At 38.0% G+C, this 288,358-nt stretch overlaps 3 protein-coding genes, 1 non-coding gene and 1 pseudogene across 7 annotated transcripts; 1 reads left to right on the top strand and 4 right to left on the bottom strand.

The window, feature by feature from the left end:
• Nucleotides 1–86,856: 86,856 nt before the first annotated feature.
• On the bottom strand, nt 86,857–214,488 carry Stk31 (serine/threonine kinase 31). The gene is made up of 24 exons (XM_074065157.1): nt 214,402–214,488; nt 175,553–175,599; nt 175,413–175,465; nt 170,338–170,436; nt 164,159–164,233; nt 162,334–162,492; nt 158,676–159,034; nt 156,077–156,251; nt 154,935–155,050; nt 131,421–131,580; nt 129,359–129,481; nt 121,304–121,483; nt 120,737–120,853; nt 118,881–119,000; nt 117,746–117,877; nt 116,624–116,725; nt 115,348–115,428; nt 112,947–113,072; nt 112,033–112,158; nt 111,767–111,853; nt 110,961–111,110; nt 107,286–107,408; nt 91,366–91,434; nt 86,857–87,188 (listed from the first exon to the last, which is right to left on the bottom strand). Exons 2-24 carry the CDS (start codon nt 175,578–175,580, stop codon nt 86,958–86,960), a joined length of 2,991 nt encoding a protein of 996 aa, XP_073921258.1. The 5' UTR covers nt 175,581–175,599; nt 214,402–214,488; the 3' UTR covers nt 86,857–86,957.
• On the bottom strand, nt 163,871–163,974 carry LOC141420984 (U6 spliceosomal RNA). The gene has a single exon (XR_012445692.1). It is a non-coding gene; the product is annotated as a U6 spliceosomal RNA (small nuclear RNA).
• LOC109690520 (serine incorporator 1 pseudogene) lies at nt 209,735–212,007 on the top strand (annotated as a pseudogene).
• On the bottom strand, nt 211,690–230,343 carry Fam221a (family with sequence similarity 221 member A). Its single transcript, XM_074065156.1, is given in 6 exon segments — nt 211,690–212,459; nt 214,393–214,494; nt 219,903–220,109; nt 223,284–223,474; nt 226,905–227,078; nt 230,187–230,343. Coding segments are annotated over 6 exon segments (834 nt in total). The 5' UTR covers nt 230,252–230,343; the 3' UTR covers nt 211,690–212,364.
• An 18,828-nt stretch (nt 230,344–249,171) lies between these two features.
• On the bottom strand, nt 249,172–282,177 carry Ccdc126 (coiled-coil domain containing 126). Of its 4 annotated transcripts, XR_012445234.1 has the most exons (4): nt 282,024–282,156; nt 270,722–271,076; nt 261,442–261,870; nt 249,172–249,278 (listed from the first exon to the last, which is right to left on the bottom strand). XR_012445234.1 is itself a non-coding variant. In XM_020185353.2 (3 exons), exons 2-3 carry the CDS (start codon nt 270,957–270,959, stop codon nt 261,686–261,688), a joined length of 423 nt encoding a protein of 140 aa, XP_020040942.2. In that variant the 5' UTR covers nt 270,960–271,076; nt 282,024–282,177; the 3' UTR covers nt 259,966–261,685. The 4 variants fall into 4 exon arrangements, 3 of the variants coding, with proteins under 3 accessions (XP_020040942.2, XP_073921256.1, XP_020040940.2); XM_020185353.2 differs by lacking the exon at nt 249,172–249,278 and having other exon boundaries at nt 259,966–261,870; nt 282,024–282,177; XM_074065155.1 differs by lacking the exon at nt 249,172–249,278 and having other exon boundaries at nt 259,966–261,870; nt 282,029–282,164.
• Nucleotides 282,178–288,358: the final 6,181 nt, after the last annotated feature.

Below are 288,358 nucleotides of genomic sequence, written 5' to 3'. Positions count from 1 at the left end.
CAATCATTACATAAACTATGAACAAACATTACAAGGTAACTGTATAATAGCAAGATTATAAAGATTAACCTGAAAACAAATGTACCCATCAAATACTAATTTTTCTGTTAATGAAGGCATGCTTAAAGAAGACATCAGAAAATGCATGCTGGAGCAAACCAAGTACAAAAATTATTAAAATGATAAAAATCTTTCTGCAGAACACCATTTACTCTATCTCAGTAAATGCATTGCAAAAACTATGCCAAAATGTTACCATCTTAACAAAATTTTACCTATTCTCTAATAAATAATGATTATACATCAAATAAAAAATATATAAGAAAGAGAAGAGGTGTGAACTAAAGACATAGAAAACATTCATTCAAAAAAAATAGCATAAAACTTCACAAAACTTGAGAAAGAGATGATCATCCAAGTACAGATTCCAAACAGACAAGACCAGAAAAGAACCTCCCCACATCATATTGTAGTTAAAACATTAGGCAAACAGAACAAGGAAAGAAATTAAAAGCTACATGAGAGAAGTGCTAACTCACCAATAAAGACAACCCATCAGAATAACAGCAAATTTCTCGACAGAAACTTTAAAAGCAAAGAGTATATGAAATCATGTATTTCAATCCTCAAAAGAAAAGGACTATCAACCTAGATTACTGTACCCAGAAAAAGGTACACTTTATAATTGAAGGAGAAATAAAATCTTTCATAATAAACAAAAACTAAAGCGATTCATGATCACTAAGCCAGCACTGCATAAAATAATTAAAGAAAAATCCTACACACAAAAGAGGGAGATAAACAAAACCACAAGAACAAAGGAAAGAATAAATCTCACTAGATGTGTAGATAAGCAAATGAGGAGTAAGAAAGAATCAAACACTACCAGAACAACAAAATGGCAGGAATTACTACATACCCTTCACTCATAACTCTGAATATTAGTGGTCTCAATTCTCTAATCAAAAGACACAGACTGGTGGATTGAATTAAAAAAAAAAAAGACTCACCATTTATTGCCTAGAAGAAACACAACTCACTGACAAAGACAAAGACAGGCTTAAAGTGGAGGATAGAAAAATATTTCCAAGCAAATGGAGTCTGAAATAAGCAGGAGTAGTTATACACATATCTGACAAGGCAGGCTTCAAAACAAAATTAGTCAGAAGAGACAAAAAAGATAATTCCATATTGATAAAAGGAACAATTCTTATGAAAGATAAAATAATTGTAAAAACATATGCACCAAACATTGGCACACCCAATTCCATAAAGCAAACACTATTGAATGTAAAAATACAGATAGACCCCAACACTGTAATAATAGATAACTTTAATACCTCACTCTCACCAATAGATCATCCAGACAAAAATCAACAAAGAAACTTCAGAATTAAATGACACTACAGTTTGAATGGCTTGACAGACTTCTATAGAATATTGTACCCAACTGCTGGACACATTCTTATCAGCAGCCCATGGAACTTTTTTCCAAAATAGATGATATCTCAGGACATAAAGCAAATCTTACTGAATATAAGAAAATTGATATAACTTCCTTCATTTTATCTCAATAACAAGAGAAACTACAAAAAAAATCCAAACACATTCACTTTTCAATGATCAGTGGGTCATCAAAGAAGTAAGTGGGAAAAATTTAAAAATTCCTAGAATAGAATGAAAATAAAAACACAACTTACCAGAACCTTTAAGGTAATGCTAAGAGAAAAGTTTATAGCTATAAGTGCCTTTATTGAAAAATATGAGAAATTCCAAATAAATAACTTAACCATGCTCTTAGAAAAACAAGAACAAGCCAAACCTAAAAGCAGTAGATGGAAGTAGATTAGAGACGAGAAAGGGGATATCACAGCAAATCAGAGGATCATTTGGAAATACTTCAAAAACTTACATTTTAATAAGCTGGAAAAATCTAGAGGAAACAGATAAATTTCTAGATGTATGTGAGCTACCAAAATTGAACAAAGACTATATAAGCCATCTAAATAGAGCTATAATAAGCAATGAAACTGAAGCAGTATTAAGGAGTCCTTCAACAAAGAAAAACTCAGGACCAGATGGATTCGCTGCCCAATTCTACCAGAGCTTTAAAGAAGAACTAACACCAATGCTCTTCAAACTATTCCGTAAAACATATGATCCAGTTCATCCTGCTGATATGAGTGATAAAGGGACCCAAAAGGACTCTAAGGCTCCTTTTCAGTATCATAACACCTCACATAGGTTTGAGCCAAAACTGTTTCCTTTCTATTCTATTTCCTGGTGGTACCAAGGGCATGGGCTGAAATGGAAAGAAAAGGTATCCTAATCACATGCTCCCATGACACAGTTCCCTGCACTGGACTACCTAAGACTTACAGTTTGCCCAATTTTTCTTTGTGATATCCTAAGAGAAATAAAGGAAATTATAAAAAGAAGTAGGTCAACAGATTAATATAAAAAATTACAGATCCCATATAAAAACATCTTTCAAAGATGATAGTATCAATATTGATGCAATCCATGGCCCCACAATGGGAATGTAAAGCAAGGAGAAGGATTTCCCAAGAATCATACAGGCCTCTTAGCTTCGCTCCTGTAGTAGCACATCCCAGAGCAATGTAATGGTAGGGGTTAGAGGCAGAGGCCAGGAAGGGAACCAAGTCAAGTTATAAACATGGCATACCTTCCTAAGGATCATTTGACTCAGAAAGTTAAAGGGCAAATTATATGAAAGAATGGAAAGTAGGTCAAAACATAATTTGGTATAAAAAACTAAGTTGAGTAGCTCAGAGTGTATGCACACATGAGGCACTAGGTTTGATCCCCAGAAACACCATCAAAAAAAAAAATCCAAGTTAAATACTTTATGACATTTAATGCAAATTTTAAGTTGTATGAAAAACTTTTAAAATGTGTGCTTGTCATGGGTACTTTCAGGTTTTGACTCTAGCCCCCAACCCCATTCTCTTTTACCCTGGGGTACTTTACAGTGGAAAAGTTTAAGAACTGTTGAATCCCTATAAATTTTCAGAAATGTTAAACAAGGCTTGAAACCAAATAGGATGTTTTTGTGTACTTTAAATATATAGGAAATCCAATCAACAAAAGATAGCATCTCTCCATTATAGAGTCTCCCCCTCTCTTGTCCCCACAAACACAAGCATACCCTACAAAAAGAAACCCACACAGCCTGCAAGTATTGTGAGTCAGTCAGGCAAAGATCCATGTGCACTGATGGTAATGTGCCTTACCCATGGACACATCCATCTGTTCTGCCATCACTGGGCTGGGGCACCTCTGAGGATAAAGATGAGTGTGATATTATCCCTGCCCTGGAGAAATCCACAGGCATGTGAGAGCTCCATCTATCGATTTTAAATGACTTTATAATGTGATAAATGCATTAATAAAGCCACAAAGTTTAGAGAGAGAAAGGATTCCCTGTTCCTCAAAGGAATGATGGCCAGGGAAGATCTCTCAGATAAAGTAGCATGTGGAACTCCTGGTTTTTGTAGCAGCAAAACGACACTTCTGAGTGAAATCCAAGTGTGCAACAGATTCCTCTGCCCAGCTGGCTCCTTTCTCACAGCTCTCCCTCACCCCATCCCCAAGTACCCCTGCTGCCTGCACTCCCATTCACAGCCCAAAGGCATTTTCTTAATTTTTAAGCTATGTGTCATTGCACCAACCATTTGTTGAACATCTGCCCTATGAAAGGTTGCCCTTGCATAGTTCTTACCAAGAAACATATTTTATCACTTCTATTTTATTCACCGAGGTTCGAAGAGGACAAGTCACTGGCCCTAATCTCAGCCAGGACATGGTTATGCTGGGTTTCAAACCCAGATCAGCCTACACCTTCGTTTATAAAGCTGCCCTGCCTGCAAGTGCTTGACGTGACTGCTTTTTGCAAGTGAAATATCAACATCTATCTATCTCCCTGCTAAAGAGATTCAAGAAGGAGAGGGTCGACACAATTCAGGAGAATTCCAAGATGGCGGCTAGAGGTAGGAAGCAGAAAGCGACCCTCTTATAGTGAAATCTTGGAGAGACACTGGAGACACACTTTGCAGGCAAAATCACCGAGAAAAGGCATAACTTTGACTCCTCCACATCTCCAGCCGGTGCAGAGAATCTCCACTTCACGTTAAACGGAGAAACGAGGAGGGCCCCCAGGGCTGCCAGTGGCTGGCGCCCATACGGCTTGGGAAGACGCGGACCAGGTGAGCTTCGCGGTACCACGGTAGCCCCACAGACAAGCCTGGGCCAGAGCAGCATAGCCCCCTGGACAGACTGACCTCCACCCGGGGAAAAAAGAGAAACTGAGTACTAAGCAATAAGAACAGTTAAGACACGCTGGAAAGAGGGTGGGGCACCCTGAGCGCTGAAGATTGGGGGAAGGGAACCCTTCCCGGGACTGTAAATAAACAAGCCAGGCGGGCCGGAGAGCCTCTGGCGGGAGCAGGGCATGCGCCCAGCAACCAGGAGTGGGGAAGCTTGTGAGAGGAGGGAAGACCCACTTCCCACGTGAACTGTAAACAAAAATGGCGGCCAGCAGGAGCAGCAGCACCACCCAGTAAGCAGGAGCAGGAAAGCTTCTGAAAGTGGCAGTGGGAGAAAAACTTCAGAGGAGAGGGGGAAGACCCACCTCCCACATGAACTGTAAATAAACACACAGGCCTGACAACGCGGGGGCAGTGTCACCTTTCCCAGTGCTTGGAAAGGGGAAAGCCTGTAGCAGAGGCTCCCACACAGGAGAACTCTGAGCAAACAAAGCCTGTGGGACCAGGTGAGTGCTAGCTCACCCCAGAGATCTGCATAAATAATGCCGCCAGCTACAGGTTGAGAGCAGCAGGCAGGCAAGCCACAGTTGCAGATACCACTCTCAGAACTGTCCCCAGATGCTTTTTTTTTCTTTTTCTCCCTACCTTTGATGAGCGAACAACCGAATTACACCTGCAGGCCGAAAACCTTACTGAAACTGTATTGCATTTGAACTGGGGACACTTGGTGGGGCTTTTCTTTTTTTCTTTTTGTGTGTGTGTGTGTGTGTGTGTGTGTGTGTGTAGTTTTTATGCATCCCCTTTGATGAGACAACTACAGAACATCTGAGGCACCAACTCCAGGACTGGAGATTGAGACGGACACTGAAATTAAGACTGAAACTGCATTGCATATAAACTTGGAAGTTTTTTGGTATTTTTTTTTTTTAATTTTCTATTTTCCATTTTATTTTAATTCATTTTTATATATAGATATTACTTTCACTTACTTATTTTTTATTTTTTTATCTTTGATTTTCAATCCTCTCTCTGTCTCTCTAATGTCTGTTCAGCTTACTGTCGATTAGTACACTAACACTTCCTGTTTATACCTTTAAACTCTCTTGTCTGATACCTTGTTCTGCTTTCTCCCTCTTGTCTGTATATTTGTTTTCCCCTTTTCTTTAACTTCTTGCTTTCCATCTCAGCTCACTCTTCCATTCTAAATATTACCATTGTTATTATTACAAGCTAGAAAATACTTAATTACACACAGTACAGGGACAGTAACAACACCAAGGACAATGATGGGAAGACAGAAAAAACAGGGAAACCAGTTTCCCCACAGCAAAAAATTAGTACAGGAACCAGAGGGGAATGAAGAGAACAGAAACTCAGATCCAGACTCCCACAAAATGAAGATAAACTATGCCAAAGGACCCAATGAAGCCCACAAGAATAATTTAAAAGAAGACATACTACAAGTACTCAATGAGAATTTTATAGAGATGATACTGGATAGGGTCAACCAAAATGTACAGGAGACACTCAAGAAATTCCAAGACAATAAAAATAGAGAATTTGAAAAAGCAAAAGAAGAAATAAAGGAAACCATAGAAGCACTGTGTAAACACCAAAGTGAAAGAGAGAACACAATGAATAAGTGGATAAATGAACTCAGGACAAAAATAGACAACAATAAAGAAGAAAACTGCCAGGATATAGAAAACCTCAGAAAAAAGAACGAAACAGAACTGCAAAACAAAACGGAAGGCCAATCCAGCAGAACAGAACAAACAGAAGACAGAATCTCAGAACTTGAAGATGAAATGGTAATTAAAGGAAAAACTGAAGAACTATTAATTAAACAACTCAAGACCTGTGAAAAGAAAATGCAAGAACTCACTGACTCCATCAAAAGACCAAACTTGAGAATCATGGGCATCGAAGAAGGAGAAGAGGTGCAAGCGAAGGGAATGCGTAATATATTCAACAAAATAAGAACAGAAAATTTCCCAAAACTAGAGAAAGATATTCCCATACAAATGCAAGAGGCCTCCAGGACACCAAACAAACCAGACCAAAATAGAACTACTCCACAACATATCATCATTAAAACAACAAGTTCAGAAACTAAGGAAAGAATATTGAAGGCTGTAAGAGAGAAAAAACAAGTAACATACAAAGGTAAACCCATCAAAATCACAGCAGACTTCTCAACAGAAACATTAAAAGCAAGAAGAGCTTGGGGTGAGATCTTCCGGGCGCTGAATGAAAATAACTTCAACCCCAGGATACTCTACCCAGCAAAGCTATCATTCAAAATAGATGGAGCAATAAAAGTCTTCCATGATAAGCAGAAACTAAAACAATATGTGACCACAAAGCCACCACTACAAAAGATTCTGCAAGGGATCCTGCACACAGAAAGTGACACCCAACTTAACCATGAAAAGGCAGGCAGCACCAAACCACAGGATAAGAAAAAGCAAGACAGTAGAGAGTAACCTCAACTTAGGTACACACAATCAAACCTTCAAACAACTAAGACAACTAAATGGCAGGCATCACCACATACGTATCAGTACTAACGCTTAATGTTAATGGACTTAATTCACCCATCAAAAGACACCATTTGACAAAATGGATTAAAAAAGAAGATCCAACAATTTGTTGCTTACAGGAGACTCATCTCAACGACAGAAATAAGCATATGCTTAGGATGAAAGGCTGGAAGAAGATTTACCAAGCCAATGGCCCCCGAAAACAAGCAGGAGTAGCAATACTTATCTCTGACAAAGTAGACTTCAAACCTACATTGATCAAATGAGATAAAGAAGGACATTCCATACTAATAAAAGGGGAAATAGACCAAAAGGAAATAATAATTATCAGCCTGTATGCACCCAATGTTAACACACCCAATTTCATCAAACATACCCTGAAAGACCTAAAAGCATATATAAACACCAATACAGTGGTTGTGGGAGACTTTAACACTCCATTATCATCAATAGATAGGTCATCCAAACAAAAACTCAATAAAGAAATCCAAGATCTAAAATATGCAATAGATCAAGTGGACCTAGTAGATGTCTACAGAACATTTCATCCAACCTCTACACAATATACATTCTTCTCAGCAGCCCATGGAACGTTCTCCAAAATAGATCATATCCTAGGGCACAAAGCAAGCCTCAGCAAATATAAGAAAATAGAAATAATACCGTGCATACTATCTGACCACAATGCAGTAAAAGTAGAACTCAACAACAAAAGTAAAGACAAAAAACATGCAAACAGCTGGAAACTAAATAACTCATTACTTAATGAAGAATGGATCATCGATGCAATAAAAGAGGAAATTAAAAAGTTCCTGGAAGTCAATGAAAATGAAAACACAACCTACCGGAACCTATGGGACACAGCTAAGGCAGTCTTGAGAGGAAAGTTTATAGCCATGAGTGAGTGCTTATATTAAAAAGATTGAAAGATCCCAAATCAATGACCTAATGATACATCTCAAACCCCTAGAAAAACAAGAACAAGCAAATCCCAAAACAAATAGAAGGAGAGAAATAATAAAAATAAGAGCTGAAATCAACAAAATAGAAACCAAAAAAACCATACAAAGAATTAATGAAACAAAAAGTTGGTTCTTTGAAAAAATAAACAAGATTGATAGACCCCTGGCAAACCTGACTAAAATGAGGAGAGAAAAAACCCAAATTAGTAGAATTAGGAATGCAAAAGTAGAGATAACAACAAACACCATGGAAGTCCAGGAAATCATAAGAGACTACTTTGAGAACGTATATTCAAATAAATTTGAAAATCTAAAAGAAATGGACAGATTTCTAGATACATATGATCATCCAAAACTGAACCAAGAAGAAATTAACCACTTGAATAGACCTATAACACAAAATGAAATTGAAGCAGCAATCAAGAGTCTCCCCAAAAAGAAAAGTCCAGGACCTGACGGATTCTCTGCTGAATTCTATCAGACCTTTAAAGAAGAACTGATACCAACCCTCCTTAAACTGTTCCACGAAATAGAAAGGGAAGGAAAACTGCCAAACACATTTTATGAAGCCAGTATTACACTTATCCCAAAACCAGGCAAAGACACCTCCAAAAAGGAGAACTATAGGCCAATCTCCTTAATGAACATTGATGCAAAAATCCTCAACAAAATAATGGCAAACCGAATTCAGCAACACATCAAAAAGATTATTCACCACTACCAAGTAGGCTTCATCCCAGGGATGCAGGGGTGGTTCAACATATGAAAATCAATAAACGTAATAAACCACATTAACAGAAGCAAAGACAAAAACCACTTGATCATCTCAATAGATGCAGAAAAAGCCTTTGATAAGATCCAACATCATTTCATGATAAAAGCTCTAAGAAAACTAGGAATAGAAGGAAAGTTCCTCAACATTATAAAAGCTATATATGACAAACCTACAGCCAGCATTATACTTAATGGAGAAAAATTAAAACCATTCCCTCTAAAATCAGGAACCAGACAAGGATGCCCACTATCTCCACTCCTATTCAACATAGTACTGGAATTCCTAGCCAGAGCAATTAGGCAAAAAGAAGGAATAAAAGGAATACAAATAGGTAAAGAAACTGTCAAAATATCCCTATTTGCAGATGACATGATCCTATACCTTAAAGACCCAAAAAACTCTACTCAGAAGCTTCTAGACATCATCAATAGCTATAGCAAGGTAGCAGGATATAAAATCAACACAGAAAAATCATTAGCATTTCTATACACTAACAATGAGCAAACGGAAAAAGAATGTATGAAAACAATTCCATTTACAATAGCCTCAAACAAAATCAAATACCTAGATGTAAACCTAACAAAAGATGTGAAAGACCTCTACAAGGAAAACTATACACTTCTGAAGAAAGAGATTGAGGAAGACTATAGAAAGTGGAGAGATCTCCCATGCTCATGGATTGGTAGAATCAACATAGTAAAAGTGTCGATACTCCCCAAAGTAATCTACATGTTTAATGCAATTCCCATCAAAATTCCAATGACATTCATTAAAGAGATTGAAAAATATACTGTTAAATTTATATGGAAACACAAGAGACCATGAATAGCCAAGGCAATACTCAGTCAAAAGACCAATGCAGGAGGTATCACAATACCTGACTTCAAACTATATTACAAAGCAATAACAATAAAAACAGCATGGTACTGGCACAAAAACAGACATGAAGACCAGTGGAACAGAATAGAGGATCCAGATATGAAGCCACACAACTATAAGCAACTTATCTTTGACAAAGGAGCTAAAAATATACGATGGAGAAATAGCAGCCTCTTCAACAAAAACTGCTGGGAAAACTAGTTAGCAGTCTGCAAAAAACTGAAACTAGATCCATGTATATCACCCTATACCAAGATTAACTCAAAATGGATCAAGGATCTTAATATCAGACCCCAATCTCTTAAGGTGATACAAGAAAGAGTAGGAAATACTCTGGAGTTAGTAGGTATAGGTAAGAACTTTCTCAATGAAACCCCAGCAGCACAGCAACTAAGAGATAGCATAGATAAATGGGACCTCATAAAACTAAAAAGCTTCTGTTCATCAAAAGAAATGGTCTCTAAACTGAAGAGAACACCCACAGAGTGGGAGAAAATATTTGCCAATTATACATCAGACAAAGGACTGATAACCAGAATATACAGGGAACTTAAAAAACTAAATTCTCCAAAAACTAATGAACCAATAAAGAAATGGACATGTGAACTAAACAGAACTTTCTCAAAAGAAGAAATTCAAATGGCCAGAAAACACATGAAAAAATGCTCACCATCTCTAGCAATAAAGGAAATGCAAATTAAAACCACGCTAAGATTCCACCTCACCCCTGTTAGAATAGCCATCATCAGCAACACCACCAACAACAGGTGTTGGCGAGGATGCGGGGAAAAAGGAACCCTCTTACACTGTTGGTGGGAATGTAGACTAGTACAACCACTCTGGAAAAAAATTTGGAGGCTACTTAAAAAGCTGGACATCGATCTACCATTTGATCCAGCAATACCACTCTTGGGGATATACCCAAAAGACTGTTACTCCAGAGGCACCTGCACATCCATGTTTATTGCGGCACTATTCACAATAGCCAAGTTATGGAAACAGCCAAGATGCCCCAGCACTGACGAATGGATTAAGAAAATGTGGTATCTATACACAATGGAATTTTATGCAGCCATGAAGAAGAACGAAATGTTATCATTCGCTGGTAAATGGATGGAATTGGAGAACATCATTCTGAGTGAGGTTAGCCTGGCTCACAAAACCAAAAATCGTATGTTCTCCCTCATATGTGGACATTAGATCAAGGGCAAACACAACAAGGGGATTGGACTATGAGCACATGATAAAAGCGAGAGCACACAAGGGAGGGGTGAGGATAGGTAAGACACCTAAAAAACTAGCTAGCATTTGTTGCCCTTAATGCAGAGAAACTAAAGCAGATACCTTAAAGCAACTGAGGCCAATAGGAAAAGGGGAACAGGTACTAGAGAAAAGGTTAGATCAAAAAGAATTAACCTAGAAGGTAACACCCACGCACAGGAAATCAATGTGAGTCAATGCCCTATATAGCTATCCTTATCTCAACCAGCAAAACCCCTTGTTCCTTCCTATTATTGCTTATACTCTCTCTACAACAAAATTAGAGATAAGGGCAAAATAGTTTCTGCTGGGTATTGAGGGGGTTGAGAGGGAGGGGGTGGAGTGGGTGGTAAGGGAGGGGGTGGGGGCAGGGGGGAGAAATGAACCAAGCCTTGTATGCACATATGAATAATAAAAGAAAAATGAAAAAAAAAAAGGAGAGGGTCATTTCTTGGTACTGTATTATGAATTTTTACACATTTTTTACACTCTTACATGTTTCAAAAGTTGTCTTAGTCTGAGCATGTATTATTTATAAAATGGAAATATGCATTGCTCATTTATTTCTAGTGGAAGAAGCAGTACCATGCATAAGAAGATGGAAGAAAAGCCCAAATCAGGAGATGGTTGGAAAAGGGAAGGTCCTGAACAAAAGAAGAGGGATGTGCAGTGCAGAGCTGGGAGGAGAAGGTCACGCAGCCCAACCTCAGCCTTTTCGGAAATTTAAAAGACCCAAAACAGTGTCCAGAAAATACTAATCTTAAACTAGGAGGCATCTGACTGTACACAGAGCCCAGGAAATATCAGAGAAGTAAGTACTCAAGTCCAAGGTGCAGAACAGGCTCTCTGTGAGCAAAGCTCCGGGTCCCCAGAGCACACTGTGCTGTGAGGAAGCCAGCATCACTATCTCTGTGGTGTGGTCAACCCCACTCCCACCCCATCTTGGATGCAGAGCTGAAGCTAGTAATCCACCACCAGGCACTGCCACAGGCCCAGGGTGAGATTAGCCCTGTCTCCTAGAGCAGGGATGTGCACTCAGGCCAAAGTGGGGTGCCAGAATCTATGAGCTAGGGAGCAAACATGAGAACACTCCCCTTTATGGCGGGTCCCAAGGCACCACTCCCTGCCTCTCTGTCAAGGGGCTCCTCCCTCAGAGCAGGGTTGTCAAAGCTTTTCTTCCTCTCACCTAGGAGGCTGCAAGAAGTCATCTGAAGCTACAAGCCTGTGTACAGGAAACTGAATTTGGCATTTTCAACTCCTCTTTGAGTTCCACTGTATTTCTGTGAGATCCTTTTCAAAATCCATGTGGGTTCATTAAATGCTCCTAGACTTATTCAAAGTTGAAGAACAAAACACAAATCAGTAACCAGAGCAGGCCACACCATTCCTTTCTTCTGTAGCCACCACATCAAAGGCCTGGGGATGTGGTCTTCAGGCCATTTCCCAGGAGCTGGTTATCACAGAGGAAAAGGGTTTTATTCAAGGCAAAAAAAATAAAAGTCAATAAATAGACCAATTTATATTTCTAGGAAGCAGCAAATGCCAGGGGCTGGATGCAGATAAGATTGTTTGAAAGTAAAAGTGCGGGAGGGCGGCTTTTCTCCTGGTCCATTTCTAACAGTCTTTCTGCTGATAAAGACTTGCCAGTTAAGCAGGACCTTGTGCTTGTGCAAAAGGGAAAGAGTTAGAAGTCACACTAAAGCTCAGATGAGTGGTATCTGCGACATTCCAGGAAGCAGGGTGAGGAAAAAAAGATTTTATGTACATAGACGTGTCATCTAGGAGTAGTGCTGCTAGGAGAACCAGATGCAGAGCTCTGAGGCAAGATTAAACTCTGCAACACACACTGCTCCCCCACCCCACCCCACAGAGCCTGTCAAAGAGAGTTAGGCCGGGTTTCCTGAGCCAGTTCCCCTGCGTTGATTCAGATAGGAAAGGAGACAAGCCGCAATGCAGGACACTCATGACATCGGGAGGAGGTCCTCTATACATGGCTGCTTCTGTCCTCCCTGCTGGTGGCAGTTACAGAGGCAAATTTTCATATTTCTATGAATGCTTTTTATAGCAAGGATGAAATATATCTTTCTCTGCAGGCATGGTCCTGAGAAAATGAGTCTAAGCTGTCAGGTCTGCCCATGAACCAGAGCTCATGGGAACCATCTGTGTACTGTCATTCCACCCGAGGTCCTGCACAAAGCCTACATCTTACCCTCCCAGTGACTCTCCCTGAGAGAGTAATGACTGCTCCTCAGGGACTGCCACTTGAATTCCCATTTTCTGAGTGCTTCTGTCTAGCTCACTTTCCACCTGTCACAGTGGATACACTGTAGGAAGAAGACAATGTGAACACACCTCACTGCACTGCCAAATTTCCCTAAAGAAGCAGGACAGAGGGAAGGCCACCTTGCCCAAAATAGAGTAGGGTTTGATCCTATGTGGTATGATTTTAAACTTGTACCTCTACTGGCCTAGGCCCACCTGAGAGTCTGAAATCTGCCATTCATGCTGCTATCTCAAATGCAAAGTAGTCAAATGTACCCTTATAAAATAAGATTCCACAATAGAGAACATTTGTAGTAGTTATTAGAGAGAAGCAATTTATCCTCTCAGCTATTCTGAATGACTATGTGGAAATCTTGCAGAAGGAAACACTTGCATAATTTCTACTGCAACCTAAGAAACCTGTGGGCTAGGCCAGCTCTCCACAGCTGGTCTACCCTGGTGATCAGAGGTCCATGAGATAAAGCTGCAAGAATCCTTACATGCAACACCAACTTTGTGTAAGTCTTTAGTTAAATGCAATACTAAACTCTCTTCAGCCTGCCTTGCATGCAGTAGTTTCTTTTGATTTTGAGAGGACAGAGTGCTCACTTTCCAGGATTTCAAGGATTCAGGGTTTTTTCCAGGCACCTGTAATCCAAGCACTCAGGAGGCAGAGGCAAGGCCAGCCTGGACTATATAGAGAGATCTGACGCTGTCTCAAGAAAGAAGAGCTTGGTAGCTATCTCAGTAGTAGATCACTTGCTGGGCATGCATAAGGACCTGGATTCAATCCCCATCACTAGAAAATAAAAATAAAAAGTGTGGCTTACTGTATGGCCACTGGATTCTCAGGCTATTATAGAATGAAATCATGTCAAGTAAAGGACATGGAATATGTAAAAATTCCCACTTAGCTCAGTACCACACCTCTCTAAATAGTTCTAGAAAAGTCTATTTGAATGATTAAATCCAGCTGAAAATCACCTCTTCTCTGAATCTATGTATGATCCATCCTGCCCACTGACTCATTCATTCAAAAATAGCACTCAAATGTCCCATTACCCAATCTGGATGAAATGATGAGGAAAGCAGATATGAGCCCCACCTTCTAGAAATAATGATATATTTATAGATATTCCTCTTCCACTAGTCATCAGAATTAGGGCCAAACATTATTAATGCCAAGTTTGGCATAGAGGTGTTAAAACAAAAAACTTGAATAAATCAAGACTGGTGAATTCAACACTTTATTTGTGCTTTTCTGAAAAAGAGAAGTCACATCTAGTTCAATTACATTTTTTATTTTTAAAAACTAGCATGTTTATTCCTAATGTATCTCTAGTTGATTGGCTTCTGTCTTAGTCTGCTCAGGTTGTCTTAACAAAAATAAAATAGACTGTATAACGTAAACAACAGATACTGACTTCTCACAGTGCCAGAGGCTGAGAAGTCCAAAATCAAAGTGCCTGTCAATTTGGTTTCCCCATGAGGATTCTCTTCCTGATTTGCAGATAGCTACTTTCTCATGGTGGAGAAAGCATGGGCTCTGGTCTCTCCTTTCTAAGGACACTAATCCCAACATTAGTGTCCACGTGTCCACCTTTGTGGCCTAATCTAAATTTAATTGCCTTCCAAAGATTCAACATCCAAATGTCATCTCTTTGTGGCTTAGGACTTCAATATATGGATTTGGGGGCACACAAACATTCATTGCATAACATCCATTGCTCAGTGGAAAGCAAACTAGACACTTCCAGGGGATATTTTTTTTTAATAATTAGGTTGATTAGAAAAGAAAGGTTCCCAGGAGTAAAAATCATGTTTCATGAAAAAAATCTGAGTCAGGAATGGTGGGTCCACACCAGCTGAGCAACACACTATCTTGGACTTTGGTCAAGTTACTTCACCATCTTGTTCCTAAAAGGAAAGAAGCTGAACTCCAGTTCCTCTCCAATTCTGCCCTGCCAGCAGTCTCATGGTAATAGCTATGGGAAATACTATTTTCTAATTTGAGGATCTCTATTGTCATCTTTCCTAACCAATTTGTGATACAGATTGAACAGAATCCCACAAGCAAAAACAATAGCCACTTTCACTCCAGGCTGCCCAACCCATCAGGGAAGCAGTTGTCCTCCATCTCTCCCACCTCTGTCTCCTCCAATTTGTACTGCCAGAGTCAAAACCAAAGCCCCTGGAATCCTACTGCAGGCAATCGGCATTCTCCTTATTCAGTGAAAAGATAAAATCAGAAACCAAATTGAAACCCTTCCAGAGGATACTTTGAGCTTGAAACAATTCCAAATTCCACTTACATGGAAGCTGTTTCTTAATGGTTTGTACACTTATATTCAAGCCCAGTGTATAGAGTGGGAGGAAGCCTGAATAAAAATGATACAACTTCTCAATTTTTAAATAGACTGCGGCTGAAGCAGTGCTGCTGTTGGTATGCTCTGTGTTTTCTATTTTGAATTCTGCAACTGTGTGATTGCAGTCAAGAAAGATGCCCCACAGAATCCTCAAAGAAAAGAAAGCTCTAGTTGAAGAATGATTATGTGGAAAGTGATGTTGCTAGTTCAGGTTTCCTCTGTGTTTCTCACAGATAGCCTTAAAATCAATTGGGGTTTTAATAAAGGTAGGCTGGTAATAAAAATACAAAGAACTCCTCTCTTCTCTCCTGCTGTTTTCTATTAGTGGTGTATAATGTTGCATTATTTTCCAATGTTTACTTAAAAGAGCTCATAAATATTAGCTGGGGATCTAAGCTAGCAAGAATGGTGACCACAAAATAATGAGCAGCTGAAGATTAAACATTTGAAAAAGTTTGCCTAGGTCATTTCCTGTGCATGAAGGCAGCCCAGCCCTCCCCCCCGCACCGCCACTCAATGCAGTGTATACTGTAAAATCATATAGGAAAGAAAACATATTTATTCTCCTTTGCTCTAAACCCTATAGTTACTTCCTTTTAGCTGGTAAATGGTGACCTGCAGTCTCAAGTGGAAACTGAAATCTGGCAAAATTACAAACAACTTGCAAAGAGCATACCAAGAAAACTGCCTACTCTGGAGCATCTACCACCTGAGACCCAGTGCCAGAAGCCTCCATCTACACTGTCTCATAGAACTCTCACTGCACTGTGAAAAGACAGTCTTACCTCCAATTTACATGTAAGAGAACTAAGAAAGGTTAAGCAATTTCCTCAGAGTCACCCAGTTGATCAAGAACAGACACAGTTCTAGTGAACTCTCAAACTCATGATTGTTCCTCAACACTAAACAGGAAGCACACATGCTGGCATCAACATGGTGAGGTAACAAGACACCCTATGCTATGGACTAACTTATGTTCCTCCCAAAATTCGTATGTTGAAGCCCCAACCTCCAATGTGATTATATTTGGATATCAGGCTTTTGAAAAATATTTTTTATTAGCATATAACAGTTGTACAGCGGATCTCATTATGACATTTCCAATTGGAAATCAGGTTTCATGGAAGTTATTAAGATTACATGAGGTTATGGGATAGGGCCCTGATCAAATAGGACTAGTGTCTCACAAGAAAAGACACTAGAGAGTTTGCACTCTTTCTCTCTCCACAGGAACACAAGGAAGTCACATTGGCACACAGAAAGATGGTGGTCATTGGCAAGCCAGGAAGACAGTCCTCACCAAGAATAGAATCTGCCAGAACCTCAATCATGGACTATGGATTTCTAGCCTTCAGAACTGTGAGATAATTTCTGTTTAAGCTGCCCAGTCTACAGTATTTTATTATGGAAGTCCAAGCATAGTAAGCCACCTTACTAATCCTGTGAACCCACTTGCCTTCTCTGACATCCTTTCTTCCCTCCCCTGCTGCACAGTCCTCTGTGCACTCTATCCTGTGCCAACTTTCTAAAAGACAATCCTGACCTTCACTCTCTAATGATTTCTTAGCTGTCAATAATAAATCTACTGTCACTGGATTTTCAGTGTAATTGGGGAAACTCAAACCAAACAGGCATAAAATAGCATAAATTCAAACTCTGGAGTTCATTAGCTCATCACAAAGTCTGCCTGCTTCTCCAGTGTATCTCTGACCTCTCTCTCTCCCTGCATACCCAATATAACATATCCAAATATAATGTATCCTAAAATATGTTCTTCTGTCAAATTATTTCCCACCAGAAACGTAATTTCTCTTTACTTCACTCATCCTGATAGCTACTACTCATCCCTCAAGATTCACCTTACTTCCTTCCTCTCTTTCCAGGATCTCAGGACACAATAATGCTTTCTAGATGCTAAGCATCCATGTGTGAGGTCCTCTGCCCAGACCTAGCATTTACCCAAGACCTTGACACATAGATGGTCCTAATAAATGTCCATGTTTTCTAAGAGGACTAAATAGACCAGAGTAGTGCTTCCCAAACTTTGCTGCATATTACTGCAGTGGTCCCCAAACTTTATCAAGACCTTACAAAATTGTCATTACTCAACAAACACCCCCCAGATCAGTGAAAGAATGCTTGGAGGTGGAAGCCAGGCATCAGCACTTTTTAAAGATTTCCAAGTAATTCTAGTGTGCGCTAAGCTTCGGAAGCAGCAAGACTAGACCTTACCTGTCTTACATGATAAATGATTTATAGTCACAATCTTGTAACCTAAACTTCAACTATATAACATTCTACAACTGTCATTCTGTCCAATTTTACCAAAAACATTGGAAGCGCCATGATTACAGGTCTCTCACACCAAACTGGATTCTTCTGTCACTACTGACCACTCAGTATAGTGCCTATGATGAGGGCAAAAAAATTCACCCTCCCTGCTGGGTGAAGAAGTTGGGAAGGCTCTGTCTCCTCAGCAGAAGGGCTGCAGGATAGAAAATCTTTTCACAACTTGGACCCCCACAGCAGAGAAAGAACAATGCCCTGGGAAAGATCATATGAGATGCATTCTCAGATCCTAGTTGGTATTCAAACCATATTCACATTTTCCCATAGAATTAATAGGAAATCATACAACAGCAAGTTACTACTTATCCTCAAAGTTGCTTATTTGCATTCAAGATTACTGAGAACTATACTATCCAATATGACAGCCACTAGCTATATTTGGCTATTACACACTTAAATTATAGTTAATAATAACTGAGATGTGCTACAAGTGTAAAATATATACCAGATTTCAGCCTTAGTTAAAAAAAAACATAGAAAGAAATATTTCACTAACAACTTTTGTATTGTTTACATGTAAACAATGATATTTTGTATATTTGGTTAAATAAAATATATTAAAATAGTTTCTTTATTCTCATTTCTTTATACCTTTTTACTGCAGCCACAAGATAATTTAGAATTACAGATGTGTCTCTCATTATATTTGGATTGGACAGCAGAAATCTAGAATATCTAATTAACAAGAAGAAAACTAGTATTCAGAATGACCTAAGTACAGAGGCTCCTCTATTTATAAACCAATCGAACACTGGTCCAGAGACTTCTAGATGAGAGGACCACTTCTCATATATTTTTTAATTTTTTTGTTACACAAATGGTGATATAGATATACTATAAATGCTCTTCTGCATCTTGACTTTGTTCTACTTAACAAATTAACATAATGGGGGGGTTGGAGGGAAGGGATAAGGGAGAGTAATGAAGGGGTTGAACTGACTAAAGTACACTCACAACAGGGGTACACTGAGAAACCCCTTTGAACATTGACTTAGGAATTACTAACGAAAGAGGACTATAAAATAGGTACAGTGGGGAACTACGTGAGGGATGGAAGAGGGTGAATGGAGGAGATAAAGGTGAGGGAATGTGGTTGATGGGCTTCATATACATATACAAAATAGAACAATGACACCTCTTGTAGTTGCTTTAAATGGGGCACTGTGGGGACTGCTGGAAAGAGATGTACAATGTACAATGTAAAGCTATTGGGAATTGGCACAATTAATCCCCCTGTACAATGAGTGTATGTTAATAAAAATGAAAAATAAATAAAAATAAAAAACAAATTAACATAAAGATTGCTCAATGTCAATACATAAAGAGTAGTCTCATTTTATTCAGACACCTATAGTTTCCATTGCAAGAATTTATCATAATTATGTATCCAGACCTGCTTTGTCAAATAGTCAGGTTGTCTGAAGGATTTTCTGTTACAAAGCTCCAGTGACTAGACTTGCCCATGAATCATTTCACACTTGTAGCACTCACTGATTTTTGTCCATTGCATGGGCGTGACATTGTGCACTATAGAATTTACCCTTGGGCCTCAAAATTCAATCCTACTGGCAAACATTTCATCCCAGGCATCAGTTTTCTTATCATTCCATTATTTTTCTTCTTTTCTTTCATCTCCATCAGAATTGTATGTCTATTTCAACTAGTATTGTCAACATTCTGTTTCATATTTAGGAAACATGAGAAGGCTCACAATTTTCATGTATAACTTCAAAACCAGGTGAACATACAGCAGACATGCTCAAGGCTGATCCGTGTCGTGACCACATAGACCAGTGCCGCCATCTTCAATGTTTTAAGGGAGGTCAGAGACAACATACCTTGGCCCCAGGGAGTGATTTTGTTCCCAATCTGTGATATTCAGTTTAAAATGTGGGTTAAGAAGTTCTGAAGCAATAACAAAGCCCTACCTTCTTCATGGAGAGGTTTATAGGTAACCCCAATGAGTAATGCTCTCTTCCCCAGAAGATTATGGGTAGCACAAAATAAAGCTAGAACAAGAAGATAATGGCCAGAAGTGATGCTTCACAGTGAAGGTGAAGCATTTAAACTATAAAACACAAAATGACTCTAAGACCATTTGTTGTATAAGGAATGGCCCTATATAAGTAAAATCTTCCCAAGGGCACCACTCACCATATTACAGCACAGGTAGCTGATCAACCAGTCACAGAAGTACTAAATTATGCTTACTCTGTTTTTAAAGAAGACAGAAAACAAAAACAGTAACAAAAGTGTTTTTTGTTTTGCTTTGTTTGAGACAAGGTCTCACTACATAGCCTAGGTGGCCTCCAACTCAAGATCCTCTTGACTCAGCTCCCAAATGCTAAAATTACAGGTGTGTGTCACTACATCTAGCCAGAAGTATTTTTTCTACACTTAAAACGATGGGGATTACCTTGAAAAGGACTTTTGTACTATATTATCTCATTGAACTCCTAGTCACATTGGGCCAGATATTATCATCCTCATGTCAGAGGTGAGACTCAGAGAACTTCACTGTTTTACCCAGCACAACCCAACTACTGAGAGTCAGCCTAAATGATTCCAGTCTACAGTTTTACACAAGAGCACACATTGTCTCTTTTGCCTTATTCATTGCTATACTGCAGATTAAACTATTGAGAGCCAACCCAAGAAACTAATTCCTCTTCATAATATCATTTATGTGGCAAGAATGAGTGATCTGTGTCAAATAACTTACACAGGAATTTTTTAAAACCCAATTTATTAATTCCTTGGGTTTTTCCCGTGGAAAATATGCTACCTCTTTGTGGCATACCTATCACCATGGTTCCATACATATTGTTAGGTTTTTAGCCTATATCCCATGGTTTTGGGGGGTTTTGGGGGGTTAGGGGGTGTTTGGGTTTTTTTGTTTTTGTTTTTGGTGGTACTGTGGTTTTGAACTCATGACCTCATGCTTGTTAAGCAGTCACTCTACCACATGAGCCATACCTCCAGCCCTTTTTTTGCTTTAGTTACTTTTTAGATAGGATCCTGCACTTCTTGCCATGGACCAGCCTTGGACTGCATTCCTCATACCTATGCCTCGCACATAGCTGGGGTTATAGGCATGTTCCACCATATCCAGCCCCATGTTCTCATGTCTTATTACCATTCACTTAGACTCCTACCTATTTCAGTAGAGCCTTGTAATTTTCTACTGTTTGTAGGGATTGATCTATTTTATAGAAGCTAGACATCTTTGTTAATTACGTATCATATACAGTGGATGAAACCATTAATTCCCCTTAGCTCTATTGGCAGAAGTTTCTCCTCTCCGACAGTGTCAGACACACAGTAAGTTCTTTAAAAAATTGTCAATGAATGGATGCATAAGTTAATGAATGTAGAATGTGGCTTACAAAAGGTAACTCATCGTTGGCAAACTCATTTGCCTGGGGGACCAGAATCTGGAAGCAGACCAATATTTTGAAAATCAATTTGCCCGTGCTATGGCAGAACTGAAACAAACTGGTGAATCGATCATCTGACAAATTAATCACTCAGTAAACTTATGTTCGCATACTAGTCATTAGGTAAATTGGTCACTTGAAAAGTCAGGTCAATTATTGCTTTTAAACCACTTTTATTTGGCAGTATTGAGAGGTTTGAACTCAGGGCTTTGCCTTTGCTAGGCAGGCGCTCTACCACTTGAGATATTCCATCAACCCTTAAAACAATTCTTGCGCCTTGCATTTTAAAAGCAGGGATGCAGCCTAGTCTGTCTCTGTGGCAATGTCTCTGTGATCAAGTATATGTCAAAGTCCATCTATTATGTTCCTCTTGCTCCCATCTAGGTGACCCTTCTCCTCTCTTTTTGGTGTCCCTCCACTCCTCTAGTTACTGCCCCCGTCATGATAAATATCACTTTCTCTATCACTGGTATATGTCTCCATGGTTCCTGTCAGGCCTACAGCTCTGTGCACAAAATATTGAATATTTATGTCCTTTCTGCTGTCACTCCTTCTCACCCTAGTTCTATCTTCACTCACCTATGTGGACTATTTGAAACAAACAACTGTGAGGAGAAGAAAAGTAAATGTTTCAATATAAAACTATGCATCGTCCAGCAGACACCTCCAAGTCGTCTGATTCTAACCCTTCGTTGTTGACTACTATCTACAGCTAGCACTCTGCCAGATTCTCTGTTTCTAACTCTGTCCATTATCTTCAAGTTACTTTACAACTATGTGTAAATATGTATATTCTTTGAATTCTCTTTGAGCCAGCTATAACATCTGCCAACTTTCCTCATTGAATGAGTTAAATAAAATCTGTAACACATGTTCATTTCCATATCTGTATGAGAATCATGATTTTACTCTTAAGACTATCTATCAATGCATGTTTTTCCCTATAGCCTATTTGCATTTGCCCAGCATTTAAGATATTACCAGTGAAGTGAGCTGCTGCCTATGGTCTTGATCACCCATTACAAGCCAGGGTCCCTTGGTTCACTGCTGATCTTTGACCAATTATTTCTATTGCTCATGGCTTTTTTTTTCTTTTCTTTTACTTTTTAGCACAATGAAAGTTAAACCATGAGTCATTTTTAATAATGTTACTGATATATAACTTATATGTAAATTCACAGTTTGTCTATTAACGTGTACAATTCAACGGTTTTTAGGATATTCACATTTGTACAGTCATCACCACAATCAATTTTAGAACATTCTTATCACCCCCAAAAAGAAAATCCCTTCAAAATTAGTAGTCATTACTCATTTAACCTCTAACCCCCAAGCCACTGGGAAGTATTAATCTATTTTCTGTCTCTATGAATTTTCCTATTATTCGTTTTTATAACCAAGTTATATTCCCTTATATCTCCTCATATGATTGCCAAATTAGTTTATTTATTCACCAGTTGACGAAATTTTGGGTTTGTCCATTTTTTAACTACTATGAATAATGCTGATATACGAATATTCACATACAAGATTTTGGATGTTTTTATTTCTCTTGGGTATTTGTCTTCAGCTAGGTTCTGTGGTAATGTTTAACATTTTTTTAGGAGCTGCCAGACTGTTTTCCAAGATTTCTATTTATTTTACACTTCCACCAGAAAAATACAACGTCCTTTGGAATGTGTCATTTTCATTTCATGATGCCATCATAATTTGAATCCTAATCACCTCGAGTCTGAACTGGTACCTCCTGACCCCTTCCCTACTTTTGAATTCAATTGGAACCTTTTCTAACGAGGTACAATGGTGCCTCACCATAGTTTTAACTTGAATTTCCCTGATGACGAGTGTTGAGCATTTTTCATATGCTTGTTTCCCATTTGTCCACCTGCTTTTGTAAAGTGTCAGTTTAGGCTGGGCAGAGGAGTCATGCTGTATACCCCAGCGTTCAGGAGCGAAGGCAAGAAGATTATGAGCATGAGGCCAGCCTCAGCTGTGTAGTGAGACCCTGTTCTTAAAAAAAAAAAGCAGCAAAAAAAAAGTATCATTTCAAATATTTTGGCCATTTTAGTGAGTCCTCACTATTTAATAATAAATATTTTTCATGTTCTGAATATAAGTCATTTGCCACCTAGATGCATCATGAACATCTGCTAATCTGTGAATCGTTAGCTTTTTTGTTTTCTTAATGATATCTTTTAAAAAACAGAAGTTTTTAATGTGGTAAAATTAATTTTATCATTGTTAATGACTCATACTTTTGTGTCTTATATGAAAAATCTTTGACTAGGCCAAGAACACAAAACAAAGATTTTCTATGTTGTCCTCCAGATGAAATCAGGTAAGTCCCTAACTTAGTCTTCTCTTTGAAAATTATTTTGGCTATTCTTGGCCCTTTCTTTTTCCACATAAATTTTAGACTCAGTTTGTCAATTTCTGCAAAAATACTTCTTGCAATTTTGAATAGAATCCAAATCAGTTTGAAAATAATGAACATCTTAACAATATTGAGTCTGGATCCAAACCATGGCAGAGATCCATTATTTAGGTCTTTAAAAATTCTCTAATCATTGTTGGGTATTTTCCAATGTATGGGTCCCACACATACTTTTTTTTAATTGATTTTAAGCACTGCAAATTTCGGGGTGCTGTTATCAATAGCATTGTTTGTTTAATTCAATTTCTTATTGTTGATATGTATGAAAAGATCATTGACTTTTGCATGTTGATCTTGGATCCTGAAACAAACTAAATTATTAGTTCTAGTAGCTTTTTTACAGATGCCATCAGATTTTCTACACAATCATGTTCCCTCTAATTGGAAACTATTTTGCTTCTCTTTTTTTCAATGTTTATGCCTCTATATAATTTTCTTGACTGATTGCACTGGATAGAGTGTTCACTGGAATGTAAAACAGAGGTGGTCAAAGTTGACATCCTTGACTTGTTCTCTATTTTAGGAATATTCAATCTTTCTCCATTAAGAATGTTATCTTTCACAAATGCCCTTAATCTGGTTAAGAAGTTTCTCCCTGTTCCTAGTATGCTGAGGGTTGTTATCATGAATAAATGTTAAATTTGTCCTATGAGGTTTTGGTCATATGGTTTTCCCTTTTTAGTTAACATGGGAAATTTTACTGATAGATTTGCAAGTGCTAAACCAACCTAGAATTCTTACAATAATCCCACTTGGTCACAATACATTATTCTTTTTATGTGTTTCCAGATTTGATTTTGTTAGTCTGCATTTTTATTTTCTTATAATATCCTTTTCTAGTTTGAGCACTCTGGTAATTCTGGGTTCATTACATGAGTTAGAAAAAGTTGCATTTTCCTCTATGTTCTGAAATATCTTTGGGATTGATATTTTTCTACATTAAATATTTGATAGAATTCCTCTGTGAGGGAGGGGTGAGGATAGGTAAGACACCTAAAAAACTAGCTAGCATTTGTTGCCCTTAACGCAGAGAAACTAAAGCAGATACCTTAAAGCAACTGAGGCCAATAGGAAAAGGGGACCAGGAACTAGAGAAAAGGTTAGATCAAAAAGAATTAACCTAGAAGGTAACACCCACGCACAGGAAATCAATGTGAGTCAATGCCCTGTATAGCTATCCTTATCTCAACCAGCAAAACCCCTTGTTCCTTCCTATTATTGCTTATACTCTCTCTACAACAAAATTAGAGATAAGGGCAAAATAGTTTCTGCGGGGTATTGAGGGGGGGAGCGGGAGGGGGTGGAGTGGGTGGTAAGGGAGGGGGTAGGGGCAAGGGGGAGAAATGAACCAAGCCTTGTATGCACATATGAATAATAAAAGAAAAATGAAAAAACAAAACAAAAAATAAATAAATAAAAAAGAATTCCTCTGTGAAACCATCTGGGATAGTTTTCTTTGTGGAAATTTTTTGGATTCTGAGCTCAATTTGTTTAATTGATATTAAGCTATTCCATATTCTGCTTCTTCTTAAAAGAATTTTGGTAATTTGTGTCTATCAAGGAATTTATCCATTTTAGCATTTCATCACCTATGTGGTTAGATTTAGATTTACTGGCTTAACGCTGCTCATTATATAATCTTTAAAGTCTTTTAATCTGGATAGGATTTGTAGTGATGCTCCCACTGTAATGTCTAACATTGGTAAATTGTGACTTCTCTTTTTCTCTTCATCATCCTGGATAATGATTTATGAATTACACTGAACTTGTCAAGAAACTAGTCTTAAGCTTCTCTAACATTTTAATATTGTGTTTTCTAGTTCATTGGTTTGTGCTCTTTATTATATCATTTCCTTTACTTCTTTGGAGTTAATTTGCTTCTCTTTTCCAAGGTTTTTTATTTGCCTTTGGGTTGTTTTGTTTTGGAGACTTGGGGTTTTGAACTCAGGGCCTTGCACTTACTAGGCAAGTGCTCTACCACTTGAGCTACAACCCCAGCACTTTTTGCTATAGTTATTGTTTTTCAATTAGGGTTTCTCATTTATGCCCAGGCCAACCTGGACAATAATCCTCCTATTTACACTTCCTTCTTAGCTACAATAATAGACACATGCCACCATTCCCAGATATTTGTTGATTAAGATGGGGGTCTCCCTAACTTTTGTGCCCAGGCTGGCCTTGAACCATGATCCTCCTGGTCTTTGCCTCCTGTGTAGCAAAGATTACACGCATGAGCCACCATGCTTGGCTGTTTTCCCAGATTTTTAAAGTGGAAATTTAGACCACTAATTTTAGACTTATCTTCTTTTCTAATATAGTGCATTGAAAACTGCTAATTTCCCTATAAACATTGGTTTAAATGCATTCTGACATTTTTGATGTTATATTTTCATTTTCATTCAATTGAAAATATTTTCTAATTTCCCTTGTGGTTTTCTTCTTTGACTTGTACATTATTTGAAAGTGTCAATATTGGGGCAATACTGAACTGGATCATTGTTCCCGGAGTTCATTTCCTGGCACAGTCGATGAATGAAGGCACCTGATAAGCAGTTAGGAATTAAAGTAAGTTCATGCCACAGACTAGGAGAGTAGAGCAAGCACAAAGTTTATTGAAAGGATAGGAAAGCACCCTGAGGGGTGGGACTTAATGAAAAAGCTAAGCCAAAGGATGGCTGGAGTTCATGAGATTAAATAGGGGCTGACTTTAGGCACCTTGCCCACTGTTCTTTGTAGCTATAGTTATAATTGGCTGTTTGATTAACTTCTTGCAGAACCTGACCATCTGGCTGCCCCCTCATCTCTATCAGGACAGGAGATTCTAAGAAGGTCCTTTTATTTCATCCTGTCCTTGAAACTTCTCATCTACATCTTATGAATACCTGGTGACACCCCTTTCTTTGTTTATCTTGGGAAAGTTTGTTGTGTTGCTCTTCTTTTAGGGGTCTATATCTCATCCCTTTAGATGTCTGCCCTTAGGAATGTTTTATCTTGTTTTCCTTGTCTAGGAAGAGAAACTACTGTGGCTCAGCACCTATGTGTGAAGATGGTTTCTTAGTTTCCCTAAATGTTTTACTTTTAAGTATGACTTCCTATCTCCTTTATCTAAGACAATGTCACTTCTGCAATAGCTCCTTTACGTCCCCAGATTGTTTCTAGGGACATTTTTGCCATTTTATTTCCCCTAACACTTGTCCCCTTAGAGGGGGAAAGCTTTCTATCCTTTAATTTTTTGACAATTAATTCATTTTCATTGTGGTCAGGAAACATAGTTTATATGATTATAATTTTAATTCTTTTAAATTTATTGAGATTTGTTTTATGGTCTATCCTAAAACAAACAGGATGTTGTTCCAGGAAAAATCACTGTCATTGTTGGGTGAAGCCATTTAAAAATGACAATTGGGTTAAGTTTGTTGATAGCATTGCTCAATATTCTTTGTCTTTATATTTTTAATTTTCTGTTGTTGAGGGAAGACTGTTGAATCTCCAGCTAAATGGTGAATTTACCTATTCATTTAACTTCTGCTTTTGGTCTTATTTATTTTGTTTTATGGTTTTTCACTCTATTATTGGAATTATTATTTTCTTCTTAGTGAATAAACTCCTTAATCATGGTATAATGTTACTTTTTATTCATGATAATATTACTCATGCTGAAATCTACTTTGTCTCATATTCATATAGATAAGCTACTTTGTTTTAGTTAGGGTTTACACAGTATATTTTTCCATGATTTTAATTTTAGTCTCACTATGTCTTCATATTTAAAGTGTCATCTCTATAAACAACATATACTTGGATCTCATAGGTCTGATAATTTCTCTCTTTAATGGAGTGTTCAGACCATTTACATCTAATGCAAAAAGACACACAACCCACTGAAATGTCAGTATGCTATATTTAATCTAACTAGTTTGTTATTTTAATTCTACAATCTTGTTTTTTATTTGTACCACCTGTTCTTTGTCCCTTTTTTCTGTCCATTTTTTGGAGTGTTTTTTTATTTCATTTGCTCTCCACTTTTGGTTCATTATCTAGCCCATACCTACTTCTATAAATAAGGCTTTTGGGAAACAGTCACACCCATCACTTCTGTATTATGTTTGACTGCTTTCATATTCTCTTCCTTCCCGTTTTCTTGGTCCCTCCTTAGCAATCTTAGCTTTTTATTCTTTTTTATTTTTAAGACAACAAACTTTATCAAGGAAATTTATTTCCTGTTTCTCTTGCAGCATTCCCTGTATCTTTTTTTCTCCTTGAGTACGTTCATCAAAAGTGTTTTCAATGTAGTTCTTTATGTGTTAAACCTTCCAAGGATATTCTTGAGAATATTTTTATTAAGTTTTCACATGTTGTATTAGTTACTTTTCTCATCACTGTGACAAAATACCTGACAGAAAAACCTTGAGGAGATATTTATTCTGGCTCATGGTTTCAGAGGGCTCAGTGCATAGTCACTTGTCCCTATACTCTTGGGCCATGGCAAGAGCCATTACAGAAAAGGTTGTTTACATCATGGCAGACAGGAAGCAGAGAGAGGACAGAAAGGGGCCCATGACAAGATACTACTCCCAAGGAGATACACCCCCAGTGACACACCTCTTCCATCTAGGCCCCAGTTCTCAAAACAGTGCCATGGGCCAGGGACCAAGCATTTAACATGTGAGCTTGCAAAGAACATTTCATATTCAAACCATAACATAACATCCCTGGCCTCTAAAGACTCATGCCATTTCATAATGCAAAACACATTCTGTTCATCTCCAAGCATCCCCAAAGCCATTGCTCAAAAATCTAAGTAGTCTGTTACCGACATTAGTCTCTACTAAGATTAAAGGCAATCTCTTAGCTGCTAGCCTCTGTAAAATCAAAGCTAGATACTTCCAACATACAATGGCATAGAGTAAACATTCCTCCCTTTTGGAATGGAAGCACAGAAAGGAAGAGTGGGACCAAAGCAAAACTGAAACCCAGTAAGGCAAGCACTAAATCCTGTAGCTCCTTGTCTGGCACCTGATGCATGTGGTGTTATGTTGTAAGGTCCAACAGGCTTGGGAAGCCCTGTGCCTTGTTGTTTGTAGTCCAGATATCCTCTCTTGTGGGCTGGCTCCACTCACTGCTTATGGTTTTCCTTAGCAGACATTTTGGGCTCCTGACTTCTTCGACATCCTGGGGTCTCCACTGCAACTTAGACATCACTCTCACAGATTCACGAATTACTTTCTCCAGGGTTGCATGCAGGGATGCTGACCCTGCCTCACATTGTCTGGGCTCCCGACCCTACCACACATTGGACTCCCAAGCCTTCCATTGAAATCTGGGTAGAAGCCTCCATGGCCTGTACCTCTTGGATTTTGCATGCCTGAAAAACCAGCATCATGTGGACGATACCAAAGTCTGACACCAGCTCAAACAGTAATCTGACCCACACAGACCATGGCCAAAATAGCCTCTGAGAGCCTATGTTGCCAAGCCCAGGGAAACATCTTCCCTAGGTTGCCTTGTCGAGGGAGGGCTCCTTAGAGCTTTCTTCTCAAGGCAAAGTGTCTCAAATGAGTTAAAACCTCTGCACACTTAATTCTGCAATAGATGGGGTCCAGCCAATTCCTGATATTTGGGCATCTTTCTTATAGTTCTGGTGCAAAGTACTTGATTTCTTTTTAATGGTCCTAATCTCTTTAACACTGTCCTTTTCTGCAACTTTTAGTGTGCTTCTTTTCTGGTTAAACTGCATGTTTTCAAAACTTTCCACTACCAATTCTCACTATAAATCTGGTTAGAGCAGCCGGCAATAACCATGCCACAGTGTGAATACTCCCAAAATAGTGCCAGCAGTTGGGGACAAAGCATTCAGCAAATGAGCTTATGGGGGACATTTTATATTCAAATCATAAGACATAAAAATGAACTTACATTCTAGCTTCAAAATTATCTTACATTCTAGGTTCATACATTCTAGGTTCAAATTTATCTTACTTCATTCAATTCTAGGTTCAAACTTACATTCTAGGTTCAAAATTATCTTACTTCAATATTTTAAAAAATATTACTCCAAGCCAGATTCAGTAACTTATACCTGTAATTCACTCAGGAGGCAGAGATCAGAACGACTGAAATCCAAGACTAGGTATGAAAACTTAGCAAGACACCATCTCAACCAATAAGCTAGGGGTGGTGGTGTGCACCTATTATTCCCAGCTATGTGGGAGGAGTAATAGGAGAATCATGTTCCAGACTGGCCTGGGCAAAAAATGCAAAACCCCAGTTTGAAAAATAACTAAAGCAAAAGGGCCGAGGACATGATTCAAGTGGTAAAGCACCTGCCTAACAAGTGTGAGACCCTGAGTTCAAACCCCAGTACCACTACACACACACACACACACACACACACACACACACACACACACACACACACAAATTACTCCATTTTCTCCTTGCTTTCAGAATTTCTGTTAAGACATCTAAGGTCAATTTGATTTTTGTTAATTTGTAGATGATCTGTTTCCCTTCTCTAAAGTTTTTAAATTTTTCTTTAATCTTGAAGTTATTAAATTTTCTATAACACAGTTAAAATGTTAGCTTTTCCTTCTGACTAGTGCTGTCTGAGCCTTTTTGATATCAGATGAGATTTTTTTAATTCTAAGAAATATATTTCTATCAAATAATTTCTCAACTATTTTCTCTTCCTCTCCACATTTATTTCTCTTTCTGAAATGATCTTTCATCTTCATCTCAAGTTTTCCTACCCAGAAGCTTGTCAATCTAACCCCACAAATTACTAATTTATTTTCCAGCTGTATCCTTTTCATTAGACATCCATCTTTTATGCTGTCAACTATTCTACATTTTATGCCATTTATCCACTCTTCTACATACTTTTTAGGATGATGATTATTTAAGAAGGGGCACCTTCTTTGATTACACTGTTTTTTTGTTTTTTTTTTTAATTTTTTTGTTGTTTATTTATTCACATGATTATACTGTTTCTTTAACTTTCACATTATATTTTTAAATACTTTTCAAAACTTAGAAAAGCTTGCTTTTGCTTTATATCATTTTTAAATTTCCATAATGGCTTATAATTGTGTATTAATTACCACAAACTTTCAGAGGCATTATCATAATCCTTTCAGGAGTCCTGAAAGGTAGACACTGTTTTATCTCAATTTTCTAGGTAAGGAGGTGGAAACCCCATCAGAAAAAAAATTGCTTGCAGAGTAACAGAGTAGTTTGGCCTCAAACCTAACTCCTATGATCTCAAGCCCAGTGCTCATTTAGGTAACATACATCTAAAACACTACCTACCATGAAACTGTTAGTTTAGAATTCATTATAATAATTGAAATATTGAAATTATTTGAATACTTTTTAAATTATTTTAATACAGAAAATTTACAGGAAACTTAAATAAAAGTTACTATTAAAACCATCATCCTAATATGATCTTACAATTTTGTCTATAATGCAGAGTCAGAGCAAGTACACTTAGTGACTACGAGCCAGACAGTTGTAGGAAGTTATCTTTTCCCCAGTTCGAACTCCTACATTCCGGTTATTGATGCTACCTGGCTCCCTCTGCTCCTGAGTTCCAAGTTTGTACATCTTTTCTTTAAAAATTAAATCCTTTGAATCCTTACAACTTCTAATTTCATGCCCTGGTCTAAGATGACAAAATAACAGTGCTCATGGGGGAAAAAAAATGCCATAGTATACTAAGGCTGTGCCATGGGGCAGGAGAATAGCATTATAGTTTTTGTTTATCTTGTCCTGAACCTTTATCTTTAAGTTACTTTTAAATTCTGTTAACTTGGGGAACTTTTTTTTTTCATTTTTCTTTTATTATTCATATGTGCATACAAGGCTTGGTTCATTTCTCCCCCCTGCCCCCACCCCCTCCCTTACCACCCACTCCACCCCCTCCCTCTCCCCCCCTCAATACCCAGCAGAAACTATTTTGCCCTTATCTCTCATTTTGTTGTAGAGAGAGTATAAGCAATAATAGGAAGGAACAAGGGGTTTTGCTGGTTGAGATAAGGATAGCTATACAGGGCATTGACTCACATTGATTTCTGTGCGTGGGTGTTACCTTCTAGGTTAATTCTTTTTGATCTAACCTTTTCTCTAGTTCCTGGTCCCCTTTTCCTATTGGCCTCAGTTGCTTTAAGGTATCTGCTTTAGTTTCTCTGCATTAAGGGCAACAAATGCTAGCTAGTTTTTTAGGTGTCTTACCTATCCTCACCCCTCCCTTGTGTGCTCTCGCTTTTATCATGTGCTCATAGTCCAATCCTAACTTGGGGAACTTTAATCATTAATTTAACAGTTTGGAATCCATACTTCTACTCTCTCCCTAAGTCCAGGGCTCCCAATTACTAACTTTGCTATCTCCTCCTACTTTCCAGAGTGATTAAACAAACAGTATTCATGACACTAAGTAATCAGTGGTGCATTTGCTTAAAAGAATATTTACAAAGCCATTTTCAAAAGTTTATACTGAATTTATCACTATATGAAAAAATAGCTAGAAAAAACTATATGTGCAATATTGTATTAACAATTCTAAAAGTCTGTACATAGACGGATGAAATGGAAGAGAAAATATTAAAATATAAAAAATGATTTTTTAGGTATTCATTTCCTCTCATTTCTATTCTTCAGGGTTTTCTTGTGTACCGGGGTGTTGTTGTTACTAATAAAAATCATGAAATATATAACTTTAAGAAACCAATAGAGAGGGATCCAAGATGACAACTTGGACACAACCACAGACCATGTGAGCTCCATAAACCAGGGACTTTGCCAAGATGCTGGAGACACCTTGGCTGAGGTAAAGCACAAGGGAGAGTCAAAACTTTGGCACTCTGAACCCCTGCCTCGTGGAATGCTTCTCCACACCACGATTTACTAAAAGAACAGCCGGGGATGCACGGCAAGCCCCGCCCCATAGACCCCCGGAGCCACTGCTCCGCAGCCCATGAGATATCCGAGAGAAATAATTAAAATAAGGGCTGAAATCAATGAAATAAAAACCCAAAAAACTCTACCCAAAAGCTCTTAGACACCATAAACAAGTATAGCAAGGTGGCAGGATACAAAATCAACAAAGAATTAATGAAAAAAAAAGCTGGTTCTTTGAAAAAATAAGTAAGATTGACAGATCCCTGGCAAACCTGACTAAAATGAGGAAAGAAAAAAATCAAATCAGTAAAATCAGAAATGCAAAAGGGGTGATAATAACAAACACCAAAGAAATCATCAGAGACTAGGTTGAAAACCTATAGTCTAATAAATTTGAAAATTTTGAAGAAATGGACAGATTTCTATACACTTATGACAATCCAAAACTGAACCAAGAGGACATTAACCACTGAATAGACTATAACACAAAACGAAATTGAAGCAGCAATCAAGAGTCTCCCAAAAAAGAAAAGTCCAGGACCTGATGGATTCTCTGCTGAATTCTATCAGACTTTTAAAGAAGAACTAATACCAACCCTCCTTAAACTGTTCCATGCAATAGAAATGGAAAGAACACTGCCTAACTCGTTTTATGAAGACAACATTACTCTCATCCCAAAACCAGACAAAGACACCTCCAAAAACGATAACTATAGGCCAATTTCCTTAATGAATACCAATGCAAAAATCCTCAAAAATAATGGCAAACTGAATCCAACAACACATCAGAAAGATCATTCACCACAACCAAGTCACTTCACCCCAGGGATGCAGGGGTGATTCAACATACGTAAATCTATAAATGTAACATGGCACATTAATAGAAGCAAGGACAGAAACTACTTGATCATCTCAATAGATGCAGAAAAAGCCTTTGACAAGATCCAACACCACTTCATGATAAAAGAAAACTAGGAATAGAAGGAATATAACACAACATTGTAAAGGCTATATATGACAAACCTACAGCCAACATCATAATTAATGGTGAAACAGTGAAACCATTTCCCCTAAAATCAGGAACAAGACAAAGGTGCCCACTATCCCCACTCCTTTTCTACATAGTACTGGAATTCCTAACCAGAGCAGTTAGGCAAGAAGAAGAAATAAAAGGAATACAAATAGGTAAAGAAATTGTCAAAATATCCCTATTTGCAGATGATATGATCCTATACCTCAAAGACCCAAAAGCACTTAGACACCATAAACAGGTATAGCAAGGTGGCAGGATACAAAGTCAACTTACAAAAATCATTAGCTTTTCTATACACCAACAATGAACAAACCAAGAAGGAATACATGGAAACAATTCCATTTACAATAGCCTCAAAAAAATCAAATACTTAACAAGGAATAGCCTCAAAAAAAATCAAATACTTATCAAGTAAACTTAACAAAAGATATGAATGACCTCTACAAGGAGAATTACAAACCTGTGAAGAAAGAGATCAAAGAAGACTACAGAAGATGGAAAGATCTCCTGTGCTCATGGAATGGTAGAATCAACATAGTAAAAATGGCTATACTACCAAAAGCAATCAACATGTTTAATGCAATTCCCATCAAAATCCCAATGACTTTCATCACAGAGATTGAAAAATCTACTCTGAAGTTCATTTCAAAACACAAGGGTCTGCAAATAGCCAAGGAAATACTCAGCAAAAAAGAGCAATGCTGGAGGTATCACAATACCCAATTTCAAACTATATTACAAATCAATAGCAATAAAAACAGCATAGTAATGACACAAAAACAGACATGAAGACCAGTAACACAGAATAGAGGACACAGATATGAATCCACACAACTATACCCACCTTATTTTTGACAAAGGGGCCAAAAATATATGATGGAGAAAAGACATCCTCTTCAACAAATGCTGCTGGGAAAAGTGGTTATCCATCTGCAAGAAAGTAAAACTAGATCCATGTCTATCACCCTGTACTAGTATCAGCTCAAAATGGATCAAGGAACTTAATATCAGACCCGAAACTCTGAAGTTAGTACAGGAAGGAGCAGGAAACACTCTGGAAGTAATAGGTATAGGCAAGGACTTCTTCAATAGAACCCCAGCAGCTCAGCAACTAAGAGAGAGAATGGACAAATGGGACTTCATAAAATTAAAAAGCTTCTGCACAACAAAAGAAAGGATCTCTAAACTAAAGAGACCACCCACAGAGTGAGGGAAAATATTTGCTAGTTACACATCAGGCAAAGGATTGATAACCAGAATACACAGGAAACTTAAAAAACTAAACTCTCCCAAAATCAATAAACCAATTAAGAAATGGGCAACTGAACTAAATAGAACTTTCTCAAAAGAAGAAATTCAAATGGCTTACCATCTCTAGCCACAAAGGAAATGCAAATCAAAAGCCACACTAAGATTCCACCTCACTCCTGTTAGAATAGTCATCATCAAAAATACCAGCAACAACATGTGTTGGTGAGGATGTGGGGAAAAAGGAACCCTTGTACACTGCTAGCACTCTGGAAAAAAATTTGGAGGCTTCTTAAATACCTAAACATAGATCTGCCCTATGACCCAGCAATCTCACTCCTGGGGATATACCCAAAGGAATGCAGGTTACTCCAGAGGCACCTGCACACCCATGTTTATTGCAGTGCTATTCACAATAGCCAAGTTATGGAAACAACCAAGATGCCCCACTATTGATGAATGGATCAAGAAAATGTGGTATTTGTACATAATGGAATTTTTACTCAGCCACGAGGAAAAGTGAAATCTTATCATTTGCAAGTAAATGGATGGAACTGGAGAACATCATTCTGAGCGAGGTTAGCCAGACTCAGAAGACCAAAAATTATATGTTCTCCCTCTAATGCAGACTTTAGATCTAGGACAAATCCAGCAATGTTGTAGGACTTGGGTCACATGACAAGGGGAGAACATATACGGGAGGTACAGGGCTAGATAGAAAACCCAAAACATGAAAGCATTTGATGTCCCCACTCCAGAGGAGTTAAAACAGAAACCTTAAAGAGAAAGATTTAACACGAGAAGGGGATCAGGAACCAGTGTAAAGATCAGTTAGAGATGAATCAACTGGGGTTGTAACACATTTGTACATGAAAGCAATGCTAGGAATCTCTCTGTATAGCTGTCCTTATCTCAACTAGCAAAAATGCTATGTCTTTCTTATTATTGCTTATTTCTACTCTTCAAAAGACCTGGAGAAAAGTGCAGAACAGGTTCTGCCTGGAAGGGAAGGTGGGGAGAGGGGGGAGGCGGGGGGGCAGGGGGAGAAATGACCCAAACAATGTATGCACATGTGAATAAGTGAATAATATATATATATAAGAAATCAATAAAGTCTAACATAATTTAATACCTCTCCTTTATAACTTTTTTAAAAGCAATACATGAATAATCAAAATTTCCTTTGTTAATTTGGTTAAAATCTAACACTGTCAAAAGTACTGCCCAGAAGATTATTCTGAAGTTCCAGGCTGCCATGGTCTTCAAAAATTTAATTACTATAGAAGTCAGTTGTCTCTTTCTTTAGCTCCAATTGGTTTCCTCACTTATTATTGTGTTAGATTATCTTAATATAGGACACAGCTCATTAATGTACCAAAAACCCTCCACAGGTGAGCCACCATGCATACGTTATTTATTTTTATTATAAGTAAGGATTTAAGGATGCATAATGTTACAGTCATATATGTTAGATTTAAAGGTTATATGAGAGATTAGTTCAGAGAAGATACAACTTGCTATAAATCAGAAATAAGAGATATGATGAAGTATCTAGCCAATGACAAAAATAGTTTGTCATTTGCTAACTCATGTGATAACTGAGTCCTTTTTAGTATATAGACACAAATATGTACAATGCAGAAAAAAATCAACAGCCTCAAACAGTAAAAGTGAAGAATACAGTAACTGTGATATATAGATTCTATTTCTAAAACTTCTTTTAGAAAAAAATCACATCTTCTAAACAACTCAAATGGTATGCCAAAAATTCTACTCTTCAAAAGTATATAACAGATACAAAAAGGTGGGGAACACTGAGGTGAGGATCACTTCAGTTTCACTACATGTAATAATGCCTCTGTCAATTACAACACCCTCCTTTCACTCAAAATTTTATAAAACTGCCTGAAAGGAGAAAAGCTAACTAGCAAAACTACTGTATCCGTTTTCCTTTAAATTGGTGTAGAAGGTAATCAGCTTCTTAGATCTCTTACTCAAATCAGAACTGGCAATTCTAGATTCCATATTAAAGTTGTTCATTAGCTCTATAGAGGTGACCATAGCAATGACTTTGTCCTGAATAATTAGTTTCAATTACAAACTACTTCTATTAAAGAGACCATATCTCCTATAATTTTTAAAATTTTCTTAAAGTTTTTTACTTAAAATTTTTTTAATTAACATTTACTGCCTCACATATGTAGTTCATCTTTCTGCCAGTGATTCAAGAAAATAATCTTTACTTTTGAAAATAATAAGATTCTAAATTTACCAAAGTAGTTAAATAATATATGGCTTTTTATCCAAAATAAGAACATTTTGTTTCTGGTGCAGAAACTATCCTTCCATGTCATTTCAAGGAAATAGAGGAAATAGCCCACATTTAATCCTCAAAAGAACGTAAGGGCAGTGAACAGATTCCTACAAAAACAGTGGCGTGTGCTCCATTTTAGTGTCTGTCTGTCTGTCTGTCCATCTCTCTCTCTCTCTCTCTCCCTGACATACTTTTCAGTTATGACAAATATGATCTTTCCCAAGACCCTGGTCTTTTGTGCCTCACTTTCTTCTTCCTATGTAAAAGATGAGTAACAGTTGCATGTTTCAGGGTTGTTGTGAAGATTAAATGAGATAATGTAGGTGAAATGTCTGCTATCCATCCCACTTTGTGCTTTGTAGCCATTGAATCTACATAGCCTTTAATTCCAAAATAAAAAAACTTTCACAGACCTTATAAAGGTCTAACACAAAAGGAAATGAGACTTCAAAGTAATAGAGTTGAACCAAGATGGCTCAACATTCCTTGCTTTTACTGTACCACAAAGAATAACCAGACCAATAAAGGAAAAACTATATTCTTAGAGTGATTGAGGAGAATTTTGGAAATCAGCAAGGAAGTAACAGGAACACCCAAATAGCACAGGGAACCAGAAAGACAACTTAGAGAAGGAACAAAACAAATTGCAACTTCAACCTCAGCATCCTGGCATAGGGTTTAGGGAGGGGCCACCACACTGCCAAGAAAAGGTAAGCAAGACAGTACCACTATCATAGCCACAGACAATGCAAGAGAATTCCACAGTCCTTGCAGGCTTTAAATCATTTTAGGGAGATGTCTAGTCTAAGAGTGACTGCTCTGCTCCAAAGAAGAAACTCACATTGGGCTTCCTCCAATCCCCAGAACCCAAGCTGATACAAAGTCACTGCTATATTCTATCTTGCCTTAGGGACTGGCAAGTGAACCCCTGACACCACTGGAAGCCCTGGACCAGTGAATGTTTCAATGTGCAGAAGACAGACCTCTCAGCATCCTTCAGCTTCAGGATCAGTGGTTACCATAGCCACAAGCATGAGTCCCACTTGCTCTTGCCCTTTGGAAACTAGGTAAGGTCTTCTTCCCCAGCCCACAATCTTGGGACTGTAGCTACTGGTGCAAAGTCCCAGCTTCAGCCACTCATGTCCATTTGGGAGCTGGGTAAGGTACCATCTGCATCCTACAGTTCCACAAACAAGGCTACTAGTAGCACCAATCCCCACTACCACATGTGCTCACCCAGCAGAACTAAGGAAGGTCTTCCCAGCCCACAGCCTTGAGATAGTAACCACAGGTGCTAAGTCCCAGCTTCACCCACATCTGTCCATCAGGACTGGAGAAAGTCCCAACTGTATCCCAAAGCTCTAGGAATGTGGTCACCTATACCACAAGCTTTGGCCCCTCCAATGCTTGCTCTCCTTGACCTAGACACATTCCCATACATATTCTGTAACATTCTTGTGACTACAGTCACAAACTCCAGTACTACCCACACTCAACCCATGGGATCTAAGGAAGGGCTTCTCATTACACTTCTAGGAGCATAGATCCCATCACACCGAGCCCAAACATATCAGAATGTGTCCTGGGGCACCTAGGAAAGAGCTCCTCCATAGCTGCTGGTGCCAAAAGCCCTGGTACTTATGCTTGTCCCTTGGAACCTGAATAAGGTATCATCTGTCCTGCAAGTCCAGAAAGTAGCTACCATTGCTAAAAGCCCCAGTGCCTCCTGCAATCACTCCACAGGACCTACGGAAATTCCCCCTCTGCCTTCCAAAATTTCAAGCCTGTGGCACCACAGACCCCAATATCATCTGTGTTCACTCAACAGGAGGTGAGGAAGTCCTAAAGTATCCTGTGGCTTCTGTTGCCACAGGACCAAGTATCTCCAGCTTCCACCTTCAGTGTCCTGGGGAAGCTGTCCCTCTTATCCTGTGGCTCAGGGACCTAGCTGCAAGATGCTACCCTAGGTGTCAATTGTACTTGCCCCAAGTGACCTGGTGAGAGTCCTCTCCACATCCTGTACCATGAATATTGTGGCAGGTACCACCACAGGCTCAGTAACATTGGGGTAGAAGTCTATGGAGCCTGAGAGCACAAACCTGTGGAAGTCTACATCTACTACAAACCTGTGCAACTACCTTCATGAATCACTGCAATCTAGACACTCAAAGCATTAATAGACACTGTTGACATCAATAAAAACTGAAAAAAGCACACAGAGACTATACTTTTGGGACACCGTAAAACCAAAAACAAAGCACCTCCTTAACAGATATCCTACATCCTATCTAATAGCAACAAAAATCTCTTCCTACAAAAGCTACTCCACAAAATTGAAAAGGGCAAGTGTTATATAAGATGTGTAGATATCAACATATGGACACAAGAAACATGAAAGGAAACACGATACCACCAAAGAAAAATAATAATTCTCTAGAAATGCATTCCAAACTGAAAGGAATCTATGAAAAAGATTTCAAAATAAAGATCCTGAAGAAACTCAGTGTGATGCAGGAGAATACAGATAGGCAATACAAAGAAATAAGAAAAATAATCTAGAATATGAGCCACAAATTCATTGAAGACACAGAAATCATTTTTAGAAGAACCAATCAGAAATCTTGAGGCTAACGGCTTCAAGGAAGTAAAAAATACAATGCAGAGCTTCCACCACAGACTAGAATAAGAAGAAAGAGTTTCTGAAGTCTTTTGAATTAATCCAGTCAGTCACAAAATATAGAAGAAAAGAGTGAATAAAACCTATGAGACTTATGGGACATCATTAAGCAAACAAATACTTACATTATTGGAATCCAAGAAAGTGAAGAAAAGGGGAAAGTCATGGAAAATCTATTTCATGAAATAACATCCTGAAATTTCCCAAATCGTCACAGAGATATGGACATCCAGATACAGGAAATTCAAAATAACCAACATACTCAAAAAGTCAAAAGTACAATAAAAAGATAGAATCCTAAAAATAGAAAGAGAATAGCATGAACTCATTTAAGGGAATGCCTATTAGACTTATACCAGATGTTTCAGCAGAAAAAGGCTGGAAGAGAACAGAATGATATGTTGAAATTCCTAAAAGGAGAAGAGAAAGAAAAAGAAAGAAAGGAAGGAAGGGAAGGAGGGAGGGAGGGAAGAAAGAAAAAATTATACCCTGCAAAATTATCCAGAAAAAAAAAAAGAGTCTTTCCCAGATAAGCAGAAACTGAGGGAATTCATCACCACCAGACCAGACCTACAAAAAAATACTTAAGGAATTCCTAGAGTAGAAACAAATGAATGATAACCACTATCATTAAAATGTATAAATATACAAAATTCCCTAGAAAAACAGACTCACAAAACAGAAAGGGAAGAGAATCAAACCTTAGTATATCAGAAAACTATGAAGTCACAAAGACAAAAAAGAGATGAGAAAGATGGCGGCTAGAGGGAGGAAGCAGAAAGCGTGCTTCCTAAAGTAAAATTTTGGAGAGATGCTGGAGATACACCTTACAGGAAAAACTACTGAGAAGAGGCAAAACTTTGACTCCTCCACACCCATAGCCCACACATAGCATCTCCACTTCATGTTAAGTGGAGAAACCAAGAGGGCTCCTGCACTGCCAGATGCCAGCACCCAGACCGCTTGGGAAGATGCAGACCACAAGGTGAGCTAAGCGGCACGTGGTACTCCCACAGACAACCCTGGGCCAGATCAGCATAGCCCCCTGGACAGACCAACCCCCACCCAGGGAAAAAAGAAAAAAAAACCTGAATAATAAGCAATAACAACAAAAAAGACACGTAGCAAAGAGGGTGGGGTGCCCTGAGCACCGAAGTGGGGGAGGGGCAAACCCTCACAGAACTGTAAATAAACAAGCCGGCCGGAGAAAGCAGAAGCGGCAGCACCCACCCAGCAACCAGGAGTGGGAAAGCTTGCAAAAGTGGCAGTGGGAGGAAAACTCCACAGGAGAGGGGGGAAGGCCTACTTCCCACGTGAACTGTAAATAAACATGCCAGCCTGAGAAACCAGGTACAGTGTCACCTCCCCCAGTGTGCTTGAAAAGGGGAAAGCTTTCTCTAAGTAAACAAAGCCTGAGGGGCTAGGTGAGTGTTAAGCTCACTCCTGAGAGCTGCATAAATAAAACCTCCAGCAACAGCATGCTGACAGCAGTGGGCAGGTGAGCCACAGCCTCAGATAGCCATTCACAGAACTGTCTCCAGACTCTATTATTTTCTCTCTTCCCTTGATGAGACAACAACTGAACTACACCTGCATGCTGAAAAACTTATTGAAACTGTATTGCATTTGAACTTGGGAGACTTTGTGGTGGTTTTTGTTGTTGTTGTTGTTGTTTTGTTTGGTTTGCTTTGGTTTGCTTTGGTTTTTTTCCCCTTTGATGAGACAATGACACAACTGCTTCTGAGACACCATCTCCAGGATTGGAGGCTGAGGGACTAACACCAAAATTATTAAGACCGAAACTATATTGCATTCGAACTTGGAGATTTGTTTTTTCAATTCTCTCTCTGTCTCTCTAATACATGTTTAGCTTACTGTTGATTAGTACACTAATCAACACTAATCAACACTAATCTCTCCCTGTTTATATCTTTGAAACTTTTTGTTTGTTTCTTTGTTTTGGTTTTTTTACTTATTTGTTTTTCAATTTTTCTTTAACTTCTTTGCTTTCCCTCTACTCTCACCCTTCCATTGTAAATATCACCGTTGTTAATATTACAAGCTAGAAAATACTTAATTGCACACAGTACAGGGACAATAACAACACCCAGGGTAATGATGGGAAGAAAGAAAAAACAGGGAAACCAGTTTCCCCACAGCAAAAAATTAGTACAGGAACCAGAGGGAAATGAAGAAAACAGACATTCAGATCCAGACTCCAACAAAATGAAGATAAACTATGCCAAAGAACCCAATGAAACCCACAAGAATAATCTAAAAAAAGAAATCCTACAGAAAATCAATGAGAATTTTATAGAAATGATACTGGATATGGTCAACCAAAATGTACAGGAGACACTCAAGAAATTCCAAGACAACAAAAATAGAGAATATGAAAAAGCACAAGAAGAAATAAAAGAAACCATAGAAGCACTGTATAAACACCAAACTGAAACAAAGAACACGATTAATAAAGAGATAAATGAACTCAGGATGAAAATAGACAACATTAAAGAGAAAATGACTCAGGATATGGAAAACCTCAGAAAAATAAACAAAATAGAAATGCAAAACAAAATGGAAGGCCAATCCAGCAGAATAGAACAAACAGAAGACAGAATCTCAGAACTCGAAGATGAAATGGTAATTAAAGGAAAAACCAAAGAACTATTAGCTAAGCAACTCAAGACCTGTGAAAAGAAAATGCAAGAACTCACTGAATCCATCAAAAGACCAAACCTGAGAATCATGGGCATCAAAGAAGGAGAAGAGGTGCAAGCAAAGGGAATGCGTAATATATTCAACAAAATAATAACAGAAAATTTCCCAAATCTAGAGAAAGATATTCCCATACAGACTCAAGAAGCCTCTAGAACACCAAATAGACAAGACCAAAATAGAACTACCGCACAGCATATTATCATTAAAACAACAAGTACAGAGACCCGAGAAAGAATATTGAAGGCTGTAAGAGAGAAAAAACAAATAACATACAAAGGTAAACCCATCAAAATCACAGCAGACTTCTCAACAGAAACATTAAAAGGAAAAAGAGCTTGGGGTGAGATCTTTTGGGCACTGAATGACAATAACTTCAACCCTAGGATATTTTACCCAGCACAACTATCATTCAAAATAGATGGAGCAATAAAAGTCTTCCATGATAAGCAGAAACTAAAATAATATGTGACCACAAAGCCACCACTACAAAAGATTCTGCAAGGGATTTTGCACACAGAAAGTGAAACCCAACATAACCATGAAAGGACAGGCAGCACCAAAATACACGAAAAGAAAAAGCAAGAAAGTAGAGAGTAACCTCAACTTAGGTAAACACAATCAAACCTTCAAACAACTAAGACAACTAAATGACAGGAATCACCACATACCTATCAGTACTAACACGTAATGTTAATGGACTTAATTCCCCCATCAAAAGGCACCGTTTGATGAAATAGATTAAAAAGCAAGATCCAACAATTTGTTGCTTACAGGAGACCCATCTCACCTACAGAAATAATCACAGGCTTAGGATGAAAGGCTGGAAGAAGATTTACCAAGCCAATGGCCCCCAAAAATGGCAGGAGTGGCAATATTTATCTCTGACAAAGTAGACTTCAAACCTACATTGATCAAACAAGATAAAGAAGGACATTCCATACTAATAAAAGGGGAAATAGACCAAAAGGAAATAACAATTATCAACCTATATGCATCCAATATCAACGTACCCAATTTCATCAAACATACCCAGAAAGACCTAAAAGCATATATTAACTCCAACACAGTGGTCGTGGGAGACTTTAACACCACATTATCATCAATAGATATGTCATCTGAACAAAAAATCAATAAAGAAATCCAAGATCTAAAATATACAATAGATAAATGGACCTACTTAATGTCTACAGAACATTTCATCCAACTTCTACACAATATACATTCTTCTCAGAAGCCCATGGAACCGTCTCCAAAATAGATCATATCCTAGGGCACAAAGCAAACCTCAGCAAATATAAAGAAATAGAAATTATACCATGCATTCTATCGATCACAATGCAATAAAACTAGAACTCAACAACAAAAGACAAAAAACATACAAACAGTTGGAAACTGAATAACTCATTGCTTAATGAACAATGGGTCACTGATGAAATAAAAGAGGAAATTAAAGCATTCCTGGAAGTCAATGAAAATTAAAACACAACCTACCAGAACTATGGGACACAGCAAAGGCAGTCCTGAAAGGAAAGTTTATAGCCATGAGTGCATATAATAAAAAGACTGAAAGATCCCAAATCAATGGCCTAATGATATATCTCAAACTCCTAGAAAAACAAGAACAAGCAAATCCCAAAACAAATAGGAGAGAAATAATAAAAATAAGAGCTGAAACCAATGAAATAGAAACCAAAAAAACCATACAAAGAATTCATGAAACAAAAAGTTGGTTCTTTGAAAAAATAAACAAGATCAACAGACCCCTGGCAAACCTAACTAAAATGAGGAGAGAAAAAAAACCAAACTGGTAGAATCAGGAATGCAAAAGGGAAGATAACAACAAACACCATGGAACTTCAGGAAATCATCAGAGACTACTTTGAGAACCTATATGCAAATAAATTTGAAAATCTTAAAGAAATGGACAGATTTCTAAATACATACGATCATCCAAAATTGAACCAAGAGGATATTAACCACCTGAATAGATCTATAACACAAAATGAAATTGAAGCAGCAATCAAAGGTCTCCCCAAAAAGAAAAGCCCAGGACCTGATAGATTCTCTGCTGAATTCTATCAGACCTTTATGAGGAACTAATACCAACCCTCCTTAAACTGTTCCATGAAATAGAAAGGGAATGAAAACTGCCTAGCATATTTTATGAAGACAGTATTACACTTATCCCAAACCAGGCAAAGACACCTCCAAAAAAGAGAACTATAGGCCAATCTCCTTAATGAACATTGATGCAAAAAATATCAATAAAATAATGGCAAACCGAATTCAACAACACATCAAAAAGATCATTCACCATGACCAAGTAGGCTTCATCCCAGGAATGCAGGGGTGGTTCAACATACAAAAATCAATAAATGTAATAAACCACATTAAAAGAAGCAAAGACAAAAACCACTTGATAATCTCAATAGATGCAGAAAAAGCCTTTAATAAGATCCAACATCATTTCATGATAAAAGCTCTAAGAAAACTAGGAATAGAAGGAAAGTACCTCAACATTATAAAAGCTATATATGACAAACCTACAGCCAGCATTATACTTAATGGAGAAAAACTGAAACCATTCCCTCTAAAATCAGGAACTAGACAAGGATGCCCACTATCTCCACTCCTATTCAACATAGTACTGGAATTCCTAGCCAGACCAATTAGGCAAGAAGGAGGAATAAAAGGAATACAAATAGGTAAAGAAACGGTCAAAATATCCCTATTTGCATACGATATGATCCTATACCTTAAAGACCCAAAAAACTCTACTCAGAAGCTCCTAGACACCATCAATAGCTACAGCAAGGTAGCAGGATATAAAATCAACATAGAAAAATCATTAGCATTTCTATACACTAATAATGAACAAACTGAAAAAGAATATATGAAAACAATTCCATTTACGATAGCCTCAAAAAAAATCAAATACCTAGATGTAAACCTAACAAAGGATGTGAACGACCTCTACAAGGAAAACTATAAACTTCTGAAGAAAGAGACTGAGGAAGACTATAGAAAGTGGAGAGATCTCCCATGCTCATGGATTGGAAGAATCAACATAGTAAAAATGTCTATCATCCCAAAAGTAATCTACATGTTTAATGCAATTCCCATCAACATTCCAATGACATTCATTAAAGAGATTGAAAAAATCTACTGTTAAATTTACATGGAAACACATGAGGCCACGAATAGTCAAGGCAATACTCAGTCAAAAGAACAATGCTGGAGGTATTACAATACCTGACTTCAAACTCTATTACAAAGAAATAACAATAAAAACAGCATGGTACTGGCACAAAAACAGACATGAAGACCAGTGGAACAGAATAGAGCACCCAGATATGAAGCCACACAACTATAACCAACTTGTCTTTGACAAAGGCGCTAAAAATATATGATGAAGAAAAAGCAGCCTCTTCAACAAAAACTGCTGGGAAAACTGGTTAGCAGTCTGCAAAAAACTGAAACTAGATCCATGTATATCACCCTATACCAAGATTAACTCAAAATGGATCAAGGATCTTAATATCAGACCCCAAACTCTAAAGTGGGTACAGGAAAGAGTAGGAAATACTTTGGAACTAATAGGTATAGGCAAGAACTTTCTCAATGGAACCCCAGCAGCTCAGCAACTAAGAGATAGCATAGATAAATGGGACTTCATAAAACTAAAAAGCTTCTGCTCAACAAAAGAAATGGTCTCTAAACTGAAGAGACCACCCTCAGAGTGGGAGAAAATATTTGCCAGCTATACATCAGACAAAGGATTGATAACCAGAATATATAGGGAACTTACAAAACTAAATTCTCCCAAATTAATGAGCCAATAAAGAAATGGACAAGTGTATTAAACAGAACTTTCTCAAAAGAAGAAATTCAAATGGCCAGAAAACACATGAAAAAATGCTCACCATCTCTAGCAATAAAGGAAATGCAAATTAACCACACTAAAATTCCACCTCACCCCTGTTAGAATAGCCATCATTAGCAACACCACCAACAACAGGTGTTGGCGAGGATGCGGGAAAAAAGGAACCCTCTTACACTGTTGGTGGGAATGTAAACTAGTACAACTGCTCTGGAAAAAAAATTGGAGGCTACTTAAAAAGTTAAACATTGATCTACCATATGATCCAGCAATATCACTCTTGGGGATATACCCAAAATAATGTGACACAGGTTACTCCAGAGGCACCTGCACACCCATGTTTATTGCAGCACTATTCACAATAGCCAAGTTATGGAAACAGCCAAGATGCCCCAGCACTGACGAATGGATTAAGAAAATGTGGTATCTATACACAATGGAATTTTATGCAGCCATGAAGAAGAATGAAATGTTATCATTTGCAGGTAAATGGATGGAAGTGAAGAACATCATTCTGAGTGAGGCCTAGCCTGGCCCAAAAGACCAAAAATCCTATGTTCTCCCTCATATGTGGACATTAGATCAAGGGCAAACACAACAAGGGGATTGGACTTTGATCACATGATAAAAGAAAGAGCACACAAGGGAGGTATGAGGATAGGTAAAACACCTAAAAAACTAGTTAGCATTTCTTGCCCTCAACGCAGAGAAACTAAAGCAGATAGTTTAAAGCAACTGAGGCCAATAGGAGAAGGGGACCAGGAACTATAGAAAAGGTTAGATCAAGACAAATTAACTTAGAAGGTAACACACACACACAGGAAATCAATGTGAGTCAACTCCCTGTATAGCTATCCTTATCTCAACTAGGAAAAACCCTTGTTCCTTCCTATTATTGCTTATAATCTCTTCAACAAAATTAGAGATTAGGGCAAAATAGTTTCAGCCAGGTAGTGAGGGGTAAGGGGGAGGTAAGGGAGGGTGTGGGGGGGGAAGGGAGGGGCCTGGGGAAAGGGGGGAGAAATGACCCAAACAGTGTATGCACATATGAATAAAATAAAAATTTTTTAAAAAGAGATGAAAAGGAAGAAAAATATACAAATCAAGCAGAAAAACAACTAATATGTGACAGGAGGAAGTTCATAGATATCAGTAATAATCTTCAATAACCTTAAATTAACCAATAAAAAGACATAGACTGGTTAAACAGATTTTTAAAAAAAGATCCAGCCATGCACCAGTGGCTCCTACCTATAATCCTAGCTACTTGGGAGGCTGAGATTGGGTGGATTGAAGTTAAGGCTAGCCTGGGCAGGAAGTTCGTGTCAACCAATAGTGGGCATGCTAGTACATGCTTGTCATCCCAAGCTACTCAGGAGGCTGAGATGGGGAGGATCACAGTTCCAGGCCAGCCCAGGCAAAAGAAAAAAGTTTGTGAGAGCCCATCTCAATGGTGCATGTCTGTCATCCCAGATATGCCTCAAAATGTACAATAGGATTGTGGTCCAGAGCAGCCTGAGTAAAAAGCAAAATTCTGTCTCCAAAACAGCCAGAGGAAAGGGGGCTAAGAGGTATGGCTCAAGGAATAGAGCCCTTGCCTCACAAGCATGAAGCCCTGAGTTCAAACCCCAGTGTAGCCAAAAAAAAAAAAAGACTCAAATACATTCTGTGTACAAGAATCTCACTGATAAAGACAGGCATATTAAAAATGAAGAACTGGAAAATGATATATAATAGAAATGGAAGCAAAAGTGAGCAGAACTAGCTATACTCATCAAATAAAGCAAACGTAAAATCAAATCCTAAGACAGACAACAGTTATTATATATTAATAAAACAATCATTCAGTAAAAAGATATAACAATTGTGTATATATATACATACCCAACATGGGATCACCCAAATAGATAAAGTTAACATTATTAGGTCTAAAGGGAGATATAGACTCTGTGGTGGTCAATCTTGATTTTAAACTTGATTGGATTGAAAGATGGCTAAGAGATTAGTAAATCACACCTCTGGGTGTGTCTGAAGGGCATTGCCAGAGACAATTAGATCATGAGCGCTCTGACCTCATCAATGACTTAATCCACTGATGGATTCAAAATTTGAATAGACAATTGGGAGGCAGTAGAACTGTGGAGGGTGGGGCTACAAGGAAGTGGGTCACTGGGGGGTGCGCCTTTGAAGGGTATATCTTGGCTGTGGTCCCTTCCTGTTACTTGCTACGTCTTCATAAGCAGCCTCTGACACATGCTCCCACCACCATCATATTCTGCCTCACTTGAGACCAAAGCAATGAATTCAGCCAGCCTTGTACTGAAACCTCTGAAATCATGAGCCAAAATAAACTCTTCCTTCCTTAAGTTGTTTTTTCTCAGGTATCTGTCACAACAATGAAAAACTGGCTAACACAGACTTCAATACTATAATAGTATGGACATCAACACCTCGCTTTCTTAAATAAACAGATCATCCAGACAGAATATCAACAAAGAAGTATCTGAGCTGATGAACCTAACAGACACTCACACAGTAATTCTCCCAACAGCATAAGGATAGATATTCTTTTCATTTACACATGGAACATTGTCCAGGATACTTCATATGTTAGGCCACAAACCAAAGCTCAATAAATTTTTAAAAACTGAAATTATGTCATATATCTTCTCAAGCCACAAAGGAATAAAACTACAAAAACAAGATAAAGAATGGAAAGTTCACAAACACATAGAAATTGAACAACATATTCCCAAATAACCATTGATAATTGAAGAAGTTCAAAAAGGTTTAAAAAATTAAAATGACAACACATCAAAATCTGTGGGATATGAAAAAATCAGTACTAAGTGGGACATTTGGAGCAATAAATTCATATGCCACAAAAATAGAAAGAAGTCAAATAAATAACCAAAAAGTACACTTAGAAAACCAAGAAAAAACCAAATCTAAAATTAGCAGAAGGAAAGAAACATTTAAATATCAGAGCAGAAATAAATGAAATCAAAACTAAAAACCAACACAAAAGATTTTTTTTTGTACTGGGGGATGGGGGTTGAACTCAGAGCCTCATTTACTAGGCAGGCTCTCTACCACTTATGCCATACCTCCAGCCCCTTTTCCTTTGATTGTTTTTTGAGAAAGGGTCTCACTTTATGCCCAAGCTAGCCTGATTCACAGTCCTCCTATTTATGCAATAGCTGGGATGACAATCATGTACCATTTTACCCAGCTATTGTTTAAGTTGGTGTCTCCTAAACTTTTTGCCTGGGCTAGTCTTGAACTGTGATCCTATGGATCTCTGCCTCCAAAGTAGCTAGGATTACAGGCCTGAGCCACTGGTTCTGGCCAAAAGATTACTTAAATGGATAAACAAAATTGACAAGCATTTAGCTAGAGTAACCAAAATAAAGAGAAAGAGAGAGAAGACACAAATAAAATCAGAGCTGGGCTCGGCAGCTCATATCTGTAATCCCAGATAGTGGGGGAGGGGTGGAGGTCCAGAGAATCACAGTTTGAGACCAGCCAAGCAAAAAAGTTATCTAGACCCCATCCCAACAAATAAGCAAGGCCAGCTAGACAGGAGGCATAGGTAGAAAGACTGTGGTCTGAGGCTGGTCTGAGGCAAAAACATGAGACCCTATCTGAAAAATAACTAAAAGCCAAAAAAGGACGGGGGAGTGACTCAAGTGGTAGAGCATCCAGCTAACAAGCCTGAGACCCTGAGTTCAAACCTCAGTACCATGAAATGTTGATTGGTTAATTAATTAATTAGATCAGATGAAAAAGGAAATATTAGAACTGATACCACCAAAATACAAAGGATCATAAGAAACTGCTCTGTTTAAAAAACTGAGAAAACTGGAAAAAATGGATAAATTCCTGAACAGATACAGTCCACCAAAATTGAATCAAGAAGAAACAGAAAATCTAAGTAAACCAGAATGGAGTAGTAGTCCCTGGAGACTAGAAAGGGCAGCAGGGAGACAGGCCAGAGAGAAACTCGGTAAGAGGCACCAAAGCACAGGATTTTCATAGTACAGGAGGGTAACTGTTGACTGAAATAATCTATGATACATTCAAAATGACTGGGGAAGTAGAAGGTCCAACACAGAAGAATGATTAAAGAGGTGGAAATTCTTCTTACTCTGAGATTTGATTATTATACACGTATCAAATTATCATAATGTACTCCATAGGATATATGAATATTATGTCTCAATTTTTAAATTTGTTTTTTTAAAAAGCAATTGATTAAACTGTCAGCCAAAGGACATTTTGCTTTGTTTTGTGGTACTGGGAATTTGTAGACCTGGGGTCTCATACATCCTAGGCAAGTGGTCTACCACTTGGATGCCCCCAAGTCTCCAAAGTGCATTTTCAAATCAGCTGTTGTAACAGAGTCTGGGGGTTTAGTTAATTAGATGTAAGTCGTCTCTGGCTACCTAGGCTCAGATTTTTCTTTCCAAATGTGCTAATTTCAGTGCTATAACAAACCACATCTCTTCCCAACTTGCAAAAATTCAATGAAAGAATTTTGTCAAGCTCATTACTTAGTAATCAATTTTATAACCTCTAAGCATTATTTTAAACACACTATGAGACAGGGCAAAAAGTGACTAGTGGGGATAAAGAATATTGTTTACTTTAAAGAAAAAAAAGACTCTGAGAATTTTTATAACAGTTCACAAGAAATTACTCAGGTTTTTCTACAGAAACAAAGTGCCGTCACATATTTATCTACTCTTGCTGATGAGGGGGATTAGAAGGATGAAGTGGAAATAAAATTTTGTGAATCATAAATCGGATTGGAGATGATGCAAGCCATGACTCAGGCAAGTACAGTAATCATGATCAAAATTATGCTGCATTTTTCATATGCTGTTTGTCACAGCAACTGTAATTTGTAGTCAACAGATGATTGCCATAAATGGACCTGATATCAGATAAAAATGAATCATGACGTCCAAGGAAAAGCAAATATATGTCAAAACGTTAATCTGCATAACATTTTGGGAAGTTAAGAAAACATGGTGATAATAATTTAAGTCTATAGTATGAACTTTTTCAAGAAATATTTTATGTTCCCAGAATATCTGTTGTAAATATAGCAATTTAATTGTTTCAGCAGTAACTATCTTTCCTCTAAAGTAAATAGTAATGGCAAAAGGAGGAGAGACAAAAAGGAGAAAGGGAAAAGGCAGAGAGAAAGCAGGAGGGAGGTACGCAAGACAGACACACTCTATACACATTTCTTACCTTTGAAAGAAATGAAAGAGTACAGAAAAGACCTCAGACACAGACCTTCAAGCTAGACACAATGATTCTTCCTGGTCAATAAGCATTAGCTGAAATAATATATGTAAAAGCAGAATATAGTAACACAGCAGAAATAGTAGGTTAATGACTTAATTCTTGGGCCAAGTAAATTTGTGGTCTTATTTCTCTGGAATTTCCTCTTCCTATAAAATAGGAGTCGTTTTACAAACAGTGGCTTTAATGTGTTGTGCTTGTCTTCTCCTGTAAAGAATCTCTACCATTCTATCAGATATTTAAAAGCATGACATGAAGATCTTTGAGAAAACGTCTTCTTAACTTACAGTAAAATTCTCACTCTTGTGAGAATTTCGCTCTGAATAGCTTCATTCAGTGAAAAGACTATTTTGATATATTGAATATTTTCTCCTTTAAAAATACTTTAGATTGGAAAATCTATCCTCACAGTTATTCCAGTAGACAGTTTAGCTTACTTGATCATCGGATTTTTGTCTCCATGATTTTATTTTCCAACAAGTAGAAATAAGTTGACAGTTGGTGACATTGTAAACATAGAAACTTACTCTTTAAGGAAAAAAGAAAAGAACGTATTTTGGGTTAAAACAAATCAATAGAGGTAGGTTCTACTTTCTTTTTTAAAATAGGGCTGGCAGAGTAGCTCAAGAGGTAAGAGCACCTGCCTAGTAACTGTGAGGCCCTGTGTTCAAACCCGTGCCACCAAAAAGAAACATATTTACTGAATACCTGTGGTGGGTATTGTCTCAAACCTTATGGATTACAAAGATATAGACAGTAATCAAATAATCACATTAAAAAATTCTAAATATTTGCATGTCCTTCAGTCTTCCTAAAAACTCCTAAAATCATTTCAAACAGCTACTAACACAAATATATTTGCTACATAACTCAAAACTTTGTACCTGGAGGCTATGTAGCAAGGAAGTCATGTTCCAGGTAAGAGAAACTGTGGTGAAGACTTTCCTTGCAATCTTTTCAGATTTTGTATCAGGATAATTTAATTACCCTAGATCTTAATGAAGGATAAATTTATTGTACTCTCCCTCAAATAACCAAAACAAGTCTGATTTCATTGAGAAGTCACCTTTTTAAACTTTCCATGCAGATGCTCATCACAGGATGCTGTGAGTCCAGAGCTACACCTGGTGGCCACATACACACTTGCAAGAAGTCCTTCCAAACTTCATAATGGAAGTTTACAATTTATCTGTGTTAACCACAAATCTCTCCAGAAGAAAGCACCTTATTACTTGATAGCTGGGGAAATTTTTTAACTTCCACTGGAAAACACATATAAAAATATTAAGGTAGATAGTTTTAAGAGATATAACACCTTGTTAAAGTAGAATTAACTTTTTGGGTCCATGGATATTCACTCGCAATTTCTTTTAACTTTGCTGTGTATTAGGAAATGTTTGTTATTAAATGGTGAATAATTAAGGATTTTTTTTAAACTTAGGATTTTTTGTTGTTGTTGTTATTGGGAGGTGGTAGAGATTTTTTTTTTTCATTATTCTTTTATTATTCATATGTGCATACAAGGCTTGTTTCATTTCTCCCCCCTGCCCCCGCCCCCTCCCTTACCACCCACTCCGCCCCCTCCCGTTCCCCCCCCCTCAATACCCAGCAGAAACTATTTTGCCCTTATCTCTAATTTTGTTGTAGAGAGAGTATAAGCAATAATAGGAAGGAACAAGGGGTTTTGCTGGTTGAGATAAGGATAGCTATACAGGGCATTGACTCACATTGATTTCCTGTGCGTGGGTGTTAACTTCTAGGTTAATTCTTTTTGATCTAATCTTTTCTCTAGTACCTGTTCCCCTTTTCCTATTGGCCTCAGTTGCTTTAAGGTATCTGCTTTAGTTTCTCTGCGTTAAGGGCAACAAATGCTAGCTAGTTTTTTAGGTGTCTTACCTATCCTCACCCCTCCCTTGTGTGCTCTCGCTTTTATCATGTGCTCATAGCCCAATCCCCTTGTTGTGTTTGCCCTTGATCTAATGTCCACATATGAGGGAGAACATACGATTTTTGGTTTTTTGAGCCAGGCTAACCTCACTCAGAATGATGTTCTCCAATTCCATCCATTTACCAGCGAATGATAACATTTCGTTCTTCTTCGTGGCTGCATAAAATTCCATTGTGTATAGGTACCACATTTTCTTAATCCATTCGTCAGTGCTGGGGCATCTTGGCTGTTTCCATAACTTGGCTATTGTGAATAGTGCCGCAATAAACATGGATGTGCAGGTGCCTCTGGAGTAACAGTCTTTTGGGTATATCCCCAAGAGTGGTATTGCTGGATCAAATGGTAGATTGATGTCCAGCTTTTTAAGTAGCCTCCAAATTTTTTTCCAGAGTGGTTGTACTAGTCTACATTCCCACCAACAGTGTAAGAGGGTTCCTTTTTCCCCGCATCCTCGCCAACACCTGTTGTTGGTGGTGTTGCTGATGATGGCTATTCTAACAGGGGTGAGGTGGAATCTTAGTGTGGTTTTAATTTGCATTTCCTTTATTGCTAGAGATGGTGAGCATTTTTTCATGTGTTTTCTGGCCATTTGAATTTCTTCTTTTGAGAAAGTTCTGTTTAGTTCACATGCCCATTTCTTTATTGGTTCATTAGTTTTGGGAGAATTTAGTTTTTTAAGTTCCCTGTATATTCTGGTTATCAGTCCTTTGTCTGATGTATAGTTGGCAAATATTTTCTCCCACTCTGTGGGTGTTCTCTTCAGTTTAGAGACCATTTCTTTTGATGAACAGAAGCTTTTTAGTTTTATGAGGTCCCATTTATCTATGCTATCTCTTAGTTGCTGTGCTGCTGGGGTTTCGTTGAGAAAGTTCTTACCTATATCTACTAACTCCAGAGTATTTCCTACTCTTTCTTGTATCAACTTAAGAGTTTGGGGTCTGATATTAAGATCCTTGATCCATTTTGAGTTAATCTTGGTATAGGGTGATATACATGGATCTAGTTTCAGTTTTTTGCAGACTGCTAACCAGTTTTCCCAGCAGTTTTTGTTGAAGAGGCTGCTATTTCTCCATCGTATATTTTTAGTTCCTTTGTCAAAGATAAGTTGCTCATAGTTGTGTGGCTTCATATCTGGATCCTCTATTCTGTTCCACTGGTCTTCATGTCTGTTTTTGTGCCAGTACTATGCTGTTTTTATTGTTATTGCTTTGTAATATAGTTTGAAGTCAGGTATTGTGATACCTCCTGCATTGTTCTTTTGACTGAGTATTGCCTTGGCTATTCGTAGCCTCTTGTTAAACTTAGGATTTTAACATTAAGATTTTTCACCCATATTTGTTAACCACAAACAATTTTGGGGGTATTGTTTTCTTTATGGATGAGGATAATATATGTCTCTGTAATTCTGACTTTTATAATGGTCTATTTTATCAATGTCATAAAATGATTCATTTGTTCCACAGTTATCCAATTTCCAATTAAACATTTATATTCTGTTAAACCATCTTCCTAAGATACATTTTTTTTACTTTATTTTACTATTTTTACATTTACTTACATGTGTATACATTATTTGGGCCACACACCCCACCCCCCACCCCCTACCTCTCACCCCCCCCTACACTTCCAGATAGAACTTCTTATTCCCCAATTTTGTTAAAGAGAAAGTGTAAAAGATAATAAGAGAAACATAGTGTTTTTGATAGTTTGAGGTAAAGATAGCTATACAGGGAGACTCCTTGTGCTGTTTCCATGCATATGTGTATTACAATCCAAATTGGTTCATCTCTACCAGACCGCTTCACTACTTCCTAGTCCCATTCCCATAGTGGCCCCCTGCCAGTTTAAGATTACTATATTGAGTTCCTATACAGTAAGCACATCAACCACATTCTAGTTTTTGGTCTTCTTCCCTTTCCCTATCCTCGCTGTGCACATTCTCCCCTTAGTGTGTGACCCATGTCCAATAATATTACTGCATTTGTTTTAGGTCTATCATCCACATATCAGGGAGAACATGAGATTTTTGGCCTTCTGAGCCTGACTAACTTTGCTTAAGATGATGTTCTCCAGTTCATCCATTTCTTTTTTTTTTTTTTTTTTTTTTTTTTTCATTTTTCTTTTATTATTCATATGTGCATACAAGGCTTGGTTTATTTCTCCCCCCTGACCCCACCCCCTCCCTTACCACCCACTCCACCCCCTCCCGCTCCCCCCCTCAATACCCAGCAGAAACTATTTTGCCCTTATCTCTAATTTTGTTGTAGAGAGAGTATAAGCAATAATAGGAAGGAACAAGGGGTTTTGCTGGTTGAGATAAGGATAGCTATACAGGGCATTGACTCACATTGATTTCCTGTGCGTGGGTGTTACCTTCTAGGTTAATTGTTTTTAATCTAACCTTTTCTCTAGTTCCTGGTCTCCTTTTCCTATTGGCCTCAGTTGCTTTAAGGTATCTGCTTTAGTTTCTCTGCATTAAGGGCAACAAATGCTAGCTAGTTTTTTAGGTGTCTTACCTATCCTCACCCCTCCCTTGTGTGCTCTCGCTTTTATCATGTGCTCATAGTCCAATCCCCTTGTTGTGTTTGCCCTTGATCTAATGTCCACATATGAGGGAGAACATACGATTTTTGGTCTTTTGGGCCAGGCTAACCTCACTCAGAATGATGTTCTCCAATTCCATCCATTTACCAGCGAATGATAACATTTCGTTCTTCTTCATGGCTGCATAAAATTCCATTGTGTATAGGTACCACATTTTCTTAATCCATTCGTCAGTGCTGGGGCATCTTGGCTGTTTCCATAACTTGGCTATTGTGAATAGTGCCGCAATAAACATGGATGTGCAGGTGCCTCTGGAGTAACAGTCTTTTGGGTATATCCCCAAGAGTGGTATTGCTGGATCAAATGGTAGATCGATGTCCAGCTTTTTAAGTAGCCTCCAAATTTTTTTCCAGAGTGGTTGTACTAGTCTACATTCCCACCAACAGTGTAAGAGGGTTCCTTTTTCCCCGCATCCTCGCCAACACCTGTTGTTGGTGGTGTTGCTGATGATGGCTATTCTAACAGGGGTGAGGTGGAATCTTAGTGTAGTTTTAATTTGCATTTCCTTTATTGCTAGAGATGGTGAGCATTTTTTCATGTGTTTTCTGGCCATTTGAATTTCTTCTTTTGAGAAAGTTCTGTTTAGTTCACCTGCCCATTTCTTTATTGGTTCATTAGTTTTGGGAGAATTTAGTTTTTTAAGTTCCCTGTATATTCTGGTTATCAGTCCTTTGTCTGATGTATAGTTGGCAAATATTTTCTCCCACTCTGTGGGTGTTCTCTTCAGTTTAGAGACCATTTCTTTTGATGAACAGAAGCTTTTTAGTTTTATGAGGTCCCATTTATCTATGCTATCTCTTAGTTGCTGTGCTGCTGGGGTTTCATTGAGAAAGTTCTTACCTATACCTACTAACTCCAGAGTATTTCCTACTCTTTCTTGTATCAACTTAAGAGTTTGGGGTCTGATATTCAGATCCTTGATCCATTTTGAGTTAATCTTGGTATAGGGTGATATACATGGATCTAGTTTCAGTTTTTTGCAGACTGCTAACCAGTTTTCCCAGCAGTTTTTGTTGAAGAGGCTGCTATTTCTCCATCGTATATTTTTAGCTCCTTTGTCAAAGATAAGTTGCTTATAGTTGTGTGGCTTCATATCTGGATCCTCTATTCTGTTCCACTGGTCTTCATGTCTGTTTTTGTGCCAGTACCATGCTGTTTTTATTATTATTGCTTTGTAATATAGTTTGAAGTCAGGTATTGTGATACCTCCTGCATTGGTCTTTTGACTGAGTATTGCCTTGGCTATTCGTGGCCTCTTGTGTTTCCATATAAATTTAACAGTAGATTTTTCAATCTCTTTGATGAATGTCATTGGAATTTTGATGGGAATTGCATTAAACATGTAGATTACTTTTGGGAGTATAGACATTTTTACTATGTTGATTCTACCAATCCATGAGCATGGGAGATCTCTCCACTTTCTATAGTCTTCCTCAATCTCTTTCTTCAGAAGTGTATAGTTTTCCTTGTAGAGGTCTTTCACATCTTTTGTTAGGTTTACACCTAGGTATTTGATTTTTTTTGAGGCTATTGTAAATGGAATTGTTTTCATACATTCTTTTTCCGTTTCCTCATTGTTAGTGTATAGAAACGCTAACGATTTTTCTATGTTGATTTTATATCCTGCTACCTTGCTATAGCTATTGATGATGTCTAGAAGCTTCTGAGTAGAGTTTTTTGGGTCTTTAAGGTATAGGATCATGTCGTCTGCAAATAGGGATATTTTGACAGTTTCTTTACCTATTTGTATTCCTTTTATTCCTTCTTCTTGCCTAATTGCTCTGGCTAGGAATTCCAGTACTATGTTGAATAGGAGTGGAGATAGTGGGCATCCTTGTCTGGTTCCTGATTTTAGAGGGAATGGTTTTAATTTTTCTCCATTAAGTATAATGCTGGCTGTAGGTTTGTCATATATAGCTTTTATAATGTTGAGGAACTTTCCTTCTATTCCTAGTTTTCTTAGAGCTTTTATCATGAAATGATGTTGGATCTTATCAAAGGCTTTTTCTGCATCTATTGAGATGATCAAGTGGTTTTTGTCTTTGCTTCTGTTAATGTGGTTTATTACGTTTATTGATTTTCGTATGTTGAACCACCCCTGCATCCCTGGGATGAAGCCTACTTGGTCGTGGTGAATAATCTTTTTGATGTGTTGCTGAATTCGATTTGCCATTATTTTGTTGAGGATTTTTGCATCAATGTTCATTAAGGAGATTGGCCTATAGTTCTCCTTTTTGGAGGTGTCTTTGCCTGGTTTTGGGATAAGTGTAATACTGGCTTCATAAAATGTGTTTGGCAGTTTTCCTTCCCTTTCTATTTCATGGAACAGTTTAAGGAGGGTTGGTATCAGTTCTTCTTTAAAGGTCTGATAGAATTCAGCAGAGAATCCATCAGGTCCTGGACTTTTCTTTTTGGGGAGACTCTTGATTGCTGCTTCAATTTCATTTTGTGTTATAGGTCTATTCAGGTGATTAATTTCCTCTTGGTTCAGTTTTGGATGATCATATGTATCTAGAAATCTGTCCATTTCTTTTAGATTTTCAAATTTATTTGAATATAGGTTCTCAAAGTAGTCTCTGATGATTTCCTGGACTTCCATGGTGTTTGTTGTTATCTCCCCTTTTGCATTCCTGATTCTACTAATTTGGGTTTTTTCTCTCCTCATTTTAGTCAGGTTTGCCAGGGGTCTATCGATCTTGTTTATTTTTTCAAAGAACCAACTTTTTGTTTCATTAATTCTTTGTATGGTTTTTTTGGTTTCTATTTCGTTGATTTCAGCTCTTATTTTTATTATTTCTCTCCTTCTATTTGTTTTGGGATTTGCTTGTTCTTCTTTTTCTAGGAGTTTGAGATGTATCATTAGGTCATTGATTTGGGATCTTTCAATCTTTTTAATATATGCACTCATGGCTATAAACTTTCCTCTCAAGACTGCCTTAGCTGTGTCCCATAGGTTCTGGTAGGTTGTGTTTTCATTTTCATTGACTTCTAGGAACTTTTTAATTTCCTCTTTTATTGCATCGATGATCCATTCTTCATTAAGTAATGAGTTATTTAGTTTCCAGCTGTTTGCATGTTTTTTGTCTTTACTTTTGTTGTTGAGTTCTACTTTTACTGCATTGTGGTCAGATAGTATGCATGGTATTATTTCTATTTTCTTATATTTGCTGAGGCTTGCTTTGTGCCCTAGGATATGATCTATTTTGGAGAAGGTTCCATGGGCTGCTGAGAAGAATGTATATTGTGTAGAGGTTGGATGAAATGTTCTGTAGACATCTACTAGGTCCACTTGATCTATTGCATATTTTAGATCTTGGATTTCTTTATTGAGTTTTTGTTTGGATGACCTATCTATTGATGATAATGGAGTGTTAAAGTCTCCCACAACCACTGTGTTGGCGTTTATATATGCTTTTAGGTCTTTCAGGGTATGTTTGATGAAATTGGGTGCGTTGACATTGGGTGCGTACAGATTGATGATTATTATTTCCTTTTGGTCTATTTCCCCTTTTATTAGTATGGAATGTCCTTCTTTATCTTGTTTGATCAATGTAGGTTTGAAGTCTACTTTGTCAGAGATAAGTATTGCTACTCCTGCTTGTTTTCGGGGGCCATTGGCTTGGTAAATCTTCTTCCAGCCTTTCATCCTAAGCATATGCTTATTTCTGTCGGTGAGATGAGTCTCCTGTAAGCAACAAATTGTTGGGTCTTCTTTTTTAATCCATTTTGTCAAACGGTGTCTTTTGATGGGTGAATTAAGTCCATTAACATTAAGTGTTAGTACTGAAAGGTATGTGGTGATTCCTGCCATTTAGTTATCTTAGTTGTTTGAAGGTTTGATTGTGTGTACCTAACTTGATGTTACTCTCTACTGTCTTGCTTTTTCTTATCCTGTGGTTTGGTGCTGCCTGCCTTTTCATGGTTAAGTTGGGTGTCACTTTCTGTGTGCAGGATCCCTTGCAGAATCTTTTGTAATGGTGGCTTTGTGGTCACATATTGTTTTAGTTTCTGCTTATCATGGAAGACTTTTATTGCTCCATCTATTTTGAATGATAGCTTTGCTGGGTAGAGTATCCTGGGGTTGAAGTTATTTTCATTCAGTGCCCGGAAGATCTCACCCCACGCTCTTCTTGCTTTTAATGTTTCTGTTGAGAAGTCTGCTGTGATTTTGATGGGTTTACCTTTGTATGTTACTTGTTTTTTCTCTCTTGCAGCCTTCAATATTCTTTCCTTAGTTTCTGAACTTGTTGTTTAAATGATGATATGTCGTGGAGTAGTTCTATTTTGATCTGGTCTGTTTGGTGTCCTAGAGGCCTCTTGCATTTGTATGGGAATATCTTTCTCTAGATTTGGGAAATTTTCCGTTATTATTTTGTTGAATATATTACGCATTCCCTTCGCTTGCACCTCTTCTCCTTCTTCGATGCCCATGATTCTCAAGTTTGGTCTTTTGATGGAGTCGGTGAGTTCTTGCATTTTCTTTTCACAGGTCTTGAGTTGTTTAATTAGTAGTTCTTCAGTTTTTCCTTTAATTACCATTTCATCTTCAAGTTCTGAGATTCTGTCTTCTGTTTGTTCTATTCTGCTGGATTGGCCTTCCGTTTTGTTTTGCAGTTCTGTTTCGTTCTTTTTTCTGAGGTTTTCCATATCCTGGCTGTTTTCTTCTTTATTGTTGTCTATTTTTGTCCTGAGTTCATTTATCCATTTATTCATTGTGTTCTCTCTTTCATTTTGGTGTTTATACAGTGCTTCTATGGTTTCCTTTATTTCTTCTTTTGCTTTTTCAAATTCTCTATTTTTATTGTCTTGGAATTTCTTGAGTGTCTCCTGTACATTTTGGTTGACCCTATCCAGTATCATCTCTATAAAATTCTCATTGAGTACTTGTAGTATGTCTTCTTTTAAATTATTCTTGTAGGCTTCATTGGGTCCTTTGGCATAGTTTATCTTCATTTTGTTGGAGTCTGGCTCTGTTTTTCTGTTCTCTTCATTCCCCTCTGGTTCCTGTACTAATTTTTTGCTGTGGGAAACTGGTTTCCTTGTTTTTTCTGTCTTCCAGTCATTGTCCTTGGTGTTGTTACTGTCCCTGTACTGTGTGTAATTAAGTATTTTCTAGCTTGTAATAATAACAATGGTAATATTGAGAATGGAAGAGTGAGCTGAGATGGAAAGCAAGAAGTTAAAGAAAAGGGCAAAACAAATATACAGACAAGAGGGAGAAAGCAGAACAAGGTATCAGACAAGAGAGTTTCAAAGGTATAAACAGGGAGTGTTAGTGTACTAATCGACAGTAAGCTGAACAGACAATAGAGTGACAGAGAGAGGATTGAAAATCAAAGATAAAAAAAATAAAAAATAAGTATATGAAAGTAATATCTATTTATAAAAATGAATTAAAATAAAATGGAAAATAGAAAATTAAAAAAAACAAAAAAAACCAAAAAACCAAAAAACTTCTAAGTTTATATGCAATGCAATTTCAGTCTTAATAATTTGGATGTCCGTCTCAATCTCCAGTCTTGGAGTTGGTGCCTCAGATGTTGTTCTGTAGTTGTCTCATCAAAGGGGATGCATAAAGTAGAACAAAACTACACTCACACACACACAGAAGAAAAAAAAAAAGCCCCACCAAGTGTCCCCAGTTCAAATGCAATAGTTTCAGTAAGTTTTTTGGCTTGCAGGTATAATTCGGTTGTTCTCTCATCAAAGGTAGGGAGAAAAAGAAAAAAAAAAGCGTCTGGAGGCCGTTCTGAGAGTGGTATCTGCAACTGTGGCTTGCCTGCCTGCTGCTCTCAGCCTGTAGCTGGCGGCGTTATTTATGCAGATCTCTGGGGTGAGCTTAGCACTCACCTGGTCCCACAGGCTTTGTTTGCTCAGAGTTCTCCTGTGCGGGGGAGGGGGGCCTCTGCTACAGGCTTTTCCCTTTCCAAGCACTGGGAAAGGCGACACTGCCCCGCGTTGTCAGGCCTGCGTGTTTATTTACCGTTCACGTGGGAAGTGGGTCTTCCCTCCTCTCACAAGCGTCCCCGCTCCTGGTTGCTGGCGCGCCCCGCTCCCGCCAGAGCCTCTCCGGCCCGCCCGGCTCGTTTCTTTACAGTCCCGGGAAGGCTTCCCTTCCCCCAATCTTCAGCGCTCAGGGCGCCCCACCCTCTTTCCAGCGTCTTAACTGTTCTTATTGCTTAGTACTCAGTTTCTCTTTTTTTCCCGGGTGGAGGTCAGTCTGTCCAGGGGGCTATGCTGCTCTGGCCCAGGCTTGTCTGTGGGGGAACCGCGGTACCGCGAAGCTCACCTGGTCCGCGTCTTCCCAAGCCGTATGGGCGCCGGCCACTGGCGGCCCCGGGGGCCTCCTCGGTTCTCCGTTTAACGTGAAGTGGAGATTCTCTGCGCCGGCTGGAGATGTGGAGGAGTCAAAGTTATGCCTTTTCTCGGTGATTATGCCTGCAAAGTGTGTCTCCAACGTCTCTCCAAGATTTCACTATAGGAGGGTCGCTTTCTGCTTCCTACCTCTAGCCGCCATCTTGGAATCCAGTTCATCCATTTCCTTGCGATGAAAAAATTTCATTTTATTTGTGGCTGAATAAATGCCACAAATGTATATAAATGTGTAAATGTGTATAAATACCACATTTTCTTAATCCATTCATTGGTGGTGGGGCATCTTGGCTGTTTTCATAATTTGGCTATTGTAAATAGTGCTGCAATAAACATGGGTATGGCAGGTGCCTCTGGAATAACCTGAGTCACATTCCTTTGGGTATATCCCTAGGAGTGGGATTGCTGGATCATATGGTAGATCTATGTTTAGTTTCTTAAGGTGCCTCCATATTGTTTTCTAAAGTGGTTGCACTAGTTTATATTCCCACCAGCAGTGTATAAAGGTTCCTTTTCCCCCGCATCCTCGCCAACATTTGTTGTTGGTGGTGGTGGCTATTCTAACAGGAGTGAGGTGGAAACTTGGTGTGGTTTTGATTTGCATTTTCTTTATGGCCAGGGATGGCAAGGATTTTTTCATGTGTTTTTTAGCCATTTGGACTTCTTCCTTTGAAAATGTCCTGTTTACTTCACCTGCCCATTTCTTTATTGATTCATTGATTTGGGGGGAGTTTAGTTTTTTGAGCTTTCTGTATATTCTAGTTATCAGTCCCTTGTCTGATATATCGCTAGCAAAGGTTTTCTCTCACTCTGTGGGTGGTCTCTTCAATTTAGAGACCGTTCCTTTTGTTGTGCAGAAGCTTTTTAATTTCATATAGTCCCATTTGTCCATCCTTTCTCTGAGTTGCTAAACTGATGGAGTTCTACTGAGGAAGTCATTGCCTAACCCTATTGTTTCCAGGGTATTCCCTACCTGGATTGCAGAGGTCCTTGACCCGAAAGGGCTCAGGGAAGGAATGAACAGACAAGACACATATCAAGAGGGCCAGAAGGCTGATGATCAACTGGCAACATTTTATTTTTCTCAGCCAGCTTTATACAAAAGGAAGAGACTTCAACATCAAAACACTCTGACCTAGTTACAACCTTTCTATTTTTGCCACTCTATATTCTTACTGCCAGTGTCCTTGACTAAGTATAAACCTCTTTTCAGTCAAGGGAGACCATTTAGTGTTGCTTTCCACTGTGATAGAGACATGGTGCACCTGAAGATTCCAACCTTGTCGGAATGCTGCTAAGCCGGTTCCCAACAATTCCCTGCTCTTTCCTGTACTAACCTCAAGGTTTCAGGTCTGATATTAAGGTCCGTAATCCACTTTGAGTTGATACTAGTACAGGGTGACAGGCATGGATCTACTTTCAGTTTTTTACAGGCAGATAGCCACTTTTCCCAGCACCATTTGCTGAAGAGGCTGTCTTCTCTCCATCGTATTTTTTTTGGCAACTTTGTCAAAAATTACGTGGGCATAGCTGTGTGGATTCATATCCAGTTCCTCTACTCTGTTCCACTGGCCTTTTAGCTGTTTTTGTGCCAGTACCATGCTGTGTTTATTGCTATGGCTTGGTAGTGTAGTTTGAGTCAAGTATTGTGATACTTCCCACACTGATCTTTTTGCTTAGTATTACCTTGTCTGTTCATGTTCTTTTGTGTTTCCAATAAACTTCAGGGTAATTTTTCAATCTCTGTGATGAATGCCTAAGAAACATTTTTAAGACTGATATCATGAAAAAATTAAAAAATAAAAGTTAAGTAGGGCCAGGCACCTGAGGCTCATGCCTGTAATCCTAGCTATTCAGGTGGCAGAGATCAGGAGGATCATGGTTCAAAGACAGCCCAGGCAAATGGTTCCTCAAGACCCTATCTCAAGAATACTCAGGACAGGGGATGGATGGTGAAATGGCTCAAGCAGTAGAGTGCCTGCCTAGCAGATATTGGAGCCCTGAGTTCAAACCCCAGTACCAACAAAAAAAGAACTAAAAGTTATGCTGGAGATGATGTAGCTCAGTAGTAGAGCTACGGGACCTTGACTTCAATCCCCAGTACCCCGCACACCAAAACAAAAATTTTCTTTATTTTTTCAGTACTTGGGTGTGAACTCAGGGCCACTCCACCAGCCCTTTTTTTGTGGTGTTTTTTTTTTTTTTGAGATAGGGCAACACAGAACTATTTTCCTGGGCTGGCCTTGACCCACAATCCTCCTGATTGTACTGTTATCTCCTCACCCTTTTAGTTAAGAGCTATAAAATAGTTGTATCATGAAACTTCATCCCTAATATCCTAAGACTGGAGTTACAACACAATAATATTATTATATGTAATAAAATAAAAATTATGTATTAGCTACAAAAAAGACTGATATCATTAAGATCAAACTAGATAATCATTTTTATAGTTAATGAGACTTATGAACAAGGTACTTTCTACCATGATCACAGTACTATCAAAAATGAAAATCTACACCAATTAAATCAACATTCCAGGACCTAGACACTTAAATTTTTCTGCTATATTAAGCATAAAATACTATCCAAAGCTTAATTCAGCTTCTTTGAATTGCTTTAAAAAAATACATTTTTATTTTCACATTTATCTACTGGGAAACTTAATTTTTATAAATTTGTTAATTTCTTATAAATTTGAATAATCACCTTATGTGTTTTAACTATTAACTCTTTGTCTTGTAAACACAGGCAAATTTTTCTGGTCAGCTGCCAGTCGTCATTATTTTTATTGTATTGATTTTTATATCTTTTGTCAGTGTTACCCTCATGATCTCTTCAATTTATTCCAAACTAGAAAATACACTATCTCTCCAAAAACATAACAAACATTCTAAATTTACTGATGTTTTCATCTATATATATTCTATTGGAAAGCAAATCTCCCACTGAGAGCAAATATTCCCAGAACACTGTTTATTTTTGGTTTTTTGTTTGTTTTGTTGGTGGTGTTTTTAAGTTGAGGCTTCTATAATACTCACCCCTCTCTCTGTCCCTCCCTCTTTTCCCCCTCTCTTCCCATCTGCTGGTTTCTCCCTCCCTAAACAGTCTGACTTTACAATCATGCCAGAGCACTACTTCTAAATGTCATCTTCCAGATTAGCTATATCACCGATCCTTAAGGGTACCTGTTATAAATGTAGATTCCCATCACACCTCTCATGTATTGGGGCAGAATCTCTGGGTAAAAACACTGGTAAACTGGATTTTTAATCAGGATATAAGGGAGCAAAATAGATGCCTGAAAATCAGGAGTCACTCAAATATTTACTGAGATGACACATACATATAATTTTTTCTTTTTAAAAAATGTTTTATTAAGATGTATAAATTACATATATTAATAGGGTTCAGTGTTATAGTTCAGTACATGCAAACACCATGCATTAATCAAATTCATTCCGTCCCCAGCCCTTCACAACCTCTAGTGATCACTACTTTGCATTCAGGTTGAAGTTTTTTAGATTCTGCAAAAGAGAGAAAACATGAAGTACTTGTCTTTTGTGTTTCTGCTTATTTCACTTAGCATAATGATCTCCAGTTCCATCCATGTTTTTGCATATGATGATATTTCATTCTTCTTTGTGGCTGAATAATATTCCATTGTGTATGTAAGTCTTATTTTCTTTATTCATCCATTGGTGGTCACCTCACTTGATTCCATGCCTTAGCTACTGTGAATACTGTCATAATAAACATAGGTATGTGGCCATCTCTTTAGTGTGCTGGCTTCATATCTATTGGACATATAGTCAGAAGTGGGCCAACTGGAGCACATGGAAGATCTAGTTTTAGTTGTCTTCTGCGCTGTTCTCCAAAATGACTGTATCAATTTACATTCTCCATAATGTATGAGAGATCCCTTTTCTCCATATCCTTGACAAAATTTGTTACTTGTTTTATGATAGTCATTCCAACAGGAGTTAGAAGGTATCTCATTGTAGGGTTGGTTATTTGCTTGTGGTTCAAGGGATCAAACCCAGGGCCTTGTACATACTAGGCAAGTGCTCTACCACCGAGCTCTACAACCAGCCCTACATTGTGGTTTTGGTTTGCATTTCCTTGGTGGATCATGACTTTGAGCATTTTTTCATATTCTTGTTGGCTATTTGTATTTCTTTTGAATGTGTCTATTCAGATCATTCACACATTTTAAAATCAGATTATTTGGATTTTTGCAAAAAAAATGTCCTTTATCAGATAAATAACTGGCAAGCGTTTTCTCCCATTCAGTTTTTTTATTGTCATTTTTTTTCTCCTTTTATCATTTTTACATTTAGTTATATGTGTACCACCTCCTGCCCACCCCACAACCCCCAACCCCCTCTGCTTCCAGGCAGAACGCATTCCACCCTCTTCTCCAATTTTGTTGTAGAGAAAACATAAGAGATAATAAGAAAAACATACCGTTTTTGCTAGTTTGGGATAAAGATAGCTACACATGGAGATTCCTAGCATTGCTTCCATGCACATGTGTGTTGCAACCCACATTGTTTCATCTCTACCAGACCTCTTCACTACATCCTGGTCCCCTTCCCAAAGTGGACTCTGCCAGTTTAAGATTACTATATTCACTCCTCTACAGTGAGCACATAAACCGCATTCAAGTTCTAGGTTTCCTTCCCTTTCCCTATTTCTCCCATGCATGTTCTTCCTTTAGTGTGTGACCCATGTCCTATAATATTACTGCATTTGTTTTGGGTCTATAATTCACATATGAGGGAGAACATGCAATTTTTGGCTTTCTGAGCCTGACTAACTTCACTTAAGATGATGTTCTCCAGTTCTATGCATTTACTTGTGAATGACAAAATTTCATTCTTCTTTGTAGCTGAGTAAAATTTCATTGTGTATAAATACCACATTCTCTTTTTGTTAGTATAAAGTGTCCTTCTTTATCTCATTGACCAATGTAAGTTTGAAGTCTACTTTGATATAAGTATTGTTACTCCTGCCTGTTTTGGGGGGCCATTGGCATGGTAAATCTTATTCCAGCCTTTCACTCTAAGTCAGTGTTTATTTCTGCAATAAGATGGGTCTCTTGTAAACAACAGATTGTCAGATCTTCTTTTTTAATACAGTTTGCCAAAAGGTATCTTTTGATGGGGGAGTTGAGTCTATTAACAGTCAGTGTTAATATTTATAGGTATGTGGTTAGTTGTTTTTGTTGTTTAAGGGTTTGTGTGCAGTCAAATCAGTGCTGCTCTCTGATTGCTTGTCTTGTCTCCTATTGTTTGATGCTGCCCATCCTCTCATGGTTTTGTGTACTTTCATCTTCTGTGTGCAGAATTCCTCACAGAATCTTCTGTAGTGGTGGCTTGCTGGTCATATACTGTTTTAGTTTCTGTTTATTGTGAAAGATTTTTATTGTTCTGTCAATTTTGAATGACAGTTTTGCTGGGTAGAGTGTCCTACAGTTGAAATTATTTTCATTCATTGCCTGAAATACCTCACTCCATGCCCTTCTTGCTTTTAAGGTTTCTGTTGAGAAATCTGCTGTTATTTTGATGGGTTTCCGTTTATATGTTGATTTTTCTCTCTTACAGCCTTCAGTATTCTTTCTCTGTTCTCTATGCTTGTTGTTTTGATGATGGGGAGGTTCCATTTTGTTCAAGTCTGTTTGGTGACCTGGAGGCTTCCTGTACCTGAATGGACAAAACTTTCTTGAGATTTGGATAATTTTCTGTTATTATTGAATTGAATGTTACGTATCCCTTTGGTTTGCACCTCTTCTCCGTCTTCAATGCCCATGATTCTCAGGTTTGGTCTTTTGATGGAGTTGCTGAGTTCTTGCATATTCCTTTCACAGCTCTTGAGTTGTTTGACTAAGATTTCTTCTGTTTTTTTCTTTAATTTCTGTTTTATCTTCGAGCTCTGAGATTCTGTCTTCCACTTACTCTAGTCTGCTGGAGTGGCCTTCCACTGTGTTTTTTGTTTGACTGTAGGGACTTTTAATTTCAAGGATTTCTGTTTTATTCTTTCTTCTGAGGTTTTGCAAATCTGTGTTCAACTCTTCTTTTATAACTTGTGTGGTCCTCTTTATTTCATATATCTTTTTATAGTGTCCTTTGTTTCACTTTGGTGTTTGTCGAGGTCCTCTCTAAATTCCTTTATTTCTTTCTGTGTCATCTCATCTTCTTTGTTTTTGGTGTCTTGAAATTTCTTGAGTGCATCTTGTACATTCTGGTTGACCATGTCTAATATCTTCCCCATGAATTTCTCAGAGATTTCTTCTTTGAGGGTTTTTTTGTGGGCATTACTGAGTTCCTTAGTTACATTTATCATTGTTTTGTTGAGGTCAGGGACTGAGTATCCATTTCTTCTTTCCCACTGAATTCTGTATGGAGTTACTTTTTTGAGGAGAGTGGTTTCCATCCCTTCTTCTTCTTCCCATCACTCCACTTGGTGCTGTGCCACTATATTTTTGGTAGGCTAGTTGGTGGATTTGGTTGCCTGATTTCTTTGCCTGATTTAATTTTTGTGTTGTGGCTGACTTGATTGTTAGCTAGGTTGATGTGCTCTATCTATCTGGATAGATAATTTAGCACTAACAAGTTCACAGTTTCAATGCCAGACCAGTTGTTAATGTATTCTATGGAAAACCCTTGATGATAATATGTGTAAACAGTCAGGGGGAGGTAATGGTTATTAGGTTAGTTATAGATTATGGGGAATTGGTAAAGGTGGCACTAAGAAAAGTGGGGGTGGGAAAAGGAGTGGGTGGGTGGGTTGAGAGTTATGGGGGTTGCTGGGTTTTGTGGCCTTGTGTGGGTGGTTGTATTTCTGTTGTTGTAGTGAGGGTGTTTGTGTGTCAGGGATTACAGTGGGCTGGGGTTGTGTGCAGTTTGGTAGAGTAGGCTAGTCAGAAGGTGGTGAGTGTGTAGGAGGGAGGGGTAGTGTGGAAAATGGGAGGGAGAGGTGAAGACAGGGGAAAGAGTGGATGAGAATGGGCAGAAAGAGTAGTTGGGAGGAAGAACAATGGATTGCAGTACAGGAGGAGGAAGGAGAGTAAAGAGGATGAGAATAGGGATAAGAGGTTAGTGATGATGGAGCTGATAATACAGGAATAAAAAAAGAAACACAATTTTAAAAACACCAGGTTCAGGAACCTGGTTTAGTTCAGTCTATTAATAAAAGTTCTGGTGTATTCCTTAGGTGTCCAATCCTGGTATTGGTGTTCAGGCGGAGTCTCTGATGTGGTCTCACCAAGTGACTGGCTTGTGAGTGGTACTTGGACCTTCTGTCCACAAGATTAATTGGAGTTGTGAGGTGAGGTAAGATTGACAGCACATTCAGGATGGTCAGAGCTGTTTTCAGCAGGTGGTGTTTTTCAGCTGCAGCTCTGTTTGGTCAGCTCCTCCCCCAGCAAGGTGGGGCAATTCAGTTTTGAATGCTGCCTTCTGTCCTGGTTATAGGCTATGGGATCCACTTCCTGTCCTGCTTTGGGAGGTTAGTTTCCCACTCTTAGTCTTTATGGCTCTCCAGATCTCTGTTGGGTGTTGGCAGCTCCTCTAGGTGGTTGGCTTGTCAGCCCACCTCTTCTCTCAACCTTGTTGATTTATGGTGCATCACTCAGAGATCAGTTCCTTGCCACACTCCTGGCAGCAGCATTGAGAGATCAGCTCTTTGCCTCTCTCCTGTTCTCCAGGGTGGGTATAGCATTCCACCTCCACCCCCCCCACCCCAATGTCAGTGTTAGATTACAGTTTTCTATTTAGGACTTTCAGTTTTGCTGGCGGAGGGAGGTCAGTCCACCCAGGGGCTGTGCTTTCCCGGGTTGGGGGGTGCATAGGGGAGTCACGTGTGGTGCGTGATGCTCACCTGTATCTTCTGCAGTTTCGTGCAGGTTGCTTTGGAGCCAGCTGTAGGGGAGAAATGGCATCATTTGGGTGGCATAGGGAGACTTTCCATGAGCTAGGGGTCCAGGATGTCACAGGGTTTGATTCTGATTGATGCTGTCTTCCTGCTTGTTGGGAGAAGAATGAAAAGACTCCCATTCTGTATGTTGTCTTTTCATTCTCATTGTTTCCTTAGCTGTGCAGGAGCTTTTTTGTTTGATATAATACATTTGTCTATTTTTGCTTTTGTTTCCCATGCTTTAAGGAAGGGTCATACTCCAAAACCAATCATTGATTACACTAATGTCTTGAAGTGTTTTTCCTATTTTTTTCTTCTAATAATTTCATAGTTTCAGGTCTTATATTCAGGACTTTACTCATTTTTACTCTATGTTCCCAGAATATCTGTTGTAACTATAGCAATTTGTTTCAGCCATAACTATCTTTCCTCTAAACTAACTAGTAATGGCAAAAGAGGGGAGGCACTAATTTAAATTCCCACCAACACTATATAAGGGTTACTTCTTCCCCTATCACCTTGTCAGCATTTGTTTTTGTTGTCTTGATGATAGCCATTCTTACTGGAATAAGATGGATATCCATGTAGTTTTGATTTTCATTCTAATGACTGAGTTATAGCTATAACTGTCTATTTTTAGCTAATAACTTCAACACATAAAAAACTCTGTAACTTTTCCTGCCCCCACACTTTGTTATTGATGTCACATTTACATTTTCATATGCTATGTATCTATTAGCAAATTACTGTAGATAATTTTAGTACTCTGGTCTTTTAACTTTTATACTAGAATTTAACAAGTATCTCCTCACTTCCATTATAGTATTATTCTGAGTTTGATATTTTTATCTTTGTGGTGAGTTTCATACTTCCATGTTTTCAAGTTGGTAGCATCCTTTCACTTCAACTTACAGAACTCTGTTTTGTATTTCTTGTAAGAAAGATGGGTGATAGAATCTTTTATTTCTTGTGTGTCTGGGGAAGTCCTAGCTCTCCTTCACTTCCAGACAGATGCTCCAACCCTGGAGCTATGCTTCAGCCCTCTCCTTCACTTCTGAAGGACAGCCTTGCTGGGTATCATATTCTTGGTTGGCAAGTTTGTCATTTGTTTACATGCTTTTAATACTTTGTATATACCATCCACTCTCTCCTGGCTTGCAAGTTTTCTGCTGAGAAACTTGTGATTACTTTTCTCTTGCTGCTTTCAAAATTCTCTTTTGTCTTGACTTTTGAGAATTTGATTATACTGTATCTCCATTATATTTAATCTCTTTAAGGCACTGAATTTAATACAGCAGGCCAGGAACCTGGGTCCTCAGGGATAATCCTATAGACTGGGTCTGTGGTAGCTGGCCTAACAACAGGATGCAATAGAAATGTGACACTAGGATATGGGACAATGGGAACTGACATACCTCTGGGAATGGTCTAGAACCTGAGTCCATAGCAGTCAGCCTGGATCCTGGGGTCACTAAGGCCACCATGGTGATGTGGTTGGCCTAGAACCTGGGTGTGAAGTGCTGTCCTGGAGTCTAGGGCCACAGAAGCCAACCTGAGCCTGGGGTTGGTCTGCATTGGCTGGCCTAGGCCCACTGGCATTAGCCTGACTGGGAAAGGCCTGGAGTTTAGGGAAACAGGTGCCAGCCTAGAGCTTAGATGAGTTTGAAGCCTATGACCACAGAGATCAGCATGGTACTGGTATCTGTAGCAAAGCCTGTGCTCATGTCAGTTCCAGAAAACCCCAGTCCTAGTGTCAGGGAACTGATCACAAAGTGCTGTGAGAATGAAGAAAGAGGAAGACAGATCAAGGATTTCAGAATGTTAGTGGGGGCCTAATAACAAAAGCATGGTCGTGGGCAGTAGAAAGACTGGTGGATCCCTGTGATGAGAGTAAGAGGAAGAAGACTTCTATAATGGTCAAGACAAAATGACTTCATCTAAGACAAAAATGTACCTGGTTATTAACCATCTTACTATCAAAGATTTCAGGTACATTTCGGGCACTGGCAGCACCAAGCTCCAGTCAAAACTTCTCATACCATTCTAATTTATGCTGGGAAAATATTTGAAGAAATCAGACCAGGGTTACTCAGAAGCAATCATAGTGCTTATGACTCAAGATGACTGTAGTCAATTCAAGCTGAAACTACACTCTCTTTCCTCTAGTCAGGATATCTCTTTTTATGCTGTGCTGCCAGCAATGTGAAATTATCCTTCCTACCTTCTTCAAGATGTCTTATTTCTTTGCTATAATCTCTCATCTGGATTTCTTAGCTCTTGAAAAGGTACTTTCACAAGTGGATAGTTGCTCAAAACGATGTTTTGGTGAGGAGATAAACACAGAAGTTCTTATTCCATCATCTTGCTAACGTCATCCTCCTAGACTCCATGGTTTCTAAGAAAAAATCAGCTATTAATCTTATTGTGGATGACTTGCATGCAATGAATCATCTCTCTCTCTTGCAACTTTCATGATTTTAACTTTTAGTAATTTGACTATGGTATTTCTAGTAATGAATCTTTTTGAATTTATCCTACTTGGTGTTCACAGAGCTCCTTAGATATGCAGGTTCATGTTTAGCAAATCTGGGAAATTTTCATCCAGTATTTCTTCAACCATTCTTTCTGTTCCTTTCTGTCCTTTGTTTCTACAGCTCCCATTTTGCTTCATGGTGTCCCACAAGCCTTTTAGGCCTGTCAAGTTTTCTTAATTTTTTTTGGTTTGTTCCTCAGACTAGATAATCCCAATTGACCTATCTTTATGATCACCTTTTTTTTTGTCATTTCAAATATGCTATTAAGTCCCTATAATGAACTTTTTATTCCAGCTATTGTGCCTTTCAGCTCCCTTTCTTTCTTATAATTCTTATCTCTTTGCTGATATTCTCCATTTGGTGAGATATTGTTCTCATACTTTTAACTCCTTAAATATGGTTTTCTCTCATTCTTTAAAAATATTTGTAATAGCTGATATGGTCATTTATTACTAACTGTAAAAGCTACCTTTATTTTTCTTTCATATGGACCATAGTTCCCTATTTATTTGTATGTCTCATGAATTTTTGCTCAAAACTGGAAACTGTAAACAGTATTATGTGCAAACTTTTAGGAATCAGATTCCCCTCAACTCAGGATTTGTGGTTGGTCATGTTTATTATTGTTATTGATAACGATGTTTGTTTAATGGCTTTCTGGACTAATTCTGTAAAGGCTGTATTCTGTGTCAGGGGCCCATTCAGGTTAGCAGTCACTGAACAAATTGGACATACATTTCCTTGGAACCAGTAACACCTGGACCCTCCCAACATTTACTGAGAGATTCAATGTTGAACACTGTGGAAGTTTACAAGTTTGCATTAGCTTTCACATAGTACTTTTTAGAACTTCAAAATCAGCTAAAGATGAAAGATTAGGATCTTGGAAGATTTTTCTGAAACTGTATACAGTCCTAAAAATGCACACAGCATTCTAGATCCTCAGAAGTTTGTTGCAGCTTTTCAAGGCACCCTAGAGATATTTCCCAGGTTTCCTATTAGATTTTTTTGTTCTAACTAATATAGCTGCCTCAGACAGCTACCATGTTAAATAATCACTGATTGTTTTTAAACAAATGCCCCGGGAAAGGAATTTTCCCACTGGCTTTGATTCAGGCAACTGAAGTTATGTGAATGAGGCTTTCCTAGGGAACTGCAAGACAGGTCAAATAGTAACAATTCTTTAGTAATGGAAATTTTGAGGAGCTCCAAACATTTTATCACCTCCAATGATGTTAGGCCATTTGTTTTCACAGCTAGTATGATTTTTGAGACTGTAAGTTTACAACTACTACAGACCTGGGGAGAAGGGAATGGGTAAATTTAAACACCACTAAGTTTACTATTCTTACCAAGACTTAGCCAATGTTCTTAAGGTTGTTTCAAGCTTTGGTTAATTTTCAGAATTCTGAAAAAGTTGATTTTGATCTATTTTTGCCAATATTCTTACTGCTTTTATAGAGCAGCATATTTTCAGAGATCATTATTCTACCATCCAAAATGGATTCTTTATATAATTTTCATTAGCATATGCTCATTGTACAAAATAATAGGTTTCATTATGACATTTCCATATATGCATAAAATGTATTTTGATATACCTCCCAAATTCCCTAGATTACAGACTTTGCCAGCATACCTGGTGTTATTCTTCAGTGACTCCGATTCCTCCAAATAAATTGGGAATAAGCACTTTATTATTTCCTACAAAGCCCTCATCTACTTACTCATTCCCTGACTTACATTTTATACTACTCAATTTTTTCTCCCTTCAGTGTTCTCATCGTGCTTCTCTACTAGCTAATTAAGGTACTTGTAACCCTCTCTTCACTTTCACTAATCATCCTTTAGGATTTGATTGTGAGGCAGAAAAAGATGGCAGCTGAGTAAGAGCTTCCAGTTATCCTCTCCCCACAGAGGTTCCAAACTACCTTTACAAGAGCTAAGGAAATCAGGTAAGAGCCCACAGATCCTGCTTTTCGTAAAACAAAATGAAGAGATGTATTGAAGGCAGGAAGGCAAGAACTGCCAGAATCTCCCCACTCCAAACAGCCCAGCACAGAGAGATACCTCCTACATGGGCAGGCAGGGGGAGACTTAAGTCCAGAATAGCAAAGCTATGGAATCAGCCTAGGTGCCCAACAACAGATAATGGATAAAGAAAATGTGGTATATACACATATTGAAGTCTTATTCAGTAACAAGGGAGAATAAAATTGTTGTTTTTAGAAAAATAATGAAATTTTGTTTTCAAGAAAAGGGTTAGAACTGGAGATCATCATATTGAGCCAGATAAGCCAAGCTCAGAAAGACAAAGATTATATGTATTCGCTTATATGCAGAATCAGAATCTAGACCTAAAAAAAAAATGATTGTAAAAGGATGGACCAGCAGGGAGAAGAGGATGATGGTGAGAGAATATGATCAAAGTACATTACATATATAATATGTATATTTTGTGTATATTTATAATTCATACATACATGTGTATATACATATATGTGTGTATATATATACATATATATGCATTAGAATGAAAACTCACTAAAACTTTTTTTAAGAACAAAGGGGAAGGACAATGACAGGAAGACAGAAAAAACAAGGAAACCAGTTTCCCCACAGCAAAAAATTAGTACAGGAACCAGAGGGGAATGAAGAGAACAGAAACTCAGAGCCAGACTCCAACAAAATGAAGATAAACTATGCCAAAGGACCCAATGAAGCCTACAAGAATAATTTAAAAGAAGACATACTACAAGTACTCAATGAGAATTTTATAGAGATGATACTGGATAGGGTCAACCAAAATGTACAGGAGACACTCAAGAAATTCCAAGACAATAAAAATAGAGAATTTGAAAAAGCAAAAGAAGAAATAAAGGAAACCATAGAAGCACTGTATAAACACCAAAATGAAAGAGAGAACACAATGAATAAATGGATAAATGAACTCAGGACAAAAATAGACAACAATAAAGAAGAAAACAGCCAGGATATGGAAAACCTCAGAAAAAAGAACGAAACAGAACTGCAAAACAAAACGGAAGGCCAATCCAGCAGAATAGAACAAACAGAAGACAGAATCTCAGAACTTGAAGATGAAATGGTAATTAAAGGAAAAACTGAAGAACTACTAATTAAACAACTCAAGACCTGTGAAAAGAAAATGCAAGAACTCACCGACTCCATCAAAAGACCAAACTTGAGAATCATGGGCATCGAAGAAGGAGAAGAGGTGCAAGCGAAGGGAATGCGTAATATATTCAACAAAATAAAAACGGAAAATTTCCCAAATCTAGAGAAAGATATTCCCATACAAATGCAAGAGGCCTCCAGGACACCAAACAGACCAGATCAAAATAGAACTACTCCACGACATATCATCATTAAAACAACAAGTTCAGAAACTAAGGAAAGAATATTGAAGGCTGCAAGAGAGAAAAAACAAGTAACATACAAAGGTAAACCCATCAAAATCACAGCAGACTTCTCAACAGAAACATTAAAAGCAAGAAGAGCGTGGGGTGAGATCTTCCGGGCACTGAATGAAAATAACTTCAACCCCAGGATACTCTACCCAGCAAAGCTATCATTCAAAATAGATGGAGCAATAAAAGTCTTCCATGATAAGCAGAAACTAAAACAATATGTGACCACAAAGCCACCATTACAAAAGATTCTGCAAGGGATCCTGCACACAGAAAGTGACACCCAACTTAACCATGAAAAGGCAGGCAGCACCAAACCACAGGATAAGAAAAAGCAAGACAGTAGAGAGTAACATCAAGTTAGGTACACACAATCAAACCTTCAAACAACTAAGATAACTAAATGGCAGGAATCACCACATACCTTTCAGTACTAACACTTAATGTTAATGGACTTAATTCACCCATCAAAAGACACCGTTTGACAAAATGGATTAAAAAAGAAGATCCAACAATTTGTTGCTTACAGGAGACTCATCTCACCGACAGAAATAAGCATATGCTTAGGATGAAAGGCTGGAAGAAGATTTACCAAGCCAATGGCCCCCGAAAACAAGCAGGAGTAGCAATACTTATCTCTGACAAAGTAGACTTCAAACCTACATTGATCAAACGAGATAAAGAAGGACATTCCATACTAATAAAAGGGGAAATAGACCAAAAGGAAATAATAATCATCAATCTGTACGCACCCAATGTCAACGCACCCAATTTCATCAAACATACCCTGAAAGACCTAAAAGCATATATAAACGCCAACACAGTGGTTGTGGGAGACTTTAACACTCCATTATCATCAATAGATAGGTCATCCAAACAAAAACTCAATAAAGAAATCCAAGATCTAAAATATGCAATAGATCAAGTGGACCTAGTAGATGTCTACAGAACATTTCATCCAACCTCTACACAATATACATTCTTCTCAGCAGCCCATGGAACCTTCTCCAAAATAGATCATATCCTAGGGCACAAAGCAAGCCTCAGCAAATATAAGAAAATAGAAATAATACCATGCATACTATCTGACCACAATGCAGTAAAAGTAGAACTCAACAACAAAAGTAAAGACAAAAAACATGCAAACAGCTGGAAACTAAATAACTCATTACTTAATGAAGAATGGATCATCGATGCAATAAAAGAGGAAATTAAAAAGTTCCTAGAAGTCAATGAAAATGAAAACACAACCTACCAGAACCTATGGGACACAGCTAAGGCAGTCTTGAGAGGAAAGTTTATAGCCATGAGTGCTTATATTAAAAAGATTGAAAGATCCCAAATCAATGACCTAATGATACATCTCAAACTCCTAGAAGAACAAGAACAAGCAAATCCCAAAACAAATAGAAGGAGAGAAATAATAAAAATAAGAGCTGAAATCAACGAAATAGAAACCAAAAAAACCATACAAAGAATTAATGAAACAAAAACTTGGTTCTTTGAAAAAATAAACAAGATCGATAGACCCCTGGCAAACCTGACTAAAATGAGGAGAGAAAAAACCCAAATTAGTAGAATCAGGAATGCAAAAGGGGAGATAACAACAAACACCATGGAAGTCCAGGAAATCATCAGAGACTACTTTGAGAACCTATATTCAAATAAATTTGAAAATCTAAAAGAAATGGACAGATTTCTAGATACATATGATCATCCAAAACTGAACCAAGAGGAAATTAATCACCTGAATAGACCTATAACACAAAATGAAATTGAAGCAGCAATCAAGAGTCTCCCCAAAAAGAAAAGTCCAGGACCTGATGGATTCTCTGCTGAATTCTATCAGACCTTTAAAGAAGAACTGATACCAACCCTCCTTAAACTGTTCCATGAAATAGAAAGGGAAGGAAAACTGCCAAACACATTTTATGAAGCCACTATTACACTTATCCCAAAACCAGGCAAAGACACCTCCAAAAAGGAGAACTATAGGCCAATCTCCTTAATGAACATTGATGCAAAAATCCTCAACAAAATAATGGCAAATCGAATTCAGCAACACATCAAAAAGATTATTCACCACTACCAGGTAGGCTTCATCCCAGGGATGCAGGGGTGGTTCAACATACGAAAATCAATAAACGTAATAAACCACATTAACAGAAGCAAAGACAAAAACCACTTGATCATCTCAATAGATGCAGAAAAAGCCTTTGATAAGATCCAACATCATTTCATGATAAAAGCTCTAAGAAAACTAGGAATAGAAGGAAAGTTCCTCAACATTATAAAAGCTATATATGACAAACCTACAGCCAGCATTATACTTAACGGAGAAAAATTAAAACCGTTCCCTCTAAAATCAGGAACCAGACAAGGATGCCCACTATCTCCACTCCTATTCAACATAGTACTGGAATTCCTAGCCAGAGCAATTAGGCAAGAAGAAGGAATAAAAGGAATACAAATAGGTAAAGAAACTGTCAAAATATCCCTATTTGCAGACGACATGATCCTATACCTTAAAGACCCAAAAAACTCTACTCAGAAGCTTCTAGACATCATCAATAGCTATAGCAAGGTAGCAGGATATAAAATCAACATAGAAAAATCATTAGCATTTCTATACACTAACAACGAGCAAACGGAAAAAGAATGTATGAAAACAATTCCATTTACAATAGCCTCAAACAAAATCAAATACCTAGGTGTAAACCTAACAAAAGATGCGAAAGACCTCTACAAGGAAAACTATACACTTCTGAAGAAAGAGATTGAGGAAGACTACAGAAAGTGGAGAGATCTCCCATGCTCATGGACTGGTAGAATCAACATAGTAAAAATGTCTATACTCCCAAAAGTAATCTACATGTTTAATGCAATTCCCATCAAAATTCCAATGACATTCATCAAAGAGATTGAAAAATCTACCGTGAAATTTATATGGAAACACAAGAGACCATGAATAGCCAAGGCAATACTCAGTCAAAAGACCAATGCAGGAGGTATCACAATACCTGACTTCAAACTATATTACAAAGCAATAATAATAAAAACAGCATGGTACTGGCACAAAAACAGACATGAAGACCAGTGGAACAGAATAGAGGATCCAGATATGAAGCCACACAACTATAAGCAACTTATCTTTGACAAAGGAGCTAAAAATATACGATGGAGAAATAGCAGCCTCTTCAACAAAAACTGCTGGGAAAACTGGTTAGCAGTCTGCAAAAAACTGAAACTAGATCCATGTATATCACCCTATACCAAGATTAACTCAAAATGGATCAAGGATCTTAATATCAGACACAAACTCTAAAGTTGATACAGGAAAGAGTAGGAAATACTCTGGAGTTAGTAGGTATAGGTAAGAACTTTCTCAACGAAACCCCAGCAGCACAGCAACTAAGAGATAGCATAGATAAATGGGACCTCATAAAACTAAAAAGCTTCTGTTCATCAAAAGAAATGGTCTCTAAACTGAAGAGAACACCCACAGAGTGGGAGAAAATATTTGCCAGCTATACATCAGACAAAGGACTGATAACTAGAATATATAGGGAACTTAAAAAACTAAATTCTCCCAAAACTAATGAACCAATAAAGAAATGGGAAGTGAACTAAACAGAACTTTCTCAAAAGAAGAAATTCAAATGGCCAAAAAGCACATGAAAAAATGCTCACCATCTCTAGCAATAAAGGAAATGCAAATTAAAACCACACTAAGATTCCACCTCACCCCTGTTAGAATAGCCATCATTAGCAACACCACCAACAACAGGTGTTGGCAAGGATGTGGGGAAAAAGGAACCCTCTTACACTGTTGGTGGGAATGTAAACTAGTACAACCACTCTGGAAAAAAATTTGGAGGCTACTTAAAAAGCTAGACATTGATCTACCATTTGATCCAGCAATACCACTCTTGGGGATATACCCAAAAGACTGTGACACAGGTTACTCCAGAGGCACCTGCACACCCATGTTTACTGCGGCACTATTCACAATAGCCAAGTTATAGAAACAGCCAAGATGACCCACCACTGACGAATGGATTAAGAAAATGTGTTATCTATACACAATGGAATTTTATGCAGCCATGAAGAAGAACGAAATGTTATCATTCGCTGGTAAATGGATGGAATTGCAGAACATCATTCTGAGTGAGGTTAGCCTGGCCCAAAAGACCAAAAATCGTATGTTCTCCCTCATATGTGGACATTAGATCAAGGGCAAACACAACAAGGGGATTGGACTTTGAGCACATGATAAAAGCGAGAGCACACAAGGGAGGGGTGAGGATAGGTAAGACACCTAAAAAACTAGCTAGCATTTGTTGCCCTTAATGCAGAGAAACTAAAGCAGATACCTTAAAGCAACTGAGGCCAATAGGAAAAGGAGACCAGGAACTAGAGAAAAGGTTAGATTAAAAAGAATTAACCTAGAAGGTAACACCCACGCACAGGAAATCAATGTGAGTCAATGCCCTGTATAGCTATCCTTATCTCAACCAGCAAAACCCCTTGTTCCTATTATTGCTTATACTCTCTCTACAACAAAATTAGAGATAAGGGCAAAATAGTTTCTGCTGGGTATTGAGGGGGGGAGCGGGAGGGGGTGGAGTGGGTGGTAAGGGAGGGGGTGGGGGCAGGGGGGAGAAATTAACCAAGCCTTGTATGCACATATGAATAATAAAAGAAAAATGAAAAAAAAAAAAAAAAAAAAGAACAAAGGGGGATGGAGGAGTGCTGAGGAGTAACATAGACAAGGTGAATTTGGTCAAACTACATTACATACATGTACATAAATATCACAGTAAAAGCCCCTTGTATACATTTTTTTAAAAGAAGTCCAGGCCTTAGACTTGAAACCCAGTACCAGACCCATCACAGTGACACCCAGTGCTAGACAAAGCCCCATAACACCTACCCACCCAACCAATTCCTGCAGACTCAGACACTAGAACTCTGGTAGGCCAGGTACTTCCAGCACCCCTCCTCCAACCTTGGGCTGGCATAAAGTTTTGTCTTAGAGTCCCAGGTCAGGCCCACCATGGTGATACCAAGCAACCAGGAGAAACTGATAGACCCATACACAGGTCAGAGATCAGAGAGCCTATAGGTCAGCCTTGGCATCAGGTGGAGATGTCAACCAGTGGGACAGATTCAGATTTTGCCTGCATCAATTCCATCTTTGGAGTAGGCCCTGGGCATACCCACACTCCTGCCAAGACTCTCTGGGCACTTGCAGTTGTGAGATGCAGGTGTGACCCAGCCTAGCATCAGTGTTGGTGGCCAAGAGACTTGTCTCCACCACTTGTCCTATAATCTCTAGGAGCACAACTATCACCAGGCCAGTGATTATATATGAGACTCCAGAATTATCCCAGTACCAAGCAGAGACCTATGCCCCAGTATAAGACTAGTGCTTCATTATGTAACACTGCCAGCTGCAGCATGGACCTCAGTGCATCCAAGACTGGGCAGGTCCTCATGACTGTGAAACTTAGGTGCACCCTGCCTTCATCAGTCTCATGGCCACAAATTGCCTTCACCAACACTATCTCAACCTCAGGCAGCAAAGTTACAACACCCCATTCAATAGGGGTAGGACATAGTAGTAAGCACAAGACTTTGCCCTGGAAATTAGTGCGGGCATACAAAACCTAAAAGTGGTCAAATCCTAACAGCTCCCATTCCAGCCTTGTGAACAGAAGCTCTGGAACAGCTTCAGATCCAGATGAAGACATATGGCCCCAGTCTATCAGACTTCTATTTCAGCTAGCATTCCCTGTGGCTAGCTGCAGCAGTCTTGGGCCATGAGTTGAGCTCAGCAATAAGCAGCTCATAGCAGTGTGTCCCTTGGTCCAGTCCCAGTGTTGTGCTGGTCTTGGTATACTGTGGTCTCAGGGTGTGCCACAGCTTTACAGCATTAATGGCAAAGAGTGGTACAAGACTCCATTCACTGGAGGTAGGACATGGTAGTAAGCATGAGATTTTGCCCTGGAAATTAGTACTGGGCTTGACATAGAAGCCTAGGGCTGGTTCATTTACAGTGACTCTGCCTTGAGCAAGGCAGAACACTGCAGTGCCTTAACTAGGCTGGTAACTGTGGATGAGGCATCTGGGCCTACTTTGGGCCCAGGAAGAAGCCTGTGGGACAGATTAATTTCTCTAGGTAGTTTCCTGGTTTATTCTGAACAACATATCAACAGTGTATTTGGGGCAAACCTGACCTTGGATTGCCCTCCAGTACTGAAGTAATGACAATACACTAACAGCAGATTCCTAAGTGTTACCTAGTGCTGAAATAGTGAATGCAACTACAAGCTCAGAGAAAATAAGGAGCCTACTTGGAATTTCTGAAACTACAAAACCAAATTAGGAAGGCTAGAATAAAAATACATAGTTTCTTAATACCCAGATGATGTCACATACCAACAAGCATCAAGAGCTTTCAGGAAACTATGACCTCACCTAATATGCAGAATAAGGTGGCCAGAAACTCAACATATAGCAATTAGTATGGGAAAACTCAGCTATTTTGGACATACAGCAGTGAATATGGGAGAACTCAGCTGTTTGGGGCTAGGAACCTAATTCAGTGGTGGAACACTTGCCTAGCATGTATGAGGCCCTGAGTTTGATCTCCAGCACAGCAAAAGATAAAAAGAAAACAAATACATATATAAACAAAACAGTTATTTTAAGGAAACACAATGAACCTGTAAAAAACAGAAAAATGTTCAATACTTTAACAGAGAAACTAAACAGAGATGGAAGCAATTTTAAAAATCAAACAAATTCTTAAGCTAAAAAATATGAAAAATTAAAAACACAGTAAGGCATCAATAACATGATAGTTTAAACAGAAGAAAGGTGGTGAGCTCAGAGACTGCCTATTTGAAAATACACAGTTGGAAGAGAAAAAATAATAATAATGAAGAGAAGTATAGGAGAGTATTAAAGATCAAATATTTGGGTTACTGGGGCACAAGAAGGATTTGAGAATACCAAATGAGGTAGACAGCTTATTCAAAGTAAGAACAGCAAACTTCCTAAACCTGAAAAATGATACAAATATCCAGGCAGGAAGGTCACCAGTAAACTTTAACTTGACCAAGTCTATTCCAAGACATCTTACAATCAAGTTCTCAAAAGTGAAAGATGAAACAAAAGAATCTCAAGACTGCAAGAGAAAGGAAACAAATAACACTAGGGGTGTCTCAATTTGCCTGACAGCAGACTTCTCAGAAGAAATTTTACAGGCCAATAGAGTGGCACAAGGTTTTCACAGCATTGAAAGTTTAAAAAAAAAAAAAAACACACTGCCAACTGAGAATACTGTACTGTAAAAACCTATCATTTAGAAATGAAACAGAGATGAAGACGTGCCCAAACAAAAGCTGGAACAGTTTATCTCCAATAGGCATGTTCTTTGCAAAATAATAAAGGACATTCTTCATACTGAAAGAGACATTAATGAGTAAGAAGAAAACATCAGGAGGTTTAAAAGTCACTGGTAAGGGTAATTGGGTAAATTCAGAAAAATTTTTAATATTGTAAGCATAAACCCATTCATATCTTTGGGAGGAAAACTAAAAGCCAAAACAAAATGTAGGTTCTGTACCTACATTAATATGATAAATCAGTCTATCATAGACAACACAGAAAGCTGTAAAATGAATTATCAAAAACTCAAAATGCATGCAGCATTGGTGGTATAATAGTGGACATGGCTGCCTTCCAAAAATTCAAAATGCAAGGAGGCATGAAAGTATAGAATTTTCTTATTAGTATATTAACTCTTACTCTTTTGTTTCTGTTCTTATTTTTATATTCATGTAAGAAGTTGCTATCATTTCAAAATAGCTGGTAATTATCAAAAATAGTAGACAAGGAATCAAAACATACTGCAGTAAATCACTTAAACACGGACTGTAAGAGGGGGAGAACATAGAAGAGAACTACAACAAAATGAGAAAATAAGTTCATAATGGCTGAACAAAGACCATACCTATCAATAGTCATCTTGAAAGCAAATGAATTAAATTCTCTAATTAAAAGATGGAGCAAATGGATTAAGACAAATGAGACCCAACTTTATGCTGCTTACAAGAAACTCACTTCAACTCTAAGAATACACATAGACTGAAAGTGAAAAGATGGAATAAGATATTACATGCAAATGGAACAAAAAGAAAGTAGGAATAGCCATACTTACATCAGATAAAATACTCTAAATCAGAATTAGTCAAAAGGCTGGGTACTGGTGGCTCATGCCTATAATCCTAGCTACTCCACAGGCAGAGACCAGGAGGATTGTGGTTCAAAGCCAGACCAGACAAACAGTTCCGCAAGACCCTATCTTGAAAAACCCTTCACAAAAATAGGGCTGGTGGGGTGGCTCAAAGTAAAGGCCTGAGTTCAAGCCCCAGCACCACAAAAAAAAAGAATTAGTCAAAAGGGACAAGGTTATTATATAATGATAAGGGGGTCAACTGAGCAAGAGGAAACAACCCTAAACATGTATGTGCACAATACTGGAGCACCCAAATATGTAAAGTGAATGTTAACACACCTAAAAGGAGGGAATGACACCAACAAAATAACAGTTGAAGACTTCAGTACCCTACATTCAACAATGAACACAACAACCAGACAGAAACTCAAAAAAAAACAGCAGAGTTAAGTTGCACTGTAGTCCATATGGACCTAACAGACATCTACAGAACTGCCATCCAACAGCTACTGAATACACATTTTTCTCATCAGGATATGGAGCATTCTCCAGGACAAAATATATGATAGAAGAAAAAACAGGTCTCAATTTTTTAAATGAATATCATATCAAGTATCTTATCTGGCCAAAGTGCAATAAAATAGCCTGACTTTTTTAAAAATGAGCAACAGATTGAAATAGAAATTTCTCATAAAAAGTATATATGGCCAACAGATACATGAAAAAAACACTTAGCACCACTAATCACCAGGGAAATAGAAATCAAAACCACAATGAGATATCACTTCACCCCAGTAAGAACAGCTATTATTTTTTTAAAAGATAACAGAGGCTGGCAAAGATATAGAGAAAAGGGAATCCTTGAACACTGTTGGTGGCAATGTAAATTAGCACAGCAATAATTAAAAATGGTATAAAAGTTCCTCAAAAGTAAAAAACAGAAATAACATATGATCCAGCAGATCCCCTCCTGAGTATATATATCCAAAGGAAATGAAATCATTATGTCAAAGAGACTGCACTCCCATGTTCAATGTAGCACTACTCGCAGTCATGACATTGAAATGACCTAAGTTGTCCACCAACTGATAAATGGATAAAGAAAAAGTGATCATATACACAGTGGAATACTATTCAGCCATAAAATAGAACAAAATTCTGTTGTTTATGATAACATAAATGGAACTAGATAAAGGTCATTATGTGAAGTGAAATAAAGCACAGAAAGACAAATACTGAATGATCTCACTCTCATGTGGAATCTAAAACAGTTGATCTCACAGAAGTTGAGAGTAGAATGGTAGTTAACAGAGGCCAGGGAGCATAGAAGAGGGGAGGAATGGAAAAGATTTCATTGGTGCAAACTAAGTTACGTTAAACAGAAGTTCTGAGGTGCTATTGCACAGTAGGGTGACTATAGGTACTGTACATTTCAGAAAACTAGAAGAAAGGATTTTAAAGGTTATACAATTTTTTGAGGAGATAAATGTTTAACCTGACTTAAACATTACATAATACATACGTGTATTAAAGTATGACATGGACTCCATTAATATATGATTTTTACAGGTTTTTTGCAGTGCTAGGGATCAAACCCAAAGTCATGGATGCTAGCAAGTGCTACACCAGTGATCTACACTTCCAGCCCAGTTTTTATGTTTTTAAAAAATGTTTTAATTTTTTAATAATAAGATTTAATTAAGCTAGCCCTTTCTCCAGAAAGCTTTCCTTGACACCACTCCTCTAAAGGGTAAGTACCATCTTATGTAATGCCATAAAACCCAGAGCTATCACTAGATAACTCCCTATAGCATTATAAAGATCAGTTTATATATCAGAGTTTCTCAATAAACTGTGGGCTTTATAAGTGCAAATACCATGTTTTAATTCATCTTTATATTTTTAGAACTGGGTATAAAGTAGATGCCAACTATCATTTGTTGAATAAAAGTATCAGCCTTCATCACCAGTCAGCCAACATACTGAAAATCTGTACAGTACTTATGACCAGCAAGCTAATAAACTTTCCTTTAAGTACCACTGTCTAAATACTCAATTCCAGTAAGTATGAATATAAAATCCTTCCATAACTCCAAGGTCAGAAAATTTCACAACATATGAACAATTTTCAGGCAATAACCAAACGTTTTTATTTTTTCACAACCTGAATATGAGATACAATTCCAATGAGTTTCAAAACATTTACAGATCTTTTGTCTATCAACCAAACTAAAGAAAGTTCTCTAAAGGAACATCTGCAACAACAGAAAACTTAGCAATCAATGTTGGCTTCACCATTTCTTCTCTTTTCTTTATAGTTATCCATGTTGTCCATCTTTAATTCGTCTTCCTTTTTATATTGAGTATAGTCAATCTCTTTTTCTGAGTTTGGAATTGATTTCCCCTTTGGTAGCAAGAAACATTCAGCATTCAAAACTTGCTCAGCAGTCATTGAACTTCTAAAATATATCAAACTACAGAGGAGGGATTTGACATTATCATCCTGTAAGGAAAAACAAATGTTTAAAGAAATGAAAATCAAACAAATGAACAAAATGACAAACCTGTAGTGAAGATGGAGGGTCCAATTCAAAATTCTCTTAGTCACTGATAGAAGCTAAAGTCAATTTTTTCCATTTATATTTTTAAAGATTCCTACCAATTTCACCTACTTGTCATTGGAAAAGGATATCTCCAGTAATAAGACAGCAGAACTGAAATCCAGGGGAAATCATAAAAGAAAAAATCACAACTGAAATTTATCAAAAACAAGTGAAATGTAAAATTCCAATAAAAAGATATTTTTATGACTCCTCTTTTTCCCTCTTTTATAGAGCACTGGTCAGAGTTTCACACTGTGAAAATTTCACATCAAAACTCCTCTGCCAAGAAAGGTAACCTCCTTTACCTAGTCAACTGTTTTTGGTCTCAGTTTTGAAGTGATCTTTTCTGGAAACCCTTCTACCAGACTACTATTATCATAATTATTATGGTAGTCAGTCTTTATTGTGTGTCACATATTATGTTATTTCAAATAACAGTCTCTGAATTATCACATTTAAATAGCCCTAGGATGTTGATGTTCCATTTTCTCCACTTTCCAATATACCTTAGTATGTCTTGTATTGTAATCTCCAATGATTACTCCAATCAGAGCACATACCAGTGAATAAAAATCACCTGTTTATTTCTAATGTCCTTATTAAGACTCTAAGATCCTTAAAGTCATAAATTTTAGTTTATCAATTCATCCCCCAGAAACTAGCACAGTGCTTAGAATATAGTAGACATTGAGTCAATGTTCAAACAATGAATCAAAGGATGTCAATGTCTATACTGAACTCTACAAAATATGTTTTTAAGCATATTTAAAGAAAGTAATTGTCTTCCTAGGTATAAACTTAACTGAAAATTTATCTAAATGAGGAAAAATCGTGTTCTTTTTTTAAAAACCACAAAGTAGATCTGAAGCAAAAATCTTATCATGTTCTTGGACAAAAAAAACTAATCACTAATGTGTCAATTTTCACTAAGTTAATTTACAAAGTTTATGTGACTCAAAAAAATGAGGTTTTTTTTCCCTTGAAGCTAGACCAATTAATTGTAAAGATCTTTTAAAACAAGCAAAAATAGTCACAAAAGTTCCAAACATAAAAGCAACAGAAAGGAACTATTCCTCCCTAACTATTTTGTAATGTTACTGTGAATAGAACTGTTTTCCTAATTGTGTTTTATATGTTGCAAGTATATAAAAATACAACAGATTTTGTACATTAATCTTATATTCTACAGCTGTGTTATCTGTGTTAATTAGTTCTAATAGCTCAGGATAAGGCAAGGATATCTGCTCTCCCTACTGAATAAAAGGTTCTAGTCACTTGAGCAGGAAAAAATAGAGGACATACAGACTGAAAAGGGAAAAGTTAAACTATCTCTATTTGCAGATGTCAGTCATGTAGATATACAAAACACAAAGAAATCCACTAAAAAATATTACAACTAATACTTAGGAATAAATTTAACAGAAGAAGTTATAAACCATATTTGTGGAAAACTACAGATTATTATTGAAGGAAATTAAATAGTTAAATGAATGGAAAAAATCCCATGTTCATGTATCAGAAGGTTTAACATTGATAAGATGGCCATTCTTCACAAATGGATCTACAGATTGAACATACTCCCTATCAGAATCTTAATTAGCTTCTCTGTAGAAAAATGACAAACTAATTTCTAAACATCATATGGAATTTTAAGGGACCTAGAACAGACCCACAATCCTGGTAACTCTGAAAAAAGAGCAATGTAGAAGGACTCACATTTTCCAATTTCAAAACTTAACTACTCAACAACAATAGTTAAGATGATATGGCACAGGAGCAGACATTGACTTATGATGGTTTGACTTAAAATGTTTTTTTTTATTTTACAATAGTCCCAAAACAATACAAATGCACTTGAAGCCATATTTCAATCTTTTTTATTTTCACATTTCCCAGGCTAGCAATACATAGTACAATACTATCTGATGATGCTGGGCAGCTGCATGAGCCATATTCCCAGTCAGTCATGTGATCACAAGGGTGACATAGCAATGCCCTACAGTGTACTGTGTTACTAACCTAAGATACTCTGTAAGTAATAAGATACATTTTCAACTTGCAATATTTTCAGCTCATGATACCTCAACATAAGCTGAGGAGCATCCATGGATCAATGGAATAGAATTGAGAATCTAGAAATAAATCCATATATCTATGTTCAACTACTTTTAACAAGAGCTAAACTTATAAAGCTCTAAAAAGAAAATATAGAGGTAAATCTTTGTGACTTTAGATTTGGTAAAGGACTCTCTGGTAAGACACTGAAAACACAAGTAACAAAGGAAAAAACTGAACTTGAAAAGAATTAGAAACTTTTGGGCTTCAAGCAACACTGTCAAGGAAATGAAAGTACAGAATGGAAGAAAATATTTGCAAATCATGTATCTAGTAAGGAACTTATATCTAGAATATACAAGGAATTCTTGCAATTCAATAACAATTTAAAAAAGACAACCCAATTTTAAAATAGACAAAAGGTCTATGTGAACATTTCTCTGAAGAAGACACATTAAATGTCAAATAAGCACATGAAGATGGTCAACACCATGAGTTACAAAGGAAATTTAAGTGAAAGCCACACTGAGATAATACTTCATACCAACTGGAATGGTTAGAATCAAAAACTCTGGTAGCAAGTGTTGGTAAGGATGAGGAGAAACTGGAACCTTAATACACTGCTAGTGGAAATGTAAAAAATTGCCAAGTACTCTGGAAGACAGTCAGAAGTTCCTCAAATGAATACAGAGTTGTAATAATTCCACTTGTAATAACCAAAGAGAAATGAAAACATATATCCACTCAAAAATCTGTACATAACATTAGTAGTAATAGACAAAAGGAAACAATAACCCAAATGTCCATAAACAAACAGATTAAGTAAATTGTGTTAAATCTATTTAATGGAACATTACTTGGCTATAAAAAGAGATGAAGTCCTAATATTGGAACTTGGATGAACCTTGAAAACATCATGCTAAGTAGAAGCACAACAGTTCACACATTAATTATGGTTCCATTCAATTGTAAGATACATTTCAATTCCAGGGATACTAAATTAAGAGTAATAAAAATCTACCTTATAATCCTGACTCACAAAACACTAAGGTAATAAACGTTTTAAGTCACTAAGTTTAAGGATAACATAGTTGAAGGTAATTTTTCTGTCAAACCTGAAGGAGTAAGGGTTCCAGGTACTCATTTTAGGTGAAACTATAACCTCTGATGTAATGCAATCTGAGAGCAATTTTAATCATAGCTTTTCAAAATTATAAACATTAATCTTGTTATTTCATTTTACAGAGATAGCTGGGAAGTATAATGCACACAGAAGTTGTCTCAAATATTTTTTATTACTTCCCAAGAAGTGTGGCTAAGTTCCTGAACATCATTTCTAGGGTATTATAAGACAAAACATTTCTCTGGTCAAATAATTTAGGAGATTATGGCCTTAAGTAAAACTATACGTATTCCTTCATTGTATCAACATGGCATGGGGATGCTTAAAGCTGGATAATTAAGCTATCTTTAGCCTTTTAATATCTAGTCATACTGGATGTTTCTTTTCCCTGACAAACTAAAAGTTAGCTTCCCCAAGATCTACTTTCTTATAGATCTTGGCTGTTTACTAGTTCACATTTATAAATTCTTAATTTCATTTTCAATATTGCAATCCTTGTAATCCCAGTACCTACTTCAATACATGCTCAAAATATGCTGGCTGAAAACATACATGAATGAAGAAGCAGACTCAATGACAAAGATAATTACAGAGAAAAGAAATAGTTAGGAACTTATGAAAAAGCTAAAAATAAAACATTAATTTCACTGTATGTTCCTAGACCATACAGTAAACTATATTTTCTTATTTGTGTGATTTATATCATCTGTGTAACAAACACACAACCCAGTAGTACTAAATTAACTGGCAGTGGCTCTAGTAGGGCATTTGAATTTTCCCCAATACTTCTTTATTTTGAATGCTACTTTGGATTCTTAGAAAAACATTTTCAGTCAAATATGTAAGTTTATATTATTACATACTTTTCAAACCAGTAAATGAAATAAAAAGTCACATACCAAATGAAACTGATCCACTTTGGGAATTCCATCTTCATTTGTCTCAAATTCCTGATTTTGAACAGAAAGCTGTAAAAGAACGTAAGAATGAACAGACTCCCAATGTATCAAAATATTAGTCTTACAGAAGAGTCAACTATGGTGTTCTTTAGATCCTGGTGAATAGAGAAGAGCTCACTTAAGAAAGCACACTAATTAATGAAGTGTAAAAACCCTTTGATAATAACTATTTGCTCACAAGCAACTAAACGATTATCACTAAAGTAATCAGAATTGATGGATGCACGAGAAAAGCTTTAATACTTCCTCACCTTATAAGAAAATGTCCTAGAACTTTGTAGTCTATGTTTGCTTCATTAATACCCAAGAAAATAATCAAGCAATTCCAATATTTAACTTGTGTTCAAGAAATACAAGCTAAATTTTAAGAGACTATTAAATACAGAGAATTTCTTATATACACAAAAGTATTTAAGTCCCACGTATTTTTATCACCCAGTTCTAGCAACCATTAATTAATAGCCACTCTTGTTACAAACCCATATATTATGATTTTTGAGGCAAATCCTCTGCATCTCACAATTTCATCTGTAAATATTTTAGTACATTATCTCTAAAATATAAGGTACAAAAAATTTATTTTGACATACTTGCAATATCATTACCACAACAATTAGTAACTTTGATATCAAATACCCAGCTTTCAAGTTTTGAATCATAAACATTATCATTATCATAATTTATTTTACTGGGGGTACACTGTGACATTTACAAGAGTGCTTACAAGTTAAAGTCACCACCTCCATCATTCTCCTTTATATTTTACTTTTTGATTTATTTAATTCTAGGTCCAAATAAGTTCCACATACTGTAATTACTATAAACCTGGAAATAAAATGCAACCAAAGGAAAATTCTGAAAGGTCAGAAGAGAAATCAAACTCCTTAAAGACTCTAGGACTAGAGGAACAGATAACAAAAAATATGTCTTATTCTCCCCAACAAAAAAAAAAAGAAAGTTACCCAGGCCTGCTATTTCCCTACCCTTAAGTTAGTAACAGAAAGAAGACCAGGCAGATTCATCACCACTTTCCTGGATTTGATATGAGTGCTACCAGTACCAACAGGTAAACCTTGAAGGAACAATAAGCAGACTCTTAATGTTAACGCCAAGATCACAAGGGAAATTCATGCCATATGCAGCTGATCCAGAAAGTGTACTCTACATTCCATAAGCAGACAGATACCACAAGTGGCTAGCTTAGGAAGTATTCACCATGTGCCACAGAAAAGGAGCTATCCTGCCATAACAAGTACCCAGCTCAGAAAGCTTTATCCCATACATCAGAAACTCCATTCCCATACTTAAAAGCAACAGTTTTTAAGCTCAGACTAGGGAAGTTCTTTCAGTAGCAATGGCCCACACATGTTAAAATGTAACTGAAAAGGCTTTAGAAACTAGATTTGCCATTAAAGCACAATTCAAACAGTAGTTGGAACCCCTATATCAAACCTAAGTGGGATGATTAAACTGCTAATATAAAAAGTTCAACAAGACTCAATTTATTAAAATAGTACCAAAGTGTCTACAGTAAAATAAAAATTCCCTTATCATTCAAAGAACCAGGAAAAAAATCACAACTTCAATGAGAAATTGCAATCAACACCAAGATGAATCATATGTTATAGGACAAGAACTTTTTTATCATAAAGATGCTCCAATAAGAAATTATAAGTTCTCTAGAGTAAATTTTAAAAAAAAGAAAATCTCAGTAGAGAAAGTTACTCAAAATAACCATGAGACAGTGGGATTTTCTTGGCTGTACTTGTATCAATAATTCTCTCCCCAGAAAATAAAGATTATGATGGACTAAGGGTGTACCTCAGTGGTAGAATACTTGCCTAACATGTACAAGGCCATGGTTTCAATCCCCAGCACACAAAACCTTTTTTTTTTTTTTTTGGTTACTGTACTTTTCAGTTCTAAAATTTTCATGTGATTGTCTTTCTTTTCAGAAAACAGAACTACCTAGTCCTTTTACCCACATTAGAACTTGCTATGTACTCAGAGTCAGATCATGTGTGCATGCTTGCAATTTATTCACAAGTTCATTACACCAGAACTACAATGCAGCATGGGATCAGATCATCACAGGAGAAAAACAGTACACTGAAAATATGGTACATGTATGTACACACACATACACACACACACACAAATAATATTACTTAGCCATAAATAAAAATGAAATTATATCATCTGTAATAAAATGGCTGGAAATGGAGATCATCACACTGAGTGACATAAGTTCAAAAGACCAAATATCCCATGTTCTCACTCACTTGTGGAATCTAGACCTAAAACAGTGATGATGCTAATGTGACACACAAATGTAAACTGGAGACTGGGGGCAGGGGACCAGCAGGAGGAGGAAGGGAGAAAGGAAAAAGATACTCAGGAGTAAAGAGGATTAAAGTACACTACATATATACATATGAAACCAACATAATGAAACCCACCAAACACTGTTTGAAAAAGGAGCAGGGAAGAGGAAATGGAAATGTAATGGAAGGGGTAAACAAAAATAAAAACTTTTTAAAAAAACATAAAATAACAAGGTCAGACAAGGTAGCTCATCCCTCTAATCTCAACTACTCAGGAGGCAGAGATCAGAACGATTGCAGTTTGAGGCAAGTCCCCATCTCAACAAATAAGCTGGGGGTGGCAGTGCACACTTGTGATTCCAGCTATACAAGAGGCCATAGAAAAAAGGACTGTGGTGTGATGCTGGCACCAGGCCCTACCTGAAAGATAACTAAAGCAAAAAAGGGCTAGGGTTGTGGCTCAAGTGGCAGAGCACCTGCTTAACAAGCACAAAGTCCTGAGTTCAGACCCCGAGATGGAAGAGAGGGAGGGAGGGAAAAAAAGAATTCATAAAACAACAAATATTAGTGAGAATGGCAGGACAGGTGGTAATGAATCCTTATATGCTGTTGATGGGAATATAAATTAGTGGATTCATTATGAAATCATATGGAGGGTCCTCAAAAAATTAAAAGTAGAACCATATGAAACCACCTTTACTACTATGGAATCAGCTTAAGTGCGCATCAATGGATGAATGTATAAAGGAAATACAGTGTATATACAAAATGGAGTATTATTCAGCTATAATTCAGAAGAACAAAACATGCCATTTGCAGAAAATGGATGGAACTGCAGATTACTGAGCAAAATAAGCCAAATTCACAAAAACAAGTATGGTATATTTTCTTTCATGTGTGAAACTTAGAGATAAAACAGGACACAAAAGTAAAAGAGGGACTATTGAGAATGTGAAAAGGGAAATGTGGGAGATAGAGGGCTAGAGGGTAATATAAAGTACATTATATACATGTCAACAATATCATAGCAAAACTCTGTACAATTAATATACAAGGAAAATGTGAAAAAAATCATTTTAACTTAAAAAACTATAAATATATCCAGATGGATTCTTAAATTTTTTTGATTTAACTCATAGGAAAGCAAGAAAAGAAAAATAAACAAGAAACAGAGAAACAAACAAAGCCAATAATAAAATGGTGGGTTAAAACCCTAACTTACCGATAATGACCTTAAATGTAAATGGTCTAGATACTCCAATTAAAAGACAGAGATCAGGAGACTCAATTTAAAAACATGATACAATTTACTTTCTTATAAGGAACTTACTTCAAATTCAACAACATAGAGGATTCCAAGATGGCAGCTAGAGGGAGGAAGCAGAAAGCATGCCTCCTATAGTGAAATCTTGGAGAGACGCTGGAGACACACCTTGCAGGTAAAACCACCAAGAAGAAGCAAAACTTTGACCCCTCCACACCTCCAGCCAGTGCAGAGCATCGCTACTCCACATTAAATGGAGAAACCAGGAGGGCCCCCGGGCCGCCAGTCGCCCGCACCCAGACGGATTGGGAAGACACGGACAAGTTTTATTCTACTTTATGTGTCCCCTTTGATAAGACAACTACAGAACAACATCTGAGGCACCATCTCCAGGATTGGAGACTGAGATGGACACCAAAATTATTAAGACTGAAATTTCATTGCATTTGAACTTGGAGGGGGTTTTTTAAAATTTTTTTTTATTTTCTATTTTTCATTTTCTTTTATTTTATTTATATATATATATTTCTTTCATTTACTTATTTTTTATTTTCAATCCTCTCTCTCTCTAATGCCTGTTCAGCTGTCAATTAGTACACGAACACTCCCTGTTTATACCTTTGAAACTTCCTTGTTTGATTCCTTGTTTTGTTTTCTCCTACTTGTCTATTTGTTTTTCCCTTTTCTTTAACTTCTTGCTTTCCATCTCCTCTCACCCTTCCATTCTAAATATTACCATTGTTATTATTACAAGCTAGAAAATACTTAATTGCACATAATACAGGGACAGTAACAACACCAAGGACAATGACAGGAAGACGGAAAAAACAGGGAAACCAGTTTCCCCACAGCAAAAAATTAGTACAGGAACCAGAGGGGAATGAAGGAAACAGATACTCAGATCCAGACTCAAACAAAATGAAGATAAACTATGCCAAAGAACCCAATGAAGAACCACAAGAATAATTTAAAAGAAAACATACAACATGTACTCAATGAGAATTTTATAGAGATGATACTGGATATGGTCAACCAAAATGTACAGGAGACACTCAAGAAATTCCAAGACAACAAAAATAGAGAATTTGAAAAAGCAAAAGAACAAATAAAGGAAACCATAGAAGCACTGTATAAACACCAAAGTGAAACAGAGAACACGATTAATAAACAGATAAATGAACTCAGGACAAAAACAGACAACATTAAAGAGGAAACAACCCAGGATATAGAAAACCTCAGAAAAAAGAACAAAACAGAACTGCAAAACAAAACAGAAGGCCAATCCAGATGAACAGAACAAACAGAAGACAGAATCTCAGAACTTGAAGATGAAATGGCAATTAAAGGAAAAACCGAAGAACTTTTAATTAAACAACTCAAGACCTGTGAAAAGAAAAAGCAAGAACTCACCGACTCCATCAAAAGACCAAACTTGAGAATCATGGGCATAGAAGAAGGAGAAGAGGTGCAAGTGAAGGGAATGTGTAAAATATTCAACAAAATAATAACGGAAAATTTCCCAAATCTAGAGAAAGATATTCCCATACAGATGGATGAGGCCTCCAGGACACCAAACAGACCAGATCAAAATAGAATTACCCCAGGACATATCATCATTAAAACAACAAGTTCAGAAACTAGGGCAAGAATATTGAAGGCTGTAAGAGAGAAAAATCAAGTAACATACAAAGATAAACCCATCAAAATCACACCAGACTTCTCAACAGAAACATTAAAAGCAAGAAGAGCATGGAGTGAGATCTTCCGGGCACTGAATGAAAATAACGTCAACCCCAAGATACTCTACCCAGCAAAACTATTATTCAAAATAGATGGAGCAAAAAAAGTCTTCCTTGGTAAGTAGAAACTAAAACAGTATGTGACCACAAAGCCACCACTACAAAAGATTCTTCAAGGGATTCTGCACACAGAAAGCGAAACCCAATTTAACCATGAAAAGACAGGCAGCACCAAACCACAGGATAAGAAAAAGCAAGAAAGTAAAGAATAACCCCAACTTAGGCACACAATCAAACCTTCAAACAACTAAGACAACTAAATGACAGGAATCACCACATACCTATCAGTACTAACACTTAATGTTAACGGACTTAATTCACACAAAAAAAGGCACCATTTGATGAAATGGATTAAAAAGGAAGATCCAACAATTTGTTGCTTACAGGAGACCCATCTCACCGACAGAAATAAGCATAGGCTTAGGATGAAAGGCTGGAAGAAGATTTACCAAGCCAATGGCCCCCGAAAACAGGCAGGGGTAGCAAAACTTACCTCTGACAAAGTGAACTTTAAACCTACATTGATCAAACAAGATAAAGGACATTCCATACTAATAAAAGGGAAAACAGACCAAAAAGAAATAATAATCATCAACCTGTATGCACCAAATGTCAACGCACCCAATTTCATCAAACATACCCTGAAGGACCTAAAAGCATATACAAACACCAACACAGTGGTTGTGGGAGACGTTAACAACACATTATCATCAATAGATAGGTCATCCAAACAAAACAATCAATAAAGAAATCCAAGATCTAAAATGGACAATAGATCAAATGGACCTACTTGATGTCTACAGAACATTTCATCCAACTTCTACACAATATACATTCTTCTCAGCTACCCATGGAACCGTCTCTAAAATAGATCATATCCTAGGGCACAAAGCAAGTCTCAGCAAATATTAAAAAATAGAAATTATACCGTGCATACATCTGATCACAAGGCGGAAAAAGTAGAACTCAACAATAATAGTAAAGACAAAAAACATGCAAACAGCTGGAAACTGAATAACTCATTACTTAATGAACAATGGATCATTGGTGAAATAAAAGAGGAAATTAAAAAGTTCCTGGAAGTCAATGAAAATGAAAACACAACCTACCGGAACCTATGGGACACAGCAAAGACAGTCCGGAGAGGAAAGCTTATAGCCATGAGTGCATATATTGAAAAGACTGAAAGATCCCAAATCAATGACCTAATGATACATCTCACACTCCTAGAAAAACAAGAGCAAGCAAATCCCAAAACAAACAGAAGGAGAGAAATAATAAAAATAAGAGCTGAAATCAATGAAATACAAACCAAAAAAACCATACAAAGAATTAATGAAACAAAAAGTTGGTTCTTTGAAAAAATAAACAAGATCAATAGACCCTTGGTAAACCTGACTAAAATGAGGAGAGAAAAAAACCCAAACTGGTAGAATCAGGAATGCAAAAGGGGAGATAACAACAAACACCATGGAAGTCCAGGAAATCATCAGAGACTACTCAAGAACCAATAGTCAAATAAATTTGACAATCTTAAAGAAATGGACAGATTTCTAGATACCTATGATCATCCAAACCTGAACCAAGGGAGGACATTAATCACCTGAATAGATCTATAACACAAAATGAAATTGAAGCAGCAATGAAGAGTCTCCCGAAAAAGAAAAGTCCAGGACCTGATGGATTCTCTGCTGAATTCTATCAGACCTTTAAAGAAGAACTGATACCAACCCTCCTTAAACTGTTCCACAAAATAGAAAGGGAAGGAAAACTGCCTAACACATTTTATGAAGCCAGTGTTACACTTACCCAAAACCAGGCAAAGACAACTCCAAAAAGGAGAACTATAGGCCAATCTCCTTAATGAACACTGATGCAAAAATCCTCAACAAAACAATGGCAAACGGAAATCAACAACACATCAAAAAGATTATTCACCACGACCAAGTAGGCTTCATCCCAGGAATGCAGGGGTGGTTCAACATATGAAAATCAATAAACGTAATAAACCACATTCACAGAAGAAAAGACAAAAACCACTTGATCATCTCAATAGATGCAGAAAAAGCCTTTGATAAGATCCAACATCATTTCATGATAAAAGCTCTAAGAAAACTAGGAATAGAAGGAAAGTACCTCAACATTATAAAAGCTATATATGACAAACCTACAGCCAGCATTATACTTAATGGAGAAAAACTGAAACCATTCCCTCTAAAATCAGGAACTAGACAAGGATGTCCACTATCTCCACTCCTATTCAACATAGTACTGGAATTCCTAGCCAGAGCAATTAGGCAAGAAGAAGGAATAAAAGGAATACAAATAGGTAAAGAAACTGTCAAAATATCCCTATTTGCAGACAATATGATCCTATACTTTAAAGACCCAAAAAACTCTACTCAAAAGCTCCTAGACACCGTCAATAGCTATAGCAAGATAGCAGGATATAAAATCAACATAGAAAAATCATTAGCATTTCTATACACTAATAATGAACAAACTGAAAAAGAATGTATGAAAACAATTCCATTTACAATAGCCTCAAAAAAAATCAAATACCTAGGTGTAAACTTAACAAAGGATGTGAACGACCTCTACAAGGAAAACTATACACTTCTAAAGAAAGAGATTGAGGAAGACTATAGAAAGTGGAGAGATCTCCCATGCTCATGGATTGGTAGAATCAACGTAGTAAAAATGTCGATACTCCCAAAAGTAATCTACATGTTTAATGCAATTCCCATCAACATTCCAATGACATTCATTAAACAGATTGAAAAATCTATGGTGAAATTTATATGGAAACACAGAGACCACAAATAGCCAAGGCAATACTCAGTCAAAAGAACAACACTGGAGGTATCACGATACCCGACTCAAACTATATTACAAAGCAATAACAGTAAAAACAGCATGGTACTGGCACAAAAACAGACATGAAGACCAGGGGAACAGAATAGAGGACCCAGATATGAAGCCACACAACTATAACCAACTTGTCTTTTACAAAGGTGCTAAAAATATACGATGGAGAAAAAGCAGCCTCTTCAACAAAAACTGCTGGGAAAACTGGTTAGCAGTCTGCAAAAAACTGAAACTAGATCCATGTATATCACCCTATACCAATATTAACTCAAAATGGATCAAGGATCTTAATATTAGACCCCAAACTCTAAAGTTGATACAGGAAAGAGTAGGAAATACTCTGGAATTAATAGGTATAGGCAAGAACTTTCTCAATGGAATCCCAGCAGCACAGCAATTAAGAGATAGCATAGATAAATGGGACTTCATAAAACTAAAAAGCTTCTGCTCAACAAAAGAAATGGTCTCTAAACTGAAGAGACCACCCTCAGAGTGGGAGAAAATATTTGCCAGCTACAAATCAAAGGACTGATAATCAGAATATACAGGGAACTTATAAAATAAACTCACCCAAAATTAATGAACCAATAAAGAGATGGGCAAGTGAACTAAACAGAACTTTCTCAAAAGAAGAAATTCAAATGGCCAAAAAACACATGAAAAAATGCTCACCATCTCTAGCAATAAAGGAAATGCAAATTAAAACCACACTAAAATTCCACCTCACCCTTGTTAGAATAGCCATCATTAGCAACACCACTAACAACAGGTGTTGGCGAGGATGCGGGGGCAAGAAGGAACCCTCTTACACTGCTGGTGGGAATGTAAACTAGTACAACCACTCTGGAAAAAAATTTGGAGGCTACTTAAAATGTAAACATTGATTGATCTACCATATGATTCAGTAATATCACTCTTGCGGATATACACAAAAGAATGTAATACAGGTTACTCCAGAGGCACTTGCACACCCATGTTTATTGCAGCACTATTCACAATAGTCAAATTACAGAAACAGCCAAGATGCCCCACCACAGACGAATGAATTAAGAAAATGTGGTATTTATACACAATGGAATTTTATGCAGCCATGAAGAAGAACGAAATGTTATCATTTGCTGGTAAATGGATGGAATTGGAGAACATCATTCTGAGTGAGGTTAGCCTGGCCCAAAAGACCAAAAATCTTATGTTCTCCCTCATATTCGGACATTAGATCAAGGGCAAACACAATAAGGGGATTGGACTTTGATCACATGATAAAAGCAAGAGCACACAAGGGAAGGGTGAGGGTAGGTAAGACACCTAAAAAATTAGCTAGCATTTGTTGCCCTCAACACAGAGAAACTAAAGCAGATACCTTAAAAGCAATTGAAGCCAATAGGAATAGGGGACCAGGAACTAGAGATAAGGTTAGATCAAAAAGAATTAACCTAGAAGGTAACACACACGCACAGGAAATCAATGTGAGTCAACTCCCTGTATAGCTATCCTTATCTCAACCAGCAAAAACCCTTGTTCCTTCCTGTTATTGCTTCTACTCTCTCTTCAACAAAATTAGAGATAAGGGCAAAATAGTTTCTGCTGGGTATTGAGAGGGTGGAGATGAGAGGGAGGGGGTGGAATGGGTTGTAAGGGAGGGGGTGGGGGCAGGGGGGAGAAATGACCCAAGCCTTGTATGAATAATAAAATAAAAAAAAATTCAACAACATAAGTACTGTTAGAGTAAAAATTTGTTAATAGATACACCCTACAAACATTCATTTTAAAAATTCAGGATTGCTGGGTGCTGGTGGCTCACACCTATAATCCTAGCTACTCAGAAGGCAGAGAAGAGGAGGATTATCAGTTCAAAGTCAGACCCCCAGCAAATAGTTCATGAGACCCTATCTTGAAAATACTCAACACAAAACAGGGCTAGCAGAGTGGCTCAAGTGATACAGCATCTGCTTAGAAAGCATGAAGCCCTGAGTTCCAACTCCAGTACTGCCAAAAAAAAAAAAAAAGAATCCCGCAGGATTTTCTACATGCATCTTCCCTCATTTAAAGTTCATAGTAAGACCAGAGAATGCCTCAAAGCTGCCATTTTAAAGTGGGTTTTAAAAGGGCATAAGTCTGGAGGACCAAAATTGTCCATTCTACACCCAAGGAAATAAATTATCAGGAAGTAGGAATATTTGTCCAGGATCAGCAAACAGAAGTCATGCAGGATGGCCAAATAAAGATGCCAAACACAAAGAAGAACCAAAGCAACAAATGGAGTGGCTGCATTTCAAAATGAGTAGCTGAGGAAGAGTACTGGAGCTCAGCAAGTGAAAGAGAAGTCAGACACCTGGGATATCAGCACAGAAAGAGGAAGAGAGTATACCAGCAAATCCAACTCTGGCTCCAGGCTGGAGGCACGCCCAATTGCAGGGGAACTGGGTAGATAAGGGAGTCTTAGAAGACCTCACTGCTACAGACATTGGGATCACAGACTTGCAGTACAGTTAGAGGAGCTTCTGGGAGTCCACATAGTACCTTTGCTTCAGAAAAGGATCACACTCTAACTTCCACATTACTCAGAATGCAGGCTACCATAAAGTGGGACCATCTTGAGAGCCGAGCCACTAAGGAAATCCATATTGCCATACAGCTGCGTATCCCAATCACTAGAGCTCCACAAACATTCCACCATATTTGCACAAAGGCTACAGCCACACCCCAGCATAGTATCTTGAACTACAGTGAACAAGTAATTCAGCACAATAAAGAGTGCCAGGGCAAGTACCTCTCCCTACACCCTTCTGCTGCCTACTGCTGCTGTCCATCATCAGTGGGCCTAAGACCAAGCCTGCACAATACACATCACTCACCACTGCTGCTTTCTACCACTCTCATGCACTACTGCAGGAGAGCTGACAGTGCACCTCCCCCCAACCACTGCTGCCAACAGTGTTCACTGCAGTCTGTACCCCAGAGCTCTCCTAGAGTGGGCAGAAGCTCCTTCAGTGGTGCTCACCCAAAAAGGACCTTAAGACATCTTTCTCACAGTCCCCGCCCCAGAAACACCACTGCATTGATAAACGTTCCCAACAGTGGTACTTGCCCCTTCAGGTTCTTTGGATACATCCCCAATATTCCAAGCCTTCATCCATTCCATTTTATTAAATTCAGTTGTTTTCCTTTTATGTATCATAGGAAGTCTTTTTTTGTTGTTGTTGTTGTATTAGGGTTTAAACTTGGCTTCACACTTGCTAGCCATGTCCTTAGTCCCTAAGAACTCTTTATGTAAGCCCAGGTCATGAAGACTCCTCTGCTGTATCTTCTTCTAAAAGCTTTATAATTACATGCTTTATACTTAGAATTAGGATCTATTTTTATGTAATTTTTACGTTAGGAGAGAGATTTATTGTCAATGTTTATGTTTTTGCATGTTGATGCCCAAGTGTTCCAACATCATTTGTTAAAAAAAATATTATTATCTATTAAAAAAAAAAGGAAAGATGATGAAGATATATCAAAGGCAAAAATAAGCAAATTAAAAGCTGCTCAACATAATTATCCACTAAAAATATGAAAAATATACCCACAATGAGACTGCTACACAGCTATGAAAATGGCTACAACAGAAGCATATTACTAGGCAGTGACCCTAACACAGACAACAGAAACTCTCACACTTGCTACTAGAAATGAAAAATGGTACAACTGCTCTGAAAAACGGTCTGGCAGTTCCTTATAGTTTTTCATACAATTACAGTCTAATATAGCAATCTCATTCCTAGGCATTTATCCTAGAGAAATAGACTTACATCCATTTAAAAAAAAACCTATACATAAACTACAGCAGCTTTATTTGTAATAACCAAAGCAACCCAAATGTCCTGCAAGATATGAGCAAATAAACTTGATATGCCTACCAGTAGAAGTCTACTTAAGCAAAATAAAAGGGAAAACTACCATTAGACAATTAGGATGAGTCTCAAGGGCATTATGCTAAACAAAGACAGCCTCAAAAGTCACATTTTGCATGGTTCATTTATGTGACATTCTTTAAACAAAATACAGTGATCAAAAAAGATCACTGGTTATTGAGGTTAAAAGGTCAGGGGAGGATATGATTACAAAAGTACAGCACAAAGAAATTTGGGGAGTTATGGAACTCTTCTGTATCTTGTAGTGGCTACTACACTAATCTATACATATGCTTAAATTCATAGAATTTAAGCCAAAAATATTCAAGTGCACTTCATGTTAATTTAAAAATAAAATTTTAAAAAGACCTTACTCAGTATTACAGAAGGAAAGAAATTCAGCACAATATTTACTCATAGAGCTCTTTACTATCATTTGAAAGGAAACAGGTGGAACAAAGACTGCTATTAAAACATTTATGTATCTTATGAAAGCTTGTAGAAATGTAAGAAATATTTGGGACATTTACTTTTGTCCTGACATAAAAAATAAATGGATGGTTGAAGCAAAGATGAAAATGATACCAATTTAATCATTTCAATGAAATTATTATTTCTTATTTCAGTTCTAAGAAATAAGATCACTTTAAATACATCAGAATGGGGTTAAAATCTGTGACTAATAATGTTTTGTGGCAGAGAGGGAGGACTCTGACTGATTTCACCTGAGTGGGCATAAATACTTTTTTTTATCAGTTTTATTGAGGCATAACAGATACACAATAAATTATAAATACTCATAGTTTATAACCTGATAAATTTGACAATGGTATACACCTGCAAAAGCATCAGCCCCATCAAGCCAATGAACATGGTGATCCTAACAAAAAGTTTTCATCTAACTCTGTGTAAGCTATCCCTCCCTCCATTTCTACCCTCAAACCCCAGGTCATCAAGGATCTCCTTTCTGTCACTATAGGTAAGTTGGCACTTTCTAGAATTTTATACAAATAGAACCAGTAAGTATGCATTTTTTCTTTCCTCTGGCTTTTTTTTGCTTGGCAGCATTATTTTAAGACTCAGCCATATTATTGGGCATGTTAATAGTTCAACTTTGTACATTGCTGGATAGTATTACAATTGACATACAGTAGGCTGTTTATTCATCTGTTGATGGACTTTCGAGTTGTTTCCAGTTTTGACACATTATACCTAAAATATCTTTGACTATTTCTGACCACATCTTTCTGTGAACATATGCTTTCATTTTTCCTATCGAAATACCTAGGAGAGGAATGGCTAGGTCAAAGGGTAAGCATACGTTTAACCTTTTAACAAACTGTCAAACTTTTTTCCAAAGTGGTTGTTAAATTTATATTCCCCTCCACAATATATATGAGTTCTAGTTGCAACACATCTTAGCCAACACTTAGTATGGTCAGTCTTTGTAATTTTAGACATTATAGTAGGTGTATAATGGTATCTTGTTTTTATTTTAATTTACAGTTCCCTGTACCAATGTACCAGTATCCCTGGTAACAATGTTAAGACAATCTTTTCACATGCTTATCTTGTCATCTTTGTTAAAATGCCAGTTTAAACATTTTAGCCATTTTTTATTGGGTTGTCTTCTTAGTATTGAGTCATGAGAGTTCTTAATAATCTGGATACAAGGGGTTTGTTTTGTCACGTATATGTTTTTCAAGTATTTTCCCAGTCTGTGGCTTGCCTTTCATTTTTGTAACTATGTCTTTTTAAGAATAAACATAAATTTTAATGAAGTCCAACTTGATTTTTTTCCCTTTTTTCGTTGATGCTGTTTGGTCCTATTTAAGAAACTTTTCCAAATTCAAGTCAATAAGATTTTTCTCCTTTATTTTCTTCTTGAAACTTTAGAAGGTTCAAGTTTCACATTTAGGTCTAATACACACTGAGTTAATTCCTGTACATGGTGTGAGGAATAAATCAAAGGGTTTTTTTGTACGTGGATGTCCAGTTGTTACAGTAGCACTTTTGTTGAAGACTCCTTTCACTCAAATAATTGCTTTGGTACTTCTGTCAAAAATCAGTAGACCAAGTCTAGCATATAATCCTAGATACATGGTAGACTGAGATTGGGAGGATCATGGTTCTAGGACAGCTCAGGCAAAAACTTTGTAAGACCCCCATCTCAACCAATAGCTGGGCAGAGTGATGCATACCTGTCATCCCAAGCTATGAAGTGGAGATCAGAAAGATCATGGTACCAGGACAATGTGGGTAATAAAGTTTGTAAGGAAAAAAAAAAACTGAGCATGGTAGCACACATTTGTCATCCCAGTGATGGCAACAAATGTAAAATACATCATGACACAAGCCAGCCTGTGCAAAAACTCAGACCCTGTCTCCAGAATAACCCAAGCTAAAGGGCGATAGGTGTGGTTCAAGCGATACAGCACTTGCTTAGCAAGCACAAAGCCCTGAGTTCAAACCCCAATACTGCCCCCCCAAAAAAACAAGATGGCCATATATGGATAGGTCTATTTCTACCATCTCTATTCCGTTCCATTCATCTATACATCTAACCTCACACCAGCATCATACTGTCTAGCTTTACTATAATTTTATTAAGTCTTTAAATCAGGTAAAGGTAAATCAGTACAAATCCTTCAATGTTTTCTTTTTCAAAATTTTTCTTTTTCAAAATTCCCAGAATCTCTGCATTTTTATGTAACTTACAGAATTCTAACTGTCAATTGGGTGGGAAAAACTAGCCAGGTGTGCTGGCTCACTCCTATAATCCAACTACTCAGGAAGTAGAGATCGGGAGGATTGTAGTTTGAGGCCACCCTCTCAACTAATAAAAAGCTGGGTGTAGTGGCACATACCTGTTATCCCAGCTCAGCAGGAAGCATAAATAGAAGGATGGCAGTCCGGGCCACCCTGGGCATAAAAGTGAGACCCTATTCAAAAAATAACTGAAGCAAAAAGAGCCTGGGGGGCGTGCTCAAGTTCAAACCCAGTACCACCAAAAAAAAAAAAAAAAAGAAAGAAAGAAAAGAAAAATCAAAGGAATACTATTTTATGACATAAGAAAATTACATGAAATTCAAATTCCAGTAAGTCTCCATGAATATAGTATTGGAATTATTATTGGAAAAGAATCAGTCATTTATTTATGTAGTATGGCTGCTTTTGTGCTATGACAGTAGAATTCAGTACTTGCAACAGAGACCATATGGCCCAACACAGACCCTTTACAGAAAATGTTTGCTGATCCTGAGCTGGAACCTCAGGACAATGTTGATTAGAAGAATAGATATCCTCCCTCGTTAATATTTAATCCCTCATAATTCTTAAACTATAGGTAAGGAACAGCTACTTTATTTACTCTGGGAAAAGGAACAATTACTTAAGACTCACTATTTCCACATGTGCATGAACTTCTTCTAGATTAACATAGGGAAAAATTATCTTCACTACTAATCTTGACTTTAACAAAAATGAAGACAATGAATGTAATACCTATAGTATATCTCAAGCCAAACTGTAAAAAGTTTATATAGGTAATAGGAAGAATATCAACAGTTTATGATAAAACTTTTTAAAAATTCTACTAAAAAAATCAACCATTACTCTTTATCCAGAATAATATGTTAAGGACAATCATTATAATCATCACTTTACATATTGGAATATATGTAAATAATTACTATTAAAAATAACATACCCACAATAAAAGGCAGCCATAAGCATACAAGTCTGAACTTGGAGAAGGAGGTTTTCCCATTTTCAATTCAGGTGATATCAAACTCAAGCCACCAACCATCATGTTCACTGAAGCTCGCTGACCCTATAAAAATATTATTTTAGAAATATTACAGTTGAGGTAGTCTTGTATGACATACTCTACATTTAATTAATTTAAAAATTCATTTGAAATATTTCATTCTCGTGCTCTCAAATATTTTGATCTTATTTCTGCTCTTACACATTGCTCCTAAAATCAGTCTCATAAAATAACAGTGAGACTTTTATTGCACTCAGATCGTAAAATTAGACAGATTCAAAATTAACAACCACTGATTCTTTGACTACTGGTTCTTTTGCTTTAACAAATTTATAAGAGTAAATAGCAGTGCTATTTTTTAATTCTGAAAATCCTAACTAACCTTTTGAAGAAACTGAAATTCTGTAAGTACTCTCTTTCCTTGTGACTATTTTGAAATATACCATTTCTAACAGGTCAAAGAATGGTCAGTGACAACAGCACGAGACCTAAGTTCAGTCAGACCTTGTTCTCACACTAACTTGTTGACCTTAGATTTTAACCTCTTTGAGCCTAAATTAATTAATTTATAAAATGGATGTAATATCTACCTTATACAGTTATTATAAAGATAAAGGTAACTGGCATGATGCTTAGCACATCTCACTAAGTATTAATTACAGCTTCTCTACCTACTATCTTTATCCCTGCTTCTCAAAGTATGGTCCATAGCCCAGCAGCATCAACTGGGAACGTGTCACAAATGCAGAATCTCCATCTCAAAAATGGTGAATAATAATCTGCATTTAAACAAGATTTCTAGGTAATTCAAAGGTACTATAAAGTCTGAAAATCAATGACCTAGACTACAGACTAATGCTCAGATTTCTCTTCCATATTAATAAACTTCAGTCTGAATGTATATAGCAAAAGGTGAGTATGACCAATATTTCATGGTGAACAATTTTAACAGAAGATTAAAACAATGGTTGGGGGAATAATAACAGGTGACAAATAAGTATAAAAGAGGAAGAATAATTCTTGGAGTATCACATCTAACAGTGTACAAGTGGTAAGTTCAGTAGGTACAATGACCAGGATTCCTACAAGTAGTTGAAAACCTTTTGAACCTCATAATTTAGTTATCTTTCTTACTGTGTTATCTTAATTCTCAGATAAACTAATATGATGAAATAAATATTACAGCAAATTAATCTGTATAAATTATAAATCCTGCACAATTCAACTTTTGATGACAATTTTATATTTTCGTGTTTTCATATTTTTGAATGACCATGTTAAAGCTTTTAATACACATACACACTAGTGGCATTATGCTCGGACTTGCAGATGACCAAAGTATGAAATAACAGTATTTAGCAAGGATTTGGAGAAACTGAAATCCTTATACATCGCTATGAGAACATAAAATTATGCAGTAATTTTGGAAAGCAGTTTAGTTTCTCAAAAACGGGAAAAAAGGGCCAAGAGTTGTAGAGTACACCTTTAATTCCAACTATTTGGTAGGAGGATCATGGACTGAGGCCAATCACGGCAGAAGTGTGAGACTCTATCTGAAAAAGCCAACTAAAAGCGAAAGGACTGGGGAACATGACTGAAGTGGTAGAGCACTTGCCTAGCAAGCATGGGGCACTGAGTTCAACTCCCAACACGGGGAGCAAAAAAGGGAAGGAGTTACCACATGACTCAGTCGTTTTCCTTCCAAAACAAATGAAGCCGTATCATACGCAATGGCACACATTTGTGATCCCAGCTACTTAGGAGAGAGACTGGAAGGCTCATGGTTGGAGGCCAGCCCAGGCAAAAAATTAGTGAGACCCCATCTCAACGAACAAGCCAGGTATGATGGCACATGCCTATGGTCCCAGATACACAGGAGGCATAGGCAGGAGATCTCTGTCCAAAGCCAGACTCATGCAAAAATACGAGACCCTATTCAAAAAAATAACTAGAAGCAAAAAAGGGCTTGGAATGTAGTAGAGTACCTTCCTACCAAGCTTGAGGCCCTGAGTTCAAACCCTAGTACTGCTAGCAAGAAATGCAAATGTGTACACAAAAACTTGTACATCAATGCTCATATCAACATTATTTATAACAAAAAAGTGTAAACCAAATGTCCATCAACAGATGAAAATATAAACAAAATGCGATATATACATTCAATGAAATTTTTTATTTGGTCATAAAAGAAATGAATGAACTTTGAAAATGAAGCATAAGCCAGTCACAAAAGGCCACACATTGTATGATTTCATTTATTTGAGATATCCAGAATAAGTAAATCCATAGAGACAGAAAGTGTATTAGTGGTTTCCAGAATCTGAGTAAAGGGAGAAACAGAGAGTGACAGCTAATCAGTATGGGTTTTTTTTTTTTTTGGGGGGGTGGGGGTTGGTAATACAAAATGTTCTGGAATTAGATAGAGATGATCAGTACACAACTCTATGAGCAAACTAAAAACTACTGTGTCAGGAAGGGAGGGAGGGGGAAGGGAGATAATGAGAGACAATGAGGGCAACAGTGAAACAAAACAAAAAAACGGATTTGAGGAATGTCACATAGCACCTGGGGTGAGACCAGGGAAGGGTCACCTCGCCCCAGAGGTTAAAATTGCCAGTGAAATAATATGTGACCAGGTGTGGGACAAGCTGTACCCCCCCCCCATTTCTGTAACCTGCTCTAAATGGTATGTAAGGAAGGCCCACTTTGTTCTCCGGGCTCAGCCTTTGGACATGAGTCCGCTGAATTGCTGCCAACTTGGCTAATAAACTTGCTTCCCAAAAGCTTTGGTGCCTAATCTGTGAGCCATCCTGCTACACTACTACTAAACTGTATACTTTATGATATATGAATTATATCTAAATAAAGCATTTTTGAAATAGGAATTGCTGACTTAGCCATCTCACATTGTAACAGTACATATTTCAAAACATCATGTTGTACAAAATAAATATAAATATAGTAATTTTATTTGTCAATTAAAGCACGTAAAGTGGAAACTGCTCTCTCATAATCATGTATATTTTGAGAACTGCCTATTCTACCAGAAAAAAAAAATCACAAGTTCTTAGTTTTGATCTTTGCTATCTCTAAAAACTGCCTATTCTGAGGTAATATGGCACCAAATTAACAGCCATTGTAGTTGTAGTTGAACTGAGACCAAAATTAAATGAAAACATCCAAGCTTCCCAGGTTTTAAACATGCATATTAGTCAAAAAAGAATATTTAAATTTAATCAATTTAAATTTAATCATGCATATTAGTCAAAAAAGAATATTTAAATTTAATCAGGGAACACCAGCAGAGAGAGATTTCAGGTATTTCCCAGCAACTGTATGTTTCCTTAAGATGATAAAGCTAATGATGAATGTTATCAATGTTGCTGAATATAATGACAGGTTTCTCCTAAAATTTATGTTTAAAATATATAAAGCAAAACTTAGAAACTCTTGTTCCACCATCTAACTGACAGCAGGTAATTGTTTATACTACATGACACATCTTAACAAAAAGCAGAGTTCCTACAATAAATCACCCTATTGTGTAAGTGCTGAACTACTGTCTAATAATATTAAGTGAAGTCTGTAACTATTTGTTAAAACATGATGTTTTACCACAGATTTCGTGAAGTCAAAATCTCCAACAATTCCTTGTTCACGATTTAAAGCAAAAACGTTGTTCTGATGAAGTGATCCATGAATTATGTCAGCCTTGTGCAATGTATGCAGGCCCTGGGCAACACCTTTCATGATTTTTAAAGCTTCCTATAGATAAGTACACACAAAAGAGGTTAGGAAAAAGGCAGATTATTTTAATACATGAATCTTTTCCCATTTAAAAGTCTGTTCAAGAACTGAGTAAAGCTTCTTTCAAATGAACCTTTACTGAGAATGTGGCACACAGAAGGAACTAAAGGGTAGGTAAAGCCTTGATTGTGTAAATGGTGACCTTCACAAATGTTCTATGCAGTCTCACACACAGCACACACTGAAGTCCCTAAGAAGACTTAGATTAGAGGAGACTGAAATGGCATTACTAGGTTGGAAGAAGCACAGCCTCCTTTGTTGTTATTACTAATTCTAAATTTACAATGATGAAAATTAAAGCTATCACATAAGCACTTTAATACCAAGTGCTAAACTAGGCAATTTACATACCACACAGCTTAGTAGTTATCAGCTTGGGCTTTGGATCCAGAAGGATCTGATTTCAATACCAACTCTACCTCTGGGTGAGGGACTCTGCAAGTGACTCAATCCCGCTAAACTTCCTTTTTCTCGTCTGCATAACAGGACAGCTCATATCACAGAGCTGAATAACACAAGTCAAGATTTTACACAGTATAATATATAGTATGACCTAAATAAATATTAAGTGTTATTTTCTCATTCAAAACATCCATAAAAATGTTTTTACTTACTTCTGAAGATAAAGGCCTAGTGGCCTGAACTGCACTAAGGTTTGCTTCAGGATAGTATGGGACCATCAGATAAGCCATAGGATCAGACTAAAAAGCAAAACAAAACATGACTCAAAGTGAAAAATTCTTCAACATATTGGTAGTATACACTGATTCTATAACTTTTGTTTCATATTAAAAGGAAACAAATTACTGGTCTAAAACTTGGAATCAAAGCTTATTTTCATAAATAAAATCTCTGAAAGAGATTAACATAAGAACTTTACCTTACACAAAAACAGGAATATCAATGGCAGCAACCCAGACTCTTCTTTAGTTTCTCTCCAAGCTCTGTGGTAGCCGGCTGCTCTCTGAATCACCCTCACTTCTGTGTCAACATCCACAGAATAGCCCTTTTATCAAAAAAAAAAAAAAAAAAAAGAAGTCTGGTAATTCCAAGATTAAAATTTCCACTCTAATTATACATTATTCCAATTGAAACACAAGGGATGATTTTTATGTAAGTTGTATCTAATTTTGTAAGTATATTTTCTATCTGCTTTGGATGCTGTAATTTGGACAGAAAAGAATAATTCTACCTGCAACTTACTATACATCCTAGAATATCCAGTAACTAAGGCAAATCTAAACACCCTATTATGATAATTAGTATCTTTTCAAGTCAGGAAAAAAAATTAAGAAGCAGATGATCATGTTGGTAACATAGCTGAAATTTCAAAGCAAGTTATAAGAAGTGCAAGAATAGTAAGAGGTTATTGGATAGAACATAATATGTTCACCCAAAAAAGCAATTAAAGACAGATACCATTTAAGTTAATGAGAAAAACTTTAAAGTCAAAATTAGTTCTAGCACAGTCATCATGCCAATCAACTCATACACTTTAGAAAACAATTGTTTTTTTTTCCTTTCCTGAAAAATAGCATCATCACTTCCCTTTATACTTCTGAATCTCCCACACTCAGAACATAAAATTACTAGTTGAAGTGCTTTCTATACATGCATGAATATGGAACACCGAAACATGTGTAAGTCATTTCATGAGAGAGAGTAGAAGAGGGAGATTAATGGAGGGGGATGAACCAAACTGGGGTGTAACAGATGTATATATGGAAATGTTACAACGAAATTCCCTGTGTAATTATCATATACTAATAAAAACCTTTTTAAAATTAAAATTACCTTTAAGAGAACTGTCTGCCCATTAACTTCAGAGCATACCAAAGGACGCTTGCTGCTAAGTACCTTCATGGGTTCAGCATCAAGAAGATCTCGTTCTAGGCTTGTAGTAAGAAGACCACCAGAATTCTAGGCACAAGTTTTTATTACAGTTGAAGAATCAAAAAAAAACCACGTATATATCAGCATAGTTAGCTACATGCTATTAAATGGGTTGGATAACCTCAGCCTTTTAAAAACTAATAAAATAAAAATGTTTTGTATTTTTTTTTCTAGCTTTTGACTCTTGAACTCCTCATACCGACACTGAAATTATCATATATTTAATTATTGTTATAGTTCTAGAACAGATTCTAGAGATGCCTGAGATATAATCAAACATGCTTCCAAGGAATCCCAACACATGACTGAAAAACTTCATGTGTTTTCTAAAAATATTAAAATGACAAATTAAAAGGTAGCTATAGAATGGTAATGAAAAGGCTATTATGACTACTATGAAGTAATTCTAACACTATGCCTCTGCTTCAGGCATGATTCAAGCTTTCTATAATCTTCTACAATAAAGCATATAGCATATTTTATGAGTGTGTATTAACTGTACAAAGTGAGGTGGACTCACTGTAATGTTTGCAAACACGCACATAATATATGTTGATCATATTCATCCCTTCTATGACTCTTCAAATTCCCCTGCCTTTTTTTTTCTTTTTAACATTCTTACAAAATTTTATACGGGTTACATTATGACCTTTTCATATGTAATTTGATCATATTTTCTCCCCTCCTTTTCCCTGTCCCACCTCCCACTGGTCTCCACCCCCAAAATAGTCCTCCATTTATGTTCATATCCTTTTTTGTAAGATCCAAACTCCATATATGAGAGAAGACACAGCATTTGTCTTTCTGAGTCTGGATAATTTCACTTAATGTGATGATCTCTAGTTGTATACTTTTTCCTACAAATGACATAATTTCCTTCTTCTTTAATGACTGAATATTCCTCTATCCTATATATGCACCATGTTTTCTTTATCCATTCATCTGTTTTTAGGCACCAGGCTGATTCCATATTGTGAAAAGTGCTGCGATAAATATGGGTGTGCTGTATCACCACTGTATGCTAATTTGCATTCCTTTGGTTATACACCTACGAGTGATACAGCAAGATCAACATATGGTAGTTCTGTTTTTAGTTTTTGCTTTTTTGGTGGTATCTGGGTTCAAATTCAGGGCCTCACTCTTGCTAGGCAGCACTCTACAACTTGAGTCACCCCACCAGCCATTTTTTTGTGTTGGGTATTTCAACACAGGGTCTCTTAAACTATTTGCCAAGGCTGCTTTTGAACCATGATTCTCCTGATTGCTGCCTCCTGAGTAGCTAGGATTATAGGTGAGAGCCACCACACCCAGCTATTTTTAGTTTTTTGAAGCTTGTTTACACGAACATTCCTTTCTGTACTATATTTAAGCTATTATTATGGACTGAATGACCAGTCTTAAAAGAGTAAATATAGTTGGCCCTCCATATTTGAGAATTTTGTACCCATGGATTCAACCATAAATTGAAAATATTCAAAAGAATTGTGTATACACTGCACATATATAGACTTTTTGTCATTGTTCTCTTAATAATACTACATAACAACTATTTACATAACATTTACATTTGCTCAGAATAATGTAGAGATTATTTAAAAGTATACAGGAGGAAATACACAGATTATATGCAAATACTAAACCATTTCACACAAAGAATTTAAGCATCTCAGACTTTGATATCCAAGGGGTGGGGTAGAATCCCAGAATGAACTCTGCATAGATACCAAGGGACAACTCTTCCTCATCTAGTTCCTCAGCCTGCCAAGCAATACAAAACGCAGAGGTAATAATTCTGCAGAGCCAGCATTTACCAAGCTTGCTCCATACTGCCCCTGTCTAATATGCTAATCTCCTAGACTATGAATTCTGCTTGCCTAGAAAACCAAACCTATCTCAATGTTTCCACCTTAGCCTGCTTCTCTCAAAATTTTTCCCAGCCTGCTTTAAAGATACATTCCTCATGGTTAGAAATCTCCTTGCTTTATACTAACTCTTGGGACAAGAGTTAAAAGTTTGGTTTTATCATTTCAAAAAATAAGCAACTATAATTCAAATGAATGTCATACAATGTCCTACATGAACATGAAGAGAGAAATAGAAGAAAACATGTAAATTAACATAAAAATTAAAATGTACACTATGCAAGTATTTAAAACAGTCTTCAGGAAAGATTCTAATCATGCTCCAAAAAAAATTAAAATATTCATCAGAAACTATAAATTTAAACTGATACACAATCTGAACATCATCACTTTTTCCATTCTCTGCATGCTAGCAATTCTCAAGGAAAAAGAAGGCTTACCATGTATTTAAGTAATCCTATTTCAGGATGAAGCAGCGGAAGCTCAGGGAACCATTTCTGAGCCAAGTTAGTCAGCTTCTCCTAAAGTTAAAAATGCATTTTATTATAGATTAATATACACTCCATTGTGACATGTTGCTCTTCAGGAAAATGTATCATCATCTGCCTTCTTACAGATGTAAGAAGACATATAATCAATGATTTTGACTTCTACTTCAAAATTATCAAGCAAAAACCAAGTCGCCTTGAATCTAAATTACTATCTTATAAATAAAAACATAAATATCAACTTTATGCCTTGTATACTAGAAGCAGAAATATTGCCTATGGTCAAAGTCTACACTCATTTCCAGACTAAGACATAAAAGTGTAAAAATACGCCAATTTGAATAATAAAACTGTCATTATTTCTCAAAGTATTAAGAACATAGTAAAATTTTTCAAATGAGTCACTTAGAAAGAAAAAATCATAAAACCCTGAGACAAAAATAAATATGCAGCTCTACACAAATCACTCTGAAACAAATATGAAAAACTGAGGATTCTTACAAAATCCTACGTCACATGTTTATTAGGCAAATTTCTAGACATTTATCAAATTTAATCCAAAAATTCATAAGGTATTACATGTCAGATGAGTTTGAAAACGAAAGCATGACACTTAAAATGTCTATGATTTCATAGCATTTTTATTTTCAAAGCACTGTTTCTAATTAACATCTAACCCATAATATCCTTCAGACATAAAATATTATTTCTGTTTTAAAGAGAAAATGCACTGACTCGCTTATGGTCACAGAAATTAGCAACTGAAGACAGACTTAAAGATGCTCCCCAAAACCAGGTAGTTTTATTTTGCTACATACATCGCATAAATTATGTGCTCCATTAATTTTTTCACTCAATATTATGCTAAAATTATGTTCTTATGTATATATGAGGAGCAACTGTTATTTAAAAGTGTGTGCGTGCTATAATCTCAATTCTAAAAACAATCAGGAAAAAACATTCAAAAGAAAATGGCTATCATTACTGTTACCTCTGAGCAACAAAGTTACAACAACATTTTCATCTTCATAATTTCCCATAATTTTCACATTGGTCCAATGGTCATAATTATTAACTAATAAGAAGTTAGTTTCTAAATTCACAAAAACATGACTATGCCAATATAATACATCTAGCTTATGATTAGAGTCCATTTCATAAAATGAATATTTTAATTCAATTTTTAGAGTAAAAGCTATTTTAAAATTTCAAAGAAACAAATACTTACATATTCCTCCCTCTCATGATAAATTTCCTGGAAGACACTGCTGCGCAACAGTGTTATTTCTTGCTTGATTTTCTCAATTTCAGATCCATCATTGTCATCAGACTTTATCAGAAAGAAAAAGTAGTTTTACAGCTTATTAAAGTAGAATAAAACACATATTCCTCTAGGAATTAATGCAATTTCTACAGTAACTCATCCTGTATAATTTCTATGTATCCTTCATTACCTAGCACTTGTTGAATTAACTTACATCAGTTCATTCTAACACTGACTTTCCAAAACCTACAAAAAGAAATTATAAAGATAAAGATAAAATTAATTACACAGACTTTTTCAATTTGCTGTAGATTCTCTCAAAGATAAAGATGTAGATTTTCTCAAAGATAAACTGCAATCATAAAGTAAATGTTAAGAACAAGAAACTGGAATTGAATTCCCTACAGTTTCTTTTTACATTATATTTGGTTAAAACTACAACAAACCAACCAAAAACGGGTAAGTCAACATATGAATATTCTTCTACAGGAAAGATGCTATGGGAATCAGAAATACCCAATACAATTCCACCAGAGTTTTAGTAAATAAGCCACCTTAAAAGAATACTTCAATATTTGTCCAAATGTCGAAAAATTAAGACTAAAAAAGGCCACCTCCCCCACAGCCCAGAATAAACTGGAAAACCCTTAAACTATGAAATTAATTGTAGAATAGTTCCCACTCCACTCCCAAGTAAGTACTCAGAAGCGGATGAGAGATCAAGTTGGATTAAGACATAGTATAGATCCCTGTGTATATAAATCAAATCCTGAAGAAAATGCAGAGAATTACCAGCTTGTTCAAAAAGTTTCAAGGGTAAGGAAGCAAGTCAGTCCAAACTAGAACAAGTACTTCTTCCATCTCTATCATCATAAGAAAACAATTTAAAACACTTGCAAGAAATATTATAGCCAACCATAAGAGAAGAGTTCAGGGCTGGGCATGGTGGTTCATAGCTGTATTCCCAGCTACTCAAGAGGCCTCCTGAGGTAGAAGGATTTCTGAGGCCAGCCAAGGCAGAAAGCTTAAGACCCTATCTGAAAAATAAACTGAAGCAAAAATACTAGGGGGCAACTGTTTCCTTACTTCTTCCAAATTATTCTTTTCAACCAACTTCCATCTCAGTTGAGCTTTTAAACCTTTCAGAGTCTTCTTAATGGACAGCAAGTGTTCCACACTGGGGCTTTTATTCAAACATTCAATCATCTGATTTTTAAACTAGGTGAGAGAAAAAGTCACAAATTTTCAAACATATTAGACAACAATACTTACTAAACAGTCACTTACTTATCATTTATCATTTCTCTACCAAGATTTGACTACCTAAATTCAGAGTGAAATATTAAGAAAATCCTGTAGTTTTCAACAAGGCAATATTCATTGGGAAATGTTTACACTATTAATGGAGTCTTGATTTTGTTTACATATGCAGAGAAGTTGAGACATATAGTAAAACACTCATTGCTAACATGGATGCAAACTGGAATTTCTATGGAGGATGTAAATTGAAATAGTCTTTTCCAAAAGTGGTTTGACAGTATGTACAAAGTTTTAATAATTTTTATTCCTTTTAACTTGAAAATTATAATTTTAGGAATCCAAGAAGTTACAAACAAAATTACCTACAAAGATTAGGTACTGTGTTGTTTATGGTAGGAAAAAATTAGAAGTAACCTCAATGTCCAACATATATGAAAGGCTAAATAATGCTACCCATAGGAATGATCATTTAGTCATTCAAAATGGTAGTACAGAAGAATCAATCATATGGCAAAATGTTCTTAACACACTATCAGTAAGAAAATGTTTTCAAAATACCTTCAAGACAATGTAATGTACATTATTTGTGTGTATTGTGGATGTGTCTGTATATCCAAAAAAAGAAATGCTGTGAAGTTTTCTCTTTATTTCTTAACTTTCAAATTTCCTACAGTAAATTTGTAAAAACAGAAAGAGAATGATGACAAAGATTATGTTTCCAGGTACATAAGAAAAACCAAAGATGTCAAGCTTAACTAAAATATATCAACAAAACTCACCATTCCCACCGTATAGTGAATTCAATTAAATGCCAGCTAACAATGACTATACTGTTTTTCTAGCAATGCTAATTTATTCAGTAAATTAAACTACTAGAGTATTAAACTACCCGAAAAAATTAAATATTTAAAAATTCAAAGCATCAACTTATGAGACCAAGAAGAAAACAGCATAATCCAACCTCACAACTGTCCTTGTACTTGGATAGTAGTGCAGCAATGAGCCTTTTCTCTGAACAGATCTTCTGCAGTACTTGACTATATGTATTTAAAATGATCTCCTTGTCTGCATCACGTTGCTCCTAAATAAAATCACACATAAAGGGATAACCAAAATAGTTAAAACTTTTATCTTGCAGTACTGGGGACTGAGCAAAGAGCCGGGAATTGAACATAGGGCCATGTACATGCTAAGTAAGTGTCCTACCACTAAACTGTATCTCCAGCCCCCCAAAAGAGAAAAAAAGCTTTTTTGCAGTGCTAGGGACTGAATTTGGGGCCTTCTGCATGCTACACACACTAGGCAAGCACTCTATCATTGAGCTATATCCCTAGCCCTTAAAACTTTTCATAACAATAGATAAACTTCAAAATGGTATCTTTTAAAAGCTGCCAGATTCATTTCAAGTTATTTCTCATTTTCTTCCAGACAGAAGACAGACTGATATTAAAGATGTTCATGTAGAAATACAGTCCCTATTACACTACTTATTATTCCTAAATCTGTCAGGAATAGAGTGCTAAAGGAAATCAGGGATAGCAATATGGTAAATGTAAGAACCAAACAACATTTAGAACTTCAACATTCTAAGTTATTCTTAGAAATCATCTATTATTAAACACTTTGCTGTAATCCTAACTACTTGAGAGGCTAAGATTAGGATGACTGAAATAGAGGCCAGCTGAGGCAAACACTTGCAAGACCCCATCTCACTCAACAGCTGAGCATGCCCTTCATCCCAAGCTATGTAAGAGATGGAGATCAGGAGAATCACAGTTCCAGGCAAACCCAGGCAAAAAGTTCACAAGACCCTATCTCAATAGGAAAAGGCTGAACATGGTGGTATGAGTCTATCATCCCAGCAACCTTGTAAACTTAAAATAGGAGGATTGCAGTCCAGGCCAGCCTAGGAAAAAGTGAGGCCCTATCTCCAAAATAAACAGAGCAAAAAAGGCTGCAGGTGTGGCTCTATAGGCACAGCACCTGCCTTGCAAACTGAAACCCTGAGTTCAAACGCTACTACCAAAAACGACAAAAAAAACAAAAACACCACCACTTCTAAAATCAAGTCTGACAAAACCAACCAGACCCCTTTAATAATAGGGAAGTATAATTCATAAAGTATTTTAGTGCAATATGATTAAAATTACAAAAAAGTAAAAAAAAAGAAATGAAGACTATTACCACTGAGACTTTGGAAAGCAGCCTTAATAAACAGGAAAGAGTCCTGATAAACAATGTAAGATTACAAAAACACTGGACTGGAGGTGTGCCCCAAGTGGTAAAGCCTTGACTAGCAAGTATGAAGCCTTGAGTTCGCCCACCAGTACCACAAAAAAAAGAAAAAAAAAAAAGGATTACAAAATACTCCTTTGAAGAATCCTACAAATTTTCACTTAATACAGCATACAGAGTATACACAATAAAGGGGGCTACTAATTTTTCTTGTGTGTGTCTACTTCCAGAGCCCTCCCAGATTTTCTTTCAAGTTTTCACAAGATTTACAGTCTTTTCTTATGGTCCTGGGTATGATGAACTCAACAATCAAGTGATATAGAAGGCTGATCTATTTAGATTAAGAAGGATCTCCTAGAATTAAACATTAGATTTTCTTAATATGAAATGTCTTATTACAATGAAAACATCCTCCTATGGAAGAATAAAATTACATTATACGCGGATTAGAACATGATAGTGCAACTCTTTCAAATAGGCCTATACAAGAAAAGTAAAGACCGGTCTACTTCCAGTTAGCAAGAGAAACCATTGCTTCAAAGGCAGCAATAACAACAACAACAAAAAAAAAACAATACTCACAATCAAAGAAATCTCCAGTTCTTTGCAGACATGTGACTCAGTCTTTTCCAAGATTTCATCAATATCACCAATTGTGTCTTGAGAAGACAGTGATTTTTCCAAAGACAGATCAAAAACCTCATTGGCAAAAATAAAAACATGAAGAGTATCAATCAATTCATTTAATTAGCATTCATTGTTCCCTTATACCTGAAGCAGAGCATTAGCCTTTACCTGAGCAATGAAGGGGTCTTAAGATTACAGAAAAAAAAGTACCTACCATAATTTTACCTACATAAAATTTATGTACCAGAAAAGGCATATACACATAGCATACCTGAAAGAAAATTAGTGGTTAAGACAGGTGAAAGGTTAATCCAGAGGGAAAGTAAGAGAAAAGTAGGACCAAAACTAAGATTATGTTTTTTGACAAAAAAAAAAAGCAGTCTGACTAAAAACTGATGAAGAACCTTGACTGACCAAGTGGTAGTAGCAGCAGGCAATGTCAGCTCAAACAACAAAAGGATATAATTAAAATATATAAACATTCCATATTGTATGCCACCAGTGAGCAAGAGTTTGCCTTACCTTTAAGATGCTCTGGAACCATGCTACAAGATGCTGGAGGGAAGCCTCTGTTTCATTCCTAACACTGGTGAACTCCTTTCCTTTATCACACTTCCAGTCATAAAATTTTCTAAGTATTTCTTCTGAGTTAGCTCCTTCTTTGGCCTGTCCATACACTGCTTCTAAAGAGGTAGATAAATCCTAAAGAAAGAAATATTTCTGTTTATTAAAGTTTACTAACTACACATTAGGATTTAAGGACTATTAAGATCTAAGAGACAGAAAAGCAGTATGTTCAATCACTGTTCTTGAGAATTTTAGGTTCTGGGGATGGCGCTCGCTCAGTAGTAAAGCACTTGCCAGCATACAGAAAGGCCCTGGGTTCAATTCCCAGCACCACAAAAAAAATTTATAAATAAAACTTAGACTCATTAGACAGCAATGAAAACAAAAAATTGTCTAGAAGGTGATTTATCTAAACTATAAAACAAGTTTATTATAGTCACAAACATGAAGCTAATTAAGTAGAAATTACCTCTTTTCCATGACTTTAAATAAGAATCACTACTGTTTGTCCTGACATGGAAGTCCCTAAGACCTAATACTAAATAAAAATAAACTACACTCCAAAATATATAATTAATTCTAATTAAGACATTAAACACATAGATATGCCCAAAAGCATTTTTAAAGGACTAGAAGAGACAAAGTAGGCAGCCAACACAGTCTGCTGGCTCGTTCCAACAATCAAACCCTAGAAGTGCTACAGAGACAAGAAGAAATCTTAATAGATCCCAGAAATCTTACCACCAAACTGAGAAACCCTTGGGAGAAACAGAGGAAGGTTTGTGCTTAGCATAAATGAAGGCAGCCACTGAAAGTGGGAGAAGGCCTGTACCACAGTATACAATACACTGTGGGAAAAGAGAACTTTCTTCATATGCCTACTCTCTCTTTCATAAGACAAGAAAGCAGCAGCACCAGCAGAAGCAATGGGATTATATGCAGACCAAACAAGAATAAAGATGAAGCAAAAGTGATAGTCAGTACAGAAGAGTTAGCCAGCCCATGAGTATTCTCTTTCCTTCCCTGTTCCCCTGAAGGCATGGAAGCACTTATATCCAAGGGTAGTAGATTTAAAAAAAAAAAAAAAAAAGCAGTGTCTGAGCTGGAAGGAATGGAAGGTTTGCTAAAGATTAAGAACATGTAGATCTTAGGGCACAAGCATGCCTCAGCAAATATAAGAAAACAGAAATAATTCCATGCTTTCTATCTGATCACAATGCATTAAAACTAGAATTCAACAACAAAAACAACAGTAAAAAACATGCAAACATTGGAAGCTGAACAACACATTGCTCAATGATCACTGGGTCACTGAGGTAATTAATAGGTCTTTGGAAGTTAATGAAAATGAAAACATGACCTACTAGAACCTATGGGACACAGCAAAAGCAGTCCTAAGAGGAAAGCTTATAGCCATGAGTGCATACATTAAAAGGACAGAAAGATCTCAAATCAATGTCTTAATGCTTCATCTCAAACTCCTAGGAAAACAAGAACAAGCAAATCCCAAAACAACCAGAAGGAGAGAAATAATAAAAATAAGAGCCAAAATCAATAAAACAGAAACAAAAAAAAATTACAAAGAATCAATGAAACAAAAAGTTGGTTCTATGAAAAAATAAGTAAGACTGACAGACCCCCGAGGAGAGAAAAAACCAAAATCAGTAAAATCAGAAATGCAAAAGGGGAAATAACAACAAACACCACAGAAATCATCAGAGACTACTTTGAGAACCTATATTCTAATAAATTTGAAAATCTTGAAGAAATGGACAGATTTCTAGATACTTATGACCATCCAAAACTGAATGAAGAGGACATTTATCACCTGAATAGATAGCTCTATAACACAAAATGAAATTGAAGCAGCAATAAAGAGTCTCACAAAAAGAAAAGTCCAGAACCTGATGGCTTCACTGCTGAATTCTATAAGACCTTTAAAGAAGAACTAATACAAACCCTCCTCAAACTGTTCAATGAAATAGATAGGGAAGGAAAACTGCCTAACTCATTTTATGAAGCCAGTATTACACTCATCCCAAAACCAGACAAAGACACCTCCAAAAACGAGAACTATAGGCCAATCTCCTTAATGATCACCAATGCAAAAATCCTCAATAAAATAATGGTAAACTGAATACAACAACGTATCAGAAAGATCATTCACCACAACCAAGTCGGCTTCATCCCAGGGATGCAGGGGTGGTTCAACATATACAAATCTATAAATGTAATATAGCACATTAATAGAAGCAAAGACAAAAACCACTTGATCATCTCAATAGATGCAGAAAAAGCCTTCAACAAGATCCAACACCACTTCATGATAAAAGCTCTAAGAAAACTAGGAATAGAAGGAAAGTATCTCAACATTATAAAAGCTATATATGACAAACCTACAGCCAACATCATACTTAATGGTGAAAAACTGAAACCATTTCCCCTAAAAACAGGAACAAGACAAGGGTGCCATCCCCACTCCTATTCAAAATAGTACTGGAATTCCTAGCCAAAGCAATTAGGCAAGAAGAAGAAATAAAAAGGAATAAAAATAGGTAAAGAAACTGTCAAAATATCCCTATTTGCAGAGGATATGATCCTATACCTTAAAGACCCAAAAAAACTATACCCAAAAACTCCTAAACACCATCAACAGCTACAGCAAGGTGGCAGGATACAAAATCAACTTAGAGAAATAGTTAGCTTTTCTATACACCAATAACGAACAAACTGAGAAAGAATATATGGGAACAATTCCATTTACAATAGCCTCAAAAAAATCAAATACCTAGGAGTAAACTTAACAAAGGATGTGAATGACCTCTACAAAAAGAACTACAAACCACCGAAGAGATCGAGGAAGACTACAGAAGGTGGAAAGATCTCCCGTGCTCATGTATTGGTAGAATCAACATAATAAAAATGGTTATACTACCAAAAGCAATCTACATGTTTAATGCAATTACCATCAAAATCCCAATGACATTCATCACAGAGATTGAAAACTCTACCCTAAAGTTCATGTGGAAACACAAGAGACTGCGAATAGCCAAGGCAATACTCAGCAAAAAGAGCAATTCTGGAGGTATCACAATACCTGACTTCAAACTATATTACAAAGCAACAGCAATAAAAACGTCATGGTACTGGCACAAAAGCAGACATGAAGACCAGTGGAACAGAATAGAGGACCCGGATATGAATCCACACAGCTATGTCCACCTTATTTTTGACAAGGGCACTAAAAATATACGATGGAGAAAAGACAGTCTCGTCAACAAATGTTGTTGGGAAAAGTGGTTATCCATCTGCAAAAAACTGAAACTAGATCCCTGTTTATCACCCTGTACTAGTCTCAACTCAAAATGGATCAGGACCTTAATATCAGACCCGAAACTCTAAAGTTATACAGGAAAGAGCAGGAAACACTCTGGAAGTGATAGGTATATGCAAGGACTTCCTCAATAGAACCCCAGCAGCTCAGCAACTAAGAGAAAGGATGGACAAATGGGACTTCATAAAATTAAAAAGCTTCTGCACAACAAAAGAAACGGTCTCTAAACTAAAGAGACTATCCACAGAGTGGGAGAAAATATTTGCCAGCTATATGAGACAAAGGACTGATAACCAGAATATACAGGGAGCTCAAAAAACTCCCAAAATCAATGAACCAATAAAGAAATGGGCAACTGAACTAAACAGAACTTTCTCAAAAGAAGTAATTAAAATGGCCAAAAAACACATGAAAAAATGCTCACCATCTCTAGCTATAAAGGAAATGCAAATTAAAACCACACTAAGATTCCACCTCACCCCTGTTAGAATAGCCATCATCAAAAACACCACTAACAACAGGTGTTGGCAAGGGTGTGGGGAAAAAGGAACCCTCGTACACTGCTGGTGGAAATGCAAGCTAGTGCAACCACTCTGGAAAAAAATTTGGAGGATTTTTTAAAATGTAAACATAGATCTGCCATATGATCCAGCAATCCCACTCCTGGGGATATACCCAAAGGAATGTGACACAGGTTACTCCAGAGGCACCTGCACACCCATGCTTATTGCAGCACTATTTACAATAACCAAGTTATGGAAACAAACAAGATGCCCCACTACTGACAAATGGATTAAGAAAATGTGGTATTTATTCACAATGGAATTTTACTCAGCCATGAAGAAGAATGAAATCTTATCATTCGCAAGTAAATGGATGGAATTGGAGAACATCATCCTGAGCGAGGTTAGCCAGGCTCAGAAGACCAAAAATCGTATGCTCCCCCTCATATGCAGACTTTAGATCTAGGGCAAATACAGCATGTGGTTGGACTTGGGTCACATGATAAGGAGAGAACACATATGGGAGGTATGGGGATAGAAACCCAAAATATGAAAGTGTTTGATGTCCCCACTGCAGAGGAACTAATACAGTAACCTTAAAGCAACAAAAGTCAATATGGGAAGGTGACCAGGAAGTAGTGAAGAGTCAGGTAGAGATGAATCAACTTGGGTTGTAACACATTCGTACATGGAAGCAATGCTAGGAATCTCTCTGTATAGCTATCCTTATCTCAACTAGCAAAAATGCTTTGTCTTTCTTATTATTGCTTATGTTTTCTCTTCAACAAAATTAGCGATAAGGACAGAACAGGTTCTGCCTGGAAGCCAGGGGGGTTGTGGGGGGAGCACGAGGTTAGGGGGGTAGAAACGGCCCAAACAATGTATGCACATGTGAATAAATGAATGAAAAATAAATAAATAAATAGTTGTTTGCCAATGGCAAAAAAAAAAAAAAAAACATGTAGGAGAGAAGCAAACAGGGAATAGCTGATCCTAGATTGCAGAAATCCTCAACACCAGAAGTTCTGTACCCAGAAAAACAGCCCCATTCTACTACCTAAACCCATCTGAAATGTTAAAAACTGTTACAGGCTTTTGTTCTTCCCCAGGTCCCTCTACATTATCCAACACCTATGCAACAACACAAAACTAAAGTAGTTTATCGTCCCAAAGGAATATGGAATCTTAAGGACAGGTAAGGGGATGATGAAATGTGTGAATAAGATAAGTATTTTGTGTGTCTTAATTTTTGACAAAAACATTTAAAGTAAAAAATTAAAATTAGGCACAGTGGTTCACACCTGCAATCCTAGCTACACAGGAGACAGAGCTCAGGAGGATCTTGGTTCAAGGCCAGCACAGGCAAATAGTTAGCAAGACTCCATCTCAACCAATAAAAAAGCTGGGCATGGTGTTGCATGCCTGTCATCCAAGTTAGGCAGGAAGTGTAAATAGGAGAACTGCAGTTCAGGTCAGTCCGCCATAAATGTAAGACCCTATCTCAAAAATAACCAAAGCAAAAAGGCTGGGGGCATAGCTCAAGTGGTAAAGTACCTGCCTACCAAGCACAGAACCCTAAATTCAAACCCTAGCACCATCAAAAATTTTTAATTTTTAAACCAAAAAATCTTATAGAATAAGGATATTGAAAAATATTTTGTACAGATATACAATGTGTTTGTTTTAAATATTATAAGAGTCAAACAGTTTAAAATAAAATTGTCCTCTGGTTCAGCTTTCCTGCAGTGAACAAGACTCACTGATAATACAAAAGGTTTGTGAAACCAACCAGAAAAGAAGTCCCCAGTGATCTATGCCTTTTTGTTAGCATAATAATGAACTAGTAAGAAATTCAATGCTTTAAAACAGCAAGGATAAAAGCTTCTGACTATCAAAGCAAGTGTACAAGCTATGTCTATCTGCTACATTAGGATATCCCAATACAGTCGCTCTGGTTTTGGCATTTTTAATTCCTGTAGGGGCCAAAGACGCAGTAGTCAGCATCTTTCTGGGCAACAACACTAAAACAGTGATGTTTAACCAGTACTGTGGACTTGTTCTGCCATCAGATCATTTATTAGCAATGATAGCTAGGTTTAACTTAGCAATGATGATAGAGTTTGATCTTGGCAAAACTTATCAATAAATTTTTTCAGCGGATCACCACAAATCTTTGAAAATTTAATGCTTAAACTAAGTAAACTTCTATAAACAGCCTGTTGAAAATATACAGTTTCCATCAATGTTCAGTTCACTGTGATAGATCTTTGCTTGTTTCATGATCAGCACACCATTAAGTGGCATGTGTTCACTGCTACACTGAGCGGTTCACTCTTTCAAAATACAATCATAATTAAGCTTTATGCACCCTTTCACTATTTTTCATTAACTCTGTCCATCACTTTAACACAGAGCTTCTAAAGTTTATTCCTCTGTTTCTTCAGGTCATTTTTGGGTCACGTTTGTAAGATGTTTCACACCTATACTGCTATTCAGTTTTTCCAACAGCTTCACTTTCCATGCTTTAAACATAAGTGCTTCTTCTTTTTATTACTGTTATCCACTGAGGTAACTGTAGGTCTTTTTTATATTTGCAATAATATCTTTACACCATGGCTCAAATAATAAGCAAAATACAGTAAGTAGATCTTGGTCCCATGTGGGGCATTATGGGAACCTGCCATTGGCGTAACAGGTTTGTATACATGTCATTTTGTGGGACTTCTTGAGTAAGGGAATCTGGGCATTTGCAGAAAAAATATATTGCACTAGAAAAGGCTGGGAGGGACTTTATTCCCTTGGGGACAGTAAATAAACTATGAATTATACATCTGCAGTTTTGACTGTGACCCATCACATGAAGCCAGATGTGGAAATTTCCACTTGCAGCATCATGTCAATACTCAGAAAGTTTCAAATTTTGGAATACTTCAGATTTTTTTTTCATATTATGGGTGCTCAACCTATATTAAACTTTAAAAAGAAAATACATTTTAAGAGGATCTTGGCTGCAGACCCTCAAGTCATGCTGAGTAACAGTTAATGAGATGAAATAACCGCTGTAGGGCTGCATTGTAGAAAGAGGTAAATTCTTACTATACAACTGCCCTTTTATATACAAGGCTTACTTCACTGTTCTGGAAGAACTTATATTATTTATACAATTCCATTTAAAAATGTTTCAAATTAGGCTCCAATGATTCCTGAATCATGCACAGTATCATCAAACTATATCTTCATCCAGGGGACAGAAAGAGGTGGTGCTCAGATATCACTCATTATCTTCTCCAAATGTCTAGCAAGTTAATTCTTGCAGGCCAAAACAAGACAGATACAAGCTACTGTTCAACTTAGCACTAGGGATATTGACCAAAGATACATAAAAGGTAAAAGAATTAGATGAGAAAAAGTAGTCACTATTTTCAAATTCTATAACCACAGAGTATTAACAGACAAATTAGAAGTAAAAGAGTTCAGCAAGGCTGCCAGAGAAACATCAATATATGAAAACCAATAGTGTTCCTCTATTCCATCAAAAACAACTAGGAAATGGAAAGTTAAATAACATTCACAAAAGCAATCAAAAGTATAAATATCTAGAAGTTAATGAGAAAATGTGTGAGGACCTTTAAAGAAAAATTTTATACATTACAGAACAAAAATAGGTATGAGTAAGTTAATACTGTCATGCTCATTCACCCCAAATTAAAAGTCACTGCTGGAGCTGGCAGGACAGGGATGAAGACCAAATTCTAGCACATCATGAAGCTACTGGACTCTATAATCCCTGATCATACCAGAGGAGGAACTTTCTGATCAAGGAGCCAACTCTGACAAGTATCCCTAAAAGATTTCTTGCTAGAAAGCAAAGGCAGGCAACAAGGCCTCTCACACCTGCTATTGTTCTTGCTTCCATGAGCTCTTTCAATTAAGGATGCTCTAGTAAGCCTGGTATATGTGGCGTTTTACTTTGGCTGCATGACAAATACACATGTATACATAAACACTAAACATATTAATATGAACTTTTAATTCCATTAAAAATTTCAAGACACTTCAACAAAGAAGAAAAAAGACTGTAGCTGTCAGTACTATCTGAAATCTCAAGAAAAATACTGATCTCAAAGGATAAACTTTTAACTTAATATATATTTAATATATTTTAACTCCAACCTGCAGTGTTTTTAAGCGCTTATTAAGTGGTAACTCATCTACTTCCAGAATAAAAACTTCTACTGCCATGCATAGCTTCTGTTGCACTTCATTTCTTAGGGCAATCAAAATATTTCCTTCATTCTAGAGAAAGGAAAACAGAATAACCTCCATTAATATATAAGATAATTTTCACACATTTACCTACATGGAAAAAGTGATTCCTAAAATTTAACATTACATTCTCCAAACATAGTAGCATTTACAACAAATACTACTCTCCTTAGGTCACCAAGATGACAAAGAATTCCCTTTTCCTTAATTAAAAATAAATATTTAAGTTCAACAACTATGCACTGCAAATATTTATTTTTTTCCTACTATTTCTATGACAATGAACTTTTTCCTCAAGAAAATTACATAAAGCCAGGGGTGGTGGCTCAAGCCTGTAATCCTAGATACTCAGAAAGTGGAAGTCAGGAGGATCACAATTCTGAGGCCAGACTGGAAAAAAAAGTTCAGGAAACTACATCTGAACTGATGGCTGGGTGTGTATCTGTCATCCCAGTTATATAGGGAGCACAAATAGGAAGATTGCATTCCAGGCTGGCACAAGCATTAAGCTAGACCCTATCTCGAAAATAAACAATGTAAAAAAAGGGGGGGAGGGGCTGGCAGAGTAGTAGAGAACTTGCCTAGCAAGCACAAAGCCCTGACTGAGTTCAGTCCCCAGTACTATCCAAAAAAAAAAAAAAAGGTTCCTATTTTTAATTACACACTGCTTTCCTCTTTTTCCCATCCTATCCTTAACTCCTTCATCTATTCATCTTTCAAGATTTATTTAAACTACATCAGGATAAACCTTTCGATTCACCCAAGAGTTTATTTGGAAATATGTATATAAAAGATATCTAAGGACTCTGTATTATCTCTATTGTAGTATTTACCATACTATATCGAAACATTTTTGTGGTGCAAAGTAGGGGCGGGGGGAACAGGACAGTACTGGGGTTTGAACTCAGGACTTTGCACTTGTAAAACAGACACTCTACCACTTAAGCCACACCTACAGTTCATTTTTACTCTGGTTATTTTGGAGATGGGAGTCTCACAAACAATTTCCCCGAGCTGGCCTTGGACCACGAACCTCCCAATCTCAGCCTCCCAAGTAGCTAGGATTACAAGCATGAGCCACTGGAGCCAAGTGTGTAACTATTTATATACCCATCTCAAACCCAAGAAAGATGGAAAAGATCCCATCTTTTAAAAATTTTAGTCTCCATTACCTCTAACAATATCTGGCACATGTATTTAAAAGCTTGAGTTTGGTGGGGAAGGTGGAGTTACATAAGCTCAAACTATCTTATAACTAAGTAAAAAACGAGATGCTCAAGTACAGCTCATTTCTTTCATCAAAAAAGGAAACAAGGAATTAGGCAAAATACATAAATAAAAATAACAATTCTATGACTCACATGAAGTACAGTAAGAGAGAGAAAAATGGCAACTTCATTTGTACATTTATCCAATAATCTACTCTTTAATCTATCAAGTGAACTTTAAGTTCTGAAACATCAGCAGAAGCAAATACTTGCTTAAAATAAAAAGTCACATTTATACTACCAGAAAACCAAATCTTGCAACTGGCATGCTCAGATGGAAGAATTCCCATTGATTATTTGTAGTTTGTAGTTCCTCCCAGTCCAGATACAATTTACCATTCAGGAACTACATTTACCATAAACAATCTTGCCTAGTAACATAGTTGAAACATTTTATCAGACTTCCAAAGAAAGAGAGTATTAATCAAGTATCAAATACTCAGGAAAAAGGAGAAGATTTTGTTAACATTTATAATCCCAATCACCAATTGTCTATTCTACCTTTTTTATAAAGTACTAATTTTAGAGTACGTTCATATTACAAATTTGCAAGTACAGTGTATATATAAATGAAAATAAATCATTCACTTTATATAAATTAAGTATTGTTATGGTATTTGAAGTTCCTCTGCTTTCGCAAAAGATTGTGTTTCTTTGTGTTCAACAGATAAAACCATAAGACAGAAAAATTCTTGACCAACCTCATTATAACAAGTTTGGATCTTCTCTTGAGCCAGATTGTATTCTGCCCAAATTTTATCTAATTCACTCAAAGAAGCTGGAGTAGTAAAACATCCTTCATCCAATACTTCTATAGCATCAGAAAGGTCATTTCCAAAATGAACACTGATGTTGACTCGCCTATTTGGAAAAATAAAAATAAGGAAAAGATCAGGCATTAGAAATTTGGTATGAGAAAAACTCATATTTATATAGTAATGGTTTAAAAGGTATCATTTGCACCATTGGCTATAAAACAGGACTTTTTAAAACTTTGTATAAAATCATGCATAACTTTAGAGGGGCAAGATGGTGGATTACAAGCTGTCTCATGCAACTCTGTGGATGCAAAGGCGAGACTATATTCCAAAGAGAGAAAGAAAGAGCATCAGGTATCATGAAATAGGTGACAGGGCAGTCAAAAACCACGGAGAAGAAAATGAAAAGTAGGAAAGAGTCTATCCTTGAACCCCAGCAACTCTGGGGAAAGGGGAAGCTAAAAACACAACCACAAAGTAAACTTTGTTACAATAGACAGACCTAGGTGCAGGATAATCCCACATGTCTCATGAACCTTAAATCTAGTGGGGGGATTTGGTGTGAGAGTAACTCTTACTGTGTGGCAGCCTAGTATTGGAGAAGAAATCCATTTTGTTACTCCCCATATGTCAGAGAGTTATAGCCAGGCACCACCTTGAGAGGGAGGCCTCGTTGAGACTGAGCTACTCTGAAGACCTGAAAATAAGGAACAACTGCAGCTCAGGGACACCTGGGGAACCCAGTCACAGTGTCAGGGTCACAAGAGGTGGCCATAGAAAGGAAGAGGGTCTGACATGGACATCTTGAAAAGATAAAGCAGCAGGGAGCTTGGACAAAAAACAGTGTGGTGTCTGGTGGCACAGTACGGCAGGGAGTGAGTCTCATTACCTAAATATCATTGCAGAAACAAAGCACCAAGTCAGTGGCTAAGAGGACTGCTTAGTCTCCACCAGAGCTGCCTCCCAGCAGTGTATAGTTTGCTGCTGGGCAGAACTGAGAACTCTGAGCCCAGGATACACAGATCACTACATTTTCCCAGCTTCCTCCATCCCACAAGCTAGTTAGCTGTTTGATGGGATCTGAACTGAGATGAACAGGCAGCTAGGTTGCCTCAGTTCTCCCTGTCCAATGCAGAACTCAGTGCTGTTGCTTTCCCCACCCACCAACACATTCAAGAGACACCTATTGGCTTGGATGCTTACTGCCCCTGGAGGCACAAACTGCAGGGAGTATGAGCAAATGGGAACCTGCCCAATGCACAGGCTGCAAAGCTCATTCTGACCAGCAGCACCTCTTTGAACACAAAGAAGGGAAGTTTCTAAACTGAATGCAACCCTGAAGCTGACACTGACCTTTGACTGGCTCTATCCTCAACGTGAATATAGCATGATCTGTACTCCAAGAACCACAAGGGACTCCAAGTAGTTTCCTTCTAAGTGGTTCTAGGGATCCATATGGTTCCCTGAGCACAAGGGCAAATGACTGGCTACTGAGTTACACCCCCAGTCCAGTGATAAGAAAATACATACCAACTCTACCACCATCCAGTTCTACCTCAAAATTGAGAATACTTCAGCTAAAAGAGTACAGGTGATTTAAACTTCCAACCAACAACCTGTCCTCAGATATACAAATCCTAATTCAGAAACACAAGAAACATGAAAAAAGGAACATAACTCCTACAAAAAACACCAACTACTACAAAAAAGAACTACTATATGCTAATAAAAATGAAAACAAAAGCCAACTACTCCACAATAATGGACTTTAATGGTAGTAGACTGAATGAAATCTCAAAGATATTTTAAAAATAGTAAGAATAATTAAAGAAATTAAGAAGATATCAATAAACAGCTGAATAAATTCAAAGAGAATACAAATAAACAGCTGAATGAAATAAGGAAAGCAATTCAGGATGTAAAAGAGGCATTCAATAAATTATAGAAATCTTGAAAAAAATCTAACTGAAATTCTGGAAATGAAAAGCTCAACTGAGTCAAAAAAAGCACAATTGAAAGTCTCACCAATGGACTAGATCAAGACAGAACATAAGGGTTTGAAGACAAGTAAAATGAGTTAGAACATTCAGACAATAATAAAGAAAAATAAGAAAGCATAAACAGAAGATACAAGGTTTCTGGGACATCATTAAAACACCAAACCTACAAATTATTAGCATAGAAGAGGTACAAGCTAAAGGCATAGAAATATTAATAGAAAATAGAAAATTTCAATGGTCATCCAGGTACAGGAGGCTTATAGAACAGCAAACAGCCAAGTCCAGAAAAGAACCTCTCCACATCATATTGTAGTAACCATTAAGTATATGAAACAAAAGGGCTGGAGGTGTGGCTCAAATGGTACAGCATCTGTCTAGCAAGCACAAAAACCTGAGTTCAAACCCCAGTAACCACAAAAAAAAAAAGCTGTCAAGTATATCAGGCAAGGAAAGAAAATTGAAAGTTGTAAGAGAAATGCACCAAGTCATCTCTAAGGCAAATGCATCATAATAATACCACATTTCTCTACAGAAACTCTAAAAGCCAGGAGGGCATTGAATGATGTACTTCAAGCCCTGAAATAACTGCCAATCTAAATTACTGTATCCAGCAAATCTACCCTTTATAATTGAAGGAGAAATAAAAACCTTCCATTGTAAGAAAAAAACTAAAGGAATTCATGACCACTAGCCAGCACTGTAAAAGGTACTGAGAGGAATCCTACACACAAAGAAGAAAGATAAATACTATCATGAGAATAGAGGAAAGAATAAATCTCACTAGAAGAGCAGATAAGCAAATGAGAATTAGAAAGAATCGGACATTACAAAAGCAACAAAATTACAGGAAATTAGTATAGACCTTTCAAAAATAACTGTGTGTTAAGGTCTCAATTCTCTAAATAAAAGACACAGACTGGCAGACTGGACTAAACAAGACCCAATCATTTGTTGCCCATAAGAAATGTATCTCACTGGCAAAGACAAACCCAAGCTTAAAGTACAAGGATGGAAAAAGATATTCCAGATAAATGGAGTCTAAAAGAAACAAGGGATAGCTATACTCATATCAGATAAAGCAGACTTCTAACCAAAATCAGTCAAAAGAGACAAAGAAGGTCACTTCATATTGATAAACAAAACAATCCATCAAGAAGATATAATTGTAAACATATAAACACCAAATATCAGCATACCCAATTTCAGCACTACTAGACATGAAAGCACAGACACAACCCAACACAATAATAGTGTGATGTCAATACCCCATTCTCATCAATAAATAGGTCATCCAGAAAAAAAAAATCCACAAAGAAATTACAGAATTAAACAACACTATAGTCCAAATGGACTTAAAAGGCATCTACAGAATATTTTACCAACAGCCACAGAATCCACATTCTTCTCAGTAGCCCATGGAACTTTCTCCAAATAAATCATATTTTAGAGCATAAAACAAGTCTTAACAAATACAAGAAAACTGAATAACTCTTTATTCTTTCATACCAGTTTTTTAGTTTTGAACAAAACTAAAAATCAACACCAAGAGAGACTACAGGGAGAAGACAGGGAAACATGGCACAATAGTAGACGCTCTCTCCATCAGACCCTGTGAATAAGAGCTTGGATAATAAAGAAGAGTACACAAGAGCAAAAGAGAGAAAGAGCCACAAAAGAGGGCAAGGACAGCTGAAAAATATGGCAAAACAGAAGGGCAACAGAGTAAATTAAGAAAGGTTGACACTCAAGCCCCAGCTCCCCTGGGGGAAGGGAAAACCTTCAAGACTACCCTCCAAGACTCCACAACAACTTCACAACTGAATCCAATGACAATGAATTAGCTGAAATGTCTGAGAGAGAATTCAGAAGCCTACTGTTAAAATGATCAACAACCTCAAAGATGATTAAAATAAACAGATAAATAAAGTTAATAATTCAATCCAAAACCTAGACAAGAAAGTCAGCAACATGGAAGAGATATTCAGCAAGGAAATGGAAATTATGAAAAAGGTAGAAATGTAAGAAATTAAAATCTCGATAAAACCACAATGGGTGGTACTATCAGCAGACAAGATCAAACAGGAAAAAAAAGAACATCAGAGGTAGAGGACAAGATCAAGGAGATATTGAATGCAGACAATTTAAAGAAAAAATAAGGCAAATGGGAAAGGATCTATTATTGGTAAAGGTGGTCAGCGGATTAAACAAATTTGTCATGAGTCGGGAGCTTCGATCAAAATTGATGAGCCTTTAGAAGGATCTGAAGATCGGATCATTACCATTACAGGAACATGGGACCAGATACAGAATGCACAGTATTTGCTGCAGAACAGAGTGAAGCAGTATGCAGATGTTGAAGGATTCTAATGCAAGATATTTTTTCTTTTTTATAGTGTGAAGCAGTATTCTGGAAAGTTTTTCTAAGACTAGTGAAGAACTGAAGGAGTCCTGCATCTTTTTTTTTTTTAATCTGCTTCTGTTTAAAAAGCCAACATTCCTCTGCTTCATAGGTGTTCTGCATTTGAGGTGTAGTGAAACCTTTGCTGTTCACCAGACATAATGTTTTAGTTCCTTACAAACAGGGTTGGGGGGGAGGGCGTGCAAAAACTAACACTGAAATTTTGAAACAGCAGCAGAGTGAGTGGATTTTATTTTTTATTAATTGTTGGTGGTTTTAAAAAAAAAATCCCCCCATGTAATTATTGTGAACACCTTGCTTTGTGGTCACTGTAAACATTGGGGAGGGGGAGCAGGGAGGAAAGTAACAATAGTTCACATGTCCCTGGCATTTGTTCAGAGCAGTGTGCAGAATGTAATGCTCTTTTGTAAGAAACATTTTATGATTTTTAAAATAAATTTAGTGAACCTAAAAAAAAAAAGAAAGAAAAAATAAATATCTATCATTGCAATATAATAATTCTGGGACACAATCAAAAGACCAAACTTAAGAACCCACAGAGCAGAAGAAGGAGCTGAAATACAAACTAAAGGCACATGGAACCTATTCAATGAAATCATAGCAGAAACGATCCCAACTCTGTGTAAATATATAGACACCTATTTACAAGAGGCATTTCAAATGCTAAATAGACATGACCAGAAAAGGAACAACCCTCTGTCATATCATAATTAAAATACCCAAACCAGAGAACAAAAAAAAGATACTGAAGGCTGCAAGAGAAAAATTCCAGGCCTCTTGCTACAAATCCTAAAAGGCAGGAAAACATGGAGCAATATATTCAAGCTCTGAGAGAGACTAACTGCCAACCAAGAATATTATATCCAGCAAAGCTATCCTTCAATCTTGATGGAGAAACAAGGACCTTCCAGGATAGGATAAGCTAAAGTGGTTCATATCCACCAAGCCTGCATTACAGAAGATACTCAAGGGAGTATTTCACACAGAACAGGAAGAAAAACAATCACAAACACAGGAGGTCAGGAAAGAATAAAACTCAAAAGGGAAACTGATGAACTCATGAGAGTAGGAAAAAATAAACCATGATCAACTCAGTAAACCAGCAAAACCTGAAGACAAACAATGCCAAAAGTAAAGATCAATCAACACAGGACTCAATCTGGAACACAAAGCAACAGAAACACAGAAATCAATAAATACCTGTCAATCATAACCATAAACATAATCAGATTTAACTCTGTAATCAAAAGAGATAGACTGAGTGGATCAAAAAGCACAATCCAATAATCTGTTGTCTACAAGAAATATACCTCACAACCAAAGATACACACAAACTAAAAGAGAAAGGTTGGAAAAAGATAGAACAGGCATTCAGAAATTGAAAGCAAGCAGGAGTACCTATTCTTATACCAAACAAAGCAGATTTTAAGCAAAAATCAGAACAGATAATGAAGGTCACTATATACTAACAAAGGAAAAAATACAGTAAGACAGTATAACAATTCTAAATAGCACCAAACATCAGGGCTCCCAAGTTCATAAAATGAATATATCCAAGCATTAAAAAAAACAGACAGGACCAGATACAATAATAGTGATAGATCTCAACAGCCCATTCTCATCAATAAACAGAATATCCACACAAAATATTATAAAGATATCCTAGAACTAAACCATATCATTGACAAAACACAGTTAATAGGTATTTACAGAGTACTCTATACTATAGCTTTACCATACACATTTTTCTCAACAGCCCATGAACTTTCTATACATCCTAGATCATCCTAGGTCATAAAGCAAATTTCAACAAATACAAAAAATTAAAATAATGCCCTGAATTCTAACAAACCATAATGGAATAAAATTAGATATCAATGGCAAAGAAAACCACAAAAACCACTCAAACTCATGGAGACTGAATGCCACACTTTTGAACTATCAACAGGTCATTGAAGTAATAGGAAGAAATTAAGAAATTCCTAGAATAAAATTAAAATGAGAATACAACTTGCCAGAACCTGTGGAACATAGCAAAGGCAGACTTAAAAGGAAAGTTTACAGCCATGGGCACCCACATCAGATAGAGAGATCATAAATAAACAATCTGATGATGTATCTCAAACTTTTAGAAAAACAAGAACAAGCCAATCCCAAAAGTAGTAGATGGCCAGGTACTATAAAAATAAGGGCAGAAATTAATGAATTGGAAACAAAACAAAACAATATATATGTACACACACACAATGAATCAATGAAACAAAAAGTTGGTCCTTTGAAAAAATAAACTATCAACAAAACTTTAGCCAAATTAGCCAAAAGAAGGAGAACACTCAAATTAATAAAATCACAGTGAAAAAGATGATATTATAACACATACTAATAATATTCAGAACATGATGTGAGACTATTTTGGAAATCTATACACCAAGAGGAAAAAAAAATGGCAGCTAAGGTGGGGAATCAGATCTCCTAAGCTCCGTGACTTCAGAAACCTCCTTGAGATTCTGGAGCCACACCTGGATAATTTTGATGGCTCCTAGTCAAAATAACCACCACCACATTAGGTGAAGATAAAATTCAAAGACTGACCCTTAAATCAGCCTTTAATGCACCTAACAGTTGGGAAAATCCTGGCTGGCACACCAGCAAGGAGTGTCTGGCTTGGGCCCTGGGAAAAAGCCTCCAGCCACTTCTCTTTTTTTTTTTTTTTTCTTTTTCCTTTTCATTCTTCTCCCAACAAGCAGAAGATATAGCTCCAATCAGAATCAAATCCTGCAACATTCTGGACCCCTAGCCCATGGAAAGCCTCCCTACATGGCACCAAATGACACCATTTCTCACCAACACCTGGCATCAAAGCTGCCTGCATGAAACTGCAGAAGATACAGGTGAGCATTATGGCACCACATGCATCTCCCATACCCACCCACCCCCACCCCAGGAAAATAAACCAGCACAGTCCCTGGGCAGACTGACCTCCCTCCCCCAGAAAACTGAAAGCCATAAACGGCAAACTGTAATCTAACACTGACATTGGGAGTGGGGGAGTGGGTGGAACGCTGAACCCGCACTGGAGAACAGGAGAGGGGCAAAGAGCTGATCTCTTACTGCTGAACTGCCAGGAGTGTGGCAAGTAAGTGAGTTCTCAGCACTGAACTCTCAGTGATGCACCATAAATCAAGAAAGGTTGAGAGCATAGGTGGGCTGACAAGCCAACCACCTAGAGGAGCTGCCAGCACCCAACAGAGATCTGGAGAGCCATAAAGGCTAAGAGTGGGAAACTAACCTCCCAAAGCAGGACAGGAAGTGGATCCCATAGCCTATAACCAGGACAGAGGGCAGCATTCAAAACTGAATTGCCCCACCTTGCTGGGGGAGGAGCTGACCAAACAGAGCTGCAGCTGAAGAACACCACAGCCACCACCTGCTGAAAACAGCTCTAACCATCCTGAATGTGCTGGCAATCTTACCTCACCTCACAACTCCAATTAATCTTGTGGACAGAAGGTCCAAATACCACTCACAAGCCAGTCACCTGGTGAGACCACATCAGAGACTCCACCTGAACACAAATACCAGGATTGGACACCTAAGGAATAACTCCAGGACTTTTATTAATAGACTGAACTGAATCAGGTTCCTGAACCTGTTTTTTTTTTTAAATTGTGTTCCTTTTTCTACTTTTTTTATTCTTGTATTATCAACTCCATCATCACTAATCTCTTATCCCTATTCTCATCCTCTTCACTCTCCCTTCTTCTCCTATACTGCAACCCATTGTTTTCTCTCCCAACTACTCTTTCTGCCCTTTCTCATCCACTCTTTCCCATCTTCACCTTCACCTCCCATCCTCCCCCAACCTGTCAACCACACTACTCCTCCCTCCTACACAAGCACTGCCTTCTGACTAGCCTACTCTACCAACTGCACAAACCCCCAGCCCCCTGTAATCCCTGACACACAAACACCCTTCACTACAACAACAGAAATACACCCAAACACACACACAGGGCCACAAAACCCAGCAACCCCCATAACTCTCAAAACACGCACTCACTCCTCTTCCCACCCCTCATTTCTTCTTAGTGACACCTTTACCAATTCCTCATAATCTATAACTAATGTAATAACCATTACCCACCCCAACTCCGATTGTTTACACATATCATCAAGGGTTATCTAAAGAATACATTAACAACTGGTCTGGCATTGAACGTGCAAACTTGTCAATGCTAAATCACATCCCAAGACCAGGGTCAGATAGAGCACATCAATCTAGCTAACAATCAAATCACCAATCAGCCACAACACAAAAATTAAATTGGGCAAAGAAATCAGGCAATGAAATCCACCAACAAAATAATAACGGAAAATTTCCCAAATCTAGAGAAAGCTATTCCCATACAAATGCAAGAGGCCTCAGGGCACCAAACAGACCAGATAAAAATAGAACTACGCCACGACATATCATCATTAAAACAACAAGTTCAGAAACTAGGGAAAGAATATTGAAGGCTGTAAGAGAGAAAAAACAAGTAACATACAAAGGTAAACCCATCAAAATCACAGCAGACTTCTCAACAGAAACATTAAAAGCAAGAAGAGCGTGGGGTGAGATCTTCCAGGCACTGAATAAAAATAACTTCAACCCCAGGATACTCTACCCAGCAAAACTATCATTCAAAATAGATGGAGCAATAGAAGTCTTCCTTGATAAGCAGAAACTAAAACAGTATGTGACCACAAAGCCACCACTACAAAAGATTCTGCAAGGGATTCTGCACACAGAAAGTGAAACCCAACATAACCATGAAAGGACAGGCAGCACCAAACCACAGGAAAAGAAAAAGCAAGAAAGTAGAGAGTAACCTCAACTTAGGTACACACAATCAAATCTTCAAACAACTAAGACAACTACATGACAGGAATCACCACATACCTATCAGTACTAACACTTAATGTTAATGGACTTAATTCACAAAGAAAAAGGCACCATTTGACGAAATGGATTAAAAGGGAAGATGCAACAATTTGATGCTTACAGGAGACCCATCTCACCAACAGAAGTAAGCATAGGCTTAGGAGGAAAGGCTAGAAGATTTACCAAGCCAATGGCCCCTGAAAACAGGCAAGAGTAGCAATACTTATCTCTGACAAAGTAGACTTCAAACTTACATTGATCAAATGACATAAAGAAGGACATTCCATACTAATAAAAGGGGAAATAGACCAAAAGGAAATAATAATTATCAACCTATATGCACCCAATGTCAACGCACCCAATTTCATCAAACATACCATGAAGGACCTAAAAGCACATATTAACTCCAACACAGTGGTTGTGAGAGACTTTAACACCCCATTATCATCAATAGATAGGTCATCCAAACAAAAAATCAATAAAGGAATCCAAGATCTAAAATATGCAATAGATCAAATGGACCTACTTGATGTCTACAGAACATTTCATCCAACTTCTACACAATATACATTCTTCTCAGCAGACCTTGGAACGTTCTCCAAAATAGATCATATCCTAGGGCACAAAGCAAGCCTCAGCAAATATAAGAAAATAGAAATTATACCGTGCATACATCTGATCACAATGCAATAAAACTAGAACTCAACAACAAAAGTAAAGACAAAAAACATGCAAACAGCTGGAAACTAAATAACTCATTACTTAATGAACAATGGGTCATTGATGAAATAAAAGAGGAAATTAAAAAGTTCCTGGAAGTCAATGAAAATGAAAACACAACCTACTGGAATCTATGGGACACAGCATCCTGAGAGGAAAGCTTATAGCCATGAGTGCATATATTAAAAAGACTGAAAGATCCCAAATCAATGACCTAATGAGACATCTCAAACTCCTAGAAAAACAAAAACAAGCAAATCCCAAAACAAATAGAAGGAGAGAAATAATAAAAATAAGAGCTGAAATAAACGAAACAGAAACCAAAACAACCATACAAAGAATTAATGAAACAAAAAGTTGGTTCTTCGAAAAATAAACAAGATCTACAGACCCCTGGCAAACTTGACTAAAATAAGGAGAGAAAAAATCCAAATTAGTAGAATCAGATATGCAAAAGAAAAGATAACAACAAACACCATGGAAGTCAGGAAATCATCAGAGACTACGTCAAGAAACTATATTCAAATAAATTCTAAAATCTTAAAGAAATGGACAGATTTCTAGATACCTATGATCATCCAAAACTGAACCAAGAGGAAATAAGTCACCTGAATAGATTTATAACACAAAATGAAATTGAAGAAGCAATCAAGAGTCTCCCCAAAAAGAAAAGTCCAGGACCTGATGGATTCTCTGCTGAATTCTATCACACCTTTACAGAAGAACTGATACCAACCCTCCTTAAACTGTTCCATGAAATAGAAAGGGAAGGAAAACTGCCTAACACATTTTATGAAGCCAGTGTTACACTTATCCCAAAACCAGGCAAAGACACCCCCTAAAAGGAGAACTATAGGCCAATCTCCTTAATGAACATTGATGCAAAAATCCTCAATAAAATAATGGCAAACAGAATTCAACAACACATCAAAAAGATTATTCACCACGACCAAGTAGGCTTCATCCCAGGGATGCAGGGGTGGTTCAACATATGAAAATCAATAAACGTAATAAACCACATTCACAGAAGCAAAGGCAAAAACCACTTGATCATCTCAATAGATGCAGAAAAAGCCTTTGATAAGATCCAACACCATTTCATGATAAAAGCTCTAAGAAAACTAGGAATAGAAGGAAAGTTCCTCAACATTATAAAAGCTATATATGATAACCTACAGCCAGCATTATACTTAACAGAGAAAAACTGAAACCATTCCCTCTAAAATCAGGAACTAGACAAGGATGCCCACTATCTCCACTCCTATTCAACATAGTACTGGAATTCCTAGCCAGACCAATTAAGCAAGAAGGAGGAATAAAAGGAATACAAATAGGTAAAGAAACTGTCAAAATATCCCTATTTGCAGACAACATGATCCTATACCTTAAAGACCCAAAAAACTCTACTCAGAAGCTCCTAGACACCATCAATAGCTACAGCAAGGTAGCAGGATATAAAATCAACACAGAAAAATCATTAGTATTTCTATACACTAATAATGAACAAAATGAAAAAGAATATATGAAAACAATTCCATTTACAATAGCCTCAAAAAAAAATCAAATACCTAGGTATAAACCTAACAAAGGATGTGAACGACCTCTACAAGGAAAACTATACACTTCTGAAGAAAGAGATTGAGGAAAACTATAGAAAGTGGAGAGATCTCCCATGCTCATGGATTGGTAGAATTAACATAGTAAAAATGTCTATACTCCCAAAAGTAATCTACATGTTTAATGCAATACCCATCAAAATTCCAATGACATTCATTAAAGAGATTGAAAAATCTACCATGAAATTTATATGGAAACACAAGAGGCCACGAATAGCCAAGGCAATACTCAGTCAAAAGAACAAGGCTGGAGGTATCACGATACCTGATTTCAAACTCTATTACAAAGCAATAACAATAAAAACAGCATGGTACTGGCACAAAAACAGACATGAAGACCAGTGGAACAGAATAGAGGACCCAGATATGAAGCCACACAACTATAACCAACTTGTCTTTCACAAAGGAGCTAAAAATATATGATGGAGAAATAGCAGCCTCTTCAACAAAAACTGCTGGGAAAACTGGTTAGTAGTCTGCAAAAAACTGAAACTAGATCCATGTATATCACCCTATACCAAGATTAACTCAAAATGGATCAAGGATCTTAATATCAGACCACAAACTCTAAAGTTGATACAGGAAAGAGTAGGAAATACTCTGGAGTTAGTAGGTATAGGTAAGAACTTTCTCAACGAAACCCCAGCAGCACAGCAACTAAGAGATAGCATAGATAAATGGGACCTCATAAAACTAAAAAGCTTCTGTTCATCAAAAGAAATGGTCTCTAAACTGAAGAGAACACCCACAGAGTGGGAGAAAATATTTGCCAGCTATACATCAGACAAAGGACTGATAACTAGAATATATAGGGAACTTAAAAAACTAAATTCTCCCAAAACTAATGAACCAATAAAGAAATGGGAAGTGAACTAAACAGAACTTTCTCAAAAGAAGAAATTCAAATGGCCAAAAAGCACATGAAAAAATGCTCACCATCTCTAGCAATAAAGGAAATGCAAATTAAAACCACACTAAGATTCCACCTCACCCCTGTTAGAATAGCCATCATTAGCAACACCACCAACAACAGGTGTTGGCAAGGATGTGGGGAAAAAGGAACCCTCTTACACTGTTGGTGGGAATGTAAACTAGTACAACCACTCTGGAAAAAAATTTGGAGGCTACTTAAAAAGCTAGACATTGATCTACCATTTGATCCAGCAATACCACTCTTGGGGATATACCCAAAAGACTGTGACACAGGTTACTCCAGAGGCACCTGCACACCCATGTTTACTGCGGCACTATTCACAATAGCCAAGTTATAGAAACAGCCAAGATGCCCCACCACTGACGAATGGATTAAGAAAATGTGTTATCTATACACAATGGAATTTTATGCAGCCATGAAGAAGAACGAAATGTTATCATTCGCTGGTAAATGGATGGAATTGCAGAACATCATTCTGAGTGAGGTTAGCCTGGCCCAAAAGACCAAAAATCGTATGTTCTCCCTCATATGTGGACATTAGATCAAGGGCAAACACAACAAGGGGATTGGACTTTGAGCACATGATAAAAGCAAGAGCACACAAGGGAGGGGTGAGGATAGGTAAGACACCTAAAAAATTAGTTAGCATTTATTGCCCTTAACGCAGAGAAACTAAAGCAGAAACCTTAAAAGCAACTGAGGCCAACAGGAAAAGGGGACCAGGAACTAGAGAAAAGGTGAGATCAAAAAGAATTAACTTAGAAGGTAACACACATGCACAGGAAATTAATGTGAGTCAATGCCCTGTATAGCTATCCTTATCTCAACCAGCAAAACCCCTTGTTCCTTCCTATTATTGCTTATACTCTCTCTACAACAAAATTAGAAATAAGGGCAAAATAGTTTCTGCTGGGTATTGAGGGGGTAGGGGGGAGAGGGAGGGAACGGAGTGGGTGGTAAGGGAGGGGGTGGGGGCAGGGGGGAGAAATGACCCAAGCCTTGTGTGCACATACGAATAATAAAAATAAAAAAAAATACAGTGGAAGGCCACTCCAGCAGACTAGAAGTGGAAGACAGAATATCAGAGCTCAGTGATAAAACAGAAATTTTAAAAAAGAGAGAATAAGTCTTAGTCAAACAACTCAAGAGCTGTGAAAGGAATATGCAAGAACTCAACAATTCCATCAAAAGACCAAACCTGAGAATCATGGGCACTGAAGAAGGACAAGAGGTGCAAACCAAATATTCAACATATTCAACACAAGAACAATAGAAAATTTCCCAAATATCAAGAAAGTTTTACCCATTCAGGTACAGGAAGCCTCTAGGACACCAAACAGACTTGAACAAAATGGAACCTCCCCATCATCAAAACAACAAGCATAGAGAACAGAGAAAGAATACTGAAGGCTATAAGAGAGAAAAATCAACATATAAATGGAAACCCATCAAAATAACAGCAGATTTCTCAACAGAAATCTTAAAAGCAAGAAGGGCAGGGAGTGAAGTATTTCAGGCAATGAATGAAAATAATTTCAACTGTAGGACACTCTACCCAGCAAAACTGCCATTCAAAATTGACAGAGTAATAAAAATCTTTCACAATAAACAAAAACTAAAACAGTATATGACCAGCAAGCCACCACTACAGAAGATTCTACGAGGAATTCTGCACACAGAAGATGAAAGTAAACAAAACCATGAGAGGATGGGCAGCATCAAACAACATGAGACAAGACAAGCAATCAGAGAGCAGCACTGATTTGACTGCACACAATCAAACCCTTAAACAACAAAAACAACTAAATGGCAGTAATTACCATTTAGTAATTACTGTCAATAGACTCAACTCCTCCATCAAAAGATACCTTTTAGTAAACTGGATTAAAAAGGAAAATTCGATAATCTGTTGTTTACAAGAGAACCATCTTATTGCAGAAATAAACACTGACTTAGAGTGAAAGGCTGGAAATAGATTTACCAAGCCTTGGCCCTCCAAAACAGTCAGGAATAGCAATACTTATATCAGACAAAGTAGACTTCAAACTTACATTGGTCAAACAAGATAAAGGAGGACACTTTATACTAATAAAAGGTGCAGCACATCAAAAGGAAATAACAATTATCTCCTATATATACCCAATTTCATCAAACATACACTAAATGACTTAAAAGCACATATAGACTCCAACACAGTGGTAGTAGGAGACTTTAATAACACCCTATCACCAACAGATAGGTCATCCAAACAAAAAAAAAATCAGTAAAGAAATTCTAGAACTGAATCACACCATAGATCAAATGGACCTAGCTGATGTCTACAGAGTATTTCATCCAACTTCTATACAATATACATTCTTCTCAACAGCCCATGGAACTCTCTCCAAAATTGATCATATCTTAGGGCACAAAGCAAGCCTCAGCAAATATAAGACAACAGAAATAATCCCGTGCATTCTATCTGATCACAATGCATTAAAACTAGAACTCAACAACAAAAACAACAGTAAAAAACATGCAAACAATTGGAAGTTGAACAACACATTGCTCAATGATCAATGGGTCACTGAGGAAATTAAAAGGTTCCTGGAAGTTAATGAAAATGAAAACATGACCTATCGGAACCTATGCGACACAGTAAAGGCAGTCCTAAGAGGATAGTTTATAGCCATGACTGCATATATTAAAAGGACAGAAAAAGGTCAAATAAAGAACCTAATGCTATATCTCAAACTCCTAGAAAAGCAAGAGCAAGCAAAACCCAAAACAAGCAGAAAGAAATAATAAAAGGGCCAAAATTAATGAATCAGAGACCAAAAAAAACATACAAAGAATCAACACAATACAAAGCTGGTTCTTCAAAAAACAAAAAACAACACTGACAAGCCCCTGGCAAACCTGACTGAAATGAGGAGGGAAAAGACCCAAATTAGCAAAAATCAGAAATGAAAAAGGGGAGATAACAACAAATACCACAGAAATCCAGGGAATCATCAGAGACTGCTTTGAGAACCTATATTTCAATAAATTGGAAAATCTTGAAGAAATGAACAAATTGCTAGATACTTATGACCATCCAAAACTGAACCAAGAAGATGTTAACCACCTAAACAGATCTATAACACATAATGAAATTGAAGAAGCAATAGAGTCTCCCAAAAAAGAAAAGTCCAGGACCTGACAGATTCTCTGCTGAATTCTACCAGACCTTCAAAGAAGAACTAATACCAACACTCCTTAAACTTTTCCATGAAATACAAAGGGAAGGAACACTGCCCAACTTATTCTATAAAGCCAGTATTACATTCCTTACAAAACTGGACAAAGACACATCCAAAAAGAACTCAGGCCAATCTCCTTAATGAACATTGATGGAAAAATCCTCAAAATAATGGCAAACCGAATCCAACAACATATCAGAAAGATCATTCACCACAACCAAGTCAGTTTCATCCCAGGAATGCAGAGTTGGTTTAACATATGCAAATCAATAAATGTAATACAGCACATTAATAGAACCCAAGACAAAAACCACATGGTCATCTCAATAGATGCAGAAAAAGCCTTTGATAAGATTCAACACCATCTCATGATAAAAGGTCTTAGAAAACTAGGAACAGAAGAAAGGTACCTCAACATTATAAAGGCTATATATGACAAACCTACAGCCAACATCATACTTAGTGGGGAAAAACTGAAACCATTCCCTCTAAAATCAGGAACAAGATAGGATGTCCATTATCTTCACTCCTATTCAACATAGTACTAGAATTCCTAGCCAGAGCAATAAGGCAAGAAGAAGAAATAAAAGGAATACACCTAAGTAAAGAAATAGTAAAAATATCCCTATTTGTAGATGACATGATCCTATACCTCAAAGACCCAAAAAAATCCACCCAGAAACTTGACACCATAAGCAGCTTCAGCAATTTAGCAGGATACAAAATCAACATTAAAAAAAAATCAAGAGCCTTTCTGTACACCAACAATGAACACACTGAGAAAGAATACAAGAAAACAATTACATTTACAATAGCCTCTAAAAAATTAAATACCTAGGAGTAAACTTAACCAAGGACATAAGTGACCTCTTCAAGGAGAACTACAAACCACTGAAAAAAAGAGTTTGAAGAAGACTACAGAAGATAGAAAAATTTCCCATGCTCATGGATTGGTAGAATCAACATAGTAAAAATGGCTATACCACCAAAAGCAATCTATGTTTAATGCAATTCCCATCAAAATTCCAATGACATTCATCACAGAGATTGAAAAATCTACCCTAAAGTTTATTTGGAAACACAAGAGACCACGAATAGCCAAGGCAATACTGAACAAAAAGAGTAATGCTGGAGATACCACAATACTCAACCTGAAACTACACTACAGAGCCATAGCAATAAAAGCAGCATGGTACTGGCACAAAAAAAATATGAAGACCAGTGGAACAGAATAGAGGACCCAGATATGAATCCACACAGTTATGCCCACCTTATTTTTGACAAAGGCACCAAAAACATACGATGGAGAAAAGACAGCCTCTTCAGCAAATGTTGCTGGGAAAAGTGGCTACCTGCCTGCAGAAAACTGAAAGTAGATCTATGCCTGTAACACTGTACTAGTATCAACTCAAACTGGATTAAGGACCTTAATATCAGACCTGAAACCTTGCAGTTAGTCCAGGGAAGAGCAGGGAATACCCTGGGAACAATAGGAATAGGGAAGAACTTTCTCTGAAAAACTCCGTCAGCCCGGCAACTAAGAGAAAGGATGGACAAATGGGACTACATGAAATTAAAAAGCTTCTGCACAACAAAACAAATGGTCAATAATTGAAGAGACCACCCACAGAGTGGGAGAAAATATTTGCTGGCTATACTGATAACCAGTATATACAGGGAGCTCAAAAAACTAAACTCCCCCAAACTCCCCCAAAATCAATGAACCAATAAAGAAATAAACTGAAATAAACAGAATTTTTTCAAAGGAAGAAATCCAAATGGACAAAAAACACATGAAAAAATTCTCACCATCCCTGGCCATAAAGAAAATGCAAATCAAAACCCCATTAAGATTCCACTTTACCCCTGTTAGAATCATCAAGAACACCACCAATGGGCTGGCAGAGTGGCTCAAGCAGTAAAGCACCTGGCTAGCAAGCTTGAGCTCCAGAGTTCAAACCCCAGTACCACCAAAAAAAAAGAAAAAGAACACCACCAACAAAAAGTGCTGGTGAGGATGCAGAGGAAAAGGAACCCATTCCCACTGCTGGGGGGAATGTAAGCTAGTACAACCACTATGGAAAACATTATGGAGGCTCCTTAAAAAAATTAAACATAGATCTGCCATATGAACCAGCAATACCACTCCTAGGGATATACCCCAAGAAATGCAACTCAAGTTATTACAAAAGCACCTGCACACCCATGTTTATTGCAGCACTATTTACAATAGCCAGGCTATGGAAACAGCCAAGATGTCCCACTACTGACAAATGGATTAAGCAAATGTGGTATTTATACACAATTTTACTCAGCCACAAAGAAGAATGAAATTTTATCATGCAAGTAAACGGACAGAACTAGAGAACATCATCTTAAGCAAAGTTAGCCAGGCTCTGAAGGCCAAAATCGCACATTCTCCCTCATATGGGGATTATAGACCCAAAACTAATGCAGTAACATTACTGGACACAGGTCACACACTAAGGGGAGAACACACACAGGAGAAATAGTGAAAGGAAAGGAAACCTAAAACTTGAATTTGGTTGATGTGCTCCCTGTTGAGGAGTGAATAAAGTAATATTAAATTAGCAGAGACCACTATGGGAAGGGGATCAAGAAGTCACAAAGAGGTCTGGTAGAAATGAACCAATGTGGATTGCAATACACAAGTGCTTGGAAGCAATGCTAGGAATCTCTCTATATAGCTATCTTTATCCCAAACTAGCAAAACAGTATGTCTTTCTTATTATCTCTTATGTTTTCTCTTCAACAAAATCAGAGAAGACAAAGGGGAACAGGTTCTGCCTGGGAGGTAAGGGGAGAGGTGACACAAACAATGTATACACATGTAAGTAAATGTAAAAACAATAAAATAAAAGAAGAAAGCAAAAAAAAAAGAAAGAAAGAAAACCTATACTCCAGCACACTGGAAAATCAAGAAGAAATAGATAAATTTCTTGATACATATGGCCTATCAAAATTGAACCAAGAGGACATAAACAACTTAAACAGATCTATAATGATGAAATTGGGCAGTTAAAAAGAACCTCCCAACAAAGAAAAGCACAAGTACTGACAGATTCACTGTTGAATTCTACTAGACCTTTAAAGAGGAACTAACACCAATACTCCTCAAACTATTTCAAAAAAGTGCAAAGGGCAAGAATACTATCAAACTCACTCTATGAAATTAGTATTAACCTAATACCAAAACCAGGAAAAGATGCATCAAAAAACAAAAGAATGTTTTTAAGTTAAAATCCCTGATTTTAACATATACAAAAATCCTCAATAAAATACTTCCTAATCCAACAAACCTTAAAAAAAATCAAAGAGCATGATCAAGTAGGATTCATTCCAGGAATGAAAGGATGGTACAATATATGGAAATCAATAAACATAATACAACACACAAACAAAATCAAGGACAAAAACCACATCACCATCTCCATAGACACACAAAAAAAAAAAGCCTTCAAAAAAAATTCAACATCCTTTCATGATAAAAATCCTTGTAGAAATTAGGAATAAAAGGAATATACCTCAACATTATAAAGGCTATACTAAATGGGAAAAAACTAAAACCATTTACTATAAAATCAGAAATGATACAGGGGTGCCCACTCTCCCACTCTTATTCAGTATGATATTAGAATTTGTCACCAGAGCAGTAAGACAGGAAAAAGAAATGAAAGGGATTCAAATAGGGAAGGAAGAAGTCAAATTATCCCTATTTGCAGACAATGTGATCTTATACCTAAAAGATGTTAAACATTCTACCAAAAAAACTCTTAGATATTAGCAAAAAACTGAGATACCTGCTGCAAAGTAGCAGGATACAAAATCAATACATAAAAATCAGTAGCATTTCTATGCATCAACAATAAACATGCTGAGAAAGAAATCAGGAAAGCAATACCATTCACAATAGCATCAAAAAATTTAAATACCTAAGGATAAGTTTAACAAACTGAATGAACTATATAAGAAAAACTATAAATGACTGAAGAAAAAATAAAAGACAACATTAGAAGATGAAAGGACATACCATGCTCCTAGATTGGAAGAATACAGTATATAAAAGCAAGTGAGGACAAGAATCACATAATCATCTCAATAGACACATGGAGGTACCTGATTTCAAATCATACTACAGAGCCATAGTAACAAAAACAGTGTGGTAGTTGCACAAACAGACATATCTATCAATGGAATAGAAGATCCAGAAATAAGCCCAAGCAGATACTGCCATCTGACTAAGGCACCAAAAAACATCCATTAGAAAAAAAAAGACAACCTCTTTTAACAAACGATGCTGAGAAAACAGGATGTCCATATGTGAAAGACTGAAACTAGATCCCTATCTCTCACCCTATTACAAAACCAACTCAAAAAGGATCAAAGACTTTAAACTTTGAAACTACTAGAGGAAAACCTAGGGGAAACACTTTTAAGATAAAGGCATACACAACAACTTTCTGAATAGGACTTCAGTAACTCAGGACGTAAGAACAAGAATTGACAAATGGGATTGTATCAAATTAAGAACCTTCTATGCTTGCCTAGCAAGCACAAGGCCCTGAGTTCAAACCCCAGTACCACCCCACCCCCAAAAATCATAAAGCTTCTACAAAGCAAAAGAAATAATCAAAGCTGAGAGGCACGGCTGAAGTGGTAAACTGCATGTCTAACAAATACAAGGTCCCGACCTCCCACCCCAAAAATAGAAAAAAATCAATGGAGAGGAGAGACAGCCTACAGAATAGGAGAAAATTTAGGCCATCTATTCATCTGACAGAGGGTTAATATCCAGAATATAAAAAGAACAAAAAAATTAAATGCCAAAATAACAAATAATCCAATCAACAAATGGGCAAATGAACAGACACTTTTCAAATGAAAAAGTACAAATGTTCAACACCCTTAGCCAATACGCAAATGCAAATAAAACTACCTTGAAATTCTACCTTAGTCCAGTCAGAATGGCTATTCTCAAGAAAACAAGTGCTGGTGAGGGCTCAGGGGAGTGGGAGAGGAACTCTTCTTTACTGCTGGTAGGAATGTAAATTAGTGCAGTCACTATGGAAATCAGATTGGAGATGGTTCCCAAAACTAAAACAGAACTCCCCTATGATCCAGCCATGCCACTTTTGGGTATATATAAAAGAATCACAGTTTACTAGATACCTGTATACCCATGTTTGTTATGGCAGTATTCACAATAGCCAAATTATGGAATCAGTCTAGGTCCCCAAGAATGGATGGATGGAGAAAGAAAATGTGGGAGACACACACAATGGAGGTTTACTCAGCTTAATATTAAAAGAAGAATGAAATTATGTCATTTGCTGGGAAATGGATGGAACTAAAGATCACTGTGTTAAGTGAAATAAGCATTTCTCACAAAGACAAGTATCCCATGTTTTTTCTCATTTGTGGAAACTAGGGAAAATAAAACAACAACAAAAAAACAAGATCATTAAAGTAAAAGGGAGAGTACTTAGGGAGGTAGAAAGGGGGGTATAAGAAAAATTAAAAGAGGGGATGAATATAACCAAAGTACGTTATATGCATGTATGGAAATGTCATGATGAAACTCCTTATTCTGTACAACTTGATATACGTCAATTATGTGTAATATAAACTTTTAATTAAAAACATTTGTGGTAAAAGTAAATTTTATGTATTCTTGAGACAGTGTATTGTTATGTTGCCCAGGTTTGCCTCGAACTCCTGGGCTCAAGCAATCCTTCTGCCTCAGCTTCCTAAGTAGCTGGGACCACAGCACATACCACCACATCCAACTAAAAAAAGTAATTTTTAAAAAACTTTATATAACTAGATAACTTTGAAAATCTGAAGAATTTAAAATAGTATCAATTAGGTCTTCAGTAAGATTTATAAATACTTCTCTAGAGATGTATAGTTAATCTTGCTTAATAACACTGTAGGCACAGAGTCCCTAATACCCTGACAGACAGGCCAGCATTTGCTGAGCTTAAAACATTATCTAAAAACAAAGATGCAGGCTAATGAACCTAACTAACAAGGCTCACCTGTATTGTTTTTTCTAGCTTCCAAGTCAACAGCACCATTCTACTATCACATAGCTTCCTCCAATATAAACTAAAATATATTGACATTTTGGCCCTAAGTCTGGCTCACAGCTTTACCAGTGTAGTCTCTAAAGAGACTAGATACTCAAATTCTTAAAAAGACTTGCAAACTAAATGCCAATGTCATAGGTTTATGCTGGAGAAGATAAATTTCCTCTAGGAAAATATCAACATCCAGTATTCACACATGGCAATATCTCAGTGTTTCAAAGTACAAGAAAAAATGAATTACCAGTTTTAAATCCAGTGTGTACTACAAAAAGGAAATTATATTGTTTGAGAATTATTTTATCCATGTTTCAGAAAAGAGTGACAAATTATCCCTAAACAAAAATAAAGTGACCCCCAGTGAAGATTTTAAAAACTGGGAGGCTGAGATTAGGAGAACTGCATTTCAAGACCAGCATGGGCAAAAAATTCACAAGACTCATTTCAACCAATAGCTGGGCACAGTGGTACCCATCTGTCATCCCAGCTATGGGGGAGACTGAGATATGGAGAAATAAGCTCAAAAATAAGTAGAGGGGGAAAAAATGGCTGATGGCACGACTTAAGTAGAAGTATGTTAGCCAGAATGCTATAAAGTACAAAGCCCTGATCTCTAACCTCAGTACCAACAAAACAACAACAAAAAACAAACCTACACATTTCTAATGTAGACTTTGAAAAATGCTGAATAAATTCTGCATAGCCTTGCTAACCAATTCTTTCACCTTTCTTCTGACTTTATGAAGATCACTTTGTAAATAATCTATTTTTTCTTTAAACAGAGTATAATCAAGTAGATTATTTACACCTTCATATTCATTATACACACTTCTGAAAATAACACCAAGCAAAACAACTAGATATTAGTTTTCCATCAAACTACCACTTGGAAACACAGGGTTTTTTTGTTTTGTTTTGTTTTTTCAGTTTCACCCTCAGAGATGACCTCAGGACACTAGAGCTCTGAACAGTGACAACAGAAAACTAACAAAAAACACTTAGTTTTTGTTTTTTAAGGTCATAAAAATATGGGGCACATAGTTAAACAAAGCACCAACTAACTGGCAATTAATTTATCCTTCTCAAAAAATTCTTTTTCTTTTTCTAGAGGTACTAGATTTTGAACTCAGGACCTCACACTTGCAAGGCAAGTGCTCCAACACTTACCATGCCCCTGGCCCTTTTTTGCTTCAGATATTTTTTCAGATAGGGTCTCCCATTTTTAGCCAGGGCTGCTCTCAGACAGTGATCTTTCTACCTATGCTTCCATGTAGCTGGGATTATAAACACACACCACCACACCCAGCTTGTTGGTTGAGATGGGGTCTAACTTTTTGCTAGCCTTGAACCATTTTCTTCCCAATCTCTGACTCCCAAGTAGTCAAAAAGATTATTTGGGGCTAGGACATAGCTCCATGGTAGAGCACTTGCCTAGCATGTTCAAGGCTCTAGTTTTGATCCAGCACTGCCAAAAATAAAACATACATGTATATTAAGTACACACAATTTTATATACCTAATTTCTTTCAATATTTCCACCTTAGCTGCCAGGTTTTTCATTCTGGTACCCACACGAGTCTTCAGAGTGTTTTCTAAATGTTTAGTCAAATCAATGGTGGTTGCTTTCTCTTGCTGAAACAAAGAGCAAACACATCCTAATAAAAACCATAAATAGGAAATCATATTTCTGCTATTATTTAAATATTTTTAGTATACATACATAAAATTTTAAGGTTAAAAATGTTAGTGTCCTAACTGAATTGAATTGTTGGACATCCAGCTGAGGTCAGAGAATTGGTGTTGGAATACACATTTGGTGTTCAAAAAAAAAAACACACTTGAAAACCACACAGTAATTTTTGTTATTAGCCCACATAATATTTTGGGGGGAAACTGAACCTGAATCTAAGCAAACCTTGAGACCTATCTACCACAAAAGGAAACACATGATCATAAAGAAAACAAGCATGCAGATTAAGCAATTAAAGAGATCTGTCAACCAAAATACAATGTATGAGCCTAACTGGTGTCCAATGAAGGGAATCAATTGTAAAAAGGCTTTTGCGGGGCAGTGTGGGAAATCTAAGCACTGCCTGGATACTAAATGATATAATGGAATTATTATTTTAGTCTATATAGGTAGCATGGTTATGGTTTGGTTGTTTAGGGGTTAGGAGGGCTGTGAATTAAGCATAGAGTCTTGCTTTTGGTAAGCATGTGTTCTATAAGTGAGCTACACATCAGTCCCTGGTTATAGTTTCTTTAAAGTCCTTTTCTATTAGCAATAGATACATGTTGAAGAATATGAAATATTAGGAACAGAATGTTTTTAAATATTTTATTTAAAAAAGTATAGGTTTAAGAAAAGACTTGCCAACTCAAGATTATTAAAATGGTGATTAGTAACATGAGAATTATTCAATTCTCTCTTTCTAGAATGTTTGAAATCTTTCATAGTTAAAATTTTTCAAAAGAACATCAAAGGAAATGTAAACCAAAAATTATTAAACTTCAAACATCCAATAAAATCCAAACATGGTTAAAGTGTAAGAAAAGGAGAGAGTGAGGTGGGGAGGAAAGAGAAGTTAAATAAGTAAGAGCAAATGAGTGCATGGATTTCCCAGGTGAACATTCATTACCTTCAGCCACTAAACATACCTGAAGCTCCTGGACAGTCTGTTCTACTTTCAGTTCTAATGCCTTATAACTTTCAAGAAGGGCCTCCTTCTCTGTTTTAAGCTTTTCATTTTCTTCAATCAGTTTCTGGTCCTGCTTAATTTTTGCCAGACTGACATTAGACCCTAAATTAAAGTCACCAACAGCCAAACTTTCCCTGTTAAAAACAAATTCACACATTTTGAAAAACACACTGTAAAAGACTGGCAGAATTCACAAATCAAAATTATCTTGAGATTTTTATACTATATTCTTAAAATGTTGATTCCAGAAACTAAAATCTTTGCCTATGCAATAAGCAACACTGAAAATTTATTTAAGCTGGGCACAGTGGTACCCACATATAATCTCAGCACTAGGGAGGCCAAGGCAGGAGGATGGGAAGTTTGATACCAGCTTGGACTATATAGTAAGCTCGAAGACAGCCTAACAGGACTCTGTCCTCTGACTTTGTTTTTGTCAAAAAAGCAAAAAAAATTATTTAATGCAAACTAGATTTTACAACTGAGTCATATTTTAAGAACAATGCCTCAGGGCTGAGAGTGTGGCTCAAGTGGCAGCATGCCTGTCAGACAATCTGGAGGCCCTGAGTTCAAACCCCAGTACCAACCTCAGTACCACCATTTTTAAAAAGGCAATAAAAACAGTGTCTCCAACTCTCCCATATTCCAATTTCCTCATAATGCTGTCAGCCTCAAAGAACAAGGTCAATGTTATTTCCATATCAGTTTCTTCCAAGCAATCCATCCTTCCCATAACCTCCACCTCCCTACTTTGTGTATGTGTGTGTTCATTTTTTATTATCATATTTTTGTTGTACTGGGAGTGCATTGTGACATTTGCAAAAGTGCTTATAATATATCATAGTTGAATTCACCCCCTCCATCATTCTTTTTTATCCTCCCCTCCCCCATTCCTGGAATAGTTTCAACAGGTCTCATTTTTCCATTTTTACATATGAGTACATAATATTTTAGTACCTAAAGCACCTGTAAGTTCCCAACACACAGCTATGTCAGCTAACACAAGGCATCATAGCTTGGATCACCATAGAGAAGAATATTTTGGTTTATATATCAAATCTGGCTTTCTGCTTCAAGTAGGTAATTCAAAATTATCTAAAAATGGAAATCCTGAAGGAATGATATACATATCTAAGGTATTAGAAATGCCAATTCCTCTTATTTGATCATTACAAAACTGTCCACACATATTGAAAATGTTACACAGTTCCACATAAACATGCATAATTACAAGATCAATTAGAAATAAAAATATTAAAAGGGGACCAGGAACTTGAGAAAAGGTTAGATCAAAAAGAATTAACCTAGAAGGTAACACCCACGCACAGGAAATCAATGTGAGTCAACTCCCTGTATAGCTATCCTTATCTCAACCAGCAAAACCCCTTGTTCCTTCCTATTATTGCTTATACTCTCTCTACAACAAAATTAGAAATAAGGGCAAAATAGTTTCTGCTGGGTATTGAGGGGGGGAGCGGGAGGGGGCGGAGTGGGTGGTAAGGGAGGGGGTGGGGGCAGGGGGGAGAAATGACCCAAGCCTTGTGTGCACATATGAATAATAAAAGAAAAAGAAAAAAAAAAAGAAATAAAAATATTTTTAAAGAAGTGAATTTCTCCTGAAATAATCAAATTTCATCACAATAAATTTTCATAAGAAAAACAAAGTACCTTTCTTTTGTTGAAGAGAAAAAGGCAATTCCCTGAACTCATTAAAAGATTCATACAGCTGCAGGAAAACCTTTCTTTTACGGAGCTGGGGACAGAACCCAGGGCCTCCTGTATGGTAAGCACATATTCTACCACTGAGCTGTACTTCCAACTCCAGCTGCAAATCCTATTTGAAATTTTGGCTTTGCCTGGATTATGGGTAGATTTTAATTTTTGATAAAGGTATTCAAAAGAGTTCAAATGAAAAGTCAGTATGCAAACTTTAATTTAGGAATTATTTTTGTTTCAAAATAGCTTTTAATGAAAATGTTATTGCTAAAGCACAGAGAAAAAACAGAAATTATCAATACCACCCCTGGAAATCACTGACATTGTTTCCAAAAGTATAAGGACTTCTACAGGGCCTGTAACATAAATTTGAAATTAATTAAAATTAAAAGCCCAGACACCAGTGGCTCACACCTGTAATCCTAGCTACTTGGGAAGCCGAGATCAGAAGGATTATGTTTCAAGGTCAAGCCAGGCAAAATGTTAGTGAGACCCTCATCTCAACCAATAGAAGTGGCTCAAGCCTGTCATCCCAAGCTTCACAGGAGACTAAGTTCCATGCCAGCCAGGGGAAGAAAAGTTCATGAAACCCCACCTTAGCAGAAAACAAGCTGTGCATGGTGGCATGCACCTGTCATAAAACAGGAGGATCTCGATCCAAGCCAGCCTGAGAAAAAAAAGCAAAACTCTATCTCAAAAAATAAGCAGAGAAAACAGGACTGGAGGTGTGGCTTAAGTGGTAGAGTATCTCTGCCTAGCAATCACAAAGTACTGAATTCAACTCCAAAATCAACACACACAAAAAAAAAAAGGTGAAAACTTAAAAACCCCACCACACTTACTTTGGAAATGTCACATGATTTCCTGAATTATTCTCATTCTTCAAGTCAGGAGTCAGTTTCCCATTTATACGTCCCTTTGGCCTATTGAAGGTTGACTGGTTTGATCTATGTCCCCACAAGGGAATGGTGTTCTTGAGGTTCCTGAGGGCAAGCTGACGAGGATCTGATTTCTTTTCCTCACAAATGTTAGTGCTGGAACTAAGTTTGCATTTTTCTGCATACCCTTTCTTGGCCACCTCTTCCCCTATATCCACATTGCCATACTCAGCCTGAGCAATAACAGTTCCATCTTGATAGGTTGCTTTAATTCTCATTTTTATTTCCTTTTCAAAAATCAAGCTCCCCAAAAAGGTTCTACCCTAAGAAAGATAGTAAAGACAACATAAACCAGCTACATCAACATGTATTTCTTCACTTATTTTGTTTCTATCCATTTTCCAAGCATATTTCCTCCTTCCAAAATCTCTAAACAAGCAATCTTACCTTGTTGTTGGCTACATGCAAATATTCTTCTACATGTGTATGAATGCATTCCAAATACCCACAATAAAGTCTTCCTTTCCAGAAGTACAGCTAATATTTACATAGGTGGCTACATTTATAAATTTTTAAGTGTATACTAATTAAATACCCTACAACAATTTTTATACTCTTGCAGATTATGTTGACTATTCTGGTTCCAACTAAATATAATGGTGTTCTAAGGAGCAATAGTAAATAAAAATGAATTTCTAATTTCTAGAACATTTTAACAAAACAAAAATAGCTTTAAAGGCAGAGTCAGGTACTTTCATTTTAAAGTAAGACAAGACCTGGAGCAAAGAATAAGAAACTCAAATCATAATACATCAACATTTTTCAAACCAATGATGGAAATATGGAATGTGAGGTGCTAGAAACTGTTCATTTAAACATACCTTACATAGAATTTTGTTTAAGGGGGCCATACCAGTACAACTGACATATGAGAAGCCACATGAGAAATGGGACTTTTGCTAACTTTAACTTTAATTTTTGTCAATCTACCTCACTGAGCAAAGCTATAATTAAAACATATTTTAGACCGAAAATCTTGAGACTTATTAAGAACTTCTCTATTCAAGAGAACTGTAATTCCTAAAATTACTTTGATACAATGTAATTACTCCTCTTCCAAATTTTCTCAAAAGTTCTTTTCCTGTTTTTTATCCTAAACTACAAATAACATCACTCGTTTTTCAGAATACATAATAAATTTAAAGCCAAAAATGGGTCGGGCATGATGGTGCACAGCTGTAATCTCAGCTGTTCAGGAAGTAGAGGCAGGAAGGCCTTAAGTTTGAGGTCAATCTGGGGCAAAGTTAGTGAGACTATCTCAAATACAGAAGGACTGTACCAAACAAGTATGCCAAACAAGTATGACGCCCCAGATTCAATCCCCAGTCATGAAAAAAAAAAAAAAAAAGTTGAGTTCTGCTCAAAATTACTGACTCATATCTTCCTTGAAATAGGGACATAATTAAATCAATGAACCATATTTCTCTTAGGAGGAGGAGCTTTACGTTTAGCTATAATCTCAGTAGATAAATATGAAAAACATAGCAAGTTAAATAAGAGATCATGCCAATAATAATCAGAAAAACAAGAACGTAAAGACCAGACTAAAAACCAGAAAATATAAGGAGGCTATGCTTTAAAAAAAAAAAAGAAGAAGAAGAAGAAGAAGAAGAAGAAGAAGAGGAAGAAGAATTAAAAACCTTTTCAGGATCCAAGAAACTAAATAATATTGGTAAGGATTAAATGTTGTACCTCTTTTTAATTGCACAACAGTGTAGAGGGTAGAAGTGAAACCTATGTAGTAGTTCTTAACTTTTTGTACCAAGGGCTCTTTTATCAGTTTAGTGAAATCTCTGGACCCTTCTCAGAATAATATTTTTAAATGCACAAAATACATGATATTACAAAGAAATGATTTCACTGTGATAAAATTTAACACCAGGTTAAGAACTCTTGCTCCTAGAAAAACACACTTGAAAGAGCAGAGGAGATTCAAACTATGCACGCTCAAGGATCACCAACCATCACCGTAAAAGAGAATTTTTAATCCACAAACCAAAATGACAAAATACTTAGGTTAACAAAAACATAGGTTTTATTCAGTTTTCAAAGCAAAAAACTTGGAAAAACAAGCCAGAGGAAGTGGCACATGCCTGTATTCTGAGCACCTGGGAGGTTAAGACAAGAGGTATCCAAGCTCAAGGACAACTTGGGCTACCTTACAAGATCCTGTTTCAAAAAAAAATTAGAAACACATATATCAAGAGGCTTGAATTGACCAAGAATAACAATATAAACAGCAAATGTGATCCAAAAGGCATCACCAAGCAAATGAGATGAACCAAGCCAACAAATTCAAAATGCAATTCACTGAAATGTATCACATTAGGATTCCGATCAAGCAGATGTTGTTTTCTGGTTAACATTTTACCTACAAAAACCCTTAGTTTCAACCATTATTGTTGAAAGTTTATCTAAAATCCAAGTACAAGTTTTACCCCTAGGGGAGTTTTTGAAACTTATTGCTGGAATATGTGGATTTTTTTTCTGACACTAGGGACTGAACACAGAGCCTACACTTGCTAGGCAAGCTCTCTACCACTTAAGCCACACCCCTAGCACCTGGAATCCAATATATCAAGAACCTCTCTCTTTGGACAGCAAATGAATTCAAATGGACATTACCTACTTCCTAGAAAAGTTCCAGTGAACAAAAGCTGAATGTTCTAAAGCTACACAACTCCATTCTTAGAATTTTTACATAGAAATATAATCTTTAGACTTTTCTCTAAAGTCAGATTCCTTTTACTTATGGTCTCCAATCACAATTAGCACAAAGAATCTCTTGAATATGATCTTAACCAGTTGTTCAAGAATGACTCTTTTTTCCAGACAAGCCTGCCAATCAGCTCAGTTCTGATCAATGACCTTTTTACTGAGCTAAGCATCCAGATGTTTATATGTAGTACCACCTATGAAAAAATCTATGAAGCACACAAAAACGTTCCTAGTTGAAAGTTATTTCTTCAGTTCCAAAACTTTTTAAAAATGCCTTTTTTCTTGACTCATGTTTGTCTCAATCAGCATAGATCTGTCTATCATCTTACTATAAAAACAGTAATTGATGTGAGTTCTAGCCCTTGCTCTGTAGTAACTAGCTTTATGACTCCAAATAACATGTTTAATTCTCCTAGACAACAATTTCCTTCTTTTTACAATAAGGTGAGCAGTCATAAAATCTAAGTCTTGTAAATTTAAGACTCTAGGATCTCAGGCATGCAAGAAATCCAAAATAAGGCTTTACCTTGGTCAAAGTATTTATTAAAGAAGAAAGGTTATTAACCTACAACTTAATGGAAAAAATATAAACTGTATTATATTATATAATTGCTTCTGAAATATTCTGTGCTTTTTTGTAGTACTGGGGATCAAACCCAGGACCTTGAACATACTAGGTAAATGTTCCACCACTGAGCTATATCCCCAGCCCTGAATTATTTTACAATTCATTTTTTGCTAACTTATCTAGCCTTTTAAGCAAAGTTAATGAGATTTAAATACAATTACATTTTTAAGTACACAGTTTTATTTTCATCCACAAAAATATTAATCTGTGACTTACTTGATCAAACTGGGTAACTTCTTGACCAGAAGGAATTTGTAGTCCCCAAAGTCTGTACTTTTTGGCAACACTAGAAAACTGCAGCTCCAAAGGAATTTCTACTATATCAGACCGGTTTAGAATTTCAGTATTTCCATAGTCAATGTACCTAACCAGACACTAGAAAAAACAGGAGACAAATACTAACAATGAACTGAAATTAAATATTTTTTAAAAAACACAATTTGCTTTCTGTTAATTATCTGTAAGTTTTATCTCAAATTGATCAAATACATTCAGAAACAGAGCTCTGGTAATAAACTCAAAACAAATAATCATGAATTCAGTGATTTCTACATTTGGTATTAAATTCCAATGGTACCATTTCTCATTTTGTCTTTTAAAAAATTGTATTTTGAATAAACATGAGTCTGTGACACTTATTCCTTCCTACCTCTCCTAATGTTAAAGTCAATCAACATTCTTAAGGTAGAAACAATAAAACCTTTCCAGATTTTATCAAGCAACTTTGATAAAATTAAACCCACTCCAGCTAAACCTTGAACTACCAAATTCACCCTTACCTCCAATTCTGTATCAGTTTAAAAAGTTTATAACAAAGTCAAATAGCATCTTGCTACTTAATTTTAAAAGTTAAAGCCAATCCAGAGCAAATGTAAAATATATTCTCCTGTCAAATTATGGGAAAAAGAGATTTTGATTTCATTAAGATAAACCATTACTTATGGTGATAGTAAATAATGAGATTTTTTTAACAAGTTAATCAAAGCAATAATCAAATTGTTTCATCTTATCACTTTATTACACCAAGAAAAATATTTACAAAATACATATTATAAAACATATTTTAAATCCAGAGAGATGTAGAAAAACTACTAAAGCCTATAGAAATGTCTTCACACAACCTGCAATGTGCAATTTCCACCAGCAATTTAGAATCTTAACTCCCCCAAAATCCCCTTAAATTTCTTACAAGCTCTCAATGTGAAATAAATAAATAAATAAAATGCTTAAAACACACAAAAACAACTTATCACATTAACCTAAGCATGAGAAGGTAGCAAACCAATCTTTTATTATTGATGATATTTACAAGAAAAAGACACCTCACTTCAGGATCAATCAAATGTTCTTAGCCTATGCATCAATCTTAACAAAATGAACTTTTAAATTTATGCCTTAGTAAGAACCATAGTTATTAATAACTTAAGTTCAAAGAATTAACTAGTCACCAAAAATAACCCACAAATTATATCATCTATTAGAATATTCCTGAATCTTACCTGGTTTGGGTTTTTGTGTGTGTGTTTTCCCTGGTACTGGGGCTTAACTCAGGGCCTCATGCTTGTTAAGCAAGCACTCTACCACTTGAGCCACTCCACCAGCTCATTCTTGTGATGGGTTTTTTCAAGATAAGGTCTCTTAAACTATTGGCCCAGGGCTGGCTTCGAATCATAATCCTCCTAATTTCTGCCTGTTGAGTAGTTAGGAATACAGGCCTGAGCCACCAGCACCCAGCTTATCTTTTTTTTTTTTTAAAAATATGAAACGCTTCATAAATTTGTGTGTCATCCTTGTGCAGGGGACATGCTAATCTCTGTATCGTTCCAACTTTAGTATATGTGCTGCCAAAGCAAGCACCCAGCTTATCTTTTTAAGCAATTTATTTCTTTCATGTTTGCTACGAAAAAACATATTTTTATCAATTCTTAAGTTCATTAAACCAGACCTTATTACTACTATTAATAAAAATGATAGGCTAAACAAGCATCAAGTTTTAGAGCCAGAAAAAATACTCCTTAACATAAAAAAACACATTTCCTGCCTTTTCATCATTGATGATTTTCAGTACTTTGCATCTGTACCAACACTTATCTTCAGAAAATAATCCACCATAAATCTATAAAAAGAAAAAGAAAACTTAGCATTTTGATAAAAAGCATTTTGAGATCAGAATAAAAATTAGCATGTATTAAGCATTTACTCTGTGAAATGAGTACTATACATATAATACTGATTTAATTCTAACAACAACTATATGAGACAGTTTCACCACTGTATACCCAAACTCACAGGGAAGTACGCAGCAGTACTAAGATTCAAAATTCTGACTTCAGAGTCCATTATGCTATTATGTCACTCCAAAAAAAAAAGAGGAATTAGAGAGGGTATAAAAAAATTAGAAAGTTCAGGATAAGCATAGTTGCTCCCATCTGTAATACCAGCTACTTGGGAAGTGGAGATTCAGAGGATCATGGTTCAAGCGCAGCCCAAGGGAACAAAGTTATAGAGAATCCATCTCAACAGAAAAAAGGTGGGCATACTGGCACCCATTATGTCATCCCAGCTATACAAAAGGTGTAAGTAAGAGGACTGTGGTCCAGGTGGGGTTGGGCAGAAAAAATGAAAATTGCTACCTGAAAAATAACTAAAACAAAAGGGCCTGGAGTTAGGGCTAAGTGGTGGAACACCTAACTAACAAGCATGAGTCCCAGAGTTCAAACCCCATGACTGTCAAAAAAATAATAAATCCAGGAAGTTCAGTCAGGCCTGGTGGTTCACACCTGTAAATCCCAACACTCAGGAGACCGAAGCAGAATAGCAAGTTTGACACTCAGCCTGAGCTACATAGTGAGTTCAAAGCCAGCCTGGGCTGCATAACAAGACTCTGCCTCAAGAAGACGAGAGGAGGGGAAGGGGAGGGGAAGGGAGGAGTGGAGAAGGAAAAAAAAAAAGTCCAGAACGTTAAAAAAAAAAAAAAGGGACAATCACCGAAGATATTAAATCACATTGTCTCATTGTCTTAATGTCTGAAGACACAGTAAGCACAATTTTTATAACACCTAGACATGGCAAATACATTCTACATCATTCTAATTCTTGTCCTTAATAATACATATTTACTATAAACCAGGAAAGATGTTTATACTTTTTACTTTATATAGAAGGATGTTAGTGCTATTGTTATCAAGGATAACACTTACGTAAGCCTTCAATTGCTCCTAATTGACTTAAAAACCATTACTTTCAGAGGTCACACAGCTAGGCAATACATTAGTGTCCTTCTAGCTTTGCAGTAGATAATAAGCTGTGTAGGTTATAATAGTAACAGTTACCAAAGGTTACTTTTAGGGACTCAAAGCCACTTTTGCTGAAAACACTGACTCTTCATTTGGGCCTGTAAATGTCTGATATGACAACCGGAACAAGACAAAAAGGCTTGGCACCTGTCTTCGTATTATATTTATCTCCTTTGCAGCAGTAAGACATCTACTCCCACCATGAATGAAAACACCAGACCATCAAAGGGATGAAAAGAGGTGACACCCAAGATGCTCAAAGGTCTCCACCTATTTCCAGAAATGACATGAATCTTCCTCCCATACAACAGCCTATCTCTCTCCCTTACTATTCTTATTCTATTTCTGTAACTCCTTAATTCCCTGGAACTGAGAGGTTGATTTGCCAGCAGAGATTCTTGTTTCTCCACTCTTTGTCCACTAAATAAAACTATGTCTTCTCCAATCACTCTACCTCTTGAGTCACTGATTTGACTAAGCAACACCAAAATCAAACCTTTTTCTTGGCTATATTTAGTGGATAAAACAAGACAGCAACCTAATTGTTAAATTTTCATTTGTTTTAAATTTGTATTTTAGTTTAATAATATTTAATAGAAGAGCAAAGAGAATATTTACATACTTTCAATTATTTTCTCAGCCTCAGCACTACTGACATTTGTGACTGTATGACTTTTTTGGAGGAGAGAGCAGGGCTGTCCTCTGCCTGTGTACTACTGTAGTATGTTTACCAACATCTCCCTTGTCCTTCACCCACCAGATGTCAGTAGCACCACTTCCAGTTGTGACAACCAACTATGTCTCCAAACTTTGCCAAATGCTTGCTGGGAGTGGAAGTGTGAGAACATAAAATCACTCCAGGTTGATAACTGTATTAAATCACACATTCTCAGTTGAGGAAGTATCTTCACCAAGGGAATGCAAAGTGACTTTGGCAGTGGGAGGGGGAGGTAGAGGAGAAGAAAAATCTTAGCTATTACAACGTTTTGCAGCCTTCCAAAGTTCAGTCCTACCTGACAAAATTAATAAATACATTACATATCTAAGGTATTAAAGTATCTTGAGGGGAGAATACCCATTTGGGAAAAAAATTCTAAAAATGCTCCATAGAAGGGAATGAAAAAAAGGTTAAGGAACACTGATTTAAATGACAAAGTATAAAATTAAATTAAAACATCACTCTGAACTAGGACAAATTCACAGATTTATGTTAAAGCAAAAGTAATACACAGTGTGAAACCTTAAAACCCTCAATATCCCAAAACAACAAAGTACAAATCAATTCAGACACACAAATTTACATCAAACAAATCAAATGCTATAAATGACAGGAGTGTTCAAATAGTACTTAACTCTGGTTCCCTCAGCTAACATCCAACAACTGGAAGGCAAGAGAGCACTAATGCTATGGCACCCCTCTCAACCACCTTACTTCATTTTTTAGTAAGCAGCGAAATAGCTGATAATCAACAGTCCTACTCCATTTTCAAACTCTTTAATTAAGGCTTTGTAGTAATATACCAATATAGTTAATTAACAATTTGGTATAGGACAAGTAACAAACATGGTATATTACTGCAACCCTGGTGAGGCAAGACTGAGAATAGTTCTATCCAGGAATAGAGCTGGGACCCGATAAAGATGAGGAATCTGAAACTCTTGGCTCTATTAATGCAAATAATCACAAACATGTAAGTCTGTCCCAAACAGTCCTGTTTTGAGAACAAAGAATTGTATCTTCATTTTCATTGTTCCTGGGCCCAACCTTCTCCTTTCACAAATCCATTACTCATAGCAACTGACGTCTCTATTTGGTGAAAAGAAGAGAACCACTAGGATCACTACAAAAAATTTACAAAGTATGGGTAATCATATGTGGCAAGTAATAATTTATAATCAAATACCTATTATTAAAGCTAGTTTGAATTTGTAGCAATGCAAATTATTTATTCTACATTCAACAGAGAAAATGAAGTGTTCTTAATTTATAATAATATTAAATGTTTACAGACTACAAGAACTCTTTAAAAGAAATTTGAAGATCTTACAATTGCATTACCTTACCCATCTGATGCTTAGCACCAAGCTACCTTCCTTCCTCATAAGTATCCTTTTTTTTTTTTTTTTAATACTGGGGTTTCATGCTTATAAGGCAAGAGCTCTACCACTTGAGCCACTTTTGGTTCTGGTTATTTTGGAGATATGGTCTCACTTTTCGCCCAGGCTTGCATGGACCACAATCTTCCTATTTTAAGCTTCTCACTGTCACTGACATGACAGGCATGTGCTACCACACCCAGCTTTTTTTTTCCATTGAGAGAAGGTCTCACAAAGTTTTTTGCCCAAGTTGGCCTTAAACCTGATCCTCCCTATCTCAACCTCCCACATAGCTTGGGATAACAGGCACACACCACTCCACCCAGCTATTGGTTGAGATGCGGATCTTGCAAACTTTTTGCCTCAAACTGTGATCTTTCCCATGTCAGTCTCCCAAGTAGTTAGAATTTGTAAGCATGAGCCACTGGAGCCTGGCTTAAATTTCTTTTTCTTATACATTTTTACTTATGTCATTGGGGTTTTAATTATTTTAAAACAAAACTAATAGAGGTGCATTATTTAAAAAGAAAATCAAAGTATAACCAAGGAGCTGAGTAAGTTTAGTGATAAAGCACAAGTCCTAGGTTTGAGCCCCAGCACCAAAAAAAACCATATCAAGAGATAAAGAATAAAACTTCTTCCTACCACTCTCATTAATTTCACATATGTATGGTTCTTATTAACATATTTGGGCTCATGGTATGTAACTATTCTGTACCATATAAGAATTCTTATATTCCATATAAGAATTCAAAGACCTACCTCTGTTTTGGCCTGTTTCAGCTGCTATCACAAAATAATTTAAAATCAGAATCTCATAAATAACAAACATTATTAAGATCAAGCTGCTGGCAGATTCAGTACCTAGTGAGGGTCTGTTCCTCATAGATGGCATCTGCTTGCACTTTCATTGCAGAAGGGGCAAACAAGCTCCCTCAAAGACCCTATCTCTTTATACCATCACCTTGGGGGTTAGGACTTCTGGATTCTGGGGATATGTAAATATTTAGACTACAGCAACCTCCCATGTTTAAATAACCAGGGCCTGAAGCAAGTTAAAGCAAATAAGGCAAACACATACCAACCCAACACTCGCATAAATGCCTCCTTAAATTTTATACTTGCCTCACTCCTGTACCAGCACCCCAAAAATGGTCACTTAGTATTCCAAAGTAAGGTTCTACTAAAACTCATTAATTTTTCCAATGTAGGGTTAACAGTTAAGGAGGTGGGTTCTATGGGTTTGAATATTTGATCATTTTTTTCATAAAGTTATCCTGGCTGTGCCTCAATTTCAAAAAAAAAGTATAAAGTAATGACAATACCTGCCTTAAATGGTTGCTATGAAGATAAATTAGTTAGTACATATTGAACACTTAGAATACTGCCTCACAAACAAAATAAATACCATCAATGTTACTACTACTACTGTAAAATATTAAAGGATAGTTAACCTCTAATTTTGCCTATTACAAGTAATGTTGAAATAAATATCTTTGTATGAACATCTTTGCATACAAATTTGTTTTGAGCAAAACAAATCAGTCAATATACCCAATAGAAAACTTACATAAGGATTTCAAACAACTTCTAAGTAGCCAAAAATGACAAATAATCCAACTGCTCATCCAAGGAAAACAAAACAATTAAATTGTGTTACATTTGTGCAAATGAAATACTGCAAAGTTTAAAAAAATAAAACCTACCAATACAGTAATACACACAACACTGTGGATGAACCTCCTCAAAAATTGTATTAAACAAAAGAAACCAGATATATACAGTGAAATACACAGAACAAGATTTAAAATAGGCATTCTGATGAAAGTCAGAATGATGGCTACCTCTTCTGAGGAAACTATTGGCTAAGAATCGACTAAGAAAGGGCCTGAGGGAAATTTCCAGGATGACAGAACAATTATCTTGAACTGAGTGGTTATGTGGAAGCATACTTATATAAAATTTCCTCAACAAAGCTGCACATTTAAGATCTTAGGAGATTTACACTTTACCGAATATAAGTTATACCTCAAGAAAAAAAGGGAGAAAAGGCTAATCAGATTCTTTTTCAAAAAGGTGTTTCTTACCCATTTCTTATGAATCAGTGTCAACTGCAAGGATTCTAAGTATTTTGTTCAGTATTCTAAGTTTTTTCTTCAACATTTCATGCTCAACACAATGTCTGGCACCTACCAAGTATTCTCTAAGATTTTTTTTGGAGGGGAGTGGGATACTGTAGCTTTTAATTATATTCTTCACTAATTTCTTATTGTGGGAAAATACACATAGTATAAAATTTACTTTGTTAACCATTTTAAATGGACAGTTCGATGGCATATTTTAAGTATATTCATATCATTTTGCTTCCATTACTACACCATCTATCTCCATAAATTTTAATCTTATACAACTCAAATTCCGTATCCATTAAACAACTCATCTCTATTCCTACACTCACCCTAGTCCCTGGTAACTACCATTCTACTTTCTGGCTCAATGATTTTGACTACTCTGTAAGTGGAATTTATAATTGAGTTTGGTACTTATGTAAGTAGAATCATACAGTATTTTTTTGTGACTGGCTTATTTTACATAGCATAATGTCCTCAAGATTCATCCATGTGGTAACTTATGTTAAAATTTCTTTCCTTTTTTAAAATCAAGTAATATGCAGTTCATTGAATGAATAAGTTTACTATAAGTGTAGTAACACAAATTCTAAAAATCTGCCTCTTCCTTTCAAATATATCCAAATTCCAAAAACCGTAAAACTTATTGTAGAGTAAGCTAACAGGTGGGATTAGACAATACCAAGAATATGGATCACCTTCTTTGGATCAAGATTCCCAAAAACTGAATTGGCATGGGGACAAACTTCAGACAGTGAAGAGCCAATCTTCATAATATCCTCATTTCTATTGATATTCTAGAAAGAAAACAAAAATCTGAGCTTCAGTAAAATATCATTTGACAGTGTTAAATAACTGAAGATCCTAGTAAGCATGAGATTTTAAAAGATTTTGGAACATTAGATATCAGATCAAATTGTGTCAGTATTTTTTCCTCATTCAAATGAGTTCCTGTAAGAAACGAGAGTAGGCTATAGAAAAATTTACTTCTCAGTGTGTTCAAATTACTTGGAATTCAAACAAGGTACCAAATCTTATTAAATTATATGAAACAGGTTTCTGGAAGACTGATTGATACATGGTTAGGAAATAAAATATGAATCCTAGAACATGTAATGGCAGAAAGAAGTTCTCAAAAAAAGAATAGGACATGTTTAAAGGACAAGTAGCCAACCTATGTTCTTTGACCAACTTTTGTCCTAATAGAGCTGAATAATTTATGCAACAAAATAATGACACTGGATTACAACCCATGAAATAATTATCCATGTGTCTGTATTAATGTAAATAAATGAATAATCAAATAAGTGGCAGAAGAGACACCTCTTCCTTACAGAAGAACAATTAATAAATGCATCAGGAATAAGAATTAAAAATCAGGCACAATGGCTGAAGCCTGTAATCCTAGCTACTTGGGAGGTAGAGATTGGGAGAAAAATAGCTCAATGTGTACCCTGGGCAAAACATTTGCACGACCCCATCTCGACCAATGCACAGGGTACACACCTGTCATCCCCAACTATTCAGGGAAACATAAATTAGAGGCCTGCGGTCCAGGCCAGCCTGGGCATTAAGGAAGACCTTAATACTTCATGACTTCATCCTCATGTATGAAAATGGAAAAATGAGATATGTTGAAACTATCCTAAGAATGGGGGAAGAGGGTATAAAGGAGAATGGTGGAGGGGATGAATTTAACTAAGCTATATAATAAGCACTTTTGTAAATCACAATGTACCCCCAGTACAATAATAATATGATAATAAAAATAAAAAAGCCAAGACCCTATCACAAAAATAACCAACAGAAAATGGGCTGGCGACTGGCTCAATTAGTAGAGTGATTGCCTAGCAAGTACCAGGCTCTGAGTTCAACTCCCAGCATGACAAAAAATAATGGAAATAATCATTACACAAATGCTATAGTGATAAATAAGAAAATCTGTGAGTGAAAAAGTTGAGGAGAAACAAGATTAGACAGTCCCGATGCGTCTCTCATTAAAACATTTATTAAGGACAGAAGAAAAAATATTAACTATAGTGAAAGAAAACAGAAGTTACCACCTTAACCAAGTAGATCATGGTTACAATAAGCAATAACAAGATACAATGACACCATGAACCTCCTAACATGATACACTCTATGTATTCTTGCCAATCCACGAGAAATCATCAAACAAACCTAAATTAAGGGATAGTCTATAAAATCACCAGTATTCATCAAAGGTATCAAAAGTCATGAAATGCAAGGAAAATATAACAAAGTATCAAAGGTTGGAACTGACTAAGGATATACAATGTGAAGTGTTGGATACTGGAAAAGAAAAAAACTGGTAAAGTTTGAATAAAGTCAATAGTGTTGAACCAATATTAATTTTAATTTTCTGGTCATTGTGTTATGGTTACATAAGAAATTAGCATTAAGGAAAGTTGGGTGAAAAGTATACAGAAACCCTCTGTGCTAATTTTGCAACCTTCCTATAAGTCTAAATTTATTCCCAAGTGAAAAAATTTAAGTACACACACATATAGACTCCAAAGAAATATACTAGCAAAGTATTCCATAAGGCTTAGAAAGAACATGATTATCTTTGATGACTGAAACACTCTAAAAAAGCAGTTTCCAGGACTTAATGATGAAAATCAATGTCATCACACACACAAAAAAAAACTAAATTTAAACTGATTTCAAGAAATAGTAGACGTAACCTTTGAGAACTACTGCTAGAATTTGCTTTAAAAAAAAAAGTTTACCCTACTTTGTCACTATAAAAACGAAACTAAATGGAGATTCCTTCTTTCAAATAAAGGAATAGGAAGAGGCAAAATACTAAGAATTCCTTCAGCTGTCCCTCGTCCAACCAGGCATACCAATAATTATAAAGTGTTCTCTTATAAGTGACTTATTTGGTAGACATCCACCATGGCTGCAAAACAACAAAACGTGCAGATCTTCATTCTGGCTTGCCTCTATGTGTTTCCAAATCTCCACCTACTCTTCTCCATGCTTATGCCTCACACTAACCCCAATCAAATTTTACAATTTGCTCCCTGAAACAATCATTATTCTTTGGGATACCATTAGTAGTTTTATTTTTTAAAACTTTTTATCCATTTAACAAATGTTTAAGATGTGTATAAATGTCTAAATGAGCCTCAAGTTAATGGTTTAAATCAAAGATGGGCAAATAATACCACCTGTTTTCATGAAGTTTATTGGATGACAACTGCAAGTATTCATTCACACATTGTCTATGGCTGCTCTTGAACTACAAGGGCAGAGCTGATGAAGTTGAATAGTTGCAACAGAGACTGTATGGCCTACTAACTGTAAAATATTTACTATCTGAGCCTTTACAGAGAAAGTCTGCTGGTTTAAATCATAGCTCCAAATTTAATCAACAGTTTCACATATAAATTCAACTGAAACCAAAGTCTAGAGCTACTCGGGTTAAGCCACATGGGAGGTAGAGATCAGGAGAGTGATGGTTTGAGGCCAGCCAGGCCAAAAGGTTAGTGAGACCCTGTCTCAACCAATGAGATGCGCATGGTGGTTCATACCTGTAACGCAGGCTACATGGGAGGCATAAGAAGGAGTCTGAAGCCAGCTCCAGGCAAAATAGTGAGACTCTTACCTGAAAAGAACTAAAGCAAAAAAGGGCTGAAGGGGTGGCTCAAGTAGTAGAGCACCTGCCTAGCCATCTCAAGGCCCTGAGTTCACACTCCAGTAACACTAAAAAAAAGAAAAAAAACAGAGCTGCACTAACCAATATGTAGCAAATACTAAACTATAATGTGGCTAATTTGATTCCAGATGTGTTAAAAGTCTAAAATACACACTGGATTCCAGAGATTTAAGAAGAAAAAAAGGAATACAAAACATCTTGGTCCTATTTTATGCTGATTATCTATATGTGTATGCATATTGTTTTGAGTACTATGGAATGAGCACAGGGCCTCACACAGGCAAGTTTTTATTTTATTTTGGGACAGGGTCTTGCTAAGTTGCCCAGGCTGCCCTCAAATTCAAGATCCTCCTGCCTCAGCCTCCCAAGCAGCTGGGATTGAAGGTTTGCACCACCACACTCGGCTTGCTGATTACATTTTGAAACAGTATTTTTGATATATTGAGTTAAATAAAATTTATTGAAACTAATTTTATGTTTCTTTATTTCCTCCAATGTAGCTACTAAAAATATTTTTTAAATTAGTCATATATCTCTTATATTCTCATATTTCATATCTCTCATATTTTAGACAGCACTGATCTAAAAAATATTAAATCCAATATATGATGTTCCTATATAAAGAGCTTAAACATATAATTTATTATCTAACCTAGGGCACTGTTGAGAGTGACACGTGCTATTTATGTAGACACAGTGGGCACAGAACTACAATAAGTGAGTTCCCTTTGGAGAATATGCACATAAGCAGAAATACAAATTTGCCTTCATTTTTCTAAGAATATCATACTTCTACAATGTTTTGTATAGGTATTTAAGAATTCTTGGCTAATCATATTCTTTTGTAACTTTTCTTCTCATAAATTCTATTCCACACACACATATTGCCAATTTACCCCACCAAAAAAGGAGTTTCCATAACTTATGTTAAGTATAGAGAAACGTAACTCCCTTCCCTCCCTTATCATGTATAGTTCACAAAATCAAGAATTAGTGGAAATTGTGTGTACTAAGGGATTCGCCTTCTTAAATTCTAAAACACAGTATGTCGGTGCTTAACTCTGTATTTAAAGTTGGAATACACTTACCTGACTTACAGCCTACCAATGTAAATTAGAAATGTTTCAATAGTGCTTCAAATTTTTCAATGAGAACAGTATTGTATCTCAAGTTAAAATTTAAATGTTAGAAAAAATGAGTTTCCTTTTTCTTTTTCCTGGAATGTTTCTAGAGGTATGGTGGCTTCTTCCTCTCCCTATCTTTATTCCCTTAATTGGCCACCAGTTGAGGAGCTAGAAATTTCAGAAAAGTTCTTTGAGGTAGCAGAAGAGCACTCAGAATGGTCCAGTGTTTGATATACCATCACAGGCTTTCCTACAATACAGCCTCTAACAAAACTACTCTGTCCAAAACCTCTGGTAACTGAATTGTTTACCTTTATACCAAGAAAGTTGGGAATGCACCAAACTTCCACTTGTGGTGGGTGACCAAGCCAACTTTAAGGGCTTCTTTCTGTGAGACCCAAAGTCCTTATGATACTGCCTAAAATGGAAAACATTGGTAGGGCCTGAGGTGATTCCATGTGTGCTAAATGTGTCCATGACAGGACCAAGTGTGCCTTCCTTACAGAGGAGCAGAAAGTGGTGTGAATGTGTTGAAGGCATAAGCAAAGCAGAGTTAGAAATCTAAATTTTTGTAACAAAAAAAATGACAGATTTAAAAACTTACCTTTCAAGAAACAATCTTATAAAAGACCACTAGATGGGGCTATCACTTCACAAACACAAGTCTCTAGCCTCTAACATTTTATGCAGCCTAAGATATTCATGTTAAATGTAATTTTGAAGTCACAATCTTGCTTATTTTCATTTTTGTTTAACTCAGCTGTATTATAAGTATACCACTCATAACTCAAGTCAAGTCCAAATTGCAGCCATTTATGTTTAATTATATCTGGTGCTAAATAATAATTGAGTACTAAGAATGACACTGATAAATATATTTATTCCTAGGTTTTTGTTTTGTTAAGCAAGACTTGGGTTAGGGAAGGGAAGGGGAAAGAGGGAAACAAACCAGGCTTCTAATTACCTGAGCCCAAAATGTTACTGCATCTTCTACGTGACTTCCAACCACATCTTCAACTAAAACCAAATCAAATGCAAAGAAAATCAGAAATTAATCTGTATCATTTAGCTCTCACACCCCAAAATAATTTTTATTGTCAGTACCTTTATTATAATGTGTATCATCATCCATTTGGACAATTCCTGAAAGACTAAAACAAGTCAATACCTTTAATTAGATTATAATAATCCATCTATTATCAATGAATAAAGACTAAACCACATAATGTTCAAATTCTTAGAAGTGTGTTTTGCCCTAATTAAGTTACCAAAATTTAAACTCTATATTAAAAATCATTTCAAATGTATTTTCTTCCATAATTATTTTTTGTTAACTTTTAATTACTGTTGTACTGGGGTTACACTGTGACACTTACAAAAGTTCTTATATCATAGCTGAATTCACCCCCTCCATCTTTCTCCTTTATCTCCCCCCCCTTCCTGGGGGAGAGTTTGAAACTCCTGGGGGAGTTTCAAAAGGTCTCATTTTTCCATTTTCATACATGAGTACATAATATTTCCACCGTATATACGCCCTTTCCTTACATCCACCCCTCCCCCTACCAGACCAGCCCCCAGACAGGACCTGTTTTACCTTCCTGTCTATCATTTTTGAAAAAAGACATTTTTGTTTAAGATAGCTATACAAGGAGTTTCACTGTGACATTTCCATGTATATAACATATACTATAACCTGAATAGATTCATCCCTGTTTTTCTCCTTTCTACCTTAGTCCCCTTCTTATGGTGATTTCAACAGGTTTAACAATTCTATATTCATTCCTATATAGAAATACATAACCATATTCACATTCTTAACTTCCTTCTTTTACCCTCCCTCTCTCATTAGTGGCCTCCCTTTAGCTTGATCTGTTTTCAGAACATTGCTTATATTTGTATTAGGCTTACATTACACATAGGAGAAAAAAACATGTGGCCTTTGGCTTTCTGAACCTGGCTAACTTCATTTAAGACGATGTTCTCAAATTCCATGTATTCGGCTGCAAATGACAAATTTCATTGTTCTTTATGGCTGAATAAAATTCCATTGTGCATAAATACCACATTTTCTTAATCTATTCATCAGTTGGGGGCATCTGGGCTGTTTCTATATCTTAGCTATTATGAATAATGGTGCAATAAACATGGGTGTACAGGTGCCTTTGTTGTAATCTGACTTACATTCCTTTGGGTCTATCCCTAGGAATGGTATTACTGAATCATATGGGAGTTCTATTTTTAGTTTTTTGAGGAGCTTCCATATTGTTTTTCATAGTGGTTGTAGGCAGCAGACAGAATGGGGGAAAATCTTTGAAAGCTACACATCTGACAAAAGATTAACAACCAAAATATACAGGGAGCTCAAAAAACTAAATTTCCCAAAAATCAGTGGCCCAATGAAGAAATGAGCAAATGAACTGAACTTTTTCAAAGGAAGAAACCCAAATAGGCAAAAAATACATGAAGAAATGCTCAGCATCCCTGGCCATAAAGGCAATGCAAATCAAAACCACTTTAAGATTCTACCTCACTCCTGTTAGAATGGCTATTATCAAGAACACAACAAATACTGGTGAGGATGTGGGGAGAAAGGAACCCTAATTCACTGCTGATGGGAATGAAAATTAGTTCTCCTGTAACTGCTTTTTTTGTTCTGAGTATACTGTAGTTTCATCATACAATCTCTAGCCATAAAATTATCCTTATCCAAACTTTTACAAATTTACACTAAGATAATTCATTCACATTTTGATGACTTACATAAAACAATACTTACAAACAATGTGCACGTTTGGGGGAAGGGTGACTGGTCTGAACTTAAGGCTTACCACTTGCAAAGTAGGCCCTTTACCACTTGAGCCACACCTCTAGTCAATTTTGCTCTTATTTTGGAGATGGGAGTCTCATGAACTTTTTGCCTCAGCTGGCCTCAAATCTTCATCCTCCAATAACTTCCCAAGTTACTAAATTTACAGATGTGAGCACTAGCACCCAAATCTTTCTTAACCAAAATTAATGTCTCAAACAAGCGGAGGGTTTCCACAATGTAAACAAAGAGGAACACAACAATTATTTGAGACTGGCAGGCAATTTTATGTTAAAGGAATAGTGGTATTTTGAAGATAACCTGGGATTAAACACTAAAATATATTGAATTCTGTCCCTTCAAAAATAATTTTCATTACATGATTTTATACTTTACCAGCTGCAAACTAGTTCAAAAGATATCCTACTACTTTACAATTTTATTCCTGACACATTGGAATATTATACTTTCCATTCATGAACCTTAAAGGAAAGTAAAAATAAAGGGTTTCTTTCAGTGTTCAATTCTGATTTTATTTCCTTCTCACAGAGTTACTTACAGTCTATGGCCATACCACCCAGAACTCGCCCAATCTCATCTGATCTCAGAAGCTAAGCAGGGTCAGGCCTGGTTAGTGTTGGATGGGAGAAAGTTACTTACAGAAGGCAGACAGCAACAATCTGACAGGGAGTGAACATGACATGATTAGCTGGTGTCATGGTTTCTCCCCCACCCGCAACACTGCTTTTGTGGCCTTGAATTTTAAGACAAATATTCTATACAGGATAAAAACAGCAAAAGGAAAAAAAAAAAAGTTAAGAACAAAAACCCTTCAGGGAACTGCCTTTAAAAAAAGACATCCGGGAGCATGCCGTGTTCTTAAAAATAATTTTTTGAGAGCTTTGTAAGTTATCTAACAACACCCACTATACCAAAGTCTTAAATGCACTCAACTAGGAAAGGGGAAATTGTTACCTCTGCATCACAGAGTTAATGATTTATTTTTAAAAAGGTTTATAAAGATTTAAACCTTTATTCTGACTTTTGCTCAACTTACAGATTTTTGTTTCAAATATTCTAAGTGGCATCGAAACCTCTTTAAAACAAGGATTAATAAAATTCATTTTAACAAGTAGTTTTAGATTTTAACTGATGAGGTGTAAGACCAGGTTGGAACCTGTTTGGGGAGACTGAGTTTTTCCGGAATGCATTAAGTCTTGAACTTAGTAAAATGAAAATGTTTTCTTTGGAAATCCCGCCACTTGCTCTAGGACGCTGTTTTCTACAATCACTTTAAGATCTGTGGCACAGAATTTGCGGGAAGGGAGTTCATGTCCCGCACCACGAACGAAACCCAGTTCCTTGACAGGCCTTTTTTTCCTTCAGGCACCACACCGAAAAGTCGTGGTGGGTGGTGACCGGCATCCCCCTAGCCGAAGGCCTGGGCCCAGGTCTGGAGCCCAAGCACACACCCTCGACCCCAGGCCGCCTCGAGGCAGCCACGGTAGCCCCCGCCACAAGGCCTGCTACTGACCTCACACCTTCCGCCACAGACGCGCTAGCCAAGTGTCCTTGGCCCCACATGCCAGTACTCGGCCTGCCACCCGCCACCAAGGCTGGCCCTCGCCCGCAGTCGCGCACGTGCACACGCTTACTGTGCATGCTTCTGAGGCGTGGCAGGCGCAGGGCGCTTGCGCCAAAAGCACTGTGCCATTACGTAGGTCTCGCGAGAGCACCGCAGATCACGTGGTTCTGGCGTGAGCATGTATAGTGAGGTCCGACGCTGCCCACGTGCGCACTGCCCTGAATTTATAGGGCGGGGCCCCACCCCCAACAGGCCCCACCCCCAACAGGCCCCACCTGTTTGTGATTGCTTTGTTTTGAAGCGCAATGACATAAGACCATGATGCAATGTGGAAGTATGTGAGTTTTCCTAATTTGTTCACCAGGATTTAAGCCTCCAAATACCCAAATTGGAAAAAGTACCAACTTTTTTTTTTTTTTTTGCAAAATGGAAAACTAGCTTGGTAAATGAACATGCATTTTTTTCAGATCAGTAATTTTACAAGCATATCTCAACCCAACTTTAGCATTCACATCTCTAGCATTGCCTGTTTTTTTTCAATTTAATTTTATTTTTGAATTAGCATACATTAATAATGCCAGGGGATTTCATTGTGATAATTCCATACATGCCTACAATGTCCCCTGAATGAGTTCACCCTCTCTATTATATTTCCATTCTCCCACAAACTTCTCCTTGATTTTTTTTCTTTTTTCTCATGACATTACGGGTGTGGGAGGAATTAACTGTTGCGTTATGTGCTAATATTACATCTTGTTGCAAACATTGCACAATTGAAAATTATCTCCAATTAATTTTCCGTTGTTTTTTTCAGTGATGAGAATTGAACACAGGGCTTCCCATATTCTAGGCAAGTTCTTTACCACTGAACTACACCTCCTGCCCTCCAGTTGATTTCTACCAGCTTGATTGAAGTATAATTTACATACAATAAACTGCAGATATCAAAAGTGCACACTGTGGTAGCAGTGAACATTTTTTATATGTGTTGAAATCACTCCTACAATCAAGAAAAACATTTCCATCACCCCAAAAGGTTTCTATATGCCCACGTACAGCACCTGGGTCCCCTCACCTACCTTTCTACTTTTCTGTCACCATACATTAGTTTTGATTTTCTGGAATTTATACTAATGAAATCCGACAGTATGTACATTTTATCTGGCTTCTTTCTAATGGCATAATTATTTTAAGATTCATCCATTTTGTCTATTCCAATAGTTTGTGACTATAACATGCATGTCTATAGCATAGTTTACATCTTGATAGACATTTGAGTTCTTTCCAATTTTAGATTGTTTTAAATAAAAAGCTGCTATCCTCTACAAGTCTGTGTTTAGACATATGCTTTCGTTTCTCTTGGGTTAACGCTGCTAGTGCAATGGCTAGAGTTTGTATGTCTTGTGTGTGTCTCAGTGTGTAAGAAACTGCCAGACTGTTTTACAAAGTTGTTATACTAATTTATATTACCACCAATAGTGTTTTAAGAGTTCAGGTCATTCCATAGCCTCACCATCACTTGATATGGTCCATGCTTTTAAGTTTAAAAAACATTGTGGGATCTCCTTGTGTTTTTTAATTTGCATTTATTTATCTGTTGACTAAAAATGTTGAGCATCTTTTTGTCTTTACTTTCTACCCACATAGCTTCTTAGGTGAGTTATATGTACAGACTTTTTCCGATTTTAACTAGATTGTTTTCTTATCTACTTTCAATAGTTATTTGTATACTGTGAATACTTCAGATTTACAAAAAAAAATTTCCCAGTCTATGTTTTTTCATTTTCTAACAAGAGCATTTCAAAGAGAAAAAGTTTAGGGGCTGGAAGTCTAGTTCAATAGAACACATGCTTAACAGGTGTGAGGCCTGGGTTCACTCCCCAGCACCAACAAAAAATAATAACAAAAGAGCAAAGGTTCTTAATTTTTCTAGTCCAATTTATCTATTTGTCTATCTTATACCTAACAAGTCTCTGGGTAACTGCTTTACAACAGTTTTTATCCCAGACTAGCAGAGTGCCTCAAGTGGTAGAGTGCCTGCCTAGTAAGCAGGAAGCCCAGAGTTCAAGCCCCAATACTGCAAAAAAAAAAAAAAGGTGGGGGGAAGTGGGGGGTTATCCTATACTTTCTTCTGGACAATTTGTATGTTCGGGCTTTACAGATCTATAATATTTTGTAGTTTATAAAGCAGATACCTTAAAAGCAACTGAGGCCAATAGGAAAAGGGGACCAGGAACTAGAGAAGGTAATACCCATGCACAGGAAATCAATGTGAGTCAATGCCCTGTATAGCTATCCTTATCTCAACCAGCAAAAACCCTTGTTTCTTCCTATTATTGCTTATACTCTCTCTACAACAAAATTAGAAATAAGGGCAAAATAGTTTCTGCTGGGTATTGGGGGGGGAGAGGGAGGGGGCGGAGTGGGTGGTAAGGGAGGGGGTGGGGGCAGGGGGAAGAAATGAACCAAGCCTTGTATGCACATATGAATAATAAAAGAGAAAGGAAAAAAAATATTTTGTAGTTTATTCTTTATAAATATGTGAAGCATGAAATCAAAGTTCATTTTGCATGTGCATATTTGTTTTTTGTTTTTGTTTTTTTAATTATTCATATGTGCATACAATGCTTGGGTCATTTCTTCGCCCTGCCCCCACCCCCTCCCTTACCACCCACTCTGCCCCCTCCCTTTTTCCCCCACCCCCTCGATACCCAGCAGAAACTATTTTGCTGCATATTTGTTTAAAACACTCATTTCTCTACTGAATTGTCTTTGCAACATTGCCAGAGATCAGTGGACCATATACATGCAGGTCTATTTCTAGATTCTCTGTTCTGTTACATTGATCTCTTTGCTTTCTTTAGATTGTTCTGATTACTATAGTTTTATAAGTCTGGAAGACCAGTATTGTAAGCCAGATTCTAATGTTCTTTTTCAAAGATGTTTTAGCTTTATAGTTTCATACAAATTATAATCACTTTTGTCAATGTCCAAACACAGAGACACACACACACACACACACAAAAATCCTGCTGAGATTTTGATTGGGATTCCACTGAACTACACATCCATTTAAGGAGAATTTATACCTTAACTATATTGAGTCTCCAGATACATGAACACTATATATATATACCATTTATTCAATCTGTCCTTTATTTCTCTGTTTTATACTTCTCATTATAAAAGTTTTACACATCTTTCATCTGATTTATCCCTAAAGGTTATGCTACCATAAATGGAATCTTCTTCTTAATTTCAATTTCTGGTTATTTTCTGCCAGTATATAGAAATATAATTTTTGGTGGTACTGGGGTTTAAACTCAGGACCTTGTGGTTGATAGGCATGCACTCTACCACTTGAGCCACATATCCAGCCCCAGAAATGTAATTTTGTATATTGATCATGTTTGCTGCATCCTTATGAACTCATTATTCCTAGAGACAGAGGGTTTTTTTAAATAAGCAGAATTACATACATAGATGATCATATTATATGAAAATAGACTATTTTACCTTCTCCTTTCCAATTTGGATGTCTTTTTTTAATCTTGCCTTAATATGTTGTTAGGACCCGGATTCCAATTTCCCCGAGAGACAGAGAGCCAGGCGTGAATGCAATCAACAAAGCAGAGTTTATTGGGCTGGCTAGCCAGGGTCGAGCTCCCACACGGACACGCAGGACCGGTTAGGAAAACAAGACCCTGAGCCTCTTAAGGGGAAATCTTATATAGACTGCAGTGGCGTGCATATTTTCGTTATCAACATTAGGCAAGCAGGCAGAGCACATCCTGCACGTACTTCACATCTTGCACGTACCTCACATCTTGCACGTACCACACATCTTGCTCGTACCTCACATCTTGCTTGTACCTCACATCTTGCATTCCTAACATTCTATATCTTATCTACATGGGGTGTTTGGTACTGGTTTCTCCAACAAGGGGGTTGGGGCCCGCTGAGACCTCCTATTCCTTTCATTCCCCCCTTTCTTACGGCCTAAATTGAGGAATCATTCTCAAGAGGATGAAGAGCCTGATATTGTTGGCGGAGGACCAGAAGTTGGATAGTATTAATTCGACTTTTGACAAAAGTCATAAGTCAGTTTAGAATCCAGGGTCCTATGGTAACAAGCAATAGGATGATTATTATTGGCCCTGCTAATGCAGATAAAAGGATAGCCAACCATGGGGACTGGTTAAACCAAGACTCGAACCAGCTTTCCCCGGCCTCTCTTTTTCGTTTTCTTTGTTTCAGACTCTTTCGAAGTTTAGACATGGAGTCACGAACAACTCCGGTATGGTCAGCGTAAAAACAACATTCTTCTCCTAGAGCAACACATAGTCCCCCCTTTTGGAGGAACAGCAAATCTAGACCTCGTCGGTTTTGAAGTACTACCTCGGACAGAGAAGTGAGGGATTTTTCCAGGTGGCTAATGGAGGTTTTTATTCTTTTTATATCTTTGTCTATGGCTGTGCGCAGCGAAGACATCCCTTTATGTTGAGTGGCCAGGGAGGCTATGCCGGTCCCTGCCCCAGCCACTCCTAAGCTAAGCAGGGTAGCAATGGTTAAAGTAGAAATAGGCTCTCGTTTTTTTCTTTTTTTTTAACCATTTTTGTATTCCAGTATGAATATAGACTCTCCTCTGAATGATAGAGGATGCGGGGCAGCACAGCCACCATGACACAAAATTCTTTGGAGCTGTTAAACACCTTAGTTGATAGGCAAGGGGTGAGCCCGGACCGTGAGCATAGCCACCATCCCTCGCCCTTTGGAACTATCCATTTAATAGTGTTGCCCCAGTTGTTGTTTCCTTTTGTAACAACAGTACATAAACCTTGTCTATCCCTTGGCACCTTCCCTAAGCAGGTTTCTTGGCCACTTACCTGTCGTATGGTTAGACCTCTTTTACGGTTTCCCCAGGCACATTGGGTGGGGTTGTCACTGGTTGAGTTATCATAAGTGATATTTAGCCCTATTGCCTTATAGAATGGGGGCCTCACATTGTAGCACAGCCAGCAGGAGGTAGTCATGCTAGGGTTGGTGTGGTTTAACGTCAGGAATGCAGCGTCCACCATGTCCCAGAGGGGGTCTTTAGACCCGGTCCTGAGACTGGGTTTTGGGTTTCCCCTGGAAGGGCGGGTTTCTAATGGTCTTGGAGTTGTTACATTAACCAGAGTTGTGGTAAAGGAAAGGTGGTGAGTTGTGGAAGGTCGGGGAGGTGGCTTTACATAGGGTGGCCTAAGTACCCTATTAGGGCCTAACGCTGTGGATGGCGGCCCTGTGGGCTCAATTTTTAATCTGACTACTATGGTTGAGCCAGGATATCCAGTTGTATAAAACACAAGTCCCCATACCTTTTCTTGTATCCACCCAGGGGTGTCCATTTTGCCAGCTTTAGTGAAAGTGACCTTGATTCTATCTAGATCTGTGGGCCAGCAACCCCGGTTGGAACTCGGAAGGCTTCGGCCCCCAAAACCTGTGCCCCCCATGAAAATCGGGCCCCCCCCGCCCCGCTGCCTCTCCAGGGTGTTATCCTTGGTGCCTCATTTACAAAAGCAAATGTGAGCAGGTCTGGCTTTGATACTGCCCATTTCAAGTCACCATCGTTAGATGTGACGCATGCCCATGACTTACAGAAGGAGTATTGTATCCCCCCACAGTCTTTGTTCTTTTGGTACCCTGGGCAGGCATAAAAACCCCAGCGTCGAGCTATGTCCGGGGCGGCGGCCTTGTAGGCAGGATTGATGTTTTTGAAGCAGAATTGTAGTTCTGGCCACCAAGTTCCCAATGGGGAGATGTGAGTGGTCTCGTTGAGGGTGGTGTGTGTCTCCCCATCGGTAAGTATCCAGGTTTGTTTATAAGGCTGGTGAGGGTTGGTTTCCGCAAGGCTCCCGCTCTGGGCAGTGAGCAAGATCAGGGAGATCATCCAGTTTATTCGTGTTGGTTCCTGAAGACTCTGCATGTTTTTGGGGCCGCAAGAGCTTCAGCTTCAATGGGTTGTCTGGGTGCCGCCGTACAGTCCACTCTCTGGCCTCTTCGTGTTTCTGATGATTGGCTCGACGCACATGGGAGTAATGGATCCAAGGTCCGATGCCGTCAACCTTAAGAGCGGTAGGGGTAGTAAACAGTACAACATAAGGTCCTTTCCATCTAGGCTCTAGGGTTTTGGACTGATGCCTTTTAACCCATACCATGTCACCCGGGACTATGCCATGTTCTGGAGCCGGGTCCCTCTTAACAGCGTGGTATGTTTGAATTAAAGGCCAAATCTGTTGTTGCACTTTAGCTAAAGCCTGCAACATGGTCAGGTAATTTGGGGCCAGATCACCTAGTTTTGGGCTTAAGGTCCTCTGAATGATGGGGGGTGGAGCCCCATACAGGATCTCAAAGGGAGTTAGCCCATGGACATAGGGGGAGTTCCGGACTCGAAAAATGGCTAAGGGAAGGAGCGTCACCCAATCACCGCCAGTCTCCAGGGCCAATTTGGCTAAAGTCTCCTTTAGTGTCCTATTCATCCTTTCTATTTGCCCTGAGCTCTGGGGGTTATATTTACAATGTAGCTTCCAATTGGCCCCCATAGCCTGGGCTAGTCCCTGCAGGACTTTACTAACAAAAGCCGGACCGTTATCTGACCCAATTGCCTCGGGCACCCCATATCTGGGTATGATTTCCTCCAGCAAAGCCTTTGCCACTACTTGACTCGTCTCCTTTTTTGTAGGAAAAGCCTCCACCCAGCCTGAAAAGGTATCTATAAATACCAGCAAATATTTGTACCCAAACTTTCCCGGTTTTACCTCAGTAAAATCTACTTCCCAATTTCTTTCCGGAGCCCTCCCCCGTTCCCGAGTACCTGTATGGTGCCCCTCCCTTCGTCCCGGTTTCATGACTGTGTAGCTGGCACAATCTTCCACAATTTGGCGGACTGCTATGGTCTGGTTCGGAAATCGGAGCTGCGCAGATGTCAACAAGTCTAGTAATTTTCTCTGCCCCAAATGAGTGGACTTATGTAAGTTAGCCAACAGGAATCGTTCGAGTTTTTTAGGCAGAATTAACTTGCCTTCCAAGTCGCTTTTCCATCCGTCTTCCCCTTCTCTAAAGGGGAAGTGGGCTTTCATCCAAGTGAAATCCTCTGTGGAGTATTCTGGTCGGGGGGGTAGTGGAGGGAGCTCTGGGACTGGCACGTCTATCGCCGCAACCGTGGAAGGTTGCCCTGTCTCCATGAGAGGACTCTCCATTGCTACTCTCTTTGCTTCTTGATCTGCTCTGTTGTTACCGACAGCTTCCGGCGTCTTGGCAGACTGGTGGCCTGGGACATACATCACTGCCACTGCCTTCGGTTTTTCCACTGCCATTAGTAGACACTGGACTTCAGCTAGGTTCTTTAGATGTTTTTCTTCTGCTGTGCGGAATCCTCTTTCGCGATAGATGGCCCCGTGAACATGGATGGTACCGAAAGCATAGAGGCTATCAGTGTAGATATTGACTCGCTTTCCTTTTGCCCTCTCCAGGGCCTCTGTCAAGGCAATTAATTTCGCTTTTTGGGCTGATGTTCCGGGTGGGAGGGTGCTACTCCATACCGTATTTTCTTTTTGGTCGACTATAGCTGCCCCTGCCCTTCGGGCTCCATCTTGGAAAAAACTGCTTCCATCCGTGTACCAGTTTAATTTGCAGCCGGACAGGGGGGTATCCTTTAGGTCAGCCCGTACTTGTGTAACTTCAGAGAGGAATTCCTTGCAGTTATGGACAGGTGTCTGCAGTTCCGGGTTAGGCAACAAGGTGGCAGGGTTCAGGATTACGGGATCTGTGAATGTGATCCGAGGGGAATCCAACAAGAGCCCCTGGTAGTGAGTGAGCCTGGCATTCGTCATCCATTTCCCAGGGGGTTGTTTAAGGATTCCCTCCACCAGGTGAGGGGCTGTTACCCAGAGGGCCTGTCCAAAGGTTAGTTTATCTGCTTTTCTCACCAGCATGGCAATGGCCGCTATGATGCGGAGGCAGGGGGGCCATCCTGATGCTACTGCGTCTAATTTCTTGGAAAAGTATGCCACTGGTCTCTTCCAGGGACCTAGCTGTTGGGTCAAGACTCCTTTGGCTACCCCCTTTTTCTCATCTACAAACAGAGTGAATGGTCTTGTAGGATCTGGCAAGGCTAAGGCAGGGGCCTGCAAAAGAGCGTCTTTTAGCTGAACAAAAGCCTGTTGTTCTCTCTCTCCCCAACTCCAATCCAGAGTTTCTTTGGTGGCCTCATATAGGGGTCTGGCTATTTCCGCAAATCCTGGAATCCAGAGTCTACAGAACCCCGCGGAGCCCAGGAATTCTCTCACCCCCCTAGTGGAGGTCGGGGATGGGATAGCTAGAATAGTCTGTTTCATGGCATCAGTCAGCCATCTTGCTCCATCTGCAATCCGATAACCCAAATATGTCACTGACCTTTTACAGATGTGTTTTCTTGGCACTTGCCCGATACCCCAGCTCACCTAATTCCGTTAGCAGGTGTTCAGTAGCCTTGATGCACTCCTCTCGGGTTTCTGCCGCTAATAGTAAGTCATCAACATACTGTAATAGAGTGACTTGTGGGTGACTCCGACGAAAAGATTCCAGGTCCTGGCTCAGGGCCTCATTAAACAGGGTGGGAGAGTTTTTAAATCCTTGCGGCAGTCTGGTCCAAGTGAGCTGTCCGGATTGCCTCCCATCTTCTTGCCATTCGAAAGCAAATAGCGGCTGACTAATTTCTGACAATGGAATGCTGAAGAAAGCATCTTTCAAATCAAGGGTTGTATACCATACTCGGGAGGGGGGTAGGTGGCTGAGCAAGGTATAGGGATTCGGAACGGTGGGATGAATGTCCTCCGTCCGCTCGTTTACCTTTCGTAGGTCTTGCACAGGCCTATAGTCCCCACTTCCCGGCTTTCGGACGGGGAGCAGAGGAGTATTCCAGGCAGACTGACAAGGCCACAGTACTCCTTCCTTTATTAGCCTGTGGATATGAGGGGCTATGCCTCTTCGGGCCTCCCCAGGCATAGGATACTGTTTCACCCGAATGGGGAGAGCAGAAGCCTTCAATTGTATAACTACGGGCGGGAGGTGTTTGGCGAGGCCGGTTCCCGCAGTCTCCGCCCAGGCCGTGGGAAATCTTTTTACCCAATGAGTCATGTCCTCTCCTGGTTCCTGTTGACTCTCAAACAGACGATGCTCGTCAGCCAATGATAGGGACAAGACATGAATTGGGCTCCCTTCTCGATCAGTCACAATTATTCCATCCGGTTTAAAATGGATATGGGCCCCTATTTTGGTGAGTAGGTCCCGTCCGAGCAGGGGAGCGGGGCTCTCAGGGACAACCAGGAAGGAGTGTGTGACCTGGTGTTTTCCTAAGTTCACCTTTCTTTTGGTAGTCCATGTACATAATTGCGTACCGGTGGCCCCCTGAACAACACTTGTTCGTGCCTTATTCAAAGGTCCATGTGCCTTGTTTAAAACCGAATATTGGGCGCCGGTATCCACCATGAACCCCATCGGCTTCCCCTCCACATGTATTGTTACCCAGGACTCGGGGAGGGGGTCCGAGCCCCGTCTCCTTCAGTCCTCTTCTCCGGCTAGGAAGACTCTGGCCTGCTCTACTGCTCGTTCCCGTTCCCTGTTTTCCCCCGGTCTCCTTCCAAACCCTCTTCTTCCCTTTAACTTAGGACATTCTCTCTTCCAATGCCCCGTTTCCTTACAGTAAAAACAGTGTTTCTTATCCGGGGTCCTGGCGTGGCCCCCTCCCCTGGGTTGGTCCCGGACACCCGCTAGGAAAATACGAGCCATTTCTCTCTGTTGCTTTCGGTTTTCCTTAGCCTGGAACTCCCGGTCCTCCTTTCTCAATTTTTTCTGGGCTTCCCTGTCTTCCTTTCTCTGTCTTTCCTCCCTTTCTTTTGGAGTTTCCCTAGCGGTAAAGACCTTTTCCGTTACCTGTAGCATTTCCCTTATAGTCATCTCCCCTAAGTTTTCCTGTTTATTGAGTTTTCTCCTAATGTCTGGGGCTGCCTGATTAATGAATGAGAGTACCACAGCAGACCGGTGGAGGTCCGCCTCAGGGTCAATAGGGGTGTACTGACGGTATGCCTCATAGAGGCGCTCTAAGAAACCGGCTGGGCTTTTGTTTTCCCCTTGAACGACTGCTTTCACTTTTGCAAAATTGGTGGGCCTTCTAGCGGCCGCTCGGAGACCGGCCATAAGAGTCTGGCGGTAGATCCGAAGACGCTCCCTACTTTCTGCGGTCCTGAAATCCCAATCAGGGCGGCATAGGGGAAAAGCCTCGTCTATGGCCGGTTGGAGAGTTGTGGGTCTCCCATTATCCCCCAAGACGTTCTTCCTCGCTTCGTTGAGGATGCACTCTCGTTCCTCCGTCGTAAAAAGAGTATTGAGCAGCTGATGACAGTCATCCCAAGTGGGGCGGTGTGTATGCATGATGGACTCCAAGAGATCTATGAGACACTTGGGGTCTTCAGAAAAGGGCGGGTTCTGCGTCCTCCAGTTATATAGATCACTGGAGGAGAAGGGCCAGTACTGAAACTGTTGCCCCCCTCCCGGTCCCCCTTGGCCTACCATCCGGACTGGAAGTGTAGGGACAGTTTCCTCCCCATGTGTTGATGAGGAGGGCCCGTCTTCCCCCTCCCTTTCCCGGATCCCTCGGGGGCGAAGTCTTCGACCCATTCCTCCTCCAGCTGCCAGTCCTGTTGAGGAGGATGAGGAAATTTCCTCCTCCGGGGCACTGGCTTGGCCAGGGGGAGTCACGTATGGAGGCGGCCGATCTTCCTCTGCCCCTGCGAGGGATGGGTAAAGGGGGGAACTCTCTGGTAAGACCGGAGATGGTAAAGGAGATGCCCTAATTTGAGGACCGGTCAAGGTGGGAAGAGGAAGTTTTTCCTCCTCCTTTATGACCAAGGCGGGCGTGACTGGGGTTTTAGCCCCGGGGGCCGAACTGGAGGGGTGGGTCAGAAAAACTGTTAACCAAGGGGGAGGGTTCCTCACCAGATCCTCCCAAACCAAAATGTAAGGAACTTGGTCTGGATGGCCTCGATTGTCTGGCTGAAAAATGACTGCTTTAACCTTAGTGATCAGGTCTAGGGAGAGGGAACCTTGAATGGGCCACCCGACTCCATAAGTGGGCCACTCTGCAGAACAAAAGGTGTCGAACTTACCTTTCTTGATGACCAGACCCGCACTTAAGGCCCTTTCTTTAACTTCTGAAAAGTGAGAAAGGATCAGAGACTTTGGGGTTGTTTGTCCCTGTCCCATTGTGGAAGGAGACTCAAACACCAAGAGAGATAGAACAAAAAGGGTAAAGGCAACAATAATTCCACACACACATAACACTCTCCAGCACTCGCTCGGACCGGTCCTTCTCTCACACTGGTGCGCACCCCATTCAACCTCCTCACCGTCCAACTGGGATATCAGGCCGAAAGGCGTCCACTTGACGGGTGGTCGACTAGCTCAATTAGTTCTTCACCTGGCGCCAGGGTTCCTAAAATGCTCGAGCCCAAATGAGAGGAAGGCCTCTCCCAATAGGACCCTGTGGTCCTCCTTGCGAGATTCCCAGAATGAATCTCCCTGGGGATTGGCCGAATCCCCGCCGCGGCCCAAATGGAACACTCAAGTTCCTCCAAATGAGGGTCTGGGATCCCCTCCCAACGCCTAGGACTTGGGATTGCCCCTGCTTTCTCGCAGGCAAGTTCTGTCTCTCGAGAAAATGAAAATGGAATCTCGCTGGGGCCTCCAAATGTTAGGACCCAGATTCCAATTTCCCCGAGAGACAGAGAGCCAGGCGTGAATGCAATCAACAAAGCAGAGTTTATTGGGCTGGCTAGCCAGGGTCGAGCTCCCACACGGACACGCAGGACCGGTTAGGAAAACAAGACCCTGAGCCTCTTAAGGGGAAATCTTATATAGACTGCAGTGGCGTGCATATTTTCATTATCAACATTAGGCAAGCAGGCAGAGCACATCCTGCACGTACTTCACATCTTGCACGTACCTCACATCTTGCACGTACCGCACATCTTGCTCGTACCTCACATCTTGCTCGTACCTCACATCTTGCATTCCTAACATTCTATATCTTATCTACACGGGGTGTTTGGTACTGGTTTCTCCAACAAGGGGGTTGGGGCCCGCTGAGACCTCCTATTCCTTTCAATGTAAGTTGAATAGGAAGGCTGAGAACAGACACTCTTGCCATGTACCTATCTTAGGAAGAAAGCATTTATTTGCCTTTCACCATCAAGTATGATACTAGCTGTGGATTTTTAGTAGATACCCTTTAACAGATTGAAGAAACTACCTTCTATTCTTTGTTTGCTGAGAGGCTTTTTTTATCATGAATATGCATTAAATCTTTTCAAATACTTCTTTAACATCTGTTGAGATATTGTGTGAGTCTTTTTTAGTTTGTTAATATAATGAATTAAGTATCAAATGTTAAACCAATCTTGCATTCCTGGGATAAAACCCATTTGGGCATAATGTATTATCCTTTTTATAAATGCTTGTATTTGATTTGCTAAAATTATTTGGATTTCAGGCTGTGAGCACCCTACCCAAGCAAGTACGTATACCTTCATGTGATAAGGATGGTCCCTGTCACAATTTCCCTTCTTGTCCTCCCTAAACTGTGACATAGTGGCATTCCTATGTACCTACTAAATGTTCTCATGACTTTTGCTTGTGTACTCTTCTCTGACCTGTAACAAGGGCTCTTTCACATGGGTCCTCACACTCAGCTCCCCTCTTGCTAGACTAAGCAGGTGCTCCTTGGTGTCTGCTCCTCCTGTATAGCACCTTATGTGGCATGCCATGCCTCCTTCTTCTAGAATCTGTGAGTAGAATAAATCCTTTAATTTCATCTATTTCTCATGGCCATATTGGAATGAACCTTAAAGACCCCACAAAGAGGACAACTTCCCTGTTCACAAGTCTGTTTTTCAAAGAATTTCTCCATTTTATCTAAGTTTCAAAATCACTCACATAAAATTATTTATAATATCCCTTACTACCTATTAAATGCCCACAGAGTTTATAGGGATATGACCAGTCTCATTCCTAACACTGGTCTTTTCCCTCTCTGATCAGCCAGAGGCTTATCAATTTTGTTTATCTCAAAAAAAAAAATCAGCTTTTGGTTGTATTGATTTTCTCTCCTGCTTTTCTGCTTATTTCAATTTATGCTCTGATCTTTGTTATTTCCTTTTTCCTATTTATCTTTCACTCTTTTATTATTAGTGTGTATTAATTGTACAAATCATGGGTTTCACTGTGACATTTTCATACATTCACATACTTTACTTGACTTACATTCACCCCACCTGTTACTCTCCCACCTCCCACCTCCCCTGTTCCCTTCCTCCTCCCTAACAGTCCTTTCACTTTCATGGTTTTTTTCTAAATTCCCCATATGGGAGAAAACATAAACATCTGTCTTTCCGAGTCTAGATTTCTTTCATTTAACATTTTGATCTCCGTTTCCATCCATCTTCCTGGATGTGACATGATTTCATTCTTCTTTGTGTCTGAAATATATATATCACATTTTTATGCATTCATCTATTGATAAGAATCTAGGCTGATTGTACAACTTATTGTGAATAGTGCCATGATATACATAGTTATGCAGGTATATCTGTTGTGTTATGAATTTGACTATTTTGTGTATATACCCAAGAGTGGTATAGCTGAGTCAAACAGTAGTTCTATTTCTGGACTTTTATCTTTTTAGGAACCTCCATACTGATTTCCAAAGTGACCACTAATTTACATTCCCACCAACAGTGGAATTTTCCCACATCCTCATCAGCTATTTGTTGTTCTTTGTTTTCTTGATGATAGCCATTCTGACTGGGATGAGATGGATTTTCAATATAGTTTTGATTTCCACTTCCCTGGTGGGTAAATATATTCAGCATTTTTTCATGTATTTATTGGTCATTTCTACTTCTTTGGAGAATTGTCTGTTTGGTTCATTTGCCCTTGTAGGGAATGGATTTTTTTTTTTTTTTGGTGTGTTTTTCTACCTCCATAAGGTAAAGTCCAAAGTGCTATATACATTTCCCTCTTAAGTTTTGCTTTATCTACATCCCATAAATGTTATTGTTTTCATGCTCATTCAGTTATAAGTACTTTTAATACCCTTTAAATTGTTTTCTTTGATCCACAGATTAAGCATGTGTTGTATAATTTTCAAATATTCAAAGATTTCCCATATGTCTTTATTACTGGTTTCTAATTTCATGGGGGTCAGAGGCTATCTTTATGAGCTGAATTATCTTAAAAGGAGAGACTTGTTTTACAGCGTTAGTAAATGTGCCATTTGCATACTCTGCTGTTACTGTGTTATTGGTTTGAGTGCTCTGTATTATCATCTAGGTCAAGTTGGCTAACAGTGTTGTTCATGTCTTTAAAATCCTTTTGTTTTGAGACAGAGTCTTGCCATTTAGCCTAGGCTGACCTCAAACTCCTGCCACAGCCTCCCTATGCTGGGATTACAAGCATGAACCACCACACATGGCTGTCTTTTACATCCTTACTGACTTTATATCTACTTGATCCATTGGTTAAAGGGGGACCCCAGGTCATTAACACTGTCTTGCTGCATCTGAGAAGCCCTGAGATGAGAAGTAAAGGTTATCAGTATAATCCCAAGGCTTCTATCAGCATCAAACTACTTTTTGTCTACCCTAATTACATGTGCTTAGGGATTGTAGAAAACAAAGAGTGGAACGAGGCCCATTTTACCCACTGTGAGATGATGTTTGGCTAGGACTCAATGTATTACTGGGCTTCCATAAAACCTTACTCTGTGCTAGGCATGGAGGCACATGTTTATAGTCCCAGCTACTTTGGGGGCTGAAGCACGAGGATTATTTGAACCCAGGAGTTCAAGACCAGCCTGGGCAACACAGCAAGATCCTGGCTTTAAAAAAACTACTCTAACCAGTGGACCCAGTAGTATTTTTGGTCCATGTCAGTGCAGACCCTGTGTCCTTGGTTGAAAATTGTGATCACTACTTTTTTTTTTCTTCCCCCTGAAATACTGGGGTTTGAACTCAGGACCTACACTTTGAGCCACTCCACCAGCCCTTTCCCATGAAGGGGTTTTTTGAGATAGGGTCTCGCGAACTATTTGCATGAGCTGGCAAATAGTTCAGATCCTCCTGATCTCTGCCTCCTGAGTAGCTAGGATTACAGGTGTGAGCCACCAGTGCCTGGCTTAATCATTACTCTTTATCCACTGCATAGTCATCCTGGCAAATGATGCTAAATATCTGCCCCATGAGGAAGGATGAGAGAGATACTATTCAAGTATATTTAAGGATCCTTCCCCAGAGAATCTGGGCTCTCCCATCCAAGGCTCTTGATTTTAACTGCCTTAGATCTGGAAATCAGATAAGAAACTGGTTTTTCATTACCGTGATTAATGTCAGTCTCTGCTTGCCAGTTCTCAAGGGTTGTTATTTTTTGAAGAGTGAGTTGGGGGCAATTATATAACTCAAGACATCTTAATCAGCTGTCCTTCTATGTGGAATATCATGAGCTTAAATTTATTCACAGACTCATGTATTGGTGTCTGGAAAGTTGATTATGTTCACTGGACTTCTGACAGCTAAGTTTCACAACTTGGCCTTCATGATTTCTGTATCCTATCTTCTATCTACACTGATATCACAGAGCCCAGTATAATGGCAGCATCAGTTCTAACTGTAGTGGTCAGCCAGTAACAATTTCTCATTGTTTTAAGTATACTCTCAACCATTACGTGTCATATTGTCTTAGTTATGCATGTCTAAGTTATGCGTGTCCTCTGGGCCTTCCCAGGGAAAATTCAGGTGCTAGCTTCTCCAGTTTCAAACAGCAAATCCATTCTAACATTCTTTCACCCTTAAGCTTTCTGACCCCTTCCTATTCTGGCATATCCCCCATATCTTCTACATGCAGCCTTTACAGTCTGTTAGGACTACCCCTCCATTCATCCTTGCCATAGCATTGAATCATGCATGATGAGCAAGTGCTCCCATATCACTCTCTCCTATCAAGCTTTATATTCTTCTCCTACTCCATACTTGATCCAACACTCTCAAGATCTGCTCCCAGACATGTTTCCTGGGTTCCAGCCAATGTACTTTGACCACAACCTGCAGTTCATCCAGTATAAACTATTCTTCTAGAGGAAGGACTGTATTTCCTCCTTGGGGGTATGCTGAGACTTGACCCTAGTTATTAGTTTAGAGTCAATAGAGGTAGCAAGGGTGGGTCTTAAAGAGGATAGTCACTTTGTGATGCAACTGCCTCAAATAAAGCCTTTACTAAATGTCAAGGCAAGGACAGGCTGCTCTCTTCTACCAAATTGGAAGATGCTGTTTTAGCAGCCTAGAGTTTCAAAGAAACCTGAGGGTTCAAAATTCTCAAGGTCACCAACCAAATGTCCCCATCCAATGATCAAGAGTTCTGTTCTTCACTTGTCAGAGCATGCTGAGTTTGTTGGAAGAGAATTGCAGCTTGTGCATTCAGTTTCCTTCACAACCCGACCACATTTACTATTAGAGTTGAACCTGATCATCACCAGTATATGCCCTGAAGATGCAGGAGGTGAAATTTTCCTTAAATGGCTATAGAAGGACTACAGCTTCATAGCATACCTTGAGTTAAGTGGCTAACAGAAGCCTATGTCATTTTCTTTTGTCAAGGTTTCTAAAGCAGTTAACAATAGCCCACCAACCTGCACACCCATGTTTATTGCAGCACTTTTCACAATAGCCAAGTTATGGAAACAGCCAAGATGCCCCACTACTGATGAATGGATCAAGAAAATGTGGTATCTATACACAATGGAATTTTATGCAGCCATGAAGAAGAATGAAATGTTATCATTCGCTGGTAAATGGATGGAATTGGAGAACATCATTCTGAGTGAGGTTAGCCTGGCCCAAAAGACCAAAAATCGTATGTTCTCCCTCATATGTGGACATTAGATCAAGGGCAAACACAACAAGGGGATTGGACTTTCAGCACATGATAAAAGCAAGAGCACACAAGGGAGGGGTGAGGATAGGTAAGACACCTAAAAAATTAGCTAGCATTTGTTGCCCTCAACGCAGAGAAACTAAAGCAGATACCTTAAAAGCAACTGAAGCCAATAGGAGAAGGGGACCAGGAACTAGAGAAAAGGTTAGATCAAAAAGAATTAACCTAGAAGGTAAAACACATGCACAGGAAATCAATGCAAGACAACTCCCTGTATAGCTGTCCTTATCTCAACTAGCAAAAACCCTTGTTCCTTCCTATTATTGCTTATACTCTCTCTTCAACAAAATTAGAAATAAGGGCAAAATAGTTTCTGCCGGGTATTGAGGGGGTGGGGGAAAAAGGGAGGGGGCAGAGTGGGTGGTAAGGGAGGGGGTGGGGGCAGGGGGGAGAAATGACCCAAGCATTGTATGCACATGTGAATAATAAAACAATAAAAATTAAATAAAAAAAAAACAATAGCCAGCCAATACCTCAGTCTTTATAATTCCCACTATTCTCATTCTACTGCAATGACATGGTCATTCATAACCTAACACTTCAGCATCCACCCATATTTCACCCATTTCCATTGCCATACAACTAACTGGGCCACAAAGTCCCATCCTGAGTGTTTGCTTTCTAAGGCCATTCCTGGCACCAACCATATTGGCCTGAGTTTACCCCCTACCCAAAAGTAAAAACCATATATATATACACACACAGGTAATTTATTTGGTAATTAGAAGTAGGGATTGAATAGTGGAAAGAGAAACCTAATGTAAGAATGTATTATTGAGTTACACAATGCTGTGGGTGACTGGTGCTCAATTCCATGTGATTTTCTGAGGAAGCTTATGAAATGCATCTCAGAATTGCTTCAATAGTAGACCAGGGAAGGGTGCATTTATATATCGGTTGCCACCTCCCATTAGGGTCGTTAGCTCCCCCATATCTTTGGGCTGCACATGTAAGATACAGCATGGTTACAGCAGGCATTCCAAGCCAGTGTCTGAGGATCCCTGTGGAAGAAAGCCATGACATAAACCCAAGACAAGGTGTTACCAAATGGCTTCATGTGAAGTTGTCAGAAGCCTGTTTGAAAGCATTTTACAGTGGTACTGGAATATAGGTGAGGACAGGATTTGCAGTGCCACCACACAAGGTATCCAATACAATTATATACAGTGGTAGTTTATGACACAATGTAAAAATAAGTAGATATCACTAGAAAATGGTTGTTTAATTTTAAAGTACAGTTCTTATTTAAAAACATAAATCAATATTCCAAAGCTTGAAAAGTTAAAATTAACAATTTTAACTTACTATTTACAAAGAAAAAGTGGCCCTTTTATGTTGGTTAAAAACTCTTGGTAACATTTTTAATTTTTTAAATACCCTAAAAAGTTAAATTATATAGACTAAAAATACTTACTGTATTCTCAAGGTTTGACTCATAAAAATAACCTCACTTGTTAAGAAAAAAGAAAAGTGTATGTACCCAGCACTCAGGAGGCTGAGGCAGAAGAATCATGAGTTTGAGGGCAGCCTGGGCTACACAGCAAGACTGTCTCAAAAATAAATATACGTGTGTGTGTGTGTGTGTGTGTGTGTGTGTGTGTGTGAAATAGTAGTAAATAATGAATTTTGACAAAATAAGGTAATTCTTCTTATTTTAATAAATTAAGAAAACATCCCAACAAACATATTTACACAGTAAAAAAAAGTAAATAGACTTCAGGAAGATTTTGTAGTTGATGGCAATGGAGCTTTTCCTTTCTGCTTAGCAGCCTTTTCCATTTTGATCTGTAAATTTAAAACATTTACTGATATGACAAGTTGTAAACCGTTCTAAGGAAACAGAAAAGGTTGTGTTTGGATTCATGCCTTCTTCAGCACAATCATACCACACACAATTATTAAGAAGCTAAATACTAAAGCCAAAATCTGTTAAAGGGTCATGATTGCATATTTTTAAATGGTTTGATTTTAAACTTTACAAAAACACTTTAATAAGAGTAGCATATAAATGAACATTGCTTTAGAGAAAAGAATAAACTAATTTGAATTGTCATTTAAAAATTATTTAAATGCTTAAAAGCCTAAGCATACAGCCAGCCTATGCACATTCCCTCCAGAGTTATGATATACACCTCACGTAGCTGGAGAAGCATGACTCTGGAATATGGACTGCCTAAAGGATGCTTTCCTATACTTTTGTTTTCCACATTCCTACAGGTTTCTTCCCAAAGGTCTTATTCTCCACTGCAGTTAGAGCAAAGAAGCCTACACACACCACATGGCAGTCTTCTAACTTTGTAGTTATGCATAAAACTTTTCTGTGGGATTAAAGACCCAAAGAACACGAGCCCCCTGCTTCTTACCACCACTCACACACACACAGCAGTTTCCACTGCCTTAACCTTGCAAGAAAAAGGGACAGAAAATAAAGGGCACAGCAAGTGAAGAAAGGGCTTTTTCCCACCTATAGTGCAAGATCTGGAGCCCAGAGGAACCTGGTACAACCAGTTTACTCCATCTCATCAAATTGCAAGTGCTAAGTTCCCAATAATGAAATCAAATTAACCTGTCTCTTCCTCTTTTTCCCTCTATCTCCTCTTGGAGACGGTTAAAAACCTCATCAAACCATGTATCATGGCACTCTTACACACTGTCTCAGTCCACAGTCATCTGAAGGGCTTCCAAAGAACACCCTACTCTAAATCAAAGATACAGATTTTGGAGTCAAATAGAAGAGCATCTGAGTCTTACCTCTTCATTTATTAAGCATTTGAAGCAAGTTATCAGTGGTTTCACTTGTTTTTAAAAAAGGCACAGTAATGGCTACTTCCCAGGGTTGTTTTAAAGTATAAACAAAATAATATATATAAAGATCTAGGCATTTAATAAGCACTCAGTACACTCTGGTCCCTTTTCTCCTCTCATTTAAGGCTAAGTGCTAAATTTGTAGCAACATTTAAAAAAAAACCACAGCAAACATGCTAAACAAGAGGCAAAATCAGCATTTGCTCATTTAAAGTAGTACTTAACAAAGCTGGGCACAGTGCATACACCTGTAATCCCAGCAACTGAGAAATAGAAGCAGGAGGATCAGGAGTTCAAGGCCAGTCTGGGCTATCTAGTAAGATCCTGTCTCAAAAAAAAAAATTAGTAGCTAACAAATACATCCATCTAGGGTCCTAAGAACAAAAATACCTTATTTTCCTTCTCCTACCCCCCCCCCCCTTTTTTTTTTATTTGCTGGCATGGAAATAGTGCCTTGCCCCTAGTAGACTTTTACTTTTTGTTTTGTTTTGTTTTTGAGGTGCTGGGAATTGAACCCAGGATCTTGTAAATGCAAGGCAAGTGCCCTACCACTTGAGTCATGCCCTCCAGCCCCCTGGCAGACATTTGATTCTTGCTTCCTTAATAAAATTCTCTTTTCTTGGGGAAAAGAGATCAAGTGTCATCAGAACAGAAGAAAATAATTTGACCTGGTAGATAAAAGAAGTAACTTTCCAATGACATCTAAAAGTAGCTGGCAAACCATGTTACCATAAAGGCTTCAGTTGTCGAAGTCAACTTACACAAATCACAAGGTTCTTGCCCACACCAAATGTTGCCAATGAGAGGCAAACAATAAAAAGATACCTACATAACATTGCTCCCGAAAGAAGCCCTGAACCATCAGCTTCCCAATCATCCTTTTTCCCTTGATGGTTGTGGAGAAAAAGACAATCACTAACAATGTGCACAATATGCATCAGCTCAGAGGAAATTGTTTAGGTTTCACCTTCTTAGTTTTTATACTCCATTAATCACTCAGACTGTAGAGGTTATAGGCTGTCTCATAAATCCATAAACTGCACAGGCTGGAGAGTTACAAAACTGCATCTCATAAATCCTTAAATTCCAGGTTTACCTATAATAAGCAATCTGGATGGGCCAGGTATATCCTTGAAACATTCATAAATAAGAACTCCTCCTGAGGATTTCAAGATGGCGGCTAGAGGGAGGAAGCAGAAAGCGTGCGTCCTAAAGTAAAATCTTGGAGAGACACTGGAGATACACTTTACAGGAAAAACCACCAAGAAGAGGCAAAACTTTGACTTCTCCACACCTCCAGCCTGCGCATAGCATCTCCACTTCACATTAAATGGAGAAACCAAAAGGGCTCCTGAGCTGCCGCCAGACGCCAGCACCCAGACAGCTTGGGAAGATGCGGACCACAAGATGAGCTAAGTGACACTTGGTACTCCCACAGACAACCCTGGGCCAGATCAGCATAGCCCCCCTGGACAGACTGACCCCTACCCAGGGAAAAAAGAAAAAAAAAAGCTGAATAATAAGAAATAACAACAAAAAAGACATATAGCAAAGAGGGTGGGGCACCCTGAGCACTGAAGAGGGGGAAGGGAAATCCTTCACAGAACTGTAAATAAACAAGCCAGCCAGAGAAGGCAGGAGCGGCAGCACATGCCCAATCAGGAGCAGGAAAGCTTGTGAGAGTGGCGGAGAGAAGAAAACTCCACAGGAGAAGGGGGAAGACCCACTTCCCATGTGAGCTGTAAATAAACACGCAGGCCTGAGAAAGCCGGAGTAGTGTCACCTCCCCCAGTGTGCTTGGAAAGGGGAAAGCTTGTAGCAGTGGTGGTTGCGCACAGAAGTACTCTGAGTAAACAAAGTCTTCGGGGCTAGGTGAGAGTTCAGCTCACCCCTGAGATCTGCATAAATAACACCTCTAGCAACAGCAGGCTGACAGCAGTGGGAGGCAAGCCACAGCTGCAGATAGCCATTCACAGACCTGTCTCCAGACTCTTTTTTTTTTCTCCCTACCTTTGATGAGACAACAGACCTACATGTGCATACTGAAAAACTTATTGAAACTGTATTGCATTTGAACTTGGGACTCTTTGTGGGGTTTTTTGTTTTGTTTTGTTTTTTTCCCCCTTTGAGGAGACAATGACAGAACTACTTCTGAGACACCATCTCAAGGATTGGAGGCTGAGGGACTAACACCAAAATTATTAAGACTGAAACTATATTGTATTTGAACTTGGAGATTTTTAACTTTTTTCTACTTTTTTATTTTATTTAATTTTTTTCTCAATCCTATCTCTGTCTCTCTAATGCCTGTTCAGCTTACTGTTCATTAGTATACTATCTCTTCCTGTTTATATCTTTGAAACTTTTTTGTTTGTTTGTTTCTTTTGGGTTTTTTTGGTTTATTTGTTTTTCCCTCTTTCTTTAACTTCTTTGCTTTCCTCTCCTCTCACCCTTTCATTCTTAATATCACCATTGTTATTATCACGAGCTAGAAAGTACTTAATTGCACACAGTACAGGGAAAATAACAACACCAAGGCAATGACGGGAAAACAGAAAAAACAGGGAAACTAGTTTCCCCAAAGCAAAAAATTAGTACAGAAACCAGAGGGAAATGAAGAAAACAGATACTCAGACCCACACTCCAACAAAATGAATATAAACTATGCCAAAAAAACCCAATGAAGCTCACAAGAATAATCTAAAAGAAGAAATACTACAGGTAATCAATGAGAATTTTATAGAGATGATACTGGATGTGGTCAAGCAAAATGTACAGGAAACACTCAAGAAATTCCAAGACAACAAAAATAGAGAATTTGAAAAAGCACTAGAAGAAATAAAGGAAACCATAGAAGCACTGTATAAACACCAAAGTGAAACAAAGAACATGATTAATAAAGAGATAAATGAACTCAGGAAGAAAAGAGACAACATTAAAGAGGAAACGACCCAAGATATGGAAAAACCTCAGAAAAAAGAATGAAACAGAATTGCAAAACAAAATGGAAGGCCAATCCAGCAGAACAGAACAAACAGAAGACAGAATCTCAGAACGCGAAGATAAAATGGTAATTAAACGAAAAACTGAACTATTAGTTAAACAACTCAAGACCTGTGAAAAGAAAATGCAAGAACTCACTGAATCCATCAAAAGACCAAACCTGAGAATCATGGGCATTGAAGAAGGAGAAGAGGTGCAAGCAAAGGGAATGCATAATAGATTCAACAAAATAATAACAGAAAATTTCCCAAATCTAGAGAAAGATATTCCCATACAGATGCAAGAGGCCTCCAGAACACCAAACAGACCAGACCAAACTAGAAATACCCCACAGCATATTATCATTAAAACAACAAATACAGAGACCTGAGAAAGAATTTGAAGGCTGTAAGAGAGAAAACACAAATAACATACAAAGATAAACCCATCAAAATCACAGCAGACTTCTCAACAGAAACATTAAAAGCAAGAAGAGCTTGGAGTGACATCTTCCAGACACTGAATGAAAATAACTTCAACCCTAGGATACTCTACCCAGCACAACTATCATTCAAAATAGATGGAGCAATAAAAGTCTTCCATGATAAGCAGAAACTAAAACAATATGTGACCACAAAGCCACCACTACAAAAATTTCTTCAAGGTATTTTGCACACAGAAAGTGAAACCCAACATAACCATGAAAGGGCAGACAGCACCAAACTACAGGAAAAGAAAAAGCAAGAAAGTAGAGAGAAACCTCAACTTAAGTACACACAATCAAACCTTCAAACAACTAAGACAACTAAATGACAGGAATCACCACATACCTATCAGTACTAACACTTAATGTTAATGGACTTAATTCCCCCATCAAAAAGAACCGTTTGACGAACTGGATAAAAAAGGAAGATCCAACACTTTGTTGCTTACAGGAGACCCATCTCACCGACAGAAATAAGCATAGGCTAAGGATGAAAGGCTGGAAGAAGATTTACCAAGCCAATGGCCCCTGAAAACAGGCAGGAGTTGCAATACTTATCTCTGACAAAGTAGACTACAAACCTACATTGATCAAACGAGATAAAGAAGGACATTCCATACTAATAAAAGGGGAAATACACCAAAAGGAAATAACAATTATCAACCTATATGTACCCAATGTCAACGCACCCAATTTCATCAAACATACCCTGAAGGACCTAGAAGCATACATTAACGCCAACACAGTGATCATGGGAGACTTTAACACCCCATTATCATCAATAGATATGTCATCCAAACAAAAAAAATCAATAAAGAAATCCTAGATCTAAAATATGCCATAGACCTAATGGACCTAGTTGATGTCTACAGAACATTTTATCCAACTTCTACAAAACATACATTCTTCTCAGCAGCCCATGGAACGTTCTCCAAAATAGATCATATCCTAGGGCACAAAGCAAGCCTCAGCAAATATAAGAAAATAGAAATTATACCATGCATGCTATCTGATCACAATGCAATAAAACTAGAACTCAACAACAAAAGTAAAGACAAAAAACATGCAAACAGCTGGAAACTGAATAACTCATTGCTTAATGAACAATGGGTCACTGATGAAATAAAAGAGGAAATTAAAAAGTTCCTGGAAGTCAATGAAAACGAAAACACAACTTACCAGAACGTATGGGACACAGCAAAGGCAGTCCTGAGAGAAAAGTTTATAGCCATGAGTGCTTATATTAAAAAGACTGAAAGAGCCCAAATCAATGACCTAATGATACATCTCAAATTCCTAGAAAAACAAGAACAAGCAAATCCCAAAACAAATAGAAGGAGAGAAATAATAAAAATAAGAGCTGAAATCAACAAAATAGAAACCAAAAAACCATACAAAGAATTAATGAAACAAAAAGTTGGTTCTTTGAAAAAATAAACAAGATCGACAGACCCCTGGCAAACCTGACTAAAATGAGGAGAGAAAAAACCCAAATTAGTAGAATCAGGAATGCTAAAGGGGAGATAACAACAAACACCATGGAAGTCCAGGAAATCATCAGAGACTACTTTGAGAACCTATATTCAAATAAATTTGAAAATCTTAAAGAAATGGACAGATTTCTAGATACCTATGATCATCCAAAACTGAACCAAGAGGATATTAGTCACCTGAATAGATCTATAACACAAAATGAAATTAAAGCAGCAATCAAGAGTCTCCCCAAAAAGAAAAGTCCAGGACCTGATGGATTCTCTGCTGAATTCTATCAGACCTTTAAAGAAGAACAAAAACCAACCCTCCTTAAACTGTTCCATGAAATAGAAAGGGACGGAAAACTGCCTAACACATTTTATGAAGCCAGTATTACACTTATCCCAAACTAGGCAAAGACACCTCCAAAAAGGAGAACTATAGGCCAATCTCCTTAATGAACGTTGATGCAAAAATCCTCAATAAAATAATGGCAAACCGAATTCAACAAATATCAAATAATCAAATAATCAAAAAGATTATTCACCACGACCAAGTAGGCTTCATCCCAGGAATGCAGGGGTGGTTCAACATACGAAAATCAATAAATGTAATACACCACATTAACAGAAGCAAAGACAAAAACCACTTGATCATTTCAATAGATGCAGAAAAAGCCTTTGATAAGATCCAACACCATTTCATGATAAAAGCTCTAAGAAAACTAGGAATAGGAGGAAAGTACCTCAACATTATAAAAGCTATATATGACAAACCTACAGCCAGCATTATACTTAACGGAGAAAAACTGAAACCATTCCCTCTAAAATCAGGAACTAGGCAAGGATGCCCACTATCTCCACTCCTATTCAACATAGTACTGGAATTCCTAGGCAGACAAGTTAGGCAAGAAGAAGGAATAAAAGGAATACAAATAGGTAAAGAAACTGTCAAAATATCCCTATTTGCAGACAATATGATCCTATACTTTAAAGACCCAAAAAACTCTACTCAAAAGCTCCTAGACACCATCATTAGCTATAGCAAGGTAGCAGGATATAAAATCAACATAGAAAAAACATTAGCATTTCTACACACTAATAATGAACAAACTGAGAAAAAACATATGAAAACAATTCCATTTACAATAGCCTCAAAAAAAAATCAAATACCTAGGTGTAAACCTAACAAGGGATGTGAATGACCTCTACAAGGAAAACTATAAACTTCTGAAGAAAGAGATTGAGGAAAACTATAGAAAGTGGAGAGAGCTCCCATGCTCATGGATTGGTAGAATTAACATAGTAAAAATGTCTATACTCCCAAAAGTAATCTACATGTTTAATGAAATTCCCATCAAAATTCCAATGACATTCATTAAAGAGATTGAAAAATCTACTGTGAAATTTATATGGAAACACAAGAGGCCACGAATAGCCAAGGCAATACTCAGTCAAAAGAATAATGCTGGAGATATCACGATACCTGATTTCAAACTCTATTACAAAGCAATAACAATAAAAACAGCATGGTACTGGCACAAAAACAGACATGAAGACCAGTGGAACAGAATAGAGGACCCAGATATGAAGCCACACAACTATAACCAACTTGTCTTTCACAAAGGAGCTAAAAATATATGATGGAGAAATAGCAGCCTCTTCAACAAAAACTGCTGGGAAAACTGGTTAGCAGTCTGCAAAAAACTGAAACTAGATCCATGTATATCACCCTATACCAAGATTAACTCAAAATGGATCAAGGATCTTAATATCAGACCACAAACTCTAAAGTTGATACAGGAAAGAGTAGGAAATACTCTGGAGTTAGTAGGTATAGGTAAGAACTTTCTCAACGAAACCCCAGCAGCACAGCAACTAAGAGATAGCATAGATAAATGGGACTTCATAAAACTAAAAAGCTTCTGCTCAACAAAAGAAATGGTCTCTAAACTGAAGAGACCACCCTCAGAGTGGGAGAAAATATTTGCCAGCTACACATCAAACAAAGGACTGATAACTAAAATATATAGGGAACTTAAAAAACTAAATTCTCCCAAAATTAATGAACCAATAAAGAAATGGGGAAGTGAACCAAACAAAACTTTCTCAAAAGAAGAAATTCAAATGGCCAAAAAACACATGAAAAAATGCTCACCATCTCTAGCAATAAAGGAAATGCAAATTAAAACCACACTAAGATTCCACCTCACTCCTGTTAGAATAGCCATCATTAGCAACACAACTAACAATAGGTGTTGGAAAGGATGGGGGAGGTGGGGAAGGAACCCTCTTACACTGCTGGTGGGAATGTAAACTAGTACAACTACTCTGGAAAAAAATTTGGAGGCTACTTAAAAAGCTAAACATTGATCTACCATATAATCCAGCAATACCACTCTTGGGGATACACCCAAAAGAATGTGACTCAGGTTACTCCAGAGGCAGGTGCACACCCATGTTTATTGCAGCACTATTCACAATAGCCCAGATATGGAAACAGCCAAGATGCCCCACTACTGATGAATGGATTAAGAAAATGTGGTATTTATACACAATGGAATTTTGTGCAGCCGTGAAGAAGAACGAAATGTTATCATTCGCTGGTAAATGGATGGAATTGGAGAACATCATTCTGAGTGAGATTAGCCTGGCCCAAAAGACCAAAAATCATTATTTTCTCCCTCATATTCAGACATTAGATCAAGGGCAAATACAACAAGGGGATTGGACTTTGATCATATTGATAAAGCAAGAACACCCAAGGGAGGTATAAGGATAGGTAAGACATCTAAAAAACTAGCTAGCATTTGTTGCCCTTAACGCAGAGAAATGAAAGCAGATACTTTAAAGCAACTGAGGCCAATAGGAGAAGGGGACCAGGAACTAGAGAAAAGGTTAGTTCAAGAAGAATTAACTGTATACATGTACAGGAAATCAATGCGAGTCAACTCCCTGTATAGCTATCCTTATCTCAACTAGCAAAAACCCTTGGTCCTTCCTATTATTGCTTATACTCTCTTCAACAAAATTAGAGATAAGGGCAAAATAGTTTCTGATGGTAGTGAGGGGGTAGGGGGGAAGAGGGAGGGGGTGGGGAGATAAGGGAGGGAGTGGGGGAAGGGGGGAGAAATGACCCAAACATTGTATGCACATATGAATAAAATAAAAATTAAAAAAAAAAATACTCCTCCCATTACCATCCCCCAAGCAAATAACACTGGCATGTTTTCAACACAGTCAACACTACCCAGGTCTCTGGAGGAGGGACAGAAGGAGTTCCAGAACCTAAGAAACTAAAATTAATCTGTGAATGTGTGTTCCAAGAATGAAGATTGATTTGATTAGAAGCCCTACCCTTAAGGTGCTACAAAACAGCCTTTTCTTTTATCACTCTGAACATTTACCCTCCCTCTATGAGGAGATACTCCTACTGTGTCTTTCCCTTTGCTAGGATCTGAGTGTTTGTGTCTGCCCCAAAATTCATATACAGAAACTTCGTCACCAATGGGATGACTAGCAGAAGGTGGGGACTTCGGGCAGTGATTAAAGAGCTCTATTCCAGAGAACTGCCTTTGCTTCTTCCACCAACACAACAAGATGGCACCATCCTCGGACCAGACACTGAATCTGCAGGCACTTTTTTAAGGCTTCCCAGCCTCCAGAACTCTAAGAAATAAATTTCTGTTGTTTATAAACCACTAGTTTATGGCATTTTATTATAGCAGCCCAAACAAAGTAAGACACACTTAGGCCAGAAATTTCGGAAAAAAAAAAAAAACACTTTCGGAAAAGATAGAATGGTTTTACATCTGTCCAATAAGGTAGCTTAGTCATATGTGGCTATTATCCATTTGAACCACGGCTAGCGAGAGAATAAATTTTAATCTTTAACTTTATTTAATCTCAGCTTATAGAGCTACATAATGACTACAGCACAGACACAGGAAGTTTTTATCATTGCAAAACTGTCATTCTGCTGTCTCCCTCTGCCTTAAATTGTGCCCGACTCTCCCCCTCTATTTCAAAATTCTTCATCAAGAAAAACAAACCAATCTTTCTTCTACTCATTTCCTCTGCTCATAGATGGAGAATTTATTTAATATTCTTTCTCTCAGTTACTTAGTGAGCTCTTATCTAAGAATTTTAGAAGAACAAAAAGTAAAAGAAGTGTCTTTACTTTTGTGGAGTTTGTTACCTAGTTGGAGAGACAGCAAAACCCACAAGTATAAAATAATCCTACAGAAAGCCCTTTCAAACAAAACGAAGGACAAGAAGATATAACAGGTCTTGTTTTATGGGGGGTACCAGTAGGAGGGGGGAGGGCATAAGAGTAAAGGAGGGCTAGTTATGGTGGATGTAAATTGAATTCATGTGTGAAAATAGAGCAATGAAACCTTTGGAAATGGTTCCTTGAGGGGGGAGGGGAAATAAGGGAGAAAGTTGGAGGGGGTGAATCTAAGATATATAGTAAGTACATAGGTAAATATAACAGTGTATCCCCCATACAATTATAATATGCTAAAATAAATAAATAGTCAAAAATAAATACTTTCAGCCACACATGGTGGCTCACACTTGTAATCCTAGCTACTCAGGGAGACAGAGGTGGGGAGGATTGTGGTTTTAGGCCAACCTGAGCACAAAGTTTGCAAGACCTCATTAAAACCAATGGCAGGTGCTGTGCTGCATGCCTGTCATCCCAGCTATGCAGGAAAGCACAAGTAAGAGGATCTCAGTCCAGGCCATCCTGGGCATAAAGCGAGACCCTAGCTCAAAAATAACCAATGCAGGACTGGCAGAATGGCTCCAGTGGTAGAGGACCTGCCTAGCAAGTATAAGGCCCTGAGTTCAAACTCCCAGTACCGCCAAAAAATAAATAACCAATACAAAGAAGGACTGGAAGTGTGGCTCAAGTGGTAGAACTCCTTCCTAGGAAGAGCAAGGCTATGAGTTCAAACTCCAGTACCACAAAAAAAAAAAAAAAAAAGCATTATCAGCCATATAGCTGAAATATCATTCCAAATACTTCCTTAAGCCAACATTCTTTCATCCAGCAAAACACAAAAACAAAATTCTCAAATACGAATAATGCAATGAAACATCAAAGGTGTAAGTTAAAAAACAAGGGAAAAGCGTAAGTTAAAAAGTGTAAATAGTTGAAATCTATGAAAGTATTGTCAATTTTTTTCAATTTTCCTTAAATACTTATTGAAAACTTATTACATCTAAAGCATTGTACTAGGTATGAGGGGCAATATAAAGATGAATAAAATTCTATGCTTAACCCCAAGATGTTTACATGCTAGAATAAAATGGATGAAACCGTCCCTATTACTGAAAGCTGGGAACACTTCAAGACTACTGGATATGTCTATAAATACCATAAAGTCTGTAAGTACCATAAAGTCTCAAAAAATAGTCCATATTAAGAATTTTAAATATATTGTCTTTATTTGACAATCTTTTTTGGCTTTTGTAATATATACTTTTTTATTTTTCATTGACTCAATTGTATATATTAATGAGGTACTATGTGATATTTCACTACATGTTTAAAATGTATAATGATCATATCAGGATGGATGGCATGTCTACCTTCTCAAACATTTGTCATTTGTTTGTGCGGGAACATTCAAAATTCTCTCTACTAGCTATTTTAAAACATACAATTAATCACTGTCAACCACAGCTATCCTGATTGCTAGAAAACATTATCCACCTTACCCCTGTACTCATTAACCAGCCTTGCTCCATCCCCTCTCCCCCTGACAATTACATACTATAAAATTAAAAACTAAAGGTACATACATAAAAAGAATTCACCATGCATATAATTTACAAATATGTTTATGGCTGATGTTGATTGCTATTTTATTTGCATATTTAATCAGTGTTTATGACTCATACATTGACCTGTGTGTTACCTATCACATTCATTAATCCCGTTTCTGTCTGAATTATTCTAAGTAAATCTCAAGCCTTAACACCAACCATAAGTAAAACCTTCACAAATTTACTTTTAATGATGTTCCACATTCAAGGTATAATCTTTCTATAGTGTCTGTGTTTAAAAAAAAAAAAACTGAATCAGAAAAGCAAGAAAGAGGCTGTCTCCATCTTGATGGCGTCCGCTGTCCTTGTGAAGTTGTGGAGATGGGGAGCGTCCTGGGGCTGTGCTCCATGGCAAGCTGGATTCCATGCTTGTGTGGTAGTGCCCCATGTTTGCTGTGTCGATGCTGTCCTAGTGGAAACAACTCCACTGTGACTAGATTAATCTATGCACTTTTCTTGCTTGTTGGAGTGTGTGTAGCTTGTGTAATGTTGATACCGGGCATGGAAGAACAACTGAATAAGATTCCTGGGTTTTGTGAGAATGAGAAAGGTGTTGTTCCTTGCAATATTCTGGTTGGCTACAAAGCTGTATATCGTTTGTGCTTTGGCTTGCTATGTTTTATCTTCTTCTGTTTTTGCTAATGATCAAAGTGAAGAGCAGCAGTGACCCGAGAGCTGCAGTACACAATGGATTCTGGTTCTTTAAATTTGCTGCAGCAATTGCAATTATTATTGGGGCATTCTTCATTCCAGAAGGAACTTTTACAACTGTGTGGTTTTATGTAGGCATGGCAGGTGCCCTTTTGTTTCATCCTCATTCAACTAGTCTTACTTATTGATTTTGCCCATTCTTGGAATGAATCATGGGTTGAAAAAATGGAAGAAGGGAATTCAAGATGTTGGTATGCAGCCTTATTGTCAGCCACAGCTCTGAATTATCTGCTGTCTTTAGTTGCCATCATCTTGTTCTTTGTCTACTATACTCATCCAGCCAGTTGTTCAGAAAATAAGGCGTTCATCAGTGTTAACATGCTCCTCTGCATTGGTGCTTCTGTAATGTCTATACTGCCAAAAATCCAAGAGTCACAACCAAGATGTGGTTTGTTACAGTCTTCAGTAATTACAGTCTACACGATGTATTTGACATGGTCTGCTATGACAAATGAACCAGAAACAAATTGCAACCCAAGTCTACTAAGCATAATTGGCTTCAATACCACAAGCACAATCCCAAAAGAAGGTCAGTCTGTCCAGTGGTGGCATGCTCAAGGAATTATAGGACTAATCCTCTTTTTATTGTGTGTGTTTTATTCAAGGTATGAGCCCTCTCGTGAAATGAAAAGTCAGTGGACAGCTGTCTGGGTGAAAATCTCTTCCAGTTGGATTGGCATTGTGCTATATGTTTGGACACTAGTGGCACCACTTGTTCTTACAAATCGTGATTTTGACTAAATGGACTTCTGGCATGAAAGTCCCACTTTGGTTATTGTCTATTTGAAATTAACAGTATTCCCAACTTTTGTAATGTTGTGTGTGCTCTCTGTGTAACTTCTGCCATGTGTTCTGGCATGAATTAGATTTTACTGCTTGTCACTTTATTCATTTTCTTGCTAAGTGCACTGATCATGTGAATTCGAATGAGTGGCAAAGGGACAGTTGTATGAGGATGGTGACAAGTTAGGAAAAGTGGAGATTGCTAGGCCTAATCCTTTTTAGATGTGAAGTAAAAGTAAAAGCAAAGTTGCTTTAGTTTGATTTGAACACTTAGTCCATAAGCTGTTTTTAGAAAGCATAAAAAAACAAATGTATGGTTGCCTTTTGAAATATTTGGTGTGTTGCCTTATGGGAGACTGCAAAGAACATGGCTATTCTAAAATTGCATAAATACTTTACTTGAATGCCGGTTGTTTCAAAAATGCAAGTAACTAAAATTTTGTCAGAATTTTCCTTTAATATGGAAGGTAAGGAGCTTACGCAGGACACAGAGCCTTCACAGAAAGTCAGATTGTTGGTGGTAGGGATTAAATTGAATACTCAGTGAGACTGTAATCTTGATAGAAATGATGGCCTTCACCAACAAGATGAACCTTGGTTTGGTCTTCACAAAGCCATGTAAGTTGTGGGTTTAATGGAGATAACTGGGAACTCTGAAGGATTTAGACAAGATTTTGAAAATGATAATCATGGATTAGATGGAACTTTTTGAAACTGAAAATTGTCAAAGTTGAGAAGCTTCTGACAGGGCAGGAAGAAACTAAATAAAATACTAGGCTTCAGTAGGTATTTAGATAAAATCTTTTTTAAAAATGAAGAAACTGAAGCACAGACTTAAGGGGCTCAAATAGCTAATAGGTGGTAAAGCTGGTATCTAAGTCTACCAAAAATAGCTGACATCCTCTCTGACATTAAAAATAATTTCTATGCAAAGTACATGCATAACTGATTATAAACTTCATTAGTGATAGGAAAGTATTATATGGTATGTATTGTTGTTGTTCAGCACTCTTTCTATCCAGGAGGATGATGGACTGTTGTAGAATAAACTCCCGCTTGCAGTACACCATACAGTTCAGATTATTTAAAATGCTTTTGTATTTACTGCCATGTAATTGAAATATATAATTATAGTCTTTCAACCTGAAAAACAAGCAGTATGACAGTTCATTTAGATAGAAATTTAGTTATGTTTATATAGTGTCTAGTGAAGCTTTTTAAAGACTACATTATTTGCTTAATATATTCACTAATGTAAATGGAATATCAATTCAGTTTAATTCCCCAACCTTTATAGTCTGTGTTGATACTGTGTTCCACATTTTGAATGGCTGTGCTCTATCAAAAATAAATGAATTCGGAGAAAAAAAAAAAAACTTAATGCAAGTGAATTTCCTAAAAATTTACCCTTTTCTGGTATCGTCTTTCAAAGAAAGCCATATCATCTTCTTCAGACCTCCTTATGGAAGAAATTTGACTACTTGTACCTGCTAACATGGAAAAAAATCTAAATAATATATTTATATCATTATATATTCCCCTGAGATGAGAGAGAGAAAGACAGAGAGACAGAGAGACAGAGAGACAGAGAGCTAGGTTTCTTCCTGCCAGGTGAAAATATTTTATTCTTCCAACCAGAAATTCTAATTCTTTCCTGGAAAGAATGACACTGCAAGACAAAAGTAACCTTCTGTGGCAAACATTCTCCAAATATTCAACTTCTACTAAATAATATCACATAACTATTCTACATAAGAATACACTTAGTTTTTTCCAACTACTTTTTACATCTTCTAACTAAAATCCATGTTATGCTTATGAGATAATATGTAACAGTATACATTGTTGAGGCTTTCCTTTGACTTTTTTTGGCAGTATGGAATTTGAACTCAGGACCTCACTCTTGCTATGGAGGTGCTCTGCCACTTGGGTCATTCCACCAGTCCTTCCTATAGATTTGAATAGGCAACCCTAATAATATACTACCTGTTTTAAATTTTTCCAGAACTAAAATAATTTTAGCCTTCTTTCATGGTGTTCACTATAAAAAATAATCAAGCACTAGCTTGTGTGCTGAAAGGAATTTAAAATCACTTCAGAAGGAGAAATCTAGCTTTCTTTGTAGAGCCTACAAAAGAAGTTCACCTTTGGCACAAGTGGATGTCCTCGGTGGATCCTTTCATTTCCCAAATCAGACATAAACCTGAACACCTGTTCTAGTTTCTAAAGTGAACGAATTCACCTTCAACCAACAATGTAAGGGCATGTACCTTCAGACACCTGCCACAGAGCACAACCACACCATTGACTATCCTTAACAAAAGCCTTATTGAGAAAAAAAATAAGGACCAGTTGAGCTATGCCTCTTACAGAGTCACCTTCACAGAGCTGCACTTTAATGCTTCAGTATCACTCTTACCACAGGTGGCTACAGAGCACAAGGAACGATAGGCTGTGTCTGCTGAAAACAAGCTCTTGAGGACCGTGGCCACGGAATCACTGAAGGTTTCAGACCCTTCTTTGAAATTCAGTGTTGGTATGACATTCATTAGCACTGAGGACCTCATGCTTACTCCCTTCTAATAAGGAAAAGTATTTAACTGAATGCACCTGCCCCTTCACCACAGCTGCCACTACACTTAGTCAAATCTAAAATTTAATGAAGCAATTATATCAATCTTGAAAGGTGTCACAATTGTGAGGGGGGAAATCTGAGGGTTCTCAGATTTCAGTTTTTGCTTCGATCTGGGTTTTATCATTACTTCATTGGAGTTTTTGTAAACAGCCTTAAAAATCCTTTGTGAAAAGTATCAGGGCATGTTAAATACAAATAAATCAAAGAAAATTCTCATTTTAAAATTCTGAGTACCTAATAAACCACACAATTTCATCTTCAGGACTGGAGGTGCAGCTCAGTAATGGAGCACTTGCCTAGCACAGAAGGCCCTAGGTTGAATCCCCAGCACAACGACAGAAAAAACACTTTCAATTTTTAACTTCAGTGTTTTATTCTCTTTTCCAATAAAAGAAACATGGAATACTAGTGCTAAAAATGGATTCTACTTGCTTTTAATTGATAAATAATAAAACCTTCCTAACCTATGATTATCACTGGATTCTATCTTGGGGAGAACCCAACGGATCTAGGCAACAGGTCCACTAGAGGGCACTCTTACTCAAATACTTGAGTAACGTACTAGAATAAGGTTTAAAATAGTCATCAGAATCCCCTACTTCTAAGATTTAGCTATTTTTCCCAATACAAAATTAAATTTCTTGCTTTTTAGCAGTGCAAGTATAAAAAGAAAATAAAAATGACAGATTAACTTGAAATAAAATTGTGTTAATAAAAGGAAAAAGAATCCTAGAAAACCAATCAAAACACATTTTTCTTACAGCATCCAAAAATATCTCACATTCTACCTTCATTACCATCTGTCAGTGTTTCTGGTGCTTTCAATGCTTTTAGAAATGGGTGGTCCATGGCTGTCACTGGAGAGTCTAAAAATTCACTTGAAGGTGCACCTGGGAACAAAATATATGGAGAATGAAAATTAAATCTGTTTATAAAGATATAGACAACTTATTACTTCTAATATGAAATAAATTAGACATTTTTAGCCAAGTGCAATAGTGTACATCTTATAATCCCAGCTACCTGGGAGGTGGAGGCAGGAAAATCACTTCAGCCCAGGAATTAGAGACTATCTTGGGCAACTCAGGAAGAACGTATCTCAAAGAAAGAAAACTGGAAGAAGGCTTGGTTGTGTGCACTTGTAATCCCAGCACTCAGGAAGGAGAGGGAGGAGGATCATGAGTTCAAGCTCAGCCTGGGCTACATGCAAGACCCTATTTCAAAAAACCCTAGGGCTGGGGATGTAGCTCACTGGTAGAGCACTTGCTTAGTAAACACAAAACCCTGGGTTCAATACCCAGCATAGCAAACAAAAGGGGAAAAAAGGAATTTTTATTTCAGTTTTTATCTGCCACATAAAGGCAAATGGCTAAAAAGCTATTTTTGCATTTCTTAGAAAATATGCATCGTTGTAACAATATCAGCAAAGAAGTACTAAACACCAATATACTTACAAAACTATCTAAAGCAACACAGTCACAATAAGGAACCTCTGGTCAAGGCGAAAGAATATTTCTAACCTATTCCTTACTAAGAAACCATCTAAAAACAAAATATGGAAAATAAAGAAAGCTCTTTCTTCAATGAAATGAGGAAACGTCGACCACCACAAACCACAAACTATAAATACCAACTGCTAAAGGCATTGGCTCTTGAACCAAAAGGAAGGAAGCTACAGAGAAAATGTAAAACTGTTCTATCTTCCTGGCATGCCTCCATCCCCACACCATGAGTAGAGGGAAGGAAATGGACTTTAATTCTAACTGGTTTCAAAGTTAGTCCTACCTTGTAATGTGAACAACATGGGACAACTGATCAGTCCTTCCAACTCCTGGCCCTTCCCATCACAGCTACTCTCTCATGGCGTGTGAGAATATAAGGGAAGATGGGGGGATGGAGGTGGGGGAGGAGGGACTCAGGTCCATTCAGGTCCCTGTGCTGTCCTCTGCTGGCTGGCTGCATGAGTTACCAATCTCAAATGCTCAAGGCTGGCCCAACTTGTCTCTCACTTTGTAGGGCCTGGTAGCCTCACACTTGACTCAATGCCTGTCAATTCCTATTTTGAATCCCCCAGTTCTGGGGTCCCACCTTCAGCTCTGCTCTGGGGTCACCTTGCCCCCGTTGTGAGAGATGTCAAGGCAGACCCATTATCTCACAGCTCAGCTGCCTGCCAAGTGCCCCCTGAGAGTCAGGAATTATGGCCTCCTCTGCACCACAAAGGAACCAAGCCCAGCCATTTCCTCACTCACCCCCACTTCCCTCAGGGGCCTAGAGGGGAGATTTTCTTTCTTTATACTAGGCAGATACTTGATCGATACATACTAGAAATCCCAAAAGTACAAAAGTGCCAGGTATTACCATTGTTATGATGAAACTCCTAGCCATTAAATGAACCAAGAGCCTGGCGAGCACAAGACTCTGAGTTCTGATCCTAGTACTGAAAAATCACCAAGAGGGAAAGAGCCCATAAATACTGGAAAGGAAGAGGCAAAAATGAAATTATTTGCAAAGAACTGAAAATCTATTAAAAACTCTAAGATTGAGTAATAAGACTGGTAACAAAAGCAGCAGAAAACATTTGCTTTTTTATAAATGAGGAATAATCAGAAAACAATGGAAGAACTTCATATATGGTACAAAAAAAAAGACTAAATACCTAGAAAGAAACTTAATCAGAATTGTACAGGGCTTCTAGGAAAATAATTTCAGAATTCCACTTAGCTACACAGAAGAGGATGAAAGATGGAGACAAAATTTTAAAATGTGAATTATTTCTACATTCACTGGACTCTCAATGAAAAGAACACAATGGTTTTGTAACTTCACAAAATGAAAATGATGCAAAGTTCTGAAAGAATTAAAAGGTGGGACTAGGTCAGAAAATTCTGAAGTAATATTGAAGTTGTGAGTTAATTTTTTATTTACCATAAAGTTGCAGTAATGAAAATAATATGGCATTTATCCAGAAATAGACAACAAAGAACCACACCAAGGAGACTATGGTAACATCTGAGTTTCATCCAACCCTGCAGATTGAACACACAGAGCGAGTTGTTTCCCCTCTCTATGCTGAGTCTTCTCACCTATAAAATGATAATCAAACACACAGAGTTGTCACGAGGAGTCATGGGGTGATGTAAGTGCCGTGGCTGAGACAACTTGGCAACACAAAGGTTTGATCACCATCACCAATAGCTATTATTTTTGCACTCGAGTGGGTTTTCTGTAGCTGTTGCATGACCCAATAGAATCATGTACCCATTAAACTGCAAGAGAACCTGTTTATTCAGTTTAACAAGCTGGCGGTATAATTACCTAGAAGAGAAAATGCATAAAAGCATCAAGGAAACCTTGAAAGATGAACAGAAATGGGAAGCATATTAAATATCAGAATACAACATGAAGCCATAATAATTAAAAGTATGTAATATTGGCACACAATATACCAGGAAGGTAGTAGACTAGAACAGTTTTCAATAATTTGGGAGAGGAATGGTGTTAGGATAACTAGCCACCAAGCTGAACAAAAACTGATGTTAGACACACCTACCTCACATGTTTACAAAAAATAAATTCCAGAGACATGCAAAGGCTAAACATTTAAAAATGCATAGTAAGATAAAATGAGGAACAGTATATTTCTAAAGTCAGAGTAGGACAAAAATTGGAGTAAGGAAGGCCTGTCTCCACACTGCAAATACTTTTTTTTTAATTTAAGATTACAAGACGAGTGACAGATTGGGGCAAAATACCTGCAAAATAAATAAAGGATTCGTATACAGAATGTATGAAAACACTTTGTGTAAGACAGTGAGGAAGGCTGAAAAGAGAAAAATGAGCAAACGGTATGAACAGGAGCTCGCAGAAAGCAAAATGGCCGATAACTAGGAGAAGGTCCTCTTCTCACTAACCAAGGGGTCAGACTGACTTCCCACACCCCAGCTGGGCAAAAAGCTGTCCATTACCTATGAGGAAATGAATAAGCCAAATCAACACTACAAGAAATAAAACAAGCACAGCATTTTTGGAAGACAATTTGGCAAACTCTATTAAAATTATACATGTGCACATGCTTCGACCAAATGTTCTACTTCCTCACTGCCCTGGAGTCAAATGTATGCAAGGACGCAAGGACAAGTTCAAGGGTTTTCCTTGGCAAGATTGTTTGCTTTTCTGTTTGCTGTATTGGGGTTTTTTGAACTCAGGGCCTCACACTTGCCAGGCAAACACTCTACTCTTGAGCCACACCTCCAACCCTTTTTGTGTTAGTGATTTTTTAGGTATGGTCTTGTGTTTTTCCCTCAGGGCCATCCTCGGACCTTGATTCTCCTACATATGCCTCCTGCATGGTTAGGACTGCAGGCATGTCCTACCACATCTGGCTTGTTTTGAGATAGGGTCTTACTGGGTTTTTTGCCCCAGCTGGCCTCAAACTTCAATCCTCTCATCTCTGCTTCCCACATAGCTGGGATTACAGGCATGAGCCACAATGCCCAACCCTTAGCAAGATTGCTTTCAATGATAAAAAAAAGGATAAAAACCTAAATGCCACGAACAAGAACATGGTTAGATAAACTGACATATCTATTGTGTGGAATATGTCCTGACATAATTTGCCTTCAAAACATTTCTAAGTTAAAGAAAAAAAGGTAAACTGTAAAAATATATGTTAAATTGAAAAATAAATTGGTAACAGTAAACTGTCCTCCGGGAAAGAACCTGGGGTAAGGGAAGTGCTCGATAGTCTTTACATTTCATCTCTATTATTTGTATATTTTACAAGAAAATATACATTTATGTTTATGTAATTTTTTGAACTCAGTTTTGAACTCAGGCCTCATGCTTGCTAGGCAGGCACTCTACCACTTGAGCCACATTCCCACATACCCAGCCCTTTTTTGCTTTTTTTTTTTTTTTAAAGATAGGGTCTTACACTTTTTGCCCACAACCACCTTCAGACTATGATCCTCCCACATGTGCTTCCCATGTAGCGGGATTACAGACATGTCTTCCACACCCAGCTTTTTTATTGAGATAGAGGCCTCGCTAACTTTTTGCCCAGGCCCACTTCAAACCACAATCCACCTATCTCTGCCTCCCAAGTAGCTAGGATTACAGGCGTAAGCCGCTGTACCCAGCCAGTTTATGTAACTTTCAAATAATAAAATACATCCTGTGATTAAAAAAAAAATATGTGTGTACATACATATACCAAAAATTTTTATCATGGATGTGACTACATGAATACACATTTACACATATAAGCATATTACTGTTTGATATGTTTCCTGAATGAGGTGACTAGAATAACAAAAACTGCACACAAAAAGGTAACAGGCAAACTGTAACATAGCGAACAAAGAAATATTATAAAGCTACTACAAACAGGGACATGGACTGAGGTTTGGGTGTAAGTGTCGGAGTGCGAATCTCTCCCCTTCTATTTTCTTGATTTATTAGCACATTATTGTTGTATCGGGGTGCACTGTGATATTTACCAAAGTTCTTACACTATGTCATAGTTGAATTCACCCCTCCATCATTCTATCTCCCCTCCCCCATTCCTAGAAGAGTTCAACAGGTTTCCCTTACATTTTCCAACTTTTCTAGAATGACAATGTATTTACTGTATAGTGGCAGTAGCAATGAAATCTGGGGTTTTTTGTTGTTGTTGTTTTTTTTTTTTCGGCAGTTCTGGGGTTTGAACTCAGGGCACTGTACTTACTAGGTAGATGTTCTACCACTTCAGCCATGCCTCCAGTCCATTTTTGCTTTACTTATTTTTCAGATAGGGTCTTTGCCTAGGTCAGCCTCAGACCAGGATCCTCCTACCTTCGGCCTCCTGCATAGCTGGGATTACAGACTCACACCACCATGTCTGGCTTATTGACAGAGGAGGAGTCTCGCTAACTTTTTGCCTAGACTGGCCTCAAATCATGATCCTCCCAATCTCTGCCTCCCAAGCAGTTGGGATTATAAGCAGGGGCTACCACACCTGGCCTGAAATCTTTTTTATAAAATAAAAATCAAGTGAGAAAATATTTTTCTAAAAAGCATGACAAATATAAAGTGCTAAACAAATATAAAGTCTCAATACTGTTATCACACATAAAAGCCATATGGCAGACTGGTGTGGTGGTGCACATCTGTAATCCCAGCACTTGGGAAATAGAGATAGGAGGATGCAGAGTTCAAGGCCAGGTCAGACTATGCTACATAGCAAAGACCCTGTCTCCAAAGATAAACAAACAATAACACATTTTTAAAAATCTGATACATTTCATATATCATCACTTACCCACGCCACTGTCATCTAAGCGCATGTAGCCATCTGCCAGTGAGCTGAAACCAGTCAGCCCTCCCATTGCTGCGTAGGGTACATCCTGCCCCACTGGCTTCCCCTGGGCCAGTCACTCTCGCTTTGTCTCCAGCGCCGTGTCGTGGGCATATGCAGGCTGGCCGCAGGCACAGGTGAAGCAGCTGTGAAACCCTGAGCACTTGGAACCTGAGTCAAGAGGTAAGAGAGTTCAATATTTTCTTTTCTATAAACATTTTCATTAGTACATAATAGTTGTGCAGGGGTTTTCAGTGTGACATTTCCATATATGCGTTCAGTGTAACCCAGTTTGGTTCATCTCCTCCATTATTCTCCCTCTTCCCCCTTTTCTACCCCTTCTTAAAGTGACTTCGACAGGTTTCAGTGTTCCACATCCATACATATGTGGAAGATGTTCACTTCCTTTACCTCTTCGTTTCCCCTCCCCCTCCCAGTCCTGCCCCCCAGGCATTAAGCTGTCTACGCGAACACATTTAGCTTGGCAAAAAGCCAGCCAAATGGAGGTCCTCTAACCTGGCCCTCACACCTCCAGGGCTGTCCTCCCTCCTCGCCACTGCTCGTTCTTCTGAAAGATGATGAAGTAGCAAGAGGTATGTCAAAGGGGGGATAAAATTTAAAAACCAAGAGGCACTAAAATAAACTGGATTAAACACTGCACTCCTAGGAAATGCAAAACTGAGTTAAAAGAAGGAATGATTCGGACGGCCCAGTGGCCAGGACCAGGTAAAGGGAGAATGTGGAAACTGTGCAGATCCTCTCCGCAGAAAAGCCAGAGATCCAGAAGCACTGGTGCTTGCGCAATAAGAACAAATCGTAAAAGCATTATACCAAATGGAGGAGGCCTGCCACAAAAGAGGACATGCTCACGACTCCATTTACAATGAAATGCCCAGAGTCAGCACACACACAGAAGAAAGTAAATTAGCCGCTGCCTGGGGCTAGAGGGAGGGAGAAATAAGGAATGGTTCCTGATGAATATGGACACACGTTAAGGTGACAGAAACATTCTAAAATGTATTGTGTTGGTGACTGCACAATATTCACTCTCATGAATGTAGTTAAGACTACTAAATTATATTTTAAAAAATCAATTGTAAAGATCTATTGCATACAAAAAATTGTATGATCTGTGAATTCTATCTTTATATGTGTGTATGGTACTGAAGGTTGAACTCAGGGCCTCACACTTGCCAGGCAAGCATTCTACCACTTTTTAATTTTTTTTTTTTTTTTTGGAAGCACTGCGGTTTGACCTCCGGACCTATGCTTGCTAGGCAGACACTCTTTTTTTTTTTTTTTAATATATTTAGTGATTGTTGCACTTTGATTTTCAAAGCATTAACAATACATTTTCTTCTCTTTTTTTGGGCTGGGAATTGAACCCAGGGCCTCAGCAAGCTTTGCCAGCACTGTACCACTAAGCTGCTTCCCCAGCCTCAACAGTACATTCTTTTTTTTCACTTTTTTTTAAGTGAAGTGTTTTTTTGTTTATTTATTCATTTATTCACATTGTTTGGGCCATTTCTCCCCCTGCCCCTGCCCCACTCGCTTCCAGGCAGAACCTGTTCTACCCTTATCTCTAATTTTGTTGAAGAGTAGACATAAGCAATAATAAGAAAGACAAAGCATTTTTGCTAGTTGAGATAAGGATAGCTATACAGAGAGATTCCTAGCATTGCTTCCATGTACAAATGTGTTACAACCTGGGTTGATTCATCTCTAACTGATCTTTACACTGGTTTCTGATCCCCTTCTCGTGTTGACCTCTGTCACTTTAAGGTTTCTGTATTAGCTCCTCTGCAGTGGGGACATCAAACACTTTCATGTTTTGGTTTTCCTACCTATCCCCATACCTCCTGTATGTGCTCTCCCCTTAGTATGTGACCCAAGTCCTACAACATCGCTGCCTTTGCCCTAAAGTCTGCATATGAAGGAGAACATACGATTTTTGGTCTTCTGAGCCTGGCTAACCTCACTCAGAATGATGTTCTTCAATTCCATCCATTTACTTGCAAATGATAAGATTTCATTCTTCTTCATGGCTGAGTAAAATTCCATTGTGTATAAACACCACATTTTCTTAAACCATTCGTCAGTTGTGGGGCATCTTGGCTGTTTCCATAACTTGGCTATTGTGAATAGCTAGGCAGGCACTCTTACTTCAGCCACTCTGCAAGCCATTTTTTGTGATGGGTTTTTTGAGATAGGATCTCAAGAACTATTTGCTTAACTTCAAACCTCAATCCTCCTGATCTCTGCCTCCTGAGTAGCTAGGATTATAGACATGAGCCACTGGCACCCGGCTGTTAACTGTATCTTAACAAAGTTGTAATGTAGAAAGCAAACCATATTGAAATGGAGGCCAGAGTATGTAATTAACAAAATCTTTACCCCCACTCACACCTCGGACAATGTGAGGAAACCAAGTATATAAGCTTTTTACAACTTTTTCCATACTTAGCCAATGAAAGCCATCTATTCTTGCTACTGCCGTTAAAAATGTTTCCCAGCATGAGTATCCCTTAGCCAGTCCTTGGGACCAGAAGTGTTTCAGATTTCAGAGCTTGGAGCTTTGGGAGTGTTTGCGGAGATTTTACTCACCGGGCATCCCTAACCTGAGAATGTGAAATTTTTACAGTGTCATATTGGCTTACATTTTTCACTTATAAAATCTTTGTTTTTAATCTGTAAAGAATTTAGTTGAGAACTGGGGATGTAGCTAAGTGGTAGTATGCCCTGGGATCCATCCACAGAACCGTCTCTGCCCAGTCGCCAAAAAAAGAATTGAGTTGATTAAACTACCACTACTTAGAAGTTTATATTGGATAGTGTCTAGTAATTCTCTAAAATCTAGCCACACATGGTGGCTTACCCCTGTAATCCTAGCTACTGAAGAGGCAGAGGTCAGGAGGATTGCAGTTCAAGGCCGGCCTAGGCAAAAATTTAGCAAGACCTCACCTCAATCAATAAGCCAGGTATGGTGGCATGTGCCTGGCTACTTGGGAAGCATAAAGAGGAGGATCTCAGTCCAGGCTGGCTGGGCAGAAGCATAAGACCCTATTTGAATAATAACTAAAGCAAAAAGGGCTGGGGGTGTCACTCAAGCAATAGCCTAGCAAGTCAGAGTTCAAACCACAATACCACCAAAAAAAATCTATTACTATTACTTAAATTATATGACATTGGGATATGTGATTATTAACCATACTAAGAAGTATCTATTATTAAATTTTGGGTTGTTTACCATTAACTCTATAGCTGAACAAACTTGATACCAAACATACTTAGATTTCAGTAAAGACAACAGTGTGCCCTATGTCCCTATAGGACTCTGTGACTTACACACAGTGCACGCGAAGCCAGGTGCAGCGCTGTGCTGGTCAGCAAAGTGTTTGCACCTGCAACGAATGGGCTGGGCACCACTCAGAGGGACATAGTGATAAGCCCTGCACGGACAGCCAGTCACTCGGCAAGGCAGATCAATGGGGCGCTGCTGTGGAATCATTTCAAAGTCAGTTTTATGTTGTTTATACCTAAAAAGGTAAAAGGAAATAAATACAAACACAATCCAGGTATTGCCAAAAATCACAATATCTATTACATTAAATGCAAATGTGATTCATTTTTTGGTTTTGTCCTTTTGTTATTCCTAATAATAAAGTGAAAACTTTCCTATGTGGAATATTTCTATCAGCTTTGGCTAAAGGAAGTCTTCACATTTTTAGATTTAGATTTTTTTTTTTTTTTAGCTATTTAAGAAGTTTCACAGCAATATCAAGAAATATAATTCCTTTAAAATACTTGCCACTGCAGCATTGTTTTTGTGGAGGGGAAGGGATTGGGGTTTGAATCAGGGCCTACACCTTGAGCCACTCTACCAGTCCTTTTTTGTAATGGATTTTTTTGAGATATGGGCTCATGAACAATTTGCCAAGCCTGGCTTCAAACCGTGATCCTCCTGATCTCTGCCTCCTGAGTAGCTAGGATTACAGGTGTGAGCCATAGGCTCCCAGCTATTACGACTCTTTAATATGGATTCATATCCTCAGAGTATGAAAAAAGTTTTATAAAAATATTTATCAAAGTGCATAACTTACATTTATTCTGATGCTTTGCTCTTTACAGTTGAAGTTCAATAAACATGTACTAATGTAATTTATTTGAATAACTTTTAGCTTTCAACATCAAAATAAATTAATGACTGTTAAAACATTGCAAGAGTTGTATTGTTGTTATTGTTTGCTTTGTTTTTGTGGTAGTGGGGTGAACCCAGGGCTTTGAGCATGCTGGGCAAGTGCTCTATTACTGAGTTATACTCCCAGACTAATTTGTAAGTAATAGGTCAGTTGCTTCCTTCTCTTAAGGTATTACTTAGTAAAATAATACCACATTTATTCTTGATGTTGATCTAAGGAATGTAAGTTAAACTATCCATGGCATACCATTTTTCACTTAGCAAAAAGAACCAAAGGTTTTTTTAAAAAAAATAAATAACTATATGTAATTTAGCTGGGCACCAGTGGCTCACACCAATAATCCTAACTATTCGGGAGGCTGAGATCAGAGGATCATGGTTCAAGACCAGCCCAGGCAAATAGTTCATGAGACTCCATCTCTACCATTGAAAAGCTGGTCATGGTGGCTCACACCTGTCATCCCAAGCTTCTCCAGGGGCTGAGATAGAGAGGACAGCAGTTCTAAGCCAGGCCAGGCAAAAAAAGTATTCAAGATCCCATCTCAACATAAAAAAGCTAGGTGTGGTGATGCATGCCTGTCATCCCAGTGATGGTGGGAAGTTTAAAATAGGTTTGCAGTCCAGGCTGGCCTGGGCAAAAAGCAAGACTCTACCTCCAAAATAACCAGAGCAAAAAGGGCTGGGGATATGGCTCAATTGGTAGAGCACCTGCCTTTCAAGCTCAAAGTCCTGAGTTCAAACCCCAGTACCACCAAAAAAAAAAAAAAAAACCCTTATAATTATGTAATTTACAATTACATATAGTGACTGTCAAGAATATACTGAAAGAACCAATTCAAAGGTCCATCCTTTAAGCCCAAAAGTTCATTTTGGAAAATATATCCTAAGAAAATAATTTCTCATATGGAAAAACCTTTGTGCATAAAGACAGTATTAGCAGTAATACTTATAATAGCAAAAAATTATATATAGGCATAGATATATTTATAAACATATGAAAACGGATCAATAATTATAATAGCAAAAATTATATATAGATATAGATGTTTATTAACATTTGGAAATGGATAAATTATTAGAGGGTAGTTTCAAAGTCCTTTGTTGTAAAATTCTCTCTTTAAATAAAAACTTTCACAGACCCATAATACCACATATAAAGCAGGTAAAAGCAGATCTCCCTTCCCCCACCCTGCCCTGTTACTTGGTGCAGAACTCAGTCTCACCCACACCTCCAAGGAACACAACAAACACCACTCGACTAGCTAGAATATCGAGCAGCTATCTAAACCTTTGTCTGAGATTACTACACACCCATGTAGAAACACATTTCTGTAAGTGTGTCATGAAAGAATAGTTCAATATTTATACATACACAAAATTAACAACTAAATGAACTGTGCAAAGAAAAGGTTGTACAGATAAAGCAAAAAGTACTCACAGTGGCTGGCTCTGGTAAATTCCCCATTTTCCTTAATAACCATGTATTACTTTTATAACAGGAAAACAAGTTTGGATAGAGATCTTACTGAGTGACCAGTGCAACAGAAAAATTTCTCCATCAAAGTTGGGTTGGGTTATTGAGGGGCAATTCTATGCTGTTCAAATTATAGATAGATAAGAAATTGCTATTAAATTTTTATTAAGAATAAACTCTAAAACCATCACAAATTCACCAAACCTGTGTTTAATTCTGACAGATATCAACACATCCCTTATCCTCCATTCCTCCAGTGTTTTTAGTTAAGGTTGCTAGATAAGTTTACAGTTGATCTATGTACATTACTCATCCTGGCAACTGCCTAACAACCTCCCGCAAATACAGCTCTGTAAATAGCAACCATACAAAGAGTCTCTCATGAAACAGACCCAGAGACTGCTTTCGAAACAGGGCAGTTCCCCTTAGAACAAAAAGTTAAAAAGTTGTTACCTGAAAACATGTAATAGGTTCAGAGATTTTTCTGCAGAGCAATATGGTCTTTACAACTGTGAGACAGAGGTAAACTCTGAAGCAGAGTTTTGTTTTGAAACAACAAAATAGGAACCTCAGACACAGACCAAATAAGTAATGACTGACGTTTCATGTCTTCTTCCCCTGTGTGATTTTCTTGGAACACTGCCATTTGTAATAAAAAACAGCATGCTTATATTTTTGTTCAAAGAAAGGTCTCAGGCCAAGCATGGTGGTACATGCATATAATCCAAATACTTAGGAGGCAGAAGGATCACAAGTTCCTAGTTCACCTGGGCTACATAGTGAGACTCTGTCTCAAAAGACCAAAACAAAAGCAAAAAGAAAAAAGATGATGAGGAAAGGTATCAACACAGTAGTTCATTAAGATGTGAAAGGTTGTGAGTCCATTTGAGAAGAAATGCATCTATTTGTAGATGGATCACGTGACCAGTGTGGATCAATTCAAGCAACTGTGTAAAACAGTTCTGCAGTCTGACTGCCATCGTCTACCTTTTCCAATAGACTCTGCTCCCCAGCAAACTGAAAGATCCCTGGCAAAGCCCCAGGAGCATCAATATCTTTTTACCAATGGCAAGAGAGAAGTTGCTTAAGGTGACAGACTCAAGGATGAATTCTAACAGGGTATCACAAATATTCATTAATTATAGCTTTAAAAACCTTTAGACATTTTTACTGTATTTTATAAAAGCCTACTTTTAAATGTTTCTTAATCATCAGTGTTATTTATAGAAGGAGCATATGTTTTGCCATAGTTTTTATTTTCTCATCATCAGAAAACAGCAATAAAATATCTTACCTATGTGTACAAAAGCACAGTGTCTCTGGGCCAACAAGTTTACAATCCATTCCTGTTGGTGACCGCCAGCTCACAAATAATCTGTTCTGTAAGCGCTTAGGTAAAACTTTTCTTTTGTATTCTTCATATTCTTCAGGAGTAAATAACTTCCCTCCATCATCCTCACCAACAATTCTACAAGAAATAATTGTCTTAAGCTTCAAGTATCTTCCAAGTTAAAATTCAGCCACAGGGCCCTGAGTTCAAATTCCAGTGCCGCCAAAAAATTCTAAACTCCATCGTTGTCTATTGAAAAGAAAGGCTGCTTTGACTTTAAATTTTTACTTTAAATACATGTGAATTACCTTATATACAATGACAATAAAACTTGTGCTTCTGACAGAATTCAGGATATGCTATCCCAAAATTTGTCAGGCACCTTAGCAGTCAAGAAAACAGGAAAAGCAGGAAAGCTACTCTCACCTTCCCCACATTCTTCTTCCCTGAAAACAGGTCATAGGACCTTAACTCCAGAGGTGTCCTCCCTCTATCTGGGAGGAAGGAACACACTTATCTTTAAAGCACAACACAGAGAAGAATCTGAACAAACAGGCCTTGCTAAGTTCCTCCAGTTTGTTGCCACTAGACAATATTCTTCTGTGCTTCAATCACCCATCTCTGAATCTGAAGACTGTCCACTCTTCATCAAACGTAAGCATGAAATGCACAGGATGTCCTATTTCTTTCAGTCTTTGTCTTCCAAGGCTCCTATGTCACATAAAACTTAGGTAAATTTGTAAGCTTTCTCTTAGTAAGGTGCCTCAGTCATGAACCTTTTGATAACTGAGAAAAGAAATCCTTCTCCCCTACTCTTCCTATATAAAAGATTATAAATTAAAAGTCGATTTCAAAATATCTGAGTTTACTGATCAGGGTTTATCAGTGGAGGATTAGCAATAATCAGCCCAATTTCTCCTTTGATTCTGAAGCAAACATATTCCTTCTTCTTACTAAAAGCTACAGCCTAAGACAGATGTGGTGGTGCACACCTATATTCCCAGCACTGAGGAGGCTGAGGCAGGAGGATTATGAGTTCAAGGCCAACCTGGATTCCAGAGCAAGTTCCAGGCTAGTCTGGGCTGAAAAGAAAATTTTTAAATAAAAATAAAAAGGTGCTAAACCTTCTGCTTTCATTCTTTAAAAATAGTATCCCCCCCAAAAAAAAAAAGGAAAAAAAAATCAATACAGAGCCAACATGACTGACCCAAACCCTGGCCAGGATCTTAAACTTGTATGACTAAAAACACACTGGGATTTGCACAAATTCAAACCCACATCTGTGTGTTTGGTAATCAGAAGTTTCATTGTTTAATTTCAGATTCCAACATTTTATGGGAAAAATTAAGCCCCCACTATTTCTATGAAAAAATAAATAAAGAGTGCCTCCCTGGAGCAAAAAGAAAGCACAATTAAAAGTTGTTCAAAATGGAAGAAATGTCTCCTTTAATAGTGATAAAAGGGTGATTTGCAGAATGCTACATAATGTTTTGTGCAATACACACTTTTCTCCATACTTCAAAACAGTTAGTTGAGGTAGAAAATAAAAAAACAATTCAGAAGCTGCAAAACCAACACAGTCTTCCTTACTTAAACAGTCTAGATGTACAATCGTTTTTGTAAGGCATTTTATTCTAAGAAAAGTTTGAACCATTTCACTTTATTACAGCTATCACAAAGAATACCACCAGATACTAGGAAGATCTTCAGATGAATGCGGATCTTTTAAATAAAAGATTATTGATATTCAAGATCTAAACCAGAGCTGCTCTAACTTTACTGTATTTCCAGAATCTCAAGGGGATCTATGTTGAGAATGCTTTTCTAAGAAGCTCTCAAGGGATGTGTCACCATCCATGCTTCCTACACTTTGAGTAAAAGACTACACTTCCTCTCCAACAGCCTCCCACCAAAGCTTGTAGGCAAGACTAAATTAAGGAAAACTGAAGAAGGAAAGTGTTTCTGATGGAAATTCATCTTTAGGCCTTCCCATCCACCCCTTCATATCCAGACACCCAAGTCCACTTTTCCCACCTTTCCCAAATTCTGACGTAAGTAAAGAATCTGACAATGTCTTTGTAAAAGGAAGTGTTTGTGATATTTATGCTTACAAAAATAATTCCCACAGGACTGTGCCTAGTATTTTCTGGGCAAGAGTCAGCTGGAGGCCCATAATCCAGCTACCTAAGTATCTAAATTCTCAGTCAACACTAGGGCCCTGTGACTTCCACCCAGGGAAAAGCTAGAGAATCCAAGGCCAAAGGAGCCGGCTCTGCTCTGGGTAAGAGCTAGATGGTGGTTGCCAAGGCCCAGGACTCCCAGGTTTACCTACACCCACCTAACGCTCCTCAATCTCACTTTTCCTGCTCAGAATTTCCAGGGAGTTCTAAGCATTGCCCAAAAACTACACTAGCTTGCAGTCAGCCAGGAAACTCATCTGCCTGGACACCCCGGGAGTGATGTGGGGCCACCACCTTTTAGCAGAGCAGCCCCTCTGCTCAGGTGTCCCAGGCCACACCAGGATGGTCTCACCTCTGATTTGTACACACATCCATCCTCCCGGCCTCAACTGCTGGTCTTCCTGCCAGTCTTCTGTGTCTCCCATAGCCCAGACTCCCAATGTCGAACCTTTCTTAGGTGACGGAAAACAAACAAAATACTATCACAGGTGCATGGGCCTTTGCCAGGGACCAGAACAGTGTCCTCAAGCCAAAGGAGTGGCTGCATTTCCTGTTTCAGGAGAAATCTCTTCAAAAGTGTACAGAAGTGGACAGGTGTATTTTTGGTGATCTTTCTCCTAAATCCAGCACCTTCAGAAGTTCACGACTTACGGGGTCACTGAATTAACATGCAAACTTGATGGCAGCTAAACTTTTACATGCCCAGAATACTCAAAAGCGTAATTCTTCAACGGCCAATTATAAAGAGAAGGGGGGAGGGGCTGAGGGGAAAGCAATTGAACTCAGGCATAAATCTAGAGTTAATAATCCCTCTTGGAAGGGGAGGCCTCTTAAGTGGTCTCAGAAGAGACTCATTACTGAATAGAGCTTCGCGTCGGCATATTTAATTACAGAAAGATGAAACTTGGAATTAATCTAGGCCTCCCTGCACAGTCTGGGAACGGATTCCCGGAGCCCCAGCGCTCGCCCACCCACCGGGTCTCCCCGCCAGAGACACCACTGCTTGCTTCCCGGGCTAGGAGGGCCGGGCCAGCCGCGAGAGTCCTCGTCCCCGCCACTGCCTCACCTCCGGTACTCCAGGTACTGGTCCACCGCCGCCGCGCCGCCCGGAGGCAACGTCAGCCGCTCCATGGCCTGCGGGGAAACCCACCCGCCCGCGCCGCGCTTCGAGCTCCAAGCCAGTTCTGCGATCGAGCTCACGGCCGAGGAGCCACGACGGCCGGGCCCCGCCCCGCCCCCGAGCCGCGCCCCCTCCAGCCCGCCTCCCGATTGGTTCGGAGGAAAATCTTGTGGATGGACACGCCCCCGTGAGGGCGGGGTGGGCCCTCAAGCTACCTGCGGCCCACACCCGGCTGCAGATTCCCTAGCAACGCCAGCGCTGGCTCACGCCACGTCGGTGCAAATTTGCAGCTGTGCACAATTCTTGCCCCTGTCGCCTCTGCCATCCCGGAGAGACGCCTTGTAAAGTAACTCGGAGTGCAATGTGTTGCATGCGATAGAAGCATAGAAAATGGCTTCTTTGTACACGTCTTTTCACTTAATTCATCTCTTGAAATGTAAGTGGTTTCCAAGTTCTGGGTATTTTGAGGCCGGCTTCACCACAATTGCGTGTTTTCAGTGTTGGTGTGTAAAAAAAACGGATATGGGGAACTGAGACTGTAGCTCAATGGAAGAATATGGGTTCAGCGGGCAGAAGGCCCTGGCTTCGAATCTCAGCACCGGAAAAAATAAGGTTAATAGAAAACCACTAGTCTTGGGTGCCTGTGTCCAGTTTGAGTGACAAGAAAACTTGTTCTCGAAAGATAGTAAATAACAGGTTTAAGGGGAAGCAAGTAAAAAACCACGTGGACAACTTTTTTCCATGCTGGGGATGGAACCCAAGGCCTTTCTGATGCTAGGCAAGCACCTTATCACTGAGCTACTCCCCCAGCACCAGGTTACACCTTTTTTAACGTTTGAAAAGACTCTTCACAAATTTTATATAAAGGTTGAATTACCATCCTATTGGCAATTTGGACACAATTTGGTTTAGCAAACTAGAAAGAGTTAGGAAATTTAATACTATTCAGAAGAGAGGACTCCTTGAATTCTCTGAAGCTCCCTGGGGATGAGTTTTAGTACCTTCATAAATCAGTGTCTTGCTTTTTGCTTTATTGTGCTTCACAGATAACTGCACTGTTTTCTCTTACAAACTGAAGTTTCGTAGCAATCCCACATTGAGCAAGTCTACTGCTGCCATATTTGCAATAGTATATATTCACTTTGGGTCTCTGTATCACATTTTGGAAATTCTCACCATATTTCAATTTTTTCATTATTATCATATCTTCATGGAAATCTATGAGCAGTGATTTTTCATGTTACTATTGTTATTGTTTAGTGGACACCATGAACTGCCCATTTAAGATGATAATCAATAAATGTTTGAATATGCTCTGACTGCTCCCCCAACCTGCCAGTCCTCCATTTCTCTCCATCTCCTCGGGCCTCTCTATTCCCTGAGACACAACAATACTGAAATTAGGCAAATTAATAGCTCTACAATGGACTGTAAGTGTTCAAGTGAAAAAACCCCACACCTCTCACTTTGAATCAAAAGCTGAACATGATTAAGTTTAGTGAAGAACCATGTCATCTGTCATCTGAGAAGCCATCTCAGCTGTTGAGCTGAGATAGACCAAAAGCTAGGTCTCTCAAGCCAAAAAGCCAAGTTATGAACACAAAGAAATTGCTCTCAAAGGAAATATTCATGTGTCTACTGCTTCTTCAGTAGACATATGAATGATATGGAGAAAGTTTTAGTGGGGAGGATAGGAAATTAAACAAGCCGCAACATTCCATTAAACTAAAGCCTGGTCCAAAGCAAGACTAATGCTCTTCAATTCTGTGAAAACTGAGAGAGGTGGGGAAGCTGCAGAAGAAAAGTTTGAAACCATCAGAGGTTGGTTTGTGAGGTTTAAGGAAAGAAGCCATCTCTATAACATAAATGTCCGAGAAGCTGCATCAGGTTATCCAGAGGATTTAGTTAAGATAATTGATGAAGGTGGCTACTACACTCAAGAACAGATTTTCAATGCAGACAAAACAGCCTTCTATTGGAAGAAGATGTCTTAGTTAGAGAGAAGTCAATGCCTGGCTTCAAGCCTTCAAAGAACAGAGTGGATTTCTTGTTAGGAGCTAACACTGCTGGTAAGTTTATGATGAAGCCAGTACTCAGTTATGATTCCCTTAAGAACTATACTAGGTCAGCAAAGCCTGCATGCCAGCACATCTATTTACAACACGATTTACTGAAAATCTTTAACCTACTGTTGAAAACCACTGCTCAGAAAAAGATTCCTTTCACCGTGTTACTATCATTGCACCTGGACACCCACAAGCTGATGGAGATGGGCGATGAGACTAATGTTTCCATGCCTGCTATCACAATGTCCTTCCTGCAGCCCATGGATCAAGAGGTCATTTCCATTTTCACGTCACACTATTTAAGAAATATATTCTGTAAGGCTATTGCTGCTATAGATAGTGATTTCTCCGGTGAATCTGGGCAAAGTAAATTGAAAACTTTCTGGGAAAGATCCACCATTCTAGGTCCCATTGTTATGTTTGCCTAAAACTGCCTCCATTTTAAATTTGGCTTAAATGTTTCTCTGTGCATAGTGACGTGTAACCTAACTTGACATGTAAACAGACTGTTTCTTATAACCAGTAGCTGAGTCTCAGCCAATCATAAGCAGCCAATTAAACCATATTCAAATTAGACAGACATGATCTGTGACCAGTTGGTCTGTATCTGTGCCTCCCTTTCATTTGCTGCACCTCACTTCCTTTCTCCAACTATAAATACAAACTTGTCCCTGTGGTACAGCGGGACATTCTGAACCATTTTCAGCCCAGACTGTTACACGATTTTAGAACCACAAATGAAACCAATTAAGATCGGAAAAACCTAGATTTGTTGTAATTTTGTCTCTTAACACCATGAAGAGTATACAAGATGCCGGGTGATGGTGGCTCATGCCTATAATCCTAGCTACTCAGAAGGCAGAGATCAGGAGGATCACGGTTCGAAGCCAGTCCTGAGAGATCCTATCTCAAAAAACCCTTCACAAAAATAGGTGTGGTGGAGTGACTCAAGGTGAGTCCCTGAGTTCAAGCCCCAGTACAACATTAACAGGAGTTTGGAAGAAGTTAGTCCTAACCCGCATGGATGACTTTGAGGGGCTCAAAATTTCAGTGGGGAAAATAGCTGTAGATGTGATGGAAATTGCAAAAATTAGAAGGGGAGCCTGAAAAATGTGACTGAATTTCTGCAATCACATGATAAAAAGTTAATGGATGAGGAGCTGCTTCCTTTGAATGAGCGGGTTGGGACTATAGCTCAGTGCTAGGTAGAGCACTCACCTAGCATGGAAAAGGCTCTGGGTTTAATCCCCAACACTGAAACAAACAAACAAAACTTCCTTAATTGTCGATGAGCAAAGACAGTGGTTTCTTGAGGTGGAATCTACTCCTGACGAACATGCTATGAGCACTGTCAAAATGACAACACAGGATTCAGAACACTACATAAACTTAGTTGCAGAAGCAGTGCAAGGACAAAGTACAGTCGCTTATACTTGTAATCCTAGATTCTCGGGAGGCAGAAATTAGGAGGATTCTGGATGCAGGACAGCCCAGGCAAAAAGTTAGCACGACACCATCTCAACCAATGGCTGAACATGGTGGTCTGTCATCTCACTGTGAAGGAAGCATAAATAGAAGGATTACTGTCCAGGCCAGTCTAGGCAAAGAAAGCATTCAAGTGGTAGAGTGTCTGCCTAGTAATTGTAAGATCCAGAGTTTAAACCCAGGTACCACCAAAAAAAAAAAAAAGCAGTGGAAGGATTTGTTTCAAGAAGATTGACTAATTATGAAAGAAGTTCTGCTATGGATTAAATGTTTCTACATGCTACAGAGAAGTCCTTCATGAGAGAAAAGTAGCAACTTTCACTGTTGTCTTCGTCTAAGAAATTGCCACAGCTCCCCACCCAAATGTAAAGCAACCACACCCTTATCAGTTAGCAGACATCAGCACGAGACAGGACCCGTCGCCAGCAAAAATTAGTACTGTTCTCTGAGGCTCAGATGACTGTTAGTATTTTTATAGCAATACAGTGTTTTTAGTTAAGGTATGTATATGTTTTAGACATAATGCTATTGTACATGTAATAGATTGCAGTATAATATAAGCATAACTTTTATATGCCTCAAGAAACCAAACTACTGCTTTATTGCAGTAGTCATTGAATTGTGACAGTCTGGAACTGTGTCTGCCCTATCTCCCAGGTATGCCTGTTTAAGTCATTTGAAAGATCAAATAGGCAAATGATAAGCTTCAATACTTTACTTTAAAAGTACTTCCTTACATAATTCAAATCCAAAAACTAAAATGTTTTGTAGACAAATCATATGGGTGCCCCCGTCCCTTTTCAGTGCCCCTGTCCCTCTTCTGAAGCCATCCTCTGCTCAGACAGGGCCCCTTCCCACTTTCACTTCACTCTATTTTTTGTTAACTATTCCCCACCAAAGGGGAATAACTCAGCCATAAGCTAAGAAGCCCTGGAGTCTCCCAGGTATTGATGTATTTTATACACTTTTTAAAGCCAAAGTGTTCAGCCATCAGATAAATGACTGGACCTAAAATCGGGTTCACATGTCAGGGGAGGATCCCCGCTCAGACCTTTCTCCAATCACACCTGATTTACCTCTTTATGTGCATCTAGCATGCTTTAGGCAGCAACTAAACTAACAAAGACAAATAGCAGAAGGTCTAGGCCCTGTAGGCTTATAGAAAGGAAGCAAGGGAATGTTGGATAGGCAAGGAATGTTTAATGAATCCAGAGGGAACTAATTAAAGTGGGCTTAGCATAGTTAAGAAGTCAATAAGTAAGAAGAGTATGGACCCAACTAGAAAATGTTATCCTAACCTAATATGAAACTGACACCTTTGCTAGTTAGGACACTCACCCATGCTTTAATAAAAAGGCATTATGAAACTGTAATTCCTAATTTTAAAAAATTAGCTAAATTGGGGCTGAAGGAGAGGGAAGCATCACTCAGATGGTAGAACACCTGCCTAGCAAGTGCAAGGCCCTCCCTGATTTCAAACCCCAGTACTGCCATAAAACAAAGACAAAAAACACAAAGCTAAATTGATCCAGGCGATAGCATGGATGGAAGGGCATGAACATTGAGTAAGCAAGGATTAGTATTTTATATATTGATTTTTCAGAAAACTTTATGAGATTGAGAATTAGCAGCACTTTGCAACGATTCATAAATTAGGAATGCTTTCTTCTGCAGATAACAGAATGATCCAAAAAAAACAGTGGCTCATTAAACATAGAATTTGGCCTGTGGTGTGGCACAGTGGTAGAGTACTTGTCTAGCATGCTCTCTCTCTCTCTCTCTCTCTCTCTCTCTCTCCCTCCTTCCTTTCTCCTTTCAGTGCTGGGGATTGAACCCAGGGCCTCATACAGACTAGGCAAGCACTCTAGTGCACTGAACCTCACCCCAGCCCAGAACCTGCTCTCTTAGCCACCATGCTACTCAGCATGAACTCTTCCCTGAAAGGCCGCAAAGTCTCAGGCCTAGGATGGAAATTCTAACCGGGATGCTGATCCCAGCAAGCCCTGTAGGCACTGTGGCCCCGGCCCCAACAACTCAAGCAGTGGATCCTCATGGTCCAAACCAACCCTTTTTTTTGAGGAAGGAAATACAGAATGTATGGTATATGATAAATAAACCAGATGCTCATAGAAAAGTTTTCACTAATGCTCACATCACTTCAGATTTCAGTATCTTTGTACATGCAAGCAACATTTTCCACTCTGCTGTGCCCTGTGAACTCCTCTCCATCTTAGGATTCAAGACAAGCATTCTGTGCTCTCTGAAGGCCTTTCCTCATTGCCACCTACTACAGGCAGTTTTTCTTGATCCTCTCTATTGGAACACTTATCACTGTACCTTACTGTTAATCTCATCCCTCAAGATGGTGAATTTTTTGAAAGGATTGGTTGAAATGGGTTCTCACAGACTTTTTGTCCAGGCTGGCATTGAAATGTGATCCTCCTGATCTCTGTCTCCCAAGTAACTGGGATTACAGGCATGAGTCACCATGCCCAGCCCGAGAAATAAATAAATGCATATATATATATATATATATATATATATATATATATATATATACATATATATATGTGTGTGTGTGTGTATATATATATATATATATTTTTTTAAGAAAGCTGTGGCTCACACCTGTAATCCTAGCTACTCAGGAGGCAGAGAGCAGGAGAATTGTGGTTTGAAGCCAGCTTAGGGCAAATAGTTCTCGAGACCCTATCTGGAAAAAACCCTTCACAAAAAATGGCTGGTGGATGGCTCAAGGTGTAGGTTCTGAGTTCAAGCCCCAGTACTGCAAAAATAAAAACAAAAAGAAAGCTCTGTCTCCCCATCTGTATATTGAGAATAATGAAAGTCTGTCCTCTGAAAATGAACTGACAAATCCTGTAAGTCACTTGCTTGATATTTGTTAGCTCTCATACAGGACAGCTGCTATAAAAGTATAATTTTACAACCCATGGTAGTTGACATATACTATGCCCATGGTAGTTGACATATACTATACAAAATAATACCCAACAAACCTACTGGGGATATACTTTAAAAGGCTTAGCTAAAAGTCTTTAATACGGTATCAGCCCTGACTTGTTAATATTTTCCACTGAAATTTCACAATCCAAATTATCATAAACCTTGTGGGTGTCTTTCTGGTTTTGAAAAAAATGCTGTGTTCAATACCATTTAAAATTAAAATAAGAAAGTAAATATATTCAGATAAGGAAAAGACTTCCTTGCTTTTAAGTTATTTCATTAGTACGTTTAGTTGTCTTCCCTTTTAAAATTAAAACAGTAAGTTAAAAATAGTTCTTTCCCCTTTTCCTTTCTTTGGTTCCTTTCCTTCCATCAGCATTTTAGCTTTGAGTAAAGACTAATGGGTGCCTTCAAAAAGATCAAGTTTTGTTATAATTTCCAGCACAACAAAGTTTTACTGTATCCAAAAAATTTCCAAGCTCCTTAACATGGCCTAATCACCTGGATTACTATTGATGCAATAAAAATACCAGGACAATAAAAGATTTTGGGAAATTCCTACAAGAAATGAGATTTTATTTATCAAGTAAAAGACATTTTTGATTCTTAAGTTAGACTTGATCTTCATTTTATTGCTTTCTTGAATTTCTTGTATCTCTAAAACCCTCTATGTTACATATATAAAAGTTGATTAGTAGAAGGTTGTTTATTTTACTTTAATTCCTTTGACAGCAATAAAATACCCATTCTATATCATTTTATAAAACATTTGTTTTCTTATGTGGGGAAAAGGAATTTCATGTAGTTTTAATTAAAGTTTATTTTACTCTAGAAATTTTTTACTTTTTGTTTATTTAGGGACCCTGAACCTTATTGCAAAAGTAGTCAATATTGAACTTAAGATCATTATTTGCAATCTATAGACATTCGTCCCAGAAATCTTCCCATTTCCTATTCTACATTGCTAATTCCTGAAGCATTGTGCTAGGTGCACAAAATACAGGAAGACAAATGAACAAAACAGAAGTCAGTAATTTCTGTGGTTGGGTGTGATCCCCTAAACTTTCATGTGCTGGAAGCCTGGTCCTCAGTGTGGCCATACAGAGGTGGTAGACTCCGTACAAGGTCTTGGGGACCCTGAGACGGTGAGTTGTTCAGAAGAGGAAACCTGACACCTCCCTACTCTCCATCCTCCTGTCTTGTGGTATGATTGCTCACATACACTCCCAGATGATGTGACATAGCCAAGGGGCCCTCACCACAGCCACATAAATGTTGGTGCCATGCTCTTGAACCTCCAAAACTATGAGCTAAATTCATTTCTTGCTTTGTAAAGTACCCAGCCTCAAGAATTTTTGATAGCAATGGAAACTAGATTAAAACAGTAGTGACAAGTATTATAAATAAGAAGAAAGCAGATTAAGGGGAATAGAGTGAGGGAGATAGAGAGTACATAGATCAGGTAAGTATATCTAATAAGGTAGTGGCTCAAGCAGAATCCCCGGGGAAGAAAATGAGACACACAGACACTAAGAAAAAGAGTTCTAGACTGGCAGATTAGCAAGTGCAAAGGTCCTGAGACAGATATGTATTTCACCTGTTCTCTCTTCACAAAGAGATCATCATGGTCAGAATGTTATGAACAAGGAAGAGAAGACCAGTAGAAAATGAGGTCAGGAGGAAGTATGGCCTACATCACATAGGGTGGAAGATTCAATAGAAAGATGACATGAGTCATAGGTCATTTTAAGTTTTCTAATAGCCATACACACAAGTAAAAACACACAAGTAAAATTTTAATGACACATTTTTTATTCCATATAAACAATATATTGTCATTCCAACATATAGCAATTACATGACAAAACAGTGTTAGTGAGTTATTTTACATTTTGTCTTTCTTACTAAATCTTTAAAGTCCAGCACACATTTGATACTCATAACTCATCTAAATTCAGACTAACTACATTTCAGGTACCCAATAGCCACTTGTAGCTAGTTGCTACCATATCCGACTAGGCAGGTATAGATAACTGTACAGTTTTTGAAGGGTTTAATTGTATTTTATTCTTCAAAAATATATATTATGGCTTAAATGAAATGTCCACCCAAAAACTCATGTGTTGAAGGCTTGGACCCCATTCAATGATCAAAGGTGGGGCTTTGGGAAAGTGACTAGATCTTGAGGAATTTGTCTTAATCAATGGATTAACCCATTGACAGATTCTTAATTTGATGGCATTATAAGGGTTTGGTGGAAATTAGGAGGGGCCTACTTGGAGGTCACGAGGGACATGCCCATGAAAGGTTTACCTTGAACCAGTCCTTTCTTCTCCTTTGCTCTGCTTCCTGGCTGCCATGAGGAGCAGACTCCTCCCCTGCATACTCTCCCTGCCTCCCCTCAGGCCAAAGCCATGGAGCCAGCTGACCTTGGACTAAAACCTCTGAAACTAAGCCAAAATAAGCCTTTTCTTCTTTAAGTTGATTTCTTTCAGATATTTCGTCACAGCAATGAAAAACTGACTAATATAAAACAGAAAAACTAAATAGTGTAACGAACTGAATGTTTCTGTCACTGGGTTTCAATAATCAGAAATAGCCAATCTTGATTCAGCTATACCTCTACCCACTCTCTCCAAACCCAGATTAATTTTTAGAAACATATACTTGAGTTTTGAACAGAGGAGGGACTTTAAAAAGCTCACTCTGATTGCCTAATGGAGAATACTTGTGAAGGAAAAGCATGAATGGGAACAAGAAGAACTGTTATGAGTCTATTACAATAATCCAGGTGAACTGACAGAAGCTTAGGCCGTGGTGATGGCAGTGGAGATGGTGAGAAATGTATTTGGTGATTGGATCACTGACATATTGCCAAGGCAGAACCTGACCAATGTACTGACAGATTGGCTACAGAATGTGAGAGAAGAATTAGGGATAATGTCAAGGTATGTGACCTGAGTAAAATAATAGCACTGCCACTTGCTGATAAAAGGGAGACAACCAGAGGAACAGCTGGATGATAATTAAGAATTTGGCTTTGACACATTAAGTTTAAACTACCTATTAGTTATCCAAGTACAGACAGTGAATAAAAAGTTAGATATGTAGATCTGCAATTCAGGAAAGAAGTAGAGGAAAGAGACATAAATTTGAGAGTAGTCAGATAATTGGTGTATTTAAACCATGGAGTCGAGAGAGATCCCAAGATGGCGACTAAAGGGAGGAAGCAGAAAGTGTGCTTCCTAAAGTAAAATCTTGGAGAGATGCTAGAGATACACCTTACAGGAAAAACCACCAAGAAGAGGCAAAACTTTGACTCCTCCACACCTCCAGACTGTGCATAGCATCTCCACTCCACGTTAACCAGAGAAACCAGGAGGGCTCCTGTGCTGCCGCTAGATGCCAGCTCCCAGACCACTTGGAAAGATGCAGAACACAAGGTGAGCTAAGTGGCACGCAGTACTCCCACAGAAAACACTGGGCCAGAGCATAGCCCCCTGGACAGACCGACCCCCACCCAGGGAAAAAAGAGAAACTGAATAATAAACAACAACAAAAAAGACACACCGAAGAGAGGGGGAAGGGCAAGCCCTCACGGAACTGTAAACAAACACGCCAGCCAGCAGGAGCGGCAGCACACGCCCAGCAACCAGAAGCAGCAAAGCTTGTAAAAGTGACGGTGGGAGGAAAACCACAGGAGAAGAGGGAAGTGTCACTTCCCACAAGAACTGTAAATTAACACGCAGGCCTGAGAAAGCGGGTGCAGTGTCACCTCCCCCAGTGTGCTTGGAAAGGGGAAAGCTTGTAGCAGAGGCTCCCGCACAGGAGAACTCTGAGTAAACAAAGCCTGGGGGCCAGGTGAGTGCTAAGCTCACCCCAGAGATCTGCATAAATAACGCCTCCAGCAACAGCAGTCTGATGGCAGCAGGCAGGCAAGCAACAGCCGCAGATAGCCATTCACAGAACTGTCTCCAGACTCTCTTTTTTTTTTTTCTTCTCTTCCTATGATGAGAGAACAACCAAATTACACCTGCATGCTGAAAAACTTACTGAAACTGTATTGCATTTAAACTTGAGACACTTTGTGGTGTTTTGTTGTTGTTGTTGGAGTTTTTTTGGGTTTTTTTTCCCCTTTGATGAGACAATGACAGAAATACTTCTGAGACACCATCTCCAGTATTGGAGGCTGAGGGACTAGCAGCAAAATTATTAAGACTGAAACTTTATTGCATTTGAACTTGAAGATTTTTTTATATTTTTTATTTTTATTTTTACTTTTTTTATTTTATTTTTTTTCTCAATCTCTCTGTCTCTCTAATGTACATTCAACTTACTGTTGATTAGTACAATATCACTCCCTATTTATATCTTTGAAACTTTTGTTTTTTACGTGTCTATTTGTTTTTCCCTTTTTCTTTCCCTTCTTCGCTTTCCCTCTCCTCTCACCCTTCCATTCTAAATATCACCATTGTTATTATTACAAGCTAGAAAATACTTAATTGCACACACTACAGGGAAAATAAAAACACCAAGAACAATGACGGGAAGATAGTAAAAACAGGGAAACCAGTTTCCATACAGCAAAAAATTAGACAGGAACCAGAGGGAAATGAAGAAAACAGATACTCAGATCCAGACTCCAACAAAACGAAGACAAACAATGCCAAAGAACCCAATGAAGCCCACAAGAATAATCTAAAAGAAGAAATCCTACAGGTAACCAATGAGAATTTTATAGAAATGATACTGGATATGGTCAACAAAAATGTACAGGAGACACTCAAGAAATTCCAAGACAAAAAAATAGAGAATTTGAGAAAGCACAAGAAGAAATAAAGGAAACCATACAAGCACTGTATAAACACCACAGTGAAAAAAAGATCACGATTAATAACGAGATAAATGAACTCAGGCAGAAAATAGACAACATTAAAGAGGAAACCACCCAGGATATGGAAAACTTCAGAAAAAAGAATGAAACAGAACTGCAAAACAAAATGGAAGGCCAATTCAGCAGAATAGAACAAACAGAAGACAGAATCTCAGAACTCGCAGATGAAATGGTAATTAAAGGGAAAACCGAATAACTACTAGTTAAACAACTCAAGACCTGTGAAAAGAAAACGCAAGAACTCACTGACTCCATCAAAGGACCAAACCTGAGAATCATGGGCATTGAAGAAGGAGAAGAGGTGCAAGCAAAGGGAATACGTAATAGATTCAACAAAATAATAACAGAAAATTTTCCAAATCTAGAGAAAGATATTCCTATACAGATGCAAGACGCCTCCAGAACACCAAACAGACCAGACCAAAATAGAACTAGCCCAAGGCATATTATCATTAAAACAAGTACAGAGACCTGAGAAAGAATATTGAAGGCTGTAAGAGAAAAAACACAAATAACATACAAAGGTAAACCCATCAAAAACACAGCAGACTCCCCTACAGAAACATTAAAAGCAAGAAGAGCTTAGGGTGAGATCTTCCAGACACTGAATGAAAATAACTTCAACCCTAGAATATTCTACCCAGCAAAACTATCACTCAAAATAGATGGAGCAATAAAAGTCTTCCATGATAAGCAGAAACTAAAACAATATGTGACCACAAAGCCCCCACTACATAAGATTCTTTAAGGGATTCTGCACACAGAAAGTGAAACCCAACTTAACCATGAAAAGATAGGCAGCACCAAACTACAGGAAAAGAAAAAGCAAGAAAGTAGTGAGAAACCTCAACTTAGGCACACACAATCAAATCTTCAACAACTAACACAACTAAATGACAGGAATCACCACATACCTATCAGTACTAATGCTTAATGTTAATGGACTTAATTCCCCCAAAAAAGGCAACGTTTGAAGAAATGGATTAAAAAGGAAGATCCAACAATTTGTTGCTTACAGCAGATCCAACTCACCAACAGAAATAAGCATAGGCTTAGGATGAAAGGCTAGAAGAGGATTTACCAAGTCAACAGCCCCCGAAAACAGGCAGGAATAGCAATACTTATCTCTGACAAAGTAGACTTCAAACCTACATTGATCAAACGAGATAAAGAAGGACATTCCATACTAATAAAAGGGGAAATAGACCAAAGGAAATAATAATTATCAACCTATATGCACCCAATGTCAATGCACCCAATTTCATCAAACATACCCTGAAGGACCTAAAAGCATATATTAACTCCAACACAGTGATCATGGGAGACTTTACACCCATTATCATCAATAGATAGGTCATCAAAAAAAAAATCAATAAAGAAATCATAGATGTAAAATATACCATAGACCAAATGGACCTAGTCGATGTCTACAGAACATTTCATCCAACCTCTACACAATATACATTCTTCTCAGCAGCCCATGGAACCTTCTCCAAAATACATCATATCCTAGGGCACAGAGCAAGCCTCAGCAAATATAAAAAAATAGAAATTGTACCATGCATTCTATCTGATCACAATGCAATAAAACTAGAACTCAACAACAAAAGTAAAGACAAACAATATGCAAACAGCTGCAAACTGAATAACTCATTGCTTAATGAATAATGGGGCACTGATGAAATAAAAGAGGAAATTAAAGTGTTCCTGGAAGTCAATGAAAATGAAAACACAACCTACCAGAACGTATGAGACACAGCAAAGGCAGTCCTGAGAGAAAAGTTTATAGCCATGAGTTCATGTATTAAAAAGACTGAAAGATCCCAAATCAATGACCTTATGATACTTCTCAAACTCCTAGAAAAACAAGAATAAGCAAATCCCAAAACAAATAGAAGGAGAGAAATAATAAAAATAAGAGCTGAAATCAATGAAATACAAACCAAAAAAACCATACAAAGAATTAATGAAACAAAAAGTTGGTTTTTTGAAAAAATAAACAAGATCGATAGACCCCTGGCAAACCTGACTAAAATGAGGAGAGAAAAAACCCAAATTAGTAGAATCAGGAATGCTAAAGGGGAGATAACAACAAACACCATGGAAGTCCAGGAAATCATCAGAGACTACTTTGAGAACCTATATTCAAATAAATTTGAAAATCTTAAAGAAATGGACAGATTTCTAGATACCTATGATCATCCAAAACTGAACCAAGAGGATATTAGTCACCTGAATAGATCTATAACACAAAATGAAATTGAAGCAGCAATCAAGAGTCTCCCCAAAAAGAAAAGTCCAGGACCTGATGGATTCTCTGCTGAATTCTATCACACCTTTACAGAAGAACTGAAACCAACCCTCCTTAAACTGTTCCATGAAATAGAAAGGGAAGGAAAACTGCCTGACACATTTTATGAAGCCAGTATTACACTTATCCCAAAACCAGGCAAAGACACCTCCAAAAAGGAGAACTATAGGCCAATCACCTTAATGAACACTGATGCAAAAATCCTCAATAAAATAATGGCAAACCAAATTCAACAACACATCAAAAAGATCATTCACCATGATCAAGTAGGCTTCATTCCAGGAATGCAGGGATGGTTCAACATACGAAAATCAATAAATGTAAAAAACCACATTAACAGAAGCAAAGACAAAACCACTTGATTATCTCAATAGATGCAGAAAAAGCCTTTGATAAGATCCAGCACCATTTCATGATAAAAGCTCTAAGAAAACTAGGAATAGAAGGAAAGTACCTCAACATTATAAAAGCTATATATGACAAACCTACAGCCAGCATTATACTTAATGGAGAAAAACTGAAACCATTCCCTCTAAAATCAGGAACTAGGCAAGGATGCCCACTATCTCCACTCCTATTCAACATAGTACTGGAATTCCTAGCCAGACAAGTTAGGCAAGAAGGAATAAAAGGAATACAAATAGGTAAAGAAACTGTCAAAATATCCCTATTTGCAGACAATATGATCCTATACTTTAAAGACCCAAAAAAACTCTACTCAAAAGCTCCTAGACACCATCAATAGCTATAGCAAGACAGCAGGATATAAAATCAACATAGAAAAATCATTAGCATTTCTATACACTAATAATGAACAAACTGAGAAAGAATATATGAAAACAATTCCACTTATAATAGCCTCAAAAAAAATCAAATACCTAGGTGTAAACTTAACAAAGGATGTGAATGACCTCTACAAGGAAAACTATAAACTTCTGAAGAAAGAGATTGAGGAAGACTATAGAAAGAGGAGAGATCTCCCATGCTCATGGATTGGTAGAATCACTATAGTAAAAATATCTATACTCCCAAAAGTAATCTACATGTTTAATGTAATTCCCATCAAAATTCCTATGACATTCATTAAAAGAGATTGAAAAATCTACCGTTAAACTTATATGGAAACACAAGAGGCCACGAATAGCCAAGGCAATACTCAGTCAAAAGAACAATGTTGGAGGTATCACGATACCCGACTCAAACTATATTACAAAGCAATAACAATAAAAACAGCATGGTACTGGCACAAAAACAGACATGAAGACCAGTGGAACAGAATAGAGGACCCAGATATGAAGCCACACAACTATAACCAACTTGTCTTTGACAAAAGTGCTAAAAATATACGATGGAGAAAAGACAGCCTCTTCAACAAAAACTGGTTTAGCAGTCTGCAAAAAACTGAAACTAGATCCATGTATATCACCCTATACCAATATTAACTCAAAATGGAACAAGGATCTTAATATTAGACCCCAAACTCTAAAGTTGATACAGGAAAGAGTAGGAAATACTCTGGAATTAATAGGTATAGGCAAGAACTTTCTCAATGGAACCCCAGCAGCACAGCAACTAAGAGATAGCATAGATAAATGGGACTTCATAAAACTAAAAAGCTTCTGCTCAACAAAAGAAATGGTCTCTAAACTGAAGAGACCACCCTCAGAGTGGGAGAAAATATTTGCCAGCTACACATCAGACAAAGGACTGATAACTAAAATATATAGGGAACTTAAAAAACTAAATCCTCCCAAAATTAATGAACCAACTAAGAAATGGGCAAGTGAACTAAACAGAACTTTCTCAAAAGAAGAAATTCAAATGGCAAAAAAACACATGAAAAAATGCTCACCATCTCTAGCAATAAAGGAAATGCAAATTAAAACCACGCTAAGATTCCACCTCCACCCTGTTAGAATAGCCATCATCAAAAACACCACTAACAACAGGTGTTGGCGAGGATGCAGGGGGGAAAAGGAACCTCTTACACTATTGGTGGGAATGTAAACTAGTACAACCACTCAGGAAAAATATTTGGAGGCTACTTAAAAAGCTAAACATTGATCTACCATATGATCCAGTAATATCACTCTTGCAGATATACACAAAAGACTGTGACACAGGTTACTCCAGAGGCACCTGCACACCCATGTTTATTGCAGCACTATTCACAATAGCCAAGTTACGGAAACAGCCAAGATGCCCCACCACCAACGAATGGATTAAGAAAATGTGGTATCTATACACAATGGAATTTTATGCAGCCATGAAGAAGAACGAAATGCTATCATTCGCTGGTAAATGGATGGAATTGGAGAACATCATTCTGAGTGAGGTTAGCCTGGCCCAAAAGACCAAAAATCGTATGTTCTCCCTCATATGCGGACATTAGATCAAGGGCAAACACAACAAGGGGATTGGACTTTGAGCACATGATAAAAGCGAGAGCACACAAGAGAGGGGTGAGAATAGGTAAGACACCTAAAAAATTAGCTAGCATTTGTTGCCCTCGATGCAGAGAAACTAAAGCAGATACTTTAAAGCAACTGAGGCCAGTAGGAGAAGGGGACCAGGAACTAGAGAAAAGGTTAGTTTGAGAAGAACTAACCTAGAAGGTAACACACATGCACAGGAAATCAATGTGAGTCAACTCCCTGTATAGCTATCCTTATCTCAACGAGCAAAAACCCTTGTTCCTTCCTATTATTGCTTATACTCTCTCTACAACAAAATTAGAAATAAGGGCAAAATAGTTTCTGCTGGGTATTGAGGGGGGAGAGAGGGAGGGGGGGAGTGGGTGGTAAGGGAGGGGGTGGGGGCAGGGGGGAGAAATGAACCAAGCCTTGTATGCACGTATGAATAATAAAAGAAAAAAAAATTAATACTCAATTGAATAAATGAATGACAATAAATAAACTAATAAATACATAGATACATAGATATATCAGTTTATACATTAATGTATCAAGGAATAAATTAAAAATGAATTGGTGAACAAATACGTATTTAAATAAACACATAAATAGATAAATAAAAAAAAAGGGCAAAATAGTTTCTGCTGGGTATCGAGGAGTAAATGGGGGGAAGGGGGAGTGGGGGAAGGGGGGAGAAATGACCCAAACATTGTATGCACATACGAATAAAATTTAAAAAATAAAGCCATGGAGTCTGCCAGGGGTCTGGTGCACACCTATAATTCCAATATTCGGGAGGCTGAGGCAGGAGGATTATGAGTTCAAGGCCAGCAGTGTGGGCTACACGGTGAGACCCTGACTTAAAAAAAATAGAAAGAAAGAAAGAAAGAAAGAAAAAGGGACATCAGATGAGTTTACTAAGGAGTAAATGCAAATGCAGAAGGACACAGGTCCTACTACACTCCTGAGTTTAGAGGAGGAAGAAGAACCAGGGAAGAGAATGAGTAGACTCCCCCAGTGAGTAAGAAAAAAATAAAACACAAGAAAATGTGATGTCACAGAAGATATGAAAAATAATTATTTCAAGAAGGATGTAGTAGCCAGGCACCAGTGGCTCACACCTTTAATCCTAGCTACTCAGGAGGTAGAGATCAGGAGGATCAAAGTTCAAAGTAAGACTCAATGGGGGAGGAGGAATCACAAAAAAGAGCTAGCAGAGTGACTCAAGTGGTAGAGCACCTGCCTAGCAAGCCTGAGGCCCTGAGATCAAACCTCAGTGCCACCAAAAAACAAAAAAAAGGTGGTAGTAAACAAGGAACTACATTTAAAAAAAAAGAAAAAGAAGAAACAATGCCTAGAATTTGAAGAAAACTAAAACAAATAGATGCAATAGGAAATCAGTTTGGTGATGAAATCCCAGAGAGAAAAATTGTTCAACAGACTTTGGAACAAAAATACTTTAACTGTACATTTTTCAGAGGGATACATTCTTAGAACAAAAAGTAAGAGGGCAAACAGGTCCTAAATTATCTAGCCTCATTTAATATTATTGTTAATATCAATACTGTTATTATTTTGGAACATATGCCTATCTTGACATACTACAACTAAGAAATTATGTTAGAGCTACTAAAACCTAATGTTCAACATAAAAAGATCAGTAAAAAGAAAACTTAGACTGTAGTTATAAATACTAGCATAAACTCCTAATTTTTTTATTTTTGTCTATCTCTGTCCACTGAGAAGGTCAAGGAACAATTATAACCCAGCAGCAACCATTTTTGAAACACCATTTCACACTAAAAAGAATAAGTTCTTTTTAAATAAGCAGTCAATTCAAATGAATGTACCAGTTGCAGTTGGGAAATCTTACTGTGCCAAAAAGCAAGGAAGCTTTCAAAAACTAATATTGCCTAATTAAAACCAGAAGGAGGCATCATCTCAAACCTGTTTGAATTGCTATTATCAAAAATACAAACGATAAGTGTTGCTGAGGATGTGGAGGACAGGGAACCCTTGGATACTGTTGGTAAGAATGCAAATTAGAGGCTGGTGGAGTGGCTGAAGTGGTAGAGCACCTGCCTTGCAAGCACAAGGCCTGAGTTCAAACCCCAGTATTGCCCAAAAAACAAAACAAAAGAAGTATGTAAATTAGTTCAGCCATTATGGAAAACAATATGGAGATGCCTCAAAAAATTGAAGACTAGAACTACCACTCATGGGTACAGATCCAAAGGAAACAAAGTCACCATATCAAATACCTAGATGTATTCCACGTCCATTCCATCATTATTCACAACAGCCAAGACAGTGAACCAACCTGAGTGTCCATTGATGAATGAATGGATAAGAAATATTCACATATAAGTGAATACCACTCAGCCCTTAAAAAGAAGGAAAGCCTATCACGTGCAATAATGTAGATAAACCTGGAAGACATCCTGCTAAATAAGCCAGTCATGGAAAGACAGATACTGTATGATTTCACCAATAATGGAGAATCTAAAAAAGTCAAACTTAGGAGCAGAAAACAAAATGGTGGGGACCAGGGACTCCAATGGAGTGGGTAAGACAGAATAGACAAGTATTGATTGAAGGGTGCAAAGTTTCAGTTACATAGGAGGAATAAGTTCTGGAGCTCAATTTTACCACATGGTGACCATAGTCGATAATAATGCATTGAATACTTAAAACTTGCTAAAAGAGTAAAAAAGATGAGGTGATAAATATATTAACTTGATTTGATTATACCATCATATATATCAAAATAGCATGTTGTATACTACAAACATAATTCTACTTACCAATTAAAACAATTTTTAAAACTGTTGCCATATCAAATGAATACAGAAACCTAAACGATTTCCCCTTTTGCCAGAATAGAATAAGTTGAGCATCAAAAACCTGCAATCGATAGAAATACATAAGAAGTGTAAGGCCATGAGTTCATAGTGATATTCCAAAGATGAAAAAGAGAGAAATACAATCATTACCACGAAGGTAATCAATATATTACTCTAAAATTAATTAGTTAAAAGGAAATAATTAAAGCTGTTTCCTGTCATTCTGGTAGGAATAGTATTTCAGGGTCACCAAATAGTCTTAATGGATATAAATTCTGTACAGAAGAATCCTAGCGAATAAATGCGGAAGGAACTAAAAACCACTCTGCTGCAACCCCTGATAGTTTCGAGTGAATCAGGAAACAGGCATCAATAGACGCTAGAATCATTAAATGAAACACTGATGAGAAACTAAAGTGAAGAGGAAGGAATTGGCTGTCGCCAACTGTCTCACCATCTGAATCCATATGCTCTTGAAATAACGAAATAATGTGAAGTACGTCAACTTTTTAGCTTTACCTATAAAGTATTCCTGTTAAAACTTTGAAACAAATTTAACTAAGTGTATTTAGATCTAACTTCTAGACTCCAGGAAACATAGATGACAGAGATGAAAATAAAACAGTACAAGGAAGCAATCAAGACATCCTACAGGAAGGGCTGGCGGCCTAGCTCTTGTGGTAGAGTGCCTGCCTAGCAAGTGTGAGGCCCTCAGTTCAACCCCCAGGACCACCAAAACAAAACAAAATAAAAAAGAAAGAAACCGAAGAACATTGCAGCAAACAAAGCATTAAAATATAAAGTGTCTGCAGCTGAGTACTCCCTCACATTGTCCTTAAAAAAAAAAGACATTCTACAGGAAGGGCTGGCAGAGTGGTTTAAGTGGTGGGAGAGTTCCTGCCTAACAAGTATGAGGCCCTGACTTCAAACCCCATACAAAAAAAAAAAGATCAGGACCAAATTCCATGCATGGACCTTGATTTGATTCTAGTTTGGAAAAGCAATTACAAAAATTCATTTTTAAGATAATCAGGAAAATCTGCATAATTTGTATTGGGTCTTCAGAAATGGTTATATAAGAAAAAGGGATGAGTGATAGTGATTGTGAAACAAGTACAGCAAAATGTTGACAGCTGGTGAAGCCAGCAGGTGGGCACGTGGGAGTCTATGGAAGTCTGCTTTTGTGTATTTTTGTGGATGTTTGAAAATCTTCATGAATTAATAAAGAGAGAGTTAACAACTGTGCTAAATACAGTTGAAGCAGTTCAAGAAAGTAAATACTGAATTGACCATCGGGTTTGGCCTTGGTAAGTGTAGCTGCAGTGGACTCAGGAAGGAAATGAAGGAGAGAAGAGGCTGTGCTACGCAGCCTCTAAGTGACCCCCAAGGCCCCTGGTATTTGCAACCTCGTATAATCCATTCCCCTTGTGTGACTTGCTTATAACCAATAAGAGCACAGCAGCATTTAGATGTCACTTCCATGATGAGATTGTAAAAGATGTGACTTCCATCTTGGCCAACTTCTCTCCTTTGCCTTCTTGGCTTGCACGGTTTGCTGAAGCAAGCTGCCAAGTTGAAAGGGCTACATACTAAGGAGCCCAGGGTGGCCTCTGGCCACCAACCGGCAAGGACCTGAAATCCTTAGCCCAACAGCTGGCAAGGAACTGAATCCAGCCATCGGTGGCCTGAGTCTGCAAGTCACACCTTCAGAAGAGACCTCAGCTCTGACCACTACCTTGATTGCAACTTTGTATGACACTTAGCAGAAGACCCAGTTAATGTGCACCTAGACCCTTGATAGGACAGAAACTGTGAGATAACAAATGAGTTTTGCTTTAAGCTACTAATCTTTGTGGTAATTTGCTATAAACAATAAGTGACTCATACAGTGGCCATAGCTGAAAGAGAGAAAGTGGGGTCAAAAACAGCTGGAGGGTAATTAGGATTACATTACACCTGTACTCCTAGCACTCAGGAGGCAGTAATCAGGATGATCCCAGTTCAAAGCCAGCCTGAGCCTGGGCGAATAGTTCATGAGACTCTATCTCAAAAATAACCAACACACACAAAAAAAGGGCTGGCAGAGAGGCTCAAGGTGAAGGCCCTGAGTTCAAGCCCCAGTACTAAAAAAACAAAAAAAGCAGGGGGTGTTGTTTTTATTCCCATTTTGAGTTGTTTTTTTCACTTTGAGGCAAGAATGTTGCAGCATGTATGTATTTTTGTTTGTTTATTTTTTGCTTTTTGAGACAGAATTTCATTACTTAGCTGAGGCTGGCCTCCAATTCACCATCCTCCTGCTTCATCTTCCTAGTGCTGGGATTATAGGTATGTACCACCATGCCTGGCACAGCATGTTTGTATTGAGGCAGAAAAGGGAAGAGAGAAGAGAAAAATCAATGATTTGGAAAAAGAGGATCAAGTGAATATACTGGCCTTAGAAACACGGGCTTTTTGGCTGCTATAAGAAAAGTTAAGTTTGGAAGTGTACAGGTAAAGAGGAAATCAGATCACAAAATTTGCTGGAGGAAACATGTAGAAGTTCTTTTTCCTTTTCCTTCCTTCTTTCTTTCCTCCCTTCCTTCCTTCCTTCCTTCCTTCTTTCTGACAGTATATCACTATGTAGCCCAGACCAGCCTCAAACCTGCAACCCTCCTATCTCAGCCTCCTGAATGCTAGGATTTCAGTTGTGTGCCACCATTCCTGCTTGGAAGTTTTTAGTTATTTCTTTTTTTTTAGTAAAATATGAAGTAAGCTTACTAATGCAGAATAAAGAGAAGTATCAGGGAATTAAAGAGAGAGAAGGTATGAAGCAGTTAAGTAGAGCTAAAGATAAGTTGACTAGGTCAGTAGAATTACCACCAGATAGATGGCTTTTAAGAATGTACTTAATAGCTGGGCACAGTGGTGCACGTCTGTCATCCTAGCTACTCTGGAAGCATAAAACAGGAGGATTGAGGTCCAGGACAACAGGAAGAGAAAAATACTACAGCTTGTGAGAATCAGCTAAATTGGGTCTTTTCTGTCAGAGCTAGCTCAGTCAGTAGATCATGAGACTTAATCTGAGGGCCTGGACTTGAGCCTCTTTCCCCCAGTATCACACTATGAAGTATGTCTGTCATTGTGTGGCTATTAGCTCATTTCCCCAGTTGTCTATGTGCTTGGTGGCACGTTGCCTGGCTATAAAGTTTCTACCTTTAAGCAGAGAATTGTTTGTCATCCCATGTTTTAAAACTCAAACTGCTAGTCTTAGGATAATCATTGTCTAAAGGAACCTCTATTTCAAGGTCCCCTTGGCCCACAGGTTAATTATATACTTGGTGCTGCCATTCCAGGTCAAACAGTCATTTCAGGCCTCAGTTTCTCCAGAATCCTAGAAATTCCCACACTATGGTCACCTCTTTGTCTTTGGGTACACCAATCTCATATCTATGCTTTCCAATCATGTCTGCTCTTCCCCTATGCCCTCCCCTAAACCTCGACCTTTGCCAATCACAAAGACTGTGAACCCAAGCTCTCTCCTTAGAGCAAGGGGCAGTCCTACGTCAGGGATAAAAACTGAGACGATGCCTCTGTCCCCGTGTGTGTGTGCATGTGCTGGCTTGCCTGACTTAGGTAAGAGACACACACACCCTTCTGAAGAAGTAAATTTTGCCTCGTCCATCAGCTTTTGAGCATGTGTCTGATTTGTGATCATGGCAGCACCACAGTATTTCTAACAACCCTATCTCAAAAGTAACTAGAGCAAAAAGGGCTGGAGGTGTGGTTCACGCAGTAGAGTGACAGCCTAGCAAGCGCAAAGCCCTGAGTTCAAACCTCAGTACTGCCCCCCCCCAAAAAAAGAATCTACTTATGGTTAAAGAGGCCATGAAATAAAACAGAGATCAGGTAGTACCCATAATCATGGAATAAATACAGCTGGGACTTAAATGCTATAAGCACACCAGGAGAGAGATGCAAGGGAGTTGGGTTGTTCATTAGAGAAGCTATAACACTAAACTGTAGCATCTACACTGGAAAACAGAGACAGTAAGCACATAAAGGAGCACAAGAGCAGTAATAAGATAGAGGGTCAATAGATTGGAGATCTTGAGGAGGTGAATTACTGGAGTCAAGGGACTGGAAGGAGTGTGCTGTAAAGACAGGAAATGAGGCCAGGCATGGTAACTCACGCCTGTAATCCCAACTACTCTTAAGACAGAGATCAGGAGGATCAAGATTTGAGGCCAGCCTGGGCAAAAAGTTTCCAAAACCCCATCTCAATGAAAAAGCTGGGTACAGGGACAAGCACCTGTGATCCAAGACACATGGGAAGCTTAAGTAGGAAGATCACAGTCCAGATCAGCCAGGCAAAAAGTGCAAGACCCTACATGAAAAATAACTAAAACCAAAAAGGCCTAGAGTTGCGGCTCAAGTGATAAATAACCAAGCAAGCCTGAGGTCCTGAGTTCAAACTCCAGTACCACCAAAAAAAAAGCAGTGGGGGAAATGGTGTTCAGGTATGATGCTTAAATGTTATGGAAAAGGTGTGGTTATTGGTAAGATTTGGGGTGTGACCATGGGAATAAGTGACAGGAGCAGAATAGACATAGAGGTGAAAAGGTCAATAAAGTGCAGTCTTGGTTTCAGAGGAATAGTATTCATAAATACTTAAGTCACTAGAGTTATGGCGAGTAGTGCCAGAGGAAAGGACAAGACAGTGAGCCCGTATTGGTTCTCCTCCAACCCCCAAATGATAAATAAATAAAAGAAATGCCCATGAGCAAAAAAAAAAAAAAAAGGAGAAATTAAAAATCAGAGTAGTTAAGAATTCTTGAGCAGAAGCTGGGCTGCATGGAACAGAAGCAAGGGTTTCAGTTACAAGACTGTGTTAGGGCAGAAGATTGGGGCTACACACACAAGCCATCAATGAAAGGAAGGGGGAGGGGGACATGCCTGTAAAGATGACAATAAAAGGCTACTTTTCCTCATGTCAGGGGGTGGAAAAGGCCACCCTTACTCTTATAATCCTGCCCTCACAGGAGCTTGGGGCTTAAATTCCAGCACCTGCTTGGTTTTTTAACTCCCAAGGCAAAAAGATAAAAATCAGTCCTGCACTGATAACAACAGTCCCAGGCTCCCTAGCAGAAAGCAAATACAAAATCAATGTCAAGATACAATTTCAATTTAGGCCTAGCAGGATTGCCACTATAATCAAAATCACAAAACAAAAACAACCTAGAATGAAAGAATGAATATCATTAACCACAACAAACTACAGGATTACACCACAAAGAACTTTGCCTAAGAGGATTTTATTAGGTAGAGACCATGAAATAAGTACATTTATTATTTTCTAAAGAATACAACGAATAAGAGTGGGGGAAACACCATTTGGTGTTGGGATTGCATGCTAAGCATACCCTCTACCACTGAGCTACACCCCCAGCCCTCAGGCTACACTGCAAGCTTTGGAAAGGGACAGAGGGGCCCTGAGCAAAGGAATGCAAAGAACACAGCTCAGAAGCTGGAAAGGCAAGGAAACCATTCTGTCCTAGACCTCCAGACAGAGCACAGCCCGGCCAGCACCTTGTTTCAGCCAGTGTAACTGATTTTCAGATTTCTGAACTCCAGAGCTCTAAGGGAATAAATGTCGCTTTATCCCACCAAATTTGTGGTCATTTGCTACAGCAGTCAAAGAAAAATAACAAGTAAAAAACAGGGTAAAATATATAAAAGGGCCGTTTTCACACACAGGACAACAGGAAATCAGAACAGTGATGCCCAAGAGAAGGAAAACAAATGTGGTGAGCCTTCCCACTGCCTCCAGTTTATTGTGCAAGGTCCAAGGCTGCAGCACAAGGAAGAGGAAACCAAACAGGCCAAACATTCTCTTTTGGCAGCACTGGAGTTTGAACTCAGAGCTTCACACTTGCTAGGCAGGCACTCTACTACTTGAGCCACTCCAGCAGCCCAAGACATTTTCCTTAAAATGAAGGGGAAAAGATAATCCAGGAAGACAGAGCACTGCACAAGACAAAGAATCAGAGAGAGAGTTTATACCATGTGCAGAGAGATGACCTTAGTCTCCAGCTGAGTACTGTTCAAAATGATTGATTAATTAAGCTAATCATTTAGTCGCAGTGATTGTGTAACAGTGGCGCCTCCTCTGCAAGGCTTAGTTGCCCAGCATTCCAAATTCTACCGAGAAGCCAGCCACACCTAAATGACTAAGGTGTTAACCGCTAAATAATCTTTATTTAGATTTAGAGCCCAGAACATCTGGTGATGTTTAAATAATATCAGAATGTGTAATGTGCTTCCTTATTCTTTAGTTCTATGCCTTAACTAACACAAACCACGTAAATTGTATGAGGTTTAACTTGCAAAAAAGAACTAAAAGAACCAGGTCAAGGAGGTGAAGTTCAATTGTGACGTTTCAGCCAGAGAAGAAGGAAAAAAACTGAGACACACATTGTGAGTGATGAAGACCTGGCTCAGCACACAGCCTTCCTGCCCTGCTCCTTTCCCTCCCTCTAAAAGCCCTTTGCACCCGAGTTCCCCAAGATGCAGCTTTGAGAATGGTGACCCCTCCATCCTCTCAGAATGCTGGCCCCTGAATAAAAGCAGTTTCTATGCCACCAACTCTCATCTCCAGAATATTGACTTTTAAGTGGTGAGTGGCCGGACCTGCGTTTGGTAATGATTAGGACAGCTAGATTTTGTAAAAGAGCTGTTGAAGATGCGGAACAATTAGAACTCTTCAATATAAAACAATACAGCCACTCTGGAAAATAGTTTGGTGTTTTCTTGTAAAGTTAAACGTGCACTTAGCATACAACCCAGCAATGTCACATATATCTGTATCTATTCAAGAGAAATAATAAACATATATAAACACAAAGACCTACACAGAATGTTTACATTAGCTTTATTGATAATCACCAGAAGTTAGGGCCAGCCCAACTTCAGCTGAAGAACAGATACCCAGATAGCATACCTATGTAGCGGGGTAGCACTCGGCAATAAAAGAACTATTGATTTATGCTACAACACGAATAGCTCTTAAAAGAGTGTTATATGCTAACGGTAAAAAGCCAAGCACACAAAAAGCTGCATAATGGATTCCTTTTATAGAACATTCTGAAAAAGGCAAAGCTTTAGAGAGAGCAAGTGGATCAGCACATGCAGGGTTAAGGGATTAAGGTGCAAAGGAATCCCAGATAACTCTCTGGGATGGTGGAAATGTTCTAGATATTGTCAACCAAATGTAAAATTGACATAGTGAAGAACCAAAATAATTATATCTGTTTGGGACTAAATACAATTGTAATCAAGGAAAAGAGGATTAAAGCAGTCTTGAAAATGTGCTCTGAGGTTTTTAAAAAAATGGTGGCTATATTTATACTTAAAATTGCAAGGCAGTGGCTACATTATTTGCTTATCAGGAATTGTGACTGGTATCCAAGGGTATGTGGCTCCAAGGGGCCACCATCCCCTTGAGGAAAAACCTTGTGCTCAGGATACAGAGTTCAGTGCTGTACTGCAGATGCTTGGCTTATCTTTCCCAGAATGCTGCCTTACTTCTGCTAAGGACACGTGGCCTTTCAATGAATCTCAAATTTTTATTTTATTACTTCAATTAAACATAGTCCACTTCTACCTTGCAATTTGGACACCATTTGCTTTGGGGGAGGCAATATCTTCACAGACCACGCAATGATTAAAACACAGCTGAGGATAACGCGGGACTGACTGAGAGCTTCTCCACATTCACTGAGCTGAGTAATGCACGTGTGGGAATTGATTTTTTAGTTTTGACATTTGATTTTTTTTTTAATCGTGCTTGGTCAAAACCATATGCAATAAATCCATGAATAAAGTGGCCTTACTGTAGTACAGTCAGAGTTACACTGTTTTGTTACAAAGGGATTGAGTGTCGTCTTGATCGCTAGGTAATTTAGGGGAAAGGGGTACTTCACAAATGGTTCACAAGAGCTGGAGAACTGCAGTCAGACCAAGGTCAACATGCATCTGGGTCACACATGCGGGAAGCCCACTTTGAAGGTCCAGCTGCAGACATGTCTCTGACCTGATTTAACAACACCTCCCAAGTACACTTTAAGTACCCCAGATGAAGCCTCATTCATTTTTATTTTCTTCCTCGAAAATATCTCATGATAGAGGTTACATGCCTGTAAGTCATTTGTCAAAACTCACAGAACTGTAAATTTAAAAGTGTGAACTAATCTAAAAAGAATAAACTCATTACCTCCACAGTCCTGCCTTTAAAGTGGAGCATGGTGGCACAGACCTGTAATCCCAGCTACTTGGGAGGCTTGGGCAGCAGGATCACTTGAGCCCAGGAGTTCCAAGGCAGCCTGGGCAACATAGTGGGACTTTGTCTCAAAAAAATGAAAACTGCATCTCAAGAAACAACAAAACTGACTTTAATGATCTTTTAACAAAAGATAAGAAGGGAATAGTTAACAATTTCCAGATTCTATTGTTCTAGGAGAAGGTCAAGGTTTTTTACTATTTATTTATGTATGTATGTATTTATTTATTTATTAAGGTGCTGGAGTGTGAACAAGTGCTCTACTGCTTGAGCCATGCCCCCCAGTCCTTTTGCTTTTAGTTTTTTGGATAGGGTCTCATGCTTTTTTCCAGGAGTCTTCAGACCACAATCCTCCTAACTCTGCCTCCCGAGTAGCTGGGATTACAAATGTGAACCACCACACCCATCCCCTAATTTTAATTTTAAGTCAAAGAAGCATGAAATATTTAAAGGTAATTAACGTACGACTAGAAATTGAATATATTACTTACAAAACTGTAAAGGGGAAAAGAAGAACAAAGAAAACAGCATTAACCTCGTAGGACGCAGGAAAGAAGAAAAAAAGCATTTAAGAAACTGTGCACTTGGGGGGCTGAGGTAGGACAACTGCAAGTTCGAGGCCAGCCTGGGCTACATAGCAAGATCCTGTCTCAAAAACACCAAAAAAAGAAAAAGTGATGTGATTTATAATTAGAAATATATATTTAGAAACATATATACAATTAGGAATATATATTTGGTCTTCACCCTCATTTCCTGGCACATAGCTCCTAAAATTCTAGGAAGAAATAAAGTGATTTTGGGGGAGACCAGTACTAGGGATTGAACTCAGGGCCTCACAATTACTAGGCAGGTGTTCTACCACCACTTGAGCCTTGCCACCAGCCCTTTTTGTTCTTTTTCTTTTGGGAAAGGGTCAAACTTTTTCCCTGACCCAGCCTAAGTTTCCCCAATAGCTGTGATGACAGGCACAGGCCACCATGCCCAGCTTTTATTGGTTGAGATTGGATCTCCCAAACTTTTTGTACAGTCTGACCTCAAGTTGTGAGCCTCCCAGCTCAGCCTCCTAGGACCTGGTGTTACAGGCTTGAGCCACAAGCTGGAGAACTGAGAGAGATGTGTCTTTTATATGATTATGAGAGGACTGATGGCTAGGTGGTCCTGGACAGCCTCACATGGGGGACGCTGGTGTCAGGGAAAACAATGTGATTAGAGGGTTGGGACTTTAAGCCCCACATTTTCTGTCTCCAAGAAGGGGAGAGGAACCCAAGGTTCAGTTGATCACCAATGGCCAGTGATGTAACCAATCATGCTACTTAATGAAGCTTCCATAAAACTGCAAGGACTGGGTTCCAAGAGCTTCCAGGTTGCTGAACACATGGAAGAGCCTGGAGGATGTGCAACTAGAGAGTTATGGAAGCTCTGCACCTCTTCCCACCTATCCCGCCCTCAGTATCTCTTCCTCTGGCTACCATTTCTATCTTTCAAAATATCCTTTGTAATAAATGGGTAAACATACCTAAAGTGTTTCTCTGAATCCTGTGAGTCTCTCACAAATTAATCCAACTCAGAGAATTTCATCAAATTACCAATTTTTAGCCATTTGCTCAGACCCTGGAATTTGCGAGTAGCATCTGACATCTTGTGGGACTGAGACTTGAACCTATGCTCAGCAAACTGCATCAGAGCTAAACTGAATTATAGGATACTTAGCTATAGTATCCACTGCAGAATTGCTTTGAGTGTGGGAAAAACTCCACACACATTTTGGTCACAAAATTTTCTGTGTGATAACAGAAATGGCTATTTATTTTTCTATAACAAATAAGGATAAAGAGCATAAAATAAGATGGTATAAGTAAATAAAAACATACCAGTAATTAGAGTAAAATAGATGAAACTTGCCAATTAAACAGAATCTTGATTAGAGAGAATAAAAGGTTGAGGTTGAGTGGATCATAGGCTATAGACACATCTAAAACATAAATAAAGGTTCAAAGTGCCGGTGTGCACGCCTGTACTCCAGCTACTGAGGGCTACTGATGCTGAAGCAGGAGGATTAAGTTCAAGCCCAGCCTGGTCTACATAGTAAAGGAATAAGATGAAAGTTGGGGCTATGTGTGTAGTTCAGTGGGAGCACTTGACTAGCATGTGCAAGGTCCCAGATCTGACACCCAGCACTGAAACAACAAAAAGCCAATATTAACCAGAAGAAATTACACTAGAATTTTGAGATGGTATATTAATATTAGTATTATGAGATAACTACCCTAGTATCAGGAAAAAATCTGTCTCTGCACTCAGACCCCTTAGCCTTACCTAGGTATAAATGAGAGACTCTATAGATAACCTTCAATTTTCCTCTTTTAAAAGTTTTACCTGGAATTGATGCAACAAACCCAAAATTATGTTAAGATACTTTTTAATCGTTTACCAATTATTAAATGCATGCCTACTATTAAAGAAAAAAGCATGTAACACTTTATAAGTACAAATAATGTTATTTTATTTCATCCCTGAAAACAAAAATGAAAAGTTCACATCTAATCAGAGACCAAACAATTACTCCAAACTTCACCTGGCAATGGTATATAATTTCTTCACATAAACATACAGAGAAAACAGTTTGAAAGCTATCTTTCACAAAACAATATTTTCTCATACTTAGTTTAACAAAATATTATAATTATTGCTACTACTTGTGGTAGCATATTATAATAAAGAACAATATAATATCTAAAACTAAATTCAATATACTCTAAATCTAGAAGCTAGCTGCATGTAAGCAGTTCTTACATAGAATAAATACTATGAAATATAGGACATATAGCAATTAGATTTGCTACAACGGAAATTTAAATAAAGGTGTACTTTATACTAGAATTACCCAAGATTAAGATTTCTTGTGCTGTATACAGTAGCTCTTTTCCTGAAAAGATAGTCTATCTTCATAAATTATATTTGAAATGTTCTTGGATATTTTAAGTGGTCAACATATAAAAAGGGTATCTAATCCAAAGTTGCATAAAGCATGATACTCTTATATAACATAAAGTAACAGTAACATTTTCCAAGCAATTTTATGTAGCACAATTACCTTTATTATATACATCCGGCTAAAGTCCTCAAGAGTTCCCCTCCTCCCCCACCCACACAACAAAAGCAAAAATTACCAAAACAAGGAAATAATGTGCTTTCCTGATGGCATACACAAGGGGTCAAGCTTTTCCTGTTTTTGACAGGGTCTTCCTATATAGACCAGGCTGGCCTTGGACTTTCAATGCTCCTGCCTCAGCCTCCCAAGTAGCTGGGACTACAGGCACACGACAATGGGATTAAACTTTTAAATCAACATTCATGTATGTGAAAAATCATGAATACTTAAGTCATCTTTATTTCATCATAAAAATATCTTTTATTCTTCAGAATATATGTAAGAAATTTTTAAGTATGAGATTAGACATATTATTTTAATGTTGTTATTGAATTGCTACCAACATTTAGGATAGGTTATGGACAGTGACTGCTACCCATTTCAAGATTATACTCTTACAAATGTGATTTTAAAAAATATACAATTAACCTTCAGTTATTTTGAAGGATAGTGCAAATGAAGACATTCTTTGGGTCATGATTTCAAAATATTACTTTCATCATTCTCCTTCCTTTCTCTGCTTGTAATCTGAGTAACAAAATATACTAGTGGAAGGAAGCACACTTCTTAATAGCCTTAGTCAACAGTTACAACTACTGAGAACAAATGACAGGATGATTCAATAACAATATTCTCCACTGACCTAAAAACATGTTATATACTTAAATAATATTTAATGGAAATAAATCCATGTCTTTTAGTGTTTATGTTTCAACTTGATCTCAAACAGGAAAGATTTACACAAAGATCACCTACCTGTTTATTGTATCAACAGTGTTACCAAATTCCCTTTAAGGACAGAGTATAACTGAGACCTGTCTGAAAACATCTAGTATCATTTAAAATTTTATATACAGAATTTGTTCCATGAATCCAGCAAACTCCTTGAAAATGTGAACAGCTTTTTTGTAAAGTATTACTGTCCTAGCCAGCAATTAAAATAACTTCCTGTGACAGGAAACCTCCATAGTGGATGCAGCGGCCCAGGGCTCCCTCACTGCTATCTGACGCTGCCGGACGCATTGATCCTCTTATTTGCGGTTACTGACACCAAATTCCCACCAGTGCCATTGGTAGTGTTGGCCGCTGAGCCATTCACAACAATGTAGTCCACTTTGTTCTCCAGTTTTACCAGGCGCTGCAAAATGTCATCCAAGAGGACAGCAATTGTTCTTTTTAGATCCGCTAGGGGGCAAACCAAAATAAACAATATTTTTAAAAACTATATTTTAAAAACATATCAAAAAACCCACTTAATATATGTGTTTTTATGGTTTGAGGAAAAGAAGGTGAACAATTATCAGTTCATTTGAGAGAAAACATTTTAGAGAGAATGCACTCCTGCCACAAATAGGGAAAGCTTAATTATCTTAATCAGTAGCATCATGCCGGGCACGACATTGCATGCCTGTAATCCCAGCACTTGTGAGGCTAAGACAGGAGGATTCTGAGTTGGAGGACAGCCTGGGCTACACAGCAAGTTCCAGGACAGCCTGAGCTACATAAAAAGACCCTATCTCACCTCCCACAAAAAAAAAAAGAAAGAAAGAAACCACATACAGAGTCTCCAAAAGGAATGTCACATTTCTGAATGGAAGGGAAACTTTCCCTTTTCTAGTAAAATGGAACAGATTCAAATTCTGAAACAAAGTGTTAGTCTTTCTGAAAGGAGAATATTTACCTTGAGTTTCTTAAGCAGTTAGTAAAGAATACCATGGACTACACAGGTAAATTAAAAAGATAGCTGAGCTAAGTAAGAAAGTGAATGACAGACAGAAATAAGAAGCCTGAACCCTCCAGACTGAAGCAGGGTGGGGAGTCTAGGGTTCAGAGCCAACATCAGGAACCTAGTCAGGACAGCAGGCATGCTAGCAGTAGTTCTGCCTTAAATTTCTTCCAGAAGATCGATGGAGGAGATTATGACTCCTAACCTACTTGGAAGGTTAAGGGGTTTCATTAGAATTTGTCAGGCAAAAACAATATCATGATCATTGTTCTTCATAAAAGTTTCTTTCCTCAGAAGGATTGTGGTTAGAGGTCAGCTTGGGCAAAATTATTGAGACCCTATCTCAAAAATAGCTGGTCATGGTGACTCACACCTGCCTGTGGTCACAGCTACTTGGGAGGCATAGGTAAGAGGACTGCAGCCCAAGGCTGGCCCAGGCAAAAGCAGAAAGCCCTACCTGAAAAATAAACTAAAAGAAAGCAGGATGCTGGTGGCTCATGCCTATAATCCTGGGAGACTAAGATTGGAAGGATCTCGGTTCAAAGCTAGCCCAGGCAAATAGTTTGAGAGATACCAACTCCAAAATGACCAGAGCAATATGGACTGGACGTGTGCCTCAAGTGGTAGAGAGAAGGCTTTGCAAGTACAAAGCCCTGAGTTCAAACCCTAGTCCCACCAAAATAAATATATAAACAAGCAAACAAACTAAAAGCAAAAGAATTGGGGGTATGGCTCAAGTGGAAGAGTGCTTGCCTAGCAAGCACAAGGTCCTGATTTCAATCCCTAGTACTGCAAAGAAAAAGATGCCCAATACCACTACCATAAGGGGAACACAAATTGAAACCACAATGTGGTACCACTTGACACCTACTCCTACCAGAATGGCTAAAACCAAAGAAGTGAGGGAGGTGTTTTCAAGGATGTGAGGGAACTGAAAGGCTCATACACTACCAGTGGGACTATGAAATGGTGCAGCTACTCAGAAAGTGTAAATAGGAAGACTGCAGTCCAGGTCAGCCCAGGCAAAAATTTGAGACCCCATCTCAAAAAAAAAAAAAAAAAAAAAGGAATAGGACTACAAGCATGGCTCAGATGGTAGAGCACCTGCCTAACAAGCACAAGACCTAACTTCAAACCCTAGTACTAAGAAAAAAAAAAGCAAATACAGGTTGAAAATCCCTAATCTGAAAATCCAAAGCTTCTCTGAATACCACAATGATGCCACAGATGAAAATTCCACATCTGACTTCACGTGATAGGTCACTGTCAAATGTAAGCGTATTAAAAATATGGTATAAAATTACCTCAGGCTATCTGTGTAAGCTGTATAAGAAACATAAATTAATTTCATGTTTAGATATGGATCTCATGCCCAGATATATCATCACATATATTCAAAATGTTCCAAAATGTGAAAAAAAAAAACCCAAACTCTGAAATACTTCTGACCCAAGCATTTGGAGTAAGAGATAACCTGTATAGAAAAAAATGTTAGCAAATGGTGAATCTAGATGAAAGATATATGATGTATGCTGTATGATGTGTGCACATACGCCAGTCTGGAGTCTGAATGGAGTATGAGTAGGGTAAGCAAATGCTCTAGCACTGAGATATGTCCCCAGCCCCTACCATGTAAGTTTAAAACTTTTCTGTAGATTTGAAATTTTTCAAAATAAAAGACTGGGGGGAGGAGACATTTCTTTATTAATACCTTTCAATCAAGAGTTGTAGTAGGCCAGGTGCCGGTGGCTCATGCCTGTAATCCTAACTACTTAGGAGGCAGAGATCAGGAGATCTCTGAACTACTTGCCAGTCCGGGGAAATAGTCCAAGAGACCCTATCTTGAAAATACCCAATGCAAAAAAAGGGCTAGAGGTATGGCTGAAGTAGCAGAGTGCATGCCTAGCAAGCATGAGGCCCTGAGTTCAAACCCCAGTGCTCCAAGAGTTGTAGTAGTATCTGGTAAATAGGAGAAAATTGTGTGTCTTTTAAAATCCTTCCATAATAAGGCTAAAAGACAAATACTGGATCTGTTTTCCCTGATAGTCACCTTCTTTACAACGTCTGTAGAAGAAGCAACTTAGTCCTGAGAAGCCTAAATAGAAAACTGGGGCAGGGGCAGGGATTACCAGAACAGTATAACAGAATGAAGGTAAATCCCTAAGAGGTTTGACAGCAAGCTGAAGTGTGGCATGAAGAAGGTGTGGTGAAAACTAGAATGAATGAGAAGCAACTACATGATAAATTTACTTTAAAAATGTTGCTGGGGCTGGTGGAGTGGCTCAAGTGGTAAAGAGCCTGCCCAGCAAGCGTGAGGCCCTGAGTTCAAACCCCAGTATTATCAAAAAAAAAAAAAGTTGAATTTTTTTAGTATTTTCTTAGTGAGTTTCTCATAAACTCAGGAAAAATACTGATCTATAGTTTTAATCTCTTATATTGTTTTTGCTTGATTTTGGCACAAGGGTAATATTAGCTTCATAAAATAAACTGGAAAGGTTCCCTCCTCTTATAAATTCTGGAAATGACTACTTAGTATTGTGTTGATTCTTCTTTAAATTTCTGTATCTGGGCCTGGATATTTTGTGAGTAAGGGAGATTTCAAATTACAAATTCAATTTTCCTAATAGTTATAGTACTGAATAAAATTCACAAAAAAGGGCTGGACACGGTGGCTCACGCCAGTAATCCCAGCTATTCAGGAGGTAGAGAATGGGAGAATTACAGTTTGAGGCCAGCTAAGGCAAAAAGTTACTGAAACCCCCCTCATCTCAACCAATAAGCTGGGTATGTTGGTGCACGCCTGTGATTCCAGCTATGCAGGAGGCCATAAGTAGAGGATCATGGTCTGAGGCCAGTCCTGGGCAAAAAAGGGGAGACTCTACCTAAAAAATAAGTAAAGCAAAAGAAGGCAGGCGGTGTGGCTCAAGTGGTAGAGAAGTGTCTAGCAAGTGCAAGAATCTGAGTTCAACCCAAAACTGCCCTATTCCCCCAAAAAACTCACAAAAAAGATTATCCATTAGCAGTGAGTAAGAAAAGAACATGTATAAAATTAAACAATATTAAATCATTTAAAAGACTGCAAAAACATGGAAATGTGCCCATAGTAATTAAGTGAAAAGTTAGAAAGCAGCAGACATGGTACAATGCCATAGTTTCAAGTAAGCAATGTGCTGGAATATGCATGTATACTGTATCTTACAGCTACCATACTGCACTATTGTAGGCTGGCTGCCTACCTTTCTAAATAAAGTTTGTGGAACACAGCCAACCTCACTTATCACAATAGACATAACAAAACCAACAAAGCAAACAGTTAAATAGTTTCTATTTATTATTTAGACATTTAAGAAGTATGTCAATCACTGATGGATCCAAAATAACTGATTTTCTCTCAGCTCTACTTATCTATGCTAGATGTTTCTATACATCTAAATACTCATAATAAACATAGAATATGTATATATAATTAGAAATATGTTTACACTTTTTCTGAGAATTATTTGAATATTACATGGCCATTAAGTAATGTAGAAATATCTGACAAAAAAAAACCTCTGCTATATACTAAGTTTTAAAACACAGTTCTGAAGAGACGAATGTGGGGACTGCCTAGCTAAAGAGGGACAGCACTTGCTTAGCATGCGCAAGGTCCTGGGTTCAATCCCCAGAACTGAAACAAACAAATAAAAAGCATGTGGGTTGGGGATGCAGTTCAATGATAAAGCACATGCTGGCATGTATGAGGGGCCTGGATTCAATCCCCAGCATTGCCAAAACAGTGAATAAATGAAAATACCCATGCATAAATGGTCTCATTTTTGCTTTTAAAATCAAATTTATCTGGTTTCAATCCCCAGCACTGAAGAAAATAAGTAAATTCAAGCTTGTGTACACATCTACACAGAGAAAAAAGTATAGCAGGAAAAGGCAAAATGTCAACAGTGATTATAACATGGAATAACAATAAGAATTCAAGTGATTCTATTTCTACTTTATTTCTAACCCATCAAAAACTTTTTTTTTTTTTTTGCAGTACTGGGGCTTGAACTCAGAGCCTTCACCTTGCGCCACTCCACCAGCCCTTCTGTGATGGTATTTTTGAGACAGCATCTCACAAACTGTTTGCCTGGGCTGGCTTCAAACCATGATCCTTCTGATCTCTGCCTTCTGAGTAGCTAGGATTACTGGTATGATCACCAGCACCTGGCTAACTAGCAAATTTTTAATACAAAAAAATATATATATATTAGCTTATCAATTACAAAATACAGCTATTTTGTTATGACCTAAGTAAAACAAGTGTCTGTGAGAATTCTTTGTAAATGTGTACTATACACTTTTTCCTAAACCATGGTATAGTCAGCATAATTTAGTATTTTGTTGAGGAGCTAGTCGTAATATGATCATAATTTAATGAGTTCCAGATGGGTCTGAAGTTGTAGGGAGTGTAAGGAAAAGAAATAAAATGAGATAGATTTGAGCAGTGGTCCTGGAATTTTTTTTTTTTTTTACAGTACTAGAGTTTGAACTCAGGGGTTCACACTTGCTAGGCAGATGCTCTATCTATACCACTTGAACCACTCCACCAACTCTTTTTATTATGTTGAGTATTTGAGATAGGGTCTCGCTTTTTGCCAGGACTGTCCTCAAACTACGAGTCTCCTGATCTCTACTTCCTGAGTAGCTAGGATTACAGTGTGTGCCACCAGCACCCAGGGAAACTTTTTATTTTAGGTTCTGTTTGCTCTTTGGTAATTTTTTTCTTTCTCCATAAAGGTATCTATCAGATGCCTGACCAGTATATATATACAGCTGGGTAAGTGGAAGGAATTATCTTTCAACTATTTCTCTTGTTCTGTAAGAACCTGCTTCTTCATTGTTTCTATCAGTGTCCTTGGACCAAACAGAATGTGAAACAATGTAACTTCTGCATCTGTACCTGTGACAAGTATTTCTATCCCTTCATCTCTAGTCATCTAACTGTGATCCTTAAGAGCAAGTGCAGACCAACTCTCATCACTTCAAGAAAATCACCGCAAAAGGGAGAAGAAAAAATACAGCGTCCAGTGCATTCCCAGGCAAAGATGGTAAACTGAGCACAAGCATTTAACCTATGCTGACTCTGTATACCTCACCAAACACTAAAGTTGTTTTACTTTTTTAAGTATAAACCCATAAGCAAAAAAGACAACAAGAAAGGAGACAATAGCAAAAACTTCCCCCACTGCAGATCTCAGATTCATTTTCTGAAGCAGGTAAGGCAGTTGAAGGCCTGCGGACCACCCTGAGAATAGGTGGAGTAAATGGAGGCTTACACAGTGAGTGCTGAGACCAACCTTATCCTGCTTTTTTCTCTACTCAGATCCCACAAGGCTTCCAAGCCTATACTACCCCCAGCAAGAAATGAAGTGTTTCTCTGGGATATCTGACTAGCTCAAGAGTAAAGACCTAAATACACAGATATTAAAGATAATTCCAAAGAAATTTACTGATATGGTGACCTCCATCCCACCCCTATCTTCAGGGGATACATTTTGAAACCCTAGTGAAAGACTGAAACCTTGGATAGTACCAAAGCCTCAACATCATGTTTTCTCTTAAACATACACAAAATAAAGTATAATTTATACATTAGGGCTGGAGATTGAGCTGACCCATGTGGCAAATGATTCAATCAATCATGCACAAAGCCCTGGGTCTGATCCCCAGTACAGCCTCCCCCTTCCCCACCCACAAAAAAAGGCTCCAGTGGCAGAACTCTTGCCTAGCAAGCATGAGGCCCTGAGTTCAAACCCAGTGAAAAAGGAGGAGGGGGAGGGGGAGGAGGAGAAGGAGGAGACCTGCATGCAAGTACATCATTGAGAAATTTCAGGACAATATGGGCAAAGACCTAATAAGCTTCAAAAAAACAGAAAGAGCTGGGCACCGGTAACCCTCGCCTGTAATCCTAGCTACTCAGCAGGCAGAGATCAGGAGGATCGCAGTTTGAAGCCAGCCTGGGCAAATAGTTCCAGAGACCCTATCTCAAAATAACCCATCACAAAAAAAGGACTGGCAGAGTGGCTCAAGGTGAATGCCCTGAGTTCAAGCCCTAATACCGCAAAAAAGAAAAAAGAAAGGATGCAGAGTCACAATAGCATTAAGTTTTAATTAAAAAGGAAACTAGACAGAAAAAATAGAAAATTATTTCCAGCTAGGATTCTATGCCCAGCCAAACTTTCAATTAAGCATGAGAGTTGCAGGGAAAAGCCTCTCCAGATACACAAGAAACACAAAACTTTACCTCAATTGCGCCTTTCTCAGGAACCTACCAGATGTGTTCCCCTAAAATCCAATAAAAAAGCTACAAAACTCTAAGAAACAGGAGATCCAACACAAGAAAGAGGTAAGAGAAACCCCATGATGATGGCAGAGTAAGATCCTAGAATTCACAGCTGCAAGCCTAGAGAATAAACAATTCAGACCAGAGCCAATCAGAAAGCTCCAGGAAAGGGTTCCTCAAAATAATGAGTTGGATGAAGTGGCACATGCCTATAATCCCAACTACTTGGGAAGTGGAGATCAGGAGGTCTGTGGTTTGGGGCCAGCCTGGGCAAAAAGTTAGAGACCTCCATCTCAACAAACAAGCAAGGTATGATGGTGTGTGTGTCTGTGGTCCCAACTATGAGAAGGATTATGGTCCAAAGCTGGACCTGGGCAAAAAAAGTCCATGAAGCTGTGTGCCAGTGGCTCACGCCTGTAATCCTAATTACTTGGGAGGCAGAGATCAGGAGGATCACAGTTCAAGACCAACCTAGGCAAAAATTTCTCAAGACCCCAGAGCAAATTGGGCTGGAAGTGTGGCTCAAGCAATAAGAGTGCCTGCTTTGCAAGTTCAAAGCCCTGAGTTCAAACCCCAGTCTCACCAAAAAAAAAAAGTCCAAGACCCTACCTGAAAAATAACTAAAGCAAAAAAGGTCTGGAGGCGTGATAGAGCACCTGTCTAGAAAGTACAAGGCTCTGAGTTCAAACCCTAGCATCACCAAAAAAAAAAAAAAGTGATGAAATACCTAATGTGTCTAAATATACCAGAAGATATTTAAATAACTGTTGGCTGGGGGAATAGCTCAGTAGTAAAGCACTTGCCTAGCATATGCAAAGCCCTGAGTTCAATCCCCAGCACTACAAAATTAATTAATTAATTAGTGGAAAAATGGAGTAGAAAACCAGGCAAAGAAACAAGAACAGATACTTATTTGTACAGGAAAGAGAAAGTAATGTACTACGTGGCTCAGTAATGAATCTTATTAACACAGTTATAATGGTGCAAACACTGAATATCATCTTAACCAAAATTATGAAGGGAAAAATAGCAAGGCAAGGACATGTGCCTGCAAAGGCAACATTTGGATTGGGCAGAATGCATTTGTGGATGAAAAAGAAAGCTAAATCCTTACCCTCCATAGGAGAAAGTTAACAGAAGAGGCCTATAACTGAGAAATCACTGACTATGTTATTTTAATATAAAGGCAATCACCAAAAAACTGAGATGAAAGAATTTAAAATGATGGTTCAGAGAACAGGAAATAAGAGGCTATTGGTAGTAGAAAGAATTGCTCTTTTCATTGCAAAAAGTTGACACTTTTGATTCTTTAAATATATGCATATATAACTTATAATGTAAAAAATCCTGGACTAGAGAAAATGTCCACATACTCATGTGTACACAGAGGGTTCCAGACAGAACCATTCTGCTCCTTCTCACTCTACCTCCCCTCATCTTACAGGGAAGACAGAACACGACAGGCATAAGGCATTTGCAACAGAGGAGCCCAGTGTGTGAAAGACAGCAGGGCAATAACACAATGCTGGGGATATAGGCAAATGCTGCTTCTCGGGAATTAACGGACACTATATTAATAATATGTATTATTAATGATTTGCATTGGGAAATCAGGAAAACTTAAATATACTAGGTATTAATAATGCATTGTGTTACATAGTAAAGGGCATTTTGAAATACGCACATATATATTTCTCATACATACATACTTTTAAAAAGATATAAATATAGTAGTGAAATGTCACAATTTCTATAATACACTTCAAATATACTTCAACAATTAGATAAAACAAATGAAAAATGTTAATACCTGCTAAATCTAGGTGATGAATATAGGTATCATATTTCTAATTTTCAATAGAAATTTGAAAATATTTATAATACAAAATCAAGAAAAAGATATCTCTACATGAAGTGATGAGTTGATCTCCATGACTTTCTATAAATGGAACAGACTGAAGAGACTAAAGTACTCTGTGTTATCTTACCATATCCTGCCATAGAAGCACCGTTCTCCACATCTACCATGTTCTTATTTTCCTCTGCTAGAGCTTTAACGTATCTTTTACTTAAATCCAGTATTTGTTCCCGTAACTTAACACTGCTTTGATGTCTTGGCTGTTGAAAAGTATAGTGCAGCAACATCAGTCCCCAAATGAGTCCGAATACAAGCAGCAGTAAACTCAATTTCTGGGACATATTCTTTCTTGAGATTGCAAAGAACATTTCTGATGAAGCAAACAGGCTTGACTGAAAAGCAAAGACATGAACGGAAAAAGGAAAAAATGTCTCTACTATATGTTCTTCATTTTCAGCAAGGTTGCATCCAGTCTTATATGAAGTCTGAAAAATTAAGGAAAAAAGGCAATCAGTCTTACCCCACATTGGTAACAAAATAAACAATAATAAAGAAACTATCCTACAATTTCAGGGAGAGGTTTGCTTTTTTTGTTTTGTTTTGTTTTTTTGTCTTTTCTTTTTTGGTGCTGGGATCGAACCCAGGGCCTCATGCATGTGAGGCAAGCGCTGTACCACCGAGCTACATCCCAGCCCTATCCTACAATTTCAATTTGGAAACACACCACCTTCCTTGACAACTTCTCCACCACTAAGTAAGCTTTCTAATCTTTTTATCAGTTTCATTTACATATCATTTTGAAATTTAAAGTACAACAGATGTCAATTCATTGCAAATGAAAAACGATTCCTTCATCATCACATTTGTAACTAATGTGTAACTTCATTTATAACTAAAACCATGAACACAAAATAAGATTTATAGGAGATCTCAGTCTGTTCAAATACATGTCACCAACCTAAGTACACAAAAGCTATTCCTAAAACATACAAAAAAATAAACAAAATCAAGTGATTACCAAAATAAAAGTTAGAAATAAGGAAACGTAAAACACTGGAAAATCAAAATGCCTATCTAACAAGAATTCCATAATATAAATAAAGTGTGTCAACATAGTTTGGAGGACAGTAGTGGAGTTTTGAACTCATAGCCTCTTGCTCATTAGGTAGACACTCTACCACTTGGATCACAACTCCAGCACCTCTTTTGCTTTAGTTATTTTTTGGATAGGGTCTTAACACTTTTTGCCCAAGCCAGCATCAGACTGTGATCCTTGTACCTACATCTTCCATTTAGCTGGGATCACAGATGTACCACCATGCCTGGCTTGTTTTGTAACATAGTATCTTGCTAACTTTTTGCCTGGGCTGGTCTCTAACAGCCACCCTTCCAATTTCTACCTCGTAGGTAGTAGCTGGTATTACAGGTAGGAACCACTACAACCAGCCCTAGGGCAACAACATCTGAAAATGTCACAAGAAAGTATTACTAATGGAAATGAGGTAATCCTGGGAAGCATCATCCTAAATGAAAAATAGGTTATAATTTCTAAGTTTCTATCTTATAAAAGTATGCTACATGTAATGACTAGTGATCTTTTAATGACAGGTGATAAAACAGGTTAAAATTTTTTCTATATTTCCAAATTTACAATTCCACATTTTAAATAAGGAAAGTATATATTTGTATAATTTAAAGAAAAATTAGATTATACTTCAACTCTTTTTTGTGCAGTGTTAGGACTTAAACCCAGGTCCTTATGAATGCTAAGCAAGTGTTCTATCTTGAGCTACATCCCAAGCACTGAACCTTAATTCTGTAAAAAAGAGAAAGGTTATAATAATCTTGAAATCTATAAATACTTGGAGAGTAAGAATAATGTATATTAATCACCAAAGTGTCCAGTGAAGACTCTTAGACTACATCAAATGGAGCAGGATACCTTTCGGCAGAGATATGCCCGAGGGCAAAATAGTATACTGCACAAGAATATTTCACAGCTACTAAATATAATCTTTAAGAATTTTTTAACTTCCTATCATATAAGCAAATATAACATCTCAACTTTAATCCTTGTATTAGAAAATAATTTCATAACTGAATAAAACCTAGGTTGAGGGAAAGACGAAAAATGAACACATATAAAGGTAACATGTCTAAAGGTAAAGAAAACCTTACAGAGCATTTAATCATTTCGCTCAGCAAACATTTACTGAGCCAGCAATAAGCTAGGCATTAGGGATTCTATAGTCCCACCCTAAAACTTGCTTTCTACCACCAATGCTTTCAGATCATTTTTTTTATTTACTTACTAATTTTGTCCAGGGTCTCAAGTGAGATCTCTACCACTGAGTTATGCTCCCAACCCTCAAACCTTTTTTAAAAATAAGGAAGTATTTTTTAAGTCTTATACAAAACATCAAAATACAAAAAAAAAAAAAAAAAACCCACACAATCAAAGCCTCTCTGTTAGATGTGTGTGTTAAAGATGTGTAAGAGGGGGAAGTTTCTGTCCTGCTTGGAAAACTCCCACTCTGCCATCTGATCACTCCACACCGTCTGATATACCTCTAACAGATTATGGAGCTCCAGGGTTTGAACTACAGCCATCTGACCTTGTGGAAGTATTCCTATCCTGCCAAACTCACTACAAGAATAACTATCTCTCCTAGAGTATATTAATTCCTACAGTGAAATAATAACATGTAAAAATTAAAAATTAACTGCTTTTCAAATTTTCTTCTAATTCTACACATTTCTTTAGTTACCCTTTAGATCTTATAAAAACAATACTATTAATAAATACTACATTACTAAACCTTGCTTTATTAGCTCAATCAGGTAAACATAATCTAACATTTTTATAAGGCTATTACATTCTATTTGAATTCAGAAAGTAGAATTACAGGTTTCTGAGGAGGGGGAAGAGGCAGAAGGGAAGGGGAAGAAAAAGGGGAAACTGAATGTCTCTTCTTTCTGTGCACTGTTCAAAGTTGCAAATGACAGCGGAACTTGCACTTTGAACCACTCCCATTTTTCTTTGTTTCAAGTACTGGCTCAGCTAGGTCAAGATGATGAGCCCCTAGGTCACTAGCTAGAAACCTGTGGCTAAGGAAGAGTCACTAGCTGGAAGCCTGAGAGCCCAACACTGTCATTAAGGATTTATGACTACCACCTAGGATACTCTACAGAGGTCCTTCCTCCATCAAAATGATCTACAATCTAAAAACTTTGTAATCTTAACTACTAGGCCACTATATTAATTGTCTACTAATGACTTTTTTTAAAAAGCCTCAAATTCACCCCAAGTACCAACCAAATGGACAGTTTTTATGGCAAAATAAAATCATCATCACTTTAATCGTCATCATTTTCACCTAAGACAAACTCCTGAAGATATGTAGGGCTCTCAGGTGAAAGTTCTCAACCAACTGAAGAAATTACAAAAGGAACTAAAGTCCACAAAGCACAAGGGTAGAAGAACTAGAATAGACTCATAAAATGAAGTGTTGGTAAAGTCCTCACAGACTTGGCAAAAAGTAACAGTGTGGCCCAAATATCACCACCTCCAGCTGATTCTTACAGAGGCTTTTCTCAAGTCATTTCCTGGATTTCTCTCCAACCTCACTTCAACCCATTCTCTCAGAGCAGTCAAAATGTCCTTTTAAAAATAAAATTGGAACTTGAGTAGACATTTTGCCAATGAAAAAATGTTCAACATCACTAATCATTAGGGAAATGCAAATTAAAACCACTATGAAATACCACTTCACTTCGAAACCAGTAGATGGCCATTATCAAAAAACAAAACAAATAACAACAACAACAAAAAAGCACACACCACCATAGCATGCTTGCCTAGCATGCATAAGGTCATAAGGCCCTGGGTTTGATCTCTATCATTGCCACCGCCAAAAAAGGCAATAAAAAATGTTGTTGGAAGGAAGTGAAGAAATTAAAATTCTTGTGCACTTCCAGTGGGAATGCACAATGGTGTAATGTAGCAGATCCTCAAAAGCTTAGCATTAAGGATGAGGGTATGGCTCAGTGCAGAGTGGGTAATTAGCATGCACAAGGCCCTGGGTTCCATCTTTGGTACTAAACAAACAAACAAACTCTTACTCACAGCATTTCCCTATGAGCCAGAATCCCATCTGTGGGGATATACACCAAGGAACTGGGGATCAGGGACTAAAAGGGTACTTGCATATCAATGCTCATGCAGCATTATTCACAAGAGCCAAAGGGTGGAAACAACCTGAGTGTCCATCAACAGATGAATAAAAATGTATATATTCCACACAATGGAGTATTATTCAACCATAAAAAAGAATGTGCTCTGATCTATGCTACTACATGGATGAACCTTGAAAAGATTATGCAAAGTGTTAATCCAGACATAAAAGGACAAATATTTCATGATTCCATTCACATAGAACATCTAGTATACAGCAAGAAAGTAGAATGATAGTCAGCAGAGACTGGGGGAACAGGAAAAGGGACAATGATTTAATGGGTACAGTATCAATTTGGGATGATGGAAATGCTCTGTTGGTGGATGGTGGTAATGGTTTCGTAACAATGTGGATTACTTTAATGTCACTGAACCACATACTTAAAAAATGGCTCAAATGGTAAATTTTATGTTCTGTATTTTACCCACACACACATATACAAGCATATCGTACCATTCCCCTGTTTAAAAACCCTTCAGCAGTTCCCCACTGCACTTAGAATGACATTTAGCATGGTACACAGGCTCTCCCATGATCTGACTCCTACCCATCGCTGTCCCACTCTGGTACCACATCCCTCTTGCTCACTGCATTGCAGCCAAGCAGACAAAACACAGTAAATTCTCTCTGACCTCAGGCTCTCTACAACTGCTCTCCCCAGCTAGAATGCAATTCCTGTGGCTTGCTCCCTTTCATGCTCCAGTAAGCTGCTTAGCTCAAATGCAGCTCTGCAGAAAGTCGCCTTCTCATTTCTATCCCACCTCTAGCCTCCAAGTTCTCTCTTCTCATTTTCCATGAGAAATTACATAGCCTACCCTTAACATTTTTTTATTATTTATTTTTTATTTATTTTCTGGGGACTGAACCCAGGACCTCACACAGGCTAGGCAAGCACTTCTACCACTGAGCTATGCCACAGGCCCTTTAAAATCTTGAGCACATTGTTTTATCTCCCTAAGTGCTGACGTCCTCACATATAATGAGCACAACAGTACCTACTTAATATTGGTGGAGATTAAATGATTCCTCATACTACTCAACACATATGAACAGGCTTATGCAACAATGCTTCTAGTTCTTGATAATCTGAGTAACTTGAGCCAATACTGAAGTTTTAACAGACCCAAATACAACTCTTCTGATTAGCTCTCATAGGTTAGGTTTTCTCAGAATTTGTGGACAACTTGAAATATCTCAGGTATTAACTCATTGAAGAATTACCCAGGCCTGAAAGATGACACAACAGCACATTGTTGAGGAGAACAGCTCATCTTCCAAATAGCCTAAAAGCAGGCTAGAGTATCCATCCGTTTAAATGCCACCTCAGCTAGAAGAACTCCAAAACCTCATTATTTTATTCTAGCCCACACTGACCTTCTAACTTCCACAGCACATTACTATGCACCAATTGATTCTACACTTCATATTGTTCAATCGTGTGAGCCTTGTCTCCATGACTAAGTCCTAGGTTCCTTAAGAACAAGAATAACTTAGACTACTCCCACTTCTCCACAGAGCCTGGTGAACAATCAGTCACTGAGAAACACCCCATCTTCTTCCAAGCAGCAAAGCAATCTCCCTGCAATGTGTTTTGAGGGGTACAGAAGCAGAGAATGAAAATTTGGAGACAAAATTTAAATATCTTCAATTATCCATTTCTGGGCTGGAAGAACCTAAGGAGAAATCTAATCCAATCCCCTCACATTTCAGACAAAGAACGAAAGTGCAGAGACATGAAGTGTCCTGCCTAAAATGAGATAAGTGGCAGAAAATATACCTATCCAGAGCATGGGTCCTGACCGTCTAGGTTTTTCTCTACACAATACCTCCCTGACCTCCCTGCCAAAGACTGTGCTTGTAAATATTGAGTGAATTGTAACATTAAACGATATTTTCTTCTTCTTTGCTTTAAAAGAATATAAGCAAAAAACAGTAAAAGCAGTTTTTAGGTCAATGAGCCTAAAATTCTGAAGATGCATACTGTGGATTATTCATTAATTTATCAAGTTAGCTCATTAAGTGTCAAATACACTTTACTTACAGAAATCAAAGTATTATAAGAAGGATTTAAGAATAAAATTTAGCCTGGCATGGTAATGCAAGCCTGCAATCCCAGCTACTCTAAAAGTAGAAGTTAAGAGGATAGAGGTTAGAGGTCCAGGTAAAGTTAGCACAAGACCTTATCTAAAAAAAAAAAGACATGAAAGAAAGGAAGGAAAGAAGAGAGAGTGGGAGGGAAGGACGAAGGGAGGGAGGGAAAGAAAAGAATGAGGACATGCCTTAAATGCTAGCACACTTGGCACTAGATGCCCTCAGTTCAACTCCCAGTGCAACATTAAAATAAATAAGTTGTATTACACAGGCAAAAAGCATGAAGTAAAACAAAGATAATTATAAGGTCTTCTGAAGGTACAGACCTTCACCATGATCTGCAAACACACTAACACATTTCCAGAAAAAAGAATCTGGAGGAAAATGCACTCAGGCCCAGTTTTATTATAGGCAACTTTGCTTAAATCATGAAAGAACCTGGTTTATTCATTCGTTTGTTCATCCACAATATTTAGTAAAACACCTAGTATGTACCAGGAACTGGCAATGTGAAAGGTGAAATGAGACAGGATTTCCAGTTTTCTTGGAGACTACTCTTTAGTAGGGGTGGGATAATTAATAAGTAACAAAGAAACAAGCTAATTTCAGCTTATGATACAAACTCTGAAGAAAATGTAAACAGGGTGCTGTGTCTGGGAAAGTGGGGGGGGCAAGGAAAAGGCCCACTGAGGAGGTAATAATTGATGTGAGGAAGTACAATTGCCTTCCTACTAAAACATTTAGCAGAAGTCTAACCAGAATCCCAGGAGCAGGCAGTAAATATCTTATTCTAATAAGAATACCCCTCAGTACAAACAAATAAGCAGGAGAGGGCTCCCAATCAATTGTGGAACAGCCTGGTTTAGAGAAACCATTCAAAGTCAACAAAAGAAACCCACAAGCAAAAAAATCTTTGAATTCCCCTTTCTTAGGAGAGTGGCAAGTACACTGACTGGTAATACGGCCTTTACACGGAAAAACATATTCTTGGTGTTTTCTAATCCGAAGGGGCAGTTACAAGTTGAGGTATGGAATAAGGTCTAGGTAGCAGTCTATCAGCACGTTAACTTGAAATTGTCAATAAGCATTTTAAGTACAATTTTTCAAACTTGCTAACTATTCCTTGAGGAATGCAAAAGTGGAACAATAAACACAGGTAAATATTTTTCTAAATGTTTATGTTCATTAGAGGCTTAACATCTCCGCTCCAACTTATAAGATCTTTGGAGAAAAGTACTGGTAAAAGCTCTGCCTCTTGCCAAAGAGAACACCACATAAATAACCAGATATGTAAGCAAATTCTCAGTGGTTTCTCCCTAGCCAGAAGCCAAAAGACAAATACATTAGTCCATTATTACTAGAGAAAAGTTAAGACAAAGACTCATCAAATATTTAAGCTGGAACATCTTCATTATGAAGATAAGGAAAGGAAAGCACAAAAGGGATTAATGACTACTCAATGTCAAATAGTGAAAAATAAGGTATCCAAGCTCAACTCAGGACTCCAGTGTTTTTCAAAAGCAGGGAAACTGTTAAGTTGATAAAAAAAAAAGTGCAACTAACACTTTTTTAAAAACAGAAACCACCAGAGTACATTTTATACACTACATATTTTGCTTTGTGAAACTTTTCTCAGTTATTTAATTTTACATACACAGATACACATATGAATACATAGCTATTCACCTATGAAGTGGAGACAAAAAGATCTCTTACTATGAGCTGTAGTCACACTGCCTGTCATGAAGTAGTACTTCCTGTATTTTTATACAAACATTGCAATAGCAACATTAAAAACACTAACAGATGGCTAATCCTACCTTAAAATCTCCCATTCAAACCCCATTTTTTTCAGCGTTGGGCTTTTTGTACAGTTATAACTTATGGCTAAAAGTAACGACAACAATAGCAGCAACTAGCAAGCAGCACAGCTCTCACTCAGGCAAATTCTCACCTTTGCTATGAGAATCACTACCTATTAGTTAATCTCCAAAGGAATTTACAGCCAGAAAGGCACACATTTATTAAAATGAGACATGGTACGTTCCCCAGAATTCAGAGGTCCAGATAGTTCTCTCCAAAAAAGAGAAATGAGCCTTCCATAGACTCAACCCTGGAATGCAATCTCAGGGAAAAAGGTCCATTCCTAAAATATTTTCTTTACATAATATTGCCTGAGGCTACTAACTGGGGAAAAGATATAACACAGGACACAGTTATCTACTCCATAATTAGGTCTAAGATTTAAGATGCACTGCCTTGGGCCTAGAGGTGTAGTTACTAGGTTCAATCTCCAAAACCAGGAAATAAAAATAAAGATGAAAAAGAAAAAGTACTGCCTAGAGAAAAGCAATACTGGAATTCCTGCTAAGATAAGAGAAATATGAATCTCAAAGATACCAGGTCATTTTCAGATGGGAGAAGACAATAGCACTTAAAATTACATAAATCAATAAAAGAAAAAGGGTAGATAAGTAAGAAAAAATATTACGTACAGCAAAAGTAAAACTATTTAATCAGTGGGCTACAGAAAAGTCTACTCTAAAATATATCATGCAGTATTAGACGCCTGAGTCACAGAGCTTGACCTGCCCACAGCCTCAGCCAATCATGATTTGTACACACGACCCCACCTCCACTACCACATGGGGCACCCTTGACAGAGGCCTCCTATGAAAAGAGGCCCCAGAGAAAACCAAAGGGTTGGCAGAAACTGAAGAATTCACAAAAAGAAACAATGAAGTTAGGTTAGAGGACTAATAAGTGAAAGTTATAAAGAAGCAGGCGCAGTAGGTACACACATTTTGAACAAAAGAAAAGAGCTAGAGGGCAGGCTCATGCCAGTAATTCTAGCTACTCAGGAGGCAAAGATCAGGAGGATCGTGGTTCAAAACCAGTCGGGACAAAGACTTTAGAAGACCGTATCTCGAAAATACACAGCACAGAAAAGTGTTGGTGGAGTGGTTCAAGAGGTAGAATGCCTGCCTAGCTACTGTGAAGTCCTGAGCTCATACATAACACCACTACCACCAAAAAATAAAAAATAAAAAAAAGAGCTAGAGACTAGGGAGAAAGAATACTAAGCACGTCAAAAATTCACAGCAAACAACGCAGCTCATTAGAGAGATTAACTAGTTGGTGGAGATTCTTGGCAGCTTTTCATTCATGAGTATCCTTTTCCTCAGGGTGGACTGAGAGAACTATCCCACCTACCACAGGAAAAAAAAACCCTAAAACACAAAGGAATAAAAGGGTCTACATCTTTTTTTTTTTTTTTCACGTTAAAAGAACCTTTAAAACCCCTTTTAGCATTGAAAGTCTGAGCTAGAAGAGTCTTTGGAATCAGACCCACTCACTACTTTAGAGATAAGGAAATGAGTGTCACGATGTAACTAAGGTTACAGGACACTGACCAAGGCAGGACAAGGTCTCCTTTTTCCATAGTTCTCACTCTCTGTCCTGCACTAAATATCACCAACATGGAAACATCTTCCTCAGAATGAGTACTTTTACCACGCATTTTTCAGCTAATCAGAGAGCTTTGTGTGTATATGCCTCCTTCTACAGTTTAGGTAAGTTTTCCACATACTTCCTGGCTCTCTGTTACCCTTATAAAATACACTCACTAGATTTCTCCTCTTTCCCTTATACAAATGTCTTTAGAAGTCACTCGTCACTAAAGACATTACACAGATAATTCATCAGGCCTACTGGCATTTTCTCCCCACAACTGTACATGTAAAAACAGCATTTACTTAGGACATCTTAGTTTCCATGTTGCACAATAATCTGTGGGAACTGAAAATAGTACAGAGCAGACATTTTAAATGAAAAATAAATTTCAATTCAGGGCGAGAAAGATTTCCCTGAAGAAAAAACCCCATCACCAACGTCAATAAAATTTAAAATAGTGGAAAAAAACATTGAAAATGAAGTGGAACTTCAATGTGAAATTTTTCAAGTCATTCCTTATCAAATCTATGGCATCCATTTATTCATTCAACGTGTCTTGAGAACAAAAACTACAACTTGGAAACACAAATCTCCAGGGGTGGGGGGGCTAAAAATTAAGAGCCAGTGAGACAGTGGAAAGAAAAAAGTTAACACAGAGAAAAGGTGGGAAAGCCAGCCACAGGACTGCACAGATCGAGATGCTAGCTCTGAGAAAACGCTTAAGCAGCTCTGAGGATTCCAGCACTACAAAGATAGGGGGGGAAGGGGGAAGGAGTAAGTCCTGGTCCAGAGCTGATCCCCAGAAAAGCAGAGTCATCAATTTCCTGAGAACATTCTCAGCCATCTTAAAACAGTGGAAATTATGAAGACGGCCTATTTTTAAAGGAATTCCTTGCTTAGGTTGAAGGTGAACAAAGTATAAAGTGAAGAACACACAACCTAAGATGCTAATGATTAAACAATGGCTTAAACAAGCCTCAAAAGTCCAGAGGCCGCTCCAGTATCTTAACCAAAGGATCTTTTTCATCAAATAAAGAAACGATGGTGCAACGGGCTTATTATTGATAAGTCTAACTACTTAAAGATGTGCGTTATCTCCACCTGCTGGATGAGACACCTCGGGCTTGGAACCTCGGAAGAGTCACGATCCCACCCCACCCCCCACCCCCAAGGCGGGCAGAGCGACCATTAGGGTTCGAAGCCCGGCTGTCTGAGCCATTCAGCCGCCGCGATCCGCCCCGCAGTTCAAGTTCATCCTCACCGGTCACCCTGGAGACGAGTTTGAAGAGGGAGTTTAAAGGGGCATTGACTTCCTCTTTTTCCCAAAGTGGAACACAACTGAGCTGTCAAAAGCAGAGAAGTGCGCGCGCGGCTGCAGCGGGGACCGAGCCCGAGGCCGCGCTCGCCCGGCTGTCACGCCCGAAGGGCAGGGTCGCGGCCGGAGGAAGGGACAAAGCGGCTCCCGGGCCGCAGCGGCTGGGCGGACGGGCGGACAGGCGCGTTCCCGAGCCGGGTTCCCACGACCGACCGCGGCCGGGGGAGAGGAAAGGGGGACGGCTCAGGCCGGGGACGCAGCAGGGGAGGGCGGCCGGGGCGGGTCCGCGAGGACACCGCCTCCCCTTCGCCGCCTCCCCTTTGCCCCCTCCCCGTTACCTTGCCTCTGGGCTTCTCGTTACCGCCGCCGCCGCCACGGGGCTCCCGAGCCCGAGCCGATGAGCTGGCGTCAGCTGCGTGTCGTACAAGAAAAGCAGCGTTCAGGTCGGGATGCAGAAAGGCCGGGGGTGGGGAGTCAGGACGAGCTGGGCTCCCGGCGTGTGGAGATTTTACTCTGCTTGTCCCTCGCACTTGGCTTCCGCTCCGCCTCCCGGCCGGCCCTGCCCCCACTCCCGGAGCCCCGCGCTCTGCATTGTGGGGGATGTAGTCCCGGCGTGACTGGGGGGCGGCACGTGCTGCTGGCGGACGGAAAAAGGAGGTTGCAGCGCGGTGTGGTCTCTGTGCCCTGGCCTGTCGCAGGCGTTTCCTCTTTTCACCTCCCAATCAACCCTCCTGATGCTGTTGACTTGAGGCCGGAGGGATTGAAAGTAATGATGAAGTGTGCAGGTGTGCCCGTGTTGCCACCGAGGGTCCTTGATCAGTGAAGGAATAAAGGTTAAATGGGAGAAAACAAAACTATCCTTTCCACGGATGATAGGATTGTGTAAATGGCAAATCCAAAAGAATCTGTATGTAAATTGTACAATTAATAAAAGTCTAATAAAGTTAATAAGTTTAAAAAAAATCAGGCGCTTGGGTGTAATTCAGTGGTAGGGCTATTGCCAAACATGCACATGGCCCTGGACTGGATCCCCAGAGCAAAAAAAAAAAAAGCTTTCAAAAAGTCAACATTTTAGCTATGAGCTGGTTGCTCACGCCAGTAATCCTAGCTATTTGGGAGGCTGAGATCCGGAGAATCACGGTCTGAGGCCAGCTCAGGCAATGGTTAAGGAACCCCCATCTCCAAAATAACCAGAGCAAAATGGACTGGAGGTGTGGTTCAGGAGGTAGAGCACAAAGCCCTGAGTTCAAACCCCAGTCCGGCCTGCCCCCCCCCAAAAAAAAAAATCCTACATGAAGAAAGAACTGAAAGACACTACAGAAAACTTAAGTACATCAGTGCTATACGGGTTCATAGATTAAAAGCAGCAATACTGAAAAAAATTTAAACTTTCCAGAGCTGTAGACCCAGCACAATTCCAGATGAAGTCTCAATAGATTTGTCTGTATGTGATACAGAGAAACTTGACAAGCTAACTTAAAATTTTATGAAAGAGCAAAAACAAGCATTCATTAGGACAAGATGTAGGAAGAAAGGAAAGACATGCTATAGGATATTATGCTTGTTTACAAAGCCATAATAAATAAATCTATGTGATATTGTTCAAATATGATAATGAACAGAATATACCAATATACCAACAGAACAAATTAACCAAGAAAATCTCACCCATACATGGGAATTTGATTTATGTTATCATGATGGCAATGCAGATCAATGCCTAAAGAACAGTTTTCAATAGTTGGTGATAGGAAGAACAGTTCTATGCTGGGGAAAAATTAATTTGCACACTTCACATTACACACAAAAATCAATTCTAGCCAGGCACCAGTGGCTCTGTAATCCTAGCTACTCAAGAGGAAGAGATCAGGAAGATCACACTTCGACACCAGCCGGAAAACCCATCACCAAAAAGGGCTCAAGGTGTAGCCCCTGAATTCAAACCCCACTACCACACACACAAAAAAAGGCTTGGTTTCACCAAATACACCATTAAGTTAAAAAGCAAACTTCAAAAAACAAAACAAAATCAAACAAAACAGAAAGATCAAGAATTCAAGGTCAAACTGGCTACCTAGTGAAACCCTTTCTCAAAAACCACAACAAACAAACAACAGGCAAGACTCAGAGCTGGGTAAGAATTTTGTAATAGGTATAGCCAAGAAAGATCTTGTATCCAGAATATATAAAGAACTGTAATCATAAGAAAAAGGGCTGAGAATAAAGCTCAGAGGTAGAGCACTTGTTTGATCCTCAGCACTTTAGGGAGAAAAAACCAAAGATTCAAATAGGCCCTTCACTAAGGAAGAAATCCAAATAACCAGTAAACTTATGAGTAGTTCACTCATGTGAAAACAAGGTAATTCAAACCATAATGATAGAATTCTACATCACCAATCAGAATGGCTAAAATAAGAAAGACTGACAATCACAAAGCAATGGGAATTCTCACAGGAGTCTGGGAAAGGGAACAAGCTGCATGCAACAATATAGATGGAACTTTCAAAACAGTATTGTAAGATAAGTCACTGGCAAAAGAATATGTATTGTGTAATTCCACTTTTAGAAGATTCACAAATAGGAAAAAAGAATGCACAATTAAGCATTGAAACTATAAAGAAAAGTAAATAATTGACTGGCATGAAAGGGTGATTAACAGCTACTTCTGGAAGCCCTATGGGGAGGGAGTTAAGATCAGTAGGCTGGAATTCTATAGATCTTCCATTTCTTGGGATGGATGGTGGTTACACTGTTGTGGGCTTTATAATTTGTTAGATGGTGGTGCATTTATAGTTCATACATTTTCCACATATAATGTTTCCCAATTGAAAATAAAAGAGCATACATCTAAAATCAGCTTGCCTTTGTTCAATTCTAGACCCTACAACTCTGTAATATTGGACAAGCTCCATAACCTTTAAAGCCTCAGTATCCCCATCTGTAAACTACCAGTAAGAGGAGTAAATCATAAAGATATTGTAAATTAAAAATGAAAATATAAGGAGCCAGTCAATTGTGGTGCATACCTACAGGCACTCAGGAGGTTGAAACAGGAGGATAGTGAGTTTGAAGCCAGCCTAGACCACATGTTTCAAAACAGTCCAAGAGAGAGGAGGGGGGAATGAGTTGAGTATGATATGGATACAAAGTAGTTTTTTTACAGTGCTCTGTGCATGGCAAGACATCAGGAAATGTTGGCTGTTTGTAACTATAATCACACTAAAGCATTAAAGACACAGAAGCAGGTAAATTGTGAAATGGCCCCTTAAGATAGAGGGTATGGAGAGGAAGATAAATATATAAACAACCTCAGCAGAATGTGATAGCTGCTATGTGAAAGAAAAAGCATTAGTATCTGAGTGGGAAAAGTCCACATGGAAGGCAGGAACAAAGGAAAAGAGATGATAGAGATCTTGTGCACAAAACAGAATGATCTGCCTGCAGAGTTTCTGCACCATCTAATACTGAAGATTTAGTACATAAAAAAGAATGCACAATGTCTCCTAAGGATTTAAAAATATTGGTTATATATGTTAAAATGATACTATTTGGTTATTCAGTTATAATGCATTGTTAAATTAATTTACCTTTTAAATATATAACTACTACCAAAAATAGAATCACATATGTGGTTTGCATTACATTTCTGTTAGACAATACTGCTATAGAGAGAGATGAGAAAACTAAAAAGGTAGGAGAAAGCAAGATTTTGGAGGGCCTTAAATGCCAAACTAAGGAAAGTCTACTTAATTTGAGGAGCAGTGACAGTGTTAAGAAGGGAGATGTCTCTTTATTTGTCTATGAGACTCTGTCTTATTACTGAATACCTCCTACATCACATTGTAGAGGTCTCATAATCCACTGTTCCAGGCACTGGTAAGGACATGGTAAGTGAATTAATCTTCCTTCTGATCCCAGAACTCAAATCTCTGGCCACTGTATACGTTCAATAAGTGCTGTTTGATTGTCTGTCAGAGGTTTCCCTGGACTCTGTCCAGGATTCACTTAATGCTATTTTCAAGAGTTTCTGTCACCTTCATTCTGTCCTACATCTTGGTAGGTGAGGCTGGCAGAGTGGCCCAAGCAGTAAGAGCACCTGCCTAGCAAGTGTGAGGCCCTGAGTTCAAACCCCAGTACTGAAAAAAAAAATAATATCTTGGTAGACAACGAGTAAATTAATTTAGAAGGTTCAAGAAATTTAACAATAACAATAACCATTATTATTATTATATTTTATCCCACTTTCCAACTTAGAAACCATTTTCTTAGAAGTACAAGAATGTATTACTAAACTCCTCCCACTCATCTGTCAAGGAGAGGGATCTAAAAATCCAAAGAATGTAATCAACTGTTCAAGTAAATTTAATTGGAGTTGAAGCTATTCCTTTCTGGAATCAAAGAGAAAAAGCACAGCCAACTAGTACCAGACTCCTGATAGGAAAGTGCCAGCAACATAATAGGGAAGAAGGTTGTTTATGCCTAAGAGGCAAGGCTAGCAGGATCACACTAACAAGAAAAATAGCCATTCCAGAGTTTATCTGTATGGTCTCTGAGGAAAAGAGTTAGCAACTGAACTGGGAGCAGGAAGTGGAATTGGATTTCCTACTTCTATTCTTATTTCTTAAGTAGAGCATGATGCCCAGGCCTGAAGTCTCTCTCAGATTTGTTGAAAGCATGAACAGAACTCTGAAATAAACATAAGGAGAAATGGTGTTTCTTTCCTGAGGGTAGAGTTGGGTCTTTCCTGAGAGTTTAAAGTGGACTACAGACTAGTGGGAGAAAGAGACAAGTTAGAAACAAGTGGATCTCCCTAAAAGAGGTCACTGTTGAGAAGGCCAAAGTCTGGAAGCCCCTTCCATTGGGCTGTAGGGATGCCTGACCCTTCGTGGACAGTTCTGGTTTTCCACATAATGATCCGGAATTTGGCCTACAGAAGTCTGACCATTTTAATCATTGGGTTTGACAAGTTCCAAGGATTAGGTCATTTTACTTGGCTATGCCTTAGTTTACTCTTTCATTGTAAAATTTATGCACATATCTGTACTTACTCTTTCTCAAATAGATTAGGAGATCTAATCAATCAAGATTGATGACACAGAATTTAGAGGAAAAATGTGATAGAGCTCTCAGTTGTATTAATATTTTAATCTAAGCCTTATCTACCTTGATTATATTTAATTCTTAAAATCCCAAGGGCTTTGTCTGTCATCTGTTCCACTTAAACAGGTTCTATAAATCCACACATTCCAACACACTCCCCTTATACACGACTCAGATCAGTCCTTTAGCAGAACAGATAGTCCTTTAGCAGAAGAGATAGATGCCGCCTTGAAGCTCTAGTCCCTGTGGGATCCATCTATTCCCACCTACATCCTGTCAGCCATCTCTCTCAGATTCCACAAAAAGTGAGAGGGAGGAAAAGAAGAAAAAAACTGGCAGACACATTTGGCTGGTGATAATGAATAGGGTGCACCCGCTCAGTTTTCATACAAATAACTTCCTCTATTCCAACACTGCATCCACAAGGATTTCTGCAGCACCAACTGCCCAGGTTTATGCCTGGTGCCTTGGAGAACATATGGCAAGCACAAAACAGGCCCACATTTGGTGATTCTCCAAGGAGGTTAGGAAATCAAGTCCAACAGGGAAAGCAACTAAAGACCAATACAAGCTATTACTAACTGATAGAGTAGTAATAAGCATTATACAGATTCAAGGTTATACACTGTTTATAGTGTAAGACCCGGGATGGATAAGTAAATTTCAATCATAAAAGGACATTGTTGGGGCTGGTGTGTTACTCAAGTGGTACAGCACCCGCTTCGTAAGTGCAAGGCCTTGAATTCAAACCCCAGTCCCTCCAAAAAAAAAGACATTGTTAAATTTGGAGCCCTATTCTTCTGGGAACTCATAACTAAAATATTCTAAAGGATCTATAGAAACAACAAACAACACAGTGGCTAGCATTTGTATAATTTTAAAAATCATTTTTATATTATGTCATCTAATTATAATAATCCTTGAGAAATAAATAAGAATACTATTATTTATCTCAGTTTTTTTGTCAGGGAAATTAAGACTCAGTCTAGTAAGATGACTTGTTCAACAAACAGCATATAGGTGGCAGAAGCAAGAATAGAAGCTAGGTATTTTGACATCTCATCTAGTACTCTCCTCTTTCAGTAATAGTACCAGTCTTTGTTCTGGACAGTTGTGAAATTGAATGGGTGAAAGAGAGGATGTTTCCCTGCCTTTTCCTGTTATGGGATAAACCACAGGATATCAGCTCCATTTGATCAGGTACTTTAGTATTCTTCCCTTCATTCTCCCAACACCTGTTCACCATGGCCTGGCTACTAGGAGGTGCTGTCTGTGGATATTTGGGAAAAGTTTGATTTGCTTAAAGCAGAAGTTCTCAGAGACCTGTGCACAATTCAGTGTCTGGCTAGCTAAATATGGATTTCAGAATTATAGATTGCAAGGTTGGGTGTACTAGCTCACTCTGTAATCTTAACTACTTAAGAGGCAGAGATGGGGAGGATCATGATTCAAAGCCAGCCCAGGCAAAAAGTATGTGTGACTCCATTCCAAACAATCAAAAGCCGGCCATGGAGGTACACGCCTATCACCCCAGCTACTCTGGAAAACACAAATAAGAGGATCCCAGGCCAGC

This window comes from Castor canadensis, chromosome 2 (assembly GCF_047511655.1).
Source record: "Castor canadensis chromosome 2, mCasCan1.hap1v2, whole genome shotgun sequence".
NCBI lineage: Eukaryota > Metazoa > Chordata > Mammalia > Rodentia > Castoridae > Castor > Castor canadensis.
Note: the sequence above shows the minus strand (reverse complement) of the source record. Positions and strands in the feature narration are given on the sequence as shown.

Excerpts from the sequence above, each read along its gene's own strand:
- Ccdc126 (XM_020185353.2), bottom strand. The coding sequence starts at position 270,959 with ATGTTCTTTGCAATCTCAAGAAAGAATATGTCCCAGAAATTGAGTTTA. Across the intron at positions 261,871-270,721 it reads TGCTTCTATGGCAGGATATG|CGGATCTAAAAAGAACAATT; the intron begins GTAAGATAACAC and ends TTTGCCCCCTAG.
- Stk31 (XM_074065157.1), bottom strand. The coding sequence starts at position 175,580 with ATGGATGATGATACACATTATAATAAAG. Across the intron at positions 159,035-162,333 it reads AAGTTACCCAGTTTGATCAA|GGTAGAACCTTTTTGGGGAG; the intron begins GTAAGTCACAGA and ends TATCTTTCTTAG. Across the intron at positions 129,482-131,420 it reads TCCAAACTTGTTATAATGAG|AATGAAGGAAATATTTTGAT; the intron begins GTTGGTCAAGAA and ends TCCTTTCTCTAG.